General features: G+C 40.2%; 3 protein-coding genes and 1 non-coding gene across 8 annotated transcripts; 2 read left to right on the forward strand and 2 right to left on the reverse strand.

Moving 5' to 3' along the window:
• Positions 1-41,105: 41,105 nt before the first annotated feature.
• On the forward strand, positions 41,106-80,435 carry TCP11L2 (t-complex 11 like 2). 5 transcript variants are annotated; one of them, XM_066263512.1, is made up of 10 exons: positions 41,106-41,193; positions 49,974-50,166; positions 52,269-52,404; positions 55,964-56,084; positions 57,087-57,307; positions 59,149-59,285; positions 66,351-66,538; positions 66,744-66,925; positions 71,985-72,157; positions 78,075-80,435. In XM_066263512.1, the coding sequence occupies exons 2-10, from the start codon at positions 50,010-50,012 to the stop codon at positions 78,317-78,319; spliced, it is 1,560 nt and encodes a 519-aa protein (XP_066119609.1). In that variant the 5' UTR covers positions 41,106-41,193; positions 49,974-50,009; the 3' UTR covers positions 78,320-80,435. The 5 variants fall into 5 exon arrangements, with proteins under 5 accessions (XP_066119609.1, XP_066119590.1, XP_066119628.1 ...); XM_066263493.1 differs by having other exon boundaries at positions 41,156-41,720; XM_066263531.1 differs by having other exon boundaries at positions 41,156-41,720; positions 52,272-52,404.
• Positions 80,436-88,581: 8,146 nt separating this feature from the next.
• Positions 88,582-224,439, forward strand: POLR3B (RNA polymerase III subunit B). Its single transcript, XM_066263543.1, has 28 exons — positions 88,582-88,742; positions 93,142-93,174; positions 97,835-97,891; positions 97,974-98,038; positions 101,162-101,237; positions 104,358-104,458; positions 105,470-105,561; positions 107,350-107,467; positions 114,913-115,021; positions 125,815-125,937; positions 128,704-128,823; positions 137,177-137,311; positions 151,867-152,028; positions 154,910-155,110; positions 157,406-157,568; positions 158,778-158,931; positions 161,195-161,269; positions 162,629-162,727; positions 165,854-165,981; positions 176,789-176,998; positions 179,661-179,819; positions 181,715-181,832; positions 183,590-183,732; positions 209,491-209,594; positions 210,213-210,379; positions 214,634-214,747; positions 218,401-218,574; positions 223,681-224,439. The coding sequence occupies exons 1-28, from the start codon at positions 88,671-88,673 to the stop codon at positions 223,808-223,810; spliced, it is 3,402 nt and encodes a 1,133-aa protein (XP_066119640.1). The 5' UTR covers positions 88,582-88,670; the 3' UTR covers positions 223,811-224,439.
• LOC136321588 (U6 spliceosomal RNA) lies at positions 98,938-99,044 on the reverse strand. Its single transcript, XR_010728736.1, has one exon. It is a non-coding gene; the product is annotated as a U6 spliceosomal RNA (small nuclear RNA).
• LOC136319992 (large ribosomal subunit protein eL27-like) lies at positions 137,513-137,992 on the reverse strand. Its single transcript, XM_066253138.1, has one exon. It carries the CDS (start codon positions 137,970-137,972, stop codon positions 137,682-137,684), a length of 291 nt encoding a protein of 96 aa, XP_066109235.1. The 5' UTR covers positions 137,973-137,992; the 3' UTR covers positions 137,513-137,681.
• Positions 224,440-230,684: the final 6,245 nt, after the last annotated feature.

The raw sequence follows: 230,684 nt of genomic DNA on the forward strand, positions 1-230,684 counted from the left end.
TGGCGGTGGCTAGGAGGGTAGGAAGGAGGAGAACCGGGGATGAGGGGATGACCCGGTGCAGGGGGTGCCCCCTCACTTCTCGACCTGTGCGAGGAGAGGAAATGAAGGAGGGCACCCAGGAGCCCTGCCCCTGCGAGTGGGAGTAAGCCCTTACTCAGTAGGGGCGGGAACAGACTCCCCCCCCCCATCCTTCCAGCTGGCAGTGGAAGCATCCCCGCCTTCACCCCCCATGCCACCCTCCAAGCCCGCCACGGGGCTGGGCCTTGCTCTTTCCATGGGTTTGAAGGCAGAGGCCAAAAGGACTGTCTGCTTAAAATCCAGTCAACCTGGAGGCATGATTGGGACAGTTAGCAAAGGTTCTTGGCCTCTGTGAAGTCTGTTCCTGGAAACACACATATTGAGCGTCCCCTTAGCTCAGTCAGTTCTCTGTCAACGCTCTTTACTTTCTTTTCTGAAGCCCTGTCAACTGCGTTTTGTTTTTGCTTTTTTTTTTTTTTTGGAGGGGGGGAGGTCGTGCAGTCTATCACAGCCCCTACTAGGAACAGGTTCTGTGCCGTGTAGTGTTAGGAGACCATGAGAGGGAGGCGGATAGACCCCTGCTTTGATAGAAGGAAATATAATAATGCCAGGATTGTGCTTAGCAGCTGTTCTTAAAAAGCTCACAAACACCGTGTAAGGTAGGAATTATTGGACCCATTTTATAGGAGGGAAATTGAGGCTGGACCTTCACCCCAAGTGGCTGCGTCAAGGTCACATTCAGCCACCTTCTTCTTCCACAACCTGTGCCACTTAATCACTTTAGAGTGGGAAGGGGCCCCATGGAAATTAATCAACTTGCCCCCTCTCTCTAAGGCTAATTGGTGCTGGGGCAGGGAACGAACTCCACTTCACTGCTTCCCTCCTGAGCCTGGTATCTGGTGTGTGCCTGGCACTGTGCTGTAGGAACACTGTTTCTTCTGCCTGTTGACCCTATTCTGTTTTTGAGAAACATTTCCTGTTCTTAAGGCTGAGCTCAAATGCCACCTCTTTCATAATGCCTACCTATAACAGCACCTGATACTTCTCATGGGACTTAGAGAGCGCAAGTAATTGAATATATATATATATATATATATATATATATATATATATGCCAACTCTTACATTCTCTGCTCTTTGAGGACAGGAAACAATCATTGCTTATATTTCTCTCTGTAGTTCACCTTGTGCTTTTAAAAGTCTCTAGTGAATGAGTGAACACGTGTGCCTGCCCTCAGGGGGCTGCATTACATTTGGAGAAATATGCAGAAAACTTCTGAGGCTAAACTATATGGTTGAGAATATAAATGTAAAGGGAACTTGGAAAGCAAACCACTGGGCTGTATATGGAGAAGTTTTCTCTGGCAGAACCGTCTTGAGCAAAACCTTAAAGAAAGGATTTGCATAGGAGGAGAGCAGAGAAGATATTTTTGTGGCGGAAATGGGGTGAGCCCAGGACACCTGTCTGATATGAAAGATACATGCTGCATTATAAGAAAGAAAGCAAAAAGTGAGCTAGGTGTCATGGGTCCAAACTGCAGAGGTCTATAGAATCCAGCCAGCCGGGCAGAAGAGTCACTGTTAGTGTAGGAGGCCAGAGTAAATTATAGGTTCTAGAAATATAATCATTTGCTCCAGTCAGGAACCTCTTACTTAGTTCAACAGGGCATACAACTCTGACCTTGGGTGGGGATGGGGAGGGAGTGGCAAAGGAAAACAGAACACTAACTCATCAGAAGATGCTAGAAAAACCTTGTTTAAAAACTTCAGCTAAGGCCCTGGCCAGTTGGCTCAGTAGTAGAGCGTTGGCCCGGCGTGTGGATATCCTAAGTTCAATTCCTGGTCAGGGCACACAGGAGAAGCACCCATCTGCTTCTCCACTCCCCCTCTCATTTCTCTCTCTCTCTCTCTCTCTCTCTCTCTCTCTCTCTCTCTCTCTGTCTCCTGCCTCCTGCATCCATGGCTGGATTGGAGCAAATTGGTTTGACCCTGGGCACTGAAGATGTCTCCATGGCCTCTGCCTCAAGCACTAAGAAGAGCTCAGTTGCTGAGCAACAGAGCAACACCCTAGATGGGCAGAGCTTCACCCCTTAGTGGGCTTGTGGGGAGGATCCTGGTAAGGGCACATGTGAGAGTCTGTCTCAGCCTCCCCTCCTCCTCTCACTGAATTAAAAAAAGAAAAATAACCTCAGCTGAGTTCAGATTGTGTTTAGAACCTCTAGTGCACAAAAAAGCCATCATCCTTCAAGCAGTCACCAGTGTTAGGGCAGAGACAGTAATAACTTGCAAAGCAGCTTTGGTGGTCCAGCCACGCTCTGACCTGGGAAGCAGGAGTCCTGCCCTGTTAACCTTAGTTCTGCCACCAAACTAACTGTGACCTTGAAAAGTATACTTAAACTCCTCTCTGAATTTCAAGGTCACCCTTTCTGCATCTAAAGACCTTTATTATTACTCATGATTCTTAGAGAAAATAGTCCTTGATATCAGAAATATTTTAATTCAACTTCTTGACTCTACTGAACCCTGGAAGACTAGAGGAGAGGTGGCAGAGACTATTACTATTTTCAGTATTTCTCCTTCCTCCTGTTCCTCTGGGAGGTAGTGAGGTATAGTGGTTAAGACATAGGGTCTAGAATAGACTGACTTGGGTTCAAAGCTCCTTGACAGATTGGGGAATGTGACCTCTCCAAATCTCTGTCCTCATCTATGAGATGGGAGTGATAAGAACTACTTCACCAGGTTGTTATGAGGATTAAACAACAGATACCATATAATACTGGGCACATAGCAGGGCTCAGTGAATAAAGGGTAGCTAACACAATTTGCAGACTCATTGAGTGAAAGTATAGCTGCATAGACCTTCTGTGTCTAGGTTTCAATGATTTTCTTTCATCATTATATCCTGGAGCTTCCAGCACCATATGTGGCTTATGGACCACGAACTTTGATGTGTTTAACTTTAAAAAGCAGGCATTGTTTTCCTCTGAAGCATAGTTCCACTGTGGTATTTGGCTGTACCCAGAGGAGAGGGTCAGAAAAGTGCATATTCTAGGGCTGAAAGGCACCAACAGGTCTTCATAGAGGTCTTTATATTTCTGCCCCATTTTCTGAGTCAACACAGCATGCATTTAAAGGAAGTTTTCCTTTTTGCCTCTTGACTTCTCTATCCTTTTCTTCTTCATCCTCCCTAAAGTGGGTTGGATGGTCCCCCTGCTTGTGCAAACCTCTTCAGAATGTCATTGGACTACATGGATCATAAATTACAAGACAGGATTATAAGCCAGCAGCCCTCTTAGTTTTTGCATTTTGGTTAGAATGCCTATATAGAAAGCCTCTATTACTGCCAATAGCCTCTTCTCTGTTCCAGGTTAATAAGACCCCCCTCCCGGAGGCCAAGGTTGAGCCTGACTGCCCTGCAAACAGTGTATGTGTTAGAGGTGGGGGCTTCCTTTATATTTTGGCTCTGAAGACCTAGGACCCAACCCCACCCCAGCCTCATCATTCACACTCCTAGGAGCTCTCCAGCCCCAAATCCTATAGCTCCATGCAGTAGAGGAAATATTTCTTGAACTTCCAGCACCATATGTGGCTTTTAAACCACAGCCTTTACTTCACTGAGGCCCAGTTTTTATGGAAGATACCATGGTACCTACCTTATAGAGGCAGTATGACCATTAAATTGATTTTCTGCTCTACATCTGCTTCACGCAGAGCCTTCCTCATCCCAGTAGATGCTAAGAACATCAGTTTACTTGCTCAGAAATGAACCATGACCCCTCTCTTTCTCTTACCCGTCCCCACACACCCAGTGCAGTATATTAGCAAATCTTGTCTTACCTTCAAAATATACTCAGCATCCCCCACTTCTCATGACCTGCAAACTTCTCACTACCACTGACCCAAGACTCCACCAACTCACACCTGGGTTATTGAAATAACATCATACTGGCCTCTCTGCTTAAGCACTTACTTCCCTGTGGTCTGTTTTCTCCCATCCAAGTACTAACCAGGCCCGACCCTGCTTAGCTTCCGAGATCAGACGAGATCGGGCGTGTTCAGGGTGGTATGGCCGTAGACTGTGGTCTGTTTTCAAAACACTAGCAGAGCCGTCCCTGGAAATACCGTGTGTCAGATCATGTCACACCTTCTCTAAAACCCTCCAATGACATTCCAAGTCAGTGGGACTAAAAGGCAAAATTTTTACAATTACTCCCATAGCCCCCATGTCCTGACCCCCTGCTACCCTCTCTGATCTCATCCCTACCTTATTTGACCACTGACATACAGACACAAAGGTTTTTCTTATCGCTCCTCAAGAAGCCAGGTATGTTCCTGCCTTGGGCCTTTTGAAATTTTGTTTCCTGTGCCAGATGAACTTGACCCGCTGCCCCATCCACTGTGCAGTGTCCTTCACCTCTTCCATTCAGATGTCACTTGTAGGCATGCTCTTTGTTGGGCAGATAAAATACAGTGTGTCCGTAAAGTCATGGTGCACTTTTGACTGGTCACAGGAAAGCAACAAAAGACGATAGAAATGTGAAATCTGCACCAAATAAAAGGAAAACTCTCCCAATTTCATACCTATTCAGTGCAGTTCAATGTGGGCTCATGCACAGATATTTTAGGGCTCCTTAAGTAGCTATCCCATATAGCCTCTACAGCAGTGGTTCTCAATCTTTCTAATGCCGTGACCCCGCAATACAGTTCCTCATGTTGCGGTGACCCCAAACCAAAATATAATTTTGGTGGCTACTTCATAACTGTAATTTTGCTACAGTTATGATTCGGAATGTAAACACCTGATATGCATTATGTATTTTCCGATGGCTTTAGGCGACCCCGCTGGGGTCGTGACCCACAGGTTGAGAACTGCTGCTCTACAGACTCGTCACTGACTGATGGCTTACCAGAACGGGTTTCTCCATCAAACTGCCGGTTTCCTTCAACTGCTTATCCCACCGAGTAGTGTTATTCCTATGTGGTGGCGCTTCGTTATAAACGCGCTGATATTCACGTTGCACTTTGGTCATGGATTCGAATTTAGTGAGCCATGGAACACACTGAACTTTCCTTTGTACCATCCACATCTCGACTGGCATGGCCGTGGGCTGCTCCGCTGTATACACATGTTACGTCATCATCTGTGCATGCACACATGCTGCCACATCATCCTACAGAAACTGGGAGGGTTTTCCTTTTATTTGGTGCAGATTTCACATTTCTATTGTCTTTTGTTGCTTTCCTGTGACTGGTCAAAAGTGCACCATGACTTTACGGACACACTGTATATTATGCTCACTTTGTTAAAGACGGCGCTGCCCACATGGAAGCCTGTCGCCCAGGTGATATTAATGTGTGTTGGGGGCGGGCTGTGGGCAGGCAGGATCCTTGTAGCCTGGGGCTTGGTTTTAGGACTAAGCCAGTGGTCCCCAACCTTTTTTGGGCCATGACGGACTGGTTTAATGTCAGAAAATATTTTCTCCGACGGCCTTTAGGGTGGGACAGATAAATGTATCACGTGACCGAGACAAGCGTCAAGAGTGAGTCTTAGCCCTGGCCGGTTGGCTCAGCGGTAGAGCGTCGGCCTAGCGTGCGGAGGACCCGGATTCGATTCCCGGCCAGGGAACACAGGAGAAGCGCCCATTTGCTTCTCCACCCCTCCGCCGCGCTTTCCTCTCTGTCTCTCTCGTCCCCTCCCGCAGCCAAGGCTCCATTGGAGCAAAGATGGCCCGGGCGCTGGGGATGGCTCTGTGGCCTCTGCCCCAGGCGCTAGAGTGGCTCTGGTCGCAACATGGCGACGCCCAGGATGGGCAGAGCATCGCCCCCTAGTGGGCAGAGCGTCGCCCCTGGTGGGCGTGCCGGGTGGATCCCGGTCGGGCGCATGCGGGAGTCTGTCTGACTGTCTCTCCCTGTTTCCAGCTTCAGAAAAATGAAAAGAAAAAAAAAAAAAAAAAAAGAGTGAGTCTTAGATGGATATAACAGAGGAAATCTGTTCATTTTTTAAAAATAAAATATCATTCAGACTTAAATATAAATAAAACGGGAATAATGTAAGTTATTTATTCTTTCTCTGCGGACTGGTACCAAATGGCCCACGGACCAATACCGGTCCGCGGCCCGGGGGTTGGGGACCACTGGACTAAGCTTTTCCCACCCTTTTTGATGTGGGTTGGTACAATCCCATCATGCCTCAGATAAGTGACTTTGTATTAGAGACTTTCCTATTTTGTATATTGGATTAAAGGTTTTGATTTCTGCACTATAAAGTGGGGCAGATCGGGACCTTGCGCTCTTCGTTCCTGAGATCAGCATTAGAGCAGAGAGCAGGTTGGAGAGCAGAGTAAGGCCACATGGAGGAGAGGAGAAGCAGCCAAGATGGTGGAGTGCTGAAGGAGATGCCAGTTTGTGCAGGGAGAAGGAAGGAGATGGGGAACAGAGGTGAATAAATCTGGTGAGCTAGAACCCTTTGATTCAGGGAAACTTGGATAAGTCAGTAGTTTTGTGAGTGCTGAATGAGTGGGTTTTTGAGGCCAGTGTGTGTTTTTACTTGCTTGCCAGGTGCAAGCTAGGATTAAAGATGATGGCCCACCAGTTCTTGGCTCTGTTGTTTCGTTACCGTCTGTCCGAATCCAATGCGAACCTGAATGAGCCAGGCGACTGTGATGGTGGCCGTGGATATTGGCCTTACACTCTTTCTTGACCAACTTACACAAAATAAGAACTTCCCAACCTAAGATACTTTCTTTCCCTGCTTTATGTTTTTTCTGTGGTATTCATTTTTCTCTGACATACTACATATTTGTTTAATTACCATAGTTTTCGCTCCATAAGACTCACTTGACCTTAAGACACACCTAGGGTTTTAAGGAGGAAAATAAGAAAAAAATATTCTGAACCAAATGGCATGTTAAAATATTTAATAAAATACTGTATTTTTCACTCCATAAAACACAGGCATTTTCCCTTCCACTTTGGGAGGGAAGTGCATCTTATGGAGCAAAAAATACAGTATTGTTGCCTGTCTCTTTTGATTAGATTGGAAGTTCCATGAGTGGGAACTTTATTTAGCTCACTCATATATCCCCTAGAATTTAGAGCAACGTCTGGCACAAAGTATGGAGTTCAATAAATGTTATGAATTTCACATTATTAAAGTCCTTCTGTGTAGAGCCTTCTCTTTCATAAAATAACCACAAAGAAGGAGAGTGCAGGGGAGGAACCCAGTGAGGAATGGCCTCGTAGAACTTTGATATCAGGACGATGGGAATCATGGTCATGACTGTGAGGACAGTGATGATGAGGATGATGATGACAAAGGAGGAATGATTGCTAACACTGTTAGGTTGTGGGGGAGCTGCAATATCACAGTTAGTTGACATTTACTGATCACGTACTGTGTGCAGGCACTATGCCAGGAGTTTAACATGCATTACCTCCTTTCATCCTCAGGGAGCCTTTGATGTAGATACCACAGTAGTACTGATCCAGTTTACCCATCAGGGTGGACAACTTATACAAAGTGACACAACCTGAGAGTGCTAGGAGTCAGGCTAGAATCTAGGCAGCCAATCCTGGGGCTCACACTCTCAACTAGCACATGAATGTACAGACAGATAAGAAGGCAAAGCCTAGCATGATTAGATAGTTTATCCAAGGCCAGTCAGCCTTCTGATAAAATCCAGACTCTTGATACGCTTCCCAGAATCTCAAACTGGGAAAGGTTGGGCAGGGTTATATCTCAACCTGATACTGGTAATTTACTAATTCACTTCTATAACTATGCCCTCTCACCATGCTGCTGATGGAATACAGTATATCTAATAAGAACCACTGGTTAGCATGACATTAAAAAAAAAAAAAAAAAAAAACACACTTCATATTCTGGCCCCTGCTTTTCTAGCCTCATCTTTCCCTCATCCCTTCCTACTCTATGAGGCCAGTTGAACTTCCCTAAAGGTGCCCTAACTTGTCATATTCTCTAAGAAACTCAACTTCCTTGACCCTTTCCCTGACCCTACCCCCAACCTGCATAAGTGTCCCTCCTGGGTGGCTCCGCAGCTCCCAGATGGGCCGTAGCACTTACTATGATGTATTATAATCGCCTGTTTAACTTCCATCCACACTAGAGCTCTCAGGGCAGTAACTGTGATCTGATCCCTAGTGCCAGACAGTTTGCCTGGATTGTAGGAGGCACTCAATGCATGATGCATAGGTCTGGCAACACATAACTCACAGTGCTAGGCTTCTCATTCTCAGCATCCCATACTGTCAGGGTTCCCACTCTTCAGGGAGTGGAGGTGTTGGGAAAGTATCAAAATTTTAGAAGTTTAATAGAACTAGGTATTATGTGCAAATGCAATGTATTATGATAGGTTCAGATAACATAATTGTTTGCTGCTAATTTAACCAAGAAGAGGAAGAGGTATGTGAATCTGATGGATCCCTAAATGAATAGGATGGAGATGTTACTAGAAAAATCCCACTCCCCTGAGATCACTTTCATGCCCAAGTGTAAAGCCAGTAGCCGTGACCACCATCACAGCTGCCTGGCCCACGCAGGTTTGCATTAGATTCGGACAGATGGTAATGAAACAACGGAGCCAAGAACTGGTGGGCCATTAGCTTTAATTCTAACTTGCACCTGGTGGGCAAGAAATACACACAGTGGGAAAACACTTCCCTTTCCATTCAGGGCTCCCAAAGCCACTGACTTATTCGAGTTTCCTAGAATCAAAGGTTTCTAGCTCATCAGCCTTATTCACCTCCTTGCCCCATCTCCTTCTGTCTGCATAAACTCTGCACAAACTGGCTTCTCCCTCAGCACTCTGCCATCTTGGCTGCTTCTCCTGGCCTCCTACTGGCCTTTATCTGCTCTCCTCTCTAATGCTAATCTCAGGAACCAAGAGAGCAAGCTCCCGATCTGCCCCCATTTTATAGTGTAGAAATCAAAACCTTTAATCCAATATACAGACAAGGAAGTCTCTGATACAAAGTCACTTATCTGAGTCATAATGGGATTCCTCATGAGAGTGCACCACTCCACATCATGCAACAGTCAAGGGTGTGGGGAAAAGCTTAGTCTTAAAACTAAGCCTTAGGCCAGCGGTTCTCAACCTGTGGGGTCGCCTAAAGCCATCGGAAAATACATAATGCATATCAGGTATTTACATTCCGAATCATAACTGTAGCAAAATTATAGTTATGAAGTAGCCACCAAAATTATTTTTTGGTTTGGGATCACCGCAACATGAGGAACTGTATTGCAGGGTCACGGCATTAGAAAGGTTGAGAACCACTGCTTTAGGCTATAATGACCCAGCCTGCTTACAGCCTGTCCCCCACACCCAATACAAACTATAAGCGAGCAAACATATATATCATATTTACAAACTTATTTGGCCAACACCAAGCATTACTCAAGAATCTCCCATATCTCCTTATTGAAATTAAATCACAGTGTCCAGGAGTGTGTATGTGGGAAGGGGGTGTAGGAACTGTGTCTCCCCTCCCATCTAGGATTTTGTTCAGACTACCTCTCCCTGCACTACAGGCACCTGCAAGCCGTTGTCCTTTATCAAGCTCTTCTCCCCGGCCCTCCAACCTAGAAGTTACAACTCCTCCTCTAGGAAAATCTAGTCCCTGACCACCTCTCCCACCCCAACCCCCATCTATTGGTCCCTTCATCATTTGGGCTCCTTAGAATAAGGAAGAGTAATGAGGATACAGATTGGGTTTGATCTTATCTGGAAAACTAGGTTGTGTGGTTCTAGGAAAGTTATCTAATGCCTCTGTTTCAACATTTATAGAATAGGATGAACACTTCGCAGGGTTCATGAAAAGTAATGAATATGAAAAAAGACCATTATGGATGTCTCAGGTTCGATTCCCAGTCAGGGCACACAGGGCCACCGTCTGCTTCTCCCCCCCCCCCCCCCCCGCTTCTCTCTCTCTCTCTCTCCCACAGACATGGCTCAACTGGTTCAAGCACATTGGCCCTGGGCACTGAGGATGGTTCAGTGGAGCCTCTGCCTCAGGCACTAAAAATAGCTTGGTTGTGAGTATGGCCCCAGATAAGCAGAGCATTGGCTCCGTACGGAGACTGCAAGTGGATCCCACTCAGGTGCATGTGGGAGTCTATCTCTCTATCTCCCCTCCTCTCACTTGGAAAAGAAGAAAAAAATAATAATAAATGAAAAAAGCCATTATAATTGAAAGTTACATATACATATTTATCATTATTATGTGTCAACTAAATAGATCAATTCCCTCTATAATTTAGAGCAGGGGTCCCCAAACTTTTTACACAGGGGGCCAGTTCACTGTCTCTCAGACCATTGGAGGGCCGGACTATAAAAAAAACTATGAACAAATCCCTAGACACACTGCACATATCTTATTTTAAAGTAAAAAAACAAAACAGGAACAAATACAATATTTAAAATAAAGAACAAGTAAATTTAAATCAACAAACTGACCAGTATTTCAGTGGGAACTATGGGCCTGCTTTTGGCTAATGAGATGGTCAATGTGCTCCTCTCACTGACCACCAATGAAAGAGGTGCCCCTTCTGGAAGTGCGGCGGGGGCCGGATAAATGGCCTCAGGGGGCCGCATGTGGCCCGCAGGCCATAGTTTGGGGACCCCTGATTTAGAGTCTACCTGGATATTTCCAGCTATAGAAAAAACTAAAAGAGTATCTATAAACTGTTGTTTGTAGTACCATGGCCTAGGATTATGACAAGGTTTCAGTGCAATAATGTAAGTAAAGCACCCAGAATGCTCCATTTCAGTAAAATGGAAATTATTATATAATTAGTGTAATATCTTATCCCCACCAGGCCATGGACCTCTAGAGAGCAGAAACCTGTCTGTCTTGTTCACTGCACCATCCTTAGTGTTTATTGTTGCGTAGATAATTGACACTGAGAACATGTTTTATTTGGTTCATGCATTGAACAGATTTGAGCATCTGACAGGCAAGGGGGGTAGAGCAGTGAATAAATGGTCCAAAATCCCTACCCTTATGGAGCTCTCACACCAGCAAGGGAGACCAGAAAGTAGCACACTAGTAAATCCAGTATGCAGGAGAGTGCTAAGGGGAAAAGTGAGGAAAGAGAAACAGGAAGTGTGGGATTGGGAGGAAGGTTGCAGTTTTAGGTGGTCAGGGAGACCTCACTGAGAAAGTGACATTTCCGTAAAGAACTGAAGGAATTGAGGGAGCTAGCCACGCAAATATCTGGAAGAAGAGCCTTCCAGGTAGAGAAAAGAGTGAAATTCAAAGGCCCTGAGGTATACATATGTGGAGCCTAGAACAGGCCAGTGTAAACAGGAAGAGTGAACAATTCAACAAGTATTTATGACGCCCCCAATATTTATTGAATAAATTAATAAATGAGCACAATGCCTGGTATGTAGTCACCAGTCAGCACATGTTGCTGTTTTTATTATCATTGTCATTATCAGTATTACCTATTATCATCCCACCACCCAGTACCCAAACCAAGACCCATCACCTAGTAAGAGCTCAGTAATCTCTTGAACTGAATCTCACTGTCCTGTGTAAACTGGTGTCCCTAACCATTATCGCTTCGTTATCCCTTGAAATTTAGCTGCATTAGAGATGTACTGTTTCCTAACATTAGGCTTTGCTCTGAAAATCTGTAGACCTTAAAGTGATAACAGAATTGTATGTAAATGCAGTACTGTATCATTTTGGTTTAATTCATCAACATTCAGAAAGAGAAGTCCAGCAGTTCCAATTCTGTGACTTCTGCTCAGTATGGGCCCCTTCATATTATAAGGACCCCTTAGAAAAAATAGCAAATGCCTGGGCTCTGGGCCAGCATCCTCTTTGGCTTTGGGGGGATGTCACCCGAGACCCAGCACTAGAACTAAGGGCCTGCTCACTGCAACTGAGATTAGCCTCTGAGAAGGTTTCAGTGTAGAACTGAGTGGTTGGAAGTGTGGGAACTAGGAGCTCACCAGGAAACTTTCAAACATAATCATTACAGTAATTCAGGAAACTTCTCCAGTATGTGGAAGAGATTGAGAGTCACTAATGAATTAGTGAAGTCCTCTGTGAGCCCCTGCCAGCCAGGAGAGTTCAAGTCTTAGAAAGAAGATGCCTTAATGACTTAGGATACTCTTTTCTCAGGATAAGGAAGTCAGTATTACTATCTAATTGAAGCCCCTTGTGTTTCAACAAACCTAGGTCCCTTTGTACTTTCTTCAAGTGGAAAAAAAAAAAGACATCTCTCTCTTGATCTATTTCTCTGATGTCCAATGAAGGCAAAGCAGACAAGAACACTACTCATCAGAAACTTTCAGTTCAGTTGCTACATGATTCTCATACCTGTCCTAAAGCCGGGGCTTTTGGTGTGTGATCAGTATACAAGTCAGAAGAGCCCTTCTTTTCCTGTCCCAGTGTTTTCTTTTATTATTCCCCAAAGTACCCTCCCCCAAGGGCAGGCTGGCATCTCTTTCTCTCCGCTCTAGTACCACACAAGTTCTGTTTTCCAGAATGAAGGACCTCTTTCCTCCTCTCCACCCAACTCAATGCTGCTCCTCCTGGAAGAGAGCACTGGCTTTAGAGTAAGGATGGCATTCTCATTTTAGAGGGAGATAAGGCCAGGCCCAGACTATTTTAGCAATTGGCCTAGAGTCGCACAGCTCATCCCCATCAAGAGTCAGGGTTTGAGCCTGACCAGGCAGTAGCACAATGGATAGAGCATCAGAGTGGGGCACAGAGGACTCAGGTTCGAGACCCTGAAGTTGCTAACTTGAGCATGGGATCATAGACATGACCCCATGGTCACTGGCTTGAGTCCCAAGGTCACTGGCTTGAAGCCCAAGGTCTCTAGCTTAAGCCCAAGGTTGCTGGCTAGAGCAAGGGGTCACTGGCTCTGCTATAGCCCCCCCATCAAGGCACATATGAGAAAGCAACCAATGAACAACTAAGATGCCGCAACAAAGAATTGATGCTTCTCATCTCTCTCCCTTCCTGTCTGTCTGACCCTCTCTGTCTCTGTCTCTCTCTCTGTCACACAAAAAAAAGAAGAGTCAGGGTTTGAGACCACATGTATGTGATTCTAAATTCCTCTCCCTTTTCACCAGTCCTCTCTGCTTTTTTGGATGGATGCCCTCCAAGGAATACTGATTAGCACTCAATTCTAAAATAAATATCTGTCCACCCTAGCTGGATAACTCAGTTGTTAGGTGTCAGCCTGTGCATAAAGGATGCCGGTTTGATCCTTGCTTAGGGCACACACAGGAACAGATCGTTGTTCCTGTCTCTCTCTCTCTCTCTCTCTCTCTCTCTCTCTCTCTAAAATCAATACATCTGGTATGAATGAGTCAAAAATAAATAAATATCTGATGTAAACTTATAATACAGGGCAGCATAGAAAACTGGTTTTAAATCAGGACTGTAGAGGCTAGTTCCAAAGTAGTTGTCCAGCAGAAGTGATATCAATAAATATATATTTGTCAATCATGGAATGAATATCTGAAATGAAATATGAAATTAAGGCAGGTGGATCTTCTGAGAAGTAATGGCATTTTTCATCCTTGAAAAAGGAGATTCTTTGCTCTGTTAACAGCTTTGCATGAGAATTTTTATAAAAATGACTGCACTTGTTCTGTGTGTGTGTGTTCGTGTGTTCATGACAGTTGTCCTTCCTTTCCAGGTTAAGCTGCCCAGGGGCTGGGATTATCTTTGCTACTGAGCCCAGGTGCTCTGAAGTGAAGCCCGAGTTTGCCTTTGCCAAGCTTATGAAGGCCAGAGCTTTTTGAAGTTCAAAGCATCTCCATTTCTCTAAGGAAAAAGAGTTTGTTTCCAAAAAGTTGCAGCCTCTTTGAAGGTTTCTGAAACCTCAGGGATTTGAAGGACAACTTGGACCTCTTTCCGTTTTGTATCCTGACATGTGTTTGCATGTTTTCTCCAGAAATGTCTTGCATCAATTTATCCCAAAGGCGGCTCTGAAGCAGGCCTGACATGAGCCAAAGGCTCACTCAAGAGGAAGAAGGAAGAATTAATTAAGGTGTCAGGTGATGAGCCAGACATTTCATACTTGAGTTCCCATTGAATCATCACAACTCTATTAGGCAAATATTATTATGTCTGTTTAGGATAGAAAAATGAGAGTCAGGACCAGTGATCTGCCCCGATGACACAGCTTACAAGTGGCAAAAATAGGATTGAAACCTACATCTGCTTGAGCCCAAAGTCCGTGCTCTTTCTCCTGTCCCCTCAGATGCTTCCTGGACCTACAGCTAAATTCATCAGGGCACTGACACTTCTCTCAGGCTGCTCCCTACTTATCTGACTCATTTTATTCACCACCATTTCCTACATTGGCAGTGCCCAGGGAGCTTTAAAAAATAGATGAACTGTGCCCTATTTCAAACCTACTAATGGCAGGGCCCAGGTATGGGTGATCCTGTAAACTCCACAGTCAACAGATATGTTTATCCCTAGTTAAGAATCACGACAATATAGGGACCCTTTACTCTACAAACTCAGCCCACCATAAATGCCTCGTGTTTGCCCTCTGCTCCACCATTCCCCATTCCAGCTTCCTGAACTGAGCAGTTTCCGTTGCCCTTCAGCCACCCCTGCCTCGCCTCTCTGTCAGTCAGGGTTCTGTCATCTTTACAAAGCAGAGGAGAAGGGAAGCCTCCAGGAGTTTTAAAAGTTTTGGGGAATCACCCATACACTCTGCCAAGTTAAAAATGAACTAAATCACTGAATCAAAAGTTTCAAGCCTAGGCAAAGAGTAAATACATTTTTTAAATGAAAGGAGGAAAATGAAAGAAAAACTTTTTATTAAAAGGGACAGTATATCAGATTTAACTACATGAAAATGTTAAACTATTTTGAAGAATAAATAAAGAACATATGAAGGAAAAATAACTTGTTTACCTCATGTTCTTTTCTTCAACTAGTCCCTAACCCCCTCATTCAGTTTCATGCTATCCCCACCTCTCCCTTCACACGGCCATTTAAACTAGCCAATTGGGAAAAAGTAAGAATGTACGGTCAACACCCCAGCCAATGGGGCAAGACCCAGCCCAGGGCCTGCATTAGAGATAAAAATAGAACCCACCCCGCTGCCTGCACACTTGCTGGTGTGCTTTCACTGGCTGCAGCACACCCTTCTGCAGAAGTTATTATAGTTGCCTTGCCAAGGTATTTTGTCTCCACGAGTCTTACTTATTACAACTCTAACACATAGAAAAATGATCTGTTGTAATATGAGAAGCAAATGTTAATATATTATTATCTCAAAAGGCCATATGGCCTCACCAGGCGGTGGCGTAGTGGATAGAGTGTCAGACTGGGATACGGAAGACCCAGGTTCGAGACCCTGAGGTCGCCAGCTTGAGTGCTGGCTCATCTGGTTGAGCAAAAGCTCACCAGCTTGAGCCCAAGGTCACTGGCTCGAGCAAGGGGTTACTCGGTTTGCTGAAGGCCTGCGATCAAGGTACGTATGAGAAAACAATCAATGAACAACCAAGGTGTTGCAATGTGCAACGAAAAACTAATGATTGATGCTTCTTATCTCTCCATTCCTGTCTGTCTGTCCCTGTCTATCCCTCTCTCTGAATCTCTCTCTCTGTCTCTGTTAAAAAAAAAAAAAAGGCCATATGAATAAGGTAAGTGCTCTGAAGACTGGAACCCTAGCTTGTTTGCTATTATATGTTCTGTGTCTATAGTTGCTTGGCCTATAATAACAGAGCAGCAAATATTTGTTGAATGGAGAGATTATTTTTATAAAACCTTAAAGCCCCAGGAGATAAGGGAGCAAAAGACATGAAAACAATTCACAAAAGAGGAAATAGAAGCATATTGCTACCTCGCGGTATAAGAAATAGGAACAATTAAAATACCGATGGGTTATTATTTTTGTCTATGAAATTAGCTAAGATTAAAAAAAAATTAAAATGTAATGCCAAGTAGGTAGGATAAAACAGTTTCTTCATGCTGTCATAGATTCAGCCACTTTGGAGACTAGTAAAAGTGGGAACCAGGTACTGATGCACTTGGGATGGTTACTGTAATGGAAATGACTGGGTTTGTCTCACCAGCAGCTCCCCCACCCCCTTCTGACAGAGCACATGACCCACAGGTAGTGCACTGACCCTCTGATCCAAGGGGAAGGTACACAAGTAAAGGCTGGCCAACCCTTCACTGGGATTAATCAAAACATCCCTGGCTGGAGCACAAGCCCTTCATTCCTTTGGTTATGTATCAGTAATATGTGACTCTAAAAACTGCTAGCAGTCATAGCTCTTAAAATCTGGAGAGAGTCTATCTGTAGTAGAAAAAAATTAAGTTAGTTTGCAGAGAGAATCCTGCTGACAAGAGATTCCTTGCTTCCCACCATTCCTGAGGTCACTCTGTGTGTCCCTGCTCTTCCCACACTTGGATGATGTGAGTCACCCACCCCCCTCTCTGAGTGTACACCAGAGTGGGCTCCTTCTGGCTTGCAAGAGCCTACTGTTAAGCTTTTAGGCACTTTGCAAACTGGTTGTTAAACAGTTCACACTTGAAATCAGCCCTGGTAGGATTATGGACTCCACAACCTTGGGGGGTTTTCTAGCCCAGGGAAATCTATGAACAGTGCAAATCAGGGCTTTCCTCCCACTGTTGTGAAGCATTTACCAGCACGCCACTTTCCTAAGGTTCTTGGGCTGGATTTCTGTCACTGGCCATCCCAAGAATGTTGGGCATGCAGCCAGAGATGCTAATAGCCCCTAAATCCCACCTAAGACTTCTACTATCTTCAGTTTACCAATGGACTCTCCCCAGTCAGTCCCCAAGGGAGAGCTTTATTTCTAGGTGGGCTTTAGACTACATCTCATAACGAACTCTGATGCATAAAACTGCTCTGTGAGATTGCAGCTAGACACTTAAGGGGGCAGCTTTCTCTGACCTAACATTGGATCAGCCATTTTGCAAGGGAAGGTGTAAATGCATGTCCACCCATGCTGAATGAGATGGACCCACAGAAAGATCTCAGAAAGTGCACTTTCTTCTGAACCTAGCAACAGGCCCTGGCAGGGGTCAGGGAGAGTCCCAGGCCTGCTTGCCACATGGGAGAGAAGAGTGTGAAAGGAATGCCATGGGTCCTCCAGAAGTTCATGCTCTGGGGCAGCTTCTCTCTCACACTGCACTCAATAGATTGGCAGGAAGAAAACTATACCCATCTCCAGACCTCCTTCTGCCTGGTGATTACCCACTGGCCAAGATAACCCACTGAGTGCTTGGGCTTCTGTTAATCACATTTCTCCTTTTCATCCCCCTCTTGGAAAAGAAGCAAAAAAAGGACCATAAGGGAAAAGTGTGGAGATAGGAGCCCGTCCTCCAGGTGCCTTCAGAATTCCTTTGACAGTAAGAAGGAACATTGAAACAGTTGATTCCTTCTACATCAGTGATTTCATTTCTGGAATGGTTTCTAAAGAAATAATAGAAAATAGAGGAAGAGGTTTGTGTGCAGACTTGTTTAGTACTGAGTTATTTAGAATAGGAAAAAAAAAAAACCCCTGAAATCCACACAAATGTCTAACAATAGATGAATGATTAAGTAAATTACAACATATGAATTCCATTTAATGTATGCCAGCCATTAAAAAGTGTTTTGAAGAGATTATACTGAGATGGGGGAAAATTCTATGTTGACTAGATAGTAATTAGGATATGAGTTTTATATTCAGAATGACTGCAATACAAAAAGAAATAAAAAAGGCAAACTAAATTATACATGGACTGAAAACTAGAAAGGTACACTCCAAACTGTTAACTGTGGTTTTCTTCTCTGAGTGATGAAACTATGGATGGTTTTTAGTTCTACTTTTCTTCGTATTTTCCAAATTGCATTCAATAAACCTACATAAAAATGGACATCATTTATTGAGTATTCCTCAATATTTATCTTGTGCTAAGCACTTTTCATAGATTATATTACTTCATTCTCCCAGCAACCCTATATGGTCAGCCCTTTTATCATCTCCAGTTTACAAATGAAGAAACTGAAGCTCAGTTTATATAACTTGCCCGAAGTCAAGATTTAGAACCTGGTCTGTTTAATTTCAGAGCCAAAACACATTATCCAACTCACCCTCCTTAATAAGAGAAGAAAAATAGACAACATATCACTATATATTTAAAACTCTAAAACTACCTATATGTGTTATTATATAATAAACTTCTTCTAGGCAGTTAAGCTGTCCTTCAAGGTTAGTTCCAGGCTTATACCTCTCTCATGAAAACTGCTTTTCGTCCCTAAACTCGTATACTGATGTTTGCTCCTTTCATTGACTCATCACATGGATGGCTATCTTTTCACATAGGATTTACACTCTCAAATAGGTCAGAAGTCTGGGGGTTGGAAGGGCATTCTCTCCTCACTCTTCTTTCCTCTTTCCTCCTCTCCTTTCTCTGCATCCTAGAAGTCATCTGTAATCTCTCTGCACCATAAGATGAAATGAGCTAGAAACACCCAAATTTATATCCTAAGGGCATTTTAAAGCCCTGCCCATGATTTCTGCTTTCTTAAGTTTACTTTCTTATGGTTGCTTCTGCCTCCAACTCCTGACTCCACCCAACAAGTTCATCCAGGAAATGGTCTCACCTTTCTGTCCTGACCCGGATGGAAGCTCAGCCCCTTCCTTCCTCGGTTTCTACAGAAAATCCACACTCCAATGGATGGCGATCCCATGTGTAGACTTTATCAAAGATTGGGGGGTGGGGGTGGCAAGGATAGGTTTGCATTGTTGAAACTCAAACAACTTCAACTTGAATGTTAAACTACCCTGTGAAAACAAAACAAAACCCTTTGACTACCAGGCCCTGAAGATGTATTATTTATTGGCTGCTTAGTCTAGAGTATCTGCTAGGTCCTCTCTTTCTCCGCCTCCCTCTCCTGGGCCTTCCTACCCCACCCTTACCCCACACCCAACCCCAAACTCTTCTCTCTGTTCTGCCAAACCATTCAGCCCACTCAAGCCCCAACCTCTGGGCTCAGCTCCTGACCCTTGCAGGTGCTCAGCTGAACAAAAGAACCTTTCATTGAAACTGAATCTACACTTCTTGTGCATGTGGATTACAAACATTTTATCCTCTTCTATTACATTTATATCTATGAGTTTGATGAAGAACCTGCTTTGTGCCAAATGCCAAAGATGCACAAAACTGGAAAAATAAACAAACAACAATCCTTAAGAATGTAATCATTAAGTTCTTTAAGAACTCACAACTTATGGAACAAGTAACCCCCACACCAAGTCATTGGAGCTATCACGGAGGTTCCAGCTAAGGGCCGTGAGGCTGGAGGGGATGAAGCAGCAAGTAGATTTGGGCCCCTTTGAGATTCAAGGCCCAGACATACAGAAGTCTTGAGTTCTGAGTTCCTTTCTCTAGCCTTAGGTTCAGCTGCTGTTCCTCACATTTTCCCTCCAAAAGCTCCTCTTTGGCCGTGGCTGCCATGAATCTTTCTATTGCATTACATAATACATAGCATTTATGACTGACACCCCAATATCCCTAACTTGACAATAGCCTCAATATGAAACTTGTAGGTTAGCTCTGCACCACCCGACAGGATGTCGTGAGCATGTGAGCACTGCAAGACCATTTGGTGGGTTGAGCAACAGAGGATATTGAGAGTTCTCCAAATAAAGTCAACATGTGTTACGATGCTCAATAAAGTCCACTTTCAGCCCAAGTTTCCTGTTTCCAATGTGTTTGTTTCCCCTTTTCAAAACCAAATGCAAACCAGAGCTCTTCATTTAGATTCTTTAAAAATTGGGGGGGGGGGTAGCACAAGACTGGTTATCTCTGTTATCATAAAGGATGTTTCCTGTCTTGACATTAGTTTCACCAGTTCCTTTACAAAACACTGTGACTGTGCTTTATTTAGCCTTAGCTTGAATTCTGAGCATAGAACAACTGGTTGTCAGGATACACAATTTCTAATATTTGTGGAACACATGTTACATGCTAGTTATTGTGCTAAATATATCAAATTTTATTCTCAAAATGAACCAATAAGGTAGACAATATGTCAGATTTTCTTTTTCTTCTTTTGCAGGTGGGAGAGCACAGATAGAAAGACAGACTCCCACATGAACCCTGACTGGGATCCACTTGGCAGTCCCAGTCTGGGGTCAGTGCTCTGCCCATCTGGGGCCATGCTCACAATCGAGCTACTTTTAGTACCTGAGGAGGATACTCCACAGAGCCATCCTCAGCACCCAGGGCCAATGTGCTCAAACCAATTGAGCCATGGCTGCAAGAGGGGAAGAGGGAAAGAAAGAAAGAGAGAAAAGGGGGAGGGGGAGGAGTGGAGAAGCAGATGATCGCTTCGCCTGTGTGCCCTGACCGGGAGTTTGAACCTGAAACATCCACATGCTGCGCCAATGCTCTACCACTGAGCCAACCAGCCAGGGCCTGATGTGTCAGATTTTTAAAAAGAAAAAGAATATCAAAGTTCTGAGACTCTGTCCCAGAACCCACAGCTGCTAAGTAGATGAGCTGGACTTCACAGTCAGTTGATTTAAGTCTAAACTCATGGTATCTCTCAAAAGTAATAACCTCTGAAAATAAAAATTATCATGGTTTTGGGGTCCCTTCCTACTAAATTGAGCCTTGAAACCAAATATTTTATCATTTAAAGATATAATCGGGATCTGCTTTCATTCTAGCATAATATACTATTAAGTTTAAAGTTCAAATTGTAATTATTGTTTTATTCTGGGTTGAGATATTTCATTTATATATTTATTTATTTTTGTGACAGAGACAGAGAGACAGAGACAGGGACAGACAAGGACAGTCAAACCGGAAAGGAGAGAGGTGAAAAGCATCAATTCTTCACTGCAGCTCCTTAGTTGTTCATTGATTGCTTTCTCATATGTGCCTTGACTGGGGGGCTACTGCAGAGTGAGTAACCCCTTGCTCAAGCCAGCAACCATGGGGTGATTCTACGATCCCACGCTCAAGCCAGAGACCCTGTGCTCAAGCTGGTAAGCCCGCACTCCAGCCGGCAACCTCAGGGTTTTGAACCTGGGTCCTCTGCAACCCAGTTTGAAGCTTCATCCACTGCGCCACTGCTGGTCAGGATGGGTTGAGATATTTTAAATGTTTTTTTGTTATAAAAGAGATAGAGGTTTGTTATAAAGTTAAAAATTTTTAAGTGTATAGTGAAATAAATGTCAATAGCCTACAAAAATTTAAATAGACACTCCGCCAAAGGAGATCTACAGATGGCAAATGAATATCTGAAAACTCTACATCATTAATCATAAAAAAATTAAAATTTAAACCAGTCATTTGACAAACTAAAATTAAAAAGTCTGATCATGCCAGACACTGGCAAGGCTATAGAGAAACTGGAACACTTGTACAGTGCTGGTGGGATGTGAAATGATACAATCACTTTGGAAACCAATTTTGCAGTTTCTTAAAAAGTTAAACATACACCTACCACAGGATCCAGCCATTCTACTCCTAGGTATTTTAATTTTATTTTATTTTTTTACAGTGACAGAGAGAGAGTCAGAGAGAGGGATAGATAGGGACAGACAGGAAGGAAGAGAGATGAGAAGCATCAATCATTAGTTTTTCGTTGGGACACCTTAGTTGTTCATTGATTGCTTTCCCATATGTGCCTTGACCGCGGGCCTTCAGCAGACTGAGTAACCCCTTGCTTGAGCCAGTGACCTTGGGTCCAAGCTGGTGAGCTTTGCTCAAGCCAGATGAGCCCGCACTCAATCTGGCGACCTCGGGGTCTTGAACCTGGGACCTCCGCATCCCAGTCCGACGCTCTATCCACTGCGCCTCTGCCTGGTCAGGCCATTCATAGGTATTTTCACAAGAGAAATGAAAGCATTTGCAAATACTAGACTGGAACATGAATGTTCATAGCAGTTTTATTAACAATCCAAATGCTCATCAGCAGATGAATGATAAACAAATTATGGTACACCCATACAAATATAATTCTGTTCAGCAATGAAGAGGAATTGATAACTGATATACTTAACAATATGAATGAATCCCAAATTAATTATGCTAAATGAAAAAAGCAAGACCAAAAATTAGACATATTATATGATTCCATTTATGTAAAATGCTGGGAAATGCAAACTGTTAATGCCAGAAAGCAGATCAGTGGTGGCCTGGGGACTGGGAACAGAGAAGGAAGGTAGAAGGGACTACAAAGAAATGTGAGGAAACTTGTGAGAGTGATGGCTAAATTCACTATTGTGATTAGAAAACTTATTAAATTATATAGTTTGAATATGTGTAGCTTATTGTATGCAAATTATGCCTCAATAAAGCTGTTAGACATGCACACGCACACACACAGAGGCAATAGCCCTAAATTCCTCTCTAGAAATTACTACACATATCAATTTTATGACCATCATTCTAGACATTTTCACAACAGGGATCATATTATACACTATTCTACAATTTTCTTTTTTCACTTGGACATTTTTTTTTCATGTGGGTACACACAAAGCTAACTTCATTCCCTTAAATGGCTTCCTAGTCATCCAGTACATGAATGTTTAGTGATCTTTAATGTGTCCTCTATTTGTGGACATTTTGGTGACTTCTAGTTTTTACTGAAGAATATTTTAATCAGTACAGTTATTTTCAGAGTTATGAGTACCTGACTTAGAAGCTTCCTGCTCATGAAAAGTGCCTTGCTGGTGCTGTCTCCTGTTTTTATTCTTTCTCCAAACCCCGCAGTCAGCAACCAAGCTGTTCCAGCCTACTTGCTCCACCTGCTGGGAAGTGTAGGAAACAGCCAAGCTTTATTATTTCTCCTATATGAGTGGGCCTCTGACTCCATTTTGCCCTTCTCCAACCCAACATGCGCCTGGATGCCAGAGTGATCTTTCTACATACAAATATGATCCTCTCTCCTCATGAAAAAGCATTACCTAAATAAACCCCCATCCCCTTATTAAAACATGCAAAGTACTAAATTCTGTCCCTTGCCCAGCTCTCCAGCTTCAATTTTAGCAATTCTACTGGTACGTGTACTCCAGAAATACATAACCAATGTAGCTCTCTGAACAGATACTGCTGCTTCATACATCCATATATTTGTACCTTCCATTTGGAGTGTCACTCTGCCCTTTCCTATTTCATGTTTGCCTGGTAAACTTCTATTTAGCCTTCAAAACCCTACTTAAGAATCTCTTCCTCTCTTCAGTTTTATCTGCCCCCCCCCATGGAATTAATCATTCCTTCCTACCATGCCTGGTGTAAATATCCAATACCACACCTATAGCATTTCATTATAATGACCTGTTTATATGCTTGTCTCTTGCACTACACTGGCTTCCTCACTAAGCCTTCTCACTGAACTTGAGAGCCTTGGCCGTTGTTACACTCCCATCATATTCCATAGTGCCCAGCACATAGGAAAGTGAGGCTTAATAAGCAGACCAGAAATAAAATGAGCTGACCACATCTGCAACCTCAAGGAAATGGTGCCAGGTGCTGCTTATTTTTCTCCTGTGTGAAGGGCCTGCCAAAGTTAGGGTGCTATTGGTCAAGACACACAGTCCCAGGATGAACCAGTCAGAGAGACCATATACTTTTTAATCTTTACCAAATATATTGTCAAGTGATAGCCTCCATTTGGTCAAGTCTGAGGATCATTTCAACTATCTTAAATGTGGCATTCCTCATTCAATGGCTGGGAAACCAACAAAGATTTGTTTGATGAATGAATTTCGGGGTTTGGCTTGTAGTTTAAAGCTTTGTCCCTGTGTGGGCCAAGAGGAAACTATTCCAGCAAACAGTTTCCTCGCTTTTTTCTTACTTCCCCAGGAGAGAAAGTATGAGGCCATCATAGCCGTCCTTTTTGCTTCATTTGGGATCCAAAGGAAAATATTTTGCCCTTTTATATCATTCATTCAACAAATATTTATTACGTGCCTACACTGTTTCAGACATTGTTCTAGGCACTTAGGATAAGTAAGTGACTAAATCAACGATCCCTGCCCTCAGAGAGCCTAATTCTAATGGAGGAAAAAAGAAAATGCTAATAAGCATTATAAGTATGTATATTTTGTAACATAATAGAAGTGAAAAAAGAAAGAGTTGAGCAGGTCATCTATGTCTATAAAGACATATGTATTAAAATGTGGAGGCAAACAGAATACCTCTGGACTTCCCATTATGGGAGATAATTTCCTCACGGTTTAAGCCAGTTTGGATTGGTTGTTTTTTTTGTTTTGTTGGGGTTTTCTTGTATTTTTCTGAAGTGAGAAGTGGCAAAGCAGACAGACTCTCACATGTGCATGGCCAGGATCCACCCGACAAGCCCATCAGGGGGTGATGCTCTGCCCATCTGGGGTGTTGCTTCAGTTGCAACCAGAGTCATTCTAGCGCCTGAGGTGGCCATGGAGCCATCTTCAGCACCTGGGCCAACTTTGCTCCAATGGTGCCTTAGCTGTGGGAGGAGAAGAGAGAGATAGAGAGAAAGGAGAGGGAGAAGGGTGTAGAAGCAGATGGGCACTTCTCCTGTGTGCCCTGGCTAGGAATAAAACCCAGGACTTCCACACACCAGGCCGATGCTCTACCGCTGAGCTAGCTGGCCAGGGCTGAACTGGTATTTTGTTCCTCAAAGCTAAAAGCAGCCAAACTAAACTCAGGCAGCCATCTTGGCATGCCTTTCCTTAAGAGCAATGCATGTCATCCTCTAGTCCCATCTGTTTCCTTGGCAAAGAAAATTTAATTATGAGGAGACAGCAGAGTCTCAAGTTCCACTTGGGGATTTTCCAGAGGGCCTTTATGACACTGTGTTCTTATTCATGTACCATTCTGTTGCATCCATCCCAGGTAATCTGCTTCTCGCTGTCAGACGTGCAGTCAGAAAGATGCACCTGACAGTATGCTCCCAGGACAGGATTTAAGAGGAAAACACCCAACTGCTATGTACAGGCTTGCTCCATCCACAAGGAGAGACTCCCAGCACAATCCCAGGACCACCAGCACCATCTCTACCCAGAATTCCTGCCACAGCCTCTGGACTGGTCTCCCTGCTTTCTTCTTGCCCTACTCTGTCATCCTCGCAGCAGTCATGTTGATTCTTCTAACACATCTGTCACATCCTGTCTCTCCAATCGCTGTTCTTTCCTTAACTCTAACCTCACATCCTCCCATCCCACTCCCCATCCGCTTCACCACCACACTCCAGGACACCTGCTCCCTGGCTATCCCTTATGTTTGCCAGTGTGCTTCTACCTCAGGTCTTTTGCACTCACGATTTCCACTACTAGAAAGTTTCTTCCCCAGATACCTACAGGCTTAACCCTTCACTTCCTTCAGATTCTTGCTCAAACATAACTTTAGAAAGAATCTGAGGGATTCCTTGCCTGACCAAACTACCTAAACAAGTCCCTAAAATAGCACCCCACACTTATCCGTCTGTACCATATCCTGCTCTGTCTTTCTGCATAGCACTTGTCATACCTAAAATTATGTGTATCCGTTTATTTATTTTTATGCTGCTTGCCTTCCCCTACTAAAACGTGAGCTCCTTGTGGGTAAAGACTTTGCCTACTTTGTTCACTGCTTGGCTCTCTGGTTACAAACAGTCCCTGGCACATAGTAGGTGCACAATAAAACTTTGATGAATGAATGAATGGTAACTTGCCTAACTCTCTTCACATCCAAGGTGGGACATTCACACAAAGACATATATCCTTTTCAAGCCTATTCTTCTCCACTCCTCTTCTGACACTTCTAATATCTTTAGGAAAGGTTGGCTTCCATTTTCACTTCTCAATCCCTTAAAGAGAATCATATATAGTCTTTTGTTTTGTTTTTTAAGTCATGTTCTACTAGAAATCTGATTGGTGCCAATGTTCTTGAGCCGTGCACTGATAGAACTGTCTCTAGGAAGCAAAGCTGCACTGGATCTGGTAAAAGCCCTCGTGAGCATGAGCAACCAGGAATGTGTACAGCGTCAGGGAGCAGGACTCGGTCCCTGCCTCGGCACTGAGCCCAGCAGGAAGTTCAGAAGATCTGGGAGCATCTGGAGGTTGTATCTTTGGCATGGACGTTGGCTGTACCATGGCTAACAGGGACAGAGTTGTCAAGTATCTATGTGAGCAGTAGACCTAGACACATGGGAATCTGAGTAGGAGGGAAGAGCAGGGCTAACGCCATGCAGTATATGTAAACTCAGAGGCTAAAGTGACTGCTCAGCAACAACTGGGGGATGCTTTGAAGGGGACTCACTTCCAGCAACACAGCTGGTAGGCACCCATGCTGTCATATTTAGAATGCAAATTAGAAATGTGACCTGATTTTCTATTCTCAAGCTTGTGAGGGCTGGGACAATTGGGTTATACCTGGAGGTGGGGTAGGAAATCAGAGTTAGATATGAAAATAAACCAGGTAAGCCAATCTTCAAAGTCATGGAGAGGGTCAAGAAGTCTTGAGTGAATGCTCCCCAAATTTGGCAACCACTTCCTCACTTTCCTTTCCCTAAGTTAGCTTTTCCCTCAAACATCAGTCTGTTGAAGTTGTTTCAAAAACTATACTCACTTATTTTTTTTAGTTTTGTTTAATTATTAGGATTGTGTCATTTCTTTTCATTGCAACTAATTGGTAGTTCAAAGATATTATTGCTGGAATAGTATTTTGTAAGTCACCTAAGAAACTGAATTCTTTGTGTTCATTCGGGTGTTCTTGCAAAATATCCCCTGAAAATTTTTGGAATATCACTTGTTTATAAATCTGAAACTTTCCCTGGCTAGATAGCTTGGTTGGTGAGAGCATTGTCCCAATATGCAAAGGTTGCAGGTTCGATCCCCAGTCAGGGCACATACAGGAACAGGTCATTGTTTCTGTCTCTCTCCCTCTTCTCTTGGGAAAAAAAAAAATCAATAAAATAATTGTTTTAAATCTGAAGCAGCTCACCAGTAGTTGCTTTTGTGTTTATTTATTTGCATTAGCATTGATATTTATGGTGAGTAGAATTATCTCAATTCATTGTTTGTTATGGCCCAGAAATCACTGCTTTTAGAGAAGAGAAAGTTGGGGAAGGGAAAGTCTTAGAAGGAAGGGCTAGAGCGGTGTTTCCCAACATGGGGCCCACACCCCACAGGGGGGCAATTCGATAGTTAAGGGGGGCAATTTGAAAATGGACTCGACACGACTTTAACTCTTTCGCCCCGGGCCACTTAAACGCAATGCTAGATATCGGTGCCAAATTTAACAAAAAATACAAGTCTTAAATAATTGCGGTAAATAATTATTAAGTATAATTTCATTTGACGAGACCAAAATATGAACTGGGTGATTGGCGTCGTCAAGTAAACTTTGTCCTGGGTTCACCGCGGAGCATGCTGTCTGCCGCGGGGAACCCCGGACGTTTTAAAAACTCGCAAAACAATGCAGTTGTTCTCACCTAATTGGCCCATCGCAACTTCTGTAGTGTTTCACATCATTCAGTTGATGTTAATTTGAAATAAGTGTCAGTCAAAACTGTTGTAAAAGCTCGTTGATTTAATAAATATACATATATATTGTATAGATATAATTGGTAAGTATTTGATTTTATTTTTATCAATATTAAACTCTTTATTAAGTACTTCTTTCATCGGGGCTAGAAAGCAATAATATTTTATAAATATTATTGGGGCTATAATAGTGCATGCATGACAATTTTAATTTTAGAAGCATAACTTTCCAGAAAATTTTGTCAAGTGGAAAAAATATAGATACCTTTTGATTTGCGGTGGTAGTGTAGTAAATGTGTTATATACATTTAAATAAATATGAATTTTTAGTATACGTTTACTCTATGTCACATTGAATATATTTTAACACATATTTTAATATTAGTTTTTAATTGATCTTATTTTTATTATAGCCCATAGTAAAATGAGTGGTGCAAGCAAGAAAAAAACTCGTCAATATTCGGAGGAATATTTAAAGTTTGGGTTCATACCCGCTGTTCATGATGAGCGGATTCCTTTTTGTCTTTTATGCCAGCAATGCTTGACCAACGAATCAATGAAACGAGGTCGTCTTGAGGCGCATTTGAAGGCGAAACAGAGTGCTCATATTAATTCAGATTTGAGTTACTTTAAAGAAAAATTTTGAAAAAAGAACAACATTAAAGTCTCTACTTACTGCTCATACTTCAACTAATAATCGTGTTCTTGAGGCTAGTTATCAAATTTCTTTATTCATCGCTAAAACTGGAGAAAATCACACTATAGGAGAGAATTTAATAAAACCGTCAATATCAGCATTTCTTAAAACGGTTCTTGAAAAAGATGACAAAGATGTAAAAGCTATGCCACTCAGTAACAATTCTGTTAGCAGAAGAATAGACGAAATGAGTGAGGATATTGAAAAACAACTTATTGAAAAGCTGAAAACAAGAAAATTCTCCTTGCAAATGGATGAATCAACTTTGAGAGACAGTGAGGCAGTATTGATAACTTACGTAAGATATATTGATAAAGGACATTTTGCTGAAGAAATGTTGTTCTGTAAAAGATTAGAAAGCACCACTACCTCCAAAGATATATATATAAGCTAAAAAACTACTTAGATGTCAATGATATACCAATGAAAAATATAACATCTTGTGCTGCAGATGGTGCTCCCAATATGATGGGCAAGAAAAATGGCTGCTTAAAATTGATGAAAGATGCAAATCCAGAAATGATTCTTGTGCATTGTGTTATTCATAGGGAAAACTTGGTAGCTAAAAACATCTCGCCTGTTCTGAATGAAGTATTACATACAGTAATAAAGTGTGTTAATGCTATTAAAGCTAGTGCCAAATGTGAGTGTCTTTTCAAGCTATTTTGTGAAGAACAAAATGAAGACCATGTGAGACTTTTACTTCATACTGAAGTAAGATGGCTATCTAAAGGAAACTGCTTGAAAAGATTTATGGAACTGTTTGATACTCTTAGTGATTTTTTAAGCGACAAACCTGAAATGAAGTATCTGTTAACAATAGATGGTAAAGCATTTGTGAGTTATTTAGCTGATATCTTTGAAAAACTAAATATATTAAATAAGCAACTTCAAGGAACAAATAAAACTCTTGTTGATGCAAAAGCAAAGATATTTGGTTTCATTACCAATATTGAGTTATGTCAGAAACATATTAACAACAAAAACTTTAAACAGTTTCATTGGCTCCAAAAATGTGAAGTAACTGATACCGCTTTACTTGTTATTGTCAATCATTTGAATATTCTATCGGCTGATTTAAAAGAAAGATTTTCTGATTTAAAACAAATTGATTTCCCAACATGGATGATGCAGCCAATGTTAGTGGATTTGTCTGATATATCAAATATGCAGTATCAAGAAGAACTCGCAGAATTGCAAAATGATGAGTCAGTTAAAGCTTTATTTAATATCAAAGGAGCAATGGCATGGCTTTATGAGGAAACAGAAATCAAATACCCAAATTCAACCAAATGTGCAAGAAAACTATTGCTACCGTTTCCATCTTCATTTTTAGCTGAATGTGGATTTAGTGCTGTAAATGATTTACTGGTAAAAAAAAAAAAAGAAATCGGCTGGATATAACACAACGTGGAGACTTGAGACTAAAGCTAACCAAATTGGAACCTAATATAAAATCTCTGTGCAGCAAGCATCAAGCGCAAGGATCACACTAAATTAAAATAATAAATTAATATAGAAAAATCTGTATTAAAATTATTTGGAATTTAAATTTCTGTTTTTCATTATATGTTTTGAAATTTTACTTACTGTGTTTTGTTAACAATTTCATAGTGATTTCTTCCTAGAACCTATCATTTATGTTTATTAAGTGAACAAATCAATTTTTTAATGTTAAAAATTATGTATGTTACATAGGGGGGACATAAAAATTTTAGAAAGGTTAAGGTGGGGCATGGCACAAATAAAGTTGGGAAACATTGGGCTAGAGGGTGACCTTTGTCTGTTTGGGGCAACAGCATCAATCTTCTCCAGGGAAGTAATTGTTGGAGGGGAGCCATGATAAAGACCATTAATTCTGACCTAGGCTGTCTGGCGGATTAAGAGCATCTCATGCCCTTTCAACATTTGGAGATTATCTCTGCCAACTGCTGCAACCTGCCTCTAACCAACTTAATGGAAAAACAGCAAATTAGCAAACTATACACGAGTGCATGTGTACATTGGGGGAGGTAGACCCGATCATTTAACTAACATTCTTTCAAAGTCTACTGTGGCCGAAGCACTCTGGGAGAGCTAGAAAGGGAAGTGTGTGTGTAGGGGCACAAGGGGTGCGGGGGTTGTTACAAACATAAGTCAAACTTGACCCCTATCTTCAAGTCAAACTTAACCTCTATCTTTAAGACACGAAAATCCAAAGGGGAAAATGAACCTGAATAAAAACAATTTAAAAAGGATGTCCTCAGTAACACCTGAGGTCACTTTCACACCTGAGACTTTATTATTCTATTTATCCATTCAACAAATATGTATTCAGGTCACCTAAGGGAAATTGAAAGAGGGCCAAACGCAGAACAGAGAAGGTTAATTACTTCCAAATGTGGGGCTATTGAAGGTTATAGTGATGGCATCTAAGCTAAATCTTAAATGGTGAGTAGAAATTTGGAAGGGAGATTTACGGGAACATGGCAATGCAGGGATATGGTAAAGGATTAGTAAAAGCATGACCACAAAATTCAAGGATCAGTGGGTGGTTTAGTGTCCCTAAAGCATAAGTGAGGTTTGTGGTAGTTTTAAAACACATCTAAAAATTCTTTGAAGACCCTGCCACAAAGGGTGGGATCTAATTTCCCTCTTCTTGAATATAACAGGCTTGTAGCTAATAGAATGTGGTGGAATGAGACTGTGTGACTTCTGAAGCCAGGTTAGCAAAGGTGATGCAGTATCCACCTGGCTCTCTCAAGGCATGTGCTTGGGGAGCACCCATGTGAGAAGAGAGGCTACCCTGAAGCCACTGGTCTAAAGAGACCACATGGAGAGGACACACAGAGAGACAGGGACATGCCCCAGGAGCCCCAGATATTTGAATCTTCCCAGAATTAACCACCAGACCTGCAAGTGTGCTTACCCTTCACCTTCAAGTCTTGCCTTCAAGTCTTCTAGCTGAGGTCCCACTCATTCTAGAGAGAGATAATCCTTCCCTTCTGGGTATTTTTCAAATTTTTGATACTCTAGGATCTGTAAGTAAATGAAAACTTATTTTATGCCACCAAATTTGGGGGCTAATTTGTTACACAGCCATAGTAACCAAAGAAAGTTTTCTGGCAGATAAGACAGAAAGAGTTGGTTGCTGCCCAATCAGTAAAATCCTTGAAATCCATGTTAAGAAGTTTAGATTTTATGGAGGTGGGGTGGCAGTGGGGAAGCTGATACTGGAGAGTCACTGATGGTATTGGAGCAGGGATGTGACATAATGACATTTTATAAAATTGTTCTCCAACATTTTTATGGGGATTAACTTCATATTTCCTTGAAGCCTTATTGTCAGTGGAGAAAGGAGGAGGAAGAATACAGGGAATGAAGTCTTTGAGGAAGGTGGTGTGGAGGAAAAGGCACCATCTCTGTGGAGATTTCTTATGTCCTGGGGAGTACCAGAAAACATGGTGAGCAGAAATATCTGAGCTCTCCCACTAGATACAAAGCCATTGTTTCAGGACATGAATATAAGACCAAAGGTAGTCTTCTCTTTTTCCTCATTTTCCATAGAATTAAGAAAAAATACACTAGATTGGTGAGCTGTATGTATACAAAGAGAAATAAACTAAACTATATGGAATATAGCCACTTGTTCTTGCTCTTTAAGTCTGTCTTTTCCCCACTAGGGACACACTGCTATTTCTTATCCCTGTGCATTTTGTCAAGCTAAGCCCTTACCTAGAACACTGACTCTCTTTCTTCTTCTAGTTAACTCATCCCTCAAGACTCAGCTTTAGGGCAGCTCATTTATTCATTCATTCATTCACAAAATATTTATGAGAAAGCAAATAATGCACCAGACACAACACCAGGCATTGAAGAGACAGCCATGAAAAAAACTGATGTTGCGCTACCTACATGGAGCCCAGTGGAAAGGACAGATGAAACAAGGTACAGGCATACCTCAGAGATATTGCAGGTTTTGTTCCAGAACACTGCAATCAAGTATCACAGTAAAGTGTGTTGTAACCTTTTTTTCTGGTGGGGGTTGTCTTGCCTTCAATTTGTAAAAAACATACCACCTGTGAAGCACAATAAAGTGAAGTACAACAGTGCAAGGTATGCCTGTATATAAATGATATAGTGATTGTATCAATTTCATCTGTAGCCCCAAGAAAGTGTGTGCCAACTACTCCCAGGTTCCTAAGTGAGATGGCTGTCAGACTACTCAGGACTTGCAAATGAGATGGTCAAACACAGCTGTATGACTCCTGGCTCCTCGTCCACTTAAAAGTAGGAAGTGTTATATTTAGAGAAGCCAGGAGAGACACAGTACATCAATAGTTACGGAAGTCATGGGAGGAAACGAGGGTACCTGTGGAGGAAATGTGGGCATGTTGAGAACAAATGAGTGACAAGAGTGATGATTATACCCTTCAGAAACACCATCAACCACAGGGCTCATCTGGGAAGAAGAATCTGCAAGACTGAGAAGGAATGGCCAGAGAAGTAAGAGAGTCTGTCTTATGCACAGAAACAAAGCAAAAAAAAAAAAAAAAAGTGTTTAAAGATGGAGAGAGTGTTCAAACTATGATAGAGATCATAGAGTGTTCAAACCATATAGAGATCTAGTAGGTTGAGGACTGAGAATTCACTATTGACTGGCAACATGGAGATTTTCTATGAAGCTTCCCCATAATTCTCAAAGTAGCCTAAATGTACCTCTTCTATGCTCCCTAGGCATCCTGGATGTTTTAAAATTAATACTCTCTTGAAATTATCTATCTCTATGTTATTCTCTTGCATCAGACTATGGCTCTTTAAATTTAAATCAATTAAAATGAAATAAAATTCAACATTGTGTTCCTACGTTGCAGTAGCCACATGTGATATGAGAATGTTTCCATCATTGCTGTAAATTCTATCAGACAGCATTGCTTGTATATTAAATGGTAATAAAAGGACTACCACTTGGGAAGCTAGACCACCGAAGTGACAAATGGTCCCAAGTGTACCCATTTTACACCTGTAGAAATAAGGGCATATGTATAATGAGTGGTGGGACTTGGCTATGAACCCTCTGATCTATCTGAATCCAAAGTTCAACACCCTCTTTCCACCATATTATATTTGCTCTTTATACAGGAAGTTAGTTTATACCTTAATGAATTTGCTCTTTGGAAATCCAATCAAGGTAGCCTTCTTTTATTTTATTTTTTTTACAGGGACAGAGAGAGAGTCAGAGAAAGGGATAGACAGGGACAGACAGACAGGAATGGAGAGAGATGAGGAGCATCAATCATCAGTTTTTCGTTGCGACACCTTAGTTGTTCATTGATTGCTTTCTAATATGTGCCTTGACCATGGGCCTTCCGCAGACCAAGTAACCCCTTGCTCAAGCCAGCAACCTTGGGTCCAAGCTGGTGAGCTTTGCTCAAACCAGATAAGCCTGCACTCAAGCTGGCGAGCTTGGGGTCTCGAACCTGGGACTTCCACATCCCAGTCCGACGCTCTATCCACAGCACCACTGCCTGGTCAGGCTCAAGGTAGCCTTCTTGTATGTAAAGAATTCAGTTTACACATTAAAATTCACTTGCACACAATTATGTTGTACCAGCTTTTCAGGATCTGCTGATTATGTACATGCAGATGTACCTGTAACATAAACAATGTCATGACCAAGAATCCCTCTCAGGAAATCACCCAGAAATGCCTTACTGTTGCTCTTTACTCCAAATATTCTTGTAGCCAAATTTACTTCTTTATTTCTTCTGCTTCATATACACATGAGAGAAACATAAACAGTTTCATATTTTAGGAGTATTGGCAGCATTTCATTTTTCTTGCTTCCCAGAAGGCACAGGCATCTCAGGACTTGATCCCAACACCCTTCTAGAGTAATGGAATGTGAATGTGATTATCAATACTTTGGGCACTTAGTTGATACAGTGCTTGTTGACACGTTGTTGTGAGAATTAGACAATTATGCCAATTGGTAATACTTTGCACGTGACACTGCATGTGTATGGGTGCATGAAGCCATGAAGCTATGAAGTAAGTTCTGGTGTCTATTCTTGACCTGCAAATTCAGTGAGTCACTGAATACCCCTTTGCTCACCCAAACCCTAACCCTCAATGCCCTAATAAACTGTGGAGGATGAAAAAAAAAAAAGAAGAAGAAGAAAAAAACCTTTCCTCCTGCCTTCTAAGTTCTTTTAGTTAGGCTAATAATCAAATTAACAGAGACAGATTAACAGAAGAAAATCAAATGTTAATACATATGCCTGGGTGCATGGCCAGTAGTCGCCGCCATTGTTGTGGCCATTCACATGCAGGTTCCCATTGGATTCGGGCAGACGGTAAAGAAACAGTGAAGCCAAAAAATGGTGGGCCATTCCTTTATTCAAGTCTCACACTGGCCGACGAGCACATAGGGAAAACACTTTTCTCTGGTTTCACAACCAGGAGAATCTTCTCCGGTTCCTCCTAGAATCAAGGCCCCACCAGTCTCAGTGGAGCTTGCAAAAGCCCCTCAGCTCTGGTTCCCCATCTGCACACCTTTTCCCTTCTCTCTGCACAAACTGGTTTCTCCTTCAGCACTCTGCATTCTCTCTGCTCTCACTGCAAAACATGGCTTCTTTCTGCCTCTTCTCTTTCTTCTCTTTGCTCTTTTCAAAACTTTCTGGGGCGAAAACCTCTCCTCCAGCAATCATTAGAAAAACAATGGCCCTTCCCAAGCAGGAAGGTAATTTGCAATTTCACTGACATATACCTGGTGCTGCCCAGCCCCCAATGCAAACTACAAGTGAGCAAACAAAAAAATACATCGTATTTTACAAACTTATTTGATCAACACTGGGAAATTCCCATAAGCATGAAAATTCCAAAAACAATGAGGCAACATTGGGTATATAAAACACTTTGGACAAAGGAGAAAAGGGGGTTTAAAAACCCCCTTTCAATTTCAGAAGTGCGATTTATAGGTAGTTGTGGAAGAGGGGAACACAAAAGGCAGCTGTCGGGCAGATAAGATATATTTTGCTCACCCTGTTAAAGATGGCCGTTGCCCACATGGGATGGCTGAATTCCCTTCTTGCTTGGAAGGGGCATGGTTTTTTGCTAATGTGTATTGGGGAAGGGCTTTGGTACCAAAGGTTTTAAAAGGAGGAGCTAGGAGGTCATTTGGGGGAAAGCGATCAAGTTCTAGTAAAAGGAAGAGCCCATGGTGGAGCAGGCCAGGGAAGCCACATGGAGGAGGCAGCCAAAATGGCAGAATGGGAGAAGGAGAAGCCAGTTCGTGGAGGAGAAGTAAATGGGGAACAGAGGTGAATAAGACTAGTGAGGTGGAAGCCTTTGATTCTAGGAAAACTCAGATGACTCAGTAGCATTGTGAGCACTGAATGAGTGGGTTTTGGAGCCCAGTGTGTGTTTTTACTCGCTTGCCAAGTGCAAGTCTAGAATAAAGGAAAATGGAACACCAGTTTTCGGCTCTGTTGATTCCTTACCATCTGTCCCGAATCAAATGCGAACCTGTGCTGGCCAGGCGGCTGTGATGGTGGCTGCGGTCACTGGCTCTACAGCAGCCAAATTCTTGCTAGTGACTCAGCAATGGTGGGACATAGAGGGTATCCAACAGGCTCCTGCCTGAAGCCCTCCTATTTACCATGCTTAGTTCAAATTAGGCTGAGGCAAACATCCTAAGATTTCCTTCCTGAAGCAGTGAATCTCTCCCACAGCAAAGCGGGAAGGGTTATAGGCTCTTTTCTTAGTAAATTTATGTCTCAAAAAGGCAGCTTTGGGTGGCAAAACTTTAATTTTCTTCAGTACCTCCTATTAGAATCCTCAAGAACTCAGCTAAAAGCCACGGTACATCCGAACATCCAGGGCTCTCAACGTTCATCCTCAAAAGTTATTATAATAAGTCCCATATCACATCGAAAAAGAATGCCTGTTTTGTTCATCATCAAAGGAAGGAAACCCTTGGAAGCCACAGGTTGGGGCAAAACATGTTTTAAAAATGCAAATAAATGCCATACACTTTGACTTTCTAAGAATTAGGCTTGACAGGAACTACTTGAAAACTAAAAATTAGTATTTTTCAACCCAGCATAATTTTGACATACTGTAGAATTTTAAATTATCTTTTTAAAATAATAAAGGCCTTTTGCAAATCTTTCCTATAATTTATATGAAAAGCTCCATTTGTTTTCATGACTTTAAAAAATATGAAAAAAAAAGAGAGAAAAGTTATTTATTATGCAGTGTTAATAGCCCACCACCACTAAGGTATATTTAGGAAGACGTACAACTATCGGGTGGTATCATTGTGTGGCACTGTGAAATTATACTTAGTGACATTTGAACTAATACATTCTCACTGTAAAAGAAATAGGCCATTTGCATGTATATAAACTAAATCAGAAACATCTCCGAACTTGTCTCCTAAACAGTTTGGAGGATAACCTTCTAGTCCATTTCTATGTATTTCATATATACATAATACATATATGTGCTCTCAAGTGAAAGTCCTCTGTCATGTATAAATGGTATCACCACATAGTCATTGTTCTAATTCATGTTTTCATGTTGAACGTGTTCTCTAAAGACACATATCTTACTCTTCTCCTTTATTCCTTCTAAATTTGGCCTCTTCTTTTAGAAACTCTTCCCCCACTGGTTTTCTAATTGATATTTAAAGTGAAGATCAAAATATTCAATCATGATTGAGCAGGACTATAAAGGCATTTAGAAAAGGGCTGACTGGTGATCCAGTGGTGGGGTAAAGAGCATGACTGTCTTGGCCAGGGCTCTTGAGTCACCACTTTTTTGGCTTCTAGATGCTCCTTGGAGTATCAACTCCCCTTGGGCCCTCCCACTTCCTGCCCAGAGTTGTCTTCACTGCTGGCTCACTCTCATTTGCTTTCCAGGGGACAACAGCAGTTTCCAGGTAAGTGGAAGGGGCCCATGGAGGGTGAGGAGAGGTTACTGTTTTCTTTTAGTATGAGAGCGGTCAGGATCTGGAGCCGTGTCTTAGGAGCGAGAGTACAAGTGCAATTGTTATGAGAAATAACCTTCAGTTTTATACTAATTCAGTTTAGTGGAGTCAGAGGAAAAACTGGTTTTGGTGATTTGGAAACTTGATCAAGCAACAACATTTTGATTAACAGTTGAAACTGGTCAATGTTCTAAATCTGCCTTATATTCAAGAGAAAAAGAAAAAAAAATGACAAAATCTGCTAAGAAGGTGTGGTCAAAATTTGAATATTCAGTGACCAATTTTCTATTTTGTATATTAGCCAAATTATTTAATTCTATCCACTTTACATTGCCTCACCCCCTTACTAAATTTTAACCTTTCCTTGCATGTTATGATTAACAGGGGAGAAAAAGAGAGATGAGGTTCCATTTAATCAATTTTTTCTACTTATAGTGGAGTCATATCTTATGTGAGGGGTAAAGTTCTAAGGAACAACAGAAGGTCAAAATGAGCAGTCAAAATTATTCTTAAAAGTTCCTTCAATGGACCACAAGACCTGGGATACACCCACTCTTTTTGCCTACAGCATTGAAACAGATATGTTTCATCAGATGAGCACTAGATGTAAAATACTTGCATTGCATTTTGGGGACAGGTTAAGGGAAAATAAGTGCCTTTAAACACTAGACTCATAATCTGTGTGGTGAGATCAGGACTGGCTATGTAATTTTTGAGGTCCCGAGCAATATGAAAATGTGGGGCTCCTTGTTTAAACAATTGTTACAAATGTTAGGATCGCAGCAGCAGAACATTAAACCAAGTGTGGGCTTTTCCAAGTGTATGGTCTTGGGCAATGTCACAGGTTGTACATCCATGAAGCCAGTCCTGGGTAAGAAGCTTGAAACATAATGAGAAGCTTGGAAACTGAGATCAACTCGGGAAGAGACGCCTCAAAACTCCCAGAGAGAGAATAGGGGCAAAATTATTGCCAGTGTTCAAATTATTCTCTTGTGCTGCCCACACCCTGTTCCATCTGAATAGTATAGTTGAAATTGTATTATGCTACATCACCATATTATATAAGTTAAGTGGTTGAGAGGTTGCAGATCAATATTACAATAAGTTTTGGATTTTATAATTTTTTCTCAAGGATTCATTGTAATTTAAAACTCAGATTGTAAAAAAATAAATAAAATAAAAAGAGAGAATAGTATTTACATTTCTTTACTGTGCAAAAATTTTGACCTGCCCTTAGTTACTTGCCAAAAGCAATAGATCAAATTTAGTCTATTTTGTATTTTATCAGGTAAAACAAACTGCATTACCATGAGTTCTCCAAGTGGTCACCCAAAAAGTAAGAAAAATTAGTTGTTATCATGTCTTTTTCACATAAAACGTTTAATTATTTTACTTACTAAAGAGTTGCCTCTTCAGACTTTTTTTCCCATAACGTCTTGAATAATAATCTGAGCAAGAAGGATTTTGTTCTATGACTGCCTGAACTCTCTGAGCAAGAATGTGATTCAAGGCTAATTTTTTAAAAAAGGAACTAATATTTTACAGTACTATATTTTTTCAAAGCATTTTTATATCTAAGTCAGACTGAGGGCAGTTGGTCAAATAATTGACCAAAAGGTTTCCAGATAGCTAGTTTTCAATGTCAAAGTAACAGAAGATTGTTTTTCCACGCTATTTTCTTTCCCTGGCTTGGACCTCTGATGTTACCCCACCTCTTCTACCTCAAAGATCTCAACCCAGTACATATTAAAACTTGACTAACCTGCTTTGACAAAAATTGCTTCCTTGTGCCCTTGAGAGTTACATATTTGAGCTTTAAAATAAGCGCCATGCCCAGGGTCAACAGCTGGTCATTCAGGTGGATTGGTCAACTTTCTTGACTCATGCTCACCTGCTCCAAGTTATGTAATAGAGCAAAACAATACTTAAGCTCCTACAAAGCTAAGAAAGGAAGCAAAGCTGCAATGTGTCATTGTCAAAGTGTCCAGAAATTTGAAGGATATTATTGGTTAAGCTATTACAGAGATTTTAGGGTATTGATGGCAGTTGTCATGTGGTGGTTGTTATTTGGGAAGATTAAAATTAGAGGCATCTGTTATCCTGACTGCTGATTACAACAAACTGTATGGAACAACTTAGAAGAATAAGGGCGGCAATATAATTTTCTTTTTAATCTCTTGATTTGTATCAAGTTGTATACTTTTAGAGAAGGGAGGAGAGAATGGCATAAGGCCGAGGCCAGGCAGGTCCACATTGGATCTGGGCAGACAGTAGAGAAACTGCCAAAATGCGTTGGGCCATTCCTGTTTAATAGATTCTCGCAACGGCAGACGAGCACACAGGAGAAAATCACTTCTCAAGCAAACAGCAAAAATGGCCCCTTACAGTGGTGGCCAGGCAGTCTGCCGTCTGCAACCCGCCACCTGAGCGCCAGCCCTCATAGCCTTACATAGATTATACACAAGTGTTTACACATGCTCACACACCAATCAGGCAAAGTTCTTCCAGCTGGTAAATCAGCGACCAAGCCTAACACAGCTGTTTTTCCCACAGAGATGCAAATGCATATTTATATAGCTCACCAGATAAGTTTGTTCAGAGGGGTTTGCCAAATAGTTTTAATACCTTATGGAGTGCTTTCTGTGTCCATTTCTAACAGCTTCACAGGTGTTATCTCATTTCATCCTCACAGTAACCCAATGAGACAGTTATCATTGTCATCCCCATTGACCAAGATCAGTATGGGCAGTAAATGTCAGAGCCAGTGTTTAAACCCAAGATGAGCCCCTACTACAACAGTGAATTATTCCATCCAGGATTAACTGGTTTTCAACCATCCTTTAAAATGTTGCCTGATTGGTTCTCTTCTAGAACCAATTTTGCCTCCATAATCCAGACATGATTTCAGCACTAAATAAAAATACTTCAGCCTATATAAAATTAACTTACATTCCTGCATCAAACTATCTCCTAAATAACACCAACATACCCTAGGCATAAGATAGAGTGATTTTCATGCGCGTGGCTAGGGGAAAGATGTTTCCGTGCACCTTGAAGCATGCCTACAAGTGCTGAGCGGTAGGCCTGAAGGCACAGAGCCCATCCTAACACTGCTTATTTACATTAACCAGTGTTGAAACTTCTCCCGGATACAGTTAGGTGCTGCCTAGAACCGTAGATGCTTTATCTCTTGCATACACACAAGTTTGCTCTTCAGAGAGCCTGTGTGGGTGTGACTCCCAGGAGTTAATCGTCTAGTGCAGCCATATGCAAATCTGGACCCGTGTGTATGTGGAGATGCAGACACGGTTGGTTGCTGCTGACGTGTGTGGAAACGCACTTGCCACGTTGTCCATTTGGCTGTCTCTGCAAGTGTGGTCGGTGTGACAAGTGAGCACCCAATTTGGATCTGCCCGACTAGATGAGAGGTGTTACGGTAGCAAAAGTTCCACCCGCGGCCGGGGAGCTTGCAGCAAAGTTCACACGCTGGTGCGTCCCGGGGGACTGCAGTGGGATCGATACAGCCCTTCCAGAGCTGATCCACCCGCTGCTTCGCAGAGCCCCTAGCTAGCTCCCCTATTCCGCCCCGCCTTCAGCGCCCCCAATTTGGCCCCGCCCCCAGCGCCCGACAAGCCCCGCCTCCAACGCCAGGAGCTCGGGGCTGCACTGCTGCCCCAGTTCCGTAAACACTTCTCTCCCCGCCCCTAGATGTCTCCGGACTGCACCACTCTCAGGCCGCGGGGGGTGGCTTTCTCTTTAATCCGAAACACCTTCAATTCAGGCTCTCCTCGGCTTATTTCATCCAAACATGCAGAAATATGTTCTGAATAAAGTGAAAGCTGTCATATATCTGCTTGCGGATCCTGGAATGCCCTGGATTCCCTTCTCTACATGCTGCCTTTCCCCCACCCGCCGGTCAGGCGATGGTCAGGCCGTGACTTCCCCCTTAGAGTCCCTCCCGGCCCTTTAAATACCGCGTGGAGGGGACGGAGAGGCTGGGGTTGGTTGGCTTGGTGAGTTTTCGCGGTGTTTGTGCCCGGCTGGGTGAGGGGGCACCCAGAGGCCCTTTACCCGGGTTCACTCAGTCGCCTTTCTCCTCGGCCTGTCTCCGCTCCGGGCACTGCCTGTCTGTTCCCGGGGAGGGGTCGCCGGCCCTGAGGTGAGGGGCCGGGCCCGCTGATGGGGATACGTTGGCTTTAGGGCTGCAAGAGCGTCCCTGCCCCATCTTAGAACTCAGGCCTGGGAGGCCGGGGGCGGTAAAGCCCGGTTTCTTGCCCCCCCCATCCTCCTGCTTCACATCGAACCGCCGTCCCGCGTGGGAGCGGGGCGCGGGCGCCGAGTACCCACGGCGGGAGTCGGGGTGGCCGCGGGCTCCGGGCCCCGCAGGCAGCCGGCGCAGCGGCTGGGCCGCTGTTTACATCTCGCTGGGCCGGAGCCAGCGACCGCTCAGCGACCGGCTTCCCACCATCTGGGCTCCGGGAAGGGGCATCTTGTTCCCTGCGACCCCCCGGCCCGGCTGGAGTGGGCGAACCGGACCGTGGTGAGTGCCAGGCGGGCTCTGAAGCGTGTGTTTGGGGTTTGTTGCCGGGGCGTCTCTGGTAGTCGGCTCAGCCTCCGCCGTCCCCTCCCCCAAGGGTTTGTTTTGACAGGAAACGTGCTGCTGGAGGGGAGCGGCTGCGGGAGGACGTGTGGGGTGTGGCTCTGTGTGTGTGTGTGTGTGTGGGGGGGGGGGGGGGGGTAGTCTGTGCAGACTCCGGTTTGTCCCCTCGGGGTTACCTCGTTAGGGGAGAGGCGGGAAGTGCCAGCCAGTCAGGCCGGGGGTCCAACCCCTGGCCCCTCAGGGATGGCTTGTGCTTCCCAAAGCTTCTCCAAGTCTTGGTGGCACCACTCAGGTTAATAGTGCTGATTTGAGGTGGCACGTGGACGAACATGACTCTGTGTTTTTGTTAGTAGTAGAAAAAACTGTTCCATTAAATGAGCGATTTCACAATGATATGAAGTCTCCTTTTAAACTAAGTGCGCTTAAGTGAAAAACCTGGTGAAGATAAAGAGAAGCTACTGAGAAATTAGTGTATGTGTGAGGATGGAAACAGGTGTAAAGAGTGACACTCAAATGACTGAAGTTTGGGAAATATTGCCTTGGCCGGTTGTCCTATTACCTTTATCTTGAAGAAACTAGACAAATTGTCCCTGTACCCAGTGGGCCCACCAGTCCCCAAGTTTCCTGTGGTCTCATGATCTCCAGCCCAGCGACCTTTCTCGCTGCTAACTGCCAACCATACTGACGTTACAACGTTTCCCCTTTAGGAGGCTCCCTGCTTGCCTTTTCCTCTTGCCTCCAGGGATTTCATACATCACCCTGCCAGCCCAAAGAGGTAGCCTGACTTGAAGTGGCCCAGGGCTAAAGATACTCAGTCATATGTGGAAACAGCTTCCATGCCATTATGTGGGGGTGCTGAGGGCCCCAGAGGGCACAGGTCCTAAAACAGGGCAGCCAGTGGTGGGAGGAAGAGTGTTTTCAAGGTTGAAAAGTGCCTAGAAATCCTCTCTGATGCTGTCATGTTATGTGTAGTGTGAACATCTGCTGTTTTAAGTCAATGACTGGCTCGTTGACTTTTATCTAACTCTCTGGTGGCTCTAGTTTGATGAAGATCAGTATTCTCTAGATGAACCAAGCAAGCACCTTTCTCCGGTCTGTGGTTTTTGCTTTGCTGGGGGTGAATAACTTTTAGCACTGCTGTTTGGGACTGATTCTAAAGCAACATTTTTGCAGATGTTGGAGATTTTCCACACCATCTGCAATTTTTCTTAGAGCCCAGTCTTAGTCCTTGGACTCCTTGCCCTTTAGAACACCTATGTGAATGCTTGTCCCGGCACCTGACCTTGATTGGGTCTTCAAAGATGAAACCCACTAGATATTTCTTGAAATTTCTTTTTGGTGACAGCCTTAACTGGATGGGTGTCATTTCTCAAGGCACTGCTGGATAATCTGAACAATTCACTTCAAAATCTTTTTGATTTACACTAGTTGTCACTGGGGATTTTGCAGGGCTTAAAGAATGGCTGCCTGCTAGAGGGTTTTCAGTCACTCTAGTGGGGTGGTTGAGAGTTATTTTGGACAATAGACTCTTTCAGTGATGTCCTTACTGGTGTAGTACTTGAGCAACCACCCTGGGGTAAGGTCAGCTTGCTACCATATGTGCAGATGTTCACATGGTGATAGGTAGATTGAATTGGCAGAGTGGGAGTGGAAAGAATGAGCAGTCACCAGAAAACGTGGGCTTTAGGGATCCACTGACTGGATCTGAGTTCTGCTGCTGCTGTGAGTCCTTGAGCAAGTAAATAATTTAACCTCTCAGCCTCAGGTTCTTATGTGTAAAATAGTCATAACAGCAGTTACTTTAGTTAGCAATGTTATAATGAAAATTCAAAGAGATAAAACATTTAAAGCACTTTTCATTGGGGCTGGGTCATAATAAGTACTTAGTAACCATTAGCTTTGTTATTATTTGCTATCAGTGAGCATTGAAGAGTGGAAAGATACAATGTAACTGTGAGTCTTGGCTATTTTGAATGTGTTGAATTTCTAAGGCACTGGGAATTAGAGAAGGGAGACATAGCTCCTTCCTGGAAGCTACTTAAAATTTAGTGAGGAGACAGATAATGCAGAAACAACTATAGTACTTTAAGTGACTGCATAATGAGAATGTAAATGATGTAAGGAAGAAGAGAAGGAAAGTCCAAGTTTTATGAACAGGAGTGTGGCTTTATTTGTCCATCAGCAATACTTATTGAGCCCTTGCTTTATCTCAGGAAGAGGTCTAAGCTCTACGTGGCTAATTTAGAGGGAGTGAATGAGGATATTAGGGAACATGACTTTGAAGTCATAACATTTCGTTTCAAATCTGAATGATGACAAGGAGCCAATCATGAGATCAGGGAGAAGAATGTCCCAGGAGGAAGGACTAGCAGGTGCAAGTACTCTAAAGTAGGAAGTTCGGCTTGTCTGAGGAACGCAAAGAAGGCCATCATGTCTAGAGCAGGAAGGGTTAGTGGGAGAGTGGTACAGGGTAAGTGGGCAGAGGCCAGATCACAGAAGGATTATAAAGCAGCACCAGGAGACTTTTTAGGAAAAAAGAAACCATCTGGAGAAGAACTCTCGGGTGATTTATTTTTCCTCTTTGGAAGGCCTCTGGCCTATTTCCTGTATTATTCTCTTGGCGCTGTTTAAGAAGGACCTTGGCACAAGTTTGACTGTATAGAACTTTTGTAATAGAGTGGTATCTAAGCTGTCATTTAGACTTGAAGTTTCAGTTAAGTATGTTTTTCTTTTTTTTTAACCCTTTGCTCAGAAATAATTTCAAACTTATAGAAAAAGTTGTGAAAACAGTACAAAAAACTCCCCATTGTCTACCTTTTACTTATATTCACCTATTAATATTTTGTTCCATATGCTTTATTATTTTCTCTCTCATTTAAATAATTTGAAAGTTACATGCATCATGGCCCTTTACTCCTAAATGTGTAATCACAGTACATTTATTAACTTCAGTAAATTTAATGTTGTAATACGGAGGTAGATCCCAGTGTTGTGACAGTGTTCTCAATTGATGCAGTAATGTGCCCACTCCCACACTCTGATACAGGATCCAGTCTGGGATCATCTGTTGCACTCACTGTTAAGTATCTTTTCATCTGTAACATATCCTAGCCTTTTGTTTGTTTATTTGTATGACATTGACATTTTGGAAATTCGTAACTTCTTTTTTTATGAATTTTTTAATGTTTTATTTATTCATTTTAGAGAGGAGAGAGAGAGAAGGTGAGAGGAGCATGAAGCATACACTCCCATATGTGCTTTGACCAGTAAAGCCTAGGGCAGGGGTCCCCAAACTTTTTACACAGGGGGCTAGTTCACTGTCCCTCAGACCGTTGGAGGGCCACCACATACAGTGCTCCTCTCACTGACCACCAATGAAAGAGGTGCCCCTTCTGGAAGTGCGGCGGGGGCTGGATAAATGGCCTCAGGGGGCCGCATGCGGCCTGTGGACCTTAGTTTGGGGACACCTGGTAGGGTTTTGAACTGGTGACCTCATTGTTCCAGGTCGATGCTTTATCCACTGTGCCACCACGAGACAGGCCTCATAACTTTTTCTAGTAAGAGCAAAATAATAGTTAATAATCTATCACCAGGAGCTTAAGTACTTGACATAGACTATTTAAATTAATCTTCACAACAATTAAAACCAATCTTTCTTCCATCTGTTATGAAATATCAGGTCTCTGTACCCATGCCCTCCCCTCTAAAATATCAGTGTCCATTCTGTCATTCATTCATTCACTTATTTCAACAAGAAATATGTGTCTGCTGTATCCCAGTCTTTGACCTTGGAAGGAATGATATAATATTGCATTTATTATTAAATATGGAACACTCAGTAAAAAAAAATGTAATTATTTTTTAATAATGACTCACTGTAGTATTAGAGGCCTTTGCTTGGAGTCCTCTTCTGTTTTCACCTCTGACTTGACCTTTGGCCCCTGAGTAAATCCTCCAGGTTTGAGAAGTGATGTTCCTGAAAATTGTGTGGTTTGTATGTGAGTTGCCATGGTGAAGGTTAAATAGGTCTAAGTTTGCTGATACGAGAATCTAACTTTCATAAAAGAATCAGCCTGGTTTTATGACCACTTGTTTAAGAAAGAATATGGAATAGTTTTAAAAGCAATCTAATTACCCTCAATGTCTTTTTGAGTCAAGAAACATTGTCCCCAGATGACTTACATAGAAACCTGAGACCAAGAAAGTAAGAACAGACGTGAAGGAACCTAGAGAAGACCGTTTACACTGGATGGGACACTTGCCTTCAGTTTTTAGATTTCAAACCAGTGTAAGAGTTCTGCCCTAGGTTAACTACCAGTCTTGTTTATCTGTAGGAGAACCTGCTTTTATCATCATAGGATAACACTCTTCTTCCCTCAGAGTTTGTAATGCCTAAAACGATGCTGATGATAATAACAACATAAGCAAATAGTACTAATAATAGCAAGCTCTGTATCCTGTTTTATGCTGTGTTAGACACTGTTTCAAGCACTGCATACATTGGTGTGAGATTTCATTTAGTCAGCCCTATAATTTAGGTAATATTAGCAAGCCTGTGTGAGGAATTGGGCAATTTCCTAATAAAGTAACAATGGACATTTTGGCTTTAAAGAGAAGTTTCTGCTTAGAAGAAACTTCTGCACTAAAGCCCAGTGTGTGCGGAGGCTTCTACCAACTGAGTTTCTAAACATTTTGAAACTTTTAAATTTCCTATTGCATTCCCTGTACTAGAAAGTCTCCCTTCAGTGAATTATTGGAAGAAAGCGTAGTTGTGTGTTATTAACTGTCTGCTGTGAGCACATTTAATTTCTCATAACCTCTAGTGATGCCTCATGGAACTCTAGGTTTATAGCATTTTAGCAGTTTCTAGCTGCAAGGAAACTTGTAACTGGCCCAACCTGCTTAGCAAAGTGAGGTGGAAAAAGCAGATATGATGTGCAGAAAGTCACACAGAAAATTAATGACAGGCCCAGGCCTCATATCTTAGACTTCTAACATCTAACTTAGATCTTTTATTTCTTCAATCTTTGTACCTTGCTGCCTTGTTAAACACAATTTAAAAACCGATGAAGTGTGTTGTACAGCTGCAGTAGAAAAAATGGACAGTTCATAAATTCTAATGGATGAATTTATGGTTAAGTACATCCAATGGATTAATGTATGAATTAACCTAGTTCATAAATTCCAGTGAACGAAAGCTTTTATTCACCTTTCCTTGGAAAAAAGGCCAAAGAGAAATAAAAGCAGGCCACACATAGCACAATGATTGCAGTGGAATGACTGAAACAAAATGATAAAAGTGGAAACAAGGTTTAAGATATTCAAATAAAAGTGTGATATGGACCAGGGAATAGTGCACTTAAACCTAATAAGGTAGGTTTCTCTGTAGGTTCTCTGCTCCAGTACTTGAACTTTGGCAATACAGGCCTGTAAATGTGTAGTGATATCAGTTTGCAAATGTTCTGATTGAGGCTGCACCAAATGGGATTCAATGATTTCAATTGAGCTGACACGGAATAAATACTTGTCACATACCTGACACTGGCAGTAGACAAAACACAGTCTCAGCTTTACTAAGGAGAGTTGGAAGTAGCAATAGGGGAAAATTACTGTACAAGGGACTAAGCACTGTCATAGAGATACAGGAGATGTGCTGCAAGTGTACAAGGAAGAGTGCCCTTAGCACTGGCCACAGAGTAGAGGGAAAGCTTCCTAGAAGAGGCAGCGTTTTCAAGAAGTGCCATAGGAGAAGTAAAATGTTATTAGTAAAGAGACAAGGCTAGAGGGAAGGGCAAGCATTCATTCCATTTAGGATCAGGTTTGGCAGAAGGGAAAGGATTAGAGCAGATACTTTCCTTTTGTCCTTCCCCCTCTCCCCAGCAGATGAGAGTTAAAGCTCAAGTCGAATCCAGTTTGCATGGGGATAAAGGAGGTTATTTCACCACTGAGGATGCAAGGGCTTAGGGCTTTTGTATAGCCCATGTTCTAGGTGGTTGGCCTGGGGACTCTAGGAAAAGGTTGCTTCCTCGCAGCTACACTGAACTCCTTGCCCTTTGGTCTGCAGAGGCAACCTTCAAGTTACTGGTTTTCTGTTTGGGAAAGCGGTGGGCTAAGCCAGGGTACATTTCTATGAGTAGCAGGTCTGAAGAAGTTTCTTTAGGTAAAGCCAGGTGCAAATGACCTTGAGCTTTTGACCCTTTACAAGTCCCCTTCAAGCCTATCTTCGCCTCTCCCACCAAGAGATAAAAAGTGGCTCTATTTCTCTCAACAAAGGCTAGATTCCCCTTAAGTCCCAACCCTGCCTGCCTTTCCTTTCTCAGGTTTCCTTAGCACTGCCTTGTTTTGTCTTTTTCTTGTCTTCCAGCATCTGGCACACACAGTTTTAGGTAACTGGACTTGAGAGGCATGAGAACAGGGTCCTGTCTGTTTTGTTCACTCTTACTTTTCCCAGTGCCTAGTACACAGTAGGCACTCAGTAAATATGAAAGGAATCATTGAAGAAACTGTACAGGTATTTCTAGGCATACTCTGCATAGTTGTGGTTCCACATTCTGGCAGCTTTAAAAGCTCTGTGTCCCTCATTGCATGAGCTGGTCCAGGGTTAAAGAGACTCTGAACCCTTTCTATCATTACTGTCCATTTAGGGGTTGAGATGCCTTTCTCTTCAAGCCCAGGTTTCCCCTCAGTGTCAGCTGGCACCATACTCATGTGAAGGCCAGTTTTCTCATGGGCCTGGCTGGGGCTCCTGGGCTCGGGCCTGGGCAGCCTGTGTGCCCAGGATCTCCTTTCTAGGGGGTGACTGGGCCAGGTGCCCTGCCCTGGGAGGCAGTCTGCTGTCCCAGTGACAGCACTGAATGTAGAGGTAAGGGACTTGGCTTATGGCATCGTTAAGTCTCCTTGTCCCTCAGAGTCTGTCTCCCCAGCCTGTGACTCAGGATCTTCTGGGCCTGTTTATCCATTGGGTGGTAGTGGGTACTTTGTAAATTGTCAAGTACAACTCAAATATCAGGCCTTACTCTTCCTGTCACGGCAGTTCACCAGAAAATGGAGAAGAAACTAAAGACCTGCCAGTCAGAGAGGCTCACAGACAACTTATGAAGCTGATTTCAAAAATACTTGATTTAAAACAGAGACGTAGAACGTTAACAACAGCTAACATTTGAGTACTGTACTAAACACTTTAAGATGAATCCAGCCTGACCAGGCGGTGGCACAGTGGATAGAGCGTTGGACTGGGACACAGAGGACCCTAGTTCGAAACACCTAGGGTGCCAGCTTGAGCACAGGGTTGCTGGTAGCTTGAGCATGGGATTATAGACATGATTCCATGGTCGCTAGCTTGAGCCCAAGGTCGCTGGCTTGAGCTAGGGGTCACTCACTCTGCTGTGGCCGTGACCCCCGCCACTCCTTTCTCAAGGCACATATAAGAAAGCAATCAATGAACAACTAAAGTGCCGCAATGGAGAATTGATGCTTCTCACCTGACCTGTGATGGCACAGTGGATAAAGTATCAAACTGGAATGCTGAAGTCACTGGTTCAAGGCTCTGGGCTTGCATGGTCAAGGCACATATGGGATTTGATGCTTCCTGCTCCTCCTCCACCTTTTCTCTCTCTCTTCTCTCTAATAATAGAGTCTTTTAAAATAAAAAGAATTGATGCTTCTCATTTCTCTCCCTTCCGATCTGTCTGTCCCTCTCTCTGTCACACACACAAAAAAAAGATGAATCCTGTTTCATCTTCCAGTAATCCGATGAGATTAGTCTTTCAGCCCAGTTTTACTGATAGAGTAGGTAGTTCAGTGACCTCCTCAAGGTCATATAATGAGACTGAGCTTCTAACCTGGGCAGTTTGACCACAGAGCCCCACACTCTTGCTCTTACATTCCTCTGTTTTCACAGCTCTGGGAGAGAGATTGTGTTCTGCGCTTTGTTTTTTAAGGATCCATTATGACTGAGACTCCACATTCACACTGAGTCTATTCCAAGTAAGGTCACACCTATGGCCATAGAATCCTTTATCTGGAAGGCAGTCCTGAAAGCTGAGTGATAGCCTGGCTGGGTAAGCATGAGACCTTCTGTGAGAGCCTTTCGAATGCTGTGATACATGTGACATGATGTTCCCACCGAGGAAGCATCAGCATCACCGGTAAAGTACCACAAAATATTGACCCAGGATCTATTTGTCTCTGCAGGTACTATCTCTCCGCCCCACACTCAAGTGACACACGATGCCCTTCAATGACGAGAAGCAGTGTGTGGGTGAGGACCAGCCGAGCGATTCTGATTGTTCCCAGCTTTCCGAAAGCATGGCTTCGCTCAGTGACTGTGAGTGCTCCGGGCAGAGCTTTACAAGTGACTCCTCCAGCAAGTCCAGCTCTCCTGCTTGTAAGCTAACTGGGGAGCAGAGGCTGCGGGAAGTGGGGCGATTCTAGACATGTGTGTTGGGTTTTACAACTAAGAATTGACAGATCCGAGTACAGACATCCCCTTCTTTCCATATATATCAGAATAGCGCTGCAGAGGCCTTGCAGCTAGCTTGGCCAAGCTCTCAGAAAAAAATAGGCACTAAAGATTTCAAGCTGCCCATTGTTATTTTCATCACTGTGTCTGGTCTGCTTTGGTGTGACTATAAACCAACCCCACCTGTCTTTCTAAAATAGTGCAAAACCATTCTTTGACATCACTTCTTGGCCCACATTCAAGGATAGATTGAAATTGGTCTTTTCTGATCATTTCTGATTTATATTAAAGTCCCAATTCAAGGGTCATGGAGGAAGTGAAATACTCTAAAGATTTCCTGCTGATTTCAAAAACTTTGTTGTGCAAATCAGTTCAGAAAAAGGACCCATGAGGAGAATTACTACACTAAGGGAGTGGCAAAGAGTTAAGAGTGGCCTCAGTGAAGGGAGACATCTCTTTTCCTTTTACTCTGTGTGGAAGTTAGAGATGTCTGAAAAAGGTGCATTTATTTGTTTTTTATACTTTTAAATTGGCATTTTGTATAGAAAATATAACATTTAAGATGACAAAATCAAATGCAGCAAAAAGCAACTCAAATGTTTTATAATATGATCAAATGCCCATTTCAGAAACATTTGTTCATTTGCATTTATTTAAATTTCTACATTCTCATTTTTAAAAATTGGAAAGTTGTATAGAGAACTTACGTATAGAAAAAACATTGCCTGTATTATTGCCCAAAGATGGCAGCTGGCAGTGCTTGGTCATATCTTCGTTCTCCATATAGACATATGTGTGTGCATTTGTGTGGACTCTTCACTTAGTATTATAACTAAAACACTTGCTCATGATAATATATTTTTAAAACATTGTTTTTATGACTACTTACTACATCAAGTGAATATATAATAAATTTATTTAACCATTGATTTGTCACTGGACATTCAGTTTGTTTTTTTCTTTTCTTTTACAAATACTGTTTTATGAACATCTTGGTGCACAAAGCCTTTCTAGGAGTTCCTTCAATATAATTGGATTATTGGACCAAAGGGTATAGACAGTTTTAAAGCAATTCTTAATGAGACAGAGAATTGGCAAAAGAATTTTCTAGCAGCCATACAGCTTTCGGTGCCTTTTTTTACCCTTTATACTAAGTATAGAGGGTTGGTGCCTCTAAAAGGGCACCTAGGAGCACTGAAGAAGGGTTTTACTAATCCTGTGTATCACCATTCCTTCTTCTTCCTCCTCTTAAATTCTTTAACGTAGCAAAATATTGCTAGTCAGTACTGATGTTGAGGTAATGATTGTTAATTAATAGGAGCTAAGAGAACCAACAGTGGTTTCAAATGGACCTGATTTATTAAACATTTTTTAGAATAATCTTTAGAAATAAATAGAATAATTTTCCTTCCTTCTGAAAAGTATAAGCCTTTCAGATTTGTTTTAATTACCTACATTTATTGAGTTCTTACTATGTTCTTTTTTACCTAAATGATCTCATTGAGTCACCTCAGCTAAGTCCTGTGAGGAGGGTCAGTCGTGCCTCAGTGAAGTCGAGGGTAACTACCAACTGGCGAAACTTAGAGCCCAACCTAACGCTACCCTGCCTATGCTTCCTAGAAATTATAGTTTTAAAAAATCAGTTATTTCATAGTAAGTCTGCTTAAATTACAGCATAAACAGTGGTCATCAATTCCCTGTGTATTACATATACTAGATGTAAATGTAATAGGCATAGAAATGAAGTGATTTAATTTTATTAAAATTAACCTAGCCAATTTTAATAAGGTTTTCTCAGAAACACTGAAAATATATCAATGCAGTAACTGAAGCTATCAAAGGAGTTTTTAAATTTTTGAATTCTTAAATATTAAGCAGGGGAATCCATCCATTTTGTGTGTTCTTCTTGCTTGTATAACCCTGAAAATATATACATGTTGGGATAACTTACACTCTTGCTGCATCAGGAGGCTTCATTGGATGCCAGCTTTTTTTTCCACATTAACTGGTTTTTGCTTTTCTCTTAGCAGCAAGCCCTCCCAGGGTTACAACATTTGATGAAGTGATGGCCGCAGCAAGGAACCTAGCAAACATGACTCTGGTTCATGAAATAGCTGTAAATGAGAGCTTCGAATTGAAACAAGAAGTCCTCCCTGAAAACAGGTAACCAAAAGATGTTGTGCATAAACTGTACTGCAGATTGTGTGTTGTGTGTGTGTGTGCACATACACATACACACCAAGTCCTAGAAGTTCTCATATAATATTAGTGGGAGTAAACATTCTCTGGTTCTCTAACAAGTTCTTATACTTGTTTTTAAAACCATTCTGCTGGGTTATATGTTATCTGTTATCTTTAGAACTCAGCTTGTGTGCCTCTGTCTCTTCCTGAAGGAAGCTTTTCCTGACATTTCTGAGCCTTTTGGATGACATGACATCCTCTTCCTAAGACTCCTGCAGCCTCCTCTACCTTCCCTTTGTTAAGATGTCCTAAAAATTTATATTCAGCATCTGTTTTTTCCCACTTGACCCAAAGCACCGTTAATGGAGGAACTGTGTCTCTACTATTTGCTCTATCCTTATGACCTAGCAGAGTGCCTGACATATAATACATGCTCAAGAAATATTTGCAGATGGACTTATTAAAAACCAGTATGTACATTGTAAAAGATAAAGAAATGCAGCTGAGTGATAGTTAGGAAGAGGTGATCCAGAAGCCTCTGGATGGAGGAATTCCAGCTTCATAGGCTCCCCTATTTAACCTCACCACCAAGGCCCCTTTAGTTATAGATGCACCCTTGTATCCTATCTCACCCATCTGGCCTCTGAGGCAGGACAAAGGAGAAAGCCTTGTGGCCATTACTCTAGATAAATCATCATTAGAGGCAAAGTTGGCTCATGGATAATGTCACTGCACCTTTAACCTCACAGTGACATTTATAAACCTGGAAGCATTCTTTCTATCATCTCAGACAACATGTAATCTTGATTCTATTCAGAACTTTGTTTGTTTTAAAGCAAGACAATTGTAAACATAAAAGTTTTTAAATATAAAATGTGGATTATAGTCTTCCTGGGGATGTTGTTCCTAGTACTCCTTAATATTTTTTAAGATTACTGGCCCAAACAGGTGTATCTGTTTGGTTTTCTATGGTAACTGCATTTTGTCATCATCTTTTGTATCAGTTTAGGCTACCATCCTCTCTAGACTAGTTCAGTCCTGACTAGTTGTTCCATCTCCATTCTTAGTTCTTCCACATCCACACGGTAGACATTGAGATCTTTCTAAAGGGGAAATCAGATTAGATCATTTCTTTGCTTAAAAGCCATCAATGGTTTTCTAATACACTTAGAATAAAAGTATAGGCTCTTTAATATGGCCTGTAAGATCCTCCTCCCCAACTGTGTCTTTAATCCTATACCTGCTTACTCATTTTTAATGTTTTTTTTTGTTTGTTTCTCTTTCTCTGCTAACATAAAAGCTTTCTGAGAGATATCTTTTCACTATAATATCTCCAAAATCCAAGACAGAGCCTACCACATATTGAATGTTGAATAAACATTGATTGACTGACTAGTAAAAATGAATGTTTGAAGTTAAAACTAGTATTTTTTATGAAGTACAGCAAAAGATAATTTTGGGACATTTGTACTTTAAATTCAAAAATTACAAATATATGTAGTAGTAAAGGTGTTTTAGGATCAGGCGGCCCTGAGGTTTGAATGTGAACTCTGCTGAGACCATATCTGAGCCTCTCATTCCCCAGAATGAGATGGGGACTACAATACTTGCTTCAAATGCATGCTCAGGGCCATGTGAGCACCTTGAACATAAGTACTTTGAGACTATGGAAAATATGAGTCCTCTTCCCTTCATTTCCTATCATAGCTAGAAAATATGAGCAAGGGACATGACATGCAGAGTCCTTAGGACACATTACCTTTGTTTAAAAATGAAATAGCATATTAGGGCCTGACTAGGCGGTGGTGCAGTGGATAGAGTGTTGGACTGGGGCACAGCGGACCCAGGTTCAAAACCCCAAGGTTGCTGGCTTGAGCATGGGCTCAGTGAGCTTGTGTGTGGGATCATAGACATGACCCCATGGTCACTGGCTTGAGCCCAAGGTCACTGGCTTGAGCAAGAGGTCATTTGCTCTGCTGTAGCCCCTCGGTCAAAGCACATATGAGAAAGCAATCAATGAACAACTAAAGTGCCACAATGAAGAATCTATGCTTCTCATCTCTCTCCCTTCCTGTCTGTCTGTCCCTATCTATCCCACTCTCTATCTCTGTAAAAAAAAAAAGAAAATAAAAGAAATAGCATATTAGGAACTGCTGATTTTTCAGATAACTCTCCACAATGGCCAAGTCGTTGCTTTTTGAAATACGGATGACTCATATTTTACCAAATATTTTCTTTGGAGAAAAAACTTGGTAAAATAAATCAGATATCTGATACCCAGTAGGCATGCTTATAAATGATTTAGTTGATCTTATCCTCCTCCACTCCACCCCCAGAAAATTAAAGAAAATTAAAGACCTAAGGAAGTATCTTTCAGCCTTTAGGAAAATAAATTTAAACTCAGATGTCCTCCTGAGAGAACTATAAAGTTGTTTTAGCTCATTCCTGGTAGGTCCATTGAGGCCAAGTGTCAATGAGGCTGGTAAAGTCAAGAGCAAAAGTGCACCCCAACCTTTGTTTTTGTTCTATAGCTGCTCAAGAGAGTCTCAAACATTGAAAACGGCATTTCTGTTGAAAACGCTTTAACATTTAAAGTTGCTGAGTAGAATATAGTATTTGTAATTATAGAAACAATTTATAGAAACACACTCCTCAAAATGTAATCTCTTTCTCATATTATTGTATATTTAGCTATTTGTACTTAAAATAAAATTAGGAGATACACCCAACTATCACATTGTCAATTCATTCACCAGGAATTTATTGAACAGTCTGTATATGCCATGTGCCGTGTTAGTAGGTACAGTGGTAGGTACCTAGAAGAGGTTGTGGCCTCCACCTGGGAGAGGGGTATAGCCTTGTGGGGGTAGAGACTGGTAAATAATTCCAGGGAAGGCAAATATGTACTGTTCTCAGAGCTGTTACAAAATAGTGTAGGAGTTCTGTAGGGATGTGTATTTTAGTGCATACCTATTTTAGGGGATTGACATAATGAGTGAGGCAAGGTGGTCGTCTAGTGGTCTGTTGTGAGCTGTTGCTAGGAATCTATTTCAGCAGTTTGCTCTGGCTAACTTTAAATGGGACATCAGAGCTGAAATTGGCAGGCTTTCAAATACATGTCTCCTTGGGGCCAATCTGTTCTGTTCTGTGCCACAAAACATCAGCTGCTAAGGAAAGAGCAACTTTGCCATCTCATCCCAAAAATCTGGAACAAATCTAAGAATCTGTGTAAAAGAGTAGCTAGGTAAATTATGATATCTCCTTAGGACAGAATATGATGAACTTATTGAAAGCTATAGGAAGGAAGCATTTTAAAAGTCTAGAGAAAATAGGACAGAATGTTAAATAAAACAAGTATATAATATATATAATTGGTACTCTGTGTTAAAACAATACATTAAAAATGGAAATAATGTGATTTTGGGAAATTTTTATTCTCTACTTTTCTGCATTTTCTTAGATTTCTACCATAAACATGCTCCTTTTATAAACAGGGAAAACAATGCTCATTAAAAAAAAATGATCCTTATCATTCCTATAGCTTGGTCAGCCGAGTGAAGCACATTGTCCACCAGGCCTTCTGGGATGTTCTGGAATCAGAACTGAATGCTGACCCTCCCGAGTATGACCACGCCATCAAACTGCTTGAAGAAATCAGAGAGGCAAGTTGACATTGTCAGTATTAATTAGTAATTGTTTTCCTGCAGAGACTGTTTTCATGCCTTCCAAAGAGTATTTAGAGACACTTTTTGAAAAACTGAGTGAGTTTAATCACGGAGGGGTTTTTCCCACACCTCCTAAGTGTAGGTGGAGGCTGGAAAAATGGGGCCGTGGAGGGCACTCAGGGTGATGGCTTAGCACACCGAGTAGTTGCTGTAGTGGCTAAGACCACGGACTCTGGAGTTAGATAGTCCTGGTTTGTGATGGCTTCTCCCTCTTGAAGTCTTATTTCCTGAGTACTTATAGATTAGCTATAAGGATGAGATGAAGTGACACTTACAGTTTTACCTAACATTTACATGACACTCACTCTGTGTCAAGCATTAGACTGTCCATTTATCCTTACCATGATGCTGTGAGGTAGTTACACCTGTTGTTTTATATAAAGAAACCAAGTTCCCTGACTCCAACTCAGGGTCACACAGCTTTGAGGAGTGGGGAGGGCTTTGAAACTGGCTCAGAGTGCTCCTGCCCATGTGTCTGCAAAGTACTGAATATTCAGTATAAAGTTTCTTATATAATATTTAATAAATATATGTAAAATGTAATATACTAATGGAGCCCTTAGAGGGATTCCATTTGCTCTTGCTTAATGGATTCTTTTGGAGCCATGATCTGCAACTTGTTCTCTCTTTGCACAGTGTATCTGTAAACCTTTTGAAGTTCTTTTCAGTAATATTGCTTCCTTACTATTTGCTTTCATTCCAACAGTATCAGTAATTTCCCATGAAAAGGGGGAAGGAGACTTTAATTCAGAAGCCAGATCTTTTTAGGGTTGAGATACTGGAGTGCTCTGAACCACTATCCAGTCCATATATACTTCCGTGGCATTCAGGGCATTAAAATATAGACAGGGAACTTGGTCATCTAGACACTGAAATAAAAAATGACAGGCTTTATTTATGTAATGATGCTGTTCATTTTTCATCCCTTTCCCTGTGTAGATTCTTCTCTCTTTATTGACTCCCAGCGGTAACCAGCTTCGCAACCAGATCTGTGAAGTTCTGGACATAGACCTCATTAGGCAGCAGGCTGAGCATGGTGCTGTTAACATCCAAGGCCTGGCCAACTACATCATCAGCACAATGGGAAAGCTGTGTGCTCCTGTGAGAGATGATGATATCAGAGAGTTGAAGGTTACTGGGAACATTGTGGAGGTGCTGAGGTTAGCACTTTTGCCACTTGCATTTTCTTAGAGTACCTTTGAATTCATGCCAAAGGAAAGTGTGGGGATCGAGGAACACAGACTAATAACTGGTCTCTCAGAGGAATCCTTGGCACTAAGAAAGAAAAAAACTGAATAAATAAGGATGAAGCCAACCATTTGCTGTGCACATAGAGTCTTCAGATGAAATGATCTAACAGGGTTATTTGGTATGTGCTGGGCATTAGGGATGCAGTGATGAAGAAGACGGAGACAATCCCTGACCCCAGGGAGTTTATAGGCTAGTGGGAAGGCAGACTCTGAACAAAGAATTAAACCCTGTGTTAAGTGCTATGGAAGGGGAAATAGAAGGGCTAATAGAGCCTCCAGCAGGAGGACCTGGTGAAGGATCTAGAAAGGCCTCTTTATTAGGTTACTGCTAGCTGCTATTACACATAACTCTGAATTCCCAGTGATTTAACCAATAAAAATTTGTTTCTCATGTCACAGTTCAAGTCAGGGGTTCTTAGTAAGCCTTCCACATGCCATTCAGTGACTCGGGCTCCTTCCTGCCCTGTTCCCAACCTTACTCAGGTCCTCAGAGTTCTTTACATTCAGCTGGTGAATGGGAAGGAGATCATGGGGAAGGCATACCCAAATGTCTAACCACCTCGGCCCAGAAGTGACACATTCCATGGACTGACTAGCACCACAGTCCCACCTAGATCGAAGGGGGCCTGGGAAATGTGGTTGCTGTCTGGAAACACACTTCCCAGCCTCAAGACTGCACTGTGGAAAGGACTCATGGATCTTTGGTGATCAGCTAGCTATCTCTGTCACAGCTTCCCTGAAACAGTGAGACTCTAACCTGGCTGTGCAGACAACAAGTTCCTTGTGATCCCAGAGGAAAGAGGAGTCTGTAACACTCCTTGCCACTGAAGGGAACTTTTCTTTGTGTGTGTGTGTGAATAGGGCCACACTGATACGTGAATTTTATGTAATAGCATTGGAAAGGTAGGAGAAGGGAACTGCATGTAGCAGGTACCTTACTTTACAACCTTGGGCACACTGATAACCTCTCAAAGTCAACTTTTACCCATCTTGTAAAATAGGTGTTATGATCCTTAGAGTTGTGCTCAGCTCTGGCAAATTGTGATTCTTCAGTTGCAGAATCTTTGCTTCTAGTTGTCTTACTACCCATGTGTGATATCAAATCTGTGGTGTTCATCTTGGTCATTTATCGAGCACTTACTGGGTGCCACTGTCCCCTACATTTTACATTTATTATCTCATTGACTCTTTCCATCATCCCTGCAAGGATGATCTTGTCTTCTCGTTCAAAGGTGAGGAAACTGAGGCTTAGAGAGATTGAGTGACTTGTGCCTGGCCACAGAGAGGATTTGAGCCCCAGGTTGTCCAACTCTAAAAGAAAGTATTTTTTTCCTAATGTTTCACTACCCTGTCCTTTCTTTTCTTTTTTTCTTATTCCCTTAGGAATAGAAACTATATGCACTATGTTCAGACTCCTTAAAATTTTAGGGGCTTTCAAAGAAAATTCCTTCTTGAACCTTTTTTTTTTTATCTCATTGTTAAGACTACTTCTTAGTGGTCAGGCCTGGATGTCATGGTTCACATTGAGGCAATACATTTGCTAAAGCAAATACTTTTGAGAGGTATAGGAGAATATATTTGGAATGCATGTGTAATGCAGTCTACGAGAGGGGACCTTGCCAAATGGCAATTGGAATTTAAAAAACACTTTGGGAGTGTTTATTTTTTTCTAGCCTGGTAACTAAGTAAAAGTTTGTGACCTTCAGATTAGCTTCTTAATCATCTCTCTATTTTAACTCTGAAATTTTTAGACAAATATTTCATGTTCTGGACCTCATGAATCTGGACATGGCAAATTTTTTAATTAGGAGTCTTAGACCACATCTTCAACGTGAATTGGTGGATTATGAGAGAACCAAGTTCCAGGAAATTTTAGAAGAAACTCCAAGTAAGTACAAGCTATTATTTATTTATATTAAAATTAGGTAAAAATATGATATTTATATATTTGATATCTTAAGAAGCATCATTAAAGAATTTTGGCCTTTCTATTAAACATGTTTTTAACTTTTAACATTGACATCACAAACTTATAGCTGTTTACTATATCACAAGAACTGTGCCAAGTTCATTTCTTTATGCATTAGAAACAATATTTATTGAGTACTGCTTAGGTGCTGTGAACACTGCAATGAACAAAATAATAACATTGTAACCCTCCCAAGGAGCTGACATTCTAGTAGACAGACAAACATATTATCAGCTGTGCTGATATATTAAGTGCTATGGAGAAAAATAGACAGACCCTGGTCAGTTGGCTCAGTGGATAGAGTGTCCAGTGTATGGACATTCCAGGTTCAATTTCTGATCAGTACACAAGTAACCATCTGCTTCTCTTCCCCTCCTTCTCCTTCTCCTTTTCCTCTCCCTCTTCCCCCCCTATAGCCAGTGGCTCGATTGGTTTGAGCATTGGCCTGGGCACTGATGATAGCTGGATTGGTCCAAAGAGAATCAGCCTCAGGCGCTAAAAATAGCTTGGTTGATTTGAGAATCAGCCCCAGACAGGCATTGCTGGGTGGATCCAGGTTGGGGCATATGCAGGAGTCTGTCTTACTGTATCCCCTCTTCTTAAAAAAAGAAAATAGGCCCTGGCCGGTTGGCTCAGCAGTAGAGCATCAGCCTGGTGTGCAGGAGTCCCGGATTTGATTCCCAGCCAGGGCACACAGGAGAAGCGCCCATCTGCTTCTCCACTCCTCCCCCTCTCCTTCCTCTCTGTCTCTCTCTTCCCCTCCCGCAGCCGAGGCTCCATTGGAGCAAAGATGGCCCGGGTGCTGAGGATGGCTCTGTGGCCTCTGCCTCAGGTGCTAGAATAGCTCTGGTTGCAACAGAGCGACACCCCAGAGGGGCAGAGCATCGCCCCCTGGTGGGCATGCCGGGTGGATCCCGGTCGGGCGCATGCGGGAGTCTGTCTGACTGCCTCCCCGTTTCCAGCTTCGGAAAAATGAAAAAAAATAAAATAAAATTAAATTAAATTAAAAAAAGAAAATAAGTAAATCAAGGGATAGACAGAAATGGTGCGAGAGTGAGGGTAGGGAGTGCTGGGGTTTTTTGTTTTTTTTCAGATGAGGTGGACTTGGAAGGCTTCACTCACAGGTAGCATTTGAGCAGAGTTTTCACAAAGGAATGAGGAAGGGGCATGTGAAGATGTGCGGGAAGAACATTCCAGCCAGAAGGAGCTGCAAACACAGCAGCCCTGAAGCAGAAACTTGCTTGTGCGTTTGGGTAGACAGTGTGGCTGGTGTAGAATGGGCAAGGAGAGAGTGGTTGGAGACAGTTCATATAGAGCCTTGTTCGGAAATAAGAGGAATTTAGATTTCATGCCAGATATGAGGGGAAGTTCTTGGAGAATTTTAAGAAGGGTGCAACATCCAATTTTCACTTTTAAAGAACATCTGGCTCTTGAGTAGAGAAGAGATGATACAGAACAAAGAGGGAAGCAAGGGTACCAGTTAAGGGACAGTACAGTTGCTCAGACAAGAAATGATGGTGGCTTGGGCAGGTGACAGTGGTGGAAGTAGTAAGACATCATATCCTGGATGTATATGAGGGTGGAATAACAAGATTTTCTAAAAGTTAAATGAGGGGGAAAAAAAAGAGGAGTTGAGGATGACTCTAAGCAACTGGGTGACTAGCGATGCCTGTTAATGAGATACGGAAGATGAGGGGATAGAGAAGGTTGGGGATCAAGTTCAGTTTTAGATACATGATCTCTGAGATCGTTTGGTTGACGTCAGCATGGAGATGTAAGGTAGGCATTTAGATATAAGAGACTAGAGCAGTGGTCGGCAAACCATGGCTTGTGAGTCACATGCAGCTCTTTGGCCCCTTGAGTGTGGCTCTTCCACAAAATACCACGTGCGGGCGCAAGGGCCAGCTTAGGAGTACCCTAATTAAGTTAATAACAATGTACCTACCTATATAGTTTAAGTTTAAAAAATTTGGCTCTCAAAAGAAATTTCAATCATTGTACTGTTGATATTTGACTCTGTTGACTAATGAGTTTGCCGACCACTAGACTAGAGTATTGGAGAATGGGGATATACATTGGGAATCATCATTATATTCACGGTAGATTAAAGCCATGGAACTAAATAATGTGTATAAATTGCTTACCATATTCTAAGCACTTTACCTGTACTAACTATTTTTTTTTTTATTTTTCTGAAGTTGGAAACGGGGAGGCAGTCAGACTCCCACATGTGTTCAACCGGGATCCACCCGCATGCCCACCATGGGGCAATGCTCTGCCCATCTGGGGCATTGCTCTATTGCAACCAAGGCCATTCTAGCACCTGAGGCAGAGGCCATGGAGCCATCCTCAGCGCCCAGGCCAACTTTGCTCCAGTGGAGCCTTGGCTGCAGGAGGGGAAGAGAGAGACAAAGAGGAAGGAGAGGGGGAGGGGTGAAGAAGCAGATGGGCGCTTCTCCTGTGTGCCCTGGCCGGGAATCAAACCCGGGACTCCTGCACTCCAGGCCAACGCTCTACCACTGAGCCAACCGGCCAGGGCTTGTACTAACTAATTTAATCTTTACAATACTTTAGGAAATCAGTCCCCATTTTATGGAGGAGGAAGCTGAGTCATAGGGAGGTTAAATCATTTGCTTCCATAATACAATTTGCATGTTACGGAGCTGGGACTCCCTCAAGCAGTCTGGCTCCCCAGCCCATGCTCTTATCCACAAGAGTGCTCTGGCTGAGATGACCTAGGGAGTGAGTGTAGATACTAAAGGGGCCTGACCTCGGACTCTAGCATCTGGAGCTGAAGAGAAGGATCAGCAATTGAAACAGTGCAGGCATAGTGAGAGCTCAAGAAAACCAAGAGAGAGTCATGTCCTGTAAGACACATGAAGAAAGTGTTCGGAGGAGGAAGTGGCTGTGATAAGTGCTGCTGAGTGGTCAAGGAAAGGTGAAAACCAAGGCTTGACCACTGGATGTGACAACATGAGGATTCGTAGTAACCCTGATGGGAGCAGTCAGTGGATTAGTGGGCATTAAAGCTGGACTGGGAGTGAGGGGAAAGAAAGAAGAAGAGCGAGGCAGTATTACCTTATAGAATTCACAATTACTCAGAGAGGTAGGCACTTCTATACCCTCATTTATTGGTGAGGAACTGATATTTCACAGCTGGCAAGAGACTGGCTAACTGGTTCTCTCATTGGCAAACCCTTGTCACCAGTTTCTGGACTTTAATTAGCCACAGTCTAAGGCTGAGTTAGGTGATCCACCCACTTTACTCTGCCACTTGTGGATAGAGCTTTTCTCTCAAGATAGACCATATGATAGCATTATGTGAACAAAGCTAATAGGGGCCACTTGGAAAGGGGCTCCAGCAGGCTAGAAAATATCCAGGAAAGAGAGCATGGGTCATGGAGGGTCACATGGAAACAGCTGATGGAACTGGGCATATCTGAGTGATGGCAGGGCGACTCAGGTGGGCCATAAGCTCCACCCTGCTGATGGTGATTCAAGGACTTTGGCTAAGCTCTGCAGGGCCAAGTAGGATCCATGGAAGGGAAGTAGCCACCAGCCAGTTTTGACCTTACTAGCAGCTGGAGCCCTTTTAACATTAGCATGGGCCTCTCCTTTATAACAGTAGTCAGTGCTAGCTACATTTTATTTGAGCACTCAAGTACCAAGTCCTTACTATATGTCAAACACTGCATGTATTAGCCCATTCAGGCCTCATCATGGCCCTATGAGGCTGGTACTGTTATCACCCACAGTTTACAAATGAAAAAATTTAGTTTCAGAGAAAGAGAAGGATTAAGGGAAGTAGTGCCCCACATAGACCCTGAATCTGAACCCTGAACTATAGTTTGTTCTTAGCAGTGTTTTCCTAAGACTTAGTAGTTGATTTCATTTGTATATGTGGATATATACCCATATGTGCAAATGTCTCCATGTTTTGAATAAAAATAATTTGGAATCTTGAGCAGATTCCTTAATACAGAGTTAAATTATAGCTTTGTTTATCTCAAATAATTTGTTTCTCTCTTTAAAACTTGGGCTTAGTGACCTATAATTCATTTGCACCTTTCACATTGGATATTTCCAGAGATTTAAGAATAGAACAAATCCAGCTGTGCATATAGGTCATTATTGCCCAGCTCCAAGTATGTTCCCAGAGAAGCCAAGAGCCAGGAAGCAAAGTGTATGTCAGTTGTTAATTATATCCTTAAGTGACTGCCAAAAGTCGGCCACTGTGCCCTGATATCAAAATAAGAGCCTCACAGAATCACACAGAAAGACAAAATTGTCAGATTTTTGTGTGTGCATGACTTTTATAAAATAGTTACAGGAAAATTACTATAGATAAGTATTCTTGAGTTTCTGAATTGACTCCAACAAAGATTTTACTTTGCTGACAAAGAGACTCGATAAATGCATCTGCCTTATTTAAAACGCACCCAAGAGACTTCACTAAAAAACAAAAAACAAAGAGTAAACAAAAGAAAAATAATTCATGCAGAGAACATTCCACAAAACTTTTTTAAATTATTTGAGAGAGAGAGAAACAATGATTTGTTGTTCCACTCATTCATGTATTTGTTGGTTGATTCTTATCTGTGCCCTAACTGGGGGTAGACCCCACAACCTTGGGATACTGGGATGATGCCAGGGCCAATTCCAGCAGCTTTTATTGAAAAAGACTTTTTATTCTTCATTGCATTGCTTTTGTGGGTTTATTTAAGTTTTATTCTTTTCTTAAATTTGAGATATAATTTATATGCCATTAAATTAATTTTTTAAAGTATATAATTCAGCTGTTTTTAAATATATTCACAAGGTTATGCAACTATAACCAGTATTTGATTCCAGAAGGTTTTTATCATTCTAAAAAGAAATCCCATACCCATTAGCAGTATCTCCCCATTCATATCTTTGCTTAGCCTTGAAAGCCATTCTCTTTCTGTCTCTACGGATTTGCCAGTTTGGCTCATTTCATATCAACAGAATCACACAATATGTGGCTTTTTGGCTCTGGCTTCTTTCACTTAGTATGTTTTCAAGATTTACCTATGTTGTAGCATGTATCAGTACTTCATTCCTTTTTATTGGATTATTTCTTCTTTTCCATTGATCTATATGTCTACTTTCATAGTACCACACTATCCTGATTATCGAGGCTAAATCTCAAAATCAGACAGTGTTAGTCCTTCAACTTTGTTCTTTTTTTAAAAATTGTTTTATTTCTTTTAGGTTCTTTGAATTTTCATATGCATTTTTAATTAGTTTATTAGTTTCTTCAGAATTCCAGCTGAGATGGTGACTTATGTTGAATTGATGTCTTAATAATATTGAGTCTTTACTCTATGAACTAGATATCTTTACTTAAATATCTTTATTTTGGCAATAATTTTTAGTTTTAGTATACCAGTCTTGTATTTATTTTATTAAATTTAATCTCATATATTTTATGTTTTTTATGCTATTATAAATGATATTTTGTAAATTTTTTTCTAGTATATAGAAATAGAATAGAATTTTTTTTTTAGTGAGAGACAGACACACAGGAAGGGAGGTAGATGAGAAGCATTAACTTGTAGCCTTGTAGCACTTTAGTTGTCCATTGATTGTTTCTCATATGTGCCTTGACTGGGGGGCTCCAGCCAAGCCAGTGACCCCTTGCTCAAGCCAGCCACCTTGCAGTCAAGCCAGCAACCTTGGGGCTCAAGCCAGTGACCTTTCTGCTTTACTAGTCATACACAATTCTGGCTATATATTAGGATCACCCAGGATGTTTGAACACTGCTGCCTGAGCCCCATTTCAGACTGATTAAATCAATCTCCAGGACCTGTATTCAGGACCTTTTTTTTTTCTTTTTAAACTTGCCCAGATGATTCTAAAATCAGCCAGGATTGAGAACCACCATGCTACATTCTTGCTTTTGTTTGAAGTAACTAAATGGCCTTTTAAATGTGTCAGCTATAAATCATTACGCTTGCAGTATAGATGCTTATTACCATCACATTGTGATTATATCCATGTTAATTGCTGTACACTGTCTCTGTGTGGGATATTTCTTAAGTAAAAGACTGCAAATCTTTACATCTTTATAAGCAGAACTAGAAAAACCAAGAACAGCATTTGCCAACTGAGGGGAAACAAAATTGTGAAATTGTGGGGGAGGTGTCACTTTTGTGTGGCAAACAGAACTGCTCATAAATTACCCGTTTAAGTGCTGGGTCTGAGGAGGAATTTCGGGGTGACTAGTCTTGATTTCATTCTCTGGCTTTTAAAAAAGAAATCTGCACCTGTGTTCAGTTTTAGCAGTTGCCACCTTATAAATTCTACCAAATACATAATTTCATAAGAAATGTAATATAAAAAGCAACTTGTTTCTAGTAGGAAACTTTAGTACCGGGTATAAAGTAGCGCACATGCATTTTGGGAAAGATGTAGCTCTAGTGACACACCCAGAGGGGTCCAGGACCCACAAATGTTTAATAATCACTGTTTTTATTCTAAATGCCTTCTCCGCACAATACTCAAGGTGGTGTGTGACCTGGCCTGTCTATTCATCCAATGCCATCCACTACCACTCTCTTCCCCCTGGTTCTTTTGAATCAACAATACAGATTTTCTTGCAGTGTCCAGAATGTGCCGTGTTCTCTCACTTTTCTGGGTCTTTGTGTGGACTGTTCTCTGGACTGGGGCAACAGCCCTTTCTTCTGTCTGCCTTGTACCTTTCAGTGTCGCAGCGCTTTCTCTTGGACTCTGCTTTGCACGTCCTCTGCTTCCTCCACTCCCACTGTGCCTTCTAGTGCTCTTTGTACTCTGCTGTAGCTGTTAGTACACAGCTCTGTCTCCCCACCTGGACTCGAAGCTCCTTGAGGGAGACTGCTGTCTGTTCGTTCATGCCCAGCACCTAACATAACATCGTCCTGAAGGTTGCAGAAAGGCAGGGATCCATCAGCTGTAGGATAAATATGTGGCCTTTTTACTTGTAGGTGCTCTTGATAAAACTACAGAGTGGATAAAAGAATCTGTAAATGAAGAGTTACTTTCTCTTTCTGAGACCACCTTGACTCCTGGGGCTGAAAACAGTGCCAAGCCAAGTTTGAGCCCTATATTGGTGCTAAATAACAGTTATTTGAAATTGTTGCAGTGGGATTATCAGAAAAAAGTATTACCAGAGGTGAGTGATTTTTTTTTTCTTCCTCCAAGTTTTCCATTATTCTAATTCTTAAGTTCTACCATGAGTCTATCTGTGTTGTGTGTGGTTTAATGACTTGACTGAAATCAGATAAAAATGGGAGTTTGGATGTAACATTGCCTGTTTTACATTTTCATGATATTGAGCCTCTCCCTTTCTAATTTTCCATTTTAAATACATATGCTAGACACTGATGACAGATGAAGGACGTGTCCAGGAACTGACAGAAAAGCTGAATCAGTTGAAAATTATTGCCTGCCTGTCCCTTATTACCAACAACATGGTGGGCGCTATTACAGAAGGCCTACCTGAGCTTGCAAACAGGTTAAAGAGGATTTCAACTGTTCTACTTGAAGGCATGAACAAAGAGTAAGTTCCAGGTGTTTTCATCTGTCCCCCCTTGTGCTAAGTCTCCACATGTGTTTCAGAGAATGGGAATAACCTGGGACATCTGGATGTGATATTCAGAACTGCACTTCAAAGAAGCTTATCTCACACCTTCTTTTTCTAGAATTTCTTTTAATATCTCTGAAGACTCAGATGTCCTTTTATAGGAAGGGAGAGGTCTTTTCCACAAGTGCCAGACTTAGTGTAATATTTCCACTGAGGATGGGCGTGTGCAAAAGCTCTTCTTTGACAGTGCTGTGGAGAAAAACAAAACCCAGAAATCCACCAAGCTCAGTGTTTAGCATGCCCTATCAAAGAGGCTTTCCAGATTAAGTAGTTCTGATGCCATTATTTTTCTGAAATGAAATGTTTACCAAGTTTACTGATCCAGGGTGCTGTGAAGTCTTTAGAAGCAGTGACCTCTCTGTCGAAGGTTTTGTTTTTGTGAAATTCATTTCCCAGTATCATACCTTCATTTAATACTAGAATCCCATTGAGATTTTGCACGTAGGTCATCCTGTTGGGAATCACATCCAAGTCAGAAAATTCCTAATCTTAGTCAATGACCACATTTCCATGGGTCTTATATAGGTTAAGAGCCTCCTGCTGCTTTGGTCCCCTGTTAGGTGTTTTCAGGGACATATACTCTGTTCCTCTCATTGAAGGATGCACGTATCTTACCATACTCCTGCCCATTTCTCCAAGAGTACATTACTTTGATAAAATCCTAGAATATTAAGAGCCAAAAGGAGCCCAAGTTGCTATAAAATCCAGTGTTCTCATTTTGAATTGAAGCCCAAGGATTTTCCTTGAGCTGCACAGCAAGAAAGGGACAAACCAAAACCTGAGCCCTGGTCTGACTATGTAAAAACCCTGCCTTTTCTACTGATTCTTTTTTTAAGTTATTCTGATTTTTTTTTAAATATTATAAAACTTATAAAAAGTACTAGAGCATAATAGGTATAGACATGCTCTATAAGAATAATCTCTGAACCCAATCTTAAAATAATAATAATAATTATTATTATTATTATTATTATTATTTTTGTACTTTTCTGAAGTTGGAAACGGGGAGGCAGACAGACTCCCGCATGCACCCGACCGGGATCCACCCGGCATGCTCACCAGAGGGCGATGCTCTGCCCATCTGGGGTGTTGCTCTGCCGCCATCAGAGCCATCCTCAGCGCCTGGGCCAACTTTGCTCCAGTGGAGCCTTGGCTGCGGGAGGGGAAGAGACAGAGAGGAAGGAGAGGAGGAGGGGTGGAGAAGCAGATGGGCGCTTCTCCTGTGTGCCCTGGCCGGGAATCAAACCCGGGATTCCTGCACGCCAGGCTGATGCTCTACTACTGAGCCAACCGGCCAGGGCCTTAAAGTTATTATTAAGGTTAAAAATACATTGTCTTTTTTAGTTTTTTTAGTTTTTATTTTTCAATTACTTTACTTTCAATGTTGTTTTGTGTTGGTTTCATGTGATTAGACCAGTGATTTTCAACCTTTTTTGCGCCGCGGCACATTTTTTACATTTACAAAATCCTGGGGCACACCACCTACCAAAATGACACAAAATGACACTCTAACACAGTACATATTATACATATAGTTAATAATATAGTTTCTAAATGTATTTATACTCACTTAGTGTGAAACCTGGGCCTGTTTCGATGAACACAAAAGGGATATCCTGGCAGGAATGGTAGAAAGACACACACGAAGCTCTTCCTCAACAGTTCTCAGTCTCTGTTTTTAGTTTTTATCGCAGTCAAGCTTGAGAAGCTCAGCTCACACAGATATGTGGTTGAAAACGGGAGCAATGTCAAAATAGCTTTGTTGGCCAGAATGGGGAACTCCTTGGCAACAGATAACCAAAAACTGTCCAAAGGAAGATAAGCAAACTTTAGCTTTAAAGTTAGATAACATTGTGATGCATTGTGATGCATTGTATATCACCCTCTGCGGGGCCTCTTTTAAAAAGAAAAAGGTCAAAAAGAAAAAAAAAGAAAAAGAAAAAGGTCAAATATCTATATACACCATCAGGATAGACATAACCAGCTGAGGCTGAGGCTTCATCTAGTGGTGGCAACATTTACCTCCAGTCCTGACCAGGATTAGAAATCGAGACCATGGGGAAGAGTAGCAGCTTCAACTACTGGCCACAGCCACACAATGACAAGTGCGCGGCAGCCCGAGCGGGGACCTTCCTGGGTGTGGATGAGAGGCGGCCTACTATTGGCTCATCGCTAGTGGTCGGGATGAATCCTAGAAGATGATTGGTCAGGGAGCATTCCCTGTGCCTCCACTCTTCCTGTCGCTGATAGCTGGAGGGATTGTGAGGGGAATGTTTATGTTCAGATGGAGGCAGCTGGCGGCGGGCCGGATAAATAGCCTCCGCAGGCCATATCTGGCACGGGGGCCGTAGTTTGGGGACCCATGTTTTATTTCCCCACGGCACACCTGACCATGTCTCGCAGCACACTGGTTGAAAAACACTGGATTAGACAATCATCTACTTAACAAATGTTGCCCCACTCTTCCCTTTTACTGATTCTTATGCTAACCTGCCAGGCTCATTGATTTCATACTCAGGACCTAAGACCTATAATGAAAAGAAACTTCTGTTTTTGTATTCAGTTTTACCTTAGTGTTTACCCACACTGGGTAGCCTTTATTTTCCAGAAACTTTTTAAACATTTAGTCAACTCCCAGGGCTGCTAAAGTATTGTTATAGAGCATATAACAAAGTAGCTACTATAAGGACAGGTTTTTGGATCTAAATCTGGATTTTTAAATCCCAGTTCTGCTATTGACTTATGTGTATACTCCTGAACAAGTTCCTGAAACACCCTGAGTCTCACTTCCTCACTTGCAAAAAGGGAATAATATTTGTGCCTGTCTGTCATGGAGTTGTGAGAACTCAAGGTGATTCATGTGAAACACTTCTACTGGTGTCTGGCACATAGTAAGTGCTAAAGAAATGTTAGCTTTTAATAACTTTATTTGTTAAATCATTCTCTTTGTAGTTGGTCTGCCTATCTGGTTGTTTTATTATTTTGTTTAATCCCCACCACCAGCCTGTGTTAGGAAATGATTATAATCAGTTCTCAATTAGTATCCTTGTTATGGATGGGGTAATAACATTTATAACATTGAAAAGCAGATGATTCCAAATAACCAGTAGTAGATACAGATGTCATTTATATTTGGTTTGATGATGCAAGAATTTTGCCTTTATTATGAATAGGAAGTCGTGGCTTATACTGAAATTAATTCTTCCTTTAGCCTAAGGATTCATAATTAAAAGCAGGAAATCTAGGAGAAAGTTGGGTAAGAAATTCAGAAGGTAAAAATTTTGCCATAGCCTGACCAGGTGGTGGCACAGTGGATAGACTGTCGGACTGGGACATGGAGGACCCAGGTTCAAAACCTCGAGGTTGCCAGCTTGAGCCTGGGCTCATCTGGTTTGAGCAAGGCTCACCAGCTTGAGCCCAAGGTCGCTGGCTTGAGCAAGGGGTCACTCAGTCTGCTGTAGTCCCCCGGTCAAGGCACATATGAGAAATCAATCAATGAACAACTAAGGTGCCGCAACAAAGAATTGATGCTTCTCATCTTTCTCCCTTCCTATCTATGTGACCCTGTCTGTCCCTCTCTCTGTCTCTCTCTGTATGTGTCACACACACAAAAAATTTGTCATAAATAATCTAACTTTAGGTTGTAGAACCTCAGAGGTAGGTTCAGTGTAGATTTATAACAAATTCCAGCCAAGGCAGAACACCAGGACTTACTTCTTGTTGTTAATGATGATAATGATAATAAACAGTCTTTTTTTTCTTCTTTTATTAAGCATTTGCTACATGCCTTACAATCTGCCAAGAGTGAATACAGTCATATAGCAAGCTTAGTGTTAGAGTCAGGATTTGAACCCAGGTCTGTGTGACACCTCAGCTTATACTGTAATCACTACATTACACTGCCTCCTATCATTGGGCCTCTCATCCTTTAATTCCCGGTTTCAACAGAATTTTCTTAAAGACCCTGTCTGGATAGTGAAGTGCAATTTTTAATCATTATTCCCCAATAGTGCACATTTTTTAAGCAGGGGAGAGAGAGAGGGAAGGGAGAGAGATGAGAAGCATCAACTTGTAGTTGTGTCACTTTAGTTGTTCATTGATTGCTTCTTATATGTGCCTGATCAGGGGGCTCAAGCCAATCCAGCGACCCCTTGCTCAAGCCAGTGACTTTGGGCTTCAGGCCAGCTCTCACAAGTCGATGATCTTGCTCAAGTTGGTGAGCTGCACTCAAACCTGTGCTCAAGCCAGCAACCTCTAGGTTTCAAACCTGTGACCTCAGCATCCCAAGTTGATGCTCTTATCAACTGTGCTACCACCAGTCTGGCACAAATGCACCTTCTAATTACCTCTTTTTTCTTACCTATTAAATAACCAACTGATAATTACTTTTTACCACTTTCTGAACTCTGTATATTGCATTATTGATCAGTTGTTTGAAAGTGGCAGTGAGAAGAAGCTTCTTATCTTTGGGCATGATAGGTCAAAAGTTTTAGGTAATTTGCCTTTATGTTATTGAACTCTGTATATATCTTCATTTCTTGGTTTGATTAGTGTTATAGATTTACTGCTCAGGCATAGATAAATGAATTGACTTGACCTTATTTTCCAAGCAAAAAGAAATATGTACAAATGAATCAACTAAGACCGAAGAGTTTATTTTAAGAATAGATATTTTCTTTCCCTTTCTAATAGCCCTGCAGGAAAATGGGATTGCAGACTTATTTTCAGGGATCACATTTTTCTGTCTGTGCTTTCTTATATAAACACTATGTACAGAATTAAGTGTTTTTAAGCATGTAAAGTCTGCTACAAATACGGGTTGGTGATTGGGAGCAGTTATTATTTTCTAAGTTCATTATAACGAGGTAATTGTAAGAAAAAATGGGTAGATGCTTACAATTGGTATGTTAAAAAAACAACAATAAAACTGAGAAATGAAACCTCTCATTGATGGGATTTTTTTTCTGTTTTGTAGGACCTTTAACTTGAAGGAAGCCCTGAATTCTATTGGTGTTCAGACTTGTGTTGAGATTAACAAGACCCTGATGGAGAGAGGCTTAGCCACTTTAAATCCTGAGGTTGAAGCTAATCTTGTAGGTCAATTTTCAAGCATCAAAGAGAAGGACAATCCTATCTGGTCCTTGATTGGTGGGTCCTCATATTTTTATTATTTTCTTCCTCAATTTCATTTGCATTACCTTGCTGGTTTTGACTAATGTTAAGTGTCAGTCAAAATTTACTCTTCAACAGGTTACCTGCTGCTTTTGGAGAATAAATTTGAAAACATGAAGAAAGCATTACTATAGTGTGTCCATAAAGTCATGGTGCACTTTTGACCGGTCACAGGAAAGCAACAAAAGACGATAGAAATGTGAAATCTGCACCAAATAAAAGGAAAACTCTCCCAGTTTCATACCTATTCAGTGCAGTTTGATGTGGGCTCACGCACAAATTTTTTAGGGCTCCTTAGGTAGCTATCCCGTATAGCCTCTACAGACTCATCACTGACTGATGGCCTACCAGAACGGGGTTTCTCCACCAAACTGCCAGTTTCCTTCAACTGCTTATCCCACCGAGTAGTGTTATTCCTATGTGGTGGCACTTCGTTATAAACGCGCCGATATTCACATTGCACTTTGGTCATGGATTCGAATTTAGCGAGCCACAGAACACACTGAACTTCCTCTGTACCGTCCACATCTCGACTGGCATGGCCATGGGCTGCTCCGCTGTATACACGGTGTTACGTCATCATCTGCGCATGCGCACATGCTGCCACATCATCCTACAGAAACTGGGAGGGTTTTCCTTTTATTTGGTGCAGATTTCACATTTCTATCGTCTTTTGTTGCTTTCTTGTGACCAGTCAAAAAGTGCACCATGACTTTACAGACACACTGTATTTTTAAGGGTTTGGGACTTGCTGCTGCTCCTCTGTGTGTACAGAGTGGAGTAAGTCGTACTTCAGGCCTTCTTACTATCAAGCCAATAGATTTATATGAGGAAAATAATGAAATGCTGCCAGTAATGTTAAAATCCTAGATCAATACAACAATCCAAACGAGCTGACAGTATGTTCACATAAAGTAGGTGTCAATACTGCTGTGAGCTAGCCTGAGCCAGCTGAAGCCCCTTTCTTGGTCAGACTTAAGAAGACAAAGAATGAAAAGGCTATGGCACAGGGAGGCATAATGAATGGGCTTTTTTGTACTTGCTTACTAAGAAAGTGAATATCTGGCTGTCAAGCTGTGTTGATGAGCTGGGGAAATGGAGAATGTATCAATTAGAACATTTTCTGTTACCTGTGACTGAGAATCTAAACAGCTGAAGCAGAAAGAGAACATTTTCTCATATAACTGAAAAGACTGGAGGTAGGGTTGGCTGCAGGTACAGCTTAACCAGAGCTCAGACTGTGTCCCGGTCACTAGTTTCCCCATTTCCAGCCCTCAGCACTGCCTTCCTTTGGGCTGGATGTCTCAAGATCATCTCTTCCCACACAGTAAGACAGCTTCCTCTCAGGCCTGTATCTTCCTATGTTGAAAACAAGGCACTAGCCTCCCTGTTAGCTCACTGGCTCTGGCTGGCCTGAGTGGAGGTCATGTCTCACTCTTGACTCAGTCTTGGTGGCCAGAGGGGAGGAACTTAGGCCCTGAGACACGTTCAGTTCCTGGAGTCAGGGAAGTTAGCTTAGCCTGTAACACCTGATCTGACAATCGGACAGAGATGGTTTCCCCAAACAAAATCGGGTAGCCAGTAATGTGGTGCACAAAGTGAGCATTGACTACTGAGAGTGAGAAACAGAATGGAAGGAAGAAAGAAGTGTAGAACTAGACCAAACTAACTTTCTGGGACTAATCTGCAAGCTTTAAAAGTACAATGTTGACTTCCTTAAGAATACAAGTACTTATTATTTATTTGAAGCTCTCAAATAGTTTTTCTCATCCTTATCCTTGGGGACAGAGAATGCTGGAGATCTAGGCCACACAGGCCACTTACAGGCCACTTCAGTCCCGTCTGGTATGCAGCACTGCAGGCTGCTGAGAGGTGACAGGTGATAACAGTAACAAGCACAGCATGACCATAGCCGTCTGTGGCTGAGCCCTTGTCTGTGACTGAGCTCTTCACTGCATAACCTTCACTGGTGACAGGTCTGTCCGCACAGTCTCCAGTTGAAGAGCTAATACCTGAGAAGCCGTGTTCCACAGAGAAAGACAGACAGACTGTCTGTATTCTGCCACATACCATCAGCTGTATCCTTGCACCGGGCTGGGCCCATGGTGACATTTAATATTTGTGGAAGGGATGAAGGCAGTGGAGACAAGAGTGGTTGAGTGACTCTCCCACAAGGTCACATAACTGGCTGGTTACAGAGTAGGGCGTCTTACTGAGCCTGTCTGACTCTGGAGCTCATATTCTTAACTGCTCTGGTTGGAGCCAGAGCCCTGCTGCTTGTTGGCAGGGTGGCCAGAGCATCCCAGTGTTCTCTGCACCCTTGCTTTAGATAAGGGAAGTACTTGCAGTGCCATAGGGAGAGGGAAGCTGGGGGCCAGGAGATGCCCCCATCTTGAGGTGGCCTCTTAAAATACGATAAAACAAGTTTTTCCCACCCTTGTCTCCCCAATTCAATTTTCTTATTCTTTTGAAAATGTAAACATTTTAAACCTCATTCACAGTACTGTTGCCTAGCACTTTAATGACTCACCTGAGCAGTGGCTCTCCTTTGACTCTGGAAGCTGCAGGCACGCCTTTGTCAGGGACTCAGTTTGGCTGCTCCTAACTGGATAGATGCTTCTGTTATTTTAGTCTTGGCCAAAAAACTGACTCATCTGCAGAGGAGACAGAACCACTTCTCAGCATAATAGCAGTTTTGAAAGAGTTTATCCTTTAAACATTCTTGCAGGAAACTGCTTGGACCGTATCTGTGATGAAAATAGACCTGTGCTCCAGAGAGTCAGGCAACCAGTCTAATGGGAAATTTAGTACACAATTGATTCTCAATTTTCTGCCCACAGGGGAGTGAGAATAAATTAAGCACTTAGAGGACATGGAAAGGACTTGACCAGTGTTAGCCATAGTCTTCCTCTCCTCTATGCACAGTACCCACCATGGTCTGCCTTTTGTTCTTAGTTGATGTGCTATTTATTTGCAATGCAGTTATAACTCCCACCATGTTCTTAGACTTATAAAAAGATAATTAAAATTTTTCTTTCAGAACAGTTTTTTTTCTTTTTCTTTTTTTTTGTGTGGCAGAGACAGAGAGTCAGAGAGAGGGATAGATAGGGACAGACAGGAAGGGAGAGAGATGAGAAACATCAATTCTTCGTTACAGCTCCTTAGTTGTTCATTGATTTAATTTCTCATATGTGCCTTGATCGGGGGGAGGGCTACAGCAGTCCGAGTGACCCCTTGCTTGAGCCAGTGACCTTGGGCTCAAGCTGGTGAGCCTTGCTCAAACCAGATGAGCCCGCGCTCAAGCTGGCAACCTCGGGGTCTCAAACCTGGGTCCTCCACATCCCAGTCTGATGCTCTATCCACTGCACTACCACCTGGTCAGGCTCAAAACAGTTTTTCTCAAATGAATACCAAAACCAGGTAAATATATATTATTTGTAGACTACCTACTGTGTAGGTTATTTGCATGCTATAGCCATCTGCATTTTTTAAAAGCAATTGCCAATTGTACAGGTGATTATATACACGAATACTTTCTTCTTTTTAACAAATAATGAATAAGGCCCAAGTTATCTTTGCCTTTCCCAGCTCCCGTTCCTCCCTGACTCCCGTTGTCTTCAGTTTAGCATTATAGACCTTTTCCATTCCATTCTCAGTGAGCATTTGTGATGTGCCTGCCTCATGCCTGGCCAGGGATATAAAGATACAAGAGTAGCTCTCACCCTCAGCTCACCTAAGCAAGGGGACATATTCTCAAGTGACAATAATGTGGTGTGACAGTTTGCCAGATGGTAAGGAAAGCCACAGGAGGAGGAAACTTTAGGCTTGGCACTGAAGGATGCTTTTGACTTGGGGCAGGAATGAAGTGAGATGGAAGAACATTCTAGTAAAAGGAAGCAATTCTGGCTAAGACATGGACATAGGATATTGGGAACTTTGAGTTCTAGGTCAGATCTGGTTGGAACATGTGACTTTTGGGAGAAGTGTTTGGAAATAAGTTTCACTAAATCATGGTTGTCTGTATTTGATGAAGTTTATTCTCCTTAGTACACCTTCTTATTTGTGTGATTTCTGTTTCCAAGGCCAAAGAAAATTCTTGAAACAGCATGAGCTATAGCAGATCTGGTTTGTCCAGTACTTTTTGTCCAATACTAATAGTACTGGACAAACCTAATTTATGTTTGCACTTGGTTGCTTTTGGGAAGTAGTCTCGAATGCATACACATTGAAGCAGTGAGGCAGAAAGCACAAAGGAGAGGGCAACTGGAGTGCCAGTTGGGGTAGCACTCCTCATTGCCTCCAGACCGTTGGCCATGTGTGGGGCAAACCTATATTGTCCAAACCAGGACACTTTTAAGAGTGCTCTTTTTAATTATGCCAAGACCACAGGTGTAAACTTCAGCTGTCCTGGGAAAACTTGAATGTGTGACCATGTGATAATTGGGGCTCCTAAGTTTGCCAGATCTCTAGATTTTTAAGAGGAACCAGTAATTTGAATCTTTCTTTCCTTTTTCTTTCTCTTTTTTTTTTTGAGAGAGAGAGAGGGAGAGGGAGAGGGAGAGGGAGGATGAGCAGCATCAACTCATAGTTGCTTTCACTTTATTTGTGCATTGATTGCTTCCCTTATGCGCCTTGACGGGCCAACCAAGCAACCTTGGGCTTTTCATGCTAGTGATCTTTAGGCTCAAGCAGGCGAGCGTTGGGATCATATGAATGATCTCCTCCCAGCCCCAAGCCAGCAATCCCCTTGCTGACAAGCCTGTGCTCAGAGCCAGCAACATTGGGGCTTCGAACCTGCAACCTCAGTGTTCCAGGTTGATGCTTTATCCACTGTGCCACAACTGGTCAGGCCAGAAATTTGCATTTTCATATGAAATCCCCTGATTTTAAGTGGTTTTATTTTTTAAAAGCACTGTGTGGGCCAAATTGGCAGTGTCAGTTTACAAACTCAGCTTTATTGTGTATAACTAAAATTTGGGCATTAAGTACTGTATTGAGTTTTTGTGAAAGACTCCCTGACCTACCCCAAAAGTGTTCTGCATCTTTTATCAGTTAGCTTTTGCTATGTAATAAGTCATCTCTGATTCCATGGCTTTAAAAAAAAAAAAAAAAAAAAAAGGCAAACATTTAAAAAAAACATTTAAAAGAAAAGGCATTCATTTGTGAGTATTGCTCACAAATCTATGGGGCAACTGGGTAGTTCCTTTGGTCTTTCTGGACTCACACATGCATTTGTGGTCAACTGTGGCTTGGGTTGGTAGGCCTGCTGATCTTGGCTGGGCTCTCTCAAGTGTTTGGGAGTTGATTGATCTCGGATGGCCTCAGATAGAAGAGCTGGACTTCCCTTTTTGCTATTACGTAGCAAAAGCTAACTGATAAAAGATGCAGAACACTTTTGGGGTAGGTCAGGGAGTCTTTCACAAAAACTCAATACAATACTTAATGCCCAAATTTTAGTTATACACAATAAAGCTGAGTTTGTAAACTGACACTGCCAATTTGGCCCACACAGTGCTTTTAAAAAATAAAACCACTTAAAATGGACTTCCCTTCCATGTGGTCTTTCACCAAGCCCAGGTTTGTTCACATGTAGGCAGAAAGGGCAGATGTGAACTGTGCCAGTTGAGGCCTCTGCGTGGAACTAACATACCAACACTTCTGGATTCTGTACTAGCCAAAGGAAGTCGAAATGCCAGCCCCAATTCAAACATGGGGAAACAGACAACAACCCTTGATGGGAAGAGCTGCAAAGATACTTTGTAAAGGGTATATATACAGGGAGGGTAAGGAATTCGGAATATTACTGTAATCCACCTACCATTATTACTATTCTCATTAAAAAAATTATGTGCTTTAATAATGGGACAGATAAAGATATCTTATTTTCCCCCAGATAAACGAATCCAGCTATACCTGAAGAGCCTACTTTGTCATCCAAACCCTCAAAAAGGCAGGCCTCCCATGCCTGGAGGCCTTGCTGTCATTCAGCAGGAGCTGGAAGTGTTAGGTTGTCGGTATGTCAACATTGTGAATCTCAACAAACAAGTGTATGGACCATTTTATGCAAATATACTTCGAAAGCTGCTCTTTGGTGAGGAAGCCGTGAGGAAGACCGATACTTCACCTTCTGCTAACTAAAGAGGAACTGACATTAGATGAGATTGGAAATCCAGCACTTTGGTATGGAATCTGTTTCCATCAATGGCATTACAGACGCAGCACATTCTCAGTCCTGTTCGTGGTGCAGTGTTAGCCTGTGTAACCAGTAATATTAGAATTGCAGAAGACATGCACATATAGATCCTATTCATGCATCATTTTTAAGTTCAAAAGAGGTGTTTTTCATGAACAGAAAGCAATTTGTAGTTAAGTATATTACCTACATAATACTTAATAAATGTTTTTTAAGCATTTATAACTGGCTTATTCAACCCTTAAGGAGTTGTATTTCCTTACTTGTCACTATCAAATCTAATGATTTTTAATTTTGGTACAACTTAAAAGGTTGAAAGTTCTGAAAATAACCAAGGGGATTGATGTTCTGAATACATGATGTAAAGTAAGCATAACTGTTTTTGAAATGTGCAATGAAAAAAAAATTTTTTTAAAGAAATGCACAATGAAATTTTATTAATGTGTAATAGAAACTTAACACAGTAAGTTCTAGAATTCCACAGATGTACCAGTTCACATTTTATAATACCAATTGTCAGTATTTGTATAGAATTTAAATTTATTAAATATATTTTAAAGCTATATGCAAATTTTGGATAAAATCTCCCTTGTTCACTTAGAGAAAATAGAAACCCCTTCTAAAATTTTATTCTGGAGGTTGGTTTATGCAATTTATCCTGCTCTCTGAGAGAAACAATTTTTGCACAAATCACTTGGTGAATGTCTTTGCATTTCTCAGGCCATTGGTAAGATTTATATAAGATTTTGATATTTTTATCAAAAATGTAAGGCAGGAAAGGTTTGGATTGGTTTAGTTGTGAGAAGAAGGGAAGTTTAACAATAAAACAAGATGCCCAGGCAGATCCCCATTCTCAGTGAAGTTCATTGAAAACTAGTAATTGAACTGTGGATTTTTGAACCACATAGCTTGCTAGCAAATGCATTCTGTACTGATTAGATTCTTACCCTGCTATGACCAAGGTACTCTTCTAAATATCTTTATTTGACATTCTTGAGTATGAAATCAAACTTTGCCAAGCTAGCACCAGCTGTCGTTGAATTTTAAAGAAATCTACTTGTCCTGGAATTCCATACTTCTTCTGAAATGTTAAGGGAAGCATTAAAGTTTGGGAAGATTCAATCTAGAAAGTGCTTTATTTGCATAAAGCACATTTTTATTGTTTTGTTTTCTAAGGACTTACTGAACCTTAGTGGCTGATAGGCAAGGGTGGGTATTACCTACCTTTTCCTCATCATGACCTCCACCATGATGGTGCTACTCCTTTGACAAAGTGCTAAGAAATGATTGTGTGAATAAATTGTCTCCAATCTTCACATTTTAGAGCTATCTGCCAAAATTTGAGGAAGTTTTTTTTTTCACAATGACCAACACATACAAATCAGCCATTTTGTTCATTTAAGCAGGAGTGTACAGGTGGAAATTTGCTGAAGAACATAGCATTGGTCTCTCCCTCTGTATTTCCAGTCTGCCCATGCTTTTCTCTGCTTAGAAACCACAAGGTGCTGAAGATTTTTGTTTTCATTTTCTCTTAAATTGAAGTCGTTTTCAACTGTGTTCACTTCAGGACATGGGTGGCCAGGGAAGTCTAACATAGCAAAGTAAAGTATTGTGTGATTTTTTGGTTGTTGTTGTTTTCTGAGGTGAGCTACTTAACAGGAAGACCAGATGCACTTTTTAACCATCAGATTGGAATCTAGCTGGTATTCTTATATACTTGATTATACTGCAGCTGCCAGCAGGAAAACAATGTGCAAACATTTTTAAAAATGCATTTTAAATGAAGGGCATTTCGCTTTTTTTCTTTAAGTGGCAAAGTAAATCTCAATGTCTCATGTCTGGATTTAGGCAACTACATTTATCAGGATTTTTACATCATATCCCTTAGCATGTTGTTTGTTTGGTTTTTAACTGTTTACTTCTACTTTTAAGGTTTTCCTAACATGATCTTGTTTTGTAATGTCAATTTTATTAAACACCATACACACATTTTCATTCTTCTGCTAAAACATGTATTGTGTGAACTGTTAAATTTCAAACATTAAACATTATTTCAACATAGCTAGTGTCTCTTTGTCTTCTAAACCAGAAATTTCGTGCCAATCCACAAAAGAGTTAACTAGTGAAAAACACTTGTCTAAACCACCTGTGGATAGGTCAGGGCTGGACTACTTTAGTCTTTATTGTGGTTGTTCTAAAATGATTCTTCTGCTAATCGTCAGAGCCTTACAGACATCAGGTCATGTTCACTCTTTCATTCAATTAGTCAAGAAACACCTATTTGCATCTTCTGTGTGCCAAGAAGTATCCTAGGTTTTGTGATAAATAGACGACTAGACAGACACTGTCCTCAAGAAGTTTATACCTACTAAGAACAAACTTGTGAATAATTACAATAAAGTATAATAAGGGCTATAAAACAAATACACGTGTTAGAGGAAAAGTCATCAAACTCTATATGATGGAGATCATTCTTTTTTTTTTTTTTAATTTTTATTTATTTATTTTTTACAGAGACAGAGAGTGAGTCAGAGAGAGGGATAGACAGGGACAGACAGACAGGAACGGAGAGAGATGAGAAGCATCAATCATTAGTTTTTCATTACGCGTTGCAACACCTTAGTTGTTCATTGATTGCTTTCTCATATGTGCCTTGACTGCGGGCCTTCAGCAGACCGAGTAAACCCTTGCTGGAGCCAGCAACCTTGGGTTCAAGCTGGTGGGCTTTTCCTCAAACCAGATGAGCCCTCACTCAAGCTGGCAAGCTCAGGGTCTTGAACCTGGGTCCTCTGCATCCCAGTCCAACGCTCTATCCACTGCGCCACCGCCTGGTCAGGCGATGGAGATCATTCTTGATACAGAAAACGAAAGATAAGAACTTGCCCAGAGACCAAGAAACAGAAAGGCACAACAGGCCAAGTGGACAGTGGATACAATGATGTGGAGAAATGGTGAGCCCAGGGACCAGCATATGGTACAAGAGTGAAGGCGATGAGAAACAAGTAAGGTACACAGGTCTGGGTTGTCATACTAAACTGTGCATTTTGTCCTGAGATAAAGAATCATTGAATCTTTTGAGACAGGAGAATGTTATGAACAAATTATTGTTTTGGAAAAACTGCCCTGGCAAACAACACTTGCTGTTGATGCTAGAATATTCCTCTGTGTTGTGTGCATATGTATTACACATGCACTTACATGAACACAGTACAAGCAGTAGAAACAGGCTCTGGCAAACTGAAGCAGAAAAGGAGTTTACTGGATAGATATTAAGAACCTCAAAGACTACTTGACCGTGGGAATCAGTCTTGAAAAATGGGCAAGAACCAAGGCAGTGTAAGCTGCAGGATTCCAGCCACACTGGATTTAGTATGTGGCTTCAGAGACTGGTTTCTCAGCTGTCCTTGCTTCTTTGACTAGTTTGCTCAAGATTTAGTATCCCAAGTATCAACATCCAGTTGGAAAAATCTAGGTCATATGCCCAGACTCTTAATTTGTAGGTGATGGAATGAAGGGAGTAGCTGATGCTTAGACTCCCATGTTCCCAACAAAAGTCACCCAACTAGGGGTTTCTCTGGAAGAGTAGGCTGAGGAGCAGAAAAACAAATCCACTATAATGTACATTCATGAGGTCTTGAGAATTTGAAAGTAAGGAGTGTGTGAGACCACCTAGTCCAGCATTGCCTCTGAGAATGGACACCAAAAGATGATTTAAGGAAGGGCATAATCACAAGAAGTCGACCTTTATTATTGTGTGTAGATGAACTACTCAACAAAAACTTCCAAATCAGGGTAGCCTCAGTATAAGACATTTCTCAAATTATAGTTCAAAATGGGCTAGGTGGTGTGGGGGTGGGAGGCTCCTCCAGCCATTCAGAGACCCAGCTTCCATCTGTCTTGTGACTCAGCTGTCCTCTACATCTTCAGAGTATTATGGTCCATTCCAGAACCCAATCCCATGCCCTCATCTAACCGCGAGGCAGGAAAATGTACCCAGGAGAAAGAGGCTTGCATGAATTTTGGTAAGCATCCAGTTTCCTTGAGTATGCCCCATAAACCTTCTTTTCATAAAAATAAGTTTAAAATTATGTGTCTGCTCTGATCTTTTAGTAGCTCCTCAGAGCACTGTGTTGGGAGGATTTTGAAGCCAGTTCCAGAACAAGGAGTAGAGAATTCTGGATCTTACTGGCGAAGTATGCCATGGGCATAAGGAGTGACACCTTTTGTAAACATTTTTTATTTCTCGCTTGACCCCCTTCTTGAAACTAAAGTTTAACCTGTTCTACCTCTGAAGATGTTTGTTTTTATTTTCCCCACTTGACAGCTGAGGAGACTGAGGAGTAGAATAGCTGCAAAATTTCCTACTCCTTTAGCGAAAGTCGCATGGAACTGAGAGTCACAGATCTGAGTTTGAATTCACTTTTACTAGTCAACAGCTATATAAACTCGAGCCAGTCTCTTATCTCCCTAAATCTCCCCAATGGAGATTTCCTACTCTACTACCTACCTACCTCACAGAGATACTATGAGAACCGAATGAGATGACGTACTTGAAACTGTCCGCAAATCCCAACGCATAATGCAGCCAGGGTACATTATAAAAACTGTAATTTATTAGTCCTAAATCTCTTTCAAGCTTCAAGAGGTTTTAGTATCGTGAGATGTGATAATTAAGTACTTAAATACATAAAAATAAAAATTGTGATATCTCATCAGAAGCATGGTTCATTAAGCCCAATATTGTCATTGGCAGAAAAACTCAAGGGTATATGGAAGGCTGCAGTTACTGTCCTTGATGTCAACTTCAAAGGAGAGTGGCAGAACCCAACATGTTCTGATTTCCTTTAGTAATCAATCATGACTTTATTATCCATGATTTAATCTAACCTTTTAGAAAATATGTTTGTATTATCAACTTGTGCCCTCTTGTTCTCTATTTTTGAAGTGAAGCTTTATTTTTTTCTTTTCTAAGCTTACTATGTTAGTCTCTTTAAGATTTCAAAGGAAGGCACCTCGGGATTTAGTGCAAGGCTTTATGAACAAGAAAGGAAACCCAGGAATCTGTCCCAACAGCTGCACTGGCAGACTTGGTGGAGAACCTAAATATAATTTTCCCCCCTAAAATAATAACAGCCTTCAAGCACTTACCCATATGGTAAGAAAAACCCTAAGGATTTGGTATAAATGGCTTCATACAACTGCACAACAGACTGTAAGGCAGACTCTATCATTTTTCCCATATGTGCAAAGTGACACTTAGGCAAAGGAAGTCATCCAAGGTCACTGAGCTGGTAAGTATATTTGAACTCAAGAAGTCAAACCCTGGGCCCTGGCCGGTTGGCTCAGTGGTAGAACGTCGGCCTGGCATGCAGAAGTCGCGGGTTCGATTCCCGGCCAGGGCACACAGGAGAAGTGCCCATCTGCTTCTCCACCCCTCCCCCTCTCCTTCCTCTCTGTCTCTCTCTTCCCCTCCCACAGCGAGGCTCCATTGGAGCAAAGATGGCCCAGGCGCTGGGGATGGCTCCTTGGCCTCTGCCCCAGGTGCTAGAGTGGCTCTGGTCGCAACAGAGCGACACCCCGGAGGGGCAGAGCATCGCTCCCTGGTGGGCGTCGCAGGGTGGATCCCGGTCGGGCGCATGCGGGAGTCTGTCTGACTGTCTCTCCCCGTTTCCAGCTTCAGAAAAATACAGAAAAAAAAAAAAAAGTCAAACCCTGGAATATGTGCTCTTAACTATATGCTACATTGGTTTCCTTAGGTCATCAAATGAAAAGTTTTTACTGTCCTGTTGCTACCAAATGCTGACTTGTTATTTTCTCTACTTTTGCTTTCTATAACTGCCTTCCTTCTGGTTCACCTTAAAAACGTCTCAGGAAAGAGGATATGATGCGGTCTATTTGTCATTACTCAGTATGGACACCCCATCTCCCACTGACCCTCACTGGGTAGGGGGTCTCATGACAAGCCACCTCAGCTTCCTTACATGGCTATCTTTGGCAGGTACCTGGCTCTATTTGGCAGAATGATAATGTCACAGGACGCAAAGCGAGGCTTTTCAGAGAAAGGCCTGTGGGTATGGCAGGCAGCTAGAAGTTTTGTACCACTCAGTCTTACTCAAAATGCAAAATGCTCTCTGATTACAGTCGGGACTTCTGATCATATTCCTCCATCTGTGAAATGACAGACTTCAAGGACTCCCCCTTTGCACTTGCCTTTTCACACTGAAGAGCGCTTATTCTTTCTCCAACATTGTTCTGGTCTTCTCTAGTTCTAGTATGAATTTATTCAGGTATAGAAATCAAGACCACACATTTTCCCACCCTGAATGGATGGAGGTTTTGAAGACAGGATAATCTTTCTTTTGTTTCTAGTATCTTCATGTTGAAGCCTCTCATAAGGTCTAACTTAACATGGCATAAAGACCATTAAGGTTCAGCCCCAATGGATTTTTTTAGTGTCATCTAGAAACACTTCCCTTGATGGCCCTATGGGAGAACTACACTCAATCACCAGAATGTGGCATTATGTCATTGAAAGCCCTCGTGCCATTGTGCAGGCTGCTTTTCTCTGCTTGAAATGTCTCCTTCCGCCCTCCTTTCACTGTAGTATTATGATGGAGAGGTTAAAAGCATGGACTCTGGTGTCAGATAATTATGAATTTAAATCCCAGCTCTGCTTGGCAAATTTCTTAATCCCTATGAGCCTCAGTCTCCTTACCTGTCAAGTGAGGATAATCCTACTTATCCCCCAGGGGTTCCTCATTAAATCAGAGAATACACATAAAGTGTTATTCTAATGTACGGCAAATAGTAAACACTCAGGGAACAGAAGCTTTAATATTCCAGGGCACAGCTTGGACACTTCTGCTTTCCCCTTTCCTTTTCTTCTTTTCCAAATGAAAGGAGGAAGGATAGAAAGACTCCAGCATTTACCTGACCGGGATCCACCCAGCAACCCCAGTCTCAGGCCAATGGTCTGCTCATCTGGGGCCATGATTGCAACTGAGCTATTTTTAGCGCCTGAGACTGAGGCTCTACAGAGCCATTCTCAGCACTTGGGTCGATATGCTTGAACCAATCAAGTGGGAAAGGAAAAGAGAGAAAGAGACAGAGAAGGCAGAGGGGTGGAGAAGCAGATGATCTCTTCTCCAGTGTACCCTGACCGGGACATCCACACACTGAGCCAACGCTCTACCGCTGAGCCAACTGGCCAGGGCCTGCACTTTCCTTTATTCTCCTTTAACCAATGCCCCTGTTTTTCCCACTGCCTTACTCACTGTCCCACCTGGCCACCCAAACACTTTTACATATGTGATAGGATAGTAGTCCAGGGTATCAACCATTTTCCCTCTGCAATTCCCTTTCCCTAACTGCCTCTATTCAAGCTACCACTGTTTTTTGGCCAACATCTCAGGAAAAGGATGTGACAGCAGAGAACAAAAATCAGGAGATTGTTCTTAGCTTTTTGGTTTCTGATTTTTTTTTTTTTTTTCTGCTTAGAATATCAGAAAGAAGTCATGGATTTCACCAGGGAGTGCAAATGCTGACACCTCAGGGGCCAGGTGATGAAAAATTGTGGCAATTGTGGCGTAAGGGCTAACTCCACTCAACATCAGCCAATTATTGCTATGACTCTGGGACCCTAGCAACCACATCCTCCTCTTTTCAAGAGAAATTTTAAAAATTAGGATTGAAAAAAATTGTAAAACAGAACATTGCATTTATTATCAACTCATTCCATGTTTTTCTTTTAAATTATTTTTTTCCACACACATTTATTCAGGAACAAACCCATTGTGTTTGTCCCTGAACATGGAAATACAAGGACAGACAAGACTGTCTCTGTTCCAGAAGGTCCCAGTCTGAAGGAGAGCTAGGAATGAGCAGAAGATATGGTACTGAGTGATGGGTCTTATGTTAGAAAGTGATTCTCAAAGTGTGATCACCTGGGAACTTATTAGAAATGTAAATATGCAGACCCAAGACAAAAACTACCAAATCAGAAAGCTGAGGTTGTTTTAACAAGCTCTCCAGGTGAGGCAGTCTAAAGTTTGGGAACCACTTTGACAGCAGGAAGCCAAGAAGACTTAGGAACAGAAAGCCAAAACATTTAAGCCAACCCTGACATCTCTTTTCTCAAAAAAAATTACTTCATGGCCCTGGCTAGTTGGCTCAGCGGTAGAGCATTGGCTCGGCGTGTGGAAGTCCTGGGTTCGATTCCCGGTCAGGGCACACAGGAGAAGTGCCCATCTGCTTCTCCACCCTTCCTCCTCTCCTTATCTTTCTTCTCTTCCTGCAGCCGAGGCTCCATTGGAGCAAAGTTAGCCTGGGTGCTGAGGATGGCTCCATGGCCTCCGTCTCAAGCACTAGAATGGCTCCAGCCGCAATGGAGCAACACTCCAGATGGGCAGAGCATTACTCCCTGGTGGGCTTGCTGGGTGGGACCCAGTGGGGTGCATGCGGGAGTCTGACTGCCTTCCCACTTCTAACTTTGGAAAAATACAAAAAAATAATCACTTCACAGTCCCTTCCAGACTAGATTCTAAATAGGTTGCTCTCTGCTAATTCATGAAAATAATACAAAAGTGTATCTGTCCCTAAGCAAAGTGTAAAATCCTGAGCAAGAGTTCTTTTTTTCTTTCCTTTCTCCTCTTACTTTCAGAAATCAGTAAAATACTTAGAAGATATAGACATTCAAAATTACTTGAAGTAGCTAATTCAGCAATTAGACTAACCTGGGTCAAGGTCTGTACATTTATGAGGAAATGACAAATATATATTTAACAGATTTTTATAATTTATTGTAGTAAAACATTGTTTACCATTTTAATCATTTTAAGTATCTATTCCAGGGGCTGTATGTTCACATTGTTGTGCAATCATCGTCATCCATATCCAGAACTTCTGCATTTCCTAAAGTGAAACTCCTTACCCACTAAACAATACTGTTAGTATCTCTTGTTTTGTTTTACCCAATGGGATTTTTTCCTTATAGATTTGTATAAGTTCGTTTTAAACTAGGGATACCAAGTCTTTGTCTTTTGTCAACTTGTGTTTCTAAAAACTCTATTCATGGTGATTTTTAAAAATCTGTTCAGAAATTTAATTTTTTTTCATGGAATTCTAAAACTATGATTAGAATTATATTATTAAATCTATGGATTTCTGACTGTTGCCTTGATGGCCCTCATCATCACACGTTATGAATAAATTCACTTGCATTTTCTTATAAAGTTTTGTTAACATTTAAATATTTCATCCATACAGAGTTTACTTTTTTTCCTAAATGGCTAATCAGCTCTTCCAACATCATTTACTGGATAACCTATCTTTTCCTTGATTTGAAATGTCACCTTTTCATACTAAATTTCTCCTTGGCTGATATTTATTCCTGGACCTTACCTCCAGTCCTTTTAGAATTGAACTGTCCTGTGAGTTAATACCACCTCGCCATGGTTATTTTATAATAGTTGAATAATATTCTACTCACATACACGCACTGTATTTTTATTTTTTATTCATGTATTTATTTTTTTACAGAGAGAGGAATAGATAGACAGACAAGAAGGGAGAGAGATGAGAAGCAATTCTTCATTGACGCTCCTTAGTTGTTCATTGATTGCTTTCTCATATATGCCTTGACCGTGGGGACCCGAGTGACCCCTTGCTCAAGCCAGCGACCCTGGGCTCAAGCTGGTGAGCTTTGCTCAAACCAGAAGAACCCAGGTCCAAGCTGGCGAGCTCTGGGTTTCGAACTTCGGTCCTCCCAAATCCCAGTCCGACATTCTATCCACTGCGCCACCGCCTGGTCAGGCCGTGCAACCGTATTTTTCTTAAAACCACTCTCCCTTAAGCATTTGGCAAATTTCCTATTTAAATATACTATACAACGTGTCGTTTTGGACTGACTGAATTACGTGAGCTCTCTGTCTCCGTGGCTCAAGTTGCTTAAATTACTCGTTTACCCCTTTCTCTTAATTATTTTTTAAATTACAACCAATATGCTCTATTGGTCTCAATTACAGGATATCTGGCAATGAACCTGTCCTCCGAAGTTTAGGGTCGCTCGGGCAAGACCTCCAAACGACACCAAGGGGCGCAGTTTCCCAACTTCGACTCAGCCACATCCGGGTTCCACGCCGGGAGCAGGCGGAACCTTTCTGTTGCGCCTTCACTCAACCTGCGCGGCGGGGAACGTTTAGGCACGCGCACGCCTCTCTACGGTTACGGCTACTTCCTTCAGGCAGCGAAGGCTGGTGTGTGGTGCTTCTGTTTGCTTTTTCCTTCATCGAGAGCAGTATGGACGTGCTTGCGGAGGAATTTGGGAACCTGACCCCGGAGCAGCTGGCTGCGCCGATATCAACTGTAGAGGTGAAGGCCAGGCACGCGGATAAAGGAAGGGGCCGAGACGCATCCCTGGGAGGCGGTACCCGGATAGCTCTCGCCCCAGAACGGGGCGGGCCGCAGCTTCTGCGCATGCTCAGGTCTCCACACGGCGAGTTGTTCTTTCCCCAGCCGGCTGCCGCTAGCCGGTGTGCCGCAGTTTAGCGGCACGGGACGAGCTCTCGCGTTGGGCCCTTCCTTGCATTCATGTGTGTGGAGATTGCCCTTGGGTCCATCTTTGGTGGACATATTCCATCTTTGCGAGTATTCCATACTGATGGTGGACATATTCCATACTGATGCTCAGGCAGCTTAGGCCTCTTTCGTGAAGTCCCATAGCTGGCTGTAGTGGTAAAACCACATTGTCTCAGTGCCAGGCTAGTAATCTCCCATTTCGCCCTGGAATTCAAGTTTAGACTGCAGGCGTATTTTAAGCGCCCTGAACATTTATTCAGAATTCTGCATAGGTGTTTTCTGGGAAATAGCCCCATAGCTTTAGACAGGTCATCAGAGGTTAAGGATAACTGCTCTACAGGGAGCAGCTGCCCGATGAAGTTCAGCTGTTGACATGCTTTTATTTTCTAATATCATAACCTTTCAGGGCCCCAGAATCGTAATTGGCATGGAATGGGAATCCAGAGAAACGAGTCTTGGAAAGATAGGGCAGCGATTTCAGGTCTAGAGAACAGGACACTTGAACCCCGGTAGTTTTTGAGGAACTCAGATAAGTCTTAGAGTGAAGGAGAGGGGAGGAGAGATGAAAGATGGGTAGGTACAAGTCCTGCTTATGGAATGTTTTGCTAGACATCTGCAGGAGGAGTGAGGTGCTGTCGAAGAGTTTCAGCAGGAAAGTGACATGATCAGTGAACTTTGGTGGGATTATAAGAACCTCTTTATAGTCATTGGCTCATTAATGAGATCGAGTTACTATTGTCAGTCCATCAGATCCAATCTACGAGTGTCTGCAATAAATACACTGCTAGTCATTATCAGGAGGTAATAGTAAGGGCCAACACTTAATGAGTACTGTGTGTCAGGCTCTGTTGTAAACCTAACATGCATTATGGTGTTTAATTCTCTGAAATAAGTACTATTTCCACTACGTTTTGCCAGTGAATACTGGAAGCCCAGAAAGGTTAAATAACCCAGTGTCAGAAGGTTGATCAGCAGCTGATCTGGAACTTGTACTCTGGCAGTCTGACTAGTCTTCATCCTTCGCTGCTGACTGGCCTGCTTTTCCATACAGCTAAAGAAATAAGCCTAAGATTGTTACTTCTTGCACAAACATGAAGAAACCACAATTCCAGTCTTCTGACTCAGGAATGACATTTCTTCTTGACCTTCTGTGTCCAATCTTCCATCCGTCCTATACTAAAATCTGGAACTTCATTCAGCTGTTTTCCAAGTCTGAACCTCTGTTATCTCTTACTTCCTAGGCTCCTAACTTCTCTTGTTCCTATCTGTTCTCTGCTTCATGGCCAGAGCCATCAGTTTAAACATGCAAATATGATTGTGTTGCTATGTTTGTTCAGTTTCTTCAATCTCTGCCTATAGGGCAAAATCTAGTGTTTACTATGTTTATAAGACCTTCTTCAGTCTGGTTACTGATAGCTTGCCCAGCCTCTTTCTCCCTCACTCTCTTCCCTCCTTCACCACCTGTATTCCCTGCAGTGTTTCTACTCTTCTTATAAAGCTACTTTGATCTTTCTCTCATTCCTCTTTGTAGATTTATATGCAATAAAATGCAGGAGTACTGAGTGTTCTATTACATTAGTTCTGACAGTTGTGTATTCCCAAATAACTACCACCCAAATCAAGACGTAAAACATTTCCATCACCCCAGAAAGTTACCCTTCAGTCTGTCTTTACCACCACCTCCATCTTTTTTTTTTCCTTCAGTGAGAGGAGGGGAGGCAGAGACAGACTCCTGCATGCACCCCAACCGGGATCCACTCCACAAGCCCACTAGGGGGTGATGCTCTGTCCATCTGGGGGGTTGCTCCTTTGCTCAGCAGCTGAGCTCTTCGGGGCAGAAGCCATAGAGCCATCCTCAGCTCCTGGGGGCCAAATTGCACCAACTGCAGGAGTGGGGGAGAAGTGAAAGGGGGAAGAATGGAGAAGCAGATAGATGCTTCTCCTGTGTGCCCTGACCAGAATCAAACCCGGGACATCCACACACTGGCCTGATGCTCTACCACTGAACCAACCAGCCTAGGCCCCCATCTTTTGATTCCTATCATAGATTAGTTTTGCTGGACTTTCTCTCTTTTTTTTTTTTTTTTTTTGTATTTTTCTGAAGCTGGAAACGGGGAGAGACAGACAGACTGACTCCCGCATGCGCCCGACTGGGATCCACCCAGCACGCCCCTGTTGCGACCAGAGCCACTCTAGCGCCTGGGGCAGAGGCCAAGGAGCCATCCCCAGCGCCCGGGCCATCTTTGCTCCAGTGGAGCCTCGGCTGCGGGAGGGGAAGAGAGAGACAGAGAGGAAGGAGAGGGGGAGGGGTGGAGAAGCAGATGGGCGCCTCTCCTGTGTGCCCTGGCCGGGAATCGAACCCGGGACTTCTGCACGCCAGGCCGACGCTCTACTACTGAGCCAACCGGCCGGGGCTTTTTTTTAAGTTTTAAAGACTTAATTTTATTTAGAGATTTAAGGTTCATGGTGAAATTGAGAGAGGAAGGTACAGAGATTTCTTATATACCCCTTGCCCCCACCTCGCTTTTTTCTTGAAAAATGTTTTTACTGCCTGCCTAGTGGTGGTGCAGAAGGTAGAGCACCAACCTGGAATGCTGAGGTCACTGGATAGAGTACAGCTCATAGGCTTGAGCATAGGATCATCCATATGATCCCAAAGGTTGCCAGCTTGAGCCCAATGGTCACTGGTTTGAGCCCAAAGTTGCTGGCTTGAGCAAGGGGTTTCTGGCTCTGCTTGAGCCCAAGGTCCGATCCCCAGTTGAGGCACAAGAAGCAATCAGTGCACAACCAAAGTGAAAGCAACTATGAGTTGATGCTTCTTTCTCTCAAAAAAGAAAAAATGTTTTTACTTTCTTTGGTTGTCTCCTTCTTTCCTTGGCCTCTCTTTTTCCTTAGTTCACTTTGCTAGATCCGCCTTCTGTTCCTCATCTCTAAATATTGGAATGTTCTTATTCTTCATGGGACCCTTCTCCATCTACACTCAGGCAGTCTCATCCATTATGTGGCTATAATTTCCATCCATTTGCTGATCTCTTCCTAATTTATCTCCAGGCTACCCAAGTTCCAAACTTCTGTTTGTTGTCTTATTTCAAATCTCCAACTGAATGTCCAGTGGATATCTCAAAACTTAGCATGCCCCCAACCAAACTCCTGATAGCTCCTCCCACACTTTGAACCTGTTGCTCTGACAGCATCCCTGCTTCTTCATCTCCATATATGGCAACCTAAGGGGTCATTCTTAAGTCCTCTTTCTCTCAGTCTCTATCTAATCTATATCAAGTCCTTTGGCTTGAATTTCACATTGTGTCTTCTAGCTAATATAACAATTTCTCACTACCTGTACTATTATCAGCTTGGAGTATTGCAATAAACTCTTAAAGGATCTTCCTGTTTCTAACCTTGTCTGTTCTCAATCCAGCAGTTCAACTTATTATTTTAACTGATCCAGTTAAAACTAGTCACATCATTATGTCACTCTTGTTCAAAAAATTTCATTGCTTTTCATGCCAGAGTGCAAGTCAAAAGTTTCATTTTTGCTGCAGGGTCTTATGTAATTCTCAGGCTCTTATTCAGAAACAGTATATTTTGCTTTAGATTCAGTTCTACCGATCTGTCAGGTTTTTCATTAACAGTTTAGATGCCATTCATGAAGAGTCTTATCATGGTAGACTACTTACAACCTCAGCAGAATATAAATAGAAAGCCTAAGAACACAAGAAGTGTGGAGGTTTGCACCTCTTTAATGTAGAAGGTGAACACCATATGTGCTCTGAGATGAGCTCTTGACCATGCACTAGCTGATGGAAAACGGGAGAGAGAAAGAAGTTGAGAGATCTGGCGTCTCCACTCTGAAACTTACTGTCCCTTTCTCAAACTGGCAAACCTGCTTACTCAGGAAGTGGCATGAAAATAAAGTGCTTGGAATCTTGAGTCATCAAGAAGATACTAAATTATATTCTATTTAAGAAAGTGGTATATATGTGTGTACATGTATTTGTATGCACGAATGTACGTACACACCTATATGATCTCCATAAAAGTGGTTACCATATAAAAATTGTTCTTTTAGTTTTGATTTACTTTCTTTTGCTTATTGTGATAAAGTGTGTCATTTTTGGTACATTAAAATAACTTATAAAAATGTTGTAATTGTTAGCATACATCCTGACACTCTTACTGTTTTGATTCACAGGAAAAATGGAGGCTGCTTCCAGCATTTTTAAAGGTAATGAACATTTAGTAATAAACATTAGGTATTTTTTTTGATGAAAAGTCAAGAAATAAGCCTTTTTTAAAGGTTAAAATGTTATCACCAACATGTTGACTATGTACAATTATGTACATTGTTAGGTTTGGGAAATATAAGGAATTAGAAGGCAGTATCCCTGCCTATAAGGTGCTAGTTAAGAGAGTAGTTACCTAATTTTAGAGATAGGAAGTATACATTGTAGCATGGCAGATGAATAATACAAACCAAGTGCTGTTGGCAAAAGAGTAATGCCACAGGTGGTCAGAGAGGGTCTCCCAAATGAGATGAGACATAAACTGTATCTTTTTTTTTTTTTTTAAACTTTTTTTTTTTTTTTGTATTTCTCTGAAGCCGGAAACGGGGAGAGACAGTCAGACAGACTCCCGCATGCGCCCGACCGGGATCCACCCGGCACGCCCACCAGGGGCTACGCTCTGCCCACCAGGGGGCGATGCTCTGCCCCTCCGAGGCGTCGCTCTGCCGACCAAAGCCACTCTAGCGCCTGGGGCAGAGGCCAAGGAGCCATCCCCAGCGCCCAGGCCATCTTTGCTCCAATGGAGCCTTGGCTGCGGGAGGGGAAGAGAGACAGAGAGGAAGGAGGGGGTGGGGTGGAGAAGCAAATGGGTGCTTCTCCTATGTGCCCTGGCCGGGAATCGAACCCAGGTTCCCCCCACGCCAGACTGACGCTCTACCACTGAGCCAACCGGCCAGGGCCATAAACTGTATCTTAAGAGCTAAGGAAGCCCTGTTTAGTTGGCTTAGTGGCTAGAGCCTCTGCTCTTAGTGTGCAGTCCTGGGTTTAATCCCTGGCTGCCCCGGGTTTGATCCCTGGTCAGGGCACCCATGAGAAGCAACCATCTGTTTTTCTTCTCCCTCTCCCCCTTTTCTCTCTCTTACCTTCTCACAACCAGTGGCGTAATTGGTTCAAGTGTGGGCCCAGGCACTGATGATAGCTCAGTTGGTCTGAGCATCGGCCCTAGGCAGGAGTTGCTGGGTGGATCCCGGTTGGGGCACATGCAGGAGTCTGTCTGTCTCAATATCTCCCCTCCTCTCACTTAAAAAAAAATAAGAAAAGATTTAACTCAGCTGAAAGGTAGGACCTAAAGAATGACTTTAATAAAGGTGCTCAAGAGGAGCCTTCAAAGAGTCTATAGGAAACAGTGGCCTGTCTGGTTGTAATGGATGAGTGGATAGCAGAGGACCTGCTACAGATTGGTGAAGTGCTTCAATTCATTTTTAAGGGGTTTGTGCTAGGAAGCAGGGGTTCCACAATGAGACACTACTTGGCACTCACTAGGATGAAGTGATAAAGATGTGGAGAATTGGAACTTTTATACTCTACTGGAGGGAATGTAAATTTTGCAGCTACTTTGGACAACAGCCTAGCAATTTCCCAAATGCTTAAATATAGGGTATTTACTCAAGAGAAGTGAAAACATATGTCCATGCAAAAACTTGTATACATGTATTCATAGTAGCATTATTTGTAATAGCCCCAAAGTGGAAACAACCCGAAGGAACATCAACAGAGTCCTGAATAAGTAAAATATAGTATATTCATACAATGGAATATTTGGCAATCAAAATAAATCAAGTGCTGGTACATACTACCACATGGATAAATCTTGAAAGCATGTGTTAAATGAAAGAATGGAAACTTGAAAAATGAGTAGAGTTTTGAATGACTTAGTTCTGAGTTATAAGCAGAGGAGAGAGTCCTGGGAGATGGTGCTGGGGAAGCTTTCAGGGCTGATCAGATTTCTGATCAGATTTGAAGCTATTTTAAAAATTGTGGCTGTTTTTCTAATAGCAGTGGGAAACTTGAAGTATCTTTAAGTGGAGGAGGGGTGTGCTTGACTTAGTAACTTTTTTTTTTTTTAGTAAAGATTAAAATTACCTTTTGAGTTGAAGCCAGTAATGAGGGAGTTCTTGCCCTCTGTACATTGGTCCAACTGTTAAGCACATCAGCAGTGAGTTCAGGGTGCCTGTGTTAAGGGGGAACACTAGTAAATTGGAGCACGTCTGGGGACAGCCCTGCTGAGTGGTCTAGAAAGTGTGAATGTGAGAAGTAGTTGAAGGGTGTTTTCAGCTTGGAAGTGAGAACAAGAAAGAGAGACGTGATAACTAAATGGACTGTCGAACAGGCGTTTTTTCCAGAAGAGACTATTAAGTCCAATGGGTGGTCAACTTGCAGAAGGTAGACCTCAGATCTTTATAAGGTTAAATTTTTTCCCCTGACAGTCAGGACTGCTTCAAAAACTGGGATGGTTGATTGTTTTGTAAGCCAATGGTATTCCCCAATAAGGAAGTGTAATTAAAGCAAAAGTTTCATAATTATCCATGTCAGGAAGGTTCTAGAAGTGCTAAACTGATTGTGTTTGAATATAAATGTAAAGAAAAGGAACACATACAGTCCTTTTACATCTTAGGATTTGGGAGTCTGTGTGTTTTCTAATTCACTGTGTCCCATAGTAGCGCACAGCACTACCCGTGTGCAGTCGTTATTGACTTCAGAGATGAAAGGAAGTCTCCCTGCTAGCTGGTATCTGATCTTAGGGTCCCTGAGTTTCCCCTGCTTTCAATTTCAAATACAAGTATTTTCTTAATAAAGATTCTTATTTGTTGTGACCTTAGGTCGATGGAGGATTAAGGAAAACACAAAGACAGAGTTTGGGCCAGGTGGGACATTGTGCTCTGATGGAGATACAATGAACCTGAGCCTGGAAAACCGGTTTATTTTATATGCTTAAACAAAAGGGTATTGGGTTGGAGGGGTGGAGGTGATAACTATGTAACACTTTATCCTACAAGCATATTGGAACACCCTGAGCCTGCAGTAGCACTGTGTGCTTGCCGCCCTGTGTTTGTGGTCAGTACCACGTATAGCCCTCAGGTTGTTTTAGTGACCTTGCCCTGCCAGGTCACTCAAGGCCAAGCAGGCCCCTTCCTCTACTCTCAGCTGTACGTAGGCTGGACGCATTCAGACGCAGTGACTCTACACTTATTCCCCCCACCCTGTTCTTCTATAAAGTGATATGAAAGACCAGTTTGGATGTGTGAAAATCATAAAATTGCCAGGTAGGAGAAAAACAAAAAAGTGAATAGGCATTGTCTGAGAGTGAAGAGATGATGCTCAATTGCTGTATTTTTTTTTTTTTTTTTTTTAATTCAAAGGATGAATGCCTGACCTGTGGTGGCACAGTGGATAAAAGCATCAACCTGGAATGCTGAGGTTGCTGGTTCAAAACCCTGGGCCTGCCTGGTCAAGGCACATATGAGAAGCAACTACTATGAGTTGATGCTTTCAGCCCTCCCCCCCTTTAAAATCAATAAATAAAATCTCTTTTAAAAAAAAAAAAAGGATGAAAAAAAAAGAAAATTCAAAGGATGCAGAGAAAATGCTACCAAATTTATTAGCTTATGGGGCATGATTAGGTATATAGTCGTTCCTCGCCATATCACAGTTCACTTTTCATGGTCTCCTGTATCGTGGATTTTTAAATTGTATATATCTAATTTTGTATCGTGGATTTTTTACTATATCACAGGATCTTGCGGTATATGGGTATTTTTATATATAATGTGTCTGTAAAGTCATGGTGAACTTTTTGACTGGTCACAGGAAAGCAACAAAAGACGATAGAAATGTGAAATCTACACCAAATAAAAGGAAAACTCCCAGTTTCATATCTATTCAGTGCAGTTCGATGTGGGCTCACGCACAGCTTTTTTAGGGCTCCTTAGGTAGCTATCCCGTATAGCCTCTACAGACTCGTCACTGACTGATGGCCTACCAGAATGGGGTTTCTCCACCAAACTGCCGGTTTCCTTCAACTGCTTATCCCACTGAGTAATGTTATTCCTATGTGGTGGTGCTTCGTTATAAACGCACCGATATTCACATTGCACTTTGGTCACGGATTCGAATTTAGTGAGCCACAGAACACACTGAACTTTCCTCTGTACCGTCCACATCTCGACTGGCATGGCCGTGGGCTGCTCCGCTGTATACATGGTGTTACGTCATCATCTGTGCATGCGCACATGCTGCCACATCATCCTACAGAAACTGGGAGGGTTTTCCTTTTATTTGATGCAGATTTCACATTTCTATCTTTTGTTGCTTTCCTGTGACTGGTCAAAAGTGCACCATGACTTTACGGACACACTGTATTTATTATTTTAGTTATTTCTGCAGTAAAATAAGCAAAATAAGTGTGGGAAAGGTTAATAACTGTGAGAAAAGTTTATAAGAGTGTGGGGAGGGTTTATAAAGCCCTAAAATATATGTAAATAATAAATACAAGATTGCTACTTCGCAGATTTTCGCCTATCGTGGGGGGTGCTGGAAACCCTAACCCCTGCAATAGACTAGGGACCACTATTCAAATGCTTATATCTTGAATTCTAGAAGTCAGGTTGCTTCTCAAGGAGGAAAATTTGTGGATGTCCTAATAAGATGGAGGAAAAATGAGTGAAGACACATAAATATAAAGTTTTACTAAACAAAATTCATGGATTTTTTTTTTTCATTTTGGTTTTGAGAAAAGTTTAATGATTACCTAGGATTAGAGTCTATTCTATAATCTGCTAACCTACTTTTGTTGCTAATCCACTGTACCCCCTTTTCATTTAGGTGAAAGGCCTTGTGAAACAGCATATAGATTCATTCAACTATTTTATTAATGTAGAGGTAAGCATCAGATCTTAGAACTAGATGTAGCTAAGAATCGAAAACTAGAGTCTTTCCTAATGCTACCCTTTTTCCACTGCAGATAAAGAAGATCATGAAAGCCAATGAAAAGGTGACAAGTGATGCTGACCCCATGTGGTACTTAAAGTAAGGAATCAACTGCTCTTGATTGCTCTTCTGATTATAGCTAACATTTTTTAAACTGTGTGTAGTTGTGCCTGATCAGTGGTGGCGCAATGGATAGAGCGTCGACCTGGGACACTGAGGCCCCAGGTTCAAAACTGAGAGGTCGCTTGCTTGCGCACGGGCTCATCTGGCTTGAGCACAGGCTTACCAGCTTAAGTGTGGGGTTGCCAGCTTGAGTGTGTGATCATCAACATGATCCCAAGGTCTCTGGGTTGAGCAGGGGGTCACTGGCTTGGCTTGAAATCCCCAGTTAAGGTTTGTATGAGAAGCAATCAATGAACAACTAAAGTGGCGCGACTACTAGTTCATGCTTCTCATCTCTCTCCCTTCCTACCTGTCTCAAGAAAAATAAATAAGTAAATAAATAAAGTGAATGTAGTTGCTATCAAAACTTTTAAATATGCTTAATAAGTTATTATCAAGTGTTCAGTGTTTAATTGGTAATCTAATTATAACATGCAGCATTATGATTAAAAAATTACTAAAATTATTAGGCCTTAAAGTTTTTTAAAACAATTTTGGACTTAGAGAAAAATTATGTAAATAGTACAGTGTTCCCATTTTATCCTTTACCCAGCTTTAGCTAATATTAACATCTTACATGATTATAGCACAATTACAAAACCTGGAAATTAGCATTGATATAACACTATCAACAATCCATAGATTGTATTTAGTTTTCTCACTAACATCCTTTTTCTGGTCCAGGATTCAGTTCAGGACCCCTGAATTTAATTGTTTAATTGTCATGTCTCCTTACTCTCCTTCAGTCTGTGACAGTTCCTTAAGTCTTCTTGGTCTTTCATGACTTTGACACTGTTGAAGAATTCTGGTCAGTTGTTTGTTTGTTGTTGTTTTTTTAAAATATGGAACGCTTCACAAATTTGCATGTCATCCTTGCACAGGGGCCATGCTAATCTTCTCTGTATAGTTCCAATTTCAGTATATGTGCTGACGAAGCGAGCACTGGTCAGTTGTTTTGTAGACAGTCCTTTGATTTGTGTTTGTATGTTTATTCATTATTAGATTGGATTATGCATTTTTGGCAAGAATGCCACAGAAGTGACATTTTGTTCCCTTCTTACGAAACTTTTTTTTTATTATTATTTTTTTTTATTTTTTTTTATGACAGAGAATGGGGCAGAAAGACAGGAAGAGAGAGAGACGAGAAGCATCAATTCTTTGTTGCGGCACCTTAGTTGTTGATTGATTGCTTTCTCATATGTGCCTTGATGAGGGGGCACAGCAGAGTGAGTGATCCCTTGCTCAAGCCAGTGACTTTGGGCTCAAGCTGGTGAGCCTTGCTCAAACCAGATGAGCCCACTCTCAAGCTGGAGACCTCGGGGTTTTGAACCTGGGTCCTCCGTATCCCAGTCCAATGCTCTATCCACTGCACCACCGCCTGGTCAGGCTGTTCCCTTCTTACTGTATCATTTCAGGGGGTACAGATATCAAAGTATTGTAGTACTGGTGATTTTAACTTTGTTCATTTGATGAAAGTGGTATGGTCCCGGTGTCCCCGCTGTAGAGGTACTAGTTTTCCTTTTGTAGTTAAGTATATTATGGGGAGATCCTTTGAGACGATGCTAATATCTTGTTTTTCATCATATTTTATCTACTAATTTTAGCGTATGTTGATGGTTTTTACCTATAACAGTTAATGCTGTGGTGTTTACCTAATGGTCTCTATTTCCATCATCCCTCTTAAATTAGTACTGGAATTTACTGTAAGGAAGAGTATTTTCTTTCTCTCACATATTTATCTATAATTTTATTTATATCAATATAAACTCATGGATCTTGCTTTATTCTATGGATCATAATCCAGTATTATCATTATCTTATCAAATGGTCTCAGTTTGGCCATGGGAGTCTTGAAGTTGTCTCCTATGTCTTTTCAACACTCCTGTTAATTTTTGAGTACTGTGAGATGTGGTTCATCTGCTATTTTCCCTGGCCCAGCCTAGAATCAACCATTTCTATAAGGAACCTGTTTCCTTTTAATGGAGAATAGTTTTTAGAAACCAAGATATGGATACTAAAGCTATAGCAGGCAGAGTTAGAAAACATATGTATGTGTTTACTGAATGCACACACACACATCTATTTACATATCCTGTCCATTTTTATATATATTAAAAACCATGCATATAGATACCTCCAATTCTAATCCAACTCTACAGGACATATTCTAACCTTCCCTCCTTTCTTGTTTGTTAGTTCTGTGCCTGACAGTGAGAAATCTGACTCTTATTTTCCACACTATAGTTACTTAACTTTTTCAATCCTGGAATACACATACAGTTGTTTCAGAATTGTGAAATCATACTCCTGTGAGAATGGTATCTAATTAGATCAAATCATTTGTATATTGCCTTTTTGTCTTTATAGTATTCAATCAAAAAAATGTTTTCTAAAGTTATTTAGATTAGTTATTTTCTTTTCCATCTTTTCAGTTATGTTATTCATTTGTAATACAGTAAGGGTTGCATTCCATTTTGGCTCGGTTCCCAACCTGCCATCCTGGTTGATTTTAATTATGCATTTATTTTCAGGGTATGTTGGAACATTATGGTTATAAGAATTATACCTATAAAAAAAGTCTATTCAGGATATTGTCACTTCCTTCCTAATTCTTTCCACACTGTTCCCAGGTACTTTCTGTAGGTAACCAATCTCATTAGTTTCTGCTTTCTTCTTCCTATATTTATTTTGCACAAATAAACATGTATATATATTTTCCCCTTATATCCTCTTCTTTCTTGCATAGCATACATAGATACTTTTTTTGCACTTTGCTTTTTTCATTAAGTATCATCTTTAGGGAGCTATGTTCATAGTATTTTTGTAAAGAGATTTACACTATTTTTTAAAAAGATAATCTGATAATATCTTCCCTCCTTTGTAAAGTTGTATGTACTATCACTTTAAGAAGTTCTCCAATTATAATTTTTAATTTGTTTGCCATCCTTAGCAAGGTAAGCATTTGTCAAAGCATAATTCTGTATTTAGGAGGAAACTATCCTTTTTGTTTATATGGTCTTTGGAGAAGTATAATTGGTAATAGAATAATTTGCTTTTTAGATATCTTAATATCTATGTTGGGCTTCCTGATGTTGAAGAAAGCTTCAATGTAACTAGACCAGTGTCCCCTCATGAGGTAATTTTTAACCTTACTTTAATTGAGTTTGTTTGCTTTAACTCAAAGGGTCTGTGCCTTTTATATATATTCTTAAAAGATGATTTTAAAACAGGTAAAAATATCTCTTAGGAGACAGATAACCAGTATAAACAAGCATATGTGTAATACCATACTATATTAGGAAACAATTCTGTACTAATTAGTCATTTAATCTTATTAACTTGCACTGCTATATAACTGTATCCTATTTATGTTCTGTTTCTAAGCATTTTAGTGGTATCCCTCCGCCCCTTGCTTGCCCCTTGTATCTAGGATGGTGCTGTTTATTGCAGAGGTTACTTACTGAGCACGTTTTTTTAGGATAAGCAGGTATTGTTTTGGGGGAGGAGACCAAAGACTAGGAGCTCACAGTCTAATGGAAGGGATAGATGAAAAGAAATTTAAATAGCAGAATTTTAATAGAAATGCAGACAGAGGGTTATAGAACAGGCCTATTTATTGGCATTTAACAGATACTAGACTTCTCTTCAAATTCTTTCACTTAATACCCAGAATTGGGAATTGAGTCAGGGAATAAAATTGTTTTTGTGGACTTAATTTGGTTTGTATTAATATAAAGCTAAAATAGCAATTATGGAACATAGCACAGGAATCTTTTAGTAAACAATTAAGGTGAAAGATAGTATGGTTGTTGTCTAAGTAAGGTTAAACAAGAAGTATGAACAAGTAACCAAACATTTTACTTAGATAAATTTTAGTACTGCTTAATCACCAACTATTGATTGAACATTTATTTTGTGTTTCAACATTGAGGAATACACAAGAAATAAGACACATATCCTTCCTCAAGGAGCTCATACTCTTGTGGAAAGATTGAAATAACAAAACATGTGAAACAGAGACACCAGTGGTTTCATATTTTGAATGTCCGGGAGGTAGGTAAGACAAATATATCTGGTTGTACTGAGTAGGAAGTGGTGAGGACTGTGGGATATTGGAAGGTATGTGCCCGCAACCATCAGCTTCTCTCCCCCTCACTCTCCCCTTGCTTTCACTCTTCGCTTCCCATAGCTAGTGGCTCGATTGGTTTGAGTGTTGGCCCTGGGCGCTGAGGATTGTTCAGTTGGTCTGGGTGCATCAGCCTCAGGTGCTGAGGATAGCTTGGTTGATTTGAGTATTGGCCCTAGGCAGGAGTTGCCAGGTGGGTCCTGGACAGGGTACATGTGGGAGTCTGCCTCCCCTCCCCTCCTCTCAAAAAAAAAATAAGTAAAAGAAAAAGGAAGACTGAGGCCACAATTGTCATTATAATTATTGCTTCTGATGTTGAATAGGTATTATTATAATTAGAGAGGATGCAAAGATTTCTTGGAGAGATTTTGTCTCTTAGAGAGATGAGGGAGTAGGAGAGCAGATGGGTGGGTGGTCATGGTACCCTAAGCAGGACTGGTGTGGTACAGGTAATGCTGATTCTACCAGCACTGTCCTATTCCTGTGATAAGAGAGAGACCAAAGGGGCCCTGGCTGGCTGGCTCAGTAGTAGAATGTCGCCTGGCATGTGGAAGTCCTGGGTTCGATTCCCAGCCAGGGCACATAGGAGAAGCATCCATCTGCTTCTCCACCCCTCCCCCTTTTCTTCCTCTCTTTCTCTTCCCCTCCCGCAGCCAAGGCTCCATTGGAGCAAAGTTGGCCCGGGCGCTGAGGATGGCTGTATGGCCTCTGCCTCAGGCGCTAGAATGGCTCTGGTTGCAACAGAGGGATGCCCCAGATGGGCCGAGCATCGCCCCCTAGTGGGCATGCTGGGTGGATCCTGGTCAGGCACATGTGGGAGTCTGTCTCTCTGCTTCCCCACTTCTCACATTAGAAAAATAAATAAAGAAATAAAGAAGAGAGAGACCAAGGGGAACAGAGGGGGCCCATGGAGGTAGTTTGGGAGCCCATGGAGTAGGTTACAATTTTTGCATCTCTCGAATTTCATTTCTATTTGAAGGGATAAGTTTGTTAAAACCCACAAATGCTTGCCTGTTGTGGACATTACATTAGTTTTATTAATAAAAATGAGGTAATATTTATATAATACTCTGTATAAGGCACCATTTAAAAAATATATGTTTATACTCTTAGGGACTAAAATTATTCTTATTCCCATTTTACATAGGAGAAAAATGAGATGCGGAAAGTTATATAAAACTGAAGTACTAGAAACAGGAGTTGAGCACAGGCAACAGAGTCCAGACTGAACCACCACACCATCTTTAGTCTGGCCTGAAAAAGGGAGGAGGCTTGATCTAATTTAATATAGAATATCAAATCTTAAATAAATAATTCCTGTTGGTCAGTAATAGGAATATTTAATATTTACCTAAAGCACTGTGATAAAGGCTAGGAAAGTTTAAATCTAACTATCTTTGGTTTAATAGAAGCCAGAGAGATGATTGAGCTCCATAAATTGTAAGGTTGATAATCAGAGAAATTTTTTGTGACAATAGGTACCTGATGACCATCAGTGTAATGGGAAATCATTGGGTGATTCTGATGAGGTTTCCTGTTTGATCATGGCTTAGGCAAGGACATCATTTTGCCAGGCATGACAACATAAAACTAAAGCACACAGCTGCAACTTTTAAAGTCTTGCAAATGATTCAAATTGTTAGAACAATGTGATGAATGATTTGTGCTATAACCTATTACTTGTTAAGGATTTTTGTGATATAGTTTTGTTTATTTAGAGAATAAAAGAAAGTATAGTTTAGACTTTTTAGTTTGTGTGTGTGTGCTTTAGTTATCACTATACTGGTTAACTGTTTTGAATAAGCTAGCCACAAAGGTATGAGAGCAGACTGTTGATGACATCAGATCAGTGAGAAGAAAGTCAGTGCCAGATGTTTTGCTCCGTTTCTGGGCTGGTAGGGGTGAGGGATGCTGTGGCGATGTCTAGATCTATAGCTGGCATCATTCCTCTCGAGGAGAAGGTAGGCTCATAATTTCCAGTGCGCTGAGGTGACATATATAACAGCTCATTGTTTCATGGACAGATCCAAGTTCATGTGGGCCATACTCTACTAACGAAGGAACTCTGGGTCTGTGAGGACTTTTTCTTTTCCAGAGATGAGGAGCAATGACTGTCTGAATCTATTTTAGTGTCGTCTGCGGGACATGACATACTCGGCCCCCATTACAGTGGATATTGAATATACCCGAGGCAGCCAGAGGATTATCCGCAATGCTTTACCCATTGGCAGGTGAGAAATGATCTTGGCATTAGAGTCGCCCTACTTGTGTTCCAGCCCTGTGAGTTGACTGTGAGCAGCTAAGTTCTCTTTGCCCCATTTTCTCATCTGAAAAATGTGGCAAGTAGTGCCTACTTTGTGGGCTTATTTTCTGGATTCAGTGAGTCAGCAGATAAAAGTACTTAAGCGGTGTCCAGCACATAGTTGTGGTTGTTATTACTTTTTAATTGTGAATTCTTTTTTTATAAAGTTAAAGAAAATGCTTCCATTTTTCTCCTATAACTCCAGGCTGTTAGGGAAACTTTAGGTAGATAACATTTTATTGAACTCTCTGGAGCAGTATTTAAGGAGAGAAGTTACTTCTTTACACAGAACAAACTTGGAAATGTTAGCTAGCATTTTTACAGTCTGCTTTTCCTAATTAGGAAAATATATAGACTCTCCTATTAGACATGGACAAAACCCCACATTAATAATAATAATATTGGTTATCAATGATATTGGACTTTAAACTTATTCCAAATAATTCCCATTCAGGTGTTTTTTCTTCTTTAAAAGTGCTAAGAGCTTAAGAAACAATCCATTCGTTAAACAAATATACATCAACTTTCTGTTATTTGTCTGGCACTATGCTGGGTGCTCAGGTAAACAGAAAGATACTTATGATACAGCTCCTGTCAGCTATACTCAGGCTAGATAAGTAACTATGGCATCATTTGTTAAGTATTTCAAAACTGCCTAGTTTTGATAATCTCTTGTTTCTTACACTTTGATTCATTGTGCTATTTCTACATAACTAATGAAAATCACTTTGTTTACCATGAATGAAGGGTTGCTGCATTTCCTGACTTTTACTAAAAAGCCTGTCTGCAAAGTTTCATGTGACTGTCATTCCTCTGCCTTTTATAATATGTCAGAGAGGAACGCAGACCTCTTAGTGATGACTACAGTACACAATTCGTATTTACCTTTATGCCAGTGATAATCTGTATGTGATATTTTCTTTTCTTTCTTTTAAAACAGAATGCCCATAATGCTTCGTAGTTCAAACTGTGTCCTTACAGGGAAAACGCCAGCAGAATTTGCGAAACTGAATGAATGTCCTTTAGATCCAGGTATGTGTGACTCCTTGGATTTGCCACCCTTCTTTTTTTTTGGTTTTTCTGTTGCTGGTTGGTTTTTTTTTTAACATTTTTTCTTAAAACAATAGCATCCTTACTATTCATAATGAACTTTGATAAAATTGTCCATGAAGTGTCCAGAAATTAGGTTCCAACCTTAGTCTATTAGTCTGTATTTCTAAAAGATCAGCTGTCTCTTTTATTTCAGGTTTACAACTTTAATGCCCCAAGTTCTGATTTGTGGCTGTGGTTGTCATTTTTTTCTCTCTTAGCTCAGTGGTAATACTCTTTTGGTGTACTTAGAAATCCAAAAATAATCTCAAAGTTACTTGTCTAGCTGGTCTGAAAAGACTCAAACATCTAATTACAGGCTATTTTAAATGTAGTAAAGGGGCAAAAAATGAAAGTCTTCTGTTTAAATTTTTAAAAATTATATGTTGGTACCTATTTTTAGGCAGTTTCTTTTATAAAGTTTCAAGCTTAGCCCTTAACAGAAAGTTTCTTTTAATTCCTTAACTCATATTTCACATTGATTTCACATATTTCATATTTCACATTAATTTACAGTTGCTTTAAAGTTGCACTGATGTAGAGTCCCAGAAGGTTTTGGAAAGGAGTTAACAAAGAATGTGACTTTTAGAAACTTTGCATAAGTCAAATATATTGCCCTGTTTTTACTTACAATGGGGGTCCTTGGGTTATAACACAGTTCTGTTCCTACAATACTTACATAACCCAAATTTTTGTGTAAGTCAAAATACATCCTAGCTCTGTGATGGCGAACCTTTTTATAAAAACCGCCCACTTTTGCAGTGCTGGTCAACCTGGTCCCTCCCGCCCACTAGTGGGCAGTTCCAGCTTCCCATGGTGCTGCTAATGGAGCAACCAAACAGCGCCGCGATTGGGCCACCATGAAAGCTGGAATGCTCACTAGTGGGCGGGAGGGACCAGGTTGACCAGCACTGCAAAAGTGGGCGGGTTTTTATAAAAAAGTTCCCCATCATGGTCCTAGCCTAACACAAATGGAACACTTGTGCTTTTAACAGTCCAAAATGGCCTATGTTAGCATACTGGGGGACGCCAGCTCCCTCATTCATATGCCGCATTACTCTTACTGCTTATTCTCCTGACATGTGCAACCAAACTAGTTCACCCACCTAGTCTGTAAGTATGATGCTAATGACATAAACCAAACACTCACTTCTCAATTTTTTAAAGTCTTTATGGAAGTGAGCATCATAACCTTGAAATGTTGTATGTTAAGACTCTTATAACCTGAGGAGCCCCTGTAATTGGAAGATAAAATGTAGTCTCACTCTATCCTATTCTAAATTGTGTGCAAAATACATATGGTAGTGTTTTATGAGTTTTGTTTAGTATATAATATTACGGAAACTTAGCCTACCATTATTGCTGATTTGCTAGAAAACTTAGAGTGAATTTCAGTTTACACTGAAGATTGTCAGTTATTTTTCTGCTTAAGAAATCTGAAGACTAATTTACTTACATAATTATTTTTATTCACTTCTTATATATGTCAGGTGCTTGTGAAGCATCAACCACTAAGATACATTTCCTGTTAAGAAGTTTATTGTGCTTCATTTATATAAAATCATGTGCAGACACTATCACTAATTCATTAAACAGTATCAGCAAACCTCTTCAAAGTCCATGGTGGTGAGTGCTGTACAGCAGTGGAAGAGTGATCTCTGATTCAGGAGATGACTAAATCACATTGTTTGAAGAATAGGCAGTGAAGCTTTTCTTGTTTCCTTTGAGCAGGTGGTTACTTTATTGTTAAAGGTGTGGAAAAAGTTATTCTTATCCAAGAACAGCTGTCTAAGAACAGGATCATTGTGGAAGCTGACAGAAAAGGGGCCGTTGGTGCTTCAGTTACCAGGTATGGAAAACTAGAGATGATGTTCATAAGAAAAATTGATAATTCCATTAATATCTGATGGCTATCTTTTGATATGGAGGCCCCTAGTTATTTCTCGTTGATAACAGGCAATGAAATATTTAAACTATCTGTGTTTAATATATTGTTTAAGACTCTGAACATAGAGTACTGATTTAAAATTTTCTATGATGAAAGTGAGACATTGTTTGAAAGGCCACTAGTTATTTTACATTGAATTTTATGTTAATTTATAGTAGTATAAATATTAAAGGAACTTTTAAAAGAGAATTAAAAAACACCAGTTTTTCATGTTCCTTTTTAGTCTTTGACCGTTTTACATATGTATTTTGAATTATTATTACTGATTATTTCTTTTGGTATAACCAGATACTATTTTACATTTAACTTTTTTTTAGCAAGAGATAGAGGGAGAAATAGGGACAGACAGACAGAAAGGGAGAGAGAGGAGAAGCATCACTTCTTTATTGTGGCACCTTAGTTGTTCATTAATTGCTTTCTCATATGTGCCTTGACTAGGGGGCTCCAGCAGAGTGAGTGACCTCTTGCTCAAGCCAGCAACCTTGGGCTCAAGCCAGCGACTATGGGGTCATGTCTATGATCCCACACTCAAGCCGGCAACCCCATGCTCAAGCTTCTGAACCCACACTCAAACCAATGACCTTGGGGTTTTGAATCTGTGTCCTCTGCATCCCAGGCCGATGTTCTATCCACTGTGCTACCGCCTGGTTAGGCTTACATTTAACATTTAATGAATTATTTAATGGATTTAACATCTTATTTTTAGTTTTTCAGACCAGCCTCTTTCACAGTATGTTCATTTTTCTGTACCGGCATCTCTTACATTACTCTTGTAACTTTTCTCTGGTTTATTATCATATGTAATTTGAAATTTGGAGGTTAATAAATTCTGAGAATAAAAAAATTTGTGACATAGTTAAGATGTAAGTATATAATAGAGTTTTTCTAACAACCTGTAATTAGAGCTATTTAACTCAGAGTTTCTGCATTTTTCTTTCTGGGTAAAGAGTCAACTAACAATAATGGCCATTTATTAAGCAGTTACTAGGAGGCAGCTGATGTTGTAATCAGGGTCTCATGAAGAGGAGCCACAGAGGAGTGAGGCAGCATCAGTGCTGCAGGTGGAGGACCCCAATCTCTCCTGGATTGAGGTGCCTTGGAGAGATCAGCTATCCAATTTATTAAGCAGAAACATGACATTATGCTGAGAAACTAACAAGCAGAATACAGTGTCCAATTTTATTATTTAGTTTTGCAAAACTGATTAGTTTGCTCTTGCCCTTTCTTCACATACTATTTTTTACAAATTGAAGGTTTGTAAAACACTGCTTCAAGCAAGTCTATTGATTCCATATTTCCAACAGCATTTACTCACTTCATGTCTCTCTATCACATTTTGGTAATTTTCACATTTCGAACTTTTTTTTTATGATTAACTTTTTTAAAAAAATTTTAATGGGGTGACATTGATAAACCAGGGTACATATGTTCAGAGAAAACATCTCTATGTTATTTTGACATTTGATTATGCTGCATTCCCATCACCCAAAGTCCAATTGTCTTCCATCACCTTCTAACTGGTTTTCTTTAGCCCTTCTCTTCCCCAAACCCCTTCCCTCTCCTCCCCTCCACACCGTAACCCCCGCACTCTTGTCCATGTCTCTGAGTCTCATTTTTATGTCCCACCTGTGTATGGAATCATACAGTTCTTAGTTTTTTCTGATTTACTTATTTTGCTCAGTATAATGTTATCAGGGTCCATCCATGTTGTTTTAAATGATCCAATGTCATCATTTCTTATGGCTGAGTATATTCCATAGTATGTATGTACCAAAGCTTTTTAATCCACTCGTCCACTGATGGACACTTGGGCTGTTTCCAGATCTTCGCTATTGTGAACAATGCTGCCATAAACATGGGGGTGCATTTCTTCTTTTCAAACAGTGCTATGGTGTTCTTGGGGTATATTCCTAAAAGTGGGATAGCTGGATCAAAAGGCAGTTCAATTTTTAATTTCTTGAGGAATCTCCATACTGTTTTTCCATAGTGGCTGCACCAGTCTGCATTCCCGAGGGTTCCCTTTTCTCCACATACTCGTTAGCACTTATTCTGTGTTGTTTTGTTGATGAGCACCATTCTGACTGGTGTGAAGTGATACCTCATTGTGGTCTTAATTTGCATTTCTCTAATGATTAGTGATGTTGAGCATCTTTGCATATGCTTATTGGCCATCTGTATGTCCTCTTTGGAGAAGTATCTATTCATTTCTTTTGCCCATTTTTGGATTGGATTGTTTGTCTTCCTGGTATTGAGTTTTAAAAGTTCTTTATAAATTTTGGTTATTAACCCCTTCTCAGACGTATTGTCAAATATAAGGTCTACCGGAAAGTTCTGTTTGTTTTTGGAATAAAACAAAATACAAATTTTTCTTACCGTCAATAAACTTTATTAAATAATATATTTCCACACCAATCCTATCTTCCGAATATGGTCCGAAATGGTTTGCTGAGCTGAATTAAGCCTTTCTGCGATCTCCAATGTTGTCAGAAAAGGATCTTGCTCCAACATGGTCTTAACAACATCGTCATCGATCAAAGATGGTCGCCCAGACGTGGCTTATCAGAAAGGTCGAAATCACCTGTTTCGAATTTTTCTAACCATCTTCTGCATGTCCTATCAGAAACTGTACCTTCACCAAACACTTTCAATAAATTTCTACATACTTCTATAGCATTTCTTCTTTGTTGAAATTCATATACAATACAGTGGCATAAATGAACTTTATCAGTAGCCATGGGTACACTATCGCTTCACACATAAGACTAACGTGAATCAACTTTGTTTTAGTTAATTTGCTACGTCAGTATGTATACATTAAGTGATAAAAATAGAGAGGCACACATGTGCCAAATAAACGTGCTTACGTGTCGAAACTTGTTGTGATAGAAACAGACAGAACTTTCCGGTAGACCTTATATATTCTCCCATTGTGTAATTTGTCTTTTTATTCTGTTCTTATTGTCTTTAGCTGTACAGAAGCTTTTTAGTTTGATATAGTCCCATTTGTTTATCCTGTCTTTTATTTCACTGGCCCGTGGAGATAAATCAGCAAATATGTATATATTGCTGGGAGAGATGTCAGAGAGCTTACTGCCTATATTTTCTTCTAAGATGCTTATGGTTTTACAGCTTACATTTAAGCCTTTTATCCATTTTGAGTTTATTTTTGTGAATGGTGTAAGTTGGTGGTCTAGTTTCATTTTTTTGGAGGTAGCTGTCCAATTTTCCCAACACCATTTGTTGAAGAGGCTGTCTTTATTCCGATGTATGCTCTTACCTCCTTTGTCAAATATCAGTTGTTCATAAAGGTGTGGGTTTATTTCTGGGTTCTCAGTTCTGTTCCATTGATCTATATGTCTGTTCTTATGCCAGTACCAGGCTGTTTTGAGTACAATGGCCTTATAGTATAACTTGATGTCCGGAAGTGTGATACCTCCCACTTTATTCTTCCTTTTCAAGATTGCTGAGGCTATTCGTGTTCTCTTTTGGTTCTATATAAATTTTTGGAATATGTATTCTATATCTTTGAAGTAAGTCATTGGTATTTTAATCGGTATTGCATTGAATTTATAAATTGCTTTGGGTAATATAGACATTTTAATGATGTTTATTCTTCCTAACCATGAGCATGGTATATGCTTCCACTTGTTTGTATCTTCCCTGATTTCTTTTATCAATGTTTTATAATTTTCCGAGTACAAGTCTTTAATCTCCCTAGTTAAATTTATTCCTAGGTACTTTATTTTTTTGGTTGTGATGGTAAAGGGGATTGCTTCCTTAATTCCTCTTTCTGACAGTTCATTGTTAGTGTATAAAAATGCCTCTGATTTCTGAGTATTAATTTTATATCCTGCCACCTTGCTAAATTCTTTTACCAGGTCTAGTAGTTTTTTGACTGAGACTTTAGGGTTTTTTATCTACAATATCATATCATCTACAAATAATGACACTTTTACTTCTTTTCCAATTTGGATGCCTTTTACTTCTTTTTCTTGTCTGATTGCTGTGGCTAGGACTTCCAGAACTATGTTGAATAAGAGTGGTGAAAGGGGGCACCCCTACCTTGTTCTTGATCTTAAGGGTATTGCTTTTAATTTTTGCCCATTGAGTATGATTTTGGCTGTGGGTTTGTCATAGGTGGCCTTTATCATGTTGAGATATGTTCCCTGTATTCCCACTTTGCTGAGAGTTTTGATCATGAACAGGTGCTGGATTTTATCAAATGCTTTTTCTGCATCTATTGAAATTATCATGTGGTTTTTCTCCTTCCTTTTGTTTATATGATGAATCACATTGATTGATTTGTGAATTTTGTACCATCCTTGATTCCCAAGAATAAATCCTACTTGATCATGGTGTATGATTTTTTTCATATATTGCTGGATCCGGTTTGCTAATATTTTGTTGAGGATTTTAGCATCTAAATACATCAGGGACATTGGTCTATAATTTTTTTCTTTGTGTTGTCTTTGCCTGGTTTTGGAATCAGAATTATACGCATGTCATAAAAGGAGCTTGGAAGTTTTCCTTCCTCTTGAATTTTTTGAAATAGCTTGAGAAGTATAGGAGTTAGTTTTTCTTTGAATATTTGGTAGAATTCACTTGTGAAGCCATCAGGCCTTTTCTTTTTTGGGAGTTTTTTGATAACTGTTTCAATCTCATTTGTTGGAATTGGTCTGTTTAGGTTTTCTAATTCTTCCAGGTTAATTTTTGGAAGATTATATGTTTCAAGGAATTTGTCCATTTCATCTAGGTTGTCTAATTTTTTGGCGTACAGTTCTTCATAGTATTTTCTTACAATATTTTGTATTTCTGTTGTGCCAGTTGTTATTTCTCCACTCTCATTTCTAATTTTATTTATTTGAATCCTCTCTTTTTTTTTCTTGGTGAGTCTGGTTAAAGGTTCATCGATCTTGCTGACCTTTTCAAAGAACCAGCTCCTGGTTTCATTGATCCTCTGTATTGTTTCTTTAGCCTCTATGTCATTTATTTCTGCTCTAATCTTTATTATTTCCTTCCTTCTACTACCTCTGGGCTTTACGTGATGTTCTTTTTCTGGTTCTTTTAGATGCAGGGTCAAGTTGTTTATTTGAGCTTTTTCTAGCTTCTTGAGGTATGCCTATAATGTTATGAACTTCCTTCTCAGGGCTGCTTTTGCTGTGTCCCATAAATTTTGAGTTGATGTATGCTCGTTATTATTTGTTTCTAGGAATTTTTTAATTTCTTCTTTGATCTCGTTCTTTACCCATTCATTATTTAATAACATGCTATTTAGTTTCCAAGTGTTGAGTATTTTCAGTTTTTCTGTTGTGGTTGATTTCTAGTTTCATGCCATTGTGATCAGGGAAAGTGCTTGATATGATTTCCATCTTCTTAAATTTGTTGAGACCACTTTTGTGCCCTAACATATGGTCTATCCTAGAGAATGTACCATGAGCACTTGAAAAGAATGTATATTCTGCTGCTTTAGGGTGAAAGGTTCTGAAGATATCTATTAAATCAAGTTGATCTAGTATGTCCTTTTAAGTCTGCTGTTTCTTTGTTAATTTTCTTTCTTGAGAATCTATCTAGTGATGTTAGTGGGGTATTGAAATCCCCTACTATTATAGTATTGCTGTTGATCTCGCCCTTTAAATCTATCAAAGTCTGCTTTATATATTTAGATGCTCCTATATTAGGTGCATAGATATTTATAACAGTTATATCTTCCTGTTGGATTGCTCCCTTTATCATTCTGTAGTGACCTTTATCTCTTAATATAGTCTTTGTTTTAAAGTCCATTTTATCTGATATAAGTATTGCTACCCCAGCTTTTTTTTTCATTTCCATTTGCGAAATGAAATTTGTGAAATATTTTTTTTCCATCCTTTTATCTTCAGTCTATGTGCATCTTTTGTTTTAAGGTGTGTCTCTTGTAGATAGCATATGTGTGGGTCTTGTTGTCTTATCTGCGCAGTTACCCTATGTCTTTGAGCGAATCATTCAATCCATTTACATTTAAGGTTATTATTGATATGTAATTGTTTACTGCCATTTTATTCTTTAAAATTGTATTCCTCTTTTGCTATATTCTTTTTCTCCTTTGATCTGTTTACAACAGGCCCCTTAGCATTTCTTGCAGCCTTGGTTTGGTTGTAGTGAATTCTTTGAGTTTTTTTTGTCTGGAAAGCTTTTTATTTCTCCTTCAATTTTAAATGATAGCCTTTCTGGATAAAGTAGTCTTGGTTGTGCTCTTGCCCTTTCTGAGACATAACATCACACCGTCTGCTGTCTCATTCCTGACCTGCAGAAAACTCTTGCAGGGCCAAGCATCGTGTCCTTGAGGCCTTCCCTGGACGCACAACTGTCTTCAGCCATGTATGCTTGGTCTCAACCTTCACTTCCTCAGGATGGGAACTAAAAGTCACTTGGTGCTTTGGCTTTCCTCCAACAGCAGGCAGTATACTAGATGCTTTACATAATTTTGTTAGTTCAATCCCCCAAGATAAGTGATATTATCTGTTTTACAGCTGAGTAACCAGCCTTGTGTGCAGGGTAACATTGATCATCAGGAATACCAGCATTTGAACCAAGATCTAATAATTCTATAGTCCATGTCATCCTACTGTATTCAGTTTTTGAACCAGGGCAATCAGGACTTGAATCCTAAAGTTTTTGTTTGCTAGCTATGAGGCACTTGGGTAAGGAGTTACTTAGCTTCTCTAAATCTTGGTTTCCTCATCTATGATTCAGAGACAACACTTCAAAGTAAGTGTTAATATGTAAGAGATAAGGCTAATGTAAGTAGATTGGGTAGCAGTGCATAATATATAGCCAGTGATTAGCTATGTTACTTTTATCGTTGAATAAAACTTTGAAATGTTTTTATATCCATTAGGAATTTTATAGTGAATAGATAGTAATAGAAGGAGATTGCCTTAGTTTTTTTGTTGGTTTTACTCTATATCAAGACTGTAGGTATGTTTTATTGGATTTTTAGTATACAATTTTATTTATTCATTGCTTTCTCATTATGCAACAGGATCATATTGAGGTCTTTCTCTTCGAATGTATAAAATTGATTATGAATGTATATGTCCACACTGGGTCCAATCAGTTCAGGTAGAATTAAAGTGAAGAAGGTCAAAATGAATTGGTGATTGCCACTCATTCACCCACAAAACTTTCACCATAATCTCAAAGCTAAAGAAACATTTATGGTGTTTTAAAATGGAAGTTTCAGGGAGCAGGAGAGGACTTGCGCATCTTTTAAAAGCACCTATTAGATAGGATCTTATTGATTGATGAACATTGCTATTTTATGTTACTAGTGGGGATGCATTTTAACCGATTTGTGTTTCCTGTAGCTCTACCCATGAGAAAAAAAGCAGAACCAATATGGCTGTGAAACAAGGACGATTTTATTTGAGGCATAATACTTTATCAGAAGATATACCCATTGTAATTATATTTAAGGTAAGGTTGTAGGCATCTACTGAAAATTATGAAGAATTTTTTTCCTTCTTTTAAATTTTAATTGTTCTCAGTTACAGATGACATTCAATATTATATTGATTTCAGGGGTATGTAGCATAGTGGTCAGACATTTATATCACTTACAAAGTAATCCCCCTGGTAAGTCTAGAAGTACCCACTTGGCATTATACATAGTTATTATAATATTATTGACTATATTCACTATGCTGTACTTGACATCCCTGTAACTATTTTGTAAATACCAATTTGTACTTCTTAATCCCTTTACATTTTTCAAAAAGTCCACCAACCCCCCTTCCATCTGGCAACCATCAGTTTGTTCTCTGTGTCTATGAGTCTGTTTCTGTTTTGTTTCTCTGGTTATTTTCATAATGTAATTAGAAATTTAGAGGAGGACAAGGAGTTTTAAGGATAGAAGGATTTGTGATATGGATAAGTCATCAGTTATAAAATGTATTTTGTTTTATTTTATTTTAGGTGGGAGATAGTGAGGCAGACTCCCATATGCACCCTGACCGGGATCCACCTGGGAACCCCCATCTGGGGCTGATGCTCGAGTACTGAGCTATTTTTAGCACCTGAGGCTGATGTGCTCTAATGGAGCTGTCCTCAGTGCCTGGGGCCACACTTGAACCAATTGAGCCACTGGCTACAGGAGGGGAAGAGGCAGAGAAGGGGGAAGAGAGGTGAGAAGCAGATGGTTGCTTCTTCTGTGTGCCCTGACTGGGAATCAAACCTGGGATGTCCATTTGTGGGGCTGATGCTCTATCCCCTGAGCCACTGGCCAGGGCTTATAGAATATATTTTAAATTGAAAGCTAATAAGACCAGGGTTCACAATATTTTTAAAATAGGAATTTTTTTAATAGATATATTATAAAAAATTCCAAAGGTACAAAAGGGTATATATAGTGATGAGTAAGTCTCCCACCTACCTGTACCTAACCATGTGATTCTTCTGCCCAGAGATACTAGTTGCTACTAGTTTCTTTCTAGAGATAATCTGCACATACAAGCACACGCGTACATAGTACATTTTTATTATTGTTTATTGTATTGTTTTTTATTTACATATATTGCACATCATTTTTTACTTAGGTTTTTCCTTTACTTTTTTTTTGTAACTTAGTTTGGAGATAGTGTTAGATTACTTCATATAGAGCTACTATATTCTTTCTTACAAACTGTTCTATTTATGGTTGTACTATTATTTAATCATTCCCCATCAGTGGAGATATATATATATATATTGCTGTTACAAAACTGCTGTAATGTCATATTCCACATGGGCAAGGATATCTATAGGCTAAATTTCTGGTAGTGGAATTTTCTAGCTCAAAGAGTATGGACCAAGTTCATTGTCCTTTTTTATGGCTTTCTGGATTCTAGTGAGTTTCTACATAAACATGAGTCTTCATTCTCAACTGATTTCTTATTAGCTTGTTCTTCTTCTCTGATAATTGTATAGTGGCTCTGAGACAAATATTATGCCCATTCTATGAACAGTTATAATATTAGTCATTTATCAAAACAAAAATGGTTCATATTATAGCATACAGTTGGTCTTCAGTATGCACAGAATCTGTATTTGCCAATTCTACTTGCTAAAATTTATTTGTAACTGCAAATCAATATTTGTGGTGCTTTTCAATTATTCATGGACATACACATGCACAGAACAGTAAAAAATTTGAGTCACCAAACACGCACATTCCCAGCTGAGATCAGACAAAGCAACACTGCCTACTCATTTTAGCTCTTTTTGAAGTTTATTTCGTGCTATGTTTTTTGCATTTTTGTACCTTTAGTTGGTGGTTTTACTGTTTAAAATGACGTGCAGGCATAGTGCTGAGGTTGCTGTCTAGGGTTCCAAAGGGCAAAAAAGCTGTGATGTGCCTTATGGAGAAAATATGTGTGTTAAATATAAGTTTTGTTCAGGTATGAGTTACAGTGTTGTTGGTTGTGCCTTCAGTGTAAATGAATCATATAGCTATATTAAATATGGTATCTTTAAATAGAAACATCGTAGTAATCAGTTGAAGACAGTGTAACCATAGGCTCACAAGAACCTAACTATTCCCTCTAGGAGCAATGCTTCAGTATTTGTTAATTCAGTGTTTTCGGCAACTTTGTAGAATGTAGCTACTCTGAATAATGATGATCAGCTGTAGATGGGTATTAAATGACTCTTGAAAACTAGGTTGATTGAAATAAAGAGCTCAGATTATCTTAGGAAATACTGAAGAGATACTGAATACTCCAGATAATTTCAGAGGTTGATATAATTACTCACTTCTCATTATTTAGTTTTACTTCAGCATTAAATATTTCTGTTCATCAGTGGTAATGGTAGTGGAAATATTTTGGGGAGTCTCAGCAAGAGAAAAACAGAGAGATCCTCTTAGGTGGAATTAACTAAGTTGGTTAAAAAGGAAAAACATTTGGATATAAGCCTTGAGGAGTAAGAAAGGAGCTGAGCACCCCAACCGGGATCCACCCAGCAACCTCTTTCTGGGACTGATGCTGTGCCCATTTGGGGCCATGCTTGCAAGCAAGCTATAATTAGTGCCTGAGGTGGAGGCTACACGACCCATCCTAAGTTCCTGGTGCCTATGTGCTCGAACCAATCAAGCCATAGCGGTGGGAGAAGAGAGAGAGAGAATGAGAAGGGGAAGGAAGAAGGGTGGAGAAGCAGTGGTTGCTTCTCCTGTGTGCCCTGACCTAGGACATCCATATGCTGGGCCGATGCTCTACTACTGAGCAAACTGATCAGGGCCAAAAAAATATTTTAATGTTTAGTAGAGCTTAATTTGCTTTTGAGTTCTCTAAATGAAATGATGCCATTTATTTTCTTTTTAGGGTGATGATGATGATGATGATGATGATAATGATAGAATCATTGTATCAGGGGGCCAGGGAGAATTTATAAATACACTTTATTATCTTTGTTCAAATTCTATATTTTTTAAACATAGAAGTAATTTTGGCTTTTTTCTAGGGAACCCTTGGTACCCAACACAGTGGTGTTTAGTGAAGAAAATTTTAACTGTGTAGAATTACATCTCCAGCAGAGGGCAGTATGCTCCTATACATCAAAAGAAATTTTTTGAAAGTTTTTGATGCTTGCTGTATATATTACTACATTCCTTATACCAGAAATTATAAATTGATTATAATGCATGTAATCTTATATCACTCACGTGGGAATGCACTAGACACATGCATTAATATCAGAAAACCTTTATTAACTACTCTTTTTGGGTAGATGACAAATGCTTCATAAGACAGTTTCTTCTGTCAAACTTATTTCATATTTGTGCCATAAACCTATACATATATATAACTGACATAGATCTTTTTTATAATGGGCTACTAGCAATGTACATTTTAATGTAACCAGTACTTGAGATTTCAAACTTCTATCTTTCTGATTATAAAGCAATCTTTGCATCATAAAAATTTAGAAAGGCACTGAAAAGTCTAACTATATTTTTCCTGATCTTTTTTCCTTTGCTTTTATAATATACACATTGATTTTATGTTTCATTTAATGAATTGTAAATAGTTTTCCATGTCTGTAAATATGAGTCTACATCATTGCTTTTACTAGGTATTGTATAGAAATTGCATGTGTATATCTTTATGCCGTTTCCTAGAGTGGGACACTTAGATGTCATCCCCCTGCCCTAAGTGTTCACTCTTATACACAACCTTGGGTGTCCTTATACAGACATTTTTGTGCATGTGGTTGATTATTTTGTGAGATTTTTATTCCTGGTAGTGGAATTACATCTTTTCTTTTAAAAATTTCATACATGTTGCCACATTTTTCTCCTGAAATGTATCCATTAAATTCGATGTATAATATGAGTTATACATAGTATTTCATAAGTATATAAGAATCAAATATTTTAAAATTTCAGTTCAGACTTTTCAATTCAAATTTCAGTCACTTTTTCTGGTTTCTACTATAGGGATACTTTAATAATCTGATAGAAACATGTTTGATAACCACTATTTAGACTTTCCATCTAAGAGTTAGAAAGTGTATTGGATTGCTTAGAATCAGAAATATCTAGGTTGAATTCCAGCTTCTCCACTTATTAGTTATGTGACCATGGGCAATTTCCCAATCTCTGAGACTTGGATAATTCATCTGTAAAGTATTAATAGAATATCACCTAAGAGGATAGTGGTGAAGAGCAAAAGAGATCCTGTATTTTTTGAAGCTGCCTGGAAAGTGGATGCTCTTTGTCTCCCCTTGATTCTCCTTACGCTTTTAATGTTAGAAGCCCAGGAAAATAAACTGGGGTGCTAAGAAAGTCAAATCATTTCTCTCTTTGTGTTGTGTGGCCTTCACACAGACCTTGACAATCATTAGGACTTGATGGTTGTTGAATGTAACCAACAATTGGCTAGAAGGGACAGAAACAGCAGGGTTTCCAGAGTCCATGCTGAGTCTGAATATGACGGATAAAGCTTTTAAGATCTAGATCAGCCTTATTTATGTTCTTGAATCACTACAAAGGTTTTCCTGCCCATGAATCATCCCCACTTTACACTCTGTATTCCTGAGTATTCACAGTTGTGCTGTGATGGCATCGGCAGTCTGAAAGTTTTTGTGGAAAAGAATAAAATTTTAGGGGGTGCTGGGCATTGTTTTTGGATGCCAACTTACGTTGAAATTTTTTATCTTTAAAGAAAAAATATTAAACACTTAAAAAGAGCCATTACAGTTCTTTTATTATCTGTAATAAAAGATTACTTCTGGTAATAATAAGTTGATATCTGTCTACTTTAAAGAAAAATTAGAGATTTTTAAATATTAAATGTTTTAAGAATTTATTGCCTTTTCTCCTTCACATAATATATTTCAACATGCCACCATTAACCTGTACATCATTTTCATCAGTTCATTAGTATTCTTTTTTCTTTTAAAAGTCACACTTTTAGTCACAGTGTATATCCAAGGAGAAGACTTCATGCCACTTTTTAAAGAACATTTCTCCTTATTTTTGTTCTTATTGTTGATTGCCAGACTTGGTGACTGTGCTAAAACCTATTGTCTCTGCTATTTTTTCATAAGGTTATTAATATAGCATTCACTTTTGACTTAAAGTAGGTGAAATGATTTCAGATGTCTAGAGTACAAAGAGCTCCATGTAAAGCTAGTTTTCAGATGTCTAAATTATGTCTGTAAAGCAAAATGGTTGGGCATTTTGCTGTCGTTTCCTTAGCAATATGTCATTTATTTGTAGCTGTGACTTCAGAAAGCTAAATAGTCATAAAGCCAGTTTGGTCTTCGGAGGTAGAATGCTTTTGATAATAGGCTGACTGAGTTATCACCCTGTATTTCAGTGTATTTTAGATACAGGAAGAGTTTAGTCTTTTAGAGGGCAGCTTTGCCACTGATCATTCTTTCAGCACACGTGGTGTCATTTACCATGTGTTTGTCATGTCTTTGCTTCATAGCTTAGCAATATTTGGAAGGCCTAATAGTCTACTTAGGTCTATGTCAGGCCACTTGAAAATTCTATGCAATTATAAAATTACTGCTTAGATTCACCATCAGGACAACTTGAAGTGACAGTCCATATGTTAAGTGAAGATGGACTGTTAGTATTATTAAACACCAATTGCTTCTCGGCCTTTTGGCTAAGATCAAGTGTAGTATTATTAAACACCTAAATAGGCAATCAAAAGATAGTCTTTTTGGCCCTGGCTGGTTTGCTCAGTGGATAGAGTATTGTCCTTTGTATGGATGTCCCAGGTTTGAGCTTTGGTCAGGGCACACAAGGGACGTGACCGTTGGCTTCTTTCCCCCTCTCTCTCTCCCTCCTCTTCTGCCTCTCCCCCTTCTCCCCTTCTCCTCCCACAGCAGTGGCTCCACTGGTTAGAGTGTCAGTCCCAGACACTGAGGATAACTCGATTGGTCCGAGCATGGCAGCCTCAGGTGCTAAAGATAACTCATTTGATTCAAGCATCAGCCCCAGACAGGGGTTGCCAGGTGGATCCCAGTCGGGGCACATGTGGGAGTCTGTCTTACTATCTCCCCTCCTCTCACTTAAAAAAACAAAAAGTAAATAAAAGAATTTTTTCACTTGAAGATTACTAAACTAAAAATTAATTATTAAAATAATCTAGGTGGTCTTTAATTCAGATGTTTTTAGATATTAATATGCCTCAAGAAATGGGGATGATCCAGAAAGCTACTGCCATTTTAGTGCTAGGATTTTATTTCTGTCTCAGTAAGACCATTTCTGCCAAATCATTTGTGTGCTTTGTTTGGTATCAGTCCTATGTAACATATAAGCCCGAAACTCTTTTAGTGTTTGAGTTTTCCTCTAAGAAGTGGTGTGTGTTGTTCACAAAGTTTTACATCTAAAGATTTTAGAGAAAGGTGCTTAGCTCCTATTGCAAGTTAGTTGCCTTAGTATTTTTTCTCTTATACAATATTTTGATTTCATTGAAACCCAAATAATAGTATTTTGAGAGATTGACAGGTAAAAATTAACTTATATTCTAATTAGCTTCTCACAGGGAGCTATTCTCTTCTGATATTTGTGACTGGCTACTTGTAGACTGAGGAGAACGTGTAGATGGTTATACATATATTCCATCACCATCACAATAGCTGCAACTCAGTCCACTTGATCAAAGGATAATCTATTGTAGTTTAATTTACTTTTCAATTTTTTAAAAATTAGGACTGGGCCCTGGCCAGTTGGCTCAGTGGTAGAATGTCGGCCCTGTGTGTGGATGTCCCAGCTTTGATTCCCAGTCAGGGCACACAGGAGAAGCACCCATCTGCTTCTCCATACCTCCCCCTCTCCTCTATTTCTCTCTCTCTTTCCCTCCCGCAGCCAAGGCTCCATTGGAGCAAAGTTGGCCCAGGCACTGAGGATGGCTCCATGGCCTCTGCCTCAGGCGCTAGAATGGCTCTGGTTGCAACAGAGTGATGCCCCAGATGGACAGAGCATCGCCCCCTGGTGGGCATGCCGGTGGATCCTGGTCGGGCGCATGAGGGAGTCTGTCTGACTGCCTCCCTGCTTGTAACTTCAGAAAAATACAAAAAAAAAAAAAAAAAAAAAGGACTGATAAATATCTACTTATATTGATATCTCATACCTATATAACTTTTAAGGGAATGCTCTGTTAAAGATAGACCTGTTAAAGATAGACCCCAGTGAATAGTTGCGTACAAATCTGTAAACTTTTCTTTGTCCATAAAACATCTTGAAAAATTAGCAAGACACTTACTGTAAAACTGAGCTTCCTAAACTTTCATATTTTAGAAAGGAATTTGATGTGCATATTCCCATGAGATTCAAAAGTCAGATAAACGATGGAAATAAAGAGCTGTTGAGGACAAATATGTACTACACAGACCAGGTAAGGCAGGAGTGTGATGAATGAGAAAAATTAAGGCAGGACACAGGAGATTTGGGAAGGAACAAACAATAAGGTATTATATGAGTCTGAACTTAGATGTAAGCTTCACTGGTATCCAATGACTAACTCTCATCCTTACTTAGGAATGTTTGAAAACATTCTTAGACCCTCCAATTTCTGTTTTGCCACCAGAATGCTTGATGTGTGTTTTCATCTGTAAAATCACTTTGAATCTGAGCAAGACACTAAATCAAGGAGTCTGAATTGCTATTTATTCATGATTTAAATTTATTTTTAAAAAGTTTTCTTTGCTGGTAAAGGTTATCCCTGATCAATATTATTACTATCTGGATTTGTAAGAGTAGTAAGTAGAGACAAGAGAAGGAGAGTAAGACTGGGTTTTTGTTTGACCTTTGAACAAAGGCAATAGATCCCTGATACTGAGTGACTCTAGGAGCAGCCACTCAAACATCTATGGGCTAAGCGGGCACTTTTCAGAGAAAAAGAAGAAGGAAAATAAGGAATTCTTTACCTTAAATCTGGGCAGAAATGGCAGTTCCACCGTAATCCTGCATCTTCTACTGAAAAGGGGCATGGAAAACTGTCGTCACTCTTACTTACAGGTAGTAAAGGAAAGCTATACTTTCTAGTAAGACAATGACTTTTCTATTTGACTTTCAAAGTTCAGACTCCAGATAACTTTGAGTGTTGCATACTATTTGCAGCAGCATACGTCAAACATTACCTTGTTCTAATGTACAAACAGAAAAAGAATGGAATAAAAGGAACAGGAAATGGAAGAGGAGAGAGGCAGAGGGTTACTTGTCAAACTTGGCCGTAAAGGATGCCACTAATAGTTTCCCTCTAGCACCAGAAAGTGTCCGCGTAGTACGTGGTGCGTGGCTCCCCAACAACTCTAGAGGGACCGCATCTGCAGGGTCTCCCTTTCTGCCAAATGAGTTCCTAGCTCCATACACTGACTCCCAGGCTCCTTGAAAGAAGAGCGCTCCCAGATGCTGCTGTTTTGCAGCGCTGGCTCAATCAATATGTATACAACTTTTTTTTTTAAAGGATTGTGTACTGACTGAATACATTTAAAAGAAATTATATTTTGAAACCCCTTCTGCCATGAACAGAAATGACATCTTTTTACCATGCTATTGGTTTTTAAGTTAAGCTTCCTAATGCATAATAAATATGTGGTGGATTAAAATAATTAGGATGATAATTTTTGAGGATAGCTCTCCTTTAATTGATGAAAGGCTAAGTACTTTTTTTAAAAAAGACTTTATTCATTTTAGAAAGAGAGAAAAAGGTGGGGGTGGGGGTGCAGAGAGGAGAGAAAGCATCCACTTGTAGCTGCTTCTCGTGTGTGCCTTGACCAAGCAAGCCTGGGGTTTCGAAATGGTGACCGCTGACAGCATTCCAGGTCACTTTTATGTACCGTGCCACCACAGGTCAGGCGAAAGGCTAAGTGTTTTAATGAATGTGTGTAATTTTTAAAAAAAGAGAGCTTATGTCTAGTGTCCATTTTAATACATGCATCATATCAAATTAGAGATAAAAATATGCAAAAATTATAGTACAAAAAAGATTTGTATTCGGAAAACTTCTTTACTCACTAAACAAAGAAAATTGAACAATTTAACACTTAAAAAATATTTTAAATTTAGATAATGAATTTAATTCCAAAATTTGGTCTATTAATAATCTATGCTACATAACAAGTTATAGCACAGTTTGTGTTGGGCAGGGATTTGGGAGTCGCTTGGCTGGGTGGCTCTGCCTAAGGGTCTTTTGTAAGTCAAGATATGAACCAAGGCCACAGTCATGTGAAGGCAGATTAGAGCTGAGGCTGCATGTTCGTGACGGCTCGCCCACATGGCGATGGGCCTCACCGCTGGACCTCCAGGCTTGAGTGTCTTCATGACTCGGCTGCTGTGTTTCTGCAAAGGAACACTTTGAGTGACAGAAAGCCAGAGGGCTGTTGTGCCTTTTATGACTAAGGCTTCAAAGTTGTACACTGTCATTTCCACATTTTTTCTGCAGAAGTGTCATTAGGGAATTGGTCTTCACCTTTTGAAAGGAGTGTCAAAGAATTAGTGAACATTTTTTTAAACCACCACAGTTGACTTAAAAGGAGAACATAGCATATATATTTAGCTCCCCACAAAAAAAAAATATCAAAACTTTCAATTATGTTTGATCTGATACTAAAGTATCCATGTGAAATGTACAGAGTACAGACTAAAATTCAGTTGTAGAATTGTAGAATTTTGAGCTGGAAGGGACCTGGTGGTGCCCTCCTTTTATAAAAATGAGAAAACTGAGGTGAGAGAGGTGACTTGACAGTCGTGGTTATAAGGTCTATTGTTGACATTACATTAGGATGGACACTTCAGAGAGGTTCCCTTTCCGTTATACTCAGGGTAATGTTGTTGAAGGTCTGTACGAAGTGGGATTCAACTTAACCTGTGTCTCTTACGTGTGGAGAGAGAACTGAGAACCAGGCCATCAAAGCCTGACGAGAAAATTATCTCTGGTTCTGTTTTCTCTGTATAACTAAAGGAAGAGTTTTAATGCAAACATAACTTTTAAGAAGCAGATTATTCCTCTGCCAAGAGTGGACTAGTGCGATTGTGCTCTGTTTCTTGATATGGCAGACTTCCAGGCAAATGTGTGAAGGAGTGAGCCTTCGCACCATATGGAATCTACAAAGACCTGCACTGCTGGCTGCCACCTTGAAACACTTAAGTGGGTTTCTTAAACCTGTTAAGTGTATTCTTAGTTTTTTGTGTGTGGGTTTTTTTTTTGTATTCTTAGTTTTTAAAAGACTTCTTTTAAAACCTGCATAAAGTATAGCTTGGTTATCTCTAAAAGAGTGAGGTGAAACATCCCTTAGGATAAAAAATTCTTTTAGCCTGAATGTGAATGATTTGACAAGTTTCAGAAAAATCATTTTTTTGACAAAATTAATTGAGGTTCTGTTAATTTTCAGTAGTGCACATTTTCTGATTTGCTCTTTGGCTGCTTATTTTTCTTCTTCCCAGTTTGTCTTTGAAATTGTGACCAGTGCCTCCACTGTATTGCCCCACCTTCTTTTTCATGATGGAACTCATAAGGTTTTTATACATTTTAGAAGATAGTACACATACAGAAAGTATTTGAGAATGTTTGTTTTCTTCTTCCTAATCAAAATTTCTGTTTCAGGTTCTTCTGCAGCTTGGGCTATGGCTGCCAATGCCAGATGGCACCATTTCTGAGGAAAGAGCTAGCTTTTGCTTAGAAGTAATACCCACAAACAATGCCAGATTAGCATAAGCAAATGTCAGTGAGTTAACACAAAGCCAACACTCTTTCTATCTTTTCTTCCCTTCCTAGGCCATGGGTGTTGAGAGTGACCAGGAAATTGTGCAGATGATTGGAACAGAGGAGCACGTGATGGCTGCATTTGGGCCCAGTTTGGAAGAGTGCCAGAAAGCTCAGATTTTCACACAGATGCAGGTGTGTCTTTTCATCTTGTCCTTTGCTGTGACAGGAATTGGAGATTTAATGCTGCTCGTTGATAAAGCATGGCATGCAGTGATTTTTGGGGGTGTAGCTTTGGGAGGGATGTTGGGGAGATAGAAGGAGTGATAGAGAAGCTTCTCTGACTCATTTTTTCAGGGATTTTAGGGAGGAGTGTGCCTAGACAATCATCCTTGGGTGTCTAAGAAGGGGGATATGTGGCCAAGAGGCTTTTGTTCTGATATGATAGAAGTACTCTCTTTTTTCCTTATTTGCCTGAGTTATATATATATTTAAAAATTACAGTGAATCTAGTATAGAAGACATTTTTTTTTCATTTCTCTTTACTATCCATTTTTACTCCATACGTCTAATTGCTTTTGCCATCTAGCTGTATGTGATTTCTGTCTCTTCCTGAATTTTCAATGTTATCAGCAAGAAAGGCCCAGGATCAGAGACCCCTTTACCACTACAGAGCCTTCATTGACCTGCTGAAGCACTCTTAATTGGAACATGGGATTTTAGGACAAGACACCAAGATGAAGATAGGGAGCTATATATAAATATATGGGAGCTATATATATATATAGACATAGGATATATAACAGCTATACTTAGGATTTTTAGTCCAGTATTTGTGAAGTGCTTTGCTAAGTAGAATCAGTGGTGACATCCCTAAGAACCATCCTGAGAGGTGGGAATTTCCAACTATGGAAGTGCAATAGTGCTTATTGATCCATATGTATGTTGTCTATTCTGTGGGTTACTTACAAGGCATAAATTCTAGGCTGCTTTTTCCTTGTTACCTAAGACACTTACAGAAATAGCATTTTCCCACTTAAATCTATTAGTGTGTGTTCAGAAAAATCAAACCCGTCTTGATATTTTCAAAGACTGAGTCAAACATTTGGGAAGGGTATTGTCGTATGTAAGGATATATAATTTCAGAGGACAAATTAGTAGGGATATTCTCATTACTGTCTTCCTCTTTTTCTGCAGTTAATTAATAGTTCACTCTGGTTATTGGGCAGGCAGTATCAGGAAAACTTGTTGGGATTTAGGAGGTTCTATTTTTGGTCTTTATTGAAAGTGAAATATTTAATGAGCATGAAGATAAAAATGTTAAGAAATACCCAGGAACTGGCTTAGTTTGGGGAGATACACTATATCCTTTAAAGCTGTGTAATGCCCTGGAAGAGCAATTTGCCTTAATGATACCCCACTGAATTTAATGAGATCCATTATTCATTTTTTACACCCATCCTCATTGTCGGTCACATAATCCTAGCATCATAAAGTTGTGTGAGTTGGGGCTAAATAGTGGGTTGGAAAATCACTCATTTATTTCTCTTAAATAGCTACTGACAGAAAATTTTAACTAACTGAATCAGAGAAGTTCAATTAAAAGATAAGGAGAATATGTAGTTAATAAGAAAGCTTGAGCTCAGGGTCACTGGCTTGAGTGTGGGATTGTCATTATGACCACTTGGTCACTGGCTTGAGCCCAAAGGTCACTGACTTTAAAGCTCAAGGCCTCTGGCTTGAGCAAGGAGTCACTGGCTCTGCTGGAGCTCCCGGTCAAGGCACCTATGAGAAGCAATGAACAACTCAAGTGCCACAACTACAATTGGATGCTTTTCATCTCTCTCCCTTCCTGTCTCTGTTTCTCTCTCTGTGTCTCTGTCTCTTTATCTCTCTCTCAAGCCCACATGTGCTGAAATAAATAAATAAATAAGAAGAAGAAATTGGCCACGAAAGCATGGGTTTATTTCTGGACTTTTTATTCTCTCCCATTGATCTATTTGTCCTTATCCTAGTATCACACTGTCTTTCACTATAGTTTTATAATTAGAATCAGATAATGTAAATTCTCCAACTTCTTTTTCAAGATGGTTTCTGCTATTCCAGGTTTTCTGTATAGTCATATAAATTTTAAAATCAATTTTTGTTCTATAAAAGCCTGCCAGATCACTGGCCGGTTAGCTTACTCATTTAGAGTGTCATCCCGAAACACCAAGGTGTGGGTTCAATCCCTAGTTAGTGCACATACGGGAAATGACCAGTAAATGCACAGCTTAGTGGAACAACAAATGAATGCTTCTCTCTTTTTCTCTCTCCCTCCCTCCCGTCCTCTCTCCCTCTCTTTTTCTCTTCCTTTTTCTGTCTCTCTAAAAGCAATTGATAAAAAAAAATAATAATAATAAATAAAAAGCCTGCCAGGAGTATAATTAGCAGTTACGATGCATCTATTGGTCATTTTGGAGAGAATTTTAATAGTAAGCCATCTTAACACTATTAAATGTTCCAGTCTATGAAAATGGCATAATCATCAATTTATATAGATTTTGTTTTCTCTCAGCAATGTTTTACAGCTTTCAAGTTAGAGGTCTTACATGGTGTGATTCTTTCTTGAGGGGAGAAAAGCACTACCTCAAAATATTAACTGTAGACTGTGGTTTTCTCTAGGTGGAAGGTTTGTGACTACTTTATATATATATATTTACTTATCTATATTTTCTAAATTTTCTACAGTGATTATGTATCAATTTTATAGTAAGAAAACAACAAAATAAAAAAGGAACCAGTGTATTAGATACTGCATAAGTTGTTTTGCTGTTGATTTTTGGCTAGGCCCAGTACAGCTTTCTCTTTAACCGGGATCCTTGTCTGTTTTGCTTATGGTGTTTTGTATAGATACATGCTTAATAAATATCCTGCAATGATCTCATTAAACATTATTATACTATATTCTGGCTTTTATAGGCATTAAAATACATAGGTAACAAAGTAAGAAGGCAAAGGATGTGGGGAGGTGGACCAAAGAAAACCAAAATAGAAGAAGCAAGAGAGCTCCTGGCTTCTACCATTCTAACCCATGTACCAGTGAGTACCTTTGCAACTCTGAATGATGACTGTGGGTCTGCATTTCTGTTAAAATTTTCTGAATACCATTTTACATTAGAGGACTAGACTGCCCCACGAGGAATACTCTTCCATTGTTAACAGTTTATTTGTACTGGAAGAATGTTAGCTGTATTTGTACCATCATCATGTTTATTCTCTCCTGGTTCTTTCAGTCTAATGTTATAGTTTATATATGTGTGTGTGTTTGTATATATATGCACTCATACATATGTTAATGCTGCTATTCCATTTCATGCTTTTAAAGGATGTAGATGTTTGTTTTTTATTGAGGTATAATTAACATACAGCATATTAGTTTCAAGTGTACAACAAAATGATTCAATTTTTGTATATATTGCAAAGTGATAACCACAATAAGTCTAGTTAACATTTGTCACTATACATAGGTGCAGATTTTTTTTCTTTTTATGAGAACTTTTAAGATTTACTCTCTTAGCAATTTTAAAACATGCAGTACAGTGTTATACACTATAGTCGTCTTTATATTGTAATAACTGGAAGTTTGTGCCTTTTGACTCCCTTGTCTTTAATGTTTTTAAATGACTTAAAACAAATTTATGGTGGCTTGCCCATATGGATACTTTTTTATACTGTGATAAATTATACATAACATAAAAATTACCATTTTTAAGTAAATAGTTCTGTGGCAGTAAATATATTTTTGTTGTTGTGTTACTCTGGTAGATGCTTTTTAATGTACTACATGAGTTCATCTCCTAGACCTTGAATTTTAGAGTTCACATGGTCTAGTCTCCTTCACTTACAGTGAAGATTCTCAGGTCCAGGCAAGCTAGGTGATCAGCCTTGTCACCCCCCTGGTTAATGGTCAGAAAGAGAGCTAGAAGCCACTTTCTGACCCTTGATCCAGTGCTTAATAGTTATTTTTTATTAACTTATCATTAAACAGAGATCGGTCATGTTGGCAAGAATGATCTTCCCTTACTCCTATTTAATATGTATCCTATACCTTTTAAAGTAATGGAAATATTTGTTAGGCCAACTTGTTAACCAAGTAGTGTGACTAAAGATGAGCTACCACGTTTACTCTTTATGAATGATTTAATTCAGGGGTTGCAAACTAGGGCTGATTATGAATAAAGGAAACTTGAGGGATCTGTGGGAGTGGACAGTGACCACCTAAATGCATTCAAATTTGATTTTCTTATTTTGAAACACCTTGTGAGCCTAATAATAAAGGTCTCTGTGATTCTGCTTTTCAGCTGCCATTTATTTGTGTATGTTCTTGATCTTATGCAAATAATTAGAAAAGTCTTAATGTTAAAGCTTGGTCTGAACTAAATTTTAACTTGGACGATTGGAAAAACAGTTTAAAACTCAAATACCAAAAATGAGAAATGGATACAACGAGGGCTTTAGAACCAGAGAGTCAAGGGTCCAAATCCTGGTGTCTTCATAGCTGATTTACTCTGGGCAAATCATAACTTTTCTAAGCTTCAGTTTTCTCATCTGGACAATGAAGCTAATACCACTTCCTCACGTGGTTGTTGTGATGATGCAGTATTTGTAATATATGTAAACCATGGTTTCCCGGCTCCCTGGCATGGCTGTCGAGTTTCTATTAGGAGCCCCACTTACTTTTCTACAGGGGTAGGCAAAAATAGGCTTAGAGTTATAATACAAATAAATGATACAATAATTAATAAATAATACAAGAATTGTTTCACCTACTCACAACTGTAAGACTACTTTTGCACACCCCTGTAGAGTAACTGAGAACTATTAGTTAATTACAGAACCTTAACTCATACAATGCTGGCTATTCTGACATTTATTTATTTAAATCGACAAGGTAATCATTGCTAGTTTAATGTGACTGCTATGGTCCTAAAGTGCCATTTTAAAAGTTTTGTTGTATATAATTCATTAAGGTAAAGTCAGAATAGATAAAACAGAAAAAGACCTTCATTTTCAAGAATGGTTTAGGGCAGAACAGGGGGTCCTTGGGTATGACACAGTTCTGTTCCTACGACAGTGATGTAACCTGAATTTTGGTGTAAGTTGAAACATACCCTAGCCTAACACAACGGGAGAGTTGCACTTTTAACAGTCCAAAATGGCGTAGATAACCCTACTGGGGGACGCCAACTCCCTCACTCATTCGCCACATTACTGCGTATTCTTCCACCACATGCAACCAAACTAGTTTGCCCGTGTACTTCGTAAGTATGATGGTAACGGCATAAGCCAAAACACTGACGTCTCAGTTTTTTTAAGTTTTTATAGGCGTGAGCATTGTCAACTTGAAACTTTGTATTTACCTAAGTGTAATATTAAAGATGATTTTAGGTGATACAGGGACATATTTTTTAACTTTTTTTTTTTTTTTTTTTGGTATTTTTTCGAAGTGAGAAGCGGAGGGGGCGGGGGCTGAGGCAGACAGACTCCCACATGCGCCCAACTGGGATCCACCCACGTGCCCACCAGGGGGGGATGCTCCCCATCTGGGGTGGAGCTCCACTGCAGTCAGAGCCATTCTAGCACCTGAGGTGGAGGCTCTGGAGCCATCCTCAGCGCCTGGGCCAATTTTGCTCCAGTGGAGCCTTGGCTGCAGGAGGATAAGAGAGAGACAGAGAGGAAGGAGAGGGGGAGGGGTGGAGAAGCAGATGGGCGCTTCTCCTGTGTGCCCTGGCCGGGAATCAAACCTGGGACTTCCATACGCTGGGCCAGTGCTCTACCACTGAGCCAACTGGCCAGGGGATACAGGGACATTTTTGAGTAATTCTGTACTTATTAGAAGAAATATAACTAGCGCATCAAATCCATTTTTTTGTAGTATTGGGGATCTTATAGTACTGTGTTTCTCTGAAAATAAGACAGTGTCTTATATTAATTTTTGCTCCTAAAGATGCGCTAGGTCTTTTTTTCAGGGGATGTCTTATTTTTCCATGAACAAGAATTCACATTTATTGTTGAACAAAAAAAAAATCAACATTTATTAATATACTATAGTCAACTATAATCATGTCATCACAAACATCAGCATAACCAGCCAGACTCTGAATTCCATCAAGAATTTCTTGTGACTATTTCCATGTACAACAATCTATCCTGTTTCCCCGAAAATAAGACAGTGTCTTGTATTAATTTTTGCTCCTAAAGACGCACTAGGTCTTATTTTCAGGGGAGGCCTTATATTTCTAAACTTGAAAAAAATTGCACTAGGTCTTATTTTCGGGGAAACAGGGTATTGTGTGGGATGAAATATACTTAAAACGTCCGTTTATAAGTTGAATAAGAATACTAAGTAGATAATTTAAGTATTAAGATGTGACAACAATCACAGTGGTGGAGTGACTTAGATTTGGAAAGCAGTGGTTTAGATGTGTCTACATAAAGGGAGAGAAATCGGCAAGAGCATTCCCCAGCACTTGTACCTGAGGGTGGCCTGCAGAGGCTCTAGGTTGGAACTCTGGCCTCTCAGTTCCTCAAAGGCAGTGGTTCTTAAAGTGCATTTTCAGACTAGTAGTGTCAGCATCACCTGGGAACTAGTTAGAAGTTCTTGAACTTGATCTCAGACCTACTGAATGAGACACTCTGGGGGTGGGCCCAGCAACCATCCAAGAAGCCCTCCAGTGGTTCTGATCCACACTAAAGTTTGGAAACTGCTGCTCTAAGGGTTTTTCCAAGATGTCTAGGACCTCTCTGTCCCCCAGTGTAATAGTAAAAGGACTCCACAGATTTTTTTATGACAATTTTTCTTTGTCAATGTTCCAAACTCATTTGGTAGATCTTTCTCTCCCTCTTTTAGATAATCTACAGGTTAATATCCCACAAAAGGATAGCCTGAACTAGTATTATTGGCATTCTGCCAAAAAGTGATTTCAGCCGCCAGACTAGAGGGTTTCTGTTCTCCATATCTATAGGAAAAGTGGGCTCAGTCCGAACTAATTTTTTCAGTTTAGACCTAGGGTTTACTTTTCAATGCATAGTAGTTAAAAAGGAGGTGGGTGAAATGAGTTCTGGTTCAAATGCTTTATAAAGTGCTGCGGGACATCTGTTATAAATATGCATATTTATTTCTATTTATAAATGTCTTCAGAGAATCTGCCAGTATTTATGCAAAATGAAAACATGAAATAGACTTTGCTAAAAGTTGAAAATTTTGCTAATGAAAGTTGGCTTCATTTTTTTAATTAACAAGAAAGGTAAATACAACTAGAAGAGTTACCTTTTTAATGTAACTTGCCACATTAACATCAGAAGAAAACTGAATTAAATAGATCTGAATGGAGGATCATATACTTTTGTAAATATCAATTGAGAATGTTCATTACTTAAAGCTGCCCAGACAGTGGGCTTTTCTGCTCAGTGGTATGGTAATTGGAGTTATGGTTATAGGTTTTTGTTTGAGGATGGACAAGAGAGTTTTCTCATTTTTTTTTTTAACAGAGAGAGAGTCAGAGAGTGATAGATAGGGATAGACAGGAACAGAGAGATGAGAAGCATCAATCATTAGTTTTTCGTTGCGCGTTGCGACACCTTAGTTGTTCATTGATTGCTTTCTCATATGTGCCTTGACCGCGAGCCTTCAGCAGACCGAGTAACCCCTTGCTGGAACCAGCGACCTTGGGCTCAAACTGGTGAGCCTTGCTCAAACCAGATGAGCCTGCGCTCAAGCTGGCGACCTCGGGGTCTCGAACCTGGGTCCTTCCGCATCCCAGTCCAACGCTCTATCCGTTGCGCCGCCGCCTGGTCAGGCAAGTTTTCTTTTTTAAAGGGGTTTCTATTTATTTACTTTTTTTAAACATAAGCTTGCTTTGATTTATATTTATTTTTATTTTAAATTTATTGTGTTGACATAGTTTCCACTCAATATAAACACCCTCTATCCCTTGTCCCCTCACCCCAAAGAGATTTTTCTTTTTAAATAACTAAATTTATTCCAACCTTTCTTATTGATGTAATTGTTTTGTGAGAACAAGATAACATAGCTTTTAGAGCTACTTTTTATTTTAGCCACTGTAATGCCAGTGGCCATGGCCAGCAGGTCCATATTGGATTCGGGCAGACAGTAGAGAAACTGCGGAGCCGAAAAGTGTTGGGCCATTCTGTTTAATAAAGTCTCACAGTAGCAGGCAGGCACGCAGGCAGGGAGGGGAAACCACCTCTCAGGCAAACAAACAGCAAGAATGGGCCCTCACAGTAGCAGGCAGGCAGTCTGCCATCCACAATCCCCCATCTCTCTCGAGTGCAAGCAGCCTTAGCCTTATAGAGGCTCTGCACACGTGCCTCTGCCACGTGCTTACACACTAATCAACCAAAAGTGCTTGCAACTAGTATACACTGTGAGCAAGCCTAACACGGCTGCCCCACATTCCACCCCTTTAGAGTTGCTCGCCTCACAATAGGTATATTACATACATACCAAAAGTGACCATTACAAAGGTACCCTATACAACTGGAGGCCCACCTCCAACTCCCCACCCCACGGTGCCAACAAGGCCACCCATCTTAGGTGGGAGGCCTGTACAGTCAAGGGCCATGTCCATTGAAACCAAAATGTCCTTGGTGTGTCTCTGCAATTGTGTGAGAGCAGCTTCCCGGGTGCAGGAGGGCGTCCACCAGAGCTGCCCCCCATTAGGGTCTCTCATACTGTCCAAAGCGGCATGTCCATTCATCAAGGGAGCCAGTGCCTCCCTGATTGCAGTCCAAGAGTCAGTCCACGATAGACAGCCCAGCTGTCCATAAATCACCGTGGTAAAGGTCCATTACAGGCAACTAGGTTCACAAAGGCCTCAGGCCTCCTCCCTCATCCCTGCCGTCATACCAGCTCCAAAGATGCTGCCCCAAGGGGGGGAGTGTGGCAACAGTGTCCAGACTCTCCACCTCTGCTCCAGAGAGCATGATGCCATCCCCTAAGCCCCACAATCACAGCAAGCCCACCAGGGGCTCAGTAGCTACTCTTTGCTGCTAGGTTTTTACCTTCTGGACAACCACTGGCCAAGCTTTGAGTGTGTGGATGGCAGCTTCAGCCTGAGACTCCTCATTCTCAGAAGAGGAGCTGGAAACGTCTGCTTCCCCTGACTCGGAGCCGCTCTGGCACAGCTCCATCTTCGGCTCCTACGGCTGCCGGCTCTCAGCCTGAAGCTGAACACGCAGTTGTTCCTCCAACAGCTGCTGCTGCCAACGTTTCAACCTCCAGGGCAAACAGCAACTCACAAACCCATCCAACCTCCTCCAGCGCTCCCTCCAGTCAAGCTGTTGCTGCCACTGGGTCCGCAACTCACCCTGGAGGTCTCGACCTCGGGCCACCTCTCACACAGAGCTCTCGGTTTCCTCCTGTACGGCTGTAAAAAACACCCAGCCTATGGCCCCCAAAAGGACAGCCATGGGGAACCATATGCTGGAGAACAGTGACCACTCTTTTATTTCACCCTTCAAGGGTGTCTGTAGCTCCATACCGATCTGCTTCAGATCCTGCCGACTACACCTGCCAGTGGCTACAGCCAGGCAGGTTCACATTGGATTCCGGCACACAGTAGAGAAACTGTGGAGCCAAAAAGCGTTGGGCCATTCCATTTAACAGAGCCTCAAAATGGCGGACAAGCACACAGGCCGGGGAAACCCCTTCTCAGGCACACAAATAGCAAGAATCGTCCCTCACAGTGGCCAGCAAGCAATCCGCCATCTACAATCTCCCATCTCTTGAGTGCAAGCACCCATATCTTTATATAGGCTATGCACACCTACCTCTGCCAGGTGTTCACACACCTAATCAACCAAAAGTGCTTACAGCTGGTACATCAGTGAGCAAGCCTAACACAGCTGCCCCACAACCACATACCAATGATAACATTTCTTTGAAAGAGAATGAGTTTTTTTGAGATATATACAGAATTTCTAACACCTTATATTATTTAGTGTAATTCCTTATTAGCAACAACAAAATGTATGGAGGAAAATGGTTGCTGATGTTCTTTTAAATCAAGATTCCCTGAATTATTCTGACATAATGATAAACTCAATAAGATCTCATTGAAATCTTACTCAATGATTAAAGAAAGTAAAACAAATTTTATAATATGACTCTTCTATAGAAAAGCCTATAAATAGTCCTTAGAATTGGCAAAAGCTAAGACTATACTATTAGAACTCCTCATTTTGGATGTAGAAAAAGAATTTACCTAGTTTCCCAATGTTTTTGTCTTACAGACAAGCCAGTGCAATTATTTAACCAGTTTTGATTTACTTACTTACTGAGCCAGATTCATTCATATTGATCTCAGAGTTTGTACTAGAGAAGATTGACTAAAACATCTGCAGTAAATTCATTCATCAATCCATTCATCCAATAGATATTTGAATGCCAGACAATGTTTTAGTACTAGTACTGTCATCTATTGTTATATAACAAACATTTCCAAAACTTAATGGCTTGTGATAACTGTTAATTACTCTCTCACAGTTCTGAAGTGGTTTGACCGGGCTCAACAGTTGGAGATAGTGTTTCTTATCTTGGGTCTCATAAAGTTGCAGACAGCAGCTGAGGCTAGAGTCATTCGAAGACTCAGCTGGGCTGGATATCTAAAATGTTTCTTCACTGATATCTCTGGCTTCTCAGTGCTTTTCCGAGTAGTTCCTTTCTCCCCAACAGAGTGTCCTAGACTTCTCACATGGTACTTCAGGCCTCTAAGAGGAAGTGGAAACTGCTAGTTTAAAGGCCAAACGGGAATGTATTCTACCTCTTAATGAAAGAGTGACATGAAACATATAGAGAGGGAAGGATTTTTTTTTTTTGATAGAGACAGAGAGAGAGAGAGAGATAGGGACAGAGAGACAGGAACACAGAGAGATGAGAAGCATCAATCATTAGTTTTTCCTTGCAACACCTTAGTTGTTCATTGATTGCTTTCTCATATGTGCCTTGACTGTGGGGCTACCGCAAACCGAGTAACCCCTTGCTCGAGCCAGTGACCTTGGGTCCAAGCTGGTGAGCTTTGCTCAAGCCAGATGAGCCTGTGCTCAAGCTAGCGACCTCGGGGTTTCGAACCTGGGTCCTCCGCATCCCAGTCCGACACTCTATCCACTGCGCCACCGCCTGGTCAGGTGAGAGGGAAGGAATTGGTAGTGGACATCAATGAAGAAAAGCTACTACAGGTACTGAGTGCAAACATGCAGAGTCTTTATCTTAGTCTCAGGAAGTTTATAGACTAGTTGAATTTCTTTGAATAGTGAGGATCATAATTCATTATTTTCTTATTTAAATATTATAACATTGATCCTTTTCTTGATGCACCTGAAATTATAATATACATTGTCTTAGAAATTTTCTCTAACTTCTGAATTACAGGTTAAAGAATTCAATTTTCGAGCTAAATGTATCTATACTGCAGTGATGGTGCGAAGAGTGATTCTGGCTCAAGGAGATAATAAAGTTGACGACAGGGACTATTATGGTAACAAGCGATTGGAGTTGGCAGGACAGGTAATTATTTTATATCACAAATCTTATTTTCTTTAATAAAATTAATTTGGTAAGAGATAGTTGAATGGAATATTCTTAAGGAGGGATTTAATCAGTGAAATGTGTGTGTTGCTACAGAAATTGATATATGCCTGCTTTTGTGTATGTGCCCTTTAACTAGGAAACAGTTCATGCATATAAGACTGTATTTGAGTTTTAAGATTTTTTTTTTTTTTTACTTTTTGGATTTTTAATGACTGAAACAAAACAAGACCTAAAACCGCAGCTTCTGGAAGAACCATTTGATCTTGCCGGTCTTGTACCTCTCTTCAAACTTGACCTTGGCCTCCCTTTGGGCCTTGTATTTCAGAGCGGGGTCTCTGAAGACATCCTAATTGGCAGTTTTGTCCAAGGGTATGTCCACAGAGTACCTTGTGGCCATGAGGTGATTATAGTTATAAACTTTCACAAAAGACTTGATCTTTGACCTCTTGGCAGTTTTCTTCTTGCCCATGGCAGCTGTCACTTTGCGGGGATAGCGGTCAATCCCAGCCACCAGAGCATGGCTGTAGGGGCGGTCTGAGGTGCCATCATCAATGTTCTTCATGATGATGGCTTTGCGTCCAGAGTAGCATCCAGCCAGGACCAGCACCACCTTCCCGGGTTTCATAAACTTGCCCATTTCCACAGCAGCCTCTCGGGCCTAGAGAATTTTAAGATTCTTAAAACAAGTATTCACATGTTTCTGCTCACCTTAAGAGAGAACTAGAAATTTTAAATCCTCTGTGTACCTTCTCTGATTCTTAGCTGCCCCTCCCACCTGTCCATTGTGGAGGCTCGGGCTAGGTGCCTGTGTAGTCACCCTAGTGGACAGAAAACAATCCCAACACATTCCCGAGCATTTACTATGAGATTAAGTGAAACACAGGTCCTTTTCCCCAGAGCATCCCTCAGCAGGCCTGAGCTTCAGACGCTGGTTTCAAGGTTTTATTTGTTTCTTTCTTTCTTTGTTTTTAATTTATATAATTTTATTATTTTTTATGTTTTTTATTTTTATTAATTTTAATGGGGTGACATTAATCAATCAGGGTACACATAGGTTCAGAGAAAACATCTCCAGGTTATTTTGACATTTGATTATGTTGCATACCCATCACCCAAAGTCATATAGTCTTCCGTCACCTTCTATTTGGTTTTCTTTGTGCCTCTCCTCTCCCCCCATCCGCTCCCTTCCTCTCCCCACTCCCAGTAACCACCACACTCTTGTCGATGTCCCCAAGTGTCATTTTTATGTCCCACCTATGTATGGAATCATATAGTTCTTAGTTTTTTCTGATTTACTTATTTCACACAGGATAATGTTATCAAGGTCCATCTATGTTGTTGTAAATGATCCGATGTCGTCATTTCTTATGGCTGAGTAGTATTCCGTAGTATATATGTACCACATCTTCTTTATCCAATCATCTATTGAAGGGCTTTTTGGTTGTTTCCTGTCTTGGCCACTGTGAACAATGCTGCGATGAACATGGGCCTGCATGTGTCTTTACATACCAATGTTTTTGAGTTATGGGGGTATATTCCCAGTAGAGGGATTGCTGGGTCATATGGTAGTTCTATTTTTAGTTTTTTGAGGTACCACCATACTTGCTTCCATAATGGTTGTACTACTTTACATTCCCACCAACAGTGGATGAGGGTTCCTTTTTCTCCACAGCCTCTCCAACATTTGTTATTACCTGTCTTATTGATAATAGCTAATCTAAGAGGTGTGAGGTGGTATCTCATTGTAGTTTTGATTTGCATTTCTCTAATAGCTAATGAAGATGAGCATCTTTTCATATATCTGTTGGCCATTTTTATTTCTTCCTGGGAGAAGTGTCTGTTCATGTCCTCTTCCCATTTTTTATTGGATTGTTTGCTTGTTTGTTGTTGAGTTTTATGAGTTCTTTGTACATTTTGGATATTAGGCCCTTATCTGTGCTGTTGTTTGAAAATATTATCTCCCATTTAGTTGGCTGTCTGTTTTGTTGTCAGTTTCTTTTGCTTTGCAAAAGCTTCTTAGTCTGACGTGGTCCCATTCATTTATCTTTGCCTTCACTTCCCTTGCCTTTGGAGTCAAATTCATAAAGTGCTCTTTGTAACCAAAGTCCGTGAGTACTTTAGTACCTATGTTTTCTTCTATGCAATTTATTGTTTCAGGTCTTATATTTAGGTCTTTAATCCATTTTAGTTAATTTTAGTACAAGGGGACAAACTGTAGTCGAGTTTCATTCTTTTGCATGTGGCTTTCCAGTTTTCCCAGCACCATTTGTTGAAGAGGCTTTCTTTTCTCCATTGTGTGTTGTTGGCCCCTTTATCAAAAATTATTTGACCATATACATGTGGTTTTATTTCTGGGTTTTCTATTCTGTTCTATTGGTCTGAGTGTCTATTTTTCTGCCAATACCATGCTGTTTTGATTATCGTGGCTCTATAATATAATTTGAAGTCAGGTATTGTAATGCCCCCAGCTTTTTTCTTTTTCCTTAGGATTGCTTTGGCTAATTGGGGCTTTTTATAGTTCCATATAAACCTGATGATTTTTTGTTCCATTTCTTTAAAAAATGTCATTGGAATTTTGATGAGAATTGCATTAAATTTGAATATTGCTTTGGGTAATATAGTCATTTTGACTATTTATTCTTCCTATCCAAAAACAAGGAATATTTTTCCATTTCATTATATCTTTTTCAGTTTCCCTTAACAATGCTTTGTAGTTTTCATTATATAGGTCCTTTACATTCTTTGTTATGTTTATTCCTAGGTATTTTATTCTTTTTGTTGCAACCTTGAAGGGGATTTTTTTTTTTAGCTCGTTTTCTGATGTTTCATTCTTGGCATATAGGAAGGCAATGGACTTTCGTATATTAATTTTGTATCCTGCAGCCTTACTGTATTGATTTATTGTTTCTAGTAGTCTTTTTGTGGAGTCTTTGGGGTTTTTGATGTATAGCGTCATATCATCTGCAAAAAGTGAAACCTTTACTTCTTTCCCAATATGAATGCCTTTTTATTTCTTTCTCTTGTCTGATTGCTCTGGCTAGAACTTCCAGCACTACGTTGAATAAGAGTGGAGAGAGTGGACAACCTTGTTTTATGCCATTTAATATGATGTTAGCTGATGGTTTGTCATAAATGTCTTTTATTATGTTGAGATATTTTCCTTCTATACCCATTTTGTTGTTTTAAACATAAAATGATGTTGTATTTTATCGAATGCCTTTTCTGCATCTATTGATAAGATCATATGGTTTCTGTTCTTTATTTTGTTGATATGGTGTATTACGTTAACCATTTTACGTATGTCGAACCATCTTTGTGATTCTAGGATGAATCCTACTTGATCACGATGAATTATTTTTTTAATGTGTTGTTGTATTCGATTTGCTAGTATTTTGTTTAGTATTTTAGCATCTGTATTCATTAGAGATATTGGTCTGTAGTTTTCTTTTTTTGTGTTGTCCTTGCCGGGTTTGGTATGAGGGTTATGTTGGCCTCATAAAATGTGTTTGGAAGTATTGCTTCTTCTTCAATTTTTTGGAAGACTTTGTGTAGAATAGGAACCAAGTCTTCTTTGAATGTTTGATAGAATTCACTAGTATAGCTGTCTGGACCTGGACTTCTATTTTTGGAGAAGTTTTTAATAGTTGTTTCTATTTCCTCCCTGCTTATGTGCCTGTTTAGGCTTTCTGCTTCTTCATGACTCAGTCTAGGAAGATTGTATTGTTCTAGGAATTGATCCATTTCTTGTATATCGTTAAATTTGGTGGCATATAGTTTTTCATAGTGTTCTACAATAATTCTTTGTATATCTATGGTATCCGTGGTGATTTCTTCTCTTTCATTTTGGATTTTGTTTATATGAGTCCTTTTTCTTTTTTCTTTGGTGAGTCTTGCCAAGGGTTTGTCAATTTTGTTAATCTTTTCAAAAAACCAGCTCCTTGTTTTATTAATTTTTTCTATAGTTTTTCTGTTCTCTATTTTGTTTATTTCTGCTCTGATTTTTATTATTTCCTTTCTTCTGCTGGTTTTGGGTTGTCTTTGTTCTTTTTATAGTTCCTTACAATGTGAAGTTAGATGGTTTACTTGAGCTGTCTCTTGTTTGTTCACATAGGCCTGTAGTGATATGAACTTCCCTGTTATTACTGCTTTTGCTGCATCCCAGAGATTCTGATATGTTGTGTTGTTATTTTCATTTGCCTGTATGCATCTTTTGATTTCTGTGCTTAGTTCTTCTTTGACCCACTCACTTTTTAAAAGTATGTTATTTAGTTTCCACATTTTTGTGGGTTTGTTTACCTCTTTTTTGCAGTTGAATTCTAGTTTCAAAGCTTTATGATCAGAAAATATGCTTGGTATAATTTCAATCTTTCTGAATTTGTTGATGTTATTTTTGTGGCCCAACATATGGTCAATTCTTGAGAATGTTCCATGTACACTAGAGAAAAATGTATATTCTGGCACTTTGGGATGTAATGTCCTGTAATGTCTATCATATCCAATTGTTGTAGTGTTTCATTTAAGGCCAATATTTCTTTATTGATTTTCTGTTTGAATGAACCATCTAGAGCCGTCAGCAGTGTATTGAGGTTTCCAAGTATGATTGTATTTTTGTTGGTTTTGTTTTTAGGTCAGTCAGTAGATGTCTTATATATTTTGGTGCTCCTTGGCTTGGTGCATATATATTAAAAAGTGTTATGTCTTCTTGATTCAATGTCCTCTTTATCATTATGAAATTACTGTTTTTGTCTCTGATTACCGTTGCTGTCTTGTAGTCAGCATTGTTGGATATGAGTATTGCTAGACCTGCTTTTGTTTGGATGTTATTTGCTTGGAGTATTGTTTTCCAACCTTTCTCTGAATTTGTTTTTATCCTTGTAGCTTAGATGTGTTTCTTGTAGGCAGCATACAATTAGATCTTCTTTTTTAATCCGTTCTGCTACTCTGTGTCTTTATATTGGTGAGTTCAGTCCATTTACATTTAGTGTATTTATTAACATTTGAGGGTTTCCTATTGCCATTTTATATATTGCTTTCTGATAGTTTTGTATCTTGTTTGGTTCTTCTCTTTTATTTTTCTATCATTTGTTTTTGTTTGGTTGTAATCCATACTTATTTTTTCAAGCCATGTACTTCTGTGTTGGTTTTTTCAGGGGTGGTTACCAATAAGTAGTGGAAAGTATACATATCATGTTCATTGTAGTATATTATCTCATGAGTGCTTCTGCATTCCATCCTTCTTTGCTACTGTTCATCTTTGTCCTCTCCCCTTTTTTGTTTTTTTTTGTCACAGATTAATGTTGTTTTTATTGCGATCTTGATGGAGCTTTTACTTGTAGTTTTGTTTTGGTTTGTTCTTTGTGTCTAGTCGGAAAACCTCATTTAGTATTTCCTGAATTGGATGTTTTCTGGTGATAAATTCCCTCATCTTTTCTGTATCTGTGAATGTTTTTATTTCTCCTTCGTATTTGAAGGATAGCTTTGATGGGTATAGTATTCTTGGCTGGAAGTTCCTTTCATTCAGAACTTTAAATTTTGGGGTCCACTCTCTTCTAGCTTATAGAGTTTCTGCTGAGAAATCTGTTGATAATCTAATGAGCCTTCCTTTATATGTTGTATTCTTCTTTTCCCTGGCTGCCTTGAGAATTTTTTTTTTTGTCATTGGTTTGTGCCAATTTCATTATGATGTGCCTTGGAGTAGGTTTGTTAGGGTTAAGATAACTTGGTGTTCTGTTTGCTTCTTGAATTTGAGGCGTTAGTTCTTTCCACAGGCTTGGGAAGTTATCTATTTTTTTTTTTTTTGTATTTTTCTGAAGCTGGAAACGGGGAGGGACAGTCAGACAGACTCCCGCATGCGCCCGACCGAGATCCACCCAGCACGCCCACCAGGGGTGACGCTCTGCCCACCAGGGGGCGATGCTCTGCCCCTCTGGGGCGTCACTCTGCTGCGACCAGAGCCACTCTAGCGCCTGGGGTAGAGGCCAAGGAGCCATCCCCAGCGCCCAGGCCATCTTTGCTCCAATGGAGCCTTGGCTGCGGGAGGGGAAGAGAGAGACAGAGAGGAAGGGGGGGGGTGGAGAAGCAAACGGGCGCCTCTCCTATGTGCCCTGGCCGGGAATCGAACCAGGGTCCCCCGCACGCCAGGCCGACGCTCTCCTGCTGAGCCAACCGGCCAGGGTCAAGTTATCTATTATTTGTTTGAGTATGTTTTTCATTCCATTTTCTCTCTCTTCTTCTGGTATGCCCATTGTTCTTATGTTGCTCTTTCTGATGAAGTCAGACAATTCCTGTAGGGCTATCTCATTTTTTTTTAATTCGTGAGTCTCTCTCCTCTTCTGTCTGTAGTACCTCTAGTTGCCTGTCTTCTATGTTACTAATTGTCTCCTCTATCTGGCCTGTTCTATTGGCTAAGCTTGTTACATCATTTTTCAGTTCATGAATTGAGTTTTTCATCTCTGTTTGATTCATTTTTATAGTTTCAATTTCCTTGGTGAAGTATTCTTTCTGTTCATTGGATTGTTTTTTGAGCTCCCTAAATTGCCTTTCTGTGCTTTCTTGTATATCCCTGAGTATTTTTAGGACTTAATTTTAAATTCTCTGTCATTTAATGCCAAGGTTTCTAAGCTATTGAAATTTTTTTCTATAGATTGTTCCTCATCTACCTGAGCTACATCACTTTTGTATCCATGATATTCTATTTCTTTTTCTTTAATGGCATTTGAGAGTGGTATTATTAATAACACTAATAGGAGTTGATAGAAAATTTTTTTTGAGAAAATGTAGTGAAAAACGGAAAATTCTATTGTGCTAAGTGGAACAAAAATATGTAGAATGGGGGCCTGGGTTGGGGGAGGGTGACAAAGAGACAAAAAATGAGGCAAAACCCCACAAAATGCCACAAGGAAAAAATTTGATCAAGAGTAAAATAATTTGTTTGTAAATGATGGTCGAATAAGAGAAATAGTGTAAGAGAAAAGAAAAAAAGAAAAAAAATACAGTGAAAACTGAAAATTCTGATGTATTAAGTGGCACAAAAACTATAGAATGGAGAGCCAGAGTTGGGGGAAATGCTAGAGATAAAAAGTGAAGTAAAAAGCACAGAAAATGCCACAAAATACATTTGAATCCAGAATAAAATAATTTGTTTGTGGGTGAGATTTGAATGAGAAAAAAAGTGAAAGAGAAAAGATGAAACAAAAAGAGAGGAAAAAATTTAGTTAAAGTTTCTGGAATGTAACATTCATAGAAAAAAAAAAAGGAAAATGTAACACCTATCGGTAATAATGTTCAAAATGAAAAGAAAAGAATAAAACGGAAAGGGGATAAAATGACCAAGGTAGAAGGGGAAAAAAAAAGATAAAAAATACAAGAAAAAAAATCGAAAAAGTTATAAAGACTGGATTTTTCCTGGTTTTGAGAAGTTATCTTTTTCCTTTTTCTTTCTTCTCTGTCTTTTTGGCCGATGGCACTGTACCCTGGGGTTCTGCTCCTGTGGCACTCTTAGGCAGAGATTTGCTGTTTTGTCGCTATGATGATGACATAAACTTGGCCTCAGTCCTGTTGGTAGGTGCAGCTTGTTAGTGTTTGCAGGCTCCAACAATGGGAGAGTCTATTTCCCCGGAGCCTCTCCCCAAATCTCTCCTTCCTGAACCAGCAGCCTGGGACCCAGCTGTGAAGTTGCCCCAGCCACTGCCTGGAGAGCAAGAGGCTCTAAGAGCTGCCAAATCCCCACTCAACTCAGGGTTCTGGGTAATGACTTGCCAGCCAGAGTCACCAGCATAATCAGGCAGGGCTGGGAGCCGATTGCCTTTCAGGTGTCTTTTTATGAGCCTCCAGGCATATCTAGTATGCCTCAGCACTCTTCAGGTCTACTTTCCAGAGGCTGTCTACAAGCTGTCTGCGTGCACATCCCCCCACCACTTCCACAGTTCTCTTCCTCAGGAGTGTGCTTTGTTAGCCTGTATGGCTGGCAGAGGTGCCACACCCAGACACGTCTGGGTGTTGGGAAGCCGGCTTTTGTACACTTCCCGCGCGCTGTTGTTTGGGAAGCTAGGATTATTCAGAAACTCTGGTCACAGCTCACACAGAGAGTTACTACTGACAGTCTCTGACCCAGCCCCTCCATCCAGGATTGCGGGCACCGATGCCCGAAGCGCCAGGTGGATCCACTCGCACTGCCCGTGCTCACTGATCGGGACACTGGGAGTAAACAAGGCAACTGCTTTCCCACTTCTGCCAGGGTCTGCCACTGGCGTTAGCTCCATGTGGGCTGAGCCGCGGGCATGCTCTCTTCTTGGCTTGAATGTCTCTGCCCTAGCCCAGCTTTTTCCGTGCCTCCAGCCCTCGCTTTCTCTCAGTTCCAGGTGAAAGCAGCACTTGCTGAGGTCAGTGAGGAAAGTGGAATACTCCATTCTCTGTCTTATTTCCTTCAGAGTGGGTTATATATTCAGCCACCTTTTTGCCCAATCGTACCTTTATTTGATGTATGTGTATTTCAGATGCTCCTGGGATTGCTTTTCTGTCTCTAGTTGAATTTGTTGAAGTTTCAGAGAGAAGTATCGGGAGCACTCCTCACGGCACCATTTCTCTGACGTCACTGTCAAGGTTCTTGAAGCATGAACTCTTACTCAGAGTTCCAGTCATAAAATAGATAAATGGAAAATAAAAAACATAAACATTGAGCCTATCTGGTTGAAGTGGGATATAAGAGCTTATTTCTCTACCTATTTGCACTTCCCTTGAAACCCTGTGGGGAGTACATAAACACAGTTGACTGCTCTGTGGAAGAGAATGTAGACTCTAGCAGGGCAAATAGGGTACTTGATGGTCTTACCCCTGTACATTTTTTTATAGCCTGAGTTCATGCAACAGTGAGCCACTTACATTTCCCTGAACACACCATGAAGCTATTTCATCCTTCTGCGCCTTTCAGTTATGCCTTCTGCCCAGGTTGCCCCTCCCTCATCTCCCCTTCACCCTCTCCCTAATGAGGAGCTCCTACCCATTCATCATTCTTTGAGTCATCCTCCTCGAAACCATCTGTGAACCTCAGGAGGAGTTAGTTGCTTTGTCTTCCAAATGCCAATAGCACTTTGTTCTGGTCTTTATTTGCGTGCTGAATTACTATTCTATAATTCTTTACCTGTATGCTCTTTCCCTCTTTAGACTGTAAGCTCATTGAGGGCAGGAACTATTTATAGTCACCTCTCTATCCTCAGATAAAGTACTTTGCACCAAGATACAGTGGCGACCAAGACTTTATGAGGCACCTGCTTTCAAGAGTGTGCATTTTGATAGGGGAGACAGACAATGAACAAGTAAACCATAAATAAATGTGGTAATTTTAGATACTTAGAAGTGTTTAACGAAAACCCCCCAAAAGGCTAATGTTAGAATATTAGTCAGGATGGTCAGGAAAGATCTCTTTGAAAAAGTGATTTTTTTAAAAAAGATTTTATTTATTCATTTTAGAAGGGAAGGCGGGGGAGGAGCAGAAAGTATCAACTCCCATATGTGCCTTGACACTGCAAGCAGGATTTCGAACCAGCAACCTCAGCGTTCCAGGTCGACACTTGATCCACTGCACACACAGCACCACAGGCCAGGCAAAAGTGATATTTCTAACCTGAGCCTTCAGCTGTTCCAGCTCAGACTTGAATAAGAAACCAGTCTCACACAACCTTGGGACCTGCATTCCAGCCAGGGACCCGAGCAAGCATATATGTCCCAGGCAGTTCCGGTGTTAGAGGAGCTGTGAGAGGATCACTGGTTGTAGTGCATGGGGGGGGGCTGGAGAGGATCACTGTGGCCGCAGTGCATGGAGGGGCTGGAGAGGATCACTGTGGCCGCAGTGCATGGAGGGCCTGGAGAGGATCACTGTGGCCGCAGTGCATGGAGGGGCTGGAGAGGATCACTGTGGCCGCAGTACATGGGGGTGCTGGAGAGGATCACTGTGGCTGCAGTACATGGAGGGGCTAGAGAGGATCACTGTGGCTGCAGTGCATAGGGGTGCTGGAGAGGATCACTGTGGCTGCAGTACATGGAGGGGCTAGAGAGGATCACTGTGGCTGCAGTACATGGAGGGGCTAGAGAGGATCACTGTGGCTGCAGTGCATGGGGGTGCTGGAGAGGATCACTGTGGCCGCAGTACATGGAGGGGCTGGAGAGGATCACTGTGGCCGCAGTGCATGGAGGGGCTGGAGAGGATCACTGTGGCCGCAGTGCATGGGGGTGCTGGAGAGGAACACTGTGGCCGCAGTACATGGAGGGGCTGGAGAGGATCACTGTGGCCGCAGTGCATGGAGGGGCTGGAGAGGATCACTGTGGCCGCAGTGCATGGAGGGCCTGGAGAGGATCACTGTGGCCGCAGTGCATGGGGGTGCTGGAGAGGAACACTGTGGCTGCAGTACATGGAGGGGCTGGAGAGGATCACTGTGGCTGCAGTGCATGGAGGGGCTGGAGAGGATCACTGTGGCCGCAGTGCATGGAGGGCCTGGAGAGGATCACTGTGGCCGCAGTGCATGGAGGGGCTGGAGAGGATCACTGTGGCCGCAGTGCATGGAGGGCCTGGAGAGGATCACTGTAGCCGCAGTGCATGGGGGTGCTGGAGAGGAACACTGTGGCTGCAGTACATGGAGGGGCTGGAGAGGATCACTGTGGCTGCAGTGCATGGAGGGGCTGGAGAGGATCACTGTGGCCGCAGTGCATGGAGGGCCTGGAGAGGATCACTGTGGCCGCAGTGCATGGAGGGGCTGGAGAGGATCACTGTGGCCGCAGTGCATGGAGGGCCTGGAGAGGATCACTGTAGCCGCAGTGCATGGGGGTGCTGGAGAGGAACACTGTGGCTGCAGTGCATGGAGGGGCTGGAGAGGATCACTGTGGCCGCAGTGCATGGAGGGCTTGGAGAGGATCACTGTGGCCGCAGTGCATGGAGGGGCTGGAGAGGATCACTGTGGCCGCAGTGCATGGGGGTGCTGGAGAGGATCACTGTGGCTGCAGTACATGGAGGGGCTGGAGAGGATCACTGTGGCTGCAGTGCATGGGGGTGCTGGAGAGGATCACTGTGGCTGCAGTACATGGAGGGGCTGGAGAGGATCACTGTGGCTGCAGTGCATGGAGGAGCTGGAGAGGATCACTGGCTGCATTGCATGGAGGGGCTGGAGAGGATCACTGTGGCCGCAGTGCATGGAGGGGCTGGAGAGGATCACTGTGGCTGCAGTACATGGAGGGGCTGGAGAGGATCACTGTGGCCGCAGTGCATGGAGGGGCTGGAGAGGATCACTGGCTGCATTGCATGGAGGGGCTGGAGAGGATCACTGTGGCTGCAGTACATGGAGGGGCTGGAGAGGATCACTGTGGCCGCAGTGCATGGAGGGGCTGGAGAGGATCACTGGCTGCATTGCATGGAGGGGCTGGAGAGGATCATTGTTGCCGCAGTACATGGAGGGTGGAGGTGGTAAGCGATGACACTGGAGAACTAGCACGTAGGCATCGAAGGGGTTTGGATATATTTGGGGGCGTTTTTGTTTGTTTTTTAATTTATGCAAAGGAAAACCATTGGAGAGGTTTAATCAGGAAAGTGATGCAACCTTATTTTCAGTTTAGAAAGATCTGGTTTCAAAGAAAAACTGGCCAGGGATTGAGTAGTTAGGAGCTAAGGCAATATTCCAAATGACACATGGTGGTTGGTAATTGGGATACTACCACAACTAAAATTTTAAAAAAACTAGAATTGAAAAATAGCAATTTTAGGTTTGGGAGGAAAAGTTGTCTGCATACCTGGGAAGTTCTGTTTGGTTAATTGTTGATTTTGGCCACCTTCAAACTGATCACTGTTAAGGATTATGGGTATTCCCACCACCATCAATTCCAACTTTTACGGTTTCTTAAATGAAAAAAAATCATGTAGTTAAATGAATTCATTTTTAAAATGTTGGTTGTTTTGAGGAATAAGGAATAGAGTCAGGGGAGGGTAGAGGAGAAACTGCCCTGTTGCTTAAAATATTAAAATTATAATGAAGGTTCCCATGTGCAAGAAAACCGCTTTATAAACAATGTAAAGACATAATAGGCATTGTGTTGGCTAAAATGTGTAAAAACAATAGCTGCTAATTTCACACCCCGTGGGATGAGGGAGCATAAATGTGCTTCAGCTTTAGATAACAGAGCTGTATCCACTGGCCAAGCCGGTCCACAGAGCTTTCCCTCAGTCTTGCTGCCTGCCACCTGAGGGCTGGCAGGCCAGCAGCCAGTAGAGGTGTTAGCAAAACCTACCCATTTCAGGCTTAATCTTTTCACCTACCTTTTCTTTTTCAGTAATGTGTTCATTATTTGCTGAGCATTACTCTATTCTTTGTCTACAGATTTTTTGTTTCTAATGCAGCTTGCTTTGTATGGGTGAGATATGGAACAGCACCAAAATCCGGTACTCTGGAAAGCCAGGGATTTCCACCTGTGACAAAAGAATGCCGTCTTGACTTCGGAGATTGCCTAATCCCAGCTGTTCTGATAATGTAATTAAGGCTGCCTAATGTCTTTAATTTTGCAACCAGTTTGTATGAAAAGGAGAATTTGGCACTCTGAAGGCTTAAACACTAAATAGGAATCTCAAGACACCTAATTAGAATTCTCTGACATTAAGCTAATTGGTGAAACTATATTTCAGCAGCTTAACTTCTTTATTAATTTTTTTTTTAGGATTTTCATTGAAAATCAATTGATGAGCTGTCAGCATTTTTTTCCTTAAATATAATGTGTTCTGTAGTACTCCTGTCTTAAGCAGGCTGAAAGGCTTCATTCTAGCAATGAAAGGTATTGAATATTATCACCAGCACTCTATCCCTTTTAATCATTTCATTCTTGACTTAAATAATGTATCTTATTGTGCGGCTTGACCTTGTCATGTCTCACTGCTCTGTAAACTAGAGAACATTTCTCTTAACTTGAAATTTTAGGGGTGGAGAAATGTATTAATGAGGCAGTAGTTCTGATGAGTGTGCTCTTACTTTTTACCTGTTTAGTACCAGCAGAATTTCTTGTGTTTAAATCAGGGGCTATAACAAATTCAGCTGGGACCTAAAAAATTCTTGTCATAATTTGAGATACAAAAGTCTTAATAAGTGAAAGGGACTAAGTAAAATAGAGCTGAGCTTTTGTGGTTTAGGTCAGGATAAGGGCATTTGCTTCTGTTCAGAATGCTTATTCAAGTTTCTTTTGCCAGTTTCCACAGGAAGTTGCTGAAATGGTCTCCTTCCTCCCTCTCATCCCTCTGCACCTGCTTCCATTCCCATAGTCTTTCTTTCCATGAGTGAAACTGCTGGGTCTGAGTGGAAGAAAGGATTAAGCTCTCAGGGGAGGAAGTTTTCTTTTTAGACTACTTCTGACATGGTAAATTCAAGTCCAGACTTTCCTATCTGCAAAGTTGATTTTAGTAGAAAAGAGGAAGGCTGTGTCTAACTTAAGGGGAAAAGGTACAACATCACATTCCACTTAGGAAATTCTTTCTTTGTAATAGCTAGAGGAGAAGACTCATTTGCTTTAACTCTTTTCATTATGAGTCATAAAACTACCCATGGGTAATAAACATTCAAGAACATAGTATGAATTTAGAAAATATTTAGTTTACAAGATTTCACTAAATTGCAGAATTCCTCTTTAAGTGAGTAATTAGTATATATTTTCCTTTTTAAAAAATATTAACATTCTGATTTATATCTTCTGGTACACACATATATGTGAGATTTTTTCCATATTGGATTGCCTAGTTGTGAAGTCAAATTAAATCTTCAACTTGACCGGAGAATGTCAAACTAGTTTTCCAAATATTTGTTCATTTCATTATATGTGAATTGGTGATGATCTTTGTCCTGTGATATATTATCAAACTTTTAAATTTTTGTCTAGATTGTCTAGTGGGTGTAAAGCAGAATCTCCCTGTAAGAATCAAGGAATTTATGATTTTATGAATGATTCATCTTTTTTTTAAATATGAAACTGTGAAGGATATTGTCTTGTGGCTTTCTACAGTGGAACTTACGTATCTTTCTTAAGATCTCTACTCTCTTTCCAAATCCTCACCTTCCTTCCATTTCTGCTACTCATCTGTTTCATAAAATTGCTGATTAATCCTGTTTCCCAATAATCTTAGAGTAGGAGCTTAAGCATTTTGATTCGTGGGGTTTTTTTTCAATCAAAGACTGAACTAACTTGTTTTACACTGTATTTTGGTCTCCACCACATTTACATCATTCTCTGCTTATTCAGGCCTGTGGAGCTCAGGCTCTGGCTGAGGAGTGGTGTGAGTGTGTCTAGTTTTCACTGGTCTGGAGAATAATGGGAAAGAATGGATGGTATGAGTTTCATCAAGCAAAGAAAAGCACATATTTATCAAACTGAATTTTTAAGTGTACATTTTTTTTCAGTTTTAAGTATTTCTTCATTTTGCTTTTTCAACAAAATTTAATAAAAACCTAAAATGTATTAAATGAATTAGTAATGCATTTTTAAAGTTCACTGTATATCTTTTTTTCCTTTAGCTTTTATCTCTTCTTTTTGAAGACTTGTTCAAAAAGTTTAACTCTGAAATGAAAAAGATTGCAGACCAGGTGATTCCTAAGCAAAGAGCAGCCCAGTTTGATGTTGTCAAACACATGCGTCAGGACCAGATTACCAATGGCATGGTCAATGCCATTTCTACTGTAAGTCTTCATTCATTCATTTACAGAGTTTTGTAACTTATTTGTAAATCTATTCAGGAGAATGGAAATTTAACGTACTTTGAGAATCCAGGTAATATAATATATACATTTTTTTTAAAGAATGCTTACAAATCACAAATTTTCTACTTTAAAAGATAGCATAAATGTTATCAGTAGGAATTTTGTTGCTGTAAGTCTTTATTGCCAAATTATAGTTCCTGTTACATTTTCCCACTTTTTTTCTATAACAAAATGGACATATTATAAATAGGTTTATTAATGACAATTTTTGTCTATAACACTACAAAATGTTTCATTTCACTGTAGGTTTCTATTCCTCACAGTGCTATCAGCTGTCCCTCATGCAGAGATAAACTCAGGCCTCTGCAGCTGCTGTGTATTCAGGGCCTCTCTGGTTGTTCATAAAGGAGTATCAGATAGGTTTTTGCTCCTCTTCTTAAAATGTGACAACTATAGGTCTATCTGATAAAGTCTGGTTTACATTTTATATGCCAACATAAAATTAGTTTTATGGATGGGATTTTGCCTCAACAAAAGAATAGTATAGTGTTACACACTGGTTCCCTTAGTGAAAGAATCAGTAGCAGAGTTGCTGCCTACTTGACTTTAGAAATGTGCAGAGTCTGTGCAAGCAGCCCTTGCGAGGATGGCCGCATCTAAGCCTGAGGGGAACTGGGCATTAACCTCATGCCGCCCAAGTTCACCTCAAAGTAGATCCCTGGATATTTGAAGAGAAGCCTCCAGAGACTATTTGAACATACTTATGTTAGGATTATTTTTCCTTGCTTTCCGACCCATGATTTTCAGGTCATGATGGATGTTTTGAGTAGTTCTTTTGCCCATAAGTGATGCCACTTTACCTCCAGTAGAAGACTTCTTATTCAAAAAATCAGAAATAGGTTTTGTTGCAGGTTTACCCCAACCTGTAGGCAACCAGAAGGAGGTCAGCTTCTAAAATTCTGTGTTGCCATTAATAGAATATTTTCAACAAATACATTTTCTCAGAGGAGCAGTTAGTTCTAGACCCCTGTCTGTTCCTCTTCTCTCCTTTTTGTTGTGCTGCAGAGCCTTAGGACAGATTCTTTTGCTGAACATCTTGGCTTCACTCCCCATCTACTTCCCATTTGCCAGCAGCTGCTGCCTTATTTTAGTTCTGTGCTGAATATTTATCTTATTCTTACTCCCTGGGCATAAGTGGGTTTATGAGGTTCATTTCTCATTCTAAACAAAAAAGGAGTTAATGGAAAAAGCAGTAAAGAAGTTAACCTGTGGGATAAATGTGTTTGTTTTATTTCTTTGCTTTGTAATGGATAGAGTTTCTTAGAATTTAGCTCTTTTCTATGTTATCAAAAACTCATTTCTAAAGTGATAGACTTTCACTGTAATAATGATTGAAATTTAATTTGTGAGAGAGCCCCACTAAAGTCACATATTTTAATTCAAACAGATGACCTCTGCTTCTGAAACCCTAGCAGTTTTTCTATGAGGGTTTTTAATACAAGATCAATGAGTTATTCCCTGAAATTGAATGAAAAATTGATGACATATTGCCATTTATGACAACATGGATGGACCTTGACAACATTATATACTAAGTGAAATAAGTTAATTCAAAAAAAGTTAAGAACTATATGATTTCACACATAGGTGGGATATAAAGCTGAGACTCATGGACATAGATAAGAGTGCAGTGGTCACCAGGGGAGGGTGTGGGGGAGAGGGGAGTAAAGAAGGACAAATATACAGTGACGGAAAACTATTTGACTATGGGTGATGGGCACACAACACAACAGTTAAAATACTATAGAAATGTTTCCCTGAAACCTATGTACTCTTATTGATCAATGTCAGTCCATTAAATTTATTTTCTAAATTAAATAAAAAACCATAAAAACAAGAAAAAAATTTTGTGTTCATGGCCTATGTGTGTTTTTCTCAAGAGAATAGTTATAGCTTTTATCAGATTCTCCAAAGGAAAATGAAGAATCACTATTTAGCAGGTGTATTTTTTTTTTGCTTTTGAATCAGAAAGATCATGGAATTATTTTATTTTCTAGTTTGCTTTTCTATGCATACTATGTTCTACCATTCACGTCATCATGATTTTAAAATATAACAATGCCTAACCTTAATCTCTAAATTATGCTGGAAAATATTTAATATGTGCCATTAATACAACTACAAAATAATTAATATATTTAACACATAGGAGATAAAGCAAGTGTAATGTTCAAGATTTATTTCATATAGATCTATTTTTAGATTGACATGATAGCCACAGAAGACATAAAATATCTCTTATAATGAATATATGTGCAGTTTTTAGCCTTAATTAAGAAGCCTACAGTGTATTCATTATCTCTGATAACTGTTATTGGAGTCATTTTTCTGTTGCTGTGTTTTCTTCTAATTAAGACAAATTTTGGAAAACATTAAAATAGTGGTACATTTCAACATTAAATTGTCTCTTTGTGCTTCAAGCTAGTTTTACCTTAAATGTGTGTAGAAATTACCACTTTTTGATAGTTAGCTTATTGCTAGCAGTGGGAATCTGTAGTTGAATTGGCTTGTTTGGGAAATAATCAGTTCTCCAGAAAATAACTGCTTTGATGTGATAAGGTTGATGCATTAAAGCATTCTGAGATGATTGATAGACATCGGTTAATATTCATTAAATTTCTAGAAAACCTCAGCAAGTGACCTGGCTAAATTTTAATTTTAATTGTAATATTTTGATTGTTCAGTATACATCATGGCTCTAATTTCATGAACATGTAGTTCCTAGGATGAACTTCTCAGAGTAACTGTGATTCAGGCAATATCAATGATCGGGGTGGTCTATTCTCTCTTCTCTCTACAGGGAAATTGGTCTCTAAAGAGATTTAAAATGGATCGTCAAGGTGTGACTCAGGTGCTGTCTCGCTTGTCGTATATATCCGCACTGGGTATGATGACAAGAATCTCTTCCCAGTTTGAAAAAACCAGAAAAGTGAGTGGTCCTCGATCCCTCCAGCCATCTCAGTGGGGAATGCTGTGTCCTTCAGACACTCCTGAAGGAGAGGTAAGGAACCTGAGAGGTCTCTGTGCTCTGTCAGAGTTAATACTTGCTGGTGGTGTTCTGCTTCTGCTCCCATTCCCCCAGGCCATATTCTTTTTTAGGTCAGCCACTTACCTAGCTGAGAAATATCAATGCAGCTTGTCAGGATGACATCAGTGTCATTCCAGAATCAGAAGAATATCTACAGAAGTATGTGATTTAGTATCTCACCTAAATAGAAATATGGTCCAAATTTTCTGGCTTGTTTAGTTAACCCAAGAATCCAGCCATGCACTGGAGAGGAAATAAAAATATGAAGGAAAACTGAGAGACCCAGTACCTTTGCTTATGAGGAGCCCTTTTAAGCTCCTCTTTATTTGCTTTAGGTGTCCTTAGAGGACATCATAGTTGCAGCTTCAGCCAAGTAGGAGCACATAGCCCGTGACCTAAAGTGGATTCCTATTCAATTATGTAGGATACACAAGCAGTTTCCTCAACACTAAACCAAGGAGTCTAAGTACATTTATTTCCACAGCACTCACTGCTTCCTGTGCCATTGCCTTTTCTCTTCATGTTAACCATTGTTGGTTTCTGTTGATTATATTCGTTCTAAATGGTCAACATCAGGAGGAAGGAACCTTATTGGGTTCATTCACTGTTGCATACCAAGCTTCTAGCACAGATCCTTGTTCAGAGTAAAGGCCCCATAAATATATGCTGAATGAATAAATAAGTTAATTATGACAAATAAAAGATGTAAGTTACAAAGAATAGGAATTTGTTATGACTTAGAAGAGGTAAAAAATAGAAGTTCGTAGAGGGTTATGGCTTTTAGAAATTATTTCTCTCAAAATTTATCTTAAACAATATGGAGATTCACACTAAAATTAAGCAGCTTGTCATATTTGCATAACTTAAATATCTTGAGCTTTGGAACACTAAATTTCCCAAAGAATGCTTCAACTGACCCCATTGAATGAAGTACATGTTGTGCATCACTATAGCAAATGGATTTTAAGAATTAAAGATATAATCTTTACATGTCAGACATCTCATTGTTTTCTCTATTTTCTATGTTATATACTTATACTTTTGTTTTAGATTTTTTTTGGTTGTATAGAAGTCTTAATTTTTTTATTTCCTTATCATTTTGAAATAATTTTCAACATGCAAAAATGTTACAAAAATAGTAAAAAGGATTTTCACCATCCTTTACTGAGAGTCCCTAAATGTGAACATCTTAGATAACCAAAGCATAGTTATGAAGCTCATGAAATTACCATTGATAACAGTACTATACCCTATAGATCTTTTTTTTGTTTTTGTTTTTGTTTTTTGTTTTTTTGTATTTTTCCAAAGCTGGAAACGGGGAGGCAGTCAGACAGACTCCTGCATGCGCCCAACCGGAATCCACCCGGCACACCCACCAGGGGGCCATGCTCTGCCCATCCGGGCATCGCTCTGTCGCAACCAGAGCCACTCTAGCGCCTGGGGCAGAGGCCATGGAGCCATCCCCAGCGCCTGGGCCATCTTTTGCTCCAGTGGAGCCTCAGCTGTGGGAGGGGAAGAGAGAGACAGAGAGGAAGGAGAGGGGAGGGGTGGAGAAGCAGATGGGCGCCTTTCCTGTGTGCCCTGGCTGGGAATCGAACCCGGGACTTCTGCACACCAGGCCAACGCTCTTCCACTGAGCCAACTGGCCAGGGCCAACCCTATAGATCTTGAGTAAATTTTGTCAGTTTTCCCACTAATATCTTTTTTCTTAGCCAGGATTACACATTACTTTCGGTTGTCAAGTCTCCCTAGCCTCTTAATCTGGAGCAGTTCTTCAGTCTTTCTTTGCCTTTTATGACCAAGAAGCTTTATAGACTACCGGCCAGTTATTTTATAGACTGTGTCTCATTTCAGGCCAGAAGTTTTATATTTTGTGAGTCCACATTTATTAATGTTTTCCTCTATGGTTTTTATGCAGTGTCATATTAATGACTAGGATGTTCGATTGTCTGGGAATAACAACTTACATAATCATTTTTGGGGGGGAGAGGCAGCACTTATGATGCTGTCATTATTTGCCATTTCAAATAGTACTGAGCTAACCGTTTCTGTGACTAAATCTACGTTTGTATCCTTGCTTGTTACCTTAGGATAAGTTCCTCTGGGTTAAAGGGTATGACATTTTTAAGGCTTTTGTATGAATTGCCAACCTGTCCCCTGCAAGGCTGCACTGCTGTCAGCAAAAAGTGGTGAACTATTTTCAGATACAAACTATACTTTTGTATTACTAGTGTTCATTCATAGAAATGACTATTTTTTGTTTTTTAGGCCTGTGGTTTGGTTAAAAACTTGGCCCTTATGACACACATCACAACTGACATGGAAGATGGACCCATTGTTAAATTAGCCTGTAACCTGGGAGTAGAAGACGTGAATTTACTATGTGGAGAAGAGCTCTCTTACCCAAATGTGTTTCTCGTCTTTCTCAATGGTGAGCATCAGACGGAGACATACTAATCCTAAACAGTCTTTAGGGGAGGCAGTCCATTATTATCTGTGTATTTAAAACACAAATATACTTTAATTCTGAGCCCAGGTTAACCTTAATATAAAGGTAAAAAAATGGTAACAGAAACAGCTTCTCCATTGGCTGGGTCATCCAGGTGCTACTGAAGGGTAATATTGCAGAGACTGACTGCTTTCTATTCTTTTGAAGCTGTCAGCATATGCACAAAGGATAAGTCTCAACATGGTATCTTTAAGTTCAAGTTCAATATATGAGACATTCTGCAAAAATGAACAGATCAGCCCTGACAGTGAGTTGACTTACATTCAGCCACTTCATAATTGATTGTCAACAGCCTGTGGCAGAAGGGTCCGCTCCCTTTCCTTCTACTCATGCTCTAGTTGCTTCTTTCACCTACCCCTTCACATCCCTTTCAGAGTTCCCGGGAGACTTATTAGTAAGTGCGCCTTGTCCTTTCTACTTGAGATTTGGTGGTTTAGGTGTCTGTCTCCTCACCATTGTGCTCCGTGTGCTTATCCCAACCACTTAGCCCACATACTCTTTTGTCGCAGTCTGGGAGGCATTAATCCTTTACTTCATGGGCTGGTGAGGAGGAAAACAGGGCTGTTAACTGACTGCTTCATTCACTGTATCCCAGTGGCCAACACTGTGTGAGTTATTATTTATCACTTTCAGCCAGGACCTCTTAAATCCTCAAGTTTCCCTTGAGAGGTAAAGTCTACCTTCCTTACTTCACAGTTGATGATCACAACAAGAGCTATTTAATGATGGCAGTTACCACGTGCTAGGCAGAGTTCTAAGCGCTTTACATAAAATCAACTCATTTAATCTTCACATTGATCCTTTGGAAATGATAGAGCCAGTGTTTAAACCCAGGGGTTCTAGACCCTGATTTTATGCCCCAGCATGGTACTGACAGATGAGGAAAATGAAACTAACTTTTAAAGGGTTACCCTTCTAGCACGTGGTATGGCTGGCCCTCTACTCAGGTCCTTCAGAATGCCCTTAACCACTTCATGTGGGCTTCTCTATAGTCTTATAGGCTGGCTGGAGGTGTTAACAGTATTTTCAAATGACTACTCAGTGCTGCTCATCATTTCTATTGGATGTATATTTTAAATCCTGTTAGATTTATTTTTCATTTCTGTCTTAAATATTATACTTTCTGCATAGGCAACATCTTGGGTGTCATCCGAGACCATAAGAAGCTAGTGAATACATTTCGACTAATGCGAAGAGCAGGATATATCAATGAATTTGTCTCCATCTCAACAAATCTTACAGATCGATGTGTCTATATTTCTTCTGATGGAGGAAGGTTGTGCAGGTATAAGTTGCTAAAGAGTTTTTAAGACTCTTTGTTTACTTTGAAAGAAATAGACTTTTTTACTTTTGAATCTACTTTAACCTCTTTCATTGTTAAGATAAATTTCATTCAGTTAGCAAACACCTCATGAATATGCATACTGGGTACTGAGGATTAAAGATTAATGAGAGTCTCTGCCCTCAGAGAGCTCAGTCTGCTGGCAAAGGAAGACATAATTGCTAATAACAACAAACTATGCTAGTAGTCAATGATAGCCATTATTTATTGTTTTAATACATGTCTTATATGTAAGGCTTTAACTCCATTCAACCCTTATGGTTCAATTATTATTTTCATTTAATAACTTGAGGAACTGGGGTTTTGTGAAACTAAGTAACGTACCCAAAGCTAGATACTGGTGGAGCATGCTTTTTACTCAGAAGTCCTGAGAGTTTATTTGACTCCAACAGTCATGATTTTACCCACTACATGCTTTTGCTATGAACTGAGGTTTGAAGGATGAGCAGGATTGTGTCACTTGGATGAAGAAGGAAGGAGAAAGGCTAAGGAGAGGCAGGAATAAAAGGTACAGGTTGGCCTGACCAGGCGGTAGTGCAGTGGATAAAGCATCAGACTGGGATGTGGAGGACCCAGGTTCGAGAACCCATTGCTGGCTTGAGCGCAGGCTCATCTGGTTTGTGCAAGGCTCGCCAGCTTGAGCCCAAGGTCGCTGGCTCTAGCAAGGGGTCAGTCAGTCTGCTGTAGCCCCCCCCACCCCCAGTCAGGGCACATATGAGAAAGCAATCAATGAACAACTAAGGAACAGCAACAAAGAATTAATGCTTCTCATCTCTCTCCCTTCCTGTCTGTCTGTCCCTATCTCTCCCTCTCTCTGACTCTCTGTCACAAAAGCAAAACAAAACAAAAAAAAGGCACGGGTTGTGGTTAGTGCCCTGTCGGGTGGCAGCACACAGGTGCTTATTTGTGGCTAACCTGGTCCGTTTAGGGGTGGGGGAAACAATGACATTTTCTAGTTTACTCCTTTTTAGGTTTTGCTCTTTCCTTACATCTAATATAATATGGCATGGTCTACAAGAAAACTAATTCTTTTTTAGAAGTAATTTTATAATGGTATATCACAGACCCAGCAGGAAGAATTAGAATGTACTGAGTAAAAGTAGAGGGTAACGGAGGGAGCTGAGGGTGCTCCCCTCCCTCTCCTCCCGCTCCTGTTATCACTGCTGAGTCCCTTAATCCGAGCCAGACTGCAACCCTTGAAGGTGATTTCCATGAAAAGTTCATCTAGTTCCTTTGTCAGCAACTTGTAGTTGTGCAGCTCCTCTTAACTGTTTAAAAATGCTCATTAGTCCTCAAATAGTCATTTGGATTTGAGGGAAGGTTGCACAAGTGTCTGGTGGTTACTTGCTCCTCTGTAAGAGCTGCTTATCCAAATAGCAACAGCCCTTAACATTCCGGTGCCACATGCCATTCTTTGTGCCACTGTTTCTTCATGGTGGCAAAGCCCTCAGGGGCAAACTAGCACAGACAGTTACAGGTTAATCTTCCAGAACATGTAGACCAAAAGCTCTCTACTTTACACCCACCACGTGTTAAAAATCACAAAGTTAAAGAACTTCATTCTCTGAAAACCTGCTGCCATTCTTTTTGGCCACGTGTATCTTTAGGTAGCCTGCTCTGTAGCCCAGTGGTGTTTATCCTAAATCAGTGTTTTTCAGCCACTGTTCTGTGGACTAGTGGTTTGCGGTTTGGTGGTTAAAAACCACTGTCCTAAATCAGACAATTCTACCTAGCTGATAATCATTAGACCCTCACTACAAAATGCCATCGTAATCCTCGGTGACAGTCCCTCTGCCTGCAGACTTCATGGGTTTCCAGTATGCAATAAGAGATGCTTTTGCTATGATGCATTTATATAGTTTAAGACATATCACTGAAGATTTTGTTTCCGTATCAGTTTTGAGTTGCCTTTTCATTCAGAACCAAATATTTCCTAAGACATTTGGAGAAGTACTGGATGTGTGTACATTTGCTGTGCGTGTCCATGTGCACACACAGACCCAGACTGAAGTGGATGTCTGTGTGTACATGTGAGAGAGAGGACATAGGCCTCTGTGCAGTCACATGTAACAATTACCTGGTGTCCTTAAGCAACCAGAAATGAGTTTGCTTATATTTACAGGCTCCCTCATTTCCCTATAGTAACCACTTTTGCTGACTTAATTTTTCTGTCAAACTACTATGAATGTATTTTTTTCCATTCCAGACCCTACATAATTGTTAAGAAACAAAAGCCTGCAGTCACAAAGAAGCATATGGAAGAGCTGGCTCAGGGGTACAGGTAAGTGACCAAAAGTAAAACTTCTCAATCCCTTAGTAGTCACTTACATGATATAATTATTTTATCTGAGCTTTTAAGAATAGTCCATTTTCACTTTTCGTCTTTTAATTCCTCCCCACTAAATATATCAGCATGTTAAAAACCCATTTTTGGCCCTGGCCGGTTGGCTCAGCGGTAGAGCGTCGGCCTGGCGTGTGGGGGACCCGGGTTCGATTCCCGGCCAGGGCACATAGGAGAAGCGCCCATTTACTTCTCCACCCCCACCCCCTCCTTCCTCTCTGTCTCTCTCTTCCCCTCCCGCAGCCAGGGCTCCATTGGAGCGGGGATGGCCCGGGCGCTGGGGATGGCTCCTTGGCCTCTGCCCCAGGTGCTAGAGTGGCTCTGGTCGCGGCAGAGCGACGCCCCGGAGGGGCAGAGCATTGCCCCCTGGTGGGCAGAGTGTCGCCCCTGATGGGCGTGCCGGGTGGATCCAGGTCGGGCACATGCGGGAGTCTGTCTGACTGTCTCTCCCCGTTTCCAGCTTCAGAAAAGTACAAAAAAACACACAAAAAACCCATTTTTCACTATGTGAATTTGCTTGGATATTGTAAAATATTTTTCAATTTAGATCATAAAAATTTGAACAGATTCTCAGTGTAAATTAGTGCAGTATTAAGTGTTTGTAGTAATAGTGAGACTTTCATTAATATGTTGACATAGACACTATGGACCTCTCATAATACAGAGTTCTTTTTTTTTTTTTTCCAGTGAGAGGAGGGGAGACAGAGAGACTAGACTCCTGCATGCGCCCTAACCGGGATCCACTTGACAAGCCCACTAGGGGGTGATGCTCTGCTCACCTGGGGCATTGCTCTGTTGCTCAGCACCAAGCTCAGTGCCTGAGGCAGAGGCCATAGAGCCATCCTCAGTGCCTGGGGCCAACTCACTCCAATGGAGCTATGCTGCAGAAGGTGGAGAGAGAGAGAGAAGCAAGAGGGGGAAGGGTGGAGAAGCAGGTGGGCGCTTTTCATGTGTGCCCTGACCAATAATCGAACCCAGGACATTCACACTCTGGGCTGACACTCTACCACTGAGTCATCTGGCCAGGGCCAAACGGAGTTCTTAAAGTCATAAAAGATATTTCTAGCAGTGGAGACCAGATCGACAAGGATTACAACAGATGTTTTCTTGTTATTTCAGTGATTTGTGATCATTGTATGACCCAAGAATGGCACATTTCAAGTATCCCAGTGTACTGACACTCTCTGGGAAGGAAAGGTGCCTTGGGCCTAAATGAAAACCAGTATCTTCCATTATCGCATATAAAATATGAGAATGAAATCCTTTTTAGTAATGTATGTTTCACCAATATTCTCCCAGGAATTTTGAAGATTTCTTACATGAGAGTCTGGTTGAATATCTAGATGTAAATGAGGAAAATGATTGTAACATCGCACTCTATGAGCATACAATTAATAAGTAAGTAGGATCCATAACAACCATAAAGCCTGTTCTGCTTATAGAAACTATCTTCTCTTTGTTTCATCTTCAATTCTTCTATTGTGTGCTCCCTTAGTAATCACTGTTAAAAGTATACTATTTTATAATAAACCATAATGCATCTTTTATCCCAATGTAAGACTATTGCAAACTGCTAACAAGTCATTTTAGACTTAATTATCTTTCCTATTAATTTTACACTTAGTGTTTATTTTTTTTTAAGGAATTGTTGTGATAATTTTAATATTTAATTACTGCCAAAATTGAAACAACAATTCAGGATATGTAAAAGATGTGTTATCTCTTCTAGAGAGGATTTTATCAGTGGACATCTGAATTCTTATTGTCAGTGCAGTCCTATATAATGTACCACAGTGTATGGTAAAGATACCTCTGAACTTATTTATGTACAGTATAAACATGAAATGGTGATATGTTTACAGTGTTTCTTCTACAACAATGATATTTTTAGAAGCATTAGAGGACATTTATATCACTTGCTGTCTGATGCTTGTTACTGATGTTCCACTTACCTAAAATTGGAATTTTTGCACTCATATTGTTAAAAAGTTAGGGTGTTTAATACCACCAGCTGATAACTATGTCTTCAATCAAGAAAGTACTTTTTTGTTTTGTTACCAAATAAAATACACTACTTTATTTTTGTCTAATTATAAGTTAGTAAATAATGCTTTCAGTCAGAATTTTAATTCCTTAAAGGTATGAATCTCTCAAAGTACTATATTTATACCCCTCGTTTCAGAATTTTAATTCCTTAAAGGTATGAATCTCTCAAAGTACTATATATATTTATACCCTTCATTTCAAGATTATTATATATCGGAACCCTGAAAATAGCAATTCCATCCATCTTGTTACTCAAGCCAGAAACCTCCGTTTCAGCCTTGCCTCCTCCCCTCCTCGATATCCACAGATAGCCTTAGTATATCACTGCACCTTCAGTCTACCTGGAACCTGAATTCTTTTCACCACTTCCACAGGTCACCCTAGTCCAGCTACTGCCATTGCTTGTCTGGATTCTTGTAAAAGGCGTGTGACTATTTTTGCATCTGTCCTAGCCTAATAAATCAGAGTGATCACTTCTCTTTTCAACCCCCCCCCCCCCCCAGTGACTTTCCATCTCCCTCTGAAGTCCTCACAGAGGCCTTCAGGTTCTTACACAATCTGTCCACACAATCTGCAACATCATCTCCTACCTCCCTTCCCTAACTCTGTTTTAACCATGACCTCTTTTTCAAGCACCCCAGACATCATGCTTCTGGCTCTGCACCTTTGCACAGACTGTTCCCTCTGCCTGGAACACTGCCTCATATACCTGCATGGCTCACTCCTTCACCTCCTACAGGTCTCACTCAGGTGTCGTATTCTCATTGAGTTTTCCTGCCCACCCTATTTAAAATAGAAACTCCTTCTCTGACCACCCCCTTCACGGCTTTTATTTTTCTAGTGCTTTCTACCTTACAATAAAATCTGTAAAATGTATACTTTATTTATATATCTGTGTATTGTCTGTCTTCCTTCACTAGAAGCTTCATGAAGGCTGCGGTTCTTCTCTGTTTTGTTCACTCACTGTTATAAATGAATATAACTATCAAGTCTATATCATCAAATCACCATACAATCCTGTACTTTAAATTAATTTTATTTTAAAAACAGAATAGTTTTATATTATTTAATTCATATGTATGACATTTTAAAATATAGTTATAGAAATAAATATATTTTAATTGCTTTTTATTGCATTGTATGACTACATACAAATAATTTATTTTGTCCCCTCTTGATGAAGATTTAGATTGTTTCCATTTTTTTCCACTGTTGGGTTATCTCAGAAATTACTTCTCTCCACAGGTACTGTCAGCCATTGAAATTATTAAAGTTATGCTTCAGAAATACTTGAGGAAGGGATGGAAGGTCAACAGAGCCCAGACCCTGGGTGTAATATCTGTTACTTTCAACAAAGACCTAGAAATAATATGGCTGTTCTTTCTCGTTAAAATATCTGAGTTGCGTCATCATTAAGCCACAACTGAATTTTTTGCAAAAATATATTATGAAAGTAACAAAGATTCTGACACTTAGTTGATTAAGTCATACTTTGTGTTTGTATCTATAGCTGAGCTATCCAATAAAAACATAATGCAAGCCACCTATATAACTAAATTTTCTAGCAGCCACATTTAAAAAGTAAAAAGAAATAGATGAAATTACTTTTAATAATTTCATTTAATCCAATATATCTAAAATGCTATCATGTTGACATATAATCAGTATGAAAATATTGAGATAGTTTACATTTTCTTCTGAGTTTGCAAAATCTGGTGTGTACTTATAGCACATTCAATTTGGATGCTAAATTTGATTGGAAATACTGTATCTGATTTCATAATAGTTGAAAAAGTATACTCACAAATGTAAGTTGTTACCATTAAAAGGTTTAAAATGACTGAACTGAGTCATTTAAATTTAAATTTGAGTTTTAAAATGTAAGGTCATTAAAATTAAATGAAATTTTAAAAATTCAGTCCTTCAGTCATTTTAGTCTAACTTTTCAAGTGCTTAATAGCTACACTTAGCTAGTGGTTACAGTATTGGTCTCCATGGGACTGTAGTAACTGTTCTTAAATGGAATATATTCTTCCCTCTAAAATGGAGATTCAACTTTCTCATTGATCTAAGTTGGAAAAGTGAAGAAAAGCAAGTTACCATGTGGATGTTTTAGATAATCATTTCTATATGTTCAATTAATTTCTGTGTAAGTGTTATTAATTAGTATAGGATACTTTATTTTTTTATATAGACATTCATACTATTATCCTCTTGTATTTCTACATTTAATAGAAGATTCTATCATTAAAAAATAATCTTGTATTATATTCTATTTATCAGTTTTACTAGTATCAAATTTTGTTATTGAGGTTTTGTTATATAAATTTATTATATGTTTTATGTGTACTTATATAAACTGAAATTTTATTATCTAGGTCTCATAGGGACGTATATAGTAATATTTTTATACCCTTTAAGAGCTATTTATTTTAGTACTTGGTGCCCAGGATGTCTAATTCTTAATTAACTTGATAGAGATACCACCCACTTAGAGATTGAACCCTTCACTCTTCTCGGCGTTTGTGCTGGACTGATTCCATACCCTCATCATAACCAGTCCCCAAGAAACACATATCAGTGTGCCATGGGAAAACAAGCTATGGGTAAGATTTCCTCTTTTTTTTTTGTGGCAGAGACAGAGTCAGTGAGAGGGATAGATAGGGATAGACAGACAGGAAGGGAGAAAGATGAGAAGCATCAATTCTTTGTTGCAGCTCCTTAGTTGTTCATTGATTGATTTCTCATATGTGCCTTGACCGGGGAGCTATAGCAGACCGAGTGACCCCTTGCTCGAGCCAGAGACCTTGGGTCCAAGCTGGTGAGCTTTGCTCAAACCCAGTGAGCCCACGCTCAAGCTGGCGACCTCGGGGTCTCGATCCCTGGTCCTCCGCGTCCCTGTCTCACACTATCCACTGCGCCACTGCCTGGTCAGGCTAATATTTCCTTTTTGAATTTAGTTCTAAATACTGTGATAAAAGACATATCTTTATTCTTACTTTACTAGTGTTGCATGTTTGGCCAAATCAGGCATTGCTAATACCTGAGTGTTACAAAATGTAGAGGTTTGCCTATGGAATTCTGCAATACAGTACTTGTAGGTGCCCCTGTCATGCCTAAAGCTTAACAAAAACGGAGAGGCCCTGACCAGTTAGCTTAGTCAATTAAGAGCATCATCCCGAAACGACAAAGTTGTGGGTTTGATCTTCAGTCTGGGCACACAGAGTAAGCAACCATTGAATGCACAACTGAGTGGAACAACAAATGAATTCTTCCTTTCCTCCTCTCCTCTCTCTTTTCTCTCTCTGTCTCAATCAATAAAAAAAGGAAGAGAGAAAGAGATTAAGCCGTGGCCAGATAGTTCAGCTCAGTTGGTTTAGCGTTGTGCTGGAGCGCGGAGCTTGCCATTCTGATTCCCTGATCAGGTCACATACAGGAGCAGCTCCATGTTCCTGCTTCTCTCCTGGCCTCTCAGAGAAAAGAAAAGATAGGAGAAAAACTCTTTGAACTTGTTCCTCTGACCAAACTAAGGGGCATAGAATAAATGTCACAGAATTATGAAGCCCTAAAATGTAAGTTGTTAACCCAGAGAGATGGAAGAAAGAGCAGAAGAAACTCAAGGTCAAGGCAAGAGAGGAAAAGGAAATAGAAATGAAGGTGCATGGTGTGTATTAGAATGCACTTAGTAACTGTATGGATGACAATCATTGAACCCATTATATCTACCCACCCATCTATCAGTTTATCTATGCACTCATCCATACCATTTATTGAGCATCAGCTATAGACAAGACAGTGGAGCTGGAACCAGAAAATACAAAGATGAGGACAGGGAGGGAGTTCACAGTCTAGTAGGAGAGACCAACAAATAAAATGGCAATACAATATACAGGGGGTCTTTGAGCTATGGCACAGTTCCGTTCCTACAACAGTGACTTAACCTGAATTTTGGTGTAAGTCAAAACACACCCTAGCCTAAGTCACTTACCTATTGTAACACAGTTGTAAAATCATAATCTAGAACATAAAAATACAACTAAGCCACAGAAAAAGGAAAAGGTCATAAATATATTGTACTGTACACTGTTCTACATATTGTTCCACCATGCATAGCCCAACTAGTTTGCCCACGTAATACTTATGTACAACACTAATGGCATAAGCCAAAACACTCATGTCTCAATTTTTTAAAGTTTTTATGGGAGTGAGCACCATAAGCTTGAAATGTTGTATGTCGAGACTGTCATAACCTGAGGATCCCCTGTAGTATGATAAATGCTATAATAGATTGACAGCCAGAATCTAAGGGAAGAGAGAAAAAGAGTCACTTAAGATTACAGCAAAAGGGTCACTTGAAAGACACCAGTGTTTTTCACAGGTATGGAAGTTATGAACAAGTATTTCGTGGAAAGATCTTGATACTCTGATGTGGCTCTGTAGTAGTGGATTGGTATACAGGGGTGCTGTAAAGATGCCATATGTTAAGGAGTTTAGGTTTCATCTTGAAGTTGATACAGAGAGAATACCAAGCAAAAAAAAGTTTTACTTTTTTGGAAATTTTTTAATTTATGATTTTAACTTGTGTTTACATAGATTCAGTTGTCCCACCGAATATATCTCCCTCCACCCCCTTATTTCCCTCACCCCCCATGCCCCTTCACTGGAAATGTTTTTAAAAAATTTTTTAATCGATATATTTTCATATATGTCTGTAATACCAATATGACTTATCTCTGATTTAAAGCTTGATATAAGGAGCTTCTTCAAAAAAAGCAGTAAAAGGTTTTTTGCATTACCTTTGGGTAACAACCAGAAGGTACATAGTTAGATCTCAGTTACCTAGAATCAACTTCAGTTAACTACATATAACTTGACAATTAAGGAATTCTGTTTCTCATTACGGATAAAGAGTATATTTCTTTTCAAGTTTTTATAGTGCCCTTTGGTTGGCCATGCAGAAGTAAGAAGCATGTTGTCCTGCTACCATTTACCTGAATGCTGTAATGCCTGGACAGTTCAGAATAACTCCCAGTGGGAAAATCTAAACAGGTTCATCAGTGTAGCCTTTCCCATTCATCCTCAGCTGCAGTGCAGGCTGATTTCCCGCTTGTGCTTCTGACTTGCTAACAAGTTGAAATATACAGTACTGAACCCTGTATGTCATGAAAGGGCTATCACTTCTATTGGGTTTACCAAACCATTTTGTTTCATGATGTGAATCCCAGCTGAAACAATACACCTTTTGTGTAGAACCTTCAGCAGAATTAACGGAAGACTAATCACTTCATCGCTAATGCCACTCTTTAGTGTGTTTGTTTGAAGATTGAAATAAAAAAGGCTGCATCTATCTCCACTTAGTGAATTGTTTTGTTTTGTTTTTTAAATGAGAGACTTGAAGAAAATAAAAAATATTTTTATTTTTTAACTTCTCTTCCTACCCACTCCAACAGCCTTTAGTTTGGCCATGAGTATCTGAAACGTCCAGTCAGTTACCACACACAGTTAAGCAGGATCAGTGTGTACAGAAAGCCAATTCAGTGTCTGTAGAGTTCTTTTGTAGTTTTCTGTGTGAAGGTTTTTTTCCTCGTTTTGTTTTGAGTGTCATTTGCAATTCATTGTCTGTGTTTTCTGAGGTTGGTGTATTCAGCTGCTCTGACCCTGGGTCCTGCACATTTAGCTCCTTGGATACAATCCTCTGACGTTACTGCTGACGCTGGGAACACAAAAGCTGCTGAATGTCTTAAGTAATAATAATTTTAAAAAGCCTTTGTTACTGTTTATTATTATAAAACACCTGACTTGGAAGAAAAGCAGAGAGATAAAAGTACATTTAAAGTTGGCACATAGCATGGCCACATTTCTCTTTGCACACTGAAATAGCTGCAGAAGTCTTGAGTGAGATCTGTATGAAAAATCACAAAAGAAAAAAGCTGAAGGAGGGAGAAAAACCCACAGTAGAGACCCAGGTCTGTAAAGCAGACCAGCACTTTGCGTTGGCCTTCTCTGAGTCATTTTAATTCTATACAGTCTTGACAGCTGATAACTCAGTCACACTATCCCATTTTAAATATGTGTTGAAGACTATATGTTGTTCATCCATTAGTTCATGTGGAAGGTGGAGGCCAGTAGCCCCAGAATTAATTCACTGAATATTCTAGCCAACCTGGAAAATTTGCTGTTCTACCTTTCAGTGCAAACTCCTCCCATTCAGAGTAAAGAAATGAGTGAGAGTCATTTTTCTGTCACTACAAAGGAGACCAAGATTAGCACAAACCATAAGGAAGGAAAGCCTTACCTTATCCATGAGAGAGAGCTGACTTTAATTCACCATGAAACACCAGCAGAGGGTGTTTCTTAAATCTAAGGTTCTGAATTATTAATAAAGTTCATGTTTCCACACGGCATTTTACTGTGCTATTGAGCAACAGCTCCTTTCCGTGGTTACAGCTCTTGGTTGTGACATGGCTCAGAGCAAGAATCAGGGAGACGTGTGTGGAAATGGCAGAGTCTCCAGGTCACTCAGTGCTACAAGTAAAGACTGTGTGTTGGAGCTGCACTGTACATACACTGTCCCTGGAACCGGACACCAAGTTCACACGAGTCACGCTTTCATATCTGCCCGTTTTATTAGTTGGCAGTCCTCTAGTGGAGTAATTTCTCCTGTTTAAAAGAATCTTTCAGCCATTATCAGCTCTGTTAATGAATATGCATCACATACCTCCCCTAGTCTTGGCTTCTTCTCGCCACCCTTTCCCCTTCAACTCCAAATTGCTGGGACTTTTTTCCTTTTTAACTCAGGAGCCAATGCAGCTTCTGTCTTTTTGTGTGTTTTCAATAGATTCTATTCCTAAGCAGATAGTTCTCTCTCTTGTATTTCTCCCTAACAGTAGGATAGGATGTACTGGAAATATTAAAAACAAAACACAAAGATCCTCATAAAATTTTGTTTTATTCTACATCTTCTCCCCCACTTTCTGTTTGGATTTTTTAAAAGAATTTTTTTTATTCATTTAGTGCTACAAAATGAAAAGATGTCATGGCCAAATTGTCCCTGGCAGATCTTCTTTTAGAATTCTGCTGTTGGTTCAAAAAAAAATTAAAAGCATTGTTAACTATTTTAGATGTAAGCTTACATGATATTTCTTGCAACTAGTATGTTAAATAATGAGTATTTATGGAATTAAAGTTTAGTATATAGGTTAGGCTTGGAGGTGGTGATATATATATATTATGACAGAAACAGAAAGAGAGACAGATAGAGGGATAGACAGGGACAGACAGACAGGAAGAAGAGAGATGAAAAGCATCAATTCTCCGTTGCGGCTCCTTAGTTGTTCATTGATTGCTTTCTCATATGTGCCTTGACTGGGGGGCTATAGCAGAGCAAGTGACTCCTTGCTCAAGCCAGCGACCTTGAGCTTAAGCCAGTGATCTTGGGCTTCAAGCCAGCGACCTTTGGGTCATGTCTATGATCCTATGCTCAAGCCGGCGACCCTGTGCTCAAGCCGGTGACCTCAGGGTTTCAAACCTGGGTCCCCTGCATCCCAGTCTGATGCTATCAGTGCTCTATCCCTGTGCCACCTCCTGTTAAGGCTATTTTTATTACTACTAATATTGTTAATATTAGTCATAAGGAATGTTGCTACTCATTGAATACCCAAATGATTTACATGCATTTTCTTCTTTTATTCACAATAATAATGCTGTTAGATATAATGCCTTCCTTTTTTGTTTCTGACAGAACTGAATCCCAGTTTTGCTGAGTAATTTATGAAAGGTTATGTCTTCTATGCAGTGCATCTATAAACTTACTAAAATTCTTTTCTTAACTAAAAGTAACTTTTTTTCTCACTTTTTTCTATTGGCTGTGGATCATGATCCAGGTGCCTTTCCTGTTAGACTTTAGATTATAATAAGCTCCTTGAAGACAGGGACTATGTCTGTTATTTGTTATTATATCACTTGTTTCTAGTATAGTGCCAGCTTAAGTAGGTAGAGTAAGTACTTAATATATGAATGAATCTTTGAACTCATTAAAACTGTTAAGAAATCAGGTGCAGATTTTTTAAAAGATTCTTTGAAACAAAAATTAAGTTGGAAGGCTTGTACAAACTGATGTTAAGACTTACTCTGTAGCCTGACCTGTGGTGATGCAGTGGATAAAGTGTCAACCTGGATCACTGAGGTCGCCAGTTCAAAACCCCAGGCTTGCCTTGTTAAAGCACATATGAGAGTTGATGCTTACTGCTCCTCCCCCTTTCTCTCTCTCTCTCTCTCTCTCTCCTTTCTCTCTAAAAAGGAATAAATAAAAAATCTGAAAAAAAAAAGGCTTACTCTGTAGTCACAGTAATGAAGACAGTGTGATATTGACATGAGAGGAGACATAGCCCAATGGAACAGCATCAGAAATCCAGAAACAGACCTACTCATTTATTGGCAGTTATTTTTTTATGAATGTGTTAAGGAAATTCAGGGGAAAGGAAAATCTTTTCAACAAAATAAAATGTCTCTCTATATACCTATATAGAAAAAATGAATATCATCTCCTATCTCATACCATACAGAAAAATAACACAAAATGAATCATGCCCCTAAATGTAAAAGCTAAAACCATAAAACTTATAGGAGGAAATGGGTAAAAATCTTCATGACCTTGAATAGCCCAGGATCTGTTAGATGGAATACAAAAAGCACAAACTCTTATAAAGAAGAAAAAGTGAATAACTAGACTTTCTCAAAATTGAACTTTTGCTTTTTGAAAGCCACATAATGGGAGCAAGAGTGGAACAAGTATTTGCAATACATCTTTATGATAAAGGATTTGTATCCAGTATATATAAAGGACTCTTTAATAATAAAACAACTCAGTTAAAAGATGGGAAAAACAAAAAGCAGACATAATAGGAATGACCAATAAGCTCGTGAAAATATATTCAATATTAACAGTCATCAGGTAAATGTAAATTAAAACTGAGATAGCACTACACACTCATTAGAATGACTAAAGTGAAAAAGACTGACATACTGTATTGGTTAGGATGTGGAGACACCAAAATTTTCATACACTGCTGGTGAGAATACAAAATAGTATAATCATTTTGGAAAATTCTTAAGCAGTTTTTTAAAATTAACCCTACCCTTACTAAACCACCCAGAAATTCCATTCCTGTGTATTTACTCAAGAGAAATGAACACACAGAGATGTGTACATGAATGTTCAGAGGAGCTCTCTTCACAGTAGCCCACAGTGGAAGCAACCCAAATCCATCAGTAGGTGAATGAATAAACAAAATGTGTACTATAGTGGAGTACTACTCAGCAAAAAAAAGGAATGAACTATGATACACATGGTTACATGGGTGAATCTCAGAGTCATTATGCTGACTTAAAGAAACCACAGCAGAATATACATATTATATATTTCCATTTATTTAAAATTCTGGAAAACGCAAATTAATTTATAATGATAAAAAACAGATCAGTGGTTGCCTGGGGCCAGGAACAGAAGAAGGGCTTTTTGGGGGATAGTTGGAAATGTTCTAGATCTTAATTATAGTGGTGGTTTCACAGATGTATATATTTGTCACAGTTCATCAATTTGTACACTTTAAATGGATGAAATGTATTCAATAATGTTGATTAAATAAAGAGAAATTGAGCAAAGGAAGATAGGAAAGTAGTTAAATGTAGTAACCTTCATTTTTTTTCAGTGTACATTTTCTTTTTTGTTGTTGATTGGTTGTGTGCCCATCACCCAAAGTCATATCATTTTCCATCACCATTTTTAGTCCCTCTTTACTCCCCTCTCCCCACACTCCCTTCACCTGGCAGCCACTTCACTTTTATCTATGTCCATGAGTCTCAGTTTTATATCCCACCTATGTCTGAAATCATATAGTTCTCAGCTTTTTCTGGTCTATTTACTTCACATAGCATAATGTTCTCAAAGTCCGTCCATGTGTCTTAAATGGCAATATGTCATCATCATCTTTATCCAGTCCTCTATCGAGGGACTCAGTATACGTTTTCTAACTTCTGTGCATTCTTACTCACCTGTTTTCATTCCACCTTAAAATAAAATAAACTTCTTCACTATTTTAACCTACATGTAGATAGATACCTTACAGTACCAACTTGTGACTTTTTAAGAAAGTTGTGATCAAGAAAATATGACTTTGTAAGAAAAATTATGTCCTGGTAATAAGATATTGAAATCATGGGTGATTATAATTATGGCAAAATGGGGCTGTAAAAGGAGAATTCAGCTTATAGGTATTGTTTTTGTTAGCATGATAAATATATAACTATATATATAATGCTCTTTTTGAGGAAGCCAAAAATATTAATAGAGGCATTCTATTATAATTTGAACATGTACGTCACCCAGACTAGTCTCATAATTTAATTTCTGTATAGCATTTGCTCAAAAAAGCTTATTATTGGCAAAATAGCTAGTCACTCAGTCATAATTTTTATAACAATCGTGGGATATGATGGCATTTTGAAGTTTTACAATTTAGGGTTACAGTTCATAAATCATGTTTTAACCTACAAACCATTGTTGGTGCTGCTAAAAATGGATATACATGTGTATTCCTTCAAGTTCTTTTAAAATCTTTAGAGAAAAATTTCTGATGAGAACATTAGCAGAAAACATTTGCTAAGCCATTTTGCTGTTCATCCATTCAGAGGTCTGTTGTAATGCCCAAGAATTATGTTCTGGGCTTGGTAGCACAGTTTACAGCAGCAGTCTCTTTCATCATTGTTCAGAGGTGCAGCCATCTATGCTCCCTGCTGCATGATAATTCTGGTCCCGGGCTTCAGAACACAAGTTTGGCAGCCTGAGGGGACAGTGCTTGAACCGTTGTCTCAAGTTGGGTAAAGTATACAATTGGAGCTGAAATCTCAGTGTAAATTTTAAATGATTTCATGTTAAAGGACAAATTACTGCCAGTGGACTTTACCATGATCCAAGCAGCAGTGACTTTATTTCTGAAGCTATAAGTGATCTAATACCAGGTATCCTGTCCAGTTTATTAGCTGACACTAAACATAAATTAGTTGACAATTTATAGTGTAAACTGATATTTATTTTAGCTATTGTTTTTTTAGCTGAATCTTGATAAATTTCCTAGAGATTTAAGCACAAATATGTGCTATTATAAAGAATATAGTGTAATTCTTCAATTTCACTTGCTTGACATTTATTGAGCATTTATAGTGATCCCAGCACTGTACTAAGTGCTTGTTTCTTAGTACTGTGGATTTCAGAATTTCTTTGATCATGCCTGAATAGATTATTATCATCCCTGAATTGAAATTACCATTGACTTAATGATGTGAGTACAGAGAAAAAAATAAAGAAAATACTGAGTTTTGGTGTTGGGTCACCTTCGAGCTTAACTGCATTAAAGGCACATAGGCATCTTGGGGTATGTGAATGTTGTAGATGTATCCCTATGGAAACACGTGCAAGAGAGAGGCTTAAAGCTACCTTCGTAGCCACTCAAGGGGGAGAAGAGGAGATAGTGAAAGAAGTTAAAGAGGCTCAGTAGTTCACACTCAAGCTCAGCAGAAGGGCAAACAAGAGTTTCCCAGTTTTAAGGTCTCTGAGTAGAACCAAGCCCAGGAAAGTGAAAGCTTTTTTTTTTTACAGGCAGGTCTGTGAACCCTCCTGACCCCTTAATGCAGTGGTCCCCAACCCCCAGGCCACAGACTGGTACCAGTCTGTGGGCCATTTGGTACCGGTCTGCAGAGAAAGAATAAATAACTTACATTATTTCCATTTTATTTATATTTAAGTCTGAATGATGTTTTATTTTTAAAAAATGACCAGATTCCCTCTGTTACATCCATCTAAGACTCACTCTTGACACTTGTCTCAGTCACATGATACATTTATCCGTCCCTCCCTAAAGGCTGGTCCGTGAAAATATTTTCTGACATTAAACGGGTCCGTGGCTCAAAAAAGGTTGGGGACCACTGCCATATAGGGAAAAGGGAGAGGAAGTTAACATTCTGATTTCATGTCTAGTTGGCAGTAATAACACCCTTTCAAGGTCCAATCAGGTGGAAAGGCTGACTGCTAAGGAGGGAAGAGCCCATCCCTGATTGGACAAGGCCTTTCCCTTTTTTATCTCTACTGTTGGGCACAGAGTAGATGTTTATTAACTGTTTAATAAATAAATAGTTAAGCAAATGAATAAATTGATTCTTCTCTACTTTCACTTTCCTCTTCTGTTTCTTTTTTTTTTTTTTTTTTTTTTTTACAGAGACAGAGAGAGAGTCAGAGAGAGGGATAGATAGGGACAGACAGGAACGGAGAAAGATGAGAAGCATCAATCATCAGTTTTTCATTGCGAGACCTTAGTTGTTCATTGATTGCTTTCTCATATGTGCCTCGACCGCGGGCCTTCAGCAAACCCAGTAACCCCTTGCTCGAGCCAGCAACCTTGGGTCCAAGCTGGTGAGCTCTGCTCAAACCAGATGAGCCCGCGCTCAAGCTGGCGACCTCGGGGTCTCGAACCTGGGTCCTCAGCATCCCAGTCCAATGCTCTATCCACTGCGCCACCACCTGGTCAGGCTCCTTTCTTTTTCATTTAGAACTTTTTTTAATTTACTTTTTATTTTATTTTATTTTTTATTAAGTGAGAGGAAGGAAGGCAGAGAGACAGAGTCCCTCATGTGCCCCGACTGGGATCCACCCAGCAAGCCCCCTATAGAGCAGATGCTCTGCCCATGTGGGACTATTGCTCTGTTGCTCTGCAACTGAGCTATTTTTAGCCCTGAGACAGGCCACAGAGCCCTCCTCAGTACCCAGGGCCTACTTACTCAAACCAATTGAGCTATGGCTGCCGGGAGTGGAGAAATAGATGGTCGCTTCCCCTGTGTGCCCTGACCGGGAATCAAACCCGAGACATCCATATGCTGGGGGGACACTCTGCCACTGATCCAACCAGCCAGGGCACATTTAGAACTTTTATAATTGTTAATTTCTTTTTATAAAATGTATCTGTTTTCCCCACTGTATAAACTCTGCACCTATCAATTCTGGGTGTTATTCTCCAGGTACCTTCCCCAGCAACTGGGCATGTGCTGGAATATAGTAGAACCAATGGAGACTAAAATTCCTCAAATAATATTAATTGTATAAATCCCAAAAGTTAAAGTTATTTAGATTAGTATATCTTGAGTGTGATATTTTTTCTTTATGGGCTTTTTAATGTTACTGAAAAAAATTGTTTATAAACATTATTAGCCCCTATGAAGCTATTGCTTTAAAAATGTTTGACTTGAAGATTTTCTTAATTTCAATTAGTGAAATTAATGTGTTTATCACTGTATTCATTGCTACCTAATTATTTGACATAATAGAATGTTGCATTTTGATTTTGATTTTCAATATCAATGAAGGTACCATTGGATACAACCAGCGGAACAGAATTGATACTCTTATGTATCTACTAGCATATCCACAAAAACCTATGGTTAAAACAAAGACTATAGAGTTGATAGAATTTGAGAAACTGCCAGCTGGACAGAATGCGACAGTGGCTGTGATGAGTTACAGTGGCTACGATATTGAAGATGCTCTTGTTTTAAACAAGGCCTCATTGGACAGAGGTAAGTGAATGTCAAAACTCTAATACCAAAAGTGCTTGGTACAGAATTAGATAGAAGGAAAATAAATGTGAAAATCCCTTGGTGTCAAAATGGTTATATCAATATATAATTTTATGATATATAAACAGGAGGCAGTTATGTTGTATTGACTTTTTAAAAAAATAAATATTAAATAGAGGAAATTTCTTAAAGGTATTATTAAGCAATATTTTCTTTGTTATTTTACTTTATTGGTGAGTTCAGACAATTCCTCAATGGAAAACATGTAAGGACTTGTTTATTTTCCAGCAGGAATTATGAGAAATATGGTTTTAAATATATCTAGTTATATATTCAACAGTAAACCTGGTTGGTAAGGTGGTAGTAATATTTGTATGTGAAGGCTATTTTATTTATTGTGTATCTCAACCCCATAATGTTAGACCTTTTTGTTAGTGAAATGATAAAATCTAAAAATACATATACATCAACACTAGCATGTAGTTTTTATGCTTTTCTTTCTCAGTTTCTTGATAATTTACTTTTGCAGGTCACTACTTTATGGCTTGTTAGCCATTACCTGCTCTGAAACCTGACTTCTCTCTTCATGTAATCTCTAGTTCTTTTTTCCTCCCTGTCATACCCCCTCTGCCTTTTTTTCACTCTTTGTAGTTGCTAGGCAGCCATGATAGTACTCCTAGACATGTGTCTCTGGCATTAATGTTGGCTGCACTTAATTTATGCCTCTTTTTTCCTTCCAAATGACAACACTCATGCTTTAAAACTGGATGTTTTCCTTTCTGATTAACTGGTAACGTTTATGTGGAAATCTGAAGACTTTGTGATATTTGTCAGAAACTCCACAACACAATTTAATGAGCTGAGCTATCTGTCCACTAGCTTTTAAGCTACCACCTGTAAATAAAATGTCCATTTACCCTTGGAAGAAAACACTTCTTGATTTCATGTGGTTCAGATTCACACTGCACTCCAGCATGTTGCAGTTAATGGCCATTGTTCAAAAATTGAAGATCGTGTAATATTTCCAAAGCTGTTGGCTCTTGGAGCTGAATTTATTATGGCTATACCCAATTTACTAGGAGCCATATGACTAGGACCTTATTTGAAGACACACAAACATCTTCATTTATTGTCCACTTGTAGAAATGTGTTGTTAAATTGAATAGTCACCTTTAAAAAATTACATTAGAGTACTGAGATTTTATTTAGAAATCTACTTTTCCCTGATGGATTTTCTAAATTCACATTCCTAGATTTCTTGAAAGTTCTGCTTTTTCTGGAGAATTATAAATAAAGGATTTTACAGCCATGCATTTATTTAATCAGTAATAGCTAGTACTTAATCCTTAGATGTTTTCCTGTTTAAGTGAACTCTTGACATGGCTCATTATATCCTGGGGAGACTAGAGAGAGAATCCTGTTTAATATAACTACTTGGGGGGAAAAACAATAAAGTTAATAAAAATTAGAAATAAAAAAAGGAGGGAGGGAAGGAAGGAAGGAATGAAGGGAGGGAGGGAGGGAGGAAAGAAGGAAGAAAAAAGGGAAGGAGGGAGGGAGGAGAAAAGGAAGGAGGAAGGAGGAAGGGAGGGAACAAAGGAGAGAGGGAGGGAGGAAGGGAAAAACCACTTGGCCAAAGAAGGGGAGAAAAAGAAAGAAATGCAGCCACAGAGTCTTGGGAAGTGATATTTGGTGTTGAAGGAATGACAGCTGTTTTGGCCAGCTTTACAACTAATAAATCATTTTGTGAGATTCAGTGGTTGAATTTTCTCTGCATCTAAATGTGTTCTTCCATTCATTTTGTTTATTTTTATTAATATTTAGATTAGTCTTAGGCCTTTTCCCTCATCCACTATATAAATGTAATCTAAAAATAGAATCAAAAGAAAACTAATTTTCATGGCAGAAGTGAACTATACTCACAAAAATCAGGGGATATTTCAAAATGAATATGAAGCAATAAAATATCCCCTAATTTCTGTGAGCAATAAATTTCTGCCATTAAAATAATTTGATTGCTTGTTTTTATTCTCTGTCCTGGTTGGAGAAAAATTAACTTTTTTGTTTACTTCTTTGGGACTTCCTCTGAATGCCAATATGAGAAAAGAGGAAAACCTTCCAGAGAAGGTTAGCATAAGTTATGCACCAAAATGATATGTAGAGGAACACTGGCTGATCAGTGGACTTGGTCTGTCTCAACTCTGCCACCAGCTTGCTGGGTGACCTTGACCATTTAATTTCTTAGGGACCTCACCTATAGCACCTGTAAGATAGAAGGGTTATGCCAGGTGGTCTCTAAGGCCCTTTCCATTTCTCATGTTCTGTGGCTCTGTGCTCTGAAAGAATCTCAGTGACTCTTAGGTTTCTTTCACCTTTCTTCTATGTGATAAAATATGTATAGTTTATACTGAAAATGGTTGTAGGTATTCCAGTGTTTACATGGCCAATAGGTAGGGGGAGAAGTCCTGAGCCAGCTCTTTATGTTAGTTGATTGTTATTTGGTTTGGCCAGTCCCAGATTATCCATTGTAGAACAGGTTTTTGTTTTGTTTAGGCAGGCAGGGGGAAGTAAAATGGTGTAGGTTATTGAATAACACAAATCTGTGTTTTCTCATAGCTTTGTATTACTGGTGGTTCTGAAAACTATTTTGGTTTCACTTTAGGTTTTGGACGTTGCCTTGTATATAAAAATGCTAAATGTACATTGAAACGATACACCAATCAGACGTTTGACAAAGTGATGGGGCCAATGTTGGATGCTGCCACAAGAAAACCCATTTGGCGACATGAAATTTTAGACGCTGATGGTATTTGTTCTCCAGGTAAAAGCTTTAAAATTTTTAATGTATGCATTTTGCAATTATGAAAGTTACCTAGAGTATCTGAATATTTGGTAAACGGCGTAGGAAAAAATAACCTATAAAAACCATTATCCTAACTCAACCAGCATGGTCATTGTTGAATTTCATTCCTGTCTTGTTTATGCATATGTTTTTACAAAGCAAATACTGTATCTATTCTAGTTATACTTCCCAAGTTATAATTTTGGTTCATAGAAAAATTAGGGAAATATTCTGCTCACCAAAAGTAGGGGATGTTTCAAAATGAATATGAAGCAATAAAAAAAAGAAGCACTTGATTTTTTTTAATTAAACAAGGACATCAGAAAAGCAAATGACAAGTCAAAGAAAGTTGTTCAATTATGCAAATGAGATGCTAAAATAACTTTTATTTCATTGGTGAAAATGCACTATACAAAAGGCTGAAAGTACTGGAGTATCTGCACGGTCCCTGGTCCCCTAATTTTTGTGAGCAGTATATTTAAAATAAGAAGGTCATGTCCCAGCATCTATATCATCATTTATATGCTTAGCTTACAAACTGACTTCAGAATCTAATGATTCTAAAACGTGTGACTCCATTGTAGTACAAGCTTATAATGAATTTTGTTGATCAAACCCACAGCTCCTGCCCTTATGAGTTTTATGTGCTAGTGTGAGAAGCATATTAATCAGAGGACTACACACAAACTCGTGTCAAATTACAACCAGGTTAAGGAATCTCACAAGGAGCTATGAAGACATTTTATAGCAAGAATATTTGACCTAGTCAGGAAGATCAGGATAGCCTTCCCCATGAAGTAAGCTGAAATCTGAAGGATAAGTGGAGTCAACTAATGACGAAGGGAGAGGAGTGTGTTCTAAGCAGTGGGAGGTACTTGTGCAAGTGTCCTGCAGCTTGATAGTTAAAAGCTCTGAAAGAAGGCCGGGGTGGCTATCAGGAAGAGAGTGTATGGGGGCGTGGTGGACAAGAGTCAAAAGAGAGTGAGAGAAATGGGGGTGGTCATGGGCCAAACACAGGCATTGTAGCCATGTTCTTATTTTCATTATGACCCTAAAAAGCAATGATAGGATCAAATGTGCATTTTGAAATGGTCTTAGCCATAATGTGGAGAAAAGAGTAAATAAAAGGGGAGCTAAAATAGAAAGGGATCAACTGAGAGCTCTCACAGTAGACCAGACAACAGGAGCTGTGGTGAGGTGGAGAGAAGGGCTGGGTGGGGTAGATTCTTAGGAGGGGAAGTCTGCATGACCTTGTCACGATAGTGCATGGGTGTGAGTACTGCATCCGCTATGGTGCCCGGAGCCATGGGGAGCATGGCTTCCTCTCCTTGCTGCCTTTGTTACTTGGAGAACTTCTCTCACTCTTCACCCAGGTCATGTGGCTGGGAAGTAAGTGCTGTGACAGCACTACAGTAATTGGTATTGAGCTTGCCATGAAAAGATGCCAAGCAAAAGTGAGACCAGCAGGAAAGTCAAGGAATCTTTTGATTTTCTTTGCCCAAGTTAAGTTGGCAGTGACTTATTACTAGTTGAATAACTATTAAAAATAAATGGTCCAAATCTGTTCTAACACACTAAGATATATGTATATAAAATTGCTACATACCAATGTGACATTTCTCTTGTTAATGTGGTTGCCTAAATCGGGTTTTTAGTTTTATGTACATTTTCATCTGAATCTATGATTTTTTTTCAACTGAACTTGCAGAATTACAAACAAGCCCTGTTGCACTCCAGTTTCCACTATATGTACTCATTTCTGTTTCCATGTCTAGACTTTATGGACCAAGTCTGATCACATAGTTTTATGCCCCAATAATCTTTGCATATGACACAGATGATAATGATTTTTCTAACCCTTCTCTCTTTCTTAGGTGAGAAAGTGGAAAACAAACAGGTACTTGTAAATAAGTCCATGCCCACAGTTACTCAGATTCCTTTGGAAGGAAGCAATGTTCCACAACAACCACAGTACAAAGATGTACCCATCACGTATGTATTGGTTGTGCCTTGGAAATACATAGAAAGATTCACCCACTGCCAGTACTCCATTCACTCCCCTCTTTCTGATGACTTTCAGATAGACATCTGCGTGGGTTCAGCTTTATACTTGTGCAAGTGTCCTGGCTCTTGCCCAAAGGAGTCAGCTTTACAGGGGCCCCAAATCCAGACCCAAACCATCCTCCTCCCTACCCCAAACAGACTCCTCCTGAGTCCCTCTCTTGGTGAGTGGCACCACCATTCAGCCAGTGACCTGCAACCCAAACCTGACTCTTTTCCTTTACCTGCCACACAAAGCCTAAGTAAGGCCTGTAGGTTCAGCAAAATATACAGTTTCTATCTCCTTAGCTGTTCTTTTATCCTCCCAATGACAGCACTCGCTGTCTAAGTTCTGGCCCTCCTCTCCTGCTGACTCTCAGTTACCCATAACTGCACAGCTGCCTCCAGTCTTGACACTCACCACATCTCTCAGGCTCTCTCTGTGGTACTGCCACAGTGATTTTTTCTAAGTTGCTCATCTGGTCATGTGACTCACTGGAGTAGTAAAACTGCATGACAATGTTGCTTGCTGGATAAAGGCCAAAGTAATAGTGCATACAAGACCATCCATGATCCTCGGCACACCTCTCTAGCCTTGCCCCTTTGCACACTGAGCCCCATATTATTAGTAAATTGTCTCTTACTCTGGAAACATACCATCCTACCTCAGGCTTTCAGCATTGGCTCCTGCTGCTCCCTCTGCTGAATGCCCCTTCGCTGGTGAGGTCTCAGCTCCAGGGTCACCTCCTCTATGAAGCAGTCCTTGACAGCCTGCCCTATCTACACCATTGTTATCCCCAACCAGCAAAGGGCTTTTGACTCCTTGGGTCTTCCCTGTTTTCCTTAGCACTGATATCTTCACTGTACTTCCCTTTTTCTCTTCCTTTATTGGATCGTGAGTTCCTTTGGGCAAGAGCCAGGTCTACTTAATCTTTGTATGTCCAGAGCCTACAAAGATCTAACACAGAATAGACTCTTAAAAATGTTTAGTGAATGTAAAACAGGTAAGAGAAGAGGTAAAGTGTGTGAAAAAATTAATAATGGGAAACCCAGTTGATAAAAGTGGTTAAGAACTTGGAGTCAAGTCTGACAGGCTCAGCTCACACCCAGGTTCATTTTGTTTGTCCTGGGCAAGTTCTTAACTTCTCTGAGCATCAGTTTCCTTTATCTATAATAAGGGAATGACAATATATGAATAATATGTGCAGTGACCATTAGATTGCATTATGTCTGCCTCATAATAAATGCTTAGTAACCCTTTGAGTAGTACGAACGTTCATGTACATCCTCGTGCCTCCTGACCATCCAGGCATGCGATAACAAAACTTTTTATTTTAAAAATGTGTAAGGCAACATTAAAAAAAGGCAAATGTATGTTCTTTTTGTTTCCATAAATTGATTATCAAACAAACATGATTTTAAGTTAATAAAACTGGAACTGGAACTAATTTCATTTTTTGAGAAAAAACTCACTCCCGGGGATCAGCAAGCATAAAAGACACTCACTACTCAAAGAGTTAAACTGGGATTGGAAAGAAGAAATTGTAACATTTGAATTTAATGCTGAAAATGCAAATCATTTTTTAGAGCCCAAAATGGGAATGTCAAAATATTCTGTGGTAGGTATTAAATAAAATATGGCCTGTTGATAGGTTCACAAATGGCAGTTTGGAATCTGTTTTGTTAATTTTCTCTTCTCTTAACACTAGCTACAAAGGGGCAACGGATTCATATATAGAAAAAGTGATGATATCTTCAAATGCTGAAGATGCTTTTCTCATCAAAATGCTGCTGAGACAGACAAGGCGCCCAGAGATTGGAGACAAGTTCAGCAGTCGTCATGGGCAAAAAGGTAAGTTGTTTCATTTCTCAACTTGTTTATAAAACTGAATATACTAAAATATTTATTAAGCACATATGCAAGAGATGTTTTGTATCTTTCCCCTATTAAAACATTGAGAATGTTTGAAAAATTATAATGTTGTTATTAAAATTATTCTTGTTTTGGCCCTGGCCAGTTGGCTCAATGGTAGAGCGTCAGCTTGTCATGTAGATTTCCTGGGTTTTATTTCCTGTCAGGGCACATGGGAGAAGTAACCATCTACTTCCCCACTTCCCTCCTCTTCTCTCTCTCTCTCTCTTCCCTCATCCTGCAGCCATGGCTCGATTGGTTCAAGTGCATCATCTCTGGGTGCCGAGGATGACTCTATAGAGCCTTCACCTTAGGTGCTAAGAGTAGCTCAGTTGTGAGCATGGCCCTAGATGGACAAAGCATCGGCCCCAGATGGGGGTTGCTGGGTGGATCCCATTTGGGGTGCATGTGAGAGTCTGTTTCCCTATCTCCCCTTCTCTCACTTGAAAAAGAGGGGGGAAATTATTCTTGTTTTATTTCTTAGGTTAACCTGTTTATCTTTTAAAGGCACTTTAAAAGATCCCCAACCCCTAGGCCGCAGACCAGTACCGGTCCGTGGGCCATTTGGTACCGGTCCACAGAGAAAGAATAAATAACTTACATTATTTCCGTTTTATTTATATTTAAGTCTGAATGATGTTTTATTTTTAAAAAATGACCAGATTCCCTCTGTTACATCCATCTAAGACTCACTCTTGACACTTGTCTCAGTCACGTGATACATTTATCCGTCCCACCCTAAAAGCTGGTCCGTGAAAATATTTTCTGACATTAAACTGGTCCGTGGCCCAAAAAAAGGTTAGGGACCACTGCTTTAAAATATACTGTAGAATTGCTTCTCTGTGCTATTTATTTCATTCTCCTGTGCAACTGCTAAGACCAAAATTATAACTATAAATATGGTGTACCATCTAAAGTACAGATATCTGTTAAAAAACTAATAGCAATACCTATTTTTTGTGAAAGGTATATATTTAAACTACTGTATGTTCTGTTGGGTCATAGTGTCATAGAATGTCAGCACAAGAAGATACCACATTGTTGGGCAGATAAATATATTATGCTCACTTTGTTAAAGATTACGCTGCCCACGTGGAGGCCGTTGCCCAGGTGATATTAATGTGTGTCTCTGTGGGCAGGCAGGATTGTTGTAGCCTGGGGCTTGGTTTTGGGATTAAGCCTTTCCCACCCTTTTTGATGTGGGGCGGTACAATCCAATCATGCCTCAGAGAAGTGACTTTGTATTAGAGACTTCCCTATTTTGTATATTGGATTAAAGGTTTGGATTTCTACACTATAAAATGGGGGCAGAACGAGAGATTGCTCTCTTGGTTCCTGGGATGATTAGCATGAGAGAGCAGAGGGAGCAGAGCAGAGAGTGGAAAGAGGCCATGTGGCCAGGAGAAGCAGCCAAGATGGCGGAGTGTTGAGTGAGAAGCCAGTTTATACAGAGTTTGTGTGGGGAGAAGGAAGGAGATGGGGAACTGAGGAGAATAAGTCTGGTGAGCTAGAAACCTTTGATTCTAGGAAACTCGGATAAGTTAGTGGCTTTGTGAGCACTGAATGTGAGTGGGTTTTGGAGCCCAGTGTGTGTTTTTACTTGCCCACCGGGTGCAAGCTAGGATTAAAGACTATGGCCCACCAGTTTGTGGCTCCGTTGTTTCTTTACCGACTGTCCAAATCCAATGCGAACCTGCATGAGCTGGGCTGCTCTGATGGTAGCCTTGGCTGCTGGCTTTACACACATTGTTACCTACCCCTTTATGTAACAGATGAGGAGGTTCAGATCCTGCATATTAAGTGGCCAGTTGAGGGTATCAACTAGTTGGTTGATGAGCTGGTGTAAGAACCCATGTCTCCTGACTCCAGTGCAGCACCTTGTCTACTGCATATCATTTCTTTCCCTGGGTGGGGATTTTCCGTCCAATCCCATTGGCAAGCCTCAACCTTTTCATTGATGGTTACTGCTGGGTTTTCAGACATTTGTTTTGTTTTGCATCTATCTTCAAAAAACAGATCACTGTGCCACTATTGATTAACTCATCAATAGGGACTCTTTTAGTGAGTGTATTTAAGAGAGAGAACATTTGTACTGGGGTTTGAATTTTGGTTCTGTCTGCCACTTGCTAGTTTTAAGAACAACAGCAGCAGTTAACATTTTTGTAGCACCATGTGCCTTGCAATGTTCTCAGCAGTTTACGTACACTAACTTCTCACACAATCCTAGGAGGTAGGTACTGTTATTATCTGCATTTGACAGATGAGGAGACAGAGGCACAGGGAGATGAGTGGCTTGCCCAGGGTCCCCAGTTTGGTGGTAGAACTGGAGGAACCCTGGCAGCCTTGCTCCAGAGGCCATGCTGTCTTACTAACTACTGTTCTTACTGTTAAGCAGTAAGCATTGTGCCTGACACATATGTATTAAGTGCTGAAGAAAGGATAGCAATGATCATTAACATCAGCTGTCATTTATTGTACTTTTCAACCTTGACTCTCACATTTGTTTATAAATTACATACTAGTGTGATATCTTCTTGTTTTTAATTGATTGATTTTAATAGATATGTAATAGATAAAATTGATAATGGTTGAATATATGAATGAATTGAAGGTGGGGGAAGTGGAAAGGGACAGATCCTCTACTCTTGATTTTATATAGGGTATGATATTATATGGATGTGTGTATGTATTATATAAACAAAGCAGTATTTTCAAAAATGAAAAATACACTTGATTACTAAGTTCCTATAAATACAGACCTCTAGGTAAAATGTCAGTAAGTCTTTGTCCTATAACATTTTCCAAACTATTAATATGACAGGGATAATGTTCATTGACACAAGTGGCTTTCAACTTGCAGTGATCTGGAACAGCAGCTTTTAGAGATCTGTTCAGTCTTCGGGGGCTTTGGCTTCTACAGCTCTGCCTGAAACCAGAAGAAGTCCTCCTGGGTTTAGTGACCTTTCATTTGTTGTGAGATTATCTTGATAGTTTTCCTTCACCAGATGGTTTTTAATCCAAGGGTAAAAACCTTCTGATTAGCTTAGATTCCCTTGGTATTTCCTTCTTTTACAGCTTCATCGGATTTATTGAAAAGATTAAGAAAAAAACAGCAAACAAAAAAATAGATAGTGTAAGCTTTTAACAGAGTAGTGGAATGCCAGAACTTTTAACTGAACATAATTTTTATTTTCCTTTAAGTATAATTTTTTGTTAAATAATAAAGGCACATTGTTTAAAGAGATCAAATAGTACAGAAAAGAGGATTTGTATTGAAAAACATTAGTCTCTGCCTTTCTTCCAATTTTACTTCCCAGGAGCAATTTCTTCTTTTTTTTTTTTCTTTTTTTTTTTGTGACAGAGACAGAGAGAGGGACACATAGGGACAGACAGACAGGAAGGGAAAATGATGAGAAACATCAATTCTTTGTTGCGGCACCTTAGTTCATTGATTACTTTCTCATATGTGCCTTGACGGGGGGGGGGGGGGGGGTGCTACAGCAGAGCGAATGACCCCTTGCTCAAGCCAGCGACCTTGGGCTCAAGCCAGCAACCTTGGGCTCAAGCCAGTGACTGTGGGTTCAAGCCAGCGACCATGGTCTCATGTCTATGATCCCATGCTCAAGCCAGTGACCCCGTGTTCAAGCTGGTGAGCCCACGCTCAGGCCTGATGAGCCTGTGCTCAAGCCAGGTAAGCCCGCACTCAAGCCGGTGACCTTGGGGTCTCGAACCTGGTTCGTCCGCATCCCAGTCCAACGCTCTATCCACTGCGCCACTGCTTGAGCCCAAGGTGGCTGGCTCAAGCAAGGGGTCACTCGGTCTGCTGTGGCCCCCTGGTCAAGGCACATATGAGAAATCAATCAATGAACAACTAAGGAACCGTAACAAAGAACTGATGTTTCTTATCTCCCTCCATTCCTGTCTATCTGTCCTTATCTGTCCCTCTCTCTGACTCTCTCTCTGTCTCTGCCACACAAAAAAAAGGAAAGAAAAAAATGATATTGTTAAATAGCTATATATTCATATCTGTTTTAGATATGGATTTCCTATTATAAAATAGATAGTGGACTAAGCACTATATTACCTCTGTTCCTACTCTCCACCTCCACTTCTTGCATAGAATTATTATAATTTTGGGTTACTTAATTATTTAGATTCCATTATTATTACTACATAAATATTGTTTACTTCCAAACCAAACAGTTGTAGATTGATTTTTCTTTGTTATATAACTTTATTTTTTCTGAAGTTAATTTTAAATTTTTATTTCCTTAACTTTTCTTATTTCTATTACCATTCTTCTATACCAGCAGTTCTCAACCTGTGGGTCACGACCCCGGTGGAGGTTGAATGACCAAAACACAGGGGTCGCCTAAAGCCATCGGAAAATACAATACATTTTTAAATAAAATATGTATTTCCGATGGCTTTAGGCGACCCCTGTGTTTTGGTCATTTGACCCCCGCCGGGGTCACGACCCACAGGTTGAGAACCGCTGTTCTATACCATCAACAGCATCTCAACAGTTGTCTATATGATTAGTAGTCTGTTGGACCATTTTTTCTCCCAGAAGATTTTCTTTGTAGTGCTCCTACCTTTCCTGCTCCAAACACAAAGCTGCCCAGTGTATAAAGAATTGGTAATAGATGAGCTAAGACATTGATCCCCACAGCCCTCAGGAGTCTGGGCAGAGCCTGGGCAGCCAAGGCCATGAACAGCCTCATTTTGTCTGCCCTGAAAATGTTTTAAAAAATGTTTATAAAGTACTCTGTTATTTGTTAGGGTTGCTTATTATTCAATATCACAGACTGGGTGGTTTAAAGAACAGAAATTTATTTTCTCACAATTCTGAGGCTAGAAGTCCAAGATCAAGGTATTAGTAGGTTTGGTGTATTCTGAGGCCTCTCTCTTCTTGGCTTGAAGATGGCAGGTTTCTTCTTTTGTCCTCATGTGGCCTTTTTTCTACACAAGAGTGCATCCTGGTATCTCTTTCTCTTATAAGGATTCCAATCTTTTTGGATTGGGGCCACTTGATGATTTATTTAACCTTAATTACCTCTTTAAAGTTTCTATCTCCAAATACAGTCACATGTTGAAGTTTCTAGAGTGTTAGGTCTTCAACACATGAGTTGGAGGCGGAGCACAGTTCATAACATTCTAAGTCCACTGAGTGATACTCATTTGTGAAATTCCCTTTTGAGCCTGTTTTTCAGTTCTTCCCAAATCACTATTCTCTCCCTACCCCACCTCCCATGGAATAGTCCATTCATCAAATCATGTATATTTGAACATGTTCTATGCTCATACTTATTTGTACTTTAATTGGGTATAGAATTCTAGGTTGAAACATTCTTTTCCCTAAGGATTTTGTTGGCACTGCTACATTATCATCTAGATTCCATGTAACTTATGTGAATTGTAACATCATTCTTCTTGACCTTTTTTTTGTGTGTGTACCCTGTTTTTCTCTCCGTCCCTTCTTTCTTCCCTCCTCATCCCACCACAATCCCCCACCTCCAGAAGTTTTTACACAGAATATTGACATTTCCTTTTTATTATTATTATTCCTGGTGCTAGAAAATAGTCCTGAATCCTGGAAGTTCATGTTTTTTACTTATTAAACATTTTCTTGTATTATTTTGTTGATAGTTTTCTCTTCATCATTTTCCCTGAACCCTTTCTGGTTTTCTTAATAGTTGTTGAATCTTCCAAATTGATGTTCTTCTGTTCTCACCTTTTCTCCCCCATTGTCCTTTTCTTTCTAGGAGATTTGATTGACTTAAATTTCTAGATTTTTTTTTTTAACTTACCATAATTTCTAATTTATAGCACAAAGTATATATTTTTAGTTATTAGCCTTACTTTTCTTAGGTTTTTTTTTTTCTTTTGCCTCTATTTCTTGACATATTTCTTCCCCTCCTATAGGTTTGATAGTCTAATTTATTATTCTTGGAAGCTTTCCTCAAATGCATGGTACCTTCTTGAACCCTGAAAAGCAATTGTTAGCTCTATAGTCCAGGGATAGAAATCACTGTCTGGTGGAAGTCACTGTAGGGTGATCAAGTAGTGAAACATTTTCACTGCGAGTGCCATTTAGTTTCTACCTAGAATTTTTCTAACTCCTGCCTGAAGTATAAAGCTGGGAGTGAGGGTGAGGGCAGTGTTTAGGGCTTCAGCTGACCTTCTGGGAGCCAGGCAGTGACAGCAGCCCACTATCCAGTGCTCAGACTTCCATTTAATTCTTCTGTATCAGGCCAGTACATCATCCCACCCTCTACTGTGGTTGCTACTCGTGGGTCTTGGGTCATTGTGGTTCAGGTTCTCAGCAGTTGGGGAGGAAGGGTAATTTCCTGACTATATGGGGTGGGGAATAGAAAATTGGGATCTGATTATTTCTTATACAGACATTTATTTCTACAAATATTTATTAAATATCTTCTGAGTATCTGATACTATTCTAGGCCCTGGTGATAAGCAGTGAGAAAATAAAATAAAATTCCAGCCTTTGTGGGGCTTAAATTCTTGTGGGCAAGTGTTGAGATGAAAAAAAAAGATAGCGAGGTGAGTAGGAGGCATGTTGTGGGGGGGGGGGGGGTAAGTGTGGTTAGTGGTTGAGTTTTCTATAAAGTGGTTGAGGAACATTACCTCATTGCAAAGAACATTGAGTGAAGACTTAAGCGAAGTAAGGAAGCAGACCCCGTATGGCTGAAAAGCGTTGGCAGTAAAAGGAAGGCCTGCATCCAGAGCTGGCCTGGAGAGCTGGAGGGCCAGTCGGGAGCCACTGTGGCCGAGCAGACTACTATCAGTGTGAACAGCTTTGAGTGAGAGGGAAGACACTGGAGGACTCTGAGCAGATGAGAAATATGATATGACTTATTGTGACTACTGTGCTGAAAACAGACTGTGGGGAACAAGAAAGGGAGTAACTAAAATTCTCTTATAGTACCCAGGTCAGAGTTGGTGATGAGTTGGGAAAGCAGAACAATAGGGAGATGATGAGAAAGGTTCAGTCTAGACACATTTTAAACATAGAGTCCATTGGAATTGGTGATGGATGGGGTGACTTTGAGTTGGTCTTTCTGTTTTTAGTCCCACACCTCATCCCACCTTTCTCAGTACTGTGTCTACTTCCTAGGCCTTCCCAGCAGTGGGGGTGGGGGGGGTGGGGGTGAAGCCTTAATCAGTTCTCTTCTTCATACGTCCTCTGCAGAGATTTAGGTTTGCCTTTCTCCTGTTAAACCACTTACTGTTCTTTCCTGTGTTTACCAGCTTTTGAGATTGTATAATTATATTTTGCCCATTCTTTTTCTATATAGATTTATACCTTAATTTTTTTAACACGTTAGTGAGGAGGAGTGGAGATAAACATATGCGTTTCATTTGCCTCATTTACTGGGAATTTGTAGGTCTATTATTCAAGAATGTTCAACACAAGAATGCTTAGTGTGTTCAATTTTTACATTGCCAAATATTTGTGTACTGACCAGAGCCTTGCCTCTAAGGCTTGCTGTTTTTATTGACTATTTTAATTATTTCTAAGATTGAAAACTAATTTTAAAATGTTTAAAACTCACACTCTTAGAATTAATAAATGCTAACAATAAACACTAAAAATCATCAGAAAAGTATTTATCCTATTTTGTCAATTCTTAATTATCTGAGAATTGCTTACCTGTTTTCAGGGTTATTATTGTAACTAAGGATTGGCATTTTGATTCTTTCCTTGCTTAACAGTCATCTGAAGCCAGGGACATGAGAGTAGCAGAGTCTATTTCTTGAAATTCTTTTCATTTATAAATAAAATTATAAAGATTCAAAAATAGTAATGGTATTGCTAAATACTTGTGTACATTGTTATTAAATATCCAGAATACTTTTTTGGCTAACTTAAGTATATTTTAGGCTCATTGAGGACAGGGAACAGGCCTTGATAATGTATTTAACTCCCAAAGCACCCAGCACAGGATTTTGCATATAATATGGTATTCATTCAGTATGTTTGTAGAGACTAAGTCATTAAATAAAATATCTTAAATGAACAGACACAACAAACTAAAATCATCCTTCCCAAAATTACTGTGGGCTCAAAACTGTGTTGGACTCCCTAGGTACAAAAAAGGAAATTCAATGCTTAGCTAAAACCCATGAGGAATTGTCTTTATACCTGAAGCAAGAAAAGATGAATACCAAGGATTACATATAGTTAAAGACTAAATTATATGGTAAAGACCATTCATGATAGAGAAGTTTGGAGTTTATTGTGGAAGGGAATAAAATCTTAGAGTTTTAAAAGACCTTCCAGGAGTCTAGTCTGAATCTATCTTGCCAGTGTGAGAATGCCTTACACCCCTTCTTATCAATCTACTGGAGAAGTGCCACTCATACATAGATACGCAGACAAAGAAAGAATCCATCAAATACCATGAATAACCAAGGTGATGAGGCAGCTCAGAAAGGAAATGAAAAGTCTCCAGAAAACAAACTTAAAGACAAGGAAATATGTGACTTAAATGAGAGAGAATTCAAGACTGCAGTTCTGAAAAAACTCAGTGAGCTGCAAGAAGACACAGATAGGCAGTTTAATTAGCACAGAAAACAAATTAATGAACAAAAATAATTTACTAAAGAAATTGAAACTTTAAAAAGAACGAAACAAAAATTTTGATGATGAACTCAGTAAAAGAGATAAAGAGTGAACTAACAAGCATAGGATAGAACTGACCATCTGGAGGAAAGAGTGATATAGAAGATAAAAATTTAGAAATGACACAGGGGAAGGAGAGAGACTTAAGCATGAAAAAAAAATGAAAGAACTCTACTAGTACTGACTCCATCAGGAAGAGCAATATAAGAAAAAATAGGCATACCAGAAGAAGAGAGGGAGAAGGAAATAAAGAGCTTATTCAAATAAATAGTTGACAAGAACTTCCCAAACCTATGGAAAGAGCTAGATCCTTGAATCCAAGAAGCAAACAGAACACCTAATTACCTCAATCCAAAAAGGCCTTCTCCAAGGCACATGTGTTAAAACTGTCAAAAATTAATGACAGAGAAAGAGTTTTCAAGGCAGTCAGGGAAGAGAAGAAAATAACCTATAAAGGAAAGCCCATTAGATTATCATTGGATTCCTCACCAGTAACTTTGCAAGGCAGAAGACAGTGGAACCAAATACTCAAACTACTATGAGAGAAATTGCCAGCCAGGATAATGTATCCAACAAGTTATCTTGTAGATATGAAGGAGAAATAAAAACTTTTCCAGACATACAGAAGCTGAGGGAATTTATCACCAGAAGGACCCCCATTGCAGGAAATACTCAAGGAGGTTATTCTACCTGAAAAAAAAAAAAAAGGTCACAAAACTATGATTAAGACCACCAACAAACTTATAGCAGAAACCAGGGATAATTTGTAACAGCAAGAACATAAAAGGAAGGGAGTAAAGGTCTGAATTTGCAAAGAAGAATCAATATCAGATGCATTCAAAAGAAAAAGGACTACTGTATACATGAAACTTTCTTTTTCATAAACCTAGTGGTAACCTCACACCAAAGAAAAAAACACAAAACAGAAACAAGAAAAACCCCAAAAGTAAGATTCATAACTTAAAATAGAGAAAACAGAAGAAGAAAGTATGTAATACAAACAAAAACAGCAGACTGAAACACAAAGGTAAAGAACCAATGGAGGCACAGAGCTACCAGAAAACAAAAGATAAAATGACTATAGGAATCCTCATACATCAATAATCACTATAAATATAAATGGGCTGAATTCACCAATAAAAAGGCAATGAGTAGCACATGGGATTAAAAACCAAAGTCTAACTAGATATTGCCTTCAGGAAAACATCTAAGCTGAAAAGACAAAGATAAACTCAAAAGGGTGAAAAATGATTCCTCAAGGAAATAGCATTCACCGAAAAGCAGGTGTAGCCATACTTGTATCAGACAAAATAGATTTTAAGATAACAAAGGTCACAAGAGACAAAGATGGACATTTTATGATAAGTGGGACACTATATCAATACTTCTCAATATATATATATGTGCCCAATCAGGGCCACTGAAGTATATAAAGCAACTACTAACAGAATTAAAGGAAGAAACTGACAAAAAACATAATCAAAGCACAGGACCTAAATACTCCATTGACAGTTCTAGGTAGAGCATACAAACAGAAAATTAATGAAGAAGTTCTGGCTTTAAAGACACATTGATTGACTAAACAGACATAACTGACATTTATAGAGCCTTTCATCATAAAACATTAAATTATACATTCTTCACCAATGCACGTGGGACATTCTCAAGGATAGATTATATATTGAATCACAAAACCAACCTCAGTAAATTTAAGAAGATTGAAATCATACCAAACATATTGTCTGAGTACATTGCATTGAAATTTGAACTCAACTGCAAAAAGGTAGTAAAAAACACAAATATGTGGTGATTAAACAACATACTACTAAAAATATCTAAGATGAAAAAGAAATAAAAGGTGAAATTGAAAGATATATAGAGACAAATGAGAATGACAATATGACATATTAGAACTTCTGGGTTGTAGCAAAAGCATTAATAAGAAGGAGGTTTATATCATTACAGGCTTATCTCAAGAAACAAGAGAAATTCCAAGTAAACAACCTAACTAGGAACTAGGAAAAGAAGAATAAAGGCAACCCAAAATCAGCAGAAGATAGAAAATAATAAAAATTAAAGCAGAATGGAATGAAATAGAGAACAGAAAGACTATACAAAAAAAATAATAATACAACAGAGAGTTGGTTCTTTGAAAGATTAATAAAATTGACAACCCCTTGGCTAGACTCACTAAGGAAAAAAGAGACTCATATAAATAAAATCAGAAATGAAAGTGGAGAAGTTACCACAGATATACAAAGGATCATACTAGAATACTTTGGAAGACTATATGCCATCAAATCTAATAACCTAGAAGAAATGGATAAGTACTTAGAAATATATAAGTTTCCTAGATGGAACCATGAAGAATTGTACAATCTAAATAGATCAGTCAGCAGTAAGGAAATTGAAACAATTATCCAAAACCTCCCCCAAAATAAAAGTCTAGGACCAGATGGCTTAACATTCAAAGAAAATTTGATATCTTTTCTTCTCAACTCTTCCAAAAAATTGAAGAGGCAGTACTTCCTAACACCTTTTATGAGGCCAGTGTAACCCTGATACCAAAACCTGGCAAGGGAAACACAGGAAAAGAAAAGTACAGACCAATATCTCTGATGATTATAGATGCAAAATCTTAAAACAAAATACTAGCAAATTAAATACAATACATTAAAAAAATAATACATCATGATCAAGTGGGGTTTATTTTGGGCTCAAGGATGGTTCAGTATACACAAATAAATCCAGATAATGTACCACATTAACAAAACAAAGGATAAAAATCACATGATCTTGTCAATAGATACAGAAAAAACATTTGATAATAGACAAATTCATGCATGGTAAAAACACTCAATAAATGGGTACAGAAGGAAAGTACCTCAACATAATAAAGGACATTTATGTCAAACTCTCAGCTAGTGTCATACTCAATGGTGAAAAACTGAAAGCTTTCCCTCTAAAATCAGGAACAAGACAAGAATATCTACTCTTACCACTGTTACTCAACATAGTTTTAGAAGTCCTAGACAGAGCAATCAGACAACAAAAAGAAATAAAGGCATCCAAATTGCTAATTAAGAAGTAAAAGTGTCACCTTTTGCAGATGACATGTTTCCAAATAAAGAAAACCCTAAAGACTTCACCAAAACCTGTTAGAAACAATATACAATAAAGTTACAGGATACAAAATCAATGTTCAAAAATCCACTGCATTTCTATATACTAACAATGAAATTTTAGAAACAGAAATGAAAAAAAAAAAACTAGTCCTTTTGCAGTTTCAACAAAAAGAATAAAATACCTAGGACTAAAATTAACAAAGGATTTGAAGGACCTATATACTGAAAACTACAAAGCATTATTAAAAGGGATTAAAAAAAGGCACAATGAGATGGAAAGATAATTCATGTTTATGGATTAGAAGAATCAAACAGTTAAAATGTCCATATTACTTAAAGCAATATACCAATTTAATGCAATCCCTATCAAAATCCCAATGACATTTTTTAAAGAAATAGAACCAAAAAAATCAAATTTGTATGGAACCACAAAAGACCCAAAATAGCCAAAGCAATCGTAAGAAAAAAAGAATGAAGCTGGAGGTATCACACTACCTGACTTCAAATTATACTACAGAGCAACAATAATCAAACAATATGGTATTGGCAGAAAAACAGACACATAGACCAGGGTTTGGGAACCTTTTTGGCTGAGAGAGCCATGAACGCCACATATTTTAAAATGTAATTTTTTGAGAGCCATACAACAACCCATGTATGTTATGCATTATCCAGTAAAAATTTGGTGTTGTCCGGAAGACAGCTGTGATTGGCTCCAGCCACCCACAACCATGAACATGAGCGGTAGGAAATGAATGGATTGTAATACATGAGAATGTTATATATTTTTTAAGTTATTATTTTTTTATTAAAGATTTGTCTGCGAGCCAGACGCAGCCATCAAAAAAGCCACATCTGTCTCGCGAGCCATAGGTTCCCAACCCCTGACATAGACAATGGAACAGAATTACAGAATTGAGGGCCCAAAATTTAAACCGTGATATGGGTAAATAACTTTTGACAAAGGAGCCAAAAGCACACAATGGAGAAAAGAAAGCCTTTTCAATAAATGGTACTGGGAAAATTAGAAAGCCATATGTGAAAGAATGAAACTAGACTACAGTTTGTCCCCATGTACAAAAATTAATTCAAAATGGATCAAAGACCTAAATATAAGATCTGAAACAATAAATTACATAGAAAAAAATGTAGGTTCTAAACTCATGGACCTTAGTCTTAGAAAAGATTTTATGGATTTGACCCCAAAAGCAAGGAAAATACGGCAAAAATTAACAAATAGGACTGTATCAAACAAAAGCTTCTGCCCAGCAAAAGAAACCACCAACAAAATAAGAAGGCTTACTGAATGGGAGATGATATTTATAAACAATAGCTCCAATGAGGAGTTAACATTCAAATATATAAAGAACTCATACAACTAACATCAGACAAACAAATCCAATTAAATTGGTCAAAGGATCTAAACAGACACTTCTCCCAAGAAGACATACAAAGGGCCAACATATATGAAAAATGCTCAACTTCACTAGCTATTAGAGAAATGTAAATCAGCACTACAATTAGATACCACCTTACACCTGTTAGAATGGCTACTATCAACAGTCAAATAATAACAAGTGTTGGAGAGATTGTGGAGAAAATGGAACTCTCATTCACTGCTGGTGGAAATGTAAACTGGGACAGCTACTATGGAAAACAGTATAGAGGGTCCTCAAAAAATTGAGAATAGAATTACCATATGACCAAATAATCTCTCTTCTGTGTATCTGCCTAAAAAAACTTGAAAACCTTTATTCACAAAGATATATGTTCATTGTAGCACTGTTCACGGCAGCCAAGAAATGGAAACAACCAAAGTGTTCTTCAAAGATGATTGGGTAAAGAAGAGTTGGTACATGTATACAATGGAATACTAAGCCATAAGAAAAGATAAAATCCTGCCATTTGCAACAACATGGATGGACCTCAAAAATATTTTGCTAAGTGAAATAAGTCAGAAAAAGCTAAGAACTGTGTAATTTCACTCATGTGGGATATAAAACTGGAACTCATAGACACAGATAACAGTATGATTACCAAAGGGAAAGAGGGTAGGGTAAAGGGTTCAAAATATATGATGACAGAAGATGATTTGACTTTGGGTGATGTGCACACAATGCGATATACAGAATCATGTGTTATGGAAATCTACACTTGAAACCTATATAAGGTTATTAACTAGTGTCTCCTCAATAAATTTAATCAAAAAAGAAAACTAGAATCAATATCCCCTATGAATGTAGATGCAAGAATGTCTTTTAGATTGCCTCTGACAGATGGTTTTGCACTTTGCATGTAGCAACTAAAGGGAGGCCCTGGCTGCTTCTGAAGCAGCCTGTTCTGTAGAGGCTTTGCTCTGATGGTTGTACTGAGCCTGACTGTGTGCCTGGTTCTGTGATGTACACCTCTCAGTCCTGCCCTGTCCTGTAGATAATCTGAATGGACACATTCCCCCTTTTCTTCTAAGTCACCCTCTGTTCAGAATTCAAAGAAAGCCTCAGGCTGGGACAGAGTATAGCAGAGAGGTAATGGTCTTGTTCACTATGTGAGCTGTTTTACCCTTGTATGCCTTGATTTCCTCCTCTTTAAAATGGAGGCGGTTTCCTAGTTGTTGTTATTGGGATTAAACAAAACAGTGTATGTGAAGCAGCAAGCACAGTGCCTGGTCAGTAAAGGTGAGCTGCTGTCATTGGGTCTGTCCTGTGTTTTCTCTGATAGGCTGGCCAGGGAAGGAAGGCTCAGGGGCTGGGTAGGATATGGACTGGGAGAGCTGTGATGAAGCTGGGTCCTGTGAAAGAAAAGTGGGTGGGCAACAGAGAAGACCAAAGTGATAGGACTTGCTGACTAGCAGGACTAAAGAGAAAAGGAACCACAGTGACTATGGTTTTAAGCCTGGTAAATGAGGGCACCAATCACAAAGCAATTTTGCATCATATGTACCAAGAACTCTTCTAGATACTGGAAATACAATGGTAAACAGACTGACAGAGTCTCTGTTCTCCTGGAGTTTATGTTCTCTTGGGGAAGGAAACAGAAAAGAAGTAAACAAAGACTGGCATGATAATTTAAGATAGTGGTAAGCACTGTATATGAAGGGTGATATGAAAGTGATTTGTTTGGGGGTTAGGAGGGTGTACTTTAGATTGATGGTCTCTTGAAGAAAGTGACGTTTGAGTTGAGATCTAAAGGATTAAAAAGAGCCAGCCAAGCAAAAATCTGGGAGAATTAAGTTCAAGAGCCCTGAGGCATGAATGAGTTTGGAATATTCAAGAAGCAGGAAAAAGACCAGTCTGGTCAGGCATGTGAGATATGGTGAGAGAAACAGGATGGGACACATCCGGCAGGGCTTTGTGGAAGCAAAGCAGTGACGAGGTCTAGAGTTACTATTCTAAGAGATCACCCTGGATTCCATATGGAGAACAGATTGGAGCAGGGACCAGGAAGAGAAACAGGGAGACTAGCACAGGGTTCCGGGCGAGAGAGGATAGTAGCAGTGGAAAAATACAAGTGATGGATTCTGGATGTACTCTGGAATGAGCCTTGCTGATAGCTGAGATGTTGGAGAGGAATAGACAGGAACTGAGGATGAGGTTTGTGGCCTGATCAGCCAGTGATGCTGTTTACCAAGATGGGGAGGACAGGGGAAGGAATTGTTCTTTGGTGTTAGGAGGGGTTGAGAGTTTGAGCCTCAGGTTAGAGATGCCCATTGGACTCCCAAGTGAAGGTGTTGAGTAGACAGTTGGATATAGAGTCTAGAGCTTCAAAGAGGTTAAGGCTAGAGATAAAATTTGGGAATCATCTGCATGTGAATTTATAGTATTTTACCTTTTGTGTATTATTAATTTACAATCATTTCCATATATATTGTATCCTTTCTAGTAGGTATTGTTATTCCTATATACAGTGTGTCCGTAAAGTCATGGTGTACTTTTGACCGGTCACAGGAAAGCAACAAAAGATGATAGAAATGTGAAATCTGCACCAAATAAAAGGAAAACTCTCCCAGTTTCATACCTATTCAGTGCAGTTCGATGTGGGCTCACACACAGATTTTTTAGGGCTCCTTAGGTAGCTATCCCATATAACCTCTACATACTCGTCACTGACTGATGGCCTACCAGAACGGGGTTTCTCCACCAAACTGCTGGTTTTCTTCAACTGCTTATCCCACCGAGTAATGTTATTCCTATGTGGTGGCGCTTCGTTATAAATGCGCCAATATTCACGTTGCACTTTGGTCACGGATTCGAATTTAGCGAGCCACAGAACACACTGAACTTTCCTCTGTACCATCCAAATCTCGACTGGCATGGCCGTGGGCTGCTCCGCTGTATACACAGTGTTACGTCATCATCTGCACATGCGCACATGCTGTCACATCATCCTACAGAAACTGGGAGGGTTTTCCTTTTATTTGGTGCAGATTTCACATTTCTATCATCTTTTGTTGCTTTCCTGTGACCGGTCAAAAGTGCACCATGACTTTACGGACACACTGTAGAACCAGGAAATTGAGGCTCAGAGAGGTGATTACCCTGCCTACCACAGCCTAGTACTGGTAGAGTCAGGATTGGAGTGCAGGTTTATTATTCTAAGTGCATTGCCTAGTCTGTTCAATCTGGTTAAGTTGGCCTTTTCTTCTGATAGCCCATTACCACTGTCCCCTGGATTGCCATTGCCATTGTCCCTGATGTTTCCCCTTGGATATGATAGAGCCTTTTCCTGATAAGACTGAATACTAATATTTCTTAATATATCTATTCTGTTTCTCTTTAAGGCAATCATTTTTTTAAAATTCCCGTTCTTCCTGGATAAACCACCTTACATAGCACTTTTTAGCCACCAATCCAACGTAAATACTATTTCCCACATACCTAATTCCAGAAATGTCTGCCAAACTCTTCTATAAAGACATACTTCTAACATAGAGCTTTCTTTATATTCAGGTATTTCCTTCCTTCTAAAATCAACTCATTGTAAAACACTATTCTCACTCCCTTCTTTAGTTGGTCCTTTGGTCAGGTTTTAGTAGTCTTAGTTAAAATTCAAACTCTATTAAGAATTTGAACAGCTATAAAAGGAAGTAAATTTCCAAGCTTTCAAGTTTGACCATTCTCCTGTTTCATGTGGCTAGCTGTGATGGTCAGAACCAGGAAGGGAGCAGCGACAGTGAGCTGCATTCACATGCAGTGGGCACAGCTGGCATGTCACTAAGGGGCCACGCAACAGCCTAGCCCTTGGCGTGGGGGCCAGAGAGGAGCTGGATGATCCAAAAGTTGGATATTGGCAAGTCAAGTGTGACTGAAATGGAGAATGTAGTTCACAGCATCCTTTATGCTATCTGTGGTTGTCATGTAAGAAGCTGGTAAAAATTTCCTAGTGTTGTGAATTTTCAGGGGGGGTGTGTCACGCCATCATTCCTGCAATGATTTATTTCTGTTTTGGTCTAGGTACTTCAGAATAGACCAGTAGTTAGTTGAACTTGGTTTTCACTTTGACATGAGAGCTTGGAAATACTGTTTTCCCTTTGTAGCACCAGCTGCATGCTAACGCATGAAAAATGTAAAGATTATTTTGATTTAGTGTCTCTTTAGGCCCTCCTCTTTTCCGCCCTCCACCTAGAGCATTAGGTTTGTTAATGGTTTTCAGAACGCAACGTGGCCCTGCAGATTGCCTGATTTTTGTATTTTGTTAAAAGTTTACTTTGGCAGAGCTGGTGTTAGAGATTCTTTTTGTGCATACATGGTATATGAATTGAATTGCTGCCCTTAATGCCTCTTTTAAAATACCTTCTCTAACAATCAAAGGAGACTTTGACAATTTAGTGTCACAGAACATGAGTGTCTATCCTGCTCAAGCTCAAACACTTCAAAGTTGGTAGGATAAGTAGTAGCTAAATGAAACAGATGTGACGAGGAAACTGAACAGCAGTGCTTTATATGTTAGAAAAGAGCTCGGGAGGATTGAAGAGGACAGATGAGTGGGTGAACTAGAGCAGGAGAATCCGTACTAAGTAGTTGGAGATCAATATCAACGCTGTGTGATCAGTAAAGATTGGATGTAATTGATCAAAGAAGTCCCACTGAAGAAGTGTAAGTGTTTGATCAGGAGCTATTTAATATGTGATGGACCCAATAGCAGCATTGCCTTCTGTGACCTCAAGAATGGAGGATGACTAAGCAGAGAGCCAAGTGTGCAGGAAGGAGAAAGCAGTTCATAAAGAAGACGGTGTCCCAATTAACGTAAGGACTACTCCAGCCTCAGAAGCAGTCAGGACTCACTCCCAGCACACTTCTTAGATTAAGGAAATTGCAATGCAGTCTTCTAATGAGGAATTCAAAGTGTAATAAAGTACAGTTTTCCTTTGGACCTTTTTGAAGTCCATGAGGTACCTCCTTAGTAAATGCAGAATGAATCAGCTCCCCCCAGAAGAGCTGGTTTTTTAATCAAGAATCTTTCGAATGGTTCATCCTTTAGTAGAATGCACAGTACTGGGAAAAGTAATTTAATAAAAACCTTCAATGCATTAAAGTTGTGAATTTGTTGTCTGTCTGTCTACAAGGGAAGGAAAGTCTTTTAGTTTTGTCTTAATTTCAGCTAGAGATAAATATTAAAACCCTGAAGTCTTCATCTTCTTTCCATGTATACTAGACTTCTGGGTAGCTGAGAGTGAGGCAATGACTTATATGCTAGATGCATAATGATGCTCCGTAGAGTGGAACATGGGTCTGCAGTGTTCTTCGTGTTTTCTCTTCATAGTCTTTCCTGATCAGATTGTAGAAAGAGTTAAAGGTAGGGAGAGACATCCACATATAATGTGGATTGGATTCATGTTTGGAACTAGACTGTTTATTAAAGTCAAAATAACTTATGTAAGCCTCTTGAACCTTAGTATAATAAGTTCTACTATGTGAAGGTAACTCATCAAAAGCAGACATCTTTATCTTGAGCCTTGCTTGCTTTTTCTGATGCTTAGTTTACTTATTAGAAGGGTGAGAAGATTTCCTGCTCTTCTTTTTTTTAATTCTTTAACAAAAATTCTCTGTCAGAATAAGGCATTCCAGAATTTCTTTTCAGTGCTCAGGCAAACCAAATTATTATATTTTCCTTACTTTTGCTGTCATTCATAATAAGGGAGGAGACGGTGGACTCTTTTGATGTGGGGGTGGGCAATATATCACTTCCCTGAAAGAACATTTCTCAGTCTCTCATGTGAAAAAGGATTAGCACCTTAACAAAGGTCCTGTAGATCACAGAATCCGGCAGTAATACCAGACAGTATGCCTAAGGAGGGGAAGAACTGTATTTGAGCAAGAGTGTCCTGGCAAACAGAAGCTTTTTAATAACTATAAATCTGAGATAGTGGCATACACTCCTTGGTGTCTCCCCCTGGATCCTCAGACAGCTGATTTAGAGTAAAGTCAACCTTTGCTTTAAAATAGAAGTATATAGTCGTATCAACATGCAGATTTTTCACGAAATGTTTCAGTGTATCTTTGGTTCATAAGGATTAGGCATTTACAGATAAAATTGGAAGATTCATCTTTGACCCTCTCTTGTTCAACAAAACTTCCATTAAGGCCCCTTGCTTCCACTTTGCATTTAAAAAGTATTCAACAACCTGGTGAATTAATTTATTTTTGATTATTCAATAGAAGAAACAAAAACCTACGCTGACTTTCCAGCACATTAAAGAATCTTTATACAGTAGATATGAAGAGTAGGAAAATAATAATTAGTACCTATCTCATGAGTCAATTGTGTCAAAAGTGGAAAGTAGGAAAATATTAATTTGTGCATGGCAAAGAGCCAAGAGGAAAGTTTATATGTTAAACAAGGTTTGGGTAAAAACTTTGCTTTTTCCAGATCTTCATTTATTTCCCGTTTCTAAAGTAGGTTTTCTAAAATTGAGAGAATGAAAAGACTGATTTAAGTAATAATAAAAATACCTTGTACTCAACGTCTAAAATCCTCTCTGCTAGACTGAAGCTTCAAAGTCGGGATGTCTTTGGCTCCCTACTTTGCTTGATCCTGCTTGAATGAGAGATTCTAAGTGGGAGGGGAGAAGGAGGCCAACAGAGCTAAAAGTGTGAGCCCCAAGATAAGGTGAGTGATGCCAAAAGATCCGTCAGAGTTTGGGTCCTAAAAGAAATTCTGGCAGCTGTTACTTTAATGTTAGAAGTTTTGTCCACAGAGACACCTTTATTGTAGGAGATTTTATTTAATTTACTGTTTTAAGAACAAATTTTGGTCTTCGGTAGCTAGCCAGTAACCCTCTGACCTTTCAGTAAATATCCAACTAAAGCTTTGAAATTAGGGTGCTTAGTGTTTTATGGCCCAGAATAAAAATCTCCAATTCTGTTTCCAAATAGTGTAGCCTCAACACATTTTATTAAGCTCTTGACACATTCAGCCGTGTGTATTTTGTAAAGTTCCTATGGTTATTGTTTTACAATAGCTGCTTCCAGAAGCATTGTAAGGGTTTCAATTAATCAGCCCTTTGTGTGCTTCAGACTATGCAAATTTATCACATCAAACCATTCAGCTGCTCATGGGAAAGCCATGTAAAAACTGCATTGTCTTCTAGCGCCTCCTCTCATTTAGAGTGATGTTTTAATAAGAAAGCTAATCAAGCTTTCTTATGCATTATTTATCTGTTAACATATAAGGAAGAGCCGAATTAAAATTATGTCAGCCGGGATATGGCAAGTGATGTGATCGGTCTGGAAGTGATTCAACTGCAGAACAAAGCTAATATGATTCAACAGTTTTTGTCTCCTCCCCTCCCCCTTGGGATTATTTAAGGTGGTAGTAAGAAAAATAAAGGAAGGTTAATTCAATCACTGGAAAGGGGGAGAGGAAGATAGGGAGTAACCACCTGTGTTAGCTTTCACATTTTGATTTAGAGATTTACATTTCTGAATATATAAAGGCTTATGGAGATGAGTTTATTCAAAGCAAAAACATTTCTTGCTTAATACAAACAGTCAAACTTGAAAGCATTCCTGCTGCTTCTTTGGCCCCATTTACCACTATATTCATCAGCAGTTAACTGTTCCACACTAGAAATCCACAGTCCAAGTCCTGTGAAGTTCTTAACTTATTAGAAGAAACTGTCCTGACCGTGTGAAATGACCTGCACAGCCCAGCCAGGGTGAGCTTCCTTTCAGTCTCTGCAGCCAAAGTTAGTGCAATTGCACTTGTTTCTTGCATTCATTAAGTTGGTCTCCTTTGCTTTGCTTGTTTGCTTCCTGCTGAGAATAATTAGGTTTCTTATATAGTAATAATTCATTGGATTTAGATGCTGCCTTTCTCTAAGGACCAAAAGTACCTCTCAGACATTAGTACCTCTCATCTGTTCTTTTGACACAATTGCCTCATGAGATAGGTACTAATTGTACCCATTACAAAGACCAGACAACTAAGGCTCGCCAGAAAGTGTGCTTTCCCCCTCGGAAACACAGTGTCAATTGAACAGCACAGAGTCAAATTAAGGTCACCCGATTCCTTGATCTTCTGCCCTATATAGATCTGCAAATCCAAGAGTTGAAGAGTCCTTTACAGATGACCCCCTACTTATATCATATTTATGAACCAGGCATTGCAGAGTGATCACTCATTTACTAAACATTAGCCCTCTTCTTGCACTATGACTGAGAGAGAAAAAAATTAGTGTCGTTTCACCCTTTGTTTCATGCAGGGTGTTAAACTGTGCAGAATAAACAGCCTTGTCTAACCAGTACCTGCAGAAAGTAGAGATTAGAATGTGCAAAGCTGAATTGTATGTTTCCATTTTCAATATTCAGTCGGATTAATCTGTGTAGAACTCCTCTCAAGTGGAGTTGTATCCTTGAGCCTCTTCATATGTCCCCACCTCCAAACAGCACTTGTCACACAGCATATGCTTGGTAATTGACGGAAATGAGTCTCTCTCTCCTCGCTCAGAAAAGAAAAAGTAAGAATATATTTCTCAACCTCAGAGTGGAACGTTTAATCCCAAAGTGGTTATACAATGAGTCTCTCTCTCCTCGCTCAGAAAAGAAAAAGTAAGAATATATTTCTCAACCTCAGAGTGGAACGTTTAATCCCAAAGTGGTTAGACTTGCTAAAGAAAACATTTTTAAAGTTAAAAAGTGAAACAGTGTGATATTAAAAGGAAACTTGGCTCTCAACAAAGTAAAAAAACCATTTGCTAGTCAGTTCCCACCACAATGAAGTCACATCAAAACAGTTTTTGAATCAAAAATGTTATTATAGTTGTCTTCTGCACTTGTTACTTGCTGTCTTTTTTTTTCTTTTTGAATTGAGATAGGCCCATTACACTAAAACTAATATTTTTTAAAAAGTCAGAAATGACCTTTGAACAAGTCATTTGCTGTTTATAATTAGAAATATTTTCTAAGAATGATTCATCACATTAACTGGATTTTTGCTGGGTAAGCCTATTCTTAAAATGATGTATGTGTTGTTCTGCTAAGCCATGGAAATAGAAACAACAGGTTGGTGGAAGAGCCTCTGCTGTCTGGGGCCTGACACTGAGGAAGCTGTGACAGTGGCCCCAGATTTGCCTTTTCTGAAGGGGCTTGGTGGGCAAGACTCCTAGTTTCTTTAGACTCCCTTAATTCTCACCTTTACAATGTGCAATCAAGATAGATGGTGATAGAATAATATTTTATTTTGACTGGATATCTGTAGAACCTTTCTGCTCTTTTTTGTGACAGGTTTTCCTTATTATCTATTTTTCTTTGTTAAAAGTTTTGTAGTATAGTCCGTGGTCTGATTCACAGCAGCCACTCACTGTAAGGGCATTAAATGTTTCTGAGCCTGTTATACTGGTGTGTTCGTATTTCCCTGCCAGGAGGCTGCGCTGGTGTACAATGGGGTTGAGACACCAGCATGAGCCAGGGGATGAAATTTTATTTTAAAATCTGAAATGATGTGTAAGCATTTAAGGTATGAATCAGTAATTATTTCACAACAGCTTCCATTAGATATGGTTTATTTGTAGTCCGGCCCCTTTCAGAGGTCCATGGGGTATTAACACACTGAAGCGCAGTGCATACCATTTACATTTTTAAACCATCATTAAAGAAAAGTGACTATAACTTTTAAGCATTCTAAATATAGAAAGAGATTTTATGCTCTGTCCCTTGAGAAAACAAACTACAATTTTTTTATTTGAAAATAAGAAAGTGTCCTGCTTTGAACAATTTGAATAATTCTGAAACAGAAATACCATTTAAAAAAAAAAAGTCTGGTTCTAAGATTGAGAACTCTTTTTCTCCCCCTAATGAATTCAGTAAAATGCAAACTTTTAAAAATCATCTAATTTGAGATTTGAGATCATCAAATTCTGTCTAAATATTTTGTTTTAACTTCTAAGCTCATTATGGTTTCTTTGTGTTAACTTGTATTAAAATCTGTCAGCTATGACTGGTCTCATAAGCACAGTCAGCGGACCAGAATAAGTTAATTATTTACTTGTGTCACTAGTGCTCTTCATCTAATGAAATGCACAGCTGTGTTAGATCTGCAGTTGGATGTGTAGCTTCCATTGTTTCGCAAGTCAGCAGAGGGTAGAAGCCGCAATGATGGAGAGCCCTCAGTTCTTTCTGCTGTTCTGGCTTTCTGTGTCGATTTCATGGATCTTTTATCATTCACTTTCACACAAAACAAACAACATAGGGCTGTCTGCTATGGGAACCATCTTGGCATATAAAAGGGTTTTCAGAGCCTAAAGTAATTTTAAGTTAGCTAAGATTTAATTTTTGGCTTACAGGTGCCCTCAATTCAGATGTGGCCAAAGTAATTCCTAAAATGGAATGAAAAAGGTCGAAAGTTACTTATATGTATTTTTAATGTCACAAAAAAGGGCTAATAAGAAAATAACTTCCCAAAAAGGAAGTTCTATACTAAATATTAATCAGATTTCAAGCAGAGTTATTAGATTCAGATTTCTAAGGAAGGAGCAGTGCTTTCATTTCAAAAACAAAATTGAATTATGTTTACTGGAATTGACCTGTTGGCTAAAATTGAAAATGCAAAATGCAGATCACCTCTCTCCTTCCCCTCCTCCAGTATAAGTATGCTTTGCTTCCTCCCTGGGTTTCGTACCTCCTGCCCCTCACTCCCACCCCCACCTTCTCTTGTTGAGGAGTGAACAAGCAGCTCCCTCTGAGGAGCCACAGGCATGTCCCTGTGGACTACTGCTGAGGGGACTGAAGTTTGTGTTTGGTTTGTTTTTAAGGGATATAGCTGAGCCCTCCACCTCCCCACCAGCCAAAACGACAGTGTCACTCAAGCACATCCCAGGACTGGCCTCTCTAGGAACTGCTGTTTTTTAACATTTTGTTCACTGCCAAATAATGTTGTTGTCAGTGCACCTAGATTTACAGTTTCATCTTTTTCAGAGTAGATTTCCCGTTAGCCATAGTGTGGACAAGATGGATTTTTGGAGGGAGGAAAAAAAGGTTCACACAACTCTGCTTGATTTAAATTCTAAAACATTGATTGTAGCTGAATTTGAAATAAAGTCAACTGAATGTTTCTGTTCTTCATCTAGGAAAGCATACTTTTTTTATAATAAACAATGCAATTTCAACAGAAAAGCTAGCTAAAGTACCTACATAGGCCGCATTTCAACTCCACAAACCTAATTGCCATATTGTTGGCAGCCACTAGAAATCAAAATATTAATAATCAATGCTAAATAGGCAAATGACATTCTTTTTCTTTAGACTTTAGCTCTTGGTGATTAGAGAATCCCCCAAATTTTATTTTAAAATAGTTTGAGTAATCATGTAGAAATCAAACTGAGCAATGAAACGTTTTTGTGAGAGCAATTTTTTTCAATAGGTGCAGATAGTTAATAATTTATATACATGGGAAAAGGATTTTATCTTACTAAACAAAAAAGCATTTTTTGGTCCAGTGCCATTATATACTAGTTCTCCAATTCCAAGTTACTATGTAGATAGTGGTTAGCAATCTAAATTCTACTTTTCTTCCTCCTACCAAGAAAAGGAAGTAAGATGAATTACCAACTACGTAAGCAACAACATCCGCTACAATTTAGAATACTATTAAGGGAGGTACAAAGTACAGTTAATTTAGAGACTATCAGCAGTGTGCGTGGAGTTGGTAGGGTTTTCTTTTGTTCTGTTTTTAGTCTTAGAATACATTTCTCATTTTAGTCTTTTTTTCCAAGAATAATTTGATATTTAATTTTATTGTTCAACTTTACAACTTTAATCGGAGATTACTTTTGTAATGTGTTATAAGCTACAGGAATCAAAATTTCTTAGGACAGGTTAGCCTTAACCAGGGAAGCCCCGGCAAAGTCAGCCGACCAGCCAGCACTCTGCCGCTAACAGGTAGACACGTTAGCACATCAGCCACGCACAAGTACTTCTTGTCACAGATTTTTTAAAACCACAGTTTAAGCACACTCTTCATTCAGTCAACACCCCTCATTCAATCAGTTATGTGTTTGGTGGTCTGAGAACTTGGATTCCTGTGACTTGGGTATAATACGTAGCAGATCACAGACAAGCTGACAAGGAGTGAAACTGAAGTTGACTTGAAGTTTCAGGGACATTGATGGGGCTAGGGCCCATTGAAGTCGCTGCTCGTCCATATCCATGGCACGAGGTTGGGCGAGCAGCCCATACCTTGTATGTCTTGCCAGCAGGCCAGTCCACAGGCTGCAGTGCCTTTCTGCGAAGACAGCCATTTTTGAACTGTTTGTATAGCAGGATTGTTGGAAATTGCTCTTAAGTCAGTCAGGGCACACAGGACTCTTGATAGAGACCATGGGGAAGGTTTGAGAGCAGTAGAAATAGATATAGCAGCAGGGAGATCCCAATTACATACTGTATTCTTCCTTTCTTCCAATTTGCTTTACATCTCATGAAATCGTCTCTCCCCCAGGTGTTTGTGGTTTGATTGTCCCTCAGGAAGACATGCCATTTTGTGATTCAGGCATCTGTCCGGACATCATAATGAACCCACACGGCTTCCCATCACGAATGACGGTCAGTACGTTTTCAGAAGTTCTGCTTTTAAGGAAGAAAGCTGGCAGGTGGTTTGTAGTTACTGGAAGTGATGGGACCCTAAAACTGAATTTTAGAAAGGGCACTTTGACCCCTAGCCAAATAGTCAGTAGGTTTCTAGCTCCTGACAATGTTGGTCTACTCTGCTCTACAGAGGGAGTGCGGGCAGGTCTGCTCTTTCCTTCGAGAGCAGTCTTCTGAGTGGCAGACTTACCTCTCAGCAAAAGGAACCCCTTGTATTGAAGCTAATGCATCTCCCTTTTTGTGGTGGTGGTTTTATAATCCCTGGCTTCACCAGCTACCAGCTGTATTACTTAGAAAAGTTGCTTAACCTCTGTGTACTTCAGTTTCCTTGGGTGTAAAGTTAGGGAAATAACAGTACCTATCTCATAGCAGTTTTGGGAGCCATAACTTAGATCATACAGATCAAGCTTTGCCAACAGGCCGTCACAGAATGTGAGAGCGGTATTTACTGCTATTAATTTACCATTCTTATTAATAGTAGTAGGTTCATAATTCTTTGGGAAAGAGGTCAGAGCTAAATAAACAAACAGGATTTCTATACCACAGGAAGGTACTCAACTTGTTCACATCTCATAGGTGGGAAAGTTAATCGAGTTGCTGGCCGGCAAGGCAGGCGTGTTAGATGGCAGGTTCCACTATGGCACTGCGTTTGGAGGCAGTAAAGTGAAGGACGTGTGTGAGGACCTCGTTCGCCATGGTTATAACTACTTGGGGAAAGACTATGTTACATCTGGCATCACAGGGTAAGTAAGTGTGTATTTAGACATTTTAAAGTAAAAGTATGATTTTGTTAGGATAAGAGGTAAGAGCCCTTAAGATATTCAGCTTTACTCCCAATCAATTAACAACTAAAGTGCTGCAACTATGATTTGATGCTTCTCATCTCTCTCTCTTCCTGTCTATCTGCATATCTGTCTCTCTGCCGTTCTCTAATTCTCGCTTACAAAAAAGGTATTCAGTTTTATTTCTTTAAGAAATCTAAGAAAATCCAAATTAATGATGGAGGTTTTAGCTAGCACTATGATGGTAATCATTTTGCAATATATAAGTTTATCAAATCAACATGTTGTATACATTAAACTTGCATAATGTTATATGTGGATTAATTATATCTTAATAAAATAGGGAGGGGAGAAAAGAAAACCCAATTTTAGAAAACTGATAAATTAAGAAGTGCTATTTTGGCCCTGGCCGGTTGGCTCAGTGGATAGAACGTCAGCCCAGCATGCAGATGTTCTGGGTTTGATCCCCAGTCAGGACACACATGAGAAGCAACTATCTGCTTCTCTCCCCTTCCCTCTCCCTGTTTTTTCTCTCTTCCATTCCCACAGCCAGTGGCTCAATTGGTTTGAGCGTTGGCCCTAGACGGGGTTGCTGGGTGGACCCTGATTGGGGTGCATGTGGGAGTCTATCTCTCTTCCTTTCATTTATTAAAAAAAAAAAGAAAAAGAAAAAAAGAAGTACTGTTCTACTGGTGGGGCTATCATTTAAAAAGTAGAAAATATGTAACTTACTAAAATAGGATTGCTACACAGCTTTTAAGGAACAAAAAAATTATATATAATGCAAAACTTCTTAGCTGTTGAACTTGCTCTGCATTAATACGATGAATATCAGATAATTGCTGCTCTGTCACAAGGCCTGAGGACTAACACTGACTAAAAATGTGTTTCATACCAAACATGAGCTAGGTACTAAGTTTGTAAAAATGAACAAAATGGATAGGATCCCTGACCTGTGGAGCTGACTGTTGAGATTTGTTTATAGACATTAAAAAAATAATAGATAAAAGTTAACTTCTTAGCCTGCGCCTACCCTGGCTACTTAATTTAAAACCACAATCTGGTATTGCCTGTTTCTGGCTATTTTTCTTTGTAGCATTCATCATTATCAAATATACTACGTAGTAATATTATATAATATTATTGTCTGTCTCCCCAAGTAGAATGTAACCTCCATAAGAGTGGGGCTTGTCTGTTTTGTTTACTGTGTCATTTCCAGTGTCTAACACAGAGCCTGGCACACAGTGGGCACTCCGTAAATATCTGTTGAATAAAGGAATGAAAACAAATAATACCTACAAATAGCTCACAACAGAATGACAACAAAGAGTAGGGCAGAGGACCCCCGGGAGGAGGTAGGTATTTTAGCAGAGATGTAAAGATAAGAATAGAGCATTGGAAGAGTGTTTCCTGCAGAGGAAAAGCAGGAGAGGCATTGGTAAGTTCCAGGAACTGGAAGAGGCCGGACTGGCTGCCGGGCAATGAGGGCGCAAGGGTGCAGCCTGGAGTGAGGCTGGGAAAGGAGGCACAGGTCACGTAGGCGGAGCGCCGCTCTTCCCTTTAACCTGGGAGGAGCAGGTATCCCTGGAACCATTGTGAAACACAAGGTCTGAAACTTGACCTGCACATGATTTTAAAGGATCAGGTCAGTTGTTTAAATTAAAACACACTTATATATTTTTATGCCAGACAAAACTCTGGGACATAGTGTTTATACTGCTCTTCTGAGGTCTTTTGTTGTTGTTATATTTTTGTTTGTTTTTTAATTGATTGATTTTTAGAGAGTAAGAGAGATGGAGAGAGAGAAAGAGAGAGAGAGAGACATTTATTTGTTGTTCCACTTAGTGGTGCATTTACTAGTCACTTCCTGTGTGTTCCCTGACTGGGGATCAAACCCATTGGCATTTTGTGATGATGCTCTAACTGACTGAAGTAATGGCCAGGTCCATCTTCTGAGGTTTTAAATACCCTGAAATTCATAAGCGAAACTCAGTGTGGAAATATGAGTGAGAACACATAGCTTGATATTAGTGCTGCAAATGGACTGTCCAGATGTGATTAAAATGGTCAAAATCTGTATATTCTAAAATGATTTATTCAGACTGTGATAATGTGGAGTTTAGGTGTATCATACTTGAGATGTTATAGAAAATCACATTACAGGAAAAGAGTAATGGTCCATTTCAAAAATGATTCAATAAAATAGCTAAGGTCCATTTCAAAAAATGCAGTTGTCATTGCTAAACTGATCATCTTAATCTTTGCATCTCATCCAGAAATAATGCAGAAGTTGACTAGAAAATGTGCAAACCCAGTGAATCAATTTGGTGGACCTTCTGAACATAATTTTACTGAAGGATATGAATGGATTATGCTCTGCTTCTGTAGACAGCTGTGGGCAGGGTCTGCATCACTGTCCTCTACACCTGCAGCCAGTGTTTTCATTTCTTTCCCATTTATCCCAGAGTTCTACAAAGGGCTTGTAAACACCCAGCAGCTTTCATCTTTTGTCCTGTACTTGCGCTATGAGGGAAAACTGTATATGGCTTTATCCCGTTGATGATGGAACAATGACATTCCATAAATTCTTCCAGGAGCAACCATACTATGAAGGAATATAATGATTTATTATTAGAACTAGAAAGAAACTTGGCCCGACCACTTTGTTGTACAGCTAAGAAAACTGAGATAAAGAGGTCATGTAATTTCTATGTGACAAACTGAGACAAGATTAGGGTCTCCTGACTTCTACTCTACTCTGGGTCTTCCAAGAATCTGGTTGTGCTTACGCCAGAAGAATGGCTCGATCGCTGCAAGCCTTTGCTGACAATGCTGAAAGTATTATAAGGTGCAGCAAGCAGGCAGGGGCGAGTGCATTTATGTGCCTCTCTGCCATTCCTTTTGCTTCCTTTGCTGTTTCCATTCTTACAGTCAACTGTGGTTTACCTGGCTAAGACTAGTCTGCACGGCAGGGAAAACCCTACTGCATCACTCATCAACTCTTATGTCACCTCTTGGACCCTCTGTGTCTATTTCTTCATCTTAAAAATAGGGATGACAGTACTCCCTCCCTGGACTACTATATGGATTAAATGGCATATGGTAAATACTTCATTTTTTTTCATGAAGGAAGTTCTGGGGCAGTAAAAAGAAATTTTAAAGTCATTGATCCCCTGGTTACTTTTGCCTCGGACATGAGTAAAAAGATTTCTTCTGTCAAGGTACTTAAATGTTGACCCCTTTTAAACTCTTAACTCTATTTCTAGAGATTCATTGAGTCTGGTGTAGCTTTTACTGAGTATCAGTTATATGCCAGGCAGGGCCAGTAGTGCTGGAGCCACAGTGACAAAGGAGACCAAAGTACCTGTCTTGCAGGATTACTTCTTGAGGGGAAGACAAATTATCAGAGAAATAGTAAATGTATACTGTAATACCAAATGGTGATAATTTCTCTGAATAAAATGAAGCCAGTGTAAGAGCTGAGACAGTGCATGGGTACAACAGTGGGAGTGGGAGAAGGAGTCCTTTAGATAGGTGATCAGGGGAAGTCTCCCTGCGGAGGTGAAGTGTTTGGCAGAGCCATGTCAATACCTACTGGAAGAATGTTTTAGGCAGAGGCAGAAGAAACAGTGAGTAGTAAGTGCAAGGCCCTGAGGCATACAGGCTTGATACATTTGAAGAGCAATGAAGAGGCCAGTGTTACTATGGTAGAATGAGCGATGGAGAAAGGAAACAGTAAGTGAGTCAGGAACCAGATTACATTAGACCTTATGGCTATACAAAATTTGGTGATACAGATTCTGAGTGTAATGGGAAACCATTGGGAATTTAGAGCAGATGAATGACCTGTTGTGATCTACATTTTAGAAAGAATCACTCAGGCTTGTTATGAGAAGAACAGATTATTGAGGGAGAAGAATGGAAGCAGAGAGACTCAACTGGAAGATACCTGCAGGGGTCCAGGCTAGAAAGCTGGTGCCCGATAGGACGGGAGCTGTGAAGGAGGCACCATGCTGCACAGTTTCACAAGCTGTTTACACAGTTTATTTTCCGATCTAGCCATCTCATTTACTGCAGACTGAAAATCACTCTCTTTCACTCAGTCATAAACCTGTTCATACACAAATAAGAACCTGCCAGTGCTGAGACCTAGAAAAGGCTGTCACCTGTTAGCCCGAACTTAGTTTCTTAACCCGAAATTCTGACTTCTTTCAGTGAGCCGTTGGAAGCATACATCTATTTCGGCCCAGTGTATTATCAGAAGCTGAAACACATGGTGCTAGACAAGATGCACGCCCGGGCACGGGGGCCACGAGCCGTCCTTACCAGGTACGAGGGCAGTACTTACAGAAAGAAATTTCTCATGCCGTCAGCTCTGCTTTTATTTCCCAGGATAGCAATAAACAGACTCGATGAAGTTTCTGTTTCCCTGAGATTTCAAACTTTGGGGTATTAGGCTTCAAAACAAATTATATATGTCTGACTTACATAAAAAAAATGGCAGTCAATTAAAAATAATTTCATAGGCACAAGAGCAAAGCCTCTGTAGTTCTTGATAGTTCTCTCCTAACTAATCATTTACTGTCCTGTTTTGTTATGTTCAAAAGAGTTCCTTTATAAGAATATAGGTACATTTACATGCACACATATCCCATGTGTGCACAGAAAACATGCATGCATTATTTGGTAACCTAAGCCACAGCTATCATATTTTAAAAACTTGTGATTGGAGCATAAGGCACCTGTACTTGCATGCTTATCTGAATGAGCTCCAGGGTCCATGTATGCCCTTTCACCAGCGTATCCTCAATTCCAGGCCCAATGTCTGTGCGTTGATGAATGGGTATAATTGTTGGGAAAGGGAATTTACAATTACTAAGTTCTACATGTTCTTAATACAACATTTCCCAGTTGGAGAAGCATACTCTAAGACAGTGGTTCTCGCCCTGGCCGGTTGGCTCAGTGGTAGAACATTGGCCTGGCGTGCAGAAGTCCCAGGTTCGATTCCTGGCCAGGGCACACAGGAGAAGCACCCATCTGCTTCTCCACCCCTCCCCCTTTCCTTCCTCTCTGTCTCTCTCTTCCCCTCCCGCAGCGAGGCTTCATTGGAGCAAAGATGGCCCGGGCGCTGGGGATGGCTTCTTGACCTCTGCCCCAGGCGCTAGAGTGGCTCTGGTCGCAACAGAGCGACGCCCCGGAGGGGCAGAGCATCGCCCCCTGGTGGGCAGAGTGTCGCCCCCTGGTGGGCGTGCCGGGTGGATCCCGGTCAGGCGCATGCGGGAGTCTGTCTGACTGTCTCTCCCCGTTTCCAGCTTCAGAAAAATACAAAAAAAAAAAAAAGACAGTGGTTCTCAACCAGGGGCAATTTGCCTCCCAGGGGACATTTGACATTCTCTGAAAGCATTTTGGGATGTCATAATTGCGAGCGGGGAAGAGCTACTGGCATTTAGTAGGTGGAAGCCAGGAATGCTGCTAAACATCCTGCAATGCACAGGATGGCTTCTACCTCAAAGAATGACCCAACTCAGTATGGCACTACTGCCAAGGTTGAGAAACGCTGGGGCAGGGGAGGAAACACAGGCCCTGGAGTCAGAATGACACAGATGTGAACCATCTTCATGAGATGTGAACTCATGGCACTACCATGAGGCTTGGACAGATTGCTCACGTCTCTCAGCTTCAGTTTTTCTCATATATAAAGTAGAGACAATAATGCGCACTATACAAAATGCTGGTGAATGTCAGGTATTTGAATATAGGCTGTGCGCAGTGCCAATCCATAGAGATGCTTGGTAAACACTCAGTTTCCTGCCTGCTTTCACGGAGCACTGCTTAGATGTTGGCATATGGTGGAGGGGCAGAGGATGAAGCAGGTAGTATCTGGGTGATTTTTTTTTCAAACCAGGGGAGAAGTATAGGTGATCAATCCCTTGACCATACAAAACTGAGCAAATGCACATGCCTATTGAAATGATAAGCATGTGTGTGCTAAAATTACAGAAGAGGGAAGAGAAGTTGAAATTTTCAAAACAGTAATGACTTTCAGCAATGAGACTCCACTTGGGTGAACTGTATCTTTCCCTGAATGCTGTCCCCTCCGGAACTTCCATTTCAGTTACAACATCCAAAAACTATTTCAGAGTAATATAAATGCCAAAGAAGTTACTTCCTATTTTTTGCTTTGTTGTATAAAAGAAGTTATTACATTAGTATTACTTTTGTGTATTCCATATGAAGACTGCCTGGAGTGCATTTATCTGTAGCCAGTTATCTCAGTTGGTTAAAATCCAAGTTTTTGGTTCTGCCCACATGTGATCTGACCACTGTCACTTACCAGTGACCACAGGTGGAGGGATCTTCCCCTCTCCCTGGTTCTGCCAGCAGATAACATACACATGTGGTGCTCATTTATAAAGTTTTCACTACAGTATGTTCATTGAGATCTACTTATAAGTTTTTCATATGTAGACTTTCTTTCAACAAATAATCTACAATTTAAATTGGTTTTGCATTGTAACTGTCAAGAACAAAAGTTACCAGTTCTGCATGGGCCGAGAATCACGTTTTTACCTTAACTCTTTGAGAAACTGGCAGCAACAACAGAGATGAAAAGATGCCATGGAACAAAGCAAACAAGAGCTTCATGGTCCACGCCTGCCAGACTACCTCCAAGAAATGTCACTCCAAAACCAGCCAGCCAGGGTGCCTGCACCTTCTCTCGCTTTCTCTCTCACAAGTACCTAACTGGGATTGCCTAAGCTGTTTCAGAATCCCCTAATTTTACCTGTTATCTCTGGATCCTAGAGTCTTGACCTTATAAAGTATTCTCAAACCCAGCAGATACATAAGCCACAGAGAATCCATTCAGGGAGCTAATAGCTTCCCAGTTCAAGTGCTTCCCTCTAAGGAGGAATGCAGCATTTTCATACGTGAAGGACGGACCTGAAGGAGACACGCACCTGGGCATTCGGGAGGTACCGTAGGTCTCTGAGGAGCCTCCCTTCTGGCTCCGAATGATAGCTGATCTATTCCAAGTTTTATAAAAATTCATTTGCGCCCTGGCCGGTTGGCTCAGCGGTAGAGCGTCGGCCTGGCGTGCGGGGGACCCGGGTTTGATTTCCGGCCAGGGCACATAGGAGAAGCGCCCATTTGCTTCTCCACCCCCCTCCCCTCCTTCCTCTCTGTCTCTCTCTTCCCCTCCCGCAGCCAAGGCTCCATTGGAGCAAGGATGGCCCGGGCGCTGGGGATGGCTCTGTGGCCTCTGCCTCAGGCGCTAGAGTGGCTCTGGTCACAGCAGAGCGACACCCCGGAGGGGCAGAGCATCGCCCCCTGGTGGGCAGAGCATCGCCCCTGGTGGGTGTGCCGGGTGGATCCCGGTCGGGCGCATGTGGGAGTCTGTCTGTCTCTCCCCGTTTCCAGCTTCAGAAAAATACAAAAAAAAAAAAAAAAAAATTCATTTGCTTCTTTCTATGTTTAATTTATTTAATAGGAAAGCTTCTCCCTGCAGCCCTGGGAATAACTATTGGAGGACCCAGGCTTCTTCTACAGTCTATTCTGCTCAGTCATTCCACTTTTAAATAACAGAGAACTGAGACATCTCTGAAAATATTCAGAAGACATCCTCCCTAATAATATTGGTAGTGATGATAATAGTAATAGTAATGCTGGCACAGGTATTTTAGATGCTGGACATTTAGTATTATATCATTGTTTAAGTAATTATTTATTATTTCCATTTAATAATAAATATAGCAACCAACCACTAGGATTACATCTCTTCTCATTTAAGGCTATTTGGGCTAGATAATCTTATGTACATTTCACAAATGAGGCTGGGAGGCTGAGCAGCATGCTCAAGGTCACTGTCTAATAAATGATTTGAATCCAGGTGAACCCTGCTCCAAAGCTTTGTGCTCTTAGCCAGTATGTGATGCTGCCTCTTTGTGTAATAAAATAACACATTTGTTTAACTTGTTTCAAAGGCAACCCACTGAAGGTCGATCTCGCGATGGTGGTTTGCGTCTTGGAGAAATGGAACGTGACTGTTTAATTGGTTATGGAGCCAGTATGCTTTTACTAGAGCGACTAATGATTTCAAGTGATGCCTTTGAGGTTGATGTCTGTGGGCAGTGTGGGCTTCTAGGGTATTCCGGCTGGTAAGTGGATACCATATGTCTTTCATACACACTCTTGCCTCTTAAATCATAGTTCAAGAATTGACCTTAGATCATACCTACATATTCTCCAACCTTCCCCACCCGTGCATTCCTACAACTGAGGATTCTATACATATATGTTCACTTTGTCTACCTAATGTTCTACTGTTTACACTGCTTAAGTTTAAACTCTCAAGGAGTAAGGACTTTATCCTCTTTTTAATATTATCTCAAGTACCTTTTATAATACTATTTACCTGTAAAAATCCTAGCAGAGTCATTGTTAAGTGTTATAATTACAACATATAGAAATATTTTAGAGAAGATTTTGTTGAATGCCCTCACTTAACCTCAGACCTGAAGAGCCAGGTATGTTGCCCCAGAGCTTATAGTAAATTGATGACAGAGCCAGGACCAGAAATCTAATACTTGACCCCTTGTCTGTACTCTGTCTGCATAGCAAACTGCTTTCCACTTGGACTGTGAATTCCACAATGGCAGAGACCATGTCTGTTTCAGTCATTCCCTCCATAAACATGTAGTGAGAATCTAGTAGATGCCAGGTTCACACCAAAAACACAGTGGTAAGACAGATGAATGGCTGCTCACCAGGAGCATGTCTTCTAGTTCATTCTAACTATATTCTGTCTTGTTAACCCCTGCCTCTCCAGCTGGGACCTGGTAGGTGCATAATAAAAAATAATTGCTAAATGGTGCTAACCCTGCATCTAAAGGATTGCCAATATGTAAACTGTGTAATTCATAGTTTATCGTTTCTGTGTAGAAGTCAGTACACAAAGTCCAACTTAAACAGTGATGCTACCTACCTTTTGTTTTGTTTGTGTAGCTAGAGCACATTTTCTCTTATAGTGGTTCCACTCTGCCACCAGAGAACAACTGCTCTGCTTGGCGCTGGTCATAATCCAAGACCCTTGAAATACCTCTGCAGACACACGGCCCATACTTCCCCAATCTCCCTCACTTTCCTGTCAGACCAGGTCTCACAAGGCCTGAGGCAGATGCTGCAAGGATGGAAAACAGCTTCAACTACCTTGTCACCCCTCACTTTTCTACCTGAGCCCCTTTCCTGAGGGAGGGGCAGACTCCAGAAGGACAGGCCCAGATGAGGATTCATTGCCAGAGCTTGAGGGTTAGCTCCCTGGGCTGCTCTCTCCTCATGATCCCCCCTCAAAGCCTCCTCACAGAGAGAACCCCAGCTTCTGCCATCATAAGCTGCCAGTTCCTTAGTTGAGTAAAGCAAATAAAGAGTCAGAATGAGTAGCCTTTTTGGAACGCAGTATAGTTAAATGTGAAAACATTTTAGCTGAAGTCAATTATTTTATTATTTTGGTGTTGAAGAGTTAATGAGACTTCTAGAAGAAATCATCTCATTTTAAAAGCTAACACAAGGTTGCAGAGATGGGGTGACATTATATGAGCATAAACTCAAGTCTTTCTTATATCAATGATATGAGGAGGAGGCTGTTTCAATTCTGAGATGTCTATTCATCTTGTGAAATGCATATTGAGTTTATTTTTTATTCTGTATGACCAAAAAGAATGTAAAAGGAAGAAGCCTAGAACTTATTTCTTCTATGCTTAAATTTTCAAATTTGGCACAAGGATTTTTAAGTTGTTTTCTTTGAAAAGATGGTTCAGAAGAAACATTTTATTACCAATGGAGATCATAAAACTTCAAAAAAGAGTTTCTTTTTCTCCTCCATTCTTCCAGCATGCATTCATGTGCCATGCCACTCCTCAAGGAGGGGGAGAAAAGGAAGGAAGGAGGGAGGAGAGGAGAGAGAGAGAAAAGAAAGGGAGACAAAGGTCAAAAGGAAAAGAAAAAAAGAAGGAAGAAGGGAGGGAGGGAAAGAGGAAAAAGAGGAGGGAAAGAAGGAGAGAGGGAGGAAAGAAAAGAAAGGAAGAGCCCTGGACATAACAGGAGCAGACCTGTGTCTCTCCCTCCACCTTTTTCTCCCTCCTTCTCGCCTTCTCTCCCTCTCTCCCTCTCTCCTTCCCACTCTCTCAAATCAATAAATAAATATTGAAAAGAAAGGAATAGAGGGAGGAAGAAAAGAAAGAAAAACAAAAAGGAGGGAGGGAAAGAAGGAAGGAAAGAAAAAGAGAAGGGAAAAGGAGGAAGGGAGGGAAGAGGAAAAAGAAGGAAAAGAAAAAGGGAGGGAGGGAGGAGGGAAAGAAGAAAATAGAAGACAGAAGGAAGGAAAGAAAAGAAAGATCACATTTACTCATTTGTACACTTTTAAAACCTTCCCCTTGTCTGCCGAATACTCAGGGAAACTAAGGTAAGCAGTAATCGATCTCAACATTGTTCTGTTAAATTCATATCTTCTTTCCTGCTTCATTTCTCTCTCATTTAGAGATCATCTGATGGCAGTGCCTGATTTTGAAGCTAATGTGTTCAATGTGTATTGTATTTCAAATCCTTTGAAAGAGGACTAAATCAGGTTACATGGTTTAAAGGTTTTTACAGTAATTAAACAGACCTGGATATACCATGTGTCTGATTTTGAATGGCCTCTTTGGACCCTTGTTGCCAACAGGAAAAAATCCTCATACCAGTCTGGAAGCCTGGCCGCCTCCTTGTGCTGCTCTTGGGCAGAGGAGCATAATGATGCTGTCATTTCCCACGTTACCTGACGTGTGTGCTGGGTTGTGTGGGAGAGAGCATGGATGCTTGTTGGAGGAAGTCTCTCTTTAATGAACAGCACAATGGAAGCTGAGTAATTAGAGCAGTTCAGAACCTTGAAACTGGCCTTTTGTCATTGATTTGCACATTAGTAAGGCATTGCTATGGGGATGTTTACAGCCAGACTGTTGTTCTTCAGAAGACAGGAAGGGCATAAGTCACAAAAGAGGGGTCCAGGAGGAAAACTGCAGAGAAAAGAAAATCCCTATTAAGATAATTAGCTCATAGAAGATATTTTACTGGACTATCATTTCTCATGTGAAGCCACAGCCTCCTCCTTTTGCTGGCTTTACCCTGAAAAATCAGTTTATTTGATTGTTGTTGGGTCAAGTTTCTTCCTTTGGAAATTGTTCAGACACATTGTAAGCTAATTTATGTATACTTTTATATATGTGTATATATTATATGTATATATGCATGTATGTATATATATGCATTGGGGCACTTTAAATGATGGAGAAATATTTAATAAGAGAGAAGATTAGTGGGCTTTCTGGGTCATGGATCGGCACACAGAAATTTTAAATAGATTAGCATGGATTGAATTCACAGGGTAATGACAGGAGAATCAGCAAGAAGTTGCTCCAGTTAAATCCGTTTCTCCAACTGAATTAAGACATGAACATGATTCCTGAGTAAATTAGATCAACCCAGGCACATAAAAACATAAATTGTAAACAGTTATACATTAAACAGATCTTAAGATAACCTTTTGGGAAAAATCACTATTTTTATGTTATCACTGTGGATAGTGTTGTGACACCCCTGTGGTCCCCAAGGTAGTGACCCAAACCTGGGCCCATGATGGCTCGTCCTTTCCCCTTCTCTTCTCCTTAGGAAGCTCATATCTGCATAAGCACCCCCACTGCATTCAAATTCTCAGCTGTAGTGATTCTTCTCTGAAGTAATAAATGCTTTTTTCCTCGATTGCAAAATTGATCCTTGCTCTTTATAAAATATTCAAAGTTACAAAAATACAAAGAAAAAATATAAAGTCACATTCATTTCCACCACACAGATCTGACCACTATTAATATTAGAGACTCGTGGGGACATCTGTCTGCCAGTGTTTTGTACCATTTTTTTTAAGATCATGAATCCTTTTGAGATTCTGCTAATAGCAGGAAAAAACAAATATTTGATAGATAACAAAAAATTCTTGTTACATATGATTTTGGGGATTTCATACAATCTACTCATTGCATTCATTAGCTATACAGTATTCTGCTTAAATGTTCTATGATCACAGAACCATTTGAGCAATTTCCTGCTTTGTGCTATTATAAATAGTGTTACTGTGATGTTGTTGTATGCCACTTGTGTGATTACTTAAATAATATGTGTGTTTGCAATTTTTACACATATTGCCTAACCTCCTTCCAGAATAGTCTTTATTGTTCACTGCAGACTCTTCCTCTAGTTCCCAGTTAGCACTCAATCTTCTGAGCCTTGGTTGCTATTCCTCTCACAACACTCATAGTTTCTCCCCTGTTATCTGGGAGGACCTAGTTTTCCACCTGTTAAGTCTCAGGGTTTGTTCTGGGTACCTATTGTCCCAGGTGCCCTGGATCCCTGAGGTATAGAGTGGGGCCCCATTTTGGTCTGAAACCTGAGAAATAGTTGACTTTCTCCCCAGGGACCCTTCTTCAGTTGTAGCCATTGATTAAGACCAAAGTTCAGTTCACTGACTCTTCCTGAAGGAAGAGAAAAGAAAACCCTGACTGTAATAGTGGGCATACCGGGTTAGGAACGTGAGCTGTTGTAAGAGTTGAACGAGAATACGTGCACACACATAGGGCAGCACATTGTAAGTATAGTGGCACCAACACTAACAGAAATAGCCAACTTTGAAGAGCCCTGGAAAAATAAGTAACGTGATTGGATACCACCCTTCTATGTGAAAGTCTCGTGTTTCCCATCACACTTTAGGTGTCTGGATGACAGAAATCAAATGGAAATTGTTGAGCATCTTGCCTAGACTAGTGCAGTGTATTAGATGCTTATCAATACATGGAGACTGAATCTTTTTAAAATGCTTTCAACAATGGAAAGTCTAAATCTGAGTGACTTTCAGATGGTTCAGATTTCTGGGGCTTATTCAAAACAAGTATATAGGCAGATGGTTTACATTTTTAGGAGGAAGGTAGAAGGGTGGTACTACATGTTTTAGAACTAGGTGAGTGATACTTGTTTTGTTTTGGTGTTTTGCTTCTTTTGAAGCTTCTTTTTGCATTGCAGATACATAAGAACACATTGGATAATGTGACTGAACACTGAGGAATAAAAAGCCAACTTGACAGAATAACAATAGGATTTGTTAGAGAGAATTCTCACTTCCTGTGTGCAGGCCTTTGTTTCTGAGGAGCTCTCTCCCTAACACATGCCGATTTGGGTTTCAGGTGCCATTACTGCAAGTCGTCATGTCACGTGTCTTCCCTCCGAATTCCATATGCCTGCAAGCTGCTCTTCCAGGAACTGCAGTCTATGAATATTATTCCCAGGTTAAAACTGTCCAAATACAACGAGTAAGGATGGAAAGATGATCATTTAAAGAGAACCGTCCATATGTCCAACACAGTGCAAAATAGAAGGGATTGAGGACCGCTTCCACTCCTGTGAATAATTCCTTTAAATGTTCTCTTTGAAAAAAAAACAAAAACTGATGGACAGACATTTTAAACACTAGAAGACTGACTAACCAGCCTTGACCAGTGCGTCTCAGGCCATGGAAGAGATGCAAGCAATATGGACTACAATGCAGTTCCTTGTCTGTATACTGAATTTGATTCACAGATGGACATAACCTAAAAGATAGATCAACTTCTGTTTATATTCTGGCATCTTGAAACTTACTCATTAGAAAAACTTTTTTCTTTAAAAAGAATGGGGTAAATAAAACTCAAGGTTTTTATGAAACTTGATGGTTATGAAGAATCTGTTTGAATTGGTTGACTTGGCCTCTGTCGAGGTGGCTGATCTGAGCAGTAAGTGTGTGTGTGAAGGAAGGAATTGTGGAAGCTGAGGGCGTGGCTGATCACACGTGGCTTTCTTATCTGGTACTGTGCGAGGATAAATTTTCCCAGCAATCAAATCCTGCCTGTATACACCCAAACTTTTTCATGTTAAGCTTGGTGAAATATAATAAACACATTTCTACCATCTTAAACAAGTTTCCAGGGGTGTCACTTTGTCTTATGGACTTAATTGCTACTATTTGATCTCCATGATCATACTGTGTGCAATAATACTTCTTGAATATCTGAAAATAATTCTGTGGATGTATTGTGACTTTTCTTTTCCTTCCATTCCTGCCAGGATGTTAGTTGTCCATTTTATTTTTAATTTGACAGCCTTCTTCACCTATTTCTAATTTGTTCTTAATGGCTCTGCCCTGAAGCCAGATAAATATTTGTGCTAAGGATTATTTATAAAATCAGAAAAGCTTTAAGAAACAGTCTAAGGCTACATTCCTATCACATCACAATGAAGGTGTTTCACAGAATATTCATAGGTTTTAATATTGACAAGAATCAAGTTCCAGTGTCAAATAAGGTTGAGAAAATGGATATAACCAAGTTAAACATACCAAGGACTTTTTCAAAGATTTACCAAGCAACCGTGCTCCAGGACTCCAAAAGATGGATATTCTGGGAAACAGGCTAGTCATTGACTTGAGAACCAAACCTCGACATCACTTGATTTTCTTCACAATGAAGAGCCCTCACACAGGTGTAAAGGTGCAGAAGCTTCACAGTAGAAGCAAAATGAAGGAGACACTGCAGGTGAGCAGGCCTTTCTCAGTCATCGCTACATGTCTCCAGCCATTTCAAGAACTTGAGAGGTATAATAAACAGGGATTTGAGTACCCAGATCTTTGGTTATGCCCGTCCTTTCCTTTCACCTGTGTTTGTACTCAAAATTGACAGTGTCTAAAGGTTGCTGGATTGAGTGTACAAGACACATGTTCTGTACTTTGTGGGCCGTTTAAGGTGTTTTGTAGAGTGACTTTGACCATTTCCTAGTATGTGACAACTCCACTTTCAGCTTCATTGAACACAATTGCCCTGTAACGTATGGCACACCATTTCAGTGAATACTCCATGGGTCAGTTTGGGAAGAGTTACCAGTGTGCTGGGTACATGAGGGCTGGCATCACTTAATCATACAGGACCTGCCTTGTGTGAGGCACTATACTAAGGACAGAAAGAGAGCAGGACATGGCCTGTGTCTGAAGGTGTTCAGAATCCAGCTGAGGAGGCCCCGACATCATCTAGTCATAGAACTTCTGCAGTCAGTGGCAAAGAGTAACCTCAGCTGTACTAAGGGAGCTCCCAGGGCAAAAAGAAGAACTGCTCTGGAGACTTGGAAATACAGTGTGTCCATAAAGTCACGGTGCACTTTTGACTGGTCACAGGAAAACAACAAAAGATGATACAAATGTGAAATCTGCACCAAATAAAAGGAAAACTCCCAGTTTCATACCTATTCAGTGCAGTTTGATGTGGGCTCATGCACAGATTTTTTAGGGCTCCTTAGGTAGCTATCCTGTATAGCCTCTACAGACTCGTCACTGACTGATGGCCTACCAGAACGGGGTTTCTCCACCAAACTGCCGGTTTCCTTCAACTGCTTATCCCACCGAGTAATGTTATTCCTGTGTGGTGGCGCTTCGTTATAAACGCGTCGATATTCATGTTGCACTTTGGTCACGGATTCGAATTTAGTAAGCCACAGAACACACTGAACTTTCCTCTGTACCGTCCACATCTTGACTGGCATGGCCATGGGCTGCTCCTCTGTATACACGGTGTTACGTCATCATCTGCGCATGTGCACATGCTGCCACATCATCCTACAGAAACTGGGAGGGTTTTCCTTTTATTTAGTGCAGATTTCACATTTCTATCATCTTTTGTTGCTTTCCTGTGACCGGTCAAAAGCGCACCATGACTTTACGGACACACTGTACTTCCTCCCAGTGTGATTATTCCTTTCACAAAGAAACCAAGTCACTAGGTGGCTGGTGCACTAGTACTACACCATGAACATCAACAGCCACACCACTAACATGGGAACAGCATGGCCTGCAGACCAGGCCTCCTGACGTGGCTTTGTTTGGGCTTCATCTGTGTGTCTATATTTGTTACCAGATGTGACATACATATTTTTTTTATTCAAGTGCCACTGATTGATTGTGTTTTTTAAACATCTTTTTCAAAAGCCATTCCAGGCGATTGTGATCATGTTGTGGGGAGTTGCCTAACTAGCGTTCTAGGAAATCCTCAGTTCTCTAAGCTAACAAATAGTAAAGAAAGTCTAGATTCCACACTGAGGTATCCTTAGAGGAAAGAATTATGTCAGGTTGATATTTCAAAAAAATTGTAGATACTACATCTGATAGCATTTGACTCAGAAATACTGTAATAAAAAAGCCAGGATTAGTTAGTCCTACTATAGTTTTATTTTTTAAGTTATTTGTAAATTCCTTGTATTAAAAAGTACCAATTACTGTTTTAAGAACTACCAATTAAATTTCCAGTAATGACAGAGTAAACCTTTACAGACCACCCTCGAAGCACCTTTTTCCTCAGGGCTTTGCCAGGTCAGAAGCGGCACGGGGATGGGAGGCTACCAAGCCCCCACAAGGCTGCGGCCCTGACCTGAGTGCTGGCAGAGTGGAAGAGCTGGGAAGACACCAGGACCAAAACGGCCGCGATCCCAAACAGAAAGAAAGCTCACTGAGGTGAGCCCATCTTCTCGCTGCTTTTCCCCTGTACTAGTCTGCTCTGGCTGTCACAGCAGAATATCTGAGACTGGGTGGCTTAAATGACAGAAGGTTTATTGTCTCATAGTTCTGGGTGCTTGACACCCAAGATCAAGGTGCTGACAGGTTTGGTTTCTGGTGAGGACTTTGTTTCTTCCTGGCTGCAGACAGCCACCTTCTCACTGTGTCCTCCTGTGGTCCTTCCTCCCTGTGTGCGCTAGGAGAGAGAGAGAGAGCTCTGGTGCCTCTCAACTCTCCCTAAAAGAATACTGGTCCTATGGGGTTAGGGCCCTGTGACCTCATTTAACATTAATTTTCTCCTTAAAGACCCTGTCTCCAAATACGAGTACATTGGGATTAGGGACTTCAGCATATAAATTTTGGAGGGACACAACTCAGTTCATAAGACTCCTCAAGTCCTTAACAACACAGGCTGAACTGGTAACAGGATCTATTAAAGCTGAACATACCCAGCAATTCTATTTTTAGGTGTATGTATGCCCAGCAGAAATGTGCATGTATATGTTAGCAGGCATGTACAAACATGTTTCTAATAGCGTTATTTGTAATAGCCCAAACTTATAAATAACCCTTGCATATTCCCAATAATATAGATAAATTGTGCTATGTTCACACAGTGGAATACTATACAGCAATGAAAAACTGCTGCCTACAATTATTCTAGATAATCTCACAACTATTATATTGGGGTTAAAAAAGTTAGACAAGAGAACACATACTGTATTGGTTCCATTTAAGGTATGGTCTAAGAAGTTATGATCACAAGGCCCTGTGCAGAGTGGGTGGCTAATAAGCCTGTGGTGCAGGAAGGGGGCTTCTCAGGTGCTCCTGATACTTTTCAGACCTGAGTGCCGGCTACCTGAGTGTGTTTATTTTAGGAAAATTGTTGAGCTATATACACTCAGGATTTTTCACTTTTCTGAGTATGTAATACTTGAATAAGTTTCAAAAAAAAGAACACAGGTTCTAAATTTAATAGCTTTGTCATCCCAAATATAACATTGTCTTTGTTCGCTTAGTTTTCCCATCTTCAGAATGAGAATTACAGTAGTACCGACCCCTAGGGCCATCTTAAGGTCAAATGAGAGAACATACCTGCTGGGTTCAGCACAGTGGCTGCTCCGTTACTGGCCTTATCCTGAGCAGCTTCATTGGGCGAGGGTTAGGCAGTCTTGAGTTTCCTTCAGAGGGAGTTTGGGGACCAGGACCAAGTGCAGACACTGTAGGGTTTTGCAGAAGTTATTTGTGAAAGCACCCTGTTTCACAGTGATGGGGAGGAAGGAACGTGGTGAGGTTTGAGAACACACTTCCTTGGAACATCCATTTACCACTGACATCAAAGTGAGGCCTGTTGTCGGCACGGGAGTCCCAGAATAGTTTCCTGAAGCCCACAGAACCAGTTCTCAAAACACTTCCATGTGGTGAGAGTCAAGGAAAGGATTTTTTTTAAAAAAAAAAACAAAAATGCCTTGATTGGCTGCTACATAATGGGATAGTTTTCTGCTGCTTCAGAGCCTTTTGGGCCAACACCTCTATTTGCAGTAATGAGTCACACGAGAATGAGCACATTAGGGCCTGTGGTTGGGCCCGTCCACTTCTCAGCCGGCTGAGTAATAGAGAAGCCAGTTTCTGGGAGACCTGCAAATAATTCCTTTGCGAAACGGATGGTCAGAAGAGTGACTGTAAAAGTAGCACCTCTTTACCATCCATATTTACTCCATATGTGTCTTGAAAACAGTTTATTTCATTTGCTGACCAAGAGTTGGATTTTTATTACATCAGCCCCACAGGGCCAAGGTTGTGAGAAATTAAAAGTCAAGCTTTAAAGAGGCTGTTTTAAATGGGAACAAAAAAACAAGCGGTGGCAATCCAGAAGTATATACCCTTTGTTACCGAAGCCAAGGTGCCCATTTGGGCTTCAAACACAGGCTCCAGAAGCAATTAAGAGATTTGCTTCAGCAAATCAAATTTATTGTGATGAGGATGCCATAGCAGAAAATTTCAGAACAGCCTGAAACTTAAATTTTTACTCAGAAGTCTGGAAGCTCAGACCGTGGTCAAAGGGGTGGATGTATTTTTCAAGTTCAGGTAATAGCTCTTGTTCCATGCATAATAAATTTTAAGTCTGGTTAACTCCCAATCATCCACATTGATGGTGGCAAGGAGCAGTGTGAATAAATTAAAACAGATGATGGATGCTAGGATGAAGTTTACATTCACGTCTTTAATATAATGTGACTGGAGGCTTAGTGAATTTCTCTACTTTAAGTACTGGCTCCTATGAACACTACATTAGAAAAACCTGGCATAATAATACTCTTCATGGCAAAGTAACGATGACAGATCCTTGGAGGGAGTAGGGCAGCCTGACAACAGATGCTTCCAGGTTAGTGGCTCTCCAGGTGTGGTTCCTGGACCAGTGGCATCAGTATCACTAGGGAACCTGTTAAAAATGTGGGTGGAACCCAGCAATCTGTTCTAGCAAGCCCTCCAGGGGGTCTAACAACCTAAAAGATGAGATTCAGTGTTTCAGCTACATGAAGAGCTCTGGATCCCACCCTCTCAGAGCCAGCATTTATTATAGATTTTTAGGGGTGCCATAGGACCCACTCCTTGGGAACTAGATCCCTACTTTTCTCTCTTTCTTGCTGGCCTAACTTTCCCTTAAGCAGCAGGTTGAATTGGACTGTTGTTCCTACTGAGCTTTGGCCCTACGTTCCCGGCCTCCCCACTCCTACCCCTGCAGGTGGAGAGGCTGCACAGAGGAGGTGGGCATTACAAGCCAGGTTTATACAGGGGTCAAGGATGTCTACAGACATTGCCAAATTCCCCTGCAGGGCAAAATCACCCCCAGTTGAGAACCACTGAATTAGATAATGCATACATAAAGTGGGTTAAATTACAGAACAAATGAGAACAATTTCAAATTACAGTTATATGGATTTGCCCTCAGTAAACTGACAGCCTGTGTGCTTCTTGATAATCTAGTGATTATCCAGAATTATTGAGTATAATCATTATTATACCAACAAATGTAAACACAAACCACAAAGCCCTTGTTTTCTTCAGTGTACCAATTGTAAACAGCAATAGATGTCCATCGTGTTGGTCATTAAGTTACATAAACTTCATTCCTATCGTAAATGTGCTTTTATATATCTGGTGATCATGTTACAGAAATCAAAACAAGGTTAGTTATAATCTCCATTTTTATTCACATTTGCCTACAGCCAGATTCATTTTAGATCTAGCCAATTTTTGGTTTTTATCAAAGACACATACTGATTTTCATCATTTACCCAATAATACCTCAGCTTTGTGTCTGCCTGCCTACCTCGTGGCAAGGACTGTTTGGCTCCCAGTCTACCCAGCACCGAACCTCTGCCTTCCCTGTGAGTGGTCCTGTGAAAGTGAATGGGGTCTGATGTCCTAGGGAGAGCCCTCTCCTAGAAGCTCAAGTACTGCCTGCACTTTAAGATGACAGCAATAAGGCTGGGTCTCAGAGCAGAAATCTCAGCACTCAGCTGTCTTTCCAAGTTACTGGAAAATTTCCTCGTTACTGTGGGTCTTATCCCAAGTAGGTCTACAATCTGTCTGGTTCTGAAATATATATATAAA

This window comes from Saccopteryx bilineata, chromosome 1, assembly GCF_036850765.1.
Source record: "Saccopteryx bilineata isolate mSacBil1 chromosome 1, mSacBil1_pri_phased_curated, whole genome shotgun sequence".
NCBI classification, from domain to species: domain Eukaryota; kingdom Metazoa; phylum Chordata; class Mammalia; order Chiroptera; family Emballonuridae; genus Saccopteryx; species Saccopteryx bilineata.

What these genes read in the sequence shown, in the direction of transcription:
- TCP11L2 (XM_066263512.1), top strand. Translation starts at nt 50,010, where the DNA reads ATGCCCTTCAATGACGAGAAGCAGTGTGTGGGTGAGGACCAGCCGAGC. An exon ending in CAAGTCCAGCTCTCCTGCTT is followed by an intron (nt 50,167 to 52,268) that starts GTAAGCTAACTG and finishes CTTTTCTCTTAG; the next exon opens with CAGCAAGCCCTCCCAGGGTT. An exon ending in TCCTATCTGGTCCTTGATTG is followed by an intron (nt 72,158 to 78,074) that starts GTGGGTCCTCAT and finishes ATTTTCCCCCAG; the next exon opens with ATAAACGAATCCAGCTATAC.
- POLR3B (XM_066263543.1), top strand. Translation starts at nt 88,671, where the DNA reads ATGGACGTGCTTGCGGAGGAATTTGGGAACCTGACCCCGGAGCAGCTG. An exon ending in TGGTCAATGCCATTTCTACT is followed by an intron (nt 152,029 to 154,909) that starts GTAAGTCTTCAT and finishes TTCTCTCTACAG; the next exon opens with GGAAATTGGTCTCTAAAGAG. An exon ending in CAGTCGTCATGGGCAAAAAG is followed by an intron (nt 183,733 to 209,490) that starts GTAAGTTGTTTC and finishes TCTCTCCCCCAG; the next exon opens with GTGTTTGTGGTTTGATTGTC.
- LOC136319992 (XM_066253138.1), bottom strand. Translation starts at nt 137,972, where the DNA reads ATGGGCAAGTTTATGAAACCCGGGAAGGTGGTGCTGGTCCTGGCTGGA.